The sequence below is a fragment of the Bemisia tabaci genome, chromosome 3 (assembly GCF_918797505.1).
Source record: "Bemisia tabaci chromosome 3, PGI_BMITA_v3".
NCBI lineage: Eukaryota > Metazoa > Arthropoda > Insecta > Hemiptera > Aleyrodidae > Bemisia > Bemisia tabaci.
In genome coordinates this window covers 59,310,525-59,558,528 of record NC_092795.1, presented here as the reverse complement: position 1 = coordinate 59,558,528, position 248,004 = coordinate 59,310,525, and the positions used below count along the sequence as shown (strand labels likewise).

At 38.4% G+C, this 248,004-nt stretch overlaps 3 protein-coding genes across 45 annotated transcripts; 1 reads left to right on the top strand and 2 right to left on the bottom strand.

Moving 5' to 3' along the window:
• Positions 1–1,275: 1,275 nt before the first annotated feature.
• LOC109030775 (uncharacterized) lies at positions 1,276–20,427 on the top strand. Of its 4 annotated transcripts, XM_072298962.1 has the most exons (10): positions 2,271–3,528; positions 3,887–4,030; positions 5,652–5,833; positions 7,036–7,127; positions 7,914–8,115; positions 12,682–12,835; positions 15,770–15,956; positions 17,086–17,360; positions 18,238–18,457; positions 19,637–20,427. In XM_072298962.1, the coding sequence occupies exons 7-8, from the start codon at positions 15,880–15,882 to the stop codon at positions 17,318–17,320; spliced, it is 312 nt and encodes a 103-aa protein (XP_072155063.1). In that variant the 5' UTR covers positions 2,271–3,528; positions 3,887–4,030; positions 5,652–5,833; positions 7,036–7,127; positions 7,914–8,115; positions 12,682–12,835; positions 15,770–15,879; the 3' UTR covers positions 17,321–17,360; positions 18,238–18,457; positions 19,637–20,427. The 4 variants fall into 4 exon arrangements, with proteins under 4 accessions (XP_072155064.1, XP_072155063.1, XP_072155065.1 ...); XM_072298963.1 differs by lacking the exons at positions 2,271–3,528; positions 15,770–15,956; positions 17,086–17,360; positions 18,238–18,457; positions 19,637–20,427 and adding an exon at positions 1,276–1,486; XM_072298964.1 differs by lacking the exons at positions 7,914–8,115; positions 15,770–15,956; positions 17,086–17,360; positions 18,238–18,457; positions 19,637–20,427 and adding an exon at positions 7,524–7,747 and having other exon boundaries at positions 2,273–3,528.
• A 509-nt stretch (positions 20,428–20,936) lies between these two features.
• LOC140224337 (uncharacterized) lies at positions 20,937–25,135 on the bottom strand. The gene is made up of 2 exons (XM_072298960.1): positions 22,247–25,135; positions 20,937–21,869 (listed from the first exon to the last, which is right to left on the bottom strand). The coding sequence occupies exons 1-2, from the start codon at positions 22,985–22,987 to the stop codon at positions 21,741–21,743; spliced, it is 870 nt and encodes a 289-aa protein (XP_072155061.1). The 5' UTR covers positions 22,988–25,135; the 3' UTR covers positions 20,937–21,740.
• An 11,150-nt stretch (positions 25,136–36,285) lies between these two features.
• Positions 36,286–201,561, bottom strand: Dscam1 (Down syndrome cell adhesion molecule 1). 40 transcript variants are annotated; one of them, XM_072298954.1, is made up of 31 exons: positions 201,384–201,561; positions 187,902–188,040; positions 153,808–153,969; positions 126,183–126,332; positions 121,073–121,205; positions 108,576–108,757; positions 107,646–107,903; positions 107,245–107,389; positions 106,163–106,425; positions 104,744–104,905; positions 82,742–83,032; positions 76,757–76,876; positions 76,178–76,348; positions 75,209–75,356; positions 74,385–74,533; positions 73,638–73,937; positions 73,071–73,293; positions 72,161–72,402; positions 71,254–71,409; positions 70,309–70,448; positions 69,149–69,807; positions 68,291–68,467; positions 67,534–67,700; positions 66,011–66,199; positions 65,197–65,352; positions 63,546–63,680; positions 61,383–61,570; positions 59,439–59,622; positions 58,654–58,824; positions 53,516–53,579; positions 36,286–47,776 (listed from the first exon to the last, which is right to left on the bottom strand). In XM_072298954.1, the coding sequence occupies exons 2-31, from the start codon at positions 187,954–187,956 to the stop codon at positions 47,701–47,703; spliced, it is 5,616 nt and encodes a 1,871-aa protein (XP_072155055.1). In that variant the 5' UTR covers positions 187,957–188,040; positions 201,384–201,561; the 3' UTR covers positions 36,286–47,700. The 40 variants fall into 40 exon arrangements, with proteins under 40 accessions (XP_072155055.1, XP_072155058.1, XP_072155025.1 ...); XM_072298957.1 differs by lacking the exon at positions 121,073–121,205 and adding an exon at positions 116,216–116,339; XM_072298924.1 differs by lacking the exons at positions 82,742–83,032; positions 153,808–153,969 and adding exons at positions 100,232–100,516; positions 137,893–138,090.
• Positions 201,562–248,004: the final 46,443 nt, after the last annotated feature.

Below are 248,004 nucleotides of genomic sequence, written 5' to 3'. Positions count from 1 at the left end.
ATTAATTTTAATTTATTGAATCATTAGCCGTTAAAACTGTCATCTTCTCTGCTCATTTAGAAGTATTTCATCAATTCGAGACGAAGCTTTAACCCCAGGGCCAACGAGAATCAAGAAGAAACCACGGGAAGTGCGGAGGAACCGAAATTTAGAGTGGATCTTCACAGGTAGGTACGAGTCGTTTTTCTTGTATGTATTCCTTCCATCGCCTCTCCCATTTTTCCGAAAATTCAGTGTAATGAACCGATAGGAAATTGTACGGCCGTTATTATGAGTCCTATGATGTTTTCCTCTAAGATTGAAAGTTTAAAAGTAAAACTGAGGAGAAAGGTCGCTGATCATAACATTTTTTGCCTGCGCCCTTTTTAAAACCCTTATTTTTGGTCTCGAATATCATTTTTTCGAAAATGTTGTGTAATGCACCGATAGGAAATTTTACGGCCGTTATTTCGGGTCCTATGACATTTTCCTCTAAGATTGAAAGTTTAAAAGTAAAATGAGGAGAAAGGTCGCTGATCATAAGAATTTTTGCCTGCGCCCTTTTTAAAACCCTTATTTTTGGTCACGAAAATTATTTTTTCGAAAATGTTGTGTAAGAACCGATAGGAAATTTTACGGCCGTTATTATGGGTCCTATGACATTTTCCTCTAAGATTGAAAGTTTAAAAGTAAAATGAGGAGAAAGGTCGCTGATCATAAGAATTTTTGCCTGCGCCCTTTTTAAAACCCTTATTTTTGGTCACGAAAATTATTTTTTCGAAAATGTTGTGTAATGAACCGATAGGAAATTTTACGGCCGTTATTTCGGGTCCTATGACATTTTCCTCTAAGATTGAAAGTTTAAAAGTAAAATGAGGAGAAAGGTCGCTGATCATAAGAATTTTTGCCTGCGCCCTTTTTAAAACCCTTATTTTTGGTCACGAAAATTATTTTTTCGAAAATGTTGTGTAATGAACCGATAGGAAATTTTACGGCCGTTATTTCGGGTCCTATGACATTTTCCTCTAAGATTGAAAGTTTTAAAGTAAAATGAGGAGAAAGGTCGCTGATCGTAAGAATTCTAGCCGCGGCCTTTCTCCGTGAGCCGGTGCGAGAAGAACGGAGCTGAGGTGGATTCTTTGCCAAACTTCGTGAACGATCGACTATAGCTGTGTCCCCGTAAGAAGCTATGGTAAAGAATCGATAGTGCGATATTCGAGTAGTCGCATGCGATACGATATTCGATATTTGTTCAGCTGTTAGGATTCAACATGGCGCCAGCCATGCACGTTTTCTTAGCTCTACCACGCCGGTGCCGGTGCCGAATTCTGGATCGCTCAATTAATATTACTTTATTTAATCATTAGCCGTTGAAACTGTCATCTTCTTTGCTCATTTAGAAGTATTTCACCAATTCGAGACGATGATTTAACCCCAGGGTCAACGAAAATCAAGAAGAAGCCATGGGAAGTGTGGAGAAACCGAAGTTCTGAGTGGATCTTCATAGGTATGAGTGAACGAGTCGTTTTTCTGGTATTGCTTTCAATCGCCTCTCTTTCAACTAAATCGAGGAAGCTTACACTACTGACTCCTCTCGTAGTGATGTTCCCATAACTTACGATGTTACAGTAGAATTGTCATCAGACTCCTGTGACGAAAAATGTCTTTTTGTCTGTTGCTGGACTCTTGTCTTGGAGACTCTGCTATGGACCAAGAGCTATTTCTTTATCTCCTCTTATCTTATCTAGTCAATCAATGAATGCAGACCGGTTCTTGAAACTCTGTTGGTATGCCAGGACAAGATAGGAATGTGTGAGCTTTGCGCCTGGAAGACCTTGATCCCCTAGGCCTGGGCATGCTGATAAGAGTTTCAACGATCGATTCCTGTGTGTGAGACTGAAGCTACCTTTAAAGAAGGAACTTCTGAGCACAGTGAAGAGTGTTTTACAGGGTTTTTTTTCCCAATCCCCTGCAAATAGCAAGAACTGTGAATACTGTTGCTACACCTATTGATGGTCCTAGTTCGGACTCCATTGCCAGCAGCCTGATTGTTGAAATTTTTTGTTTGTCGGGACGACAAAGATGACATAGGTTAAAAGGCGGAGCGTGATTGGTCGGCTATGTCTTATCGCTGCTTTGTCGTGTCTATGTCGGGTTGACCTCTCGACAAGCTAACGGCACCTCTTAAGTTTCCGACAGTATATCGATCATTCCACCTGACAAAGGCTTGATAAAGCAGCGATGAGACATAGCCGACCAATCACGCTCCGTCTTTTAACCTATGTCATCTATGTCGATCCGACAAACAAAACATATCAACAATCAGGCTGCAGGTATTTCCCGCCTGAATTTCCTCTTCAAGAATTGTAATTTCCTCATTCCCCGTATGTCCTGTAACTCTTTCCTTCTTTCACTTTCATGTCGTTTAATCTCTAAAGGAAAGAGTTAGTTTGTCTGCATGTAGTCATGCTGTGATAAAGAGGCCAATTTCATCATTTTGAAAGCTCACCTAGACCATCTCTTCCCTGCGAATCGATAGCTTAGCCTTTGTTTCCCATGATCATTTTTCTTCCTTTATTCAATGGGCCAGTTGCGCTGTTAACAGAATCATGTTTTGATGCGTGGTTCTAGTAGATCAGCATTAAGTAAACAGATCCGTCCCAACAGCAACTCTCTAGGTACCTTGATTATTAACCGAGATATTTGGCCTTGACACACTTGACTTATGGCGTCATCCACTGCGGAAGTGCATAACATGATATTTCCTACCATGGTGGATGACTTTATAAGTCGAGTTTTTAAAGGCGAGATACCTCGGTTAATATTCAACATAGAAATTTGCTGTTTGGCCAGATCTTATAATTTTTAGTTGATCTGCAAGAATAAAGTATCGTTACACGATTCTGAGACCAGCAAGACTGCCCCATCCTTCCACTCTTATGTTCTATGTTATATTTCCATTGTTTCAACCCTAAATTTTTCACAATTACCTGTTTACTCTGCTCTCAAGAGGTGTCGTCAGCTAAGTTGGCACTTGTTTACATTCCACTTGCAAGCAATAGATGATATTAGTAGTGAAGTCATCATAGGGATTCTCCATTGTATCGAATTGGATCCATACAATAACATTGGCGTAACCTCTTTCAATGCTACTATAATGCGAATAAATCGATATGTATAACGCTTTTTTGTGACGTGCCACTAATAGCGTCTATTGAGATGCAATTGTCCAACAGCTATAGGGGATTGACGGCAGCCTGATCGTGAGCTTAGTCAATCCTTGATTTCTGTTGGACTACTACATTGTAGTTGCTTGCGAATGCTATGTATTCAAGTGCCAACTTAGCTGACGACACCTCTACCTCAAGTTAGCAGTATTACTTCTGATAGTTTTACACAAGTTTGTCCTTTCTCTTGAAGGCATAAAGTTATTTGACCAATTTTATCTACTCTCCACCGTCAACCTTCTCTGGTATTGACTTGTGCAACACTCAAGAATATTTATTTTCGGTTCACAGTGTACTCTCCGTTTTTAATTGATCAGAATGGGTATGTAGAGACCTTAAATTAATTCAAAAAGAACTAAAGCATTTTGCCATATTCTTTGTATCTTTGTAAACTTTATTTGAGAGGAGTTAAACTCCTGTCTGAGGTAGCAACTTCAGCAGTAATCTTACTGTATCACTCTCCGCACTGTACGACTGGCTAAATGATCTGCTATAGACTGTTTACACAAGTAAAAGTAGTCAGCAAAAAATCGATTAGTCTCTTAGTGAGTGGTATTATTTTCGGAAGGTTGCCTTTGCAACAAATTAAAAACCTGCTCATCATATTGCAGGTACATGAAAAAAAGAAGCCCGAAGAATTTTGTTGCCCTCTTCCTAATGTAGATTTCTCCTTTTTACAGATTTAAAAACATATCAAAATGGCGCCAGAGCCACTGGATATCTTTGAGCATGAGTTGCTCTTCAAAGCAACGGATATCTCTGAGCATGAGTTGCTCTTCAAAGCAACCAATTTTACCAAACTGGCCTCCGTAGATATGTGTCAGGTATGAATTATAAATGTTGTTCATTAAGTAAAATAATTTTGTTAATCAATGAGAACTGGAATAATTTTTAGGACCAATAGCTCATATTTTTTCTGTTCTTTTTTTCTTAAATTTTAGTTCAAAACCTGTCAAAGATCCCTCCTAAAATGTTGCAGGCTCAAGAAATTAATTTCAAATTTAGAATTTTGCTTTTTAAATTAACAAGTTCTTTTGAACAACCACTTACAGCTTAAACACAGCTTACAGGCGGGAATAATGACTAACATTATGCATACTAATGCATCAAATATAATGGAAAGATGTCCCTTAACTTTTTAGTCCATCGTTTTTTCACCAACATTCTGTAATCTACTTAGTACAACTTTGATAGGTATGAGAACATTGTGTTTTTATGGAGGAAAACTTTAGTTTAAAGTGTGAACAAAGTTATGTCGAAGCTGTACACCAAAGTGAGAAATTATGTGTCTCCATCGCAGTGTTTCATAATTTCTGTTCCTATTTATTTTTTTTTTTGTGAAGGGAAGCAAGCCAACTTTATGACTTGAAATTTGTATAGAGTATTCTGCTAATTATAAGAGTGAAGAAAAATTAAGAAAACTTTCCAGAAGTTATGAAGTTTTAGAAGTTATGAAGTTATGAAGTTTCGGAAAAGAACATAAAGTATGTCAGGGAGTCTGCAACGTTCAAACAGAGATACCTGGTTTTGCTCTTAGGTCATCGCCATAGTTCTTAAGCAACAACTCTTCACCACCATATTCCAACATATGAATTACATTTCATCATCAAAAGACATTAAATAGCTTAAACAAAAATATTCACCCTGATTACCAAGATTAATTTTCCATTTGACTGGTACATTTTCCAAAAAAAAAAAAAAAAAAAAATCAAACCTTGTGAATGAATGCTCTTCAAAGGAATATTGGGATTTAATTTATAGTGAAGGAAATAATTTCAAAATAATTTTGCACCAGTGGAAATTATAATCATATCCTGGTCAGTTCAACCATTTTTACTATTCAAATTTAAACCGGAGGTTGATAAGCTCCCAATGATAAGATTTACATTCTTCTAATGCATTGGTGTTAAACTTTCTGCTCATTATCCAAAAGAGGTTGAAAAAAGTTCCCAGCTTTCATTCATGCAGAATTGATGTGCGTCTTGTTTTCCAGATTTTTGCTTTATAATGTTTGTCAAACTGAAGCAGAGAAATTTTACAAGGTATTAAGTTAAAATTCGGTGTCAGATTTCAAGATATAGCCTTCATGATGACTTATTCTTTCTGGCACTCACCATCTCTTGAATTCGCAGCTTGGCTGCACAATTTTACATGTTAATTTTTGAAGACACCTCAGAAGGGTGGTCCAGTGTTCCATTTTCTACTACATGGTTCCATAAGAAAGTGGTGGGTGTGTTGGTGACTGAATATTTAAATTTATTGCAGCACTCCACAATTTGATAAAAAAAAAAGAGCTTTATAGAATAAGGGAAAAGCTTATCAAGGCTCTCATGAGGTGCACCTTAAAAGCCTGCAAGAGAAGCAAAATGCATTTAGGTATGACAAAGCTGAGAAAAAATTATTTATACTTACTTATTTCGCTTACCTGTCAAATACATTTTTCAGTACCTGGAGGCATACATGAGGAATATTAGAAACCTCTACCATAACTCCTCAGCAGTAAAAGAAATTAATTTTGCTGAAGCTGCGATGGTGATTCAGAATTCATCGATTATCTTTGCCAAGAATGTTGACTCAATTTGGGCAAGAGCTATGAACATACGGCTTGCTTTATCTGCTACCATGAAGTAAGTGATCAAAGTATTTTTTCAGGGTCTTTACTCTTTCAATAGGCACTAGATGAAGATTCGCCATGTACATCCCACAAACCAAGTTAGGAAACATATGGCACACATCGCCGATTCGCCAGTACATCCCAAACAAGTTGGCAAACACATGGCAGTCTGAGGCGCTTTAAGGCCCTCTCTCATGCATAGATGCGTCCGTCATCTGTCATGAATTTGATGCAATTGTAGTTCATATTTTCACCAATAGAAAGTATATAATGCCATATATGCATAAACAGTGGATTTCAAGTTTTTAAGCTTCTAAGTTTTAAGGAAATGGCGCTCAAAGTTTTCAAAGCTGTGCATGTTTACGTCTGTACAGCAAAGAGGGTTTGGTTAAGGAAATCATTTTAGATGAACGAGCAAATCTTTTTAGAAAAAATGAGCTCTAGGAACTTAAATTTAAAGCAAATTCAATGGAAGGGCTTGGGAGACAAGGGGGATGAGTGCAACTTTTGAAAATTTTTAGATATAAATGATTTAAACTAAAACTAGTCCTAGAATATATTCTGTGAAACAGCCACCACCAAAATCCAATCTCTAAACATCAAAAACTGAGTTTGAACTCTCTCTCCACCATGAGGCTCCATCCTACTTTGAACTTTTCAAAACCTACTCTTGAAATAGCAAATACTGCTCTTAGCATTCTTGTCATCCAAAGCCCTCAATTGAAACGACGTATGCGAAAACGTCTGTTGTTTTTCGAAAACCTGGAAACTCAGAGAATTTACAGTCGCCCAGAAAAGTCAGGAATTTAGGGAACTTCTGAAAAATATTGGAATACTGCGAATAGCGTACCTGCTTAGCAACTTCAGGTAGTGCCACTGAAGAGAGTGGGAACAATTTCGTAGTGTCCTTTCCTGTCAATTAACTGATCAAATTTTCTATTATTCCATTAGTCAAACTGTCTATTCATTGACCTGTTAGATTAACCAGTCAAATTGTTTGTCGATCAACCAATCAAATTCTCTGTCGATCAATAAGTTGGATCATCTGTTTCATTGACTAGAAGTCTCTCCATTGACTAGGCAAATCCTTTGTCCATGGACCATTCAACTCCTCTTTTGATCAATCAGTTGAATCTTCTTTCTATCGATAAGTCAAGTTTTCTATTAATGGAACTTCCTATCCTAATCAATTTGCGTTTTTTTTTCTATTTTTAGATAAAATATTGATATGAAACTAGACAAGAAAGAGGACAAATTAGCAAAGCAATCAGATAAACTTGTCCTTCCCACCTCCTTGCGAATCAAAAGTAAGTTTTGATCTTGAACTATTGGCTTGAAATAAATTATTTTGTGGTAGATGAGTGATTTCCCTCTCATTTAGTTTTCTCAAGAATTAAACGCGGTGCATTTTACTTTTTTCAAAAACGATTGTATCATAGTTTGGCTGCAACAGAATCTGTCTTTAATAGCACGCTGTCATGTAAAGTTTATTTTTGCAACTGCTGAACTCACAATATTTCTCAAAAAAAAAAAAAAAAAATGTTGTATGATACATTGAACATACGTATAAAGATTGCATTGAGTGCCTCCACAAATAATATTCAGTATTATGCAGTTTCTTTAAAACATTTTTTCCGCATTTTCACTCTGCTATTTATTATGAAGCCTACATTAACAAAACCCTCTAATTTTACTGTGATCAGGGGCCAACAATCTCATGTGGAAAAATGTTCATACCAACCTGATAAACATTCCCGTCTTAATCTAACTATAAGTTACCCTTGATTTTTGAAGAAACATCAGTGGAGGTTGCCAATTCTTTTCTGCTGTGATCGGTAGAAATAATCCAACAAAAATTGATTCACAACTTTTCATCACCTAAGCACAAGATTATTTGGTTATTGGGATATTGAAGAGAAATTAAATGGTATGTTGATCTATTTTTTTCCTGAAAAATCTATGTTGTAATGTAAAGTTCTCCTCTGTAAATTCCCAGCATATTTCCAGATTCGACTCTTTAGGTTGTATCCCTTTTCATGTCCTCACAATATCAATAAAAATAAATTGTGGTAATTTTTGAACGACTTTCTCAGAGGCTGCCGAGCATCCTGTCCATGAGGAAATTTTCAATAATGACATGGATCACTCAATGATGGACGGACACAATCCTCTGTCCCCGCCTCCTCCAACACCACCGCCAACCCCTCCGCCTATGGACCTTCCCATGAACGATTCGCTTGAAAGTTTAAAAGATTCTCAAGATGAAACTGAAAAAGAACGCGAGTGACGGCATAAGTAAGTATAAAACGCTGAATGAACTTTCAGGCGTGGGCAAACTTTCTTGAATAAAACATGAATTTATTGGGAAAGCTGTATTTATTTTTCTTCCAATTTTTCAGACAATGAGCTTGTTCAGCAATTCGTAATTCTTGCATTTTTGGAAACTAGAGAGTGCACAGAGTTCACATGAATTTTCCCCGATTTTTTTGAGCAATATTAACCCACGAAATACGAGTCCAAAAGTCCGTATTTTGTGCTCCCATTTAAACGCGCGCCGCTTGGCCCATCTCAAAATGGCGCCCATTATCTCCGTCCGGCGGTGGCCACACTTTTGACCCGGCGTGCCGGCGAGGTACCTCTGCATGCCTCTGCCGTGTGTGGGTCGTGTAAACAAACGAAGATTGATAACACAAATGATCCAAACAACTCGAAATCTCTTAATTTTAATTAATTTCAATCCATTTTCGACTTCAACCAAGCATTTGGCAATAATATTCATCGTATTTTACAACCAGGAGCCACGGCCTATCGGCTCATTTTAAGGTGCATTCTGAAAATCAGTCTTACAAGTCCAGTGTCCAAATCCAGACTTTCTTCTTTTACTGTTTTTGACCATTCTCTTTTCATTTTCGCCTCAAATCAAGTGTTTTGCAGTTTCTTTGTCTTAAGTATGTGGTCTTGAATTCATTCAAGAGTTAGAAGTTCACCATTTATTTAGTATTATAAGCCTTTTGACCTCTCAAGCTTTACCGATATGATCTCATGTAGTTCAAGGTTTCTTTGGCCCAAACCAAGTGATTACACATCTGATGTGTGTCTTATGGCTCTTCAAATTCGCAGTTTAGAACTAAATCAGAGACTACAGTTACTTAATCCAGTTCTGCTCTCTTGTTCAATGTTTTTCATAAGTGTTTGTTCGTGTCTGTTCTTTATAAGTGACCACTGTAGTGCATATACACAGTTATGCTATCGGTACAGGTATTATTTCTTGTTTTCTTCAGTCAGGACTTTCTCTTAAGCGCAATAATTTACCAAAGAAATTCACCTAGTTGCATAAATAATTTGGTGTATAGATATTCTGATAATGTCTCCTTGCGGTGATGCAAAGTTTCTGAGATCTGTCACAAGTGGATTTTGCATTTAGACGGTCACTCTTGTCTGATAAAATTACTGCTCTAGCAGCTTCAAATTTATACTTTGATCTCTGATTCATCACTAAATGACACTCATGCGGTGTCATTTATCTTTAATCAGTTCAAAGCTATTTCGACAATGAATCATCAAAGGTCCGATCAAAGAAGGAATTTTCTGGTGAGTGCTGCGGCTGAACCGACATCACAACTCTACTATCGAAAGCATCAACTAAGACATGATCATTCGTCTGGAAGTGAAAATATTTGGCAACTAATCAGCAGGCCGATTATTGAAGGATTAGAGCAACCTGACAAGACATCAAATTCGGATATATTGCATGGATATGATAGGGCTATGTCTTTTCATGTCGGGCTGACATAGTTTCAATAATCGGGCAGCTGGTAGTTTAACAGGTAAGATTTGTAAAGTCACTTAGGTATCACAAGTTACATTTGCATCTCTTGTGGAACAGTTTTTGTAAGTATGCTTACCTTTGTGGAGATTAATTGATAACAAAACAAGCATATCAATGTCATAGCCTAACTAGAAAACCACTCACGTAGATTTACAAAGTTTCAGACTTACTGTTTCTCTTCGATTATAAAATCATGCAACGAAATGTTAAAAATGTCATCCCCAGATAACCTTAACCATGTTCCTGACTTATTCTTATGGGAGGATGCAAGTCTATGTTTTTTCAAAATCCTTCCATCCGTCTGTACCTGAGAAATTCAGTAAACCAGCCGACTTTCGGACTTTTAACAAGAATGGTCGGCAACTTTAACATTGAAATGATGCTTAGGTGTTTCTGAACAAAGGGATTTTATTAAAATTTTTGTTGGACAGGTTTGATTCACCCTGAATTCTTAAATAGAGAGAAAAAAAATAATTTCTTCACTCAAGAAAGACATGAAACTGACGAAGCTGTAGGTAAGGAAGTAGTTTTTGATTACTTCATTCCATGAAATATGATAAGCCTTGTTGCTGCAGGAAACACAACATACTAGCAGGAATCCTCAAGTAAATTTTCTGTCTTGTACAATATCTGTTGATACTTAAGTACTTGATGATACCTATGAAGTACAAAATTTCTGAAAAGACCCTGGGAATATCAGCAGAGTCATCTCAAAATTTTCTCTCAGGAACAAAACTAAAAATTGTGGAAGTTTCCTAAGAATGCTCTCAAGGCAAATGTACGTAGTATTCATAGATGAAGTGTAGCCTGCTACATATCATGTCGTATTCCTCTTCAAATATACATGCAGGTGAGTAGATTTTGAAATTTTAGGCGCACAATTTGCTTATGAAAGAAGCGAGCACTAACATGATTTCCACTTACCATTACCACTTCCTGATAAATTTTTATAAGTTGATGCTTTTGAAAGTTGAGTTGTGATGTCCGTTCAGCCACAGCACTCACCAGAAAATTCCTTCTTCGATCGGACCTTTGATGATTTATTGTCGAAATAGCTTTGAACTGATTAAAGATAAATGACACCGCAAGAGTGTCATTTAGTGATGAATCAGAGATCAAAGTATAAATTTGAAGCTGCTAGAGCAGTAATTTTATCAGACAAGAGTGACCGTCTAAATGCAAAATCCACTTGTGACAGATCTCAGAAACTTTGCATCACCGCAAGGAGACATTAACAGAATATCTATACACCAAATTATTTATGCAACTAGGTGAATTTCTTTGGTAAATTATTGCGCTTAAGAGAAAGTCCTGACTGAAGAAAACAAGAAATAATACCTGTACCGATAGCATAACTGTGTATATGCACTACAGTGGTCACTTATAAAGAACAGACACGAACAAACACTTATGAAAAACATTGAACAAGAGAGCAGAACTGGATTAAGTAACTGTAGTCTCTGATTTAGTTCTAAACTGCGAATTTGAAGAGCCATAAGACACACATCAGATGTGTAATCACTTGGTTTGGGCCAAAGAAACCTTGAACTACATGAGATCATATCGGTAAAGCTTGAGAGGTCAAAAGGCTTATAATACTAAATAAATGGTGAACTTCTAACTCTTGAATGAATTCAAGACCACATACTTAAGACAAAGAAACTGCAAAACACTTGATTTGAGGCGAAAATGAAAAGAGAATGGTCAAAAACAGTAAAAGAAGAAAGTCTGGATTTGGACACTGGACTTGTAAGACTGATTTTCAGAATGCACCTTAAAATGAGCCGATAGGCCGTGGCTCCTGGTTGTAAAATACGATGAATATTATTGCCAAATGCTTGGTTGAAGTCGAAAATGGATTGAAATTAATTAAAATTAAGAGATTTCGAGTTGTTTGGATCATTTGTGTTATCAATCTTCGTTTGTTTACACGACCCACACACGGCAGAGGCATGCAGAGGTACCTCGCCGGCACGCCGGGTCAAAAGTGTGGCCACCGCCGGACGGAGATAATGGGCGCCATTTTGAGATGGGCCAAGCGGCGCGCGTTTAAATGGGAGCACAAAATACGGACTTTTGGACTCGTATTTCGTGGGTTAATATTGCTCAAAAAAATCGGGGAAAATTCATGTGAACTCTGTGCACTCTCTAGTTTCCAAAAATGCAAGAATTACGAATTGCTGAACAAGCTATTATGTTGGCAAGTAAATCCAAAATATCTGAAACACCAAGGAAAAATATGCATAGTTTTCTACCTAAATAATGTTTTTATTGGAGGAAATTTACTGTGACGCTTTCAGGAAAGAAAAAAGAGAACTCGAAAGGAAACTACAAGCTATCTTATCGGAAAATATCATCAACATAATGCTGTCCTTCAAAGAAAGCTAGAACTTTGTTCACAAATACATAAAGAAAGTACTGGAATTAAAAGCAATAAAATTAAATATTATAAACGGGACAAAACAAAATGAACAGAGTCCCACAGAACAACCCGGACACAAAGCGTCACAATAGTATGGATGGTTTTCTTTATGAGATCAATCATTTCTTGATAATAATGATCAAAACACCCAGCTGTATCATAAGCGTAAAAATATTATTTTTATCTTACAGTGATGAGTTTGTTTCCAAGGATAATTTCTTTCAAAAAGTCTTTTTCAAAAGGTTAGCAACATTTGTCATGATAAATATTTTTTTCAGTGAAGGATGAATATTTCTTTCGCTGATTTTACTGTTAACTTTTTTCCTTTTGAAAAACTACAGCCATTTCAGGCTTGTACCCATTGTCAGGTTTTTAAACAAAAGATGAAAATAAAAACGTAATCTCGAATTATTTTCATTTTTTGCTTTATAACATGACAATGTGCTCAGGTTCAAAATAGCTGCAGCTATGTTTAAGGAAAAAATTCTTCAGTAAAATCAGAAAGAATTCATCCATTTATAAATCAACAGTGCTGATAAATTTAAACAAAACTTGATTTTTTCCCCCTCAAATCATGATTTAATGATTTCTTCATTTAATCTCTTTTCAGAATACGAAAAAATTCAGAGCGAGAAAACATTGTGTCTCTAGATAAAGTTTTAGCAAAAGCGTGGGAACCCATCCCTTTGGACAAAGGCAATCCGATTCGGCCTTTGGTATAACAAAGAGTATACAAGTTAGATACAAATGATCCGTCTAGTTTGGTTAGTATTGCTTTTCTGAATTTCTTTTCCATTTTCCTCTCTCTGACTTGTTCTGTGTTAATTGTAATATCTATAGGACTGTGATGTACATGACTTGAGTGCCTTTTTTGTAACTTGTAAAGGCCATTTTTAAGGAGCAAAATATAACATAAAAAAATGGGTTTGGTTCATCTGTGGATTGACTGATTTAATTTGGCTCAGGACCACTAATTTTCACGATTGTACATCTGTTTTTCAATACCCTCAAAAACACTTGCAGTATTCGATAGATGAAAAAAATTTCACAAATATTGATGGATCAAATAATCATGAGGTGGCAGGTCTTATGATTTATGAAACTCCACCAAATGAACTAATGCGCAATGGGTCTGTTGCAAGGTGCTGGGATTTACAAATTGATGCCTGATTTCTATGGCAAATTTCATGAAAAGAACGATGGTGCTACTAAATAAACTTGAAATGACCTCTCAAACTCAAAAAAAGCTGTTTTTGGAACCGACCCATTCGAAACGGTCACTTTTACACGGTAACGGATCCGCCATACTTGTGACGTGAAATGGTTCAACAGACCTGGTCTTTTCATCCATAGAGAAAAAAAAGGAGGTGTTCGCATCTTGAGATTTGTTTACCCTGTGACGTAAGTCGGTACAACCTGGCCAGCGAAATCTGGAATTCGAAGTATGAAAAACCGACCATAATATTCCATTTTTTGCTTAAATCAACTGATGAGACAATTTCAAGCACTTTTTATAGAATGACTTTTTTCCATAAATTACACCATTTCCAAGAAAATCAATGATAAAAGTCGCTGTACCGACCTACGTCATTAAAAAAATTCCAAAATGCCCGAAATGCAAACACCTCCTTTTTTTTCTCTATGCTTTTCATCACTTACAATGTATTTTCCCACAAGGAATTGGCAGCCGCTTTTCAAATGCAAATATCGAGTCAATCTATGATTTTTTGAACAAAATGGAATTCAGAAATGGATTCTTCGTACGTTTAAATGGTTAAAAACTTCATTAGATAAATAAGAACCGTTGGGATTAACCCTATTCTAAGGGAAGACTGTAATCAATGGGCGATTGTTTACATCTGCTCAGTGATAACAGACATGAACATTAGCTCAATACTCAGCCATTTTCATGAGTTTTTACTTTTTTGTCACTATTTGAAGGTAAGTTTCTTTTGTAAATCAATTTTTTAGTGCCTCAGGATCATGTTAAAAGCTGTAACAGTACACATTGTTACTTATTAATTCAGAACACACTCCGGCAGTCCAACGCTCAAACCATTGATGTTCTTTCAATGCGTGTAAATCATTCTTAACTCTTCAACAAACATCTCAATATCATTCAGAACGTTCCCACGTTTTATAAACTTATGTTACTTTAAATTCATGTGTGTTATCAATGTAACACTATTGGTACAGGAAAAATTAATCGATAAGTCTGGTAACGGAAGAAGGATTCTACATCTACTTTCCTTGCCTCCATCTAAAACATACCGGTCTCCTCATCTCATCAGTATTGTCAAAGGTAAGTTTTTTTTTTTTATCATCAATGATTGATACTATCATTTTGGTGTCTTCAGTGAAACATTGAAGGGTGAAATATTAAGAAATAACAAGTGACTCGTTACACCCAGGTTTGAGCGTTGGACTGCCGGAGTATGTTCTGAATTAATAAGTAACAATGTGTACCGTTACAGCTTTTAACATGATCCTAAGGCACTAAAAAATTGATTTACAAAAGAAACTTACCTTCAAATAGTGACAAAAAAGTAAAAACTCATGAAAATGGCTAAATATTGAGCTAATGTTCATGTCTGTTTTCACTAAGCAGATGTAAACAATCGCCCATTGACTACAGTCTTCCCTTAAAATAGGGTTTATCCTGTCGGTTCTTATTTATCTAATGAAGGTTTTAACCATTTAAACGTAAGTGGAATCCATTTCTGAATTCCCTTTTGTTCAAAAAATCATAGATTGACTTGATATTTGCATTCGAAAAGCCGCTACCAATTCCTTATGGGAGAATACATTGTAAGTGATGAACAGACCACGTCTGTCGAACCATTTCACGTCACAAGTATGGCGGATCCGTTACCGCATAAAAGTGACCGTTTTGAAAATCCAAATTTTAAGGCGTTTTAAAGTTGATTTTTTGGGGGTTTCCGGTGAAAAAAAAAACTCCGGGAAAATTCCTCTGACATCAGGAGCCTTAGTTCTTTCTATTCAAGCAATACAAAAAAATGGTGCAACAGGCCCATTACTTGAACATTCAAGCAACGAAAAAGGCTGAAATAAGCTTCTAAACAAAATTTGTCAGCGTTTTTATTTAGCATTGGTCACAAAAAATTTCCCATTCTCAAGAAAAACAAGAGTTTACTTGAATCAAATTGAGCTTTGTATACAAGTTTTTGTAGGCTTCTTAACTAAACAGCTTTCCTTCTTCGCCCTGCGTTGTTCAAAGTGTAAACAACATCCAACAGCTAAGCCTAAGCTCCGAGATTGAGGTTCGGTGTTCTTACCTCTGAGACTGTGAGAGTAATGTTAGGTGTGCAATTTATCTCAAATAGATCATGGTTTTCCTATGAGTAGGAAGTTTGAATACGTATATTGAAAAACGTTAATGTCTTGATAAGGAGTTATTTTTAATAATTGTTCTACATAAAATTTTGATGACAGAAAACAAGTGTTATAATGTGCAAATTCGCACTTGGTCTTTTTAGTGGTCTATTAAAAGATTACTCAGTGTATTAGAAATTTCCTCAATGACTTCCAGCATAACAAAAAAGTGATAAGGCAACTTCCATGCAATGATGAACCTGATTTTGATGGTGTATTGTATTGAACATCATCTAAACCAGCGAGAAATTTTCTCATTCATCTTTGTCATTTATCATAAGTTAATTTCATTCTGTGGTCTGCAGAGAAAAAAGAAGAATAGAGGAAAGACAGACACAGAGTCAGAAACGTTCATTGTGTCAGAAATGTTCACAAAGGGTGAATACTATCTTATCAATGGCCACGGGTTTGATCCATGGGTTCTAGCGGAATTCCACGCGGTACAGATGAAAAGACTGAAAGACGCTCCCAACAGGAAGTGAAAAATATTAGGTAAGTGAAACCATCTCTGAAAATAAGAGTTTTAATTATCTGCAGGAAAAGCAAAAGTGACCTTTGTCCACAAGAATTAAAATTGAGGTGCTGTTTACAAAAAGGTTCTTTGGTGCCCAGGACCCCTTATGTGGAAAACAGAGTAACTGATTCTCATAATTGATTGTTACAAATTACAAATCAAAACAGAAAAGAAAACATCATCAGGCCGAAAATCTTAGTTGGATCTCATTTGAATAATGGAATCCAAAACATTCTCCTAAGGTAATTGTACTCAATTTTTACTCATGCTCCGATCCTTATTTGTCAGAAGCTACAGTAGTCTTTCTTTTCTTTCTGATAGATTTAAAAAAATCACATTAATTTGTCTGTCAGGAGTGTCTGCAAGAATTGATCGAATATGATTCGGAAGTTAGGGTAGCGAGTTCGTGAAAAGTCATTGAAAACCTGAAAAAGTCGGGGGATTTTGCTGCGGACTCATGATTTCTTTCTTTTGATCGCAACATTTAATTATTCTCTATCACAACCACAAGCTCCATCGGGGAAATTAGAACTTTGGCCTTTAAGTTCTTGAATTTTGAATTTTTTCAAGTTTCGAAAACTTAGCGAGAGAAACCTTTTGTTGAAAGCATTTTTATAAGAAATTTCAGAAATAAAAACATTAAAAATGCATGAAAAAGTCTGAGAATGTAACATTCATGTAATTGAAGAGCTTGTGCATTTTTATACCTTTTTAAAAATTAATTTAACTATTTTGTCTTTGCATCTGTTTTAGAAATGTTAGATGCTGCTTCAGAGTATGAAGGAGGCGAGTTTTTTCTTATGTTGACCATTTTTCTAAACACAGATCAAGTTTGAAAGATAATTCGTCTTTTCCGGACATAAGAACGTAACTTTATTCCGAGGTGCAAAATTGGCATTGGTTTGCCAAGGCATTGGTTCGTTTCCTTTGAAAGAAAGAAAATAGGGGCAGAGATTTTGAAACATTGCAAACAAGATATGCATTTTTGCAGTTTCACTGTTGATACATACTGAAAATACTGCGGCTAGTAATATGCTAACAACTACTTCTACTTTTTTACTGGACATATTCACAAAGTTTGAAATCTATTTTTTTTTTGTTTTTCAGTGTCATCACAGAAGGCTCACTCAATCACTCAAGTGGAACACAAGCAGTTTTCGGTCAAGGTGCTAATCCCTCTGCATATATTCTACCTGTGTCTGCAGTTGTACCATGCCTAAGTTTTTTCCTATGTCGTCCACTTTCTGCATTTTTACTTTTGATACACAACCAAAACACTGTAGCAAGGAATGTGTTAACAATAACAACCTACTCTGCTGTGATAAGGATAGACGCTGTATGAACTTCACCAAATCTCTTCCAATCAAGAAGTAATTTTTGAGGTAATTATGGAATTTTTTTCCCTCAAAATTTTCTATCCAACTAAAAATTGTATCTAAAATTGCGAATCATCTTCTCTGTAAATTGGAAGGAGTATGTTTGCGACTTTCCCTTAAAATTCTTGCTTTTATCAAGATAGATCAGACAACATATAAATGCTCATAAGGCGTTCCTCTTTACCACAGCAGTAATCTGCTGTATTTATCCAGCTTGAAATTTATATTGTTTTGGTTTTCAGCCGGCATTATTATAGTGGGTTTCCTCTACCACTCAAAGTGGAACACAAGCATTCTTGTTCAAGGTGCTAATTCTTGTACATAAAGCTAAGCATTGGGGGTTATACCATGCCCAACTACCTCACTGTGTTTTTTAGTCTTTGGAGGAGGATCCTGACCTTACTGAACCTGTCGGTAGAGGACTGTGAAAGTACTGGCACTAAACATTTAGTCAGAAAGTGTTGAATAATTGGTCTTGTATATGTACTTTTTAATCTTTAAAGGGTTTCTGATGAGCTGCAAAACCTTCAAAAGTCAAGGAATCAATGCTGGCTTAGAAAAGTCAGGAAACTTGAGGTTCTGAACTCGTGGTCTAGCTAATATTTACAGTTATTTCAACGTCATTTTTTTTAAAACTTCAGTAATCTTCTGCTCTTTTCAAAGAATTTTCTTTGAGAATTTTAGACCACGCTGTTGGTTCAGTATCTTTTTAAAGAAATAAAGTAGGAGCAGAAATTTTTGAAGCACTACAACTGATATACGCTTCATGCAGTTTCACCATCGCTAACTACCTAATACATTGCGGGAAGCAACTTATTAACCATTACTTTTACTCCTGTGCTGTCTTCTTCCAGCTTGAAATTTTCATTGTTTTATTTTTCAGGAGGTTTCATTGGATTTTCTCTACAACGCGAAGTCAAACACAAGTAGTCGTGTTCAAGGTGGTAGTTCGTGTACATAGTGCAGCCTACAAGTGTCGGCGGCTATAGCATCCCCAATTTGCTTACTGTGTTTTCTGTTTTTTGAAGACTGATCTGCCTTCAACTCAGCCAGTCGTCAGAGGACTGTTGAAATACTGACCCAGAACATCCAGTTGAAAAGAGGTGAGTTCTTGGTCTTGTACCTATATTTTATAATCTTTACCAAGTTTCCAGTGGTCTGCAGAACCCAGAAATTGAAGTTAGAGTTTAATTGATGTGCATACAGGTAGAGTCAAAATATGTATTAAAGTGTGAAGTCATTCCTAATAGATGAGATATTTTAAAGGAGAAGAATGATTCTCCTCTCTCATGACAAGCTAAAACCTTAATTTTTTCATCATTTACACTTAGTTTGTACCTGACTAGAGTTTTAAGTATGGCAATCATTATTGAGTCTCAAAAAGCCAAGCCACATTGTGTTTGAGTACATTTGAAACAAACTGACGTTTGTATGAATTGTATTCCTATTTTCGACTTCCACCACCACCCAGTCCATCCAACAAAGAGTCAATGCAAGAACCTGCAATCTGCACTGTCCAAAAAGGATGGATAGAACGCTTCTAATTAAAGCAGTGAGAATGAAAAACTGGGAAAAATTAAAATGTTCAAAAAACTGCACAGTAGGTGGAATGGTCAGTGTTAAAAAGCTGTTTAGTGCCAAAAAAGGTGTACGGAAAGACACTCCAAACACTAAATTGCAATGGATGCACTGGAAATACGCATGGATGCGCTACTGTGCAGTTTAATGAGTCCCCTGAACATTGACATTTTTTCATCCTCACTGATTCAATTACAGCCCTCAAAGCAACCATAGAGACAGAATTTTGAAGTGCACATGTTTACTGAGAAAGAAAATATTGCTGGGTTAAAGGAGAATTTTTCCATTACAATTTTTTTATTTCATCATTAGCCTAGTTTTACGAAATTATAACAGGAAAGTACTCTTTTGATCTAACTATAGGCAGCTCTGCAAGGGCCAGCAAAAAGGAAAGTAATACCAAAAGATTCAAGATGGTGCGGTTATACCGTTGCAGAAATTTGTACCCCACAGAGCTCTCAACGCATCCTATTGATCGAGGCTTGTAGCCATCTACCACGTACTCCCTCTAACTTTATTTTGAATGATTGGCCAGTGCATCTTGTCCCTGTATCAGTACACGCTGGAAAAAATCAATGTAATAGGCCCTAATGATTTGATTGATTCTACAATTAAAGCAGTATATTTCAGAATTCAGCTTTTATTCAGTTTCAATTCAAAAGTTTCTCAGCAATTCTTATTATTTCTATTTCTGCATGTTCCAGATGGGCAAAGAAAATTTGAATTCCCAAATAAATTGGGAAGCATTGTTGGCTAGTCGAGTGCCAATCAGCTTTGACTTCAACGTCATGGATCATGTATCTGATGGTAATTACACCCATGTTCTTGTGGATACCTCGGATTCTTCTTCGCTTCAAAATTTTCCGCAAGATCCACCTTTTGAACTTAACAAAACTAGTTCCTCTGCTCTGCCTATACAAGACTCAATTCTTCAAGATCCAGTTGCTGATCTTATCCAACCTACTTCTTCTAGTCTGACTCTACAAGACTCGATTTTTCAAGACCCTGTTGTTGAGCCTACCAAACCTAGTTCTTCTATTTTACAAACTTCTCCTCTATCGTCTCAAAATTCGGTTCAAATTGACTCTCCTAAATTGAAAAAAAAAAAAAACATATTAATAAAAGACAAATGAAAAAAATGGCCGCAGATGCAGGGTCCAATAAATTAATGAAGCCAAATCCATGCCGTGATAATACTTCCTGTTATAAAAATTGTAAAAGCATTCTTGAAGAAGGTAGGAAAATAATTTTTGTTGAAAACCATGGTCTCAAAGACTATAACTCAAGGAAGAATTGGTTGTTACGTTGTATGAAGCAGGTCCCTGTGAAAAGGCATAGAAAGTAGGGTGGTGAGAAGGGTGTCCCACTTTGAGGGTCACCTCCGAATTTTGATGATGGTATCCTCTGAATCGTTGACCCCACTCATAAAAATAAGATTGCACTAAAGAAAAAAATTCTAAAAAAATTTTTAAGGGTTGCGCAGGGCCAAAAACCACTCCCCCCCCCCCCCAGAATAGGGCAAAATGCAGAATTTTGCCCATTTTGACGATTTTTTTTAACAACATTGTAATTGAGCTAGGGCTCTGAAAATTTCACAGTAAGAGCATATGATAGGGTACTTAGAAGAAAAAATTTTGTTCATGTCATCATACGTTTCCATTTTTTGCTATAAATCCTCAAAATCGGCTAAAAACGCGAAAATTTCAAGTTTATGCACTTTTTTTTTCCTGCCGATTTTTTCAGTTGCAGCAGTGTAATTAAACACGAGACATGTCATTAATTGTGATTTGACATTCACTTTAATCGAAATTCATTCCTTGATTAGCCCCCCCCCCCCCTCTTTTATTTTTTAGGTAACTCCAGCGTTGCCAAACTAGCGACAGGTACATAAGATTTTCTTTTTCTTTCCATTGAGGTTACACATGTTTTTTGAAAATTATGCTTACATATTTAATGTTTCATGGAAGTGGTACTTACTCCTAAAAAATAAGAAAAAGCGTCATGTGGAATTTGTCTAACAAAAATTGTATTCTATCAAAAAAGTTTTTTACAAAAATTGATGGGAATGGACCCTAACGGCAAATTCATTGTTTGTCTCTTTTCAAATATTTGACTACTGACGATTTGGTAATGCTAGGGAGTTCTTTTCTTTGATGTTCTACAACTTGTAATGCAAATTGCAGTTGTTTCTCGTCAGGCGTAATATCACAAAATTTAGCGATCAATGCAACACCTCTCTCCGCATGGTCATTTGTTACTTTCAAATGCTTACAAATTGATAGCCCCTTTTTAAAAGCTTCATTTTGGGACCAAATTCGAGGTGGAACTTTCAAAAAAGAAGTGTCAATACCTAAGCAGGTGAAGAAATTAATTGATTGTTTTGTTATAAAATCAGCCATAGTATAGGATGAAAATTCATTTAATTCTGTGACATTTTACCAACCTATTGAGGTAGTTGTCATTGCCTTCTTTATTTTCTAAGGCTTTCACCATTTTACTTTTTACGCTATAAGGGACTGATTCATCAAAAAAAGACAGAGGTGCCAATTCGTCACTAAGATACCATAAATGTCTCGAAAAAGTGGTCAAAGCTACCTCTGATACCCTCTTATCAATGCCTCTGTGTTCAATCAACTTTTTTATAAAGGACAAATCATTTTGAGGGGCACCTATTTGTATCTGACACGAGTACCATGCAAAAATATACACTTCAACGATGAATGAACAAATTCTTCGCAGGCCTTTTAATTCAGGATCGGTTAACTCGAACTGATGCCGAAACAGCCACAACCTCAGGCAGTAGAGAGCCTACGACATCCACCTTGCATGGGAGTACACCCCCGGTGCTCTAATTGTTATTGATTTTGTGGCACTGGGATCTAGAAGTATTAGGATCAGTTGTAACAGGTCTTTGTAATCCTTCCGTGGTTGAAAATCCTGCACAAAAAGGTTACAATCCTAAGTATGAATTCATGAAATTCAAAGGTAAAATCAAGAAAAAGGTCAAACCCATCCTCACTCTTTGCAATGTTGTGTTTTATGCGTCATAATAGTATGTTCTACTCTTGATCATTATTTAAACTTTCCTACTCTTTGAACTCACTGATAAAAAAATAATGTACTTGCCTCAATGCATAATTGTTTACTGTCAACCAATGAGCTGTCCCTAAAATTCAAATGATATTGAAAATCAAATCAAGTTTCGTTAAGATATAAATTCAAAATTCGTATTATAATCAAAATTAAGTAAATGGAGACCCAACACCTAAAAGAATAGTGGACATTAAATTAGTGCAAATTATGTATACACTCACCTTTAACTGAGTTTTTACAAATTTGAGTATTTTAATTCGGTCCTTTCCGAGTCTTTTCTTCATATCTTGATCTGTTGAATAAATTTTGACATCCGACTTGTTGATTTCTGGCCAATTCTGTTGAAACTTTTTGAAAAGCTCTACTTCAGGACTTGTTGTCTCACCCAGACACTCTTTGTAAGCATCTCCTAAAACCAGTTCCAAAATGTGATGGCGGCAGGCTAGGTACAACACATAATGGTTTAGTTTCTTTTGCAGAACGACCCTGCAACCTTTCACTTTGCCAGTAGTGGATGCTGTTGTGTCAAAATCCCAACATTTTACTTTTTTGACCAAATTCCACTCTTGAAGGATATCATGAACAGCTTCTGCTTGACTGACACCCTTTGAATCCTTTAAGGGAGGAATAGCAAGTAGTTTGTCGACATCTTGACCTGTAACCAATATGGCAAGTCTGTCTTCTTTTTGTTTGCCGGTGAGGCTGGGCAACAATTTACTGTCCCAGTGTACTACCAAAGGAGCAGAGGGTGCAAATTGTTCCTTGATGGACGTCGCAACTTCTTTACGAATCTTTCTTCTTTGACAATTCACAGCAGATTTGCTTATATGAAGTTCCTCCGGGCTTATGCCCAGCATATGAGCAGTTGATGCAATTATTCCAGTGGTTGCCCGTGCACTAACTTTATTTCTATCCAAGAAAGATATCACAGATTTATTCAAAATTTTCCTTCTAAGCTTCATAGGTGGTTGTGATTCAAGAGGAGTAGGTGCTTTTCTTTTCAGCTCACGGTCACTGTTGGAAGAACTTTCGGTATTTTTTTGAGAATCTGACTATGAAGTTGAGGCATTTGATGGCGATTCAACAGTTTGGACAACTTGCTTTTTCGAAAGTGTTTCCTTTTCTGCAAATTTCTGGTACCGAGCTTTGCGTGCTGTTTTCTTACTTTCCTTTTTCTGGAAAATAGCATCTTTGGAAGCGAAACTTCCAGGTCTTCCAGGTTTTCTCTGTTGCAGTAAAAAATTCCGATCCTCTTTAAGTGTTATCATGTTCAATGCATTTTGATGTGCGATGTTGAAAACATTATCGAGGGAATTTTTAAAGTCTGACTCAGCTGTGATTTGCTTTACAGTTCTTCGATGTTTATTTTTCCTTAATGCCGTCCACTTTCCATGAAGTTTCAATATCTTCCGATCACAGTTTATTCGATCTATTATTGGAATATTGGCTTTAGCCCAAAAAATCATGAGTTTCTTAAAAACTTTCTTCGCACTTTCAGAAGCACTTTCATTTTTTCCATGCACGTTATATAAAAGAAACCGCAATACTTGATCGATACTAGGTAGTTTAACGCCCGTAATGTCACGATCATAATTTTTCAACAAGTACAATTTGTGTCTCTTTTGTAATCCCGGCGGCATTCTTAAAAATTCACTAAATCATCACTAACTTTAAGAAAGAAACTTGAACTGTCACAATTCTGGCGTCTTCACCCTTTCAAGATTTTACCGGTACTAACGAGAGATATGGGAATCTTTCCAGCCCCCAGAATCGGCGACGCCAACACAGAGGCGTAGGATGCAGGGGTGCAGTTCCAGGCTTATCAATCAAGTCTGCCAAATTCACAAGAATCCGCGAAGAAAAGCTAATTAAGCCATAATTACGCGGCATCGGTAGCAGAAACGCGGAGATTTTGCAGAGATTTGGCATCAAAGTTCAACCCTGTTTTGACTGCAATATAACTAGACAGAAGAAGCCGAGCCGAGCGGTCGGCCAACGCGCGACGTTGGCTTCGACAGTCAACCCTCCTTTCTCCTCCCCCTCTGCCGCGCCATGCCGAAACTGCTGTACGCTGTTTTAAAGCAGGCAGAGGCTTATGCTTGTAAGTATTCACATTTGCGTTAGCCCATACGACATCAATAAACCTTAAATACCTTGAACAATAACATTAAGATAAAATATAAGAAAATTGCATAATCTTGAAATTTTCGCGTTTTTAGCCGATTTTGAGGATTTGTAGCAAAAAATGGAAACGCATGATGACATGAACAATTTTTTTTCTTTAAAGTACCCTGTCATATGCTCTTACTGTGAAATTTTCAGAGCCCTAGCTCAATTACAATGTTGTTAAAAAAATCGTCAAAATGGGCAAAATTCTGCATTTTGCCCTATTCCGGGGGGTGGTTTTTGGCCCTGCGCAACCCTTAAAAATTTTTTTAGAATTTTTTTCTTTAGTGCAATCTTATTTTCATGAGTGGGGTCAACGATTCAGAGGATACCATCATCAAAATTCGGAGGTGACCCTTAAAGTTGGACACCCTAGTGGTGAGTCAAGCCGCTCCTTTAATACAGAATATAAATTAAACATTAATGGCATTGAACAAATTGTTTGTCCTAAATTTTTATGTGCCCCCTTAGATGTCAGCCTAATGGCTCCGCCACGCTCTGAACACAAGTTCCTTTGGCAATCACGCCAAAACCGATGTCAGAGGTAAACATACACCTCCCAACAAAGCTGAAACTGATTGGATTAGGTATGCCACACAATTCATTGACAGTAATTGAAAAGCCGAGTTTTTGAAGTCATCCACCGCGGTGTTGACACCCTTGGTTTCTTCCACCTTCCTTTCATCAGCCAGTGTGACGCACATTTGCACTCGTTACTTAACATGAAACTCTGATGAAAGCGAGGTGGAAGAAACCAAGGGTGTCACTACCGCGGTGGATGATGTCAAAAATCCGACTTTACAAAGGGCGATATCTTGGTTAATATTAAATGTAGAAAGTTGTGGTTTGGACAGATCTTATTAATTTTAGCTAATCTACAAGAATTGAGTATCAAAACACGATTCTGTGACTAATGCATCTAACCTATTAATATTATATCTCTATAAGATTGCTTCGCACGGTGATAAACCGTCATTAATGAAATTACACCATGTTATAACAATAACTTTTGTATTAATATATTTTACTATACCTATTATGCCCATATTTATATTTTTTAATATAATTATTCAGAAGCTACAAAATATTTTTACATGTGGGGGCTGTTGTTGTACCCATCAGCAAAAACAAAAAACATGTTTGCGAGTATCAATTTTGTAAATATGGTAGTAATTTATAGACCCAGCAGTCTTGAAATTAAAAAATAAATAACTGTTGTAAGAAGATGTATTTATTAATTTCAATAAATAAAAAAGGCAAATTTTGAGATGTTGCTCTACACTAAAAACATTAAATGAAAAATCATACAAAAGAATAAACTTAAAAAATATAAAATCATGAGTGTGACAGACATTTTGAGATCTTGCGCTAGACCTAAAAAAGTAGTCAAGTTATTTATTTTAATTGAATAGCAACTTGAATTGACAATAAATTTTGAAAGAAGATATAACATGCTCTGAAATTTTGGAAATTGGAATTGGAATTTTGAATTTATCATCATTTAATAACAATTTAAATTTATAATCTGGAAAAATTAAATTATTCCGGAAAATAATTTCGGACTTTTAATGTGAAGTACCAGTATTGTGATGCCTTGCATTTCAAAAAAGAGGAGGTGAACGGCCATTTTAACAGATGCTGTCATAATGGTCTTCTCAGACTTGCCGAGCCTGGAATCGAAGACCAACTTCGCGACCTCTTCTCCAAACCTATTTTCATGACCAACATTTTGAGGTACAACAGTTGTATGGCTTTTGCATCTCTGTCTGCTTCCGAAGCTCATATAATTTTGAACCAAATCTTCTGCTATTGAATACGAAAAATCATGGAGAATTTAAGTTTTATGTTGACCAGCTTCTCGAAAGAAAAATAAAATTTCTAAGGAAGTCTGCAACGTCGCAAAAGAAGAAACGTCGTCTCTCATTTTGCCCAAAAATATGTATGTATAAAATTGAAGGCATTATGACTGGCCTCTCTCAACTTATATTCGTATGTAACGATAAACAATGGGACGCGTTTGCTACGGCGCCTTGATACAACTATATAACCTCGACGGATGTCCGTATTGCGTTCAAAAAATTGAAGGCGTTTTGACCCCCTGCTCATACTACCTGTAGTTGATTCGATCGACAAACGCGTTGGTCGGCGGTGACGGGGACTTGATGCATTTTTTTAAACTTGATGGATGTCCGTATCGCACCGACTGTAGTGCGAAACCACGTATCTCCATTGCGGTGTTTCAAAATTTCCCGTTCCTAATTCATCCCTTCCATGAGAAACAATCCAAATTTACGACTATAAATTTTGAACCAAATCTTCTGCAATCGCATACGAAAAATCATGGAGAATTTAAGTTTTATGTTGATCAGCTTCTCGAAAGAAAAATAAAATTTCTAAGGAAGTCTGCAACGTCGCAAAAGAAGAAACGTCGTCTCTCATTTTGCCCAAAAATATGTATGTATAAAATTGAAGGCATTATGACTGGCCTCTCTCAACTTATATTCGTATGTAACGATAAACAATGGGACGCGTTTGCTACGGCGCCTTGATACAACTATACAACCTCGACGGATGTCCGTATTGCGTTCAAAAAATTGAAGGCGTTTAGACCCCCTGCTCATACTACCTGTAGTTGATTCGATCGACAAACGCGTTGGTCGGCGGTGACGGGGACTTGATGCATTTTTTTAAACTTGATGGATGTCCGTATCGCACGACTGAAGTGCGAAACCACGTATCTCCGTTGCGGTGTTTCAAAATTTCCGTTCTTAAATCATCTCTTCCATGAGAAACAATCCAAATTTACGACTTTAAATTTTGAACCAAATTTTCTGCTATCGAATACGAAAAATCATTGAGAATTTAAGTTTTATGATGACCAGCTTCTCGATGGAAAACTAAAATTTCAATAATTTTTCCATCACAATACTGGCACTTCACATTTAAAAGTCCGAAATTATTTTCCGGATAATCATTTTCGATAATATTATCAGTGCTCTGCCGAAATGAATTGAGGTTATTTCCTTGTTCACCCCTACGTCGTACATTATCTATCTCACTGAGATAGCCATCATGCCGCACTTTGCGTCGCGCGGATAAATTGCGAGAAACATTGCCACGCTTCGCCGGACGCCCACGTTTTCGACTCCGATCCATTCTCAATATTAAAACGAATACGCGCACTTTACTAAAAATTCGAGATTCTTCATACACGACAAATATTAACAAAATTCAAAAGACGACGCGCACTGTACGAAAAAATCGGAATTCTTCATAAACGACGAATATCCATGACGACGAACGCCTCGGGCAGCCGAGTCATCAGGTGACCGAGAACGAACAATTTCGTGAAATTACAGATTTCGTGATTTCGGCAACACTGCTCCGGTTCGGAATCTCCAAAATTAGACAGAAAAAACAGCTGATCGAGACGCAATAAAAGAAGGGAAACCACGACGACCAGACGACGACGATCGATCGCGCAACACCGCTCTAACACACGGGTCACCCTATTTTAGCGTGTTTTCAACCCTTAGAATCAAAATTTCGAAAATCGGACGACGAATTGCACCCCTTCAGCACGAACCGCACATGCGTACAAAGTTTCAAGGAAATCCGCCTTCGGGAAGTCGCTGAAACATTGGGTACAAAATTGGGGCCTCTCCTTTATAGTTTTAATTGTACCAACTTTGTTAAGGATGCCTTTTGATCCTCTCTTAACTGTAATGTTTAATATGTACCTGTTAGTATGTAGATCCGATGCTCCTATGAGGAACTGAGGGCTTCTTTGATGGATGCTTCTTGATCCTTTCTTACCTCTGATTTTTTATCAGTACGGTAAACAAACATTAATAATTATTGAAAGAACTATGATCAGTATTATATTTTATAATTCTTATTTGTTGATTACAATTTTGTTGGAATTTTTATTATTTTTCTGAGAGTTTCTATTTTCTTTATCAATCCTTACTCTGTTGGAAACTTCATGGGTAGAATGCTACAAGTCAACTGTGAAAAAAATTTTAAAATGTTCACCTCTCTCTGTTATTTTTATAATTATAACTATGTGTTACCTGTGATCAATTCATTCAAAAAGAGTGTCCTATGAAATTGTTCCTAGCTCTGAAAATCAATGAAAGCACATTTTTGGAAACGCGCAGTCATGTTTGTATGTTGATGCGATGCTCATATGAAGAATTAAGTGCTTTTTGGATGGATGCCTCTTGATCCTTTCTTACCTCTGATTTTTTTACAAGTACAGTGAACAAACGATAATAATCATGAAAATAACTATTAGTTCTATGTCTTTTCATCCATTTTGGTTGATTACAAATGATGCTTTAGTTGGAGTTTTTATTATTTTTCTGAGAATTTTTATCTTCTTATATGGATCACATTTTGCAAATAGGAACTAGCGCAAGTACAGTGTTGTAAAAATGTTGCTTCCTCATATAAATTGAAGCAATCTCCCAGAACAGCAAATTGCCTTGGCTTCTGACGGAAAAATTGTTAATTTTAAGGGAAAATAATTGTGTAAATTTTAATACTGCACTTACATCAAGTATTTTTAAGAGAGAAGGAGAAGTTGCACGGTTTTTAAAACACTGTAACAGCGCTGGTTATTTTTTGCGAAATGTGATCCATACAATAATCCTTTCTGTGTTGTTTTAATAATCATAACTATGTGTTACCTGTGATCAATTCATTCAAAATGGTTGGTTACTTATTTCTCCTTTCTATTGGAAGGTATTATTTGAAGTGACTGCCCGTAGAAAGGCGTATTATAAAACTGTTAGTGCCTTTTTGATGGATACTTATTGATCTTTTCTTACCTGTAATGTTTTATTTTGTCACCTCCTGGTGAAAGTATCACAAGAGCCATCCCATGTTTAAAAATTTCCGCTGCCATTTTATTTTCTTACAGAAAAATTGTTCAACGAAGCTGTCCGAAAATTTTGCTTGGTGCTACCGATTAAATTCAGTAAAATTTTCAAACAGATTCAACCAACAACTTCTCTGTAAAAAAATAAAATGGAGGTAGAAATTTTTAAATGTCGTGTGGCCGGAAGGTGGCAAAAGTACCTGTGATCGATTCATTCAAAATGGTTGATTTTATTTTACTTATTTCACCTTCTTGTCTGAAGGTATTATTTGAAGAGACAGCCTGTGGAAGGGCATATTATAAAATTTTTTTTAAAGTTATTTAATGATAAACGAAAATTTTTTATTCAAACTATAAATCTCTGACTTAATCTACAACTGAAACTCAATTATACAGTAACAGTAACTTTGTATAGTGCATTTTATCTTTAGTTCCTTATTGTGTTCAATCTTTTTTTCTAAATCTGAGAGAAATAATTTTTATTTTTTGATTTTCGTACCTGCATATTTATAATTTTTGCTGCATAAAATGCAATCTGCCGTGTGATACTGTTTCTGGCTGTTAATTAAATCATAAGCTCTTCTTTGTATTCCTAATAATAAATGCATTTTTATACAACTATACTATGTGAAGTTTTTAGTTTTACTGCAAGCCCTCTTTTGCCTTCTGTAAGCTTCTAATTTTCGAAGGTCTTAACTATTTGATTGAAACAAGAAAAGGAGAAGAAAACAAGTTTCAATCTGTTTTCTTTGAAATGTGAGATATTTGGAGAGCTAGGCGCAAGTTCAGATTTTGAAAAAGAAAAAAAAATAAATTAATAGGTAATCCAAAAGAAAAAGAAAGGTTTAAAGATAGTCATATCGGATAATCTAATGAAGCTAGTCGCAGTGTGACAATTTTTACAGTTAAACATCAAAGCATCTTTTTTAAGCTGCATAATTTAAGGTCAAAATGAATGTTGACCATTTGGTGCCATGAAATTTAGAAATTCAGACTCATTTTTCTCAAACGAATAAAAACTGCTTCTTTGTACCCTGACCTCCAAGGATCCTTAAAAAACTTGAGTCCCTTTATTTCAGTGGAAAAACACTTTGAGAATACAAATACGCTAGAAGATGGGTGGAAAATTAGCATTAAGTGCGTTTCTCCATAATATACTGAAAATGTATAAAGATACGTCCCCCCAAATCCCTCAATTTTGAGACATGATCAGCTGGTCTCGAATTTTTTGGCAGCACGTACTAAAGTGCATATCATTTTCTATGCTGCTCTTCTCAATTGATTTTGATTGCCAATAAAAAAGAAAAAAATTTGAGGGGGGTAATTATTTTCTGCAACCATCAGCCTATCCGTCAAATGCAGCTTTTGACCTTTCGATAAAGGTCCGGGAAAAAGGACCAGCATTTCTCGTTTCACATATTTTGAGAGTGTTTAACGCCAATTTCTATGGAGTTTAGTGTTTTGAATTTTTTTTTTATATCGCATTTATAACTCCGGATCTCTTGGCTCATTTAGAGTATTGCCGAGTCGCCCTTTTAATGGTCGGTGGGCCCTTTTTGGAAATAGGTCCGGGAAAAAGGACCATCATTTGGACGGAGTTAAACAGAAAGGAACCAAGCCACATCGGGATCGAACCGAGAAAAAGAGGTTTAAAGTTTGGCTCCTGCATAAGACTCAATGTAAAAGATAAACTTCAAGTTCAATTTCTACAAAATTTGCTCCAACAAAAACTTTGAATTTTTGGTGATAGATAGTAGAGCAGTGGTTGAGTTCAAAACCACTCATAACTCAATTTTTTCCAAAATGTGGCTTGGTTCCTTTCTGCTTAACTCAGTCCATTTCTCGTTATACATATCGACGGTGTAAGTCAGCAATCACATTGGTAACTCATTTGTGGTGTCTGAAAATCTCCACTTCCATGTTATTTTTTTACAGGAGAACAAATTGACACCATTCTTAGAAGTTTTTGCATAATTTTCTTTGCACAAAAAAGAAAAATCATGGCAGTTTTAAATAATTGCCGTTAAGTAGTCTTTTGTTTAAAAAATAAAGTATGACAGGAAGTCTGCGAAGTCGCAAACCGAGTTATGTGATTGCCGACTTACACCGTCGTTTTTCATATTTAGAATTCCGGATTTCGCTGGCCAGCTCGTACCGACCTACGTCACAGGGTAAACAAACCTCAAGATACAAACACCTCCTTTTCTTTCTCTATGAGTTTTTCTCCTGATGTGGGTCAAGTTCGACAGCTAGTTCTACACATTATTCACCCCGCTGGAATCTGAAATGGATTCTGGAAATGTGACCAGAATTGGCCGCGTTCATTGGCTATTGGCTGTTGGCCTTGACAGTTCCTGGCGGGCGTGGATAGGAATAAAAGGAACAGGTCGAACCGGAAACAAAAGTCTAGCCGAAGACCGGATGCGGAAATCAAGTCGGAAACCGGAAACAGGTAAGACAGGCCTACCGCATGGCACGCTGAAAGACCCCCCGAGCGGCAATCGCACAAGTAATTTCACGGAAAGTGATATGGAAATTTCGAAAAGTTTCTGAGATTTCGTGATAAATAGCCTGAATTTTCAATATCAGTAGAAAGGCGGTGTCGATAAGGGACGTTTTTGGACTAAAAAGGTTATATACAAGGGATAGGAAAATTATCGGAAATTTCCGTGAAATATTTTATGAAATTTCAGAAAGTTGTAAAATTATAAAATCACAAAAACACGAAACAACTTTTCTAGGTCTGAGTATGCGACACACACGAAAAAAACACCAAGAAGCAAAAGCCATTTGCATTTCATTAAATTTCTTATTTAATTTCGAAAAATATTTTGCCTTATCTTTCATATTTTTCCGAAAGTTCTTGAGATGTTTCACATTAAATTTCAAGATTTTATTTTTCATGAAAAATTGCAACCCTGTTTTGGGCCCACCCCAGATGAATTTCCTCAACTCTACGACTTTTTGCTCATGAGCGTTCTGCCCATCCAAAAACCAGGGGCTATTCAAAGAGGCTTTGTTGAGGAATTGTTGACTGTATTGCCTTTCAAAGATCTTCGGCCCGAAGATCTTTGGAGGTAACCGATGCGTTTGGGGCATATCAAAGATCAGAATTTTGAAATTTTCAATGAATTTCGCGCAGAAATGGCTGGGAAATTAAAGTATTAGCACCAGTTTGAAGGCCCCAGTTTGTAGGTGGGCTGGACGCTGTTGAGAGCCTTTATTTTGCGGAATATATCATGATTTGGTCATTACCAATCTCTTTTCATGTGTAATACTGACCTAAACATGGGGCTGAAGGCAGATTTTGTCGACGGATGCACATTTTTCAGTGTTTGGCAATTAAACTCGCATTTTTCGCCGATGGGGATCAATGTGGCCTCAACTTAGAGAGCATTTTTATGAGCTTGGGCATTCGTTCCAGAGAAAACCATTGGCATCATCGCGTGTTTCTGGCAAAATTTTGCACTAAGAACAGAACTTCAAATGCTAATCCCTGACGTATGCAAGAGCTTCACCCCAAATGAAATATATTTTAGATCAAGCCAAAATTGAAAAATTTACGCCAAAAAATTTAGGTAAAGCCAATGATCACAATTGAGTTGAGAGCAGACTCATCATAAGACTCCTTGTATCAAACTTAAGTACTACATTTCGATGGTGTAAGTCCGCAACTACATATCCCCGTTTGTGATGTGACTGACTTCCTGTCATACTTCAATTTTTACATGGAAAACTACTGTAATGGAATGAGGCCATATCACCTACGGTTCTAGGGCCGCATTCCATTATGCTCTCTGGCTCATTTGGTCCAAAAGCCATCAGTTTCGCAAGTGCAGGCTTAGGCGAGCATCTTGATGTTTAGAGCATCTATCTTGTAGCGCCGATTATCTCGCAATCACGCCTCCGACGTCATAGCTCGGTCGGACGTTACAAGATATAAACTCTCGATCTCCGCAGCGCGACGTCGTATCTTCGAGGCAGCGATTAGAGGTATCACCTAGCCAGTGTATCTAGTGTGTATCGTTTGTATTTCATCGAGATATAGATCAGTCTCTACCATTTGACTACGTGTGTTGGATCCTTTCATCCCCCCCATTACACTACTCAACGGCAATTCTTAAAAATTGCCGTGATTCTTCTTCTCTGTGCAAGAAAAATTCTACGAAAATTTCAACCAATGATGTTGATTTGTTCTTCTTTAAAAAAATGAAATAGGAGCATTAGGAGGATTTTTAAACACCGCAAACGAGATACGTTGTTGCAGTCTTACACCGTCCATTTGCGTTATACTGTAAGTTGAAAATCCTCTACTCACTGCTAACGAACTTAGCTCTGCAGATATGTCAAGGGATAACCATCTTTCAAATTTGTAATTTAAGCTTTAGTTATTTGTATTATATTCTTCTGGGATGCGCAGAGAAGAAAGGAGACAGGGAGATGCGATAAGACATAATATTTTTACAATATTGGGCAAATATTGTCAGTACTGTCGCAATATTTACACAATACTGACAATATTTTGATAATATTATAATCAAAATTATTTTTTTAGAAAATATTTAAAGAATCATCATTTAGTATTTTTAAAAATAATATGTTTACCCAAAACATCATAAAAATATTTTCAAAATATTTGTATTTCAATACTGTAAAAATTTATATCGTGAGAGTATTTTTAAAATATCAGTACATATAATATTTATATTCAAAATATTTATTATATATTTTAAAAACATTTTAAAAGACAGTAATGCATTGGTAAGTATTTTCAAAATATTTTGAAAATATTTTAAACAATAATACTGCTATTCAAAATATTTTTAAAATATTTTCAATATCCTAATCGGTATAAGTCATCATACTAAATGCCTGCCCATAACGAAAAGTATTAAACATAATAAGGCTTAGATTTAAGACGTAGCTCAAATGTGTTCTTTCTGAACAATTATCCATTATTTTCAACCTTATTATTCATAAAGGTTATTGCAGTTGTTGTCAAATTTAATATAATATAATATAATATATATTTTTTTGCCTCCCAAGAAATTGTTGAATTTCCACCTCCTTGAGGTCATTTTCAATGTATTTGCGCGTGATCTCAGTTTATTTCTTTTTTTGTTTCGTTTGTAGTTCATGTACTGTTGTGAATATTATCATTGAATGAGAATGTTATCATTCATTCACATCTGGTTGTTTATTTTTTATTTTTCAAATTTCAAATGAAACATTTAAATTCAACTGAAGAAGAAATTCTTGATCTCGTGTGCTTATTGGTCTCCTGTAGAACTTGCACTTAGTAGCTGTGCAGCTGTGAGATTATGGCAATCGCACCTGCATAGTCTTTATGAGGAAGACATCAAACTGCAATCAAATGCAAAATGCATCTCAGAATGTCGATGAAAAATTTAAAGAGAAAAAAATAAATAAAATAATAGAATGGTGGAAATAATAGAATAACAGAGACAAAAGAAGAGAAATAAAATGAAGTAAATCAAATTAATGATAAAATGAAGTCAAAGACTAAACTGAAGTAAAACATTAGAGGGAGCAAGGAGATGAAGTAAAAAAACTGAGATGAAGAAAAAAATAAAGTATAAGGGAAAAAACTAAATGAGGTTAAAGAATAGAATGAATTTAAAGAATTAACTGAAGTCAAAAAAATTATGATGAAGTATTAAAATAAATTACAGTAAAACAAAACAAAGTAAAGGAATAAGAAGTAAATAATTAAAGAAAAAAAATGAAGTGCTTGAAAAAAAAAAAAAATAGAGTGAAGAAAAAAATAGAGTCAGCAAGGAAATAAAACAAAGTAAAACGATAAAATAAATTTAAAAAATATAGTAAAGTAAAAAGTAAAATAAATACACGGACAAATCCAGGCAGATGGAAAATATCCTAGTTGCCCGTCCAACTCGACGTTAAATACCGGTTTTAAGTCACTAAAATACATCGTCTAGTGAAGCTCAATCGGTAGGGTCGTCGGTTAGTGTTAGGTAGGTCCCGGGTTCAATCCCCAAGGTGGATGAAAAATTTCTAATCTGCAAAATCGATTCAATAACATCCCAGTGGTTTCATTATTTTTATTTTTCATGGTTTCTAAAATTATTTCCACAATTAACCCTTTTCCACCATCCCCTAGCTGCGAACCCCTAAATTGATTCAATATTGGTGTAGTATTGTCTCAATATTGATATCCAAATACTTTCCCTTTGAAGTACTGGCACAGTATTCTCAGCCAAAGTATTGGCACAGTATTTATGCCAAAAGGAAAGATGGTGTACGATTTTAACATTGGCTCAATATTTAACCAATATTGGCCCAATGTTTGCATAAATACCAAAACAATATTGTTTAAATATTGGCTTTTAAATGGCGAATCTTATTCAGCAAGCTATTAAAAAAATCACGATCTTTGGAACCAAACCTCATGAAGAGGATAATTCATTTTTTTCTGTTTTACTGACTCAGAAAGAATAAAAAGAGGTAAGTAGCTGGGAGGTTCTTTTCTGCTTTTAGAGCAATGTGCTGAAGTTGAGATAGCCTGACACACCCTTAATTTCTTTTTTAGTAGAATCAACCTCCAAACATCCTCAGGAGTTCGCAACCATGAGGAAGGCGAAAGGGCTCTGATAGAAAATTTGCTTGTTCTCTGATTAAAATATCTTCAAAACACTAGTTAGCAATCAACCAAGGAACCTTCAAACCAAAAATTGAAACATAGGATTTTTCCCCTCGCTTAAAGGACATTTTCACTCACAAACTGACAAAATATTTCGAATTAAACCAAAATTATGATTATTTGAACTTTGCAGTTTGAAAAATGCAGTTAAGCGAGGACGCTTTGGAATAGTTTACAGTGCATAGTTAAAGCTTCAAGTTATCAGACTAGGATGCAACTTGTCTCTCTACACTGGTAAAAAAATGACTGTTACTGCTTGAAACTCTTATTCTTTGGGATCTTGAGGCGGGCTTTCCTGTCGGAAATTTATATTCCAATTTATTCGCGTCACTTAATAAAAATCGTCCATCAAAAGTAATTGCGTCAGGGCATCAAAGTCTTTTTCCTGACAGTCAACTTAAATTGTTGAACTTAATTTAGAATTCTTCAATGTGAGTTGATTTAAAAATATCTTTGTATCCTTGCCCTCTCAATTTTCACCAATATGGGTTAGAAATAGGTCAGAGATTACAGAAAAGTTAAAACCAAACTTTGGCCATTATAAATATCTATAATTAAACGCAAATAATCGTAAAAGTTGCAATGACACTTTAAATTAAAATTACAAACATGTCGCAATTATTAACACGCACGTACAATACAAGTAACTTATTGATAGTAATTTTACAATGTACAATCATTATGTGATAAAATGATCAATCCAATCCTAGTATTTATATGACTAAGTATCCTACTTACAGTCTGAGATGATTATAGAGATAGTACTCTTAAACAATGTAAATTAAAAAAAGGGGCAGGAAGTATATCAGCAGAACAACTGTTAAGAGATGTGATATTTAAAAATGAGGATATAACATTGGAAGATACAATAAATGAAGTCTATGATCAATTTTCACTTTTATCGCAAAGAGATTCCTAGGTTAGATAAAATTTACGCAAAAGAGAGAATAGGAGAGTGGAAGAAAGAGAAAACATGAACATGAATAAGAAAAACTAATTGTGGAGACAAATGGTTAGTAAAGATCAAGAGCAGTTGATGGAAAAAAAAAAAAAAAAAAAAAAAAAAAAAAAAAAAAAACTGAGAATGTTTGTAAAATTGGAAATATGAGATTCTTGTGGCTTTCATTGGTGGGCTTCAAATTATAGTCCAGGAGTTAGTGATGAAAATATTTTGATCAGTTTTGGACAAGCTACACATGCATGAGAAATGAGGTAAAATAAAATATGGCTTACAGGTATAAAAGAAAACAATAATTATCAAATCTTTGGTAAAATCAATTCCTTATTATCACCAGGCTCATGATAAAATGAAATTTAAGAGAATAGTAACCAAGCCCTGTTTCAGAATTAAATTGCTTTTAAGCAGTTGAAAAAAGAAAATTGCGATTGTAATACATTTTTAAGGACTAATGCATATCAGAGTGGCATCTTTTCAATATTAATTTCCACATATTGATTTATGCTTGGTTGTAAGTAATTTTAGTAGGTTTTATCACAAGAATGATACCACAGTTTTGGAGAAAGTTAATTGTTTGAATTAAATGTGACCACTGACTGGCCATACAGAGTAGATGTATAGCTCCCAAAAACTAAAATATCAGATAAGGGTACCACTGCTTGGACAGGTGCTGTCGTTTTAATGAGAATGCAACCCAAAATTGACATTTCTATGGCATCTTGAAGTTATAGAACAAAAAAAGGACGATTTAGAACAAATTATGATTTAATTTTTAAAAATCAGCTGCCTGGCACTTCTTACTGAGAGGGCTCCATATGCTATCAATGCGCCTGTAGCAAACTTTAGCTAGAGCCAAAAGAAGAGATGTCTCTTATGGAAAATGGCTTAAAAATCGCAATGAGCATATTGGGAAAGTCTAATATGCACTCTTAACTTTACAATCTGCATGAGAAATTTCCGTTTTTCAAGCTTCCTGCATCAAAAATTAAACTCTTGCACAGGTGAGCATTTTGTGAGAGGAGTCAGTCCATCCAACCCTTGCGCACTAGGATGCTACACAATATCCGACATGGCTGATGCTTCTGCAAGAAAATCGTGAGGAAGCATCATGGCCTTTATCAACGCAAGGAAAATGTAAATATAAAAACGACGCTTGATAAAATACCGTCTCGTTTTGACGGATAAGCATCAGCCATATGGAATATTGCATGGTATCCTGGTGCACAGGGTTTGGATGAACAACTCTGACGAATTGTTTACCGGTGCTATAGTATCGATTTTGGAAAGTTCAAAAAAACACAAATTTCTTACGCAGATTGTGATGTTAAGAGTGCAATTCAGACTTCGCCAATGCGTTCACAGTGATTTTGGAGGCATTTTCCATGAGAAACAACTCTTAGTTTTGCTCTAGCAAAAGTTTGCAACAGGCCTATTGGGCAAATAACGAGCTGCAAATTGTTGAAAATTTCCTGAAGGAGTGCTAGATGTGTTTGTTACATCAGGTGAATGGGTTAAGAAAAAAAAGGGGAAATTGAAAAAAGAGAGGAAAAAAGAAAAAATTACTTCCAAGCAAAATGGCACGATAAGTAAGTTTTACTCTTTTATAGCTGAAAATATGAGTACAGTTACAAAGTTGACAGCACTTCAAAGCTTCAAACAACAGACAGGACATTCCCACTTAATATTTAAGTTTGCTTTTATCTCCCTTGGTTCTAGTGGGTTCAAATTATTTCCAGAACGTTATGAATGGATTTGTATATATTAAGATGACCCTGATTAGGGTCGAAAGGGGGTCGTTTTCTGGAGCGTCGCGACGTCAGCCGACGGGACGTCTCTAAAGAGAGATATCTCGAGCTGACGTCACAGGACTCCAGGGGGGGGGGGGGGCTGTTGTGTCGGACAGTGGTCGCCCGTGGTCTCTCTATAGAGAGAGATCTCGTGCAGACCACGACGCAACACAACAGTGGGGGCTTTTGGGGGGGGGGGGGCAGTCGGTGACCCTCCCAAATATGAAGAAGTCAATGAAGAAGACAAAATCTATCCTTGACGATCTTTTCAAATGTATTCCTTTGTTTGGAGTTGAACAATCCTATTCCGATGGACAAGAGCCCGACAAGACTGAAATGGGACAGCTAAAAGGGAAGAGACTCGGAAAGGAATATCCGGTGCTGAAAAGCGAGCCGGAGTCGTTCGTCTGATTTTTGCGGTTCGTCAATGACGTACGAGCGCAGACCGGAGCCCTGAGCACTTGCACAAGACGACCACGTTGCGAAGACTCGCTTTCCTCGAGCGTCGGAGCAAGTGGCCCAGCTCCCTACGCTCGGGTCGGCCGGCGGCGCGCATGCGCATTTCCCAGCGAACATCAGCATTTTTCCTAAAGTCGGTGCTCCTCCTGACGTTGCCAATTTCCCCCTGAAATGACGAATTGTCTGGGAAAATTGGGCGTCTCCTCACAATATGACAAAGAAGTATCTACTATAAAATGCTGCTAAATTTGATCTATGATTCAATTTTGCAATACTCAGATCAAAAACAAGGATTAAAGTGTTTTTCCTCTTTCTCCACTTTGTTTTTCTTTTCTTTTGTTTTTTTTTCTTACTCACTTTCCTGGGATTAATTTCTAAAGAGAAATATTTTTTGTCCACAGGAAAATATATACTTAACTTCATGATCTTATTTTTGCTACATAGGAGGGGTACTTTTGTTAAATAAAAAATCTTGATCATTAAAGGTGAAAAAGATAAGATTGACACATGCTGGGAAAAAGCTAATGTAAAAGTACCGGGTAAAGTGCTGATGAGAGTTTTGATTTCCTTTTGAACTACCTAAATGCATTTATCCTGTGGTCTAGGCAAATCAAATGCTTGAAAGTAATTGTTTCATTAAATCAATAAAAAAATAGTAGACACGGTGAACAGTCTTCCCTACAACGTAACAGCTTTCGATGCCTCTACATTATTAAAAAGAAACATGCAGGTAACTTTGACATTTCAGTAATTTACACATATTTACAATCTTTAAATTACTCCACTATTCACTCCTACTCATAGTTATCATGGTGTTACAGGAGGGCAGGATAGAGAATTCAAGGGCATTTTTTGTGATTTTAACATTCAAAGTAATGGTAAATTTGATGCAGGGTCACTAAAAATTATCGACAAAGTAAAAAAATTAAAAATAAAACAAGATAAAAAATTCTTGTTGAGCACTAAGATAAGAAAATCTCAAATCTTGTGTTCGATATTTTGATTGACTTTGCTATGGAAGTTTTCTTGAAGAGATAGACTTTATAAAATGGCAGCTAGCTATCCACTAAAATTTTCAGACAAGGGAAGCAAAATCACACTATAGCCTTCAAATTGTCAAGGCTTTCGCAAGCATGGTCCAAAGATCTCTGAGACTGGCGGTACAGGAAGTTGTAGAGGAAGCTGTTATGAAGGACAGGTAAGCACTAAATAAATAAGATTTGCAGAAACGGTGCCAGCTGAAGCTGACATAATGGAGAGGCATAACTCTTGGTTCTTCAGAAGAAAAAAAAAAAAGCAACTAATTTTTGAGCAAATAGACAACTTCAGTCCATAAAAGGAAACACCCTCTGGAAAAATGAGGAGACTAAAAAAAGAGGAACAAGAAAAAGTTTTAAAAGTTGATGATGTTACATTGAAAGAGACCGATTACCATGTAATGAAAGGCTGGATAGAGATTACCTACACAAATGACAATCAGGATCTGTTCCTCCAAAGTTAAAATGATTTTTAGGATAGAAAATCGTTAAAAATCTAATGAACCGAGTACAAGCACAGAGTCCTACACTTGTCTGATAAACACAGCTGTCGAAAGAAGAGTAATTGAATTTAAAATATTTGATACATAAATTGAAAAAACCAGTTTATAGGAGTTTTTTAAATTTGTTAAACCTTTCAGAAATTTAATTGGTTATCAATAAGCAGACAACCCATATCAAAATTTTTCAATTAACTTCCTTCTGCAAGCTTTCTAGTGAGGGACACTCATGAATAGGTTAGAAGTTACTTTACAAGGGGAAAATAATTAAAACATTATTATTTTGCAAACTTTAATTTTTAACTGGACAAAAACTTCCTGAAAGGCCGAACATCCCTGTGAAGATTCACTTCGTTGCTCTAAACAGAAAAAGTATTCCTTCTTATTAGACAATATTTTCGGTTTGTTATGATTTATCAGATTAGATGGTGCTTACTTTTAAGAGCCTTGATCTTGGCTCACTTAACATAAATTTTTCTTGGGAGGGAAAAAAAAAAAAAAAAAAAATTGCAACCTGTGAGTAAACATAGGGCTTTGTTAAGATAACATCATGGTAATTCACTCATTTTAATTAATGTTCCCATTATCACAGAAGAATTGAGAGTTCTTAATTTAACCTGTACATCCAAGACCTTGACATTAATTGAGAGACTTTTCTATTCACAACCTAATTTGAACAAAAAGGAGTTTGACAGTTTCAAACTGGAGGAAAAAAAGAAGAGATAGTTAAAAATAAAGTTTAAAAATCGATACCACTAGAATTAAGTTTCCACTATTTTAGCATCAAAATTAAGAACAGAGAGACTAAACCAGTAAGTGATACAGAAATATTTATGTACTTATACTTCGCATACACTCCATCATTTAAATATTTTAAGTTATTCATTTCCTCCAGCGCTTCATAGAGAGAGAAAGATTAAAGTTCAGCAAATTTTGTTTTTTGGTGAGATGAAATGAAAATATTCCAGCTCAGAACAGGATAGGGGGAGGGGGGATATACAAGATCTAAAAAACAGAAATATCACAATACATAGGTTCAAAAATAGTATTATGCGCATAAGTGCTTTTTCTTCTTCCCTTTTGAAATTCTGATTCACCAACATGAGCTTTGAAGGGTTCTAACATGAATTTTCATGAAAATTCAAGGAGGACTGCACACAGACAGTGGACTAAGATCCAATCCCAAGCTTCTTCAAACTCGGCTCAAAAAGGGTGGCGAACATGTTAATTTTCTTTAAATATGAGAAGCCCAATTCCTACATTACTTTTCCTGTATTTTTTTCTAGAAATTACTTAAATTTAAGTTGAGCTTCACTTACAGGAGACCAAAAAGAGGAAGATAAATTGATTGACTACTATCCATACTTTGCGCTTGAAAAAGGCGGAAAACTAAGGGTCATGACAAAGTTAAATTAGAGTACAATAATTGAAAGTTCCCCATTAAACAATGCAACTATGTAATATTTGCTCATACGAGTATTTTGGGATAAAAACTAACATCGAAACAATTCATGTGTTTTAAAAAAAAATCTAGCCACAGAAACTTACAATAACACAGAGAAGCTTCCATTACAAAGCTAAAATTGATAGAAAATATTAAAATATACATCATCCTTATCACATATTTCTAAGCAAAAAAAACCATTGTTCTTAGAGCCTTACCTCACACTTCGATTCAGTATTTGTTCCATCAAGTTTTAATCAAATTAACAGCTTGCCTCTTATCGTTAGACAGCCAGAAATAATTCTGAAAACTTTGGAGCAGTTTTTTTTGTAATTACTTGATTCTTTCAAAACTAAAACTAGAGAATACGCTTAGAAAATAGATACAAGATCTAGAGGGTCTGAATCTGTTGAGTTTGAACAAAGTTAACTTGGTCCTTAAAAATATCAATAAGAGCTGTACAGAATTTTCTGACAGTTATTGAGAAGATTCGGCAAAAGTTACATGAAAATTTAACATAAGTATTCAAGATAGAAGACGGGCAGCTTGTTTTGACATATTGGTGGACTTAGTTATTTAAGCCTCATTTGAGACCAGTAAATATTTGCTACATCTTTTAGATTTGATAATTCATTGCTAGAGCGAGAAAACACTGACTTCAGACTCTTTTGGCTCATTGACAGGCACGTCGGTGATTGAGCACTGAGCGGTAGTGTGTCCAGCCACCAACAAGCATATCCGTTAGACTAAAAATGTCAGGTGAGGCAATATAAAATTGCATACGAGTGAAATCTATTCGGAACTGGTTTTGACTTCTTTGGTTATTTACCGACTGGCATGGAACTGCGAGAAGGGAAAGAAATATCACAAGTCACAGCATAAAATCTAGCATTACTTATTCTATATTATCTCACAGCATTTTCCCTACACTAAAAGACAAAAGAATTTCTTTCATGGCTGAAACCCATCTCCTTTTGTTCAGTTCGTGAAGAGGTTCCAGTATTCTTGCAGAGAGCTTAGAGCAAAGACAATTATTTTATCTTTTATTTACAGTGAATTCTCTTCATAAGTTCATTCTCTACAGAGGAGTTTTCAACAAAAGTTTTTGTTAAAAAAGAAGAAAAAACTAACTATATTATAAAAAGCTTGATTCGTCTTGTGAATAAGTAGACCAGTATGTCAAAGTCAGGTTTTCATTGTTTTTTCTTAGACGCTCTTGTAAATTTCGATTAAACTTTAAAGTAAAGAGTTATACAGAATATTACGCTTGTTTTCTGTTTTCTTTCCTTTAAGATAAATATTTTTTCTTGGTTCCAAGCAGTATTCTGAAATGCCTCAAAGTACAAACTAAGTTTTTTTGGCAGACAGCTTTTGCTCAATTTCTTTGTACAGTACACGTAGCTTCAAAATATCACAAAATTTTAAAGATTGAAACAAGCTCTCACTGTCTTTTTTCCTTCCCTGATCTAACTTCATGTCAGCTTACTGCATGTAAAATGTGGATACTTGCATGTAGGTATTCAACACATACCGACTGTTAAACACGATAAGCTTTAAAAAGGTTTTCTTGTTTGTGACTTCTGCGAACATTCTCCCAGACACATTGATGATTTACTCTTGAACGAGAGGTAAAAGTCTAAAAGTAAAAGTGTACGAAAACAATTCGATAACTGTTGAGGAACTTCTGGGAAAATTGTGGTAATATTGAGGCAAGGAATTACACAGAAAATGTTTGCTGTTCATCACTCTCCACAAGAATAATTAAAACCTAAAGTCATACACGGAAAAAAATAGGTTGTCTCTAATAGCTAATGCGGTATGGTTGAAGAGTAAATAGCTGTGAGAACCAACAAAAATAGTTGGATTCACCAGCCACGTTGACCGATGTGACCAAACACAAATCCAATGTACCTATACGCCTAAATTAAATCCAACTGTTGCATCTTTAAGTGGTGCAACCAGCAATGTATGTTATCATACCCTCACAGCCAGCACAAATCTTATGGCAGATGTTGCTGTGGCTGCGATGGACGGGTTAACCATCTTGAAAAAGCTGAACTGGCCGTCACAAAGGCGACCCAACCGTTAGGTACAGTCAGCGCGGTGAGAGCTCCCGCCTGACTGAGCTGCGGTCCGGCATTTTTCCTTTGTCACTTAATCAGTTTACGAGCTCATCACGTTGCCGTTCGGAGTCTGTGTGCTTGGTTTTATTTATCTATATTAATCCATGTGAATTTACGCGTAATTTGCACAAATTCGTGTTCAAATCGTTTCTAAAGCTACCGTCTTCTCTTTAAATCTATCTGTTTTAACTTGTTCTCGGATATTCATTTTAGGGGGCTCCTGGCCCCCTATTTTCCATTAAAAGCCCTGAAAAATTGCAGCAATGACCGCTGTCCATTTTGGCAAAACCAAGCGGGCAGCGTAGCCCTCAAAATGGGTCACTTTGACATAAATGCTGGGCGCTGAGGCCCACGGTGGATCGAGTCATAGGGCAGGCCGGACATGGCACATCACGCGACTTGGTTTGCTTATTTACGTAGTGTTTTCGCTCATAAAACAAAGCAGGATACATGATTCTTACGTATTTTTCGTCGCAGATTTCATTTTTGATGACTGTCTTACTGATTATTGGGTTTCGATACGTATTTTGGCACAATTCCAGATAAATAGAGAGATATTGTTAAACAACAGATAATAGTTTAAACTTTCTACACTCATTTTAATCGGAGTTTTAAGTGTTCGAGGGACTTTTCTCTCCGATAAAATGTTTAAATATCGTGTATAAAACGTTTATTACTCATCTATTTTACCCTTTCCCCTCCCCTCCCCCAAAAAATGAATTAAAAGAAATCCGAAAATTTTGAGAGGAAAACAGAGGACCTCCTTTCTCCTTCATTCCTGAAGGGGCACCTCTTCAGCTTTCTTACAAAAGAAAATGATAATGGGGAAAATATGAGAGAAAAATACAAACCAAATACACATCAATCAACACAAATCAAACATTATCCGAGCCTTCCTAATTAAAGACCCCGCGAGTCACTACTGTACACTGCCTTTTTTTTATACTTGGGTATCTAATGGAGCTTCTTCGGCTTCATGATTGCTGCTGAAGCTCAAATTACCTCAATTTCCTCTATTAACTTCTAATTTTCCAAAAAAATTAAACATAAAAAAAAAAAATCCGATGTCAAAAAAATGCGAGTTTTTGGGAAATAGTTAGGAGATAGAAAAGAATTTAGGCCATTTTTGACTTTAGCAGCAGGCAGTAGATGAAAGATGCTCCATTAGACACAAACTTGATATAATTTTCCCGTCTTTCCAGACGCAAAGCAAACAGATTAGTATCATATGCGTCGATTAGGACATTTGAGAGGAAAACCCCCGTTATCTGAAACAACGTGGACATTTTTTTAACCACGCGCGGCATGTTTTCCCATGTATTTTAGTCTCCTGGATTCGAAAATGACCTTGGTTCCTCTTCACCATGCACCAGTTTTGCGGAAAATCACATTTCCCGAAAAGTCCATTTTAAGTGGAAAATCTCAATTTTCCGGAAAAATGGTGGATGTAGGGGAAAAACCAAGGTCATTTCAGGGTGCTCTAAAAATTACGTATGAATCATGTATCATATGCCCAAATTTTCTTTGTTGCAAACCTGTAGAATTCAAATTCTCTTGAGCCACAATTATGCGAATTTCACTTTTCCAGAATCATTTGCGCTTTATTCCCAAAATGGCACTTTGGGGCAGCCAATTTTTCTTGATAATGAATCTTCAGGGAGCAGTTAACACTGCTATACCAAGGATTCCCTGAAATACGCGGAAATAGCTAGTTAAAAGTCTACTTTTATTATTTTTTTTATGGTTTTGAGGGAAGTACTTTTAAGCAGGAATACCGCGCGTAGAAATGACGATATTTTAAAATGTTATCAGTGAAATATATTCTACTTAAAGAGGAGAGTAAGCTTCCATTATCAGAAATTGTCATAAATCTACTGGGAGGAAATGCCAACCGGCAAACGATTTGTCCCGAAAGAGGCAATATTTCTCGAGTGCCGCCTGAGCCACTTTGGGAGGCTGTGTGCGCTAAATTGGGATTGAAAAATTGAAAACCAATACCTGTATCATAAAATATAACTCTTTGGGAAGACATTTACGTCAATGAAATGACTATTTGTGAGAAACGCCCATGTCCGACTTTTTGCAGGGTTCGATCCACCGTGCGGCCGAGCGCTCGGGTTGATCTAACCATCTTTGCAGGGCTGACCCAGCCGCGCGGCATGAAGCCAGCGTCACTACCTGCTGGTTGTCGATCTGCCCAACAAGTTGGTTGGCGCGGTATTCAGCTTTCGAAGATGGTCAAATCGACCATCTTCATGGCTGCACAAGACAACCTTTTTTTTCCGTGTACACATTTTTGTAGGTCAAATTCACATAAAATTCAAGATCAAAACCTATCTAAGTAATAAAAGTTTAAAACTCTAGTTAAAATTAGAGAATCTATGTACAAAAAAATAACTGCTGTGCATTTAGCAATCATACGCTGCCTTGCCATCAAAGAAATAATTTGATTGGAATTTTTTGCAGCGATTGCATTTTTTGAGAAATGTGGCAATAATTACGAGAGTATAACTACAAAAATCTTGTCTTGACAAAATAACACCAATTGGACTGAAAAGCTAGATTGGAATAGAGGCTTACATTTTTAGCAAGAAAAGAAATATTGAGATTCATATATTTACACAAATCTTAAATCAACTAAAAAAAATCATTAGAAATTAAAAGAAATTCGTTAAAGCACCCATTAGAATGACTCTCATCATTCACTGAAACATACGCTTAGACTTATCAAGCGCATCACATCAACACACCAATAAAACGGACAAAACAAGAACTCAGACATGAGGGAAATTATAATTTTGCAATTAAAGAAAATGTAGAGTAATATGTGTAACAGTATCAATAATACGGTTAAACTAGAGTAAAACTTTGATTAAGTTCTGATTTAATGTATCCATAAAGATATATTAGAAAACTAAAGCTTTTCCCTTGAAAAATAAAATGAATTACTGATTTTTAAAAATCAGTGAAATATAGTAATGACGATAATAACATCAAGGAACTAACAGCAGATTAAAATCTTAGAGATAGTAGATTTGAAAAACGATTGTTTGAGTCTGAATAGAGAGTAATTGCTTTTGAGAACATTAACTACAGGAAATCCACTGAAAAGAGTCTTTTCCAAACCTGGAACAGATTTTTATAGAAAATGTGCGTTCAGCTTCCTATAATCGGTCTACAATACCCAGTTCAGCTATTTTAAAAAAGTTAGTCCTCATTTAAAAAGAATTCAATATGAATCAAAGCATTTTCCAACATTTCCAGGATAAAAAATTTGAATCTGACTCAAAAAATGTCAGCACATTGCTGAAACACTACCTACACTATGCATATATACAAACGGATACTTATTTTACTGACGTAGATTTAACGCAAACATAGCTGCAGTATGAGTATACTGCTGAGGATAACTTGACTTATAAAACAATTATTACTAGATGCTTGGGACTGAAACCGGGCACAAAATAACAGACGCGTCAGAAAGCACAAGCGTAGAATTACAAGATATTTACACTAAGGAAACGAGACAAACCAGTCTTGACCATGATTTTCCTCGCCTTGTGATTCAATCAGATCACAGTCATTGATTTAATCCGTCTTAGAAAAGATTAGTTCCGCTTCGCTGGATGACTAGAGGTTACACTGCCACAGTATCATAGGTTGTGCTGAGTCCTCCGTTTTGTTGGAGGTATTGTTGGTGGTTTCCTTCGTTTCTGAAAAACATTAAAAACTCAGCTGGGTAAATAAAATAATGAGAGAGATAAGAAATAGACCAAAATGAATATAGATGAGGTTTTTAGCTCACAACATTCGAGGTTTGTTCTTCATGACATCTCCCTGTTCTGTTCTCCCCAAGTCTAGTACAATTTGTCGCTGCCAATTCCCTGTCAGATATTTCATCGCAAATAGCTCTTTGTGTGAACAACTCACCGCCAGAATATTCATCACCATTGGAGAGTTGAAGGTGGTTAAAAAGAGGTTCTCTATCAATAGTCAGTCTATACCTTAGTAAAACCTGAAGCTCACTTGAACAAGAGGAATCATTTGTCATTATCCTCTTTTGTCTTGCGTGCTTTGATTTTGCTGCACTGTGCCGAGTCTGTTTACCTGGTAATCAGTCTCGGTCTCGCAATAATAGCGTAGCAACGGCTCGTTTTTATTTTTAATTTATTTTCCGGTTGAAAATGAAATTTTAACTATTTTGAAACGTTTCCGGGTTTTGTTTATCCTTTGTTCTTTTTTTGCAACCTTTTCCCCAAATTAAGTTGTTCTTTTATTATTATCTTTGTTCCAACCGCTGTAAAATTTTCTTGAAAGATCTTATTTTTAACGGGTGACCTGCCGGGTCTGGAAAACTTCCTTTGAGACTTCTGTATTTATGGAATGAGTAGGTAAAGATCCCCTTGACTGCGAGATCTTTTAGTTGTTCAATGACTTCCATATTCTAGCCTTTGGTAGCTTGAGGAACATTAGTGTGGTTTGCAAATAACTACGATTCTCCTCTGTAAGAGCACTGGTGGGACACTAACACATCTTAACATCTTTCTGCCATATCTCCTACACATCTGGAACAATGTTGATTTGGTCACTTAATTCATCACTGTCAACATATTTTTTCCTTTCTCAATTTGTATACATTCCCAAGTAGCAGTGATCGCGATAAATAGCGATTTTATTGGTTGGTTATCGCGATTATATTGGTGGCAATATATCAAGATATTATCGTATTAAAAATTGCGGAATATGGCGATAAAATCGCTACAAATCGAAATTTTTGGTTTGGTGAAATTGAGATTAATTTTCTTCCATAAAATCGAGATTAAATCGCCATTTATCGCGATTGTTATTTCAAAAAATTTTCGCGATAAATTGTCGATAATTGTCGAATAAAAGCGCGATTTTATCGCGATAAGATCGAGGATAATTGGTCAGATGTTGATGATCCCGGCAATTTGATCGCCTATAAAATCGCAGTATACAGGGTGTTTCAGACCACCCGTACCAGGCCTTTTTCTCGGTTGGTATGGGTCGCACGAAGTCGGAGACCGCGGGGTTGAATAGGGAATTGACCCCAAGGAATCCGAATTTCGTGGTCCCGAAACCCCCCCACCCTCCCTTGGGGGGTAAAGGGGGGGTCACGATGCTAAAAGTCACGGTTCCCGACAGAATTGCGGATCGATCGCATCAGAATTGAAAAACACGGAAAATTTCACGTGGAATTGACCCCTAAAAATCCAAAATCGGACCATCCAAGGCCCAAAAATGACCCCCTAAAGAGGGGGACAGTACCCCCTCCATAATTCCTCTTTGGTCTCAAAATTGACGTAGATTCTCCAGGAAAAGACCGTTTCCCAGGTAATCGACCTCGAGAAATCCAAATTTCATGGTCCCGAAGCTCCTCTAGCTCCCCTTGGGGGGTAAACGGGGGGGCCCAATTTTAAAAATCGGGGCTCCTCTCCGAATCGCAAATTGATTGCATCCAAATTGAGGAGCAGAACACATTTACATCTTAAGTGACTCCTAAGAGTTCTAATAGACCCCCTGAACGGCAGAAAGTAACTCCCTGAGGAGGGGGGCTTCGCCCCCGCCAAAAATTTCTCAAGATTCCTCTTTGGTCGCAAAATTGACGTCAATTCTCCAGAAAAAGACGGTTTCCCATGTAATCGACCCCGAGGACTCTAAATTTCATGTTCCCTGAGCTCCTCGGGGTCGATTACATGGGAAACCGTCTTTTTCTGGAGAATTGACGTCAATTTTGCGACCAAAGAGGAATCTTGAGAAATTTTTGGCGGGGGCGAAGCCCCCTTCCTCAGGGAGTTACTTTCTGCCGTTCAGGGGGTCTATTAGAACTCTTAGGAGTCACTTAAGATGTAAATGTGTTCTGCTCCTCAATTTGGATGCAATCAATTTGCGATTCGGAGAGGAGCCCCGATTTTTAAAATTGGGCCCCCCCGTTTACCCCCCAAGGGGAGCTAGAGGAGCTTCGGGACCATGAAATTTGGATTTCTCGAGGTCGATTACCTGGGAAACGGTCTTTTTCTGGAGAATCTACGTCAATTTTGAGACCAAAGAGGAATTATGGAGGGGGTACTGTCCCCCTCTTTAGGGGGTCATTTTTGGGCCTTGGATGGTCCGATTTTGGATTTTTAGGGGTCAATTCCACGTGAAATTTTCCGTGCTTTTCAATTCTGATGCGATCGATCCGCAATTCTGTCGGGAACCGTGACTTTTAGCATCGTGACCCCCCCTTTACCCCCCAAGGGGGGTGGGGGGGTTTCGGGACCACGAAATTCGGATTCCTTGGGGTCAATTCCCTATTCAACCCCGCGGTCTCCGACTTCGTGCGACCTATACCAACCGAGAAAAAGGCCTGGTACGGGTGGTCTGAAACACCCTGTATAGCGATTTTTCGGTGGAGAAATGCTACTTGGGTTTAGTTTCTGGTTAATCTATTTGATCAGAAATAGACATCGATGCACTGATACAAAATTTCAAACCCTTTACACAAGCGATGAACATTTCGGAAGGGAATTGGTGTACAGGAAATAGGGTAAGCAATGACTAGTCCAAAGATTAATTGTACAAAGAGAGAGCCGTCTACGATGAATTTTACAACAAAGAATTGGCCGTGCTGAATTGTTTGGACTTTCCCCAGGGAAATTTGACTCTAAAAAAGTGACGGCAACAATTTATAACCTTCAGCTTGACTAAATTAAATACTGCATGCTCCGAGGAGTTCAAATATAGGACGAGCAATGGCATTTTGATACAGAGGTTTTCATTGCAATTGATAATTAGACAGGGTTGACATTCAAATGCACCAATAGGAGATTCCTCATCAAAATTTTACATGAAGAACACAGCGGACACCTTAAATCATTTTGAAATTGGACATCAAATTAAGAAATCTGAATTTCTGTGTTCAACTTTTCAAAATTCACACCTGTCAGATAACCATTGACCACCTGAATAAAAAGTAAGCTTAAATAATTGCAGTCTGCTCTCCGAGGATTGTATAAAAGTGCTGAACTGCTCTTGACTAGTTTACGGGTGCCATTTCTCAAAGTTACGAGAGAAGTTGTGTTAATCAGGCTCTTATTAATCGAAATTCTGGAAACTAGGTGGATGTGGAAACAAGTAAGGTCATATTTGGACCTACTGCTAAAAATTCTGATGCAAAAATCTAACAAGTTCTTAGTGTTTTTTCCGGTGCAGACCTGTGTTATCTATAACAACTTCAAGTCTTGCCTCTGCAACCAAGAAGATTAGATTCTCAAACATTTTATACGTGGGGTATCTCGAAATTAAGGTCTCCATAGATTTATCAAGTAAATAAAAGCATATAATTTAAAAAAGTATTACATGGTAGGAAATCTAATATCCTATGCTATGTTTCTATGTAATCACCATTTTGATCTATGCACTTTTGGAGTTGTGGCAGCAGTGTTCCTAGCCGCTGCCACCTGGCGGAAGAATCGCGCCACCTTTTTTTCACGTCGTTATCGTCGTCCAAATGTTGTCCACTCGAGTGTTACTTCAATGCTGCAAATAAGTGGCAGTTAGCTGGGGGCTAGATCTGGGCTATCGAGGAGATGATCCAGGATACTCCATTTTCCAAGGAATTCGCTGGAAGACTGCACTCGTCGCTGCTCCTGACCCTTCATCAGCATTCATGGAACCCACCGAGTGCATACTTTGTGGTAATGAAGTTTGTCCATCAAAATTCGATGAATAGTGGCTGGAAAAACTTCAAGAACCAAAAAAAGCAAGCTTCTATAATCACCCTTCCATCTTTAAGCATTGCTGCTTCAATCTTCGCAGTTGTCTCATCAGAAGTCAACGGCCGGCCGCATCTTTCTTTGTCGTGATTGTTGGTGCAATCTGCTGCAAATTTTGGACACTGTTTGCGCACGTTTTTAAGTCTATAACCTCGTTTCCGTAAACCTCCACTAACTGATGATGAGTATCAATGGAGTTTACAACCTTTGCATTCAAAAACTGTATCACTCTACGCTGACGACGCGAAAAGAGAGGTGGTGCGATTCCTCCGCAAGGTGGTGGTTCGCACTACGACGAGGGCTAGGAAAACTGCTGCCATTACTCCAGAAGAGCATGGATTGAAATGGTGATTTTGTAGAAAAATAGCTTAGGATATTAGCTTTTGAACTATGTGATACTTTTTTAAATTATATGCTTTTACCTACTTGAAAAATTAATGGAGACATTACTTTTGAGGTACCCCTCGTACAAGAAAAGTTTCATTGACTAGTAGGTAGCAGTGCATGATTAAGGCAACAGGATCCATCTACATAAGATATTTGAGAATAGCACATAAGTGCACATCAGTTTTCTATGCAGATCAAGTCTCTTTAAAATTGCTTCTGTAGATTGAAACCCATTCACTCAATAATGTCCGATCAGCCCATGAAAGTGAATAGTGCAGTGTTGAAACTGAGATAAATTTCTACTCTACAAGTAAGAAAACCAGACAGACAATGACTTACGGTTTCCTGAGATATGCACAAAACACAAATCACAACGATTACAGACATTACAAGACAGAACCATTTTTACTCCTTATCTAAATGACTTTTGAAACCATTCCTACTTATAAATTAAAATTCATGCAGTTGCATTAAATTGATACAACGGTCAGAAATCCAAACCCTGCGAGCTTATTTTCCTTTTTTTGAGAGGGGAGAGGACCTCTATTCATAAAAAGTCTCAAAATAGGTAGTATAGGTACATTTTTAAAAAAAAAAATTTCATGCATTTACTAAAGTGCTGAAACTAATCAAATGAGGTTATCTTGAAATTTAAGCTCTGCAAAAGGACTTGAGTTTCTGATTGATAAAAATATCACTTTGCTGACAGAAAGGTGAAATTAAAATTAAAATTCACCCATGTCCTGAATTTAAAAAAGGTAGTAAAAATACATGGGTAACTTTAATCTCTTCGTCTTGACTCTTGAGAGACACTTCATCTCTACAGAATTAATGGAAGCCTTTTTATAGCACTTGACAATGATTCAAACACATTATAAGTCCGCACATAAATAGGGGAAAAAGAGAAGTCACCGAAATTCCCAAAAGCTTAGGAAAAAATAAGAAAAACATAGTCCTATACTAAAGCGCATGATTTAGAGAGAATGTGAAGGCAAACAGTAGACTTCACAAAACTTTTCGTTGGAAAAAGAACCACTTTCAAAACTAGTTAATCCCTTGTGCTTGGAACAAAGAGAAAATTGTGAATCAGAGACATGTGAGATCGCCAACCAATTCTTTTGAGCAAATTCTTTAGACTTCTTAATGGAACTCTCTACAAGCTGCATCTTTCTTTTGTCAACTCCATTTTTCAAACGATAAACAAGGGTTTTTATCCTATGTTTTAGTTTTGTTTTGTAGTTCTTTGATAGCTGGAAAAAATAGCAAAAGCCAAGAGAAAATACTGACCTCTCAATCAGTTTTCGCATCTCCTCGGTGGTCATGCCATCCTTGGAGTTTCCTCTCATACCCACTGTAAGATATAAATTAGTTTGAAAGTTAAAAAGATGATTCTATAGGTCCAAAACGCAGTAAATATTAACGAATAAATAAAGAATATAGATTTAACAGAAAAAGCTGGGAGAAAGCATACCTAGAACTTTAAAAACTGCTCTGAAAGAAAAACAAATAAGTGAAATAGTAATAACAGAAATCATTATTTAAACCACTGTAAGGAGGAGATGATTTCAAGCATTAGATATTACTCTTATTAACGCAGTAGCACCCCAAAGAAATAGAATTTTGGATTATTTTCAGGATCGATTGTTAAAGGGAACTGAGAGGCTGAGATAAAAGGGATATGGAAGTTTTTTAAATACATGTTTTTCAGTATCTCTCCTCTTTTCGTATTTTTCTTTGATTGTCCAAGCAAAGCAAAAATAAAAACCAAACAATAAAATTTATTTTAAACTCCTATTTATTCTTTATTAATATTCTTTCGTAAAAAGGTACTTTAGCAGACAGCAACTTTGAACATTTCTAAATCTCTCTGAAACTCAATGACTGGGTGAAGGAATGATAAGAAGAAAATATAAACAAAATATGACGACAAAAAAAAATAAATAAATAAATAAGTAAAAAAAAAAATAAAAAATCATTTAGAGGGAAAGAACAAATTAAACATGACTAAACACTTGTAGAAACACACATTAAATTTCCAAAGAGAGGAAGAGAGAGAGTGAGAGGGAGAAAGAAAGAGAGAGAGGGAAGCTCTCAGAATCACAGTCCACAAGCAAGATTATTGTATGGAACTTGAAGAGAAACAGGCTGGACTTAAAACGGCAAAGAGTCAGCATTTAAATACTTCAGTTTATTTATAGAGTTGTTGATATTTTAATCATTTTGATAAGATTCTGCAATATAAAATTGGAAGACTACAAAAACAAACACACTCTCACACACTAACACAGGAAATTAAGAGAAACAGTCGGATAATGCAGAGACAAATTTGTGATTTCCTTCTTCCTCTCTTTTCTATCGTTTGAAAGACTTGGGTTAGATTGAAATACACCTTATTCTTCAGCACAAGAATTAGCTTACTTTGCATAAAGCAGTCATTTCATTGCGAAGGATTATTTTCATTTAGTAAAGGCTGCCAGATTGGAAGCTTGAAATATCAGGCCACTCTTAGGCTTTACTTCAAATAAATCAGTGAGTCTATATTCCGATGAAAAGAGGTTCAAAACATTCTTCTATTTTTGTAACTGAAATATCTTTCACTGTTCACTATTGAGAAGTATTTAATAAAAATGTTAATAAATAAATACATTTTTGGTGACAGAAATAATAAATTTTAAAGAAAACAAGGCAATAGGCAAAATCTCGATCCAGGATCAGAGATATGGCAGCTGTGGTTTCTTTAAATTTAGCTTCCTCTTTAGTTGAGAAAAGATTTTTGATGCCATTCTCCGGGCTCTTTTGTTTCTTAATCATTAAGTTTGTGACTAACTTAAATACTATCTACAGTCAAAAACCAATACCAAAAATCTGATGAGAAACCAAAATAACACACAAAGTCAAGTTATCTATCTAAATCAAGAATGATTACAGGAGGTCTCATGTTGAAAGAGGGCAGTCGTTTGTTTTCTGTTTGCACACATGACTATCCATCACTCCTCCTCATACAAAAACAAATCACCCAAAATTATGCATGATATATTTCAATGATCACTATTTCTCAGTCTTTTTACCAAGAATCAACGAGTCAAATGCTCCCATGCAGATAAGAAAACGGACAAGCCGGTCCAAAACCAAACAACTGCCATCTTACCTGATAACACCTCTGCATCTAACTTACATAATTTCAGACAACTCACAACAGGATGCTTAAAGAATAGAGTTGGGCCGGGTATCCGGCGATTATCCGGATTGCCGGATTATCCGGCCGGATACCGGATATCCGGCTCCGGCCGGATACGATTTTCGCGAGTATCCGGATCCGGCCGGATAATCGCGCTATCCGGTTTTTGGACCCGCCGAATAGTGCTTTTTTGGCCCTGAAAATTTCGATAAATTTTTGGTGATATTCTTTCTTTTTTCTTCCCTATCAATACAATTTTCTGTATTTTTTCCTGAAACTTTTGACTTTTTTTCAGTCATGGTAATTGTTCGACCTTTACTACCGGAATAACGCACATGTTCTGCTAATTGACGCGATCGCAACGTAAATTCCTTTAGTCCGCGACCCGCGTGTTTCACTATGGAACGCCGTTAGTGTCAAAACCCTTTTCTTGCGCGCGCGGAATTTTTTCTGGCGCGCGGAAAGAAAAAACCCGTTTTCGATGAAAATCTCTGAATTTCCGGATTCCGCGCCGGTTTTCGATATATTTGCGCCGTTTGTGTCAAAACTATTTTTGTCGGCGCGCCGCTTCAAATCTGTTCCGCGCGCGGAATTTTCGATGTATCGATTCCTGCTCGCAGTTTGTGTCAAAACTATTTTTTTCGGCGCGACGCTCCAAATCTGTTCCGCGCGCAGAATTTTCGATATATCGATTCCTGCTCGCCGATCGTGTCAAAACTGTTTTTTCCGGCGCTGCACCAGAAAATAATTCCGCGCGCCACATTTTCGATATATCGATTTTTCTGCGCGCGGAGAATACAGGGTGATCCAAAAGTCCCTTCCACCCCCTCTAACTTTTTACCTAATTGAGGTAAAGATTTGAAACTTGGGGGATATTCCTAGGTCAAGGGGAGCTACTTTTTGGCCCCCCTAAAATTTTCAGGGGGCCCCCCTTAGTGGGGCAACGGCCCCCAACTTTTAATTTTCAAATGAGAAGACCCCCTTTGTGATAGCTCGTTTGAAAGAACATAAGAAAAGAAAACTTTTCACGCAAACCCGAAGTCAATATCTCAAACCGTTTCAAAATGGCGGCCGGTTAAAGTTCAAAATGGCCGAAAATTCACATCGGTTATTTGTCGATGGATTTGCGCGAAAATCGGTATGTAAGGGTATTTTGACACGAGAAAAACGAATTGGATGTTAGATTTTCAAAAAAACCAAAATTTCCAAAATGGCCGCTGTTTAAAGTTTAAAATGGCCGAAAATTGTCACCTCGGTTTTTCCTGATGGATTTGCCTAAAACTTGGAATTTGAGAGTATTTTGGCATAAGATAAACAAATTTGAACTTAGATTTCTAAAAAAATCAATTTTTGGTCATTTTGAACTTTAACCGGCGGCCATTTTGGAAATTTTGGTTTTTTTTTTTTTAAATCTAACGTCAAATTCGTTTTTCTCGTGTCAAAATACCCATTCATACCGATTTTCGCGCAAATCCATCGACAAATAACCGATGTTAATTTTCGGCCATTTTGAACTTTAACCGGCCGCCATTTTGAAACGGTTTGAGATATTGACTTCGGGTTTGCGCGAAAAGTTTTCTTTTTTTATGTTCTTTCAAACGAGCTATCACAAAGGGGGTCTTCCCATTGGAAAATTAAAAGTTGGGGGCCCCCCTGAAAATTTTAGGGGGGCCAAAAAGTAGCTCCCCTTGACCTAGGAATATCCCCCAAGTTTCAAATCTTTACCTCAATTAGGTAAAAAGTTAGAGGGGGTGGAAGGGACTTTTGGATCATCCTGTATTCTCCGCGCGCAGAAAAATCGATATATCGAAAAAGTGGCGCGCGGAATTATTTTCTGGTGCAGCGCCGGAAAAAACAGTTTTGACACGATCGGCGAGCAGGAATCGATATATCGAAAATTCTGCGCGCGGAACAGATTTGGAGCGCCGCGCCGGAAAAAAATAGTTTTGACACAAACGGCGAGCAGGAATCGATATATCGAAAATTCCGCGCGCGGAACAGATTTGAAGCGGCGCGCCGACAAAAATAGTTTTGACACAAACGGCGCAAATATATCGAAAACCGGCGCGGAATCCGGAAATTCAGAGATTTTCATCGAAAACGGGTTTTTTCTTTCCGCGCGCCGAAAAAAAATTCCGTGCGCGCAAGAAAAGGGTTTTGACACTAACGGCGTTCCATAGTTTCACTTTCATAGATGCAGGTGGAAATTCAAGGCCCGAATTTTGTTAGCTACGACCGATCGTGAGTCGAGTAAACTTAACCTCAAAAATCGCGACATTTTTCTAGCGAAAAAGCACTATCCGGATCCGGTACTATCCGGATCCGGCCGGATACTTTTTTGAATTATCCGGTATCCGGATCCGGCCGGATACAAAAAACCGATATCCGGATCCGGTTCCGGTGACGCGAAAATTCCATTTCGGCCCAACTCTATTAAAGAATATATTCACAAAAGAGCCAACTTGAACTCAGCGTGATAATAACATAGAATATGCTACTCAAGAATTTAACATGGGCAAAGTTAATCTCAGCAAAAAAATAATTTAATGAAAAATTAATTGGAACAAGATTCTAATATAGAATTTAAAGAGAGTGGGCTATGTGAGTGATGCAAACACGATAAGTGCACAATGTTTTAATTGATTGACACTTAGCATTTCCAAGCACTTTTTGTTTGAATGATGTTGAATGCACTGGAGTATTTTCAGAATTTGTTTAACTTATCATTCAATTTGTTTATTTATTTATTTTGTGTATTTTCTGAGGACAAACTCATTCTTTCCTCCAAATTATGTCCTGTCAAGTAATAAGCTTTAACTTTCCAAAGTCAAATAATTAGGCATAAAACACATTAAATACTAAAAAAAAGGGTTATCTATTGCCGTAAAATTCATGTTAGCTCTAGGAGTGTCAAGATTCTTCTTTCAGACCTTTCGAAACGTCCACAAAATGAGATGGAAACCATCAAAGCTCAAGACCATGATGTGAAGAGAAGCTTCCATTAAGAAAGACATTTTTGGCAATGAAAAATTTTAAGCCAGACTCTGATAATAATTCTAGGTTTTGAGGTCATTGAACTCAGCAAAAACCGTTGAGGTAGAACTACTTTCATTTTGCTTAATTTGTACATATTTCAAAAGGTCCAAAAGTAAAAAAAAAACTAACTGCACTTAATTCAATAAGAACTATTCTGCATGCAAGAAAACACAAGAGAACAAAAATCACCGAAATCAACATATGTACTTACCACCATAACTACGGTTGACTAATTGATCATGATCACACTCTGCTTCAGAGATTTCATTACTTAGTTTAGAATCATTACCACTATTGTTGCTTGAGTCGTGATTCCTAGGGGGAGGGGGAGGTGGCGGAGGCTCAGGGCTCCCGGATGACTGAGGTAGGTTACGGAGAGATCCTGTGTAAAACGATGGGAGAAATTTAAAAAAATTGCTTTTACATTTTTACAAACAATATAATTTTCACCCTACTTAAATGGTCTCTGAGTCTTATGCATTCTTTCCTTTTAAGGTCAAAACAGGCTTGCGATTTACATTTTCTGGGTGTCAACTCTTTCATTTTGAATTTTTCTTTTCTTTTCCTGATATTTTAAACAAAATTTTCTGATTTTTGTGCGAATAAATTAACACTGGTTTGATTTTACAAACTAACATATTTAAAGAAAAATACTTATTAAAAAATGCTTGAAGCACTCAGACCACTTTTTCTGATATATTCCGCTTTGTCTGTTTTAAATTTGCCATAGACATCCTAATTAACCATTTTCTATTTGAAGGTTTCCATGAATGAAGAATACGGATGACATTTTTGTGATTTAAAAAACACAGAGTTCTAGGTTGAAAAATTCCATGTTTTCACACTGTTCATCAATACTTCAAATTGATATTGCACAGCTGGAAATTGAGTTTTAGAGGTCAAGTTTCTTGAATCAACGAAAGCACAAGACTGAAAAATAATTTTAGAGAAAGTTAAGTTTGAAGTATAGAATAGATAAAAGAATGAATCACTTACCGACACTTCTCCTTCCTACGGAATTTCTACTGCCATAATGATCATATGGTGCGCCATATGGACCATACTGACTGCCATATGGATCTTCATCACCACAATTGGCAGGATCATCATATTCTGGCGAAAATGGTGTGTTGTTTGGCCCAGTGCTGACTCTGGAGTACCGGCCATTTCCTGCTCGTGGCTGTGGAAATATGCAATCATAAGCAAAGTTGATGAATAGAAAGTGTAATTGGCACCACTACAAGTTTTGCGCCAAGAAACTGCATTAAGGACAGCTTGTCACTTTCCGGACAAAATAAATCAAAAGAACTATTCGTAATTCGGTACCCAGTTGTCAAACTTCTCAAACTCATCAAAATTTTAAAGAAGAACTAATGTACGAAATTATTTGGAAATTTTACGTAATAGTTCTTTTATCGTCAAGATTAATCTCTGAAATTTTCATGAAAGTATGGGCAGAAGTTTTAGACAAAAAAATTGAGACAATTCTGAGATGTTAAGCAACATAGCATCTGAGGGTATATGGCACTCTTTATACTTCGGCTAGAGGGTGAGAAGCTATAGTAAAGGCAAAAAAAAAAAAAAAAAAAAATAGGCAGATATGCAGTAAATACGTAAGTCAAATTCGATCTGGTAAATAATCAGATGAAAAAATTTGAGTGAATGTCCAGATGAAGATGAGAGATCTCATCACACTGAACCATCAAACTGAATAAAAGAACGAACAAAATATGAAGTGGCGGAATTGCTTAATGGGCCTTTTGCAAACTCTTACTAGAGCAAAAATAAGAGTTGTTCTTTGTGGATAATGTCTCAAAAATCACGATGAGCGCATCAACAAACTCTGAAATGCACTCCTAACTTCACTATCTGCGTGAGAAATTTGCGTCTTTGTAAGCTTCCCACTTCAAAAAAGATACTACAGCACAGATGACCATTTCGTTAGAGGAGTCGTTCCATTTAACCCCCCTCAACATGGCTGATGCTTCCACGCGCAAGTTGAGGAGAGCACGAGGTCAATCAAGGTGGATATCTATCAACCCTAGGAAAATGTGAATGTAAACAAGTCGATTGTTATCAGGTGTTTAGAATCATCGTCCCGTCACATGTGTTTCGGCGGATTGGCGTTCGCTATGTTGAATGTTGCGTAGTATCCTTGTGAGCAGGACTTAGTGGAATGACTCCTCTAACGAAATGCTCGTCTGTGCCGTGGTATCATTTGTGAGGCGGAAAGCTCGAAAAAAAGCAAATTTCTTGTGTAAATTATGAAGTAAGGAGTGCAATTCAGACTTTGCCGATGCGCTCATTGTGATTTTTGAGACATTTTCTATGAGTAACAACACTTATTTATGCTCTAGCAAAAGTTAGCAACAGGCCCATTATTTGCTCAGCAAATTTTTTTTTTCTAAATGTATATATACAGTAAGACCTCGAATTATCGGATCGCAATTTAACGGATTCTGTGATTTAATGGATTCGGCCTCCGGTCCCGTGAAATTCGATAAATCGAGGTCTTACTGTAAACACACATCCTCTGTATTGCTTGAAATGATTTTGAAGATATCACTTAATAAATTTAGCTTTGTATCGTTTTCAAAATTTTTACAGAATAATAGTAAATCAAACTGAAAAAATTCCATACCTGCAACTCGATAGCTCAAGAACAATACCGCCTATCTGCAAACTGACAATTTTGCAGGATTAAGAAAATACTTTCGGATTTTTGCAATTTTGAGGTTACATGTGCAATTTTTTTGCATTTTATAGCGTTCCCATGTGGAATTGGGAAAAAGTAAAAACATCAGCTTGCGAATGCATCAAAACTACTAACTCATTTTCGCCAAAATTATCGATTAGACGGTATCATTCCTTAGCCCTCAAATTGCAAGTAATTTGTGAGGAATAAATTATTTTGAGGACAAAATTAAAAATACATCATACCATTGACTGGGAGCCCGAGCGCTGGTGAATATGACCATTTGAAGCAGGCGAGTGATTCAGTGTACCACTATGGCCATTTTGATGAGGGAACGTCTGGAACTGGACATTATTGGCTTTGGAGGGATCCATCTCTTCTCGGAAACCAAGCAAATGGAATGTTGCATACGGGCATATTTCATCATCCACACCTCCGGAAAACAAAATAAAGAATTAAGAAGATGCGCAAAAACAACACAAAAATAAATCATATCCGAATACTTTAAATGGTTACGATTTTTACTTTTACATGGAACTAGTTGCTCACGGTTGTTGCCAACATACGTTTTGTGCACAGGACTGTTGTTTTTTTCTTGATATTTCTTCATGAAAAGAGAAGATGGCAAAAAACTCACTAAAAAGCACCCGTAAGGAATATTAAGTCACAAACACAAATTTTTGGGTTTGCTAGACCCTCCTCCTGCAAAAAAAAAATAAAATTGAAGGACTGTCTGAAATTATTACATAAGATAACAGACAAGGCTCATACTTTTTCACTTGGTAAACCCCAATTTTTGCCATGTAATGACTCTGCCTTTAGTGAATTTTACATCACCAGAGGGATTTAAGCTGAATCACTTTTCTTTGACTCCTCTTTGTGGGAGAGATTGTATATACCCTAGTATGACTTGAGTGAAAACCAGTGGCGAAGCGTGAATGATCGATTATCGATATTTCCCCATTTGAAGCTATGGTAAAGAATCCATTCTTAAGGTGTTCGTTGCGAACACCCTCTTTATCGATCCTTTTCCATAGGTTTGAATAGCAGATCAATCGATACATTGCAAAACATGCTACACCACTGGTGAAAACCACTCAATGAGTAACTCCATCCCAAGCTAATTTAATTTTACATGAACTGTAGCATCTGCGGAGCTAAAAATGAAACAAGTTACAGGTTTTAATTTGTTTGGAAAAAAATAGTTTTAAGAACACAACACAGTGTAACAAACAGATGGACAAACATTCAAAATAAAAACAAGCTATCCAATCCATTTTTACATGTATGTGACTGAAAGAAATGGTTTCTTAGTTCTTTTCTCATCAAATATATTTTAAGGTGCCACTGAAATTCGAAGTTTTTGACACTTCCGTCAAGATTGTTTCTACTGATAATTTTCTTAATAAAATCATATTTTACTAGTGAGTACATGCATTATTTTTTACTTCACTTGAACCACTGTCATTTAATTAAACTTGGACAAATTCAGCAGTTTCACAAAGGTAATTCTAAAAAATAAGAAAGCGACGGGGGACAACTATGTTTCATGCATCAAACTGAGTGATCACTGTTGAGAAATCTAGAGAATTCACAGAGAGAGGGAGAGAGAGAGAGAGAAAGAAAAAAAACTGGACAAGAACTAAAGAAATCTGGAGTTAACGGTAAAAAAAATTCATGCAGTGTTCACAAAGGAACGAAAAGAATCGATACTTTTAAAAAATAAAATGTGACTTTATCTTCTTGTTTTTGACTACTTAAAGAAAAATATCAAAATTTAAGATGAAAATAAAAAATACTTTAAGTGTTATCCAAGACATAACTCCAAATTTTTCCTTGTATGACTGCATTTACCTAAAAGATCCTATTAAATTTTTTAAGTAATTTGTAACAAGTGAAAATCTTGCTGAATGACATGCACACAGGGGACCATTCAGTCCACGACTTCTAACTGGATTACTTGTGGAATATTTATAATGAAAATTGAAAAACAGAGCATACGTCTTTAAGATTGCAAGATTTTCTTAAAATTGCTTGGGGAAAGAAATATAAAGATAATTTTTTGCAAATCTGTTTCAAAATATAAAATTGAGGGGAGAAAATGAGAAAAATGAAGTAGAAGTAGAGCATTCCGTTTTGATAAGTTGAGACTTCAATCCCCAAAAAATTGACTTGATCTGCTGTAACTTCATGCAGTTGATAGATTTACGCTCTCTTTGTTTTATTATCAATGGTGGAAAATTATTATCGACTGGTAAAAATTGATTAACACTGGATTTATAAGTCAAAACAACATCACTCCAAACGCTCAAAAAATCAAGACGACAATAAAAAAACCTTAGATTAAACACGTTTTCTGCTCTTTCAATGATAATTAGAGTTAATTTCAGACTTGAAGCTCCAATTACCTCCATGTGAATGATACATAGTCTCATCAGAGCCCACGCAAGGCGGTAACCTACCCCTACCTGGGGGCAGTTCTTCATACATGTGCCTTCCTCGAGGGTTCCATGTTGCATGTCCGCGGCAAGAATTTGGATAACCTATGACATATGATTCGTTGGAGCAAACTCACCAAAATTTTTTCCATTTAGTCGCTCATTTCAATTTTATTCCAAGTCGCAAGATTTCACTTCTTCTATTAAAGGTTTTAGCGGTGTTTCAAATGATGAGAAGAGCACATTTAAGAGGAAGCAAGGCATGGACGAGCAAAAAATAAGAGGGCTCTTGTTCATCTTGGTGAGAGTTAAATCATATTAAAAAGATCAAGTACTCTACAGATGAGGCGGAAAAACTTGAAATAAAGTAAAATGAGCAAATAAAAAGAGAACAACTTAAAAGAAAATTATGGTTGATGATTAAATAATAAAGACCAACTAGAGATATTTGATTGTTGGATACATGTTTAAATTATGAAAGAGGAGATGAGAGCATGCTTCATGTAGACTGACTTCTTTCAAATATTCATTTGGTAGCTGTTGAAGAGGGATGTAAATCAATTCATTTATTTATTTATTTATTTATTCATAAAATAAGTGGGAAAAATATGATACATGAAATTCCGAAACAAACTAGAAAGCATGGTAACTAATGTGCTTCAGAAAATATCATGCATCAGCTAACGTTCACAAGAATAGTAATTTAAATAATACTACAAATATGCTGCGAGAGCAGTTAAGAAAAGTAACAGACAAAAGTCAGAGGAACTTGAAAACTAGATTTAAAAATTACGCTGCAAGAAGTGTGCAGCCAATAGCTCTTTCATAAGAGCAAAATGTGTAGCGATAAATTGATCATCTACTGATTGACTAAAATTACAGCACACTGGTTGATGATTTGCTAAGACCACAATTTAACTTCATCAAATTGAAACTTCGTCTTTTATTACTAATGAGGAGGTGCACTGCGTTTTCTATAAATTCCAAAATGTATTAACATTTTTTACTTCCATAAATAAAGCTTCCTCCAGACATGAGATGACTTTACAAAGGTGATGAATCTCTGAAGGAAAATGACACTGCTTCACTTTCAAAGCTTTGGAAGAAGCCCAAAGTTTTCCTTCTAGCTTCTGACACAAAATTCTACCTGACATAATAAGATGCTTGAACTCTGATAGGGTATTAGCTTATTTTTTAATTATTAAATTTCACAAATTTGTTGGTTAATGATTAACCGTTAGTTCTTGCTCAAGGGCCATAGTTTTAGAAATAAACAATTTTCATTTTCTCTGACATTTTCCTGGATACTTACTTACAGACCTTCAAATTTTGAGCACTCACCGTTCAAACCATTTTTTTTAAATTTTTGGGTATGGCAGCATTTATTGTTAATTCCCATAAATCTCAAAAAAAGAGGAAGATACTGTGTTGCTCAAAATTTCAAGTTTCCTCGAGTGCTCTATATTAAGTGCTGCGTGGTACGCATACCAAAATTGAAGGGGTAAGAGGATGTGTTGAACTGAACTGCTCAAGCTGGAAACAACACTCAAGCAAGCAACAAAGACAGGGTCCAACACTGAAACGTTTAAAAGGAATAGATTGGTCTTACTTATGGTCGCACCTCTTTTGATTCGGTCACATGTATTGTAGTTGGAACCTGGGACTGGTGGGAGTTTACGGTTCGGGGGAGCAATGTAGCCAAGTTCATCTCGTAAGTCTGGTCTTCGCTTGTCCATTGTGTTACCGCCAACCATCGATTGGTTGTAAACAATATCATCTGAAAATAAAAAGTTGAACACATGAGAGAAAGTACATCTAATAATAAAAAAATGCTTGACTTTCATTGCACTCCTTTAAACGATTCTTGTTTTTAAGTATAAGTCATTCAATTATTGTAAATAAAAGAGTGCTCGTGTTACATCACAAAGCGAGAATATTTCAACAAGATTTTGGGATCATCCAAGTGAAATTTTTATGAGAAAACTTGCGCTGTAGGGCTTAATTTTTTACCCTGTATGGTGGTTCATTGACAGGAAAAAATCTGTTCTATAAAATTTTCTCACAGTTAAAGATTCATCACAAGAGAACTTTCTTTGACCAAAGGCATCATGGAGCCTGAGGTTTTAGAATTTTCACCTTGCAATAATGCAGGTTTAAATGAGGTGTCTCAAACGCTGGAAATATAATTGAGATTAATAATTGATGCTCTGAATAGTTTAAAAACTCATAACTGCAACATCAACACTTCGAAAACCTTCGCAAAACCCACATCTCCTAAATACATGATTCCATCATCTCTGATCAAGTGCCACTCATTTGACAAATGGCACAGCCAAAATTTACTTGACTCTTCTTTAAAAAAGTCGGTCAATATAGAGGAAAGGCTAGTTAAAAGGATTTAGAGGTGGATAGAAAATGAAAATTTCAAAAGCCACCTCGTAGTCTAGTCGATTCTGGACCACGGTGTCGGTGCATGATACCATAACAAATGACGATCATGCCAACGAGCAAGACGAGAAGTGAGACAGCGGCTGATATGAAGATATTGAAATCCATCCACGGTGGAATCCACGGCAGGTACTCATGGATCGCAATTGGATCAAGTTGGATTGGTGCAATAGTACCTACAAACAAAACGTTGAATTACTTGACTCTTCTTACCTTTGTTATTCATGCGCTTGTCGCGGAAGAAACATAAAACAAAAACGGCTACAATGACGACTAGAATTGAGCACGCGACAGGAACAATTAAATAAGCATTTGCCAGGAGGAGGCGGATTGTGGCTTCGCTTGAGCCTCCGAAATCAGGTAGCTCCCTGGCCGGGGCTATTGTTCCTGAAATCAACCCGTATTCACCAATTTCAGTTCAAGATTTTAGCAAATTTAAAGCCATTTAATTTAGAGCTTATTAAATTCAATTCTATTTCATTGGCTGCATACATAACTGGACAGCCATACATGTCTGACTTTTTCCAGGTCAAACATTAAATGCCAATTGTGCTTTCAAAAGAAAAATAAAATTGTAATAACTTTCATTTTCAAAATTTTCTTTTGATAATGGCCAAAGTCTCAAGGTTCTACTTAAACATGGGTAGTTTTTTTCCAAACCTATTCCCCTTCTATAGGATTTAAAAGTAATTTTATTCAAACACAGAAAATGATGGCAAGATCATTTTGTATGTGTACCACTTATGAGCATGATGGAATGAATTACTAAAAAAAAAATATAAATCAATCAACGGAGGAAAATCAAGATTTTATGTTCAAATAAGCATACTGTTTTCTAAAAAGTTTAAAGTGACGTCCGATATTCTACTCTTTCACTTTCAGTGATTGAAGATTGTCTCATTTATGTTAAGAAATAGTATGCCTTTTTGTTTTTATATATTTGATATTATTTCTGCAGAGATTGATCAAAATTAATTAATTAAACAATAAAAAAAATGGACAATCATCTTGCTGTAGGAAAATATACTTCCTTAATTTCAATCTGTGAAAAAAACGACTTTCATGGAGGGAAATACTCCGACAGATAGTAAGAGGAGGTGAAACTTGTCAAAGACAACGCTGATCAAGAAGGAATGTATTTCAATTCTGAGGGAATTTTTGCTCCTCTTCACAAATTAAAAGTGTGATTGAGGCGCACTGTTGTAGCCATGGCGTAACTCAACGAGGCAGAAAATAATGTTTAACACAATTTACTTTCATTTGAATTTTAGATTGCCAACCAAATAAAACAGATTATCTTGAAATGTAATGTGTCAGGGAGCATCTTCTGACATGAAAGAGAATAGAATTAACTCAGTGGAAAAAATTCTGATATTGATTTATTTTACTTCTGGAGCAATTTTTTGTTGCTTCTCTTGAAAGTTGCCCATTTTTTTAGAATTATAATTATCTTAGGAACTACTAGAAAAAATGTTTCAATTTAAAAGGAAGAAAATTAATCTTGTAATACCTCCGGTGGCCGTTAGAGTTGCAAAATCATACTCAGCGACAGCAAAACCTGCATTATTGTGGGCCGTAACACGTAAAACATACCACGTTGCAGGGTCTAGATCTAGTACTACAAAGTTCCCACCAGGTTTCACATTATTTGAGATTTGAATCCATTCAGTGAGTGTCCTGAAAAACCACATATAGTTAGTGTTTTTATGAAAACTAGTTTCTTTAACTCAATTTTAAAAAATGCTTCTTTCAGAAACTTTTAAAAAATCGAGCTCTTACGCATCATTGCTTTGTACTTTTTAAATTAGAATGTAATGAAAAGATTTGAAAATTCTAAAATTCCACATTTTAAAGTAGAAAAACTGTTCATGTGTTCATTGGCATGCGTTCGAATGAAATTATGCTTCCCTAGCTATTAAGAGTAATTCGCAAGCAAGGCAACCGATTTCAAGAACATCAAATCTAGCATGTGCCATTTTGTCTTTCAATTTCCATGTGAAAAGTTTTAAATATGATCAGTAGTAAAGTGGTCTACCAAAGGCTTTCTAGAGAAGACGAAAACACTTGTTTTTTGTTCCTTTACACCAGCTTAAGTAAGGTGAGATTCTGCAATGATGTTAATCATGATAGAATTCCAACTTCTGAGATTTTTGAAATATACTACATAATCACGAACAGCAGCAAAATTTACACTTGGAAAAAATTCAATTTAAAACGAATTTGAAGGAAAGCGAAAAAGAACGATGCTTGAAAGGGCTCACACTCACTTTTTCTTGTGTTCGACTACGAAATAGAGCATTGGACAGCCACCATCAGACCAAGCACTTAAGTGGAGGGTTATGCTGTTTGTTGAAATTTCTATGAACCTACTAGCATCTGGTATGACTGGCTTCGAACCCTTGGTTCTTGTGTTTAAAACATCAGATTCATCACCAGTGCCAATTCTGAAACCAAAACAGGAGGTATAATTTTAAGGGTAAGATCTGGTATTGATTGGACAACTGTAGACATTCACACACTATTTTGCGCAAAATAAGATGAAAATACAGGAAGAGAAGTTAGAATTATCAAAGTTTCTTATCCTGGAATTTTATTGCACTACACTTTGAAATATAAATAATACATATAGGATACTTAGTATGTGTATACTTCTAGTAAAACTGTGTTATACTGAAGAAAATCTAAATTTCAGTGATTGAGCAGAATTTATACACCAGGTGTAGGCAGGAATGGCAAAAATAATTGAGTTTATTGGTTACATATTATTCTGGACAAATCAATCTTCCATAAATATGATTAATGAAGGAGAGAAGATTTCAAAACAAGCATTACAATTGATCATAAAATATGAAATTAAAATTTTTGGAAATGCTTGTGACAATTATACGATCAAATTATTTTTTTTATCTTTCTACTTCTTTTACCATGATGAAAAAAGCATAAAACGCATCAACTCAGCGATGAAAATTCATTTAAAAAAACAAATAAAACAATATCTGAACAGATTTCTTTTTTGACAATTCATTATTCACCGATAACTTATTTCCGCGTAACTTGAGCCAATGAAAAAATTTTGAAAGTATGAAAGACGTTCACATCAAAAAGGTTCGCTGAAAAATACTGACCCATTATACGCAGTTACAGAAATCTGGTATCTAGACCCACACCAAAGGTTTTCGATGGTATACTTTTGGGCAGAAGCTGGAACCTGAATGGACTCCCACTCTCCAAATTCAGCCTTGTAGCGAACAGTATAGCCATGAATCGGTTCTGTGTCACCTTGGTGCGGTTGAAGCTTCATCGTTATAGAATTGGTGGTCGACGAGGTCAAAGTGACAATTGGCTTGTGCGGAGGAGCAAGGATCATGAGCTGATGAGTGACTGAATCCTGGCCGTAGTTATTTTCTACAGAGCAAGAGTACTCTCCAGCATCCGTCCGTGTTACTGATTTGATAAGCAGGGATCCTTCCGGTAACTGGCGCATTCTTTCATTCGATTCGAAGTCAACACCTTTTACTTTCCAAGCAATTTCCGGAGCTGGGTTGCCAACGGTCAAACAAGGTAATTTCACGTCTTCCCTATACGTGGCAGTGAAAACATCATCGAATGAGGCAATTTTGGCAGGGACTCGGTTACTCGGTGAAAGGACGACAGTAGTTGAAGGTTGGCCTTCTCCAATATTGGTTGAGGCAGTGACCCAAAATTCGTAGCGCTCACTTTGTTTCAATCCAGATGCTTCGTAACTCATTTGGAATGGCGGAACTTTTTGACTGCTTGGCTCCTCCTTTGCACCAAAAAACATCCAGTATTAATATTTAAAGTAAGATAAGAAAATAGTAGAAGAAAAAAGATGATAACAAAAACTTAAGAAAGTGCGAAAACCAATCATATCACGCCTTGTATCATAAAGGAGAGTATCAGAATAACTTTGAAATTATACAGCTGGATTTTCTGCACATTTTGATCACTAACCTAGCATTTCCTGACAGCACAAAAAAAATCACCAGACCTTGATTTTATTTATAATCACAGTATATTAACTTTATTACCTACGTGTCTGTGGCAGGTGTGATACACAAATGCTCAAATAGAAAATTTGCACTTGAACAGGGGTATAGGGATAGATACTTGAAAGTAGCAAAATACGGTATGGTTTTGTTTGATTTAAGGTCCTTTCTTTCCTTCTTTTTTTTTCTCTTCTTATGAGAACCTTTCTAAAATCATTTGTTATTTCAGCTATTTTGAGATATTATTTTAAATATCAAAGGATATTAAAGTAACTTACCTTGTTTTCTTCACTATCCACTCTTACATACACAGTGTACTGAGTAATTATCCCATTGGGTTGGATTGGTGGCTTCCAGCTGATTAAAATAGATTCCTCCGACATAACAAGTGCTTTCACAGCTATTGGCGGCTCAGGGACTGGAAATATTCCAAGAATGTCACATTAGATTTGAAATAGGAGTTAGTTGTGTACGTATTTGGTAATTCCGTATGAGCTATGATGATCCATTCCTTCAACTAATGATCAACGACTACCTAGCAAACACTGCCACTTACAAATGAAGTGATACAAGAGTGCATTAGCCCTCCGTAACCTGCGACCTGAAGAATTATGCCAAGATCATATTTTTGCTGCTGGTATCAACCATTTTGATTTTTTTCCAAAAAAAATTGTCTTCAAGCTGTACTGTTCAAACTGTGTTTGAAAGGATTGATGGAAAAAAATTAACTTCAGTTAACTCCATTCCAGAAATGACGCCAATGATGCTATGGGTCAAAAAATGGCTAGAATCTAAGTTTTTTGCAAAAAAAAAAAAAAAAAAAAAAAAAAAAAAAAAAAAAGCGTGAGAGTAAATCTTCTGGGATTTTGTAGAATAATTCTTCACTCATTTATTCGATGAATTAATTGCGAGAAATAAATCACTTGTCACCACATGGAACAAGCAAAATACTGGGGTCTTTGAATACCTTACGTGAGTGATGGAGCGTTAAAATCTATGTTTTGAAGATCTAAAATAAGACACACTAAATATTCAACATTATAGGTAAAATTTTTTTGGTAGTCAAGACAGAACAATACTGTATGATGGAGGAGAAAAGTAAGCAAGTCACTTCATTTTAATGTGAATGAGCATAAACAGCAGATAGTGATCTACTAATTTGGCAAGTAGTGCTCTGATTGAAGAGTAACCACATTTTTCCAAATAAAATCATCCTCTCTTACCATCCTGTTCAGTTTGACAATGGATTGGACTGCTTTTGACTCCGTCTCCTCCAACAGTGTAAGCTAAGATTTGCATTGTGTAATTTGTGAATTTCTTCAGACCATGCAGGATAGTTTCGCTGGCAGACGTAATTTTTGTATCTTTCGTAGACTCATCTAAAAAATAACAAAAAAACAAGTTAAAAATTTGAGAGAAAAAAAATGAAAATTTCACTTTAAATAAAAACTGTATCTAAACAAATATTTCCCTACTTAGGCACCTAAATTGTGATTAACGTTCTTTAGGCTACTAGTTCAGTAAAATAGTAAGCTCAAATGTAATTTTTTGTTGAATGTTATTTTTTTGGTTTCAATTAATTAACTATCAAAAGGTTAATGCATGTGATTTTAAGGCAAATGATTATAAGGTAAGGATTTGTGGCATAAAATTCTGCTCAGTTGAATAGACCAGCGAGAGTCAACTGATTTAACCAAGGCAAGTTAAGCATTTGGGATAACGTAGAAAGGGTGAATCTCATACTGCAGAGATAAATTGGTCTATTTTCATAAAAAAGCTTACAATACTTTATATTCTCTTTTTGACAAAAGAATGTCTAATCTTCCACAGAATCATACAACTTTAGCAGAGATATTTATATATTTGATGACAGGACAGAAAATTTTAAGGCGAAAATTCTGGATCAACTTAAAATTTACGGTAAATTTAAGGAGGATAATAAAAATACCTTTGGGTGAAGTTGAAATGATGGACCAGACAAACCATGAAAAAATCGTGTGGGAGAAAGTGCGTAAGAGGTTTTATTAGATAGTAGAAAACCATAACATTCAAATGAAATACGGAATTCGAATAATACTGAGAGCTAATATCATTGTTGAGTAGGAGATGTAAAACTTTGAATGAACTTACTATACCAACTGTCGCTGGGGCCGTAGACTATTTTGTAACCTTTGATGACACCGTTAGCTGTTTCCAGAGGGGGCGATACCCATGAAACTCGGATGGTCTGTGATGTAAGCGTCGTGCAAGTTAGATCTTGAGGAGGCTGCTCTGGGGTGCCCTCAGCCGTGTACTGTTTCACTTCTTCGGACATTGGGCCGGCTCCAAGCTTGTTGAAAGCTTGAACTACTACAGAGTATTGTGTGTAGGTTCTAGAAATAATGTTAGGAGGGAATTAGAGACTGGAAAATTCTGGCAATGTTTTGTATAGTTTGTTCTTTGTTTATCGGCGGTGTTCCCTCTCTTTTTTTCTTTATTTTTGGAAATGAAGCTATGGCGATTTTCATTGCAACTTCCAGAGTGTATCTGATGAGGTTCAAACTAAAATTAAAAAATTCAACTGAACTTTTCAAAGTAAGCATTCTAGTGTCTAAAAATATTACAATCAATACATTCATATAAAGTTGAATTTTTTTTTTAATGCGATGGGAGTGTTAGTTTCAATTTTGGCAGAAAAGTTGGCGGTTGGATATACCTGTAGTTTATAACCTTGTAAAAAAACAATCTTTCGAATGAATATTTTGAAAGAGGAACTTGTTTTATTCAAGTTAAAAGAGTTAGTTTATCGGTTTAATTTTAACTACGAATTGTTCAACTCTAGTGTGGTTGCTAAAATAAATTCATTCTTTCTTCCTTAGTATTTCAAGAAATTGTAAAAGTTGTGAAAAACATGTGCTGGAACTAATTCAAATTCACTGTTGTGAACAAGGAACTCAATTCCTTTCTCTACTAGACAAAAAGATCTCGCTTAACTATCTGTTAATACTTTTTAATTAAGTTTTTGATGAATTTTCCGTTAGAAATAAATAGAACATCTTACTTCAGATTGACAATCTGTAGGTGATGCTCCTTCCCTTCCTCCTTACGGAACTCAACTGTTTCAAAAATGTACGGTTTATCAGCTGTTTGAGTTAGTTTGTAGCCAACGTAATATCCTTGAATATCACCATTCCAATGTTCTCGCTCGGGTGGTTTCCACATAACCTTCAGAGTGTACTGGTCGACAGCATCAACTTTGACGCCAGTCGGTGGACCACTTGGTGCTGAAAAGTAAAAATTATAAAATGTACTGACAAGAGCCAAAAGCACAAGGATATCTATAGAGGACTGTTTTACAGTTTGCGATAATGGTAAGAAATTTTCACATATTAGAATGAGTGCAAAGGAGAAAATTGTTGAAATATTAAGTCTTTTTTCATACTTTTTAAATACTTTGACGAACCAAAGTGCAGCATCAGTTACAGCTTTGCAGAAATATTACAAATATTTGTTAACTGGACTAATTATTTTGATCTCACGAGAATAAAGATTCTTTAGATGGTTTCTAAAAATGTTAAATTTGTGTCAAGAGCCCAATTTTTAAAGTAGATTATGGAGGATTTGATACCTTCTTCTGCTGTGATGATCGTAACAGTATCTGATGGTTCTGAGGACCCAATTTCATTTTCTGCAACAATTCTGAAGTGGTAAGTTGTAGCTGGACGTAAAGTAAAGACTCCTGCAACCGTTTGTTCACCAGGCACGAGAACATGATCAATGTCTGTTTCCCAAGATCCTTTGGATATTTTGTATTCAATTACGTATCGTTTGATAGGTGAGTTGCCATCATAAGGAGCGGACCAGGCCAGCTGGACACTACGGCCTGACTTGTCTAGAACTTTTAAGCCATATGGTACTTCTGGTACCTCTGCAAAATTACAAAAAAAAAAATTTAGATAGTTTCTTTATTTGAGGAGAAAAATGCCTCAAAACTCCCTTTGGAAATAATTATTCTAAGTTTTTAAGTCCTTGTCAAATACTTCCGCAGTTTAGGGTCCAATTATTTAAACCTCCTTTTGTTTGTTGATTAGTTTGGTTATTTTGGCTCATTAATTGTGAAAGGACTCATGTTCGGATAAGAAGAGGCAACAAAAGAATACAATTAAAAATAAAATTTTAAGCCTTGTTCCCTTTCTTCTTTTTTGATAACTCAAAATTAATGAATTCAAATCCAGGCAATGCTTGAAAACCTATAGAGCATACATTAATTTATCAAACACATTTACCAACCAACTGTACATGTACAACTGAAAAACTTGCGGCCTACAAAAATATAAAATTAGAGATAATCATTATGGCGCAAAAAATTAATTACCTTGGATGATCATATTAATGCTTGTATCATCACTTCCAAAGGCGTTGGTTGCTACGCAAGTGAAAAGCGCCGAGTCTCCTCTTTCAGTAGCTTTAATACTTAAGTCTGATAAAACGCCATTGGGTAAGATCTCTTCATGGATAGTATACCTGAAACAAGAGAAAAGTGGTAAAAAATGATATGATGTTATGTGCTGGTAAGGAAAACCAATGTAAAATTTTACGCAGGGCTTTTTGTTTTAAACGTTTGTGAGCATAAAATTAAAAAAGGGGAACCATAACTTAACTGCTTAAAGCAAACTTCATAGAGCCACTCAATTGTAAGCCGGTTTTAAGAGGAGAAAAACTGTTTATCAACTCTTTTAACTACTTTCAGTACTTTCTCTCTGTAACAAGAACTCAAGGGACCGGCTGATTTCGTTGATACAGAGAGATTCTTGTTATTACAATAATCGATATTTAATTTAGGAAATTCGAGGGACCGACTGATTTCCTCGTTACAGAGAGAAAGTACTGTATCAGTAACATTCTGTGGAGCCCCCTCTCCTCTTCCTGCTTTTTTACTTTCTCTCGAAGCTAGAGAACCATCACCCCATCCAAAACATAGCTAACAGACAGCAACATTCCCAGATGATATGACAGCATTCTATAAAAAAATGTTTACATTTGAGCGATGCAATCTGACTGAATACATTAGTTACATTTATTTATTTATTACTATGCATGCTGTCATGTAGAATCTGTGATGCCAAAATAAGTTAATATGCAAGATGGCATGAGATTTTTTCAAAGATGTAATATTTTCAGAGAGTGCAAATGTATTACCTGTTATCGCTTTTTGGGTCCAGGCGCTTGTTGTGCATGTTCCACAGAATACCAATTGGTTTTTCACCTTTCGCCTCGCACTGAAGAACGGCTGGTTCCCCACGTCTCGAAGTTTGATTCTTGAGTTTAAATTCAAACTGGGGAGGAGCTAGAAAATTACAAATAATAATGCGAGTGAGTCAAAGATTCTAGTTCTTGAATCTTATGGTATCCAAAAAAAAAGTTAATCAGATTTACTTTCTAAGTCAAAAATGTATAAAAGTAAAGCTTAATTTGATGGTAACTTAATTTTTTAATGGTCCAGCATTTACTCTCTTCCCTCTGCGCCGTGAAACTAGGCTGTGGTTTCTCTTCCTCAGCCTAGTTTTACGGATTCGTATAATGTAGAGAGACGGTAGTATGAAAAGTGCTACTTTTGTCTCATATCGATTTTCCGCCTTTAAGATTTTACAATTTATTTTTTTGCACTTATTATAAAAGTTGAGCGTTTGAACCGCCCAATTATTGAGTCAAATTCGATAAACATGAAAAATCAGAGTGACTTAATAAGTAACAGCTTCATTCAAATACATCAATACTTGGACAAATCGTTGTTTGTAGGAGAGCAAAATCGTAGTTGGTAGGAAACTATCATATCGTGAAGGCTTCTCATCATGTGAATTAATTTTTGCATGAAAATAACCATCAACCTTCTTAATAAGTAACATTTGTTAATTTAATTCCTGTTAATCATTATACGATCCTTGTTATAATTTTAGATAACTCATTGTTGTTCTTTTACTGTAAAATGATAAAAATTCATGATGGGTACTTCACCTTTGCTTCAAAGGGATTTTAGTGCAAATCGAAACAATAAAAAATTAATCTTAAAAAATACGGCTAAAACCCTTCTTTACAGATTTTCCATACATATTTTTAAAAAATATAAATTTGAGTGTCATCTTCAAGATTGATTTTGGACAGACATACCTTGAACGCTGATCATGATAACAGCCGAGAGTCCTGAGCCTATGCCATTGACTGCTTCGCAAAGATAATATCCTTCATTATTCTTTTGAATGTTGCTTATTGATAGAGTTCCATCCTCAACTTTAACATTGGATGTTGGTTTTAAATCCTTGTAGTCTCCAGGGGATTTACCTGTTAAAGCAATAACATTAAATTTACACTTTTTCGTAGAAGATCCACAAACCCCACACTGCTGAAATCACTGAGCTGTAGACTCCAAAGAGCTCTAGTTACGTATATTAACATTACCAACTAAGAATCTCTCTTACAAATCAAAAAGGGACTAGATGGAAGAATTGTATCCCTTCCATGGCAAAAGATTTTAAAATTTGACATTTTACACACATGTAAGAGAGTTTGAGTGGCTTTTAGGATTAGTTCAACGTGTATTTGATAGGAGGATATTGTGTGCTTAGAAGTAGGGGGGGAGGTTGAGGGGGTCTGGTAGAGAGATGTATTTTATGTTTTTTGCAACATAAACTCGCCGATCTATTGAGGAATATGTATGAACTCATAGCAGATAAGAATAAAAAACCTTACCTGTAGCCTTCTTCCAAGCAACCTGTGGCCGTGGGAATCCGTCAGCTTTGCATTCAACCTTAGCGTCACTGCCTTGGGCAAATGCTTTGTCAGAGGGTTCAACAATCCACCTTGGCGGAACTGTGTTAAAAAAACAAATAATTCAACGTTAGAGCTCTAAGAAAAAAACCTGACATAAGAACAGTTAATAATAATGCTGTTTTTTTTTTGTTTTGTAACTTTTTTTAAGACAAAAATATTTTAAGGTAAATTTTACAACGACAAAACTATTGTCATTAGACTCATGAGCATATTTCTGGTGTTTTATCAAAGAGTCGCACAGCTTTTAATTCTAAAAGGTTACTCTATTTTTCGTCATAATAGTGATGTTACAGAAATTACTTTTAAGGTAGTGTTAGTTTTCTTGAAAAGAAAAATTACTTAGATTCTTGCAACTATTTTAATTTCATTAATCAAGTATCGTTAAATCGTTTTTCTTCACAAAAATATATAATTATGTGCTTTCAAGGCAAAATTTAAAATATGAGATTTTTATTCTTTCTCAAAATGGTTAAAAATACATAACAGGGTTTGATTGCCTAAACACAACTTCTCTCCAGATATCAGAAAGCGGGTTTGAATAGCGGTTAGAGATTAAAGATTAAAATCTGATGAAAAAGCAAGACTGAGAATGTTCTCAACTAGCTATGTAAGACACATTTATAAGGATGGGTATTTTTAAAAGATTATAAAAAACAGTTAGATATTGATATAATATGAATGCCTTCACAATTTTAAACTCTGTGGTTGGACAATAGAATTGTCACACATTTGTATCCTTACATCTTAATTTGGTAATTACACATGTAGTTTCAACTCTCACACTCTCAACTAAAATGATAGTTTCAAAAGAAAAAGGGTTTTTTCAGCTCTTTCTTCTTTTTTCTTCACAAGTCAAAAAAGAGAGTGAAAATCCAATCATCTCTCAGGCGTCTTAAGGAAAAATGCATATGTACTTGATTATGAAGCTTCAAAAATATCCAAAGAAATCAACTCCTTGATTGAAATTCAGACTTAGTTTAACTGAGAGTAGTTGTGTAGAGGCTTTAAAATACTCCTCAACAGGCAAGTCAGTTAATGCAAGCAAAAAAAAGTTCTGCTAAAGAACCTTAAACAAACTATGTATGCATGACGATAAATCCCAAAAATTGAGAAATGGTGGCAAGAATGATCTTGAAATTTTAATTTCTCAGAAAAGCGTAACATGATTTAAAGCTGGAAATGAGCAGATACTGACGAGCTTGCTGAGGAAATTACATACTTCAAAAAAAGGGGAAAAAGGAAAGAGAGAAATTTCATGAATAATCCTTCAGAAAAAAGTAGATGATATATATTTTTGAGAAAGAGGGGATGCGCAGGATTAGAATTGTTTTAAACTGCTCATTAAAATTGGTCGGAGTATTGAATCCCTCAATCGAAAAGAGAAAAAATTAGGATTGAAATATTACAAAATTTTCGAGGTGAAAGGATTATTTTATATTTTCATTGTCAATTGAAGGAGAAACTTCACGTACCCACTTGATGACAAGAATGGAAAATTCTCTCTTCCTTATTAGGTTTTTTCCCATTTTTTATACATACATATGTACATAAAAAGAAAAGCAAAAAAAAAGGAAGCACATGCAGTAAAGAGAATTGGCATGTTTTGGTTCTGATAAAACTGAAATTTATTGACTACAAAAGCAGACCAGTGAGGCAAAACAAATGATACTTTATAAAAAAAAAATGTTAAAAAAGGAATCATGCTCCCAAATATTGCAATACAACAGGAAGCATAGAACACTAGCTTACACATGCATAACCTAAATTTTCCGATGAATAATCAAAAAAATTGAATTAATTTTAATAAAAAGAAAAAAAATGCAGGCACGTTAGAAGAGTGATGAAAAGTAGAAGAACATCATATAGGTAACATGCTGGGAAAAAGGTAGGGCATTTTTTAAAGAGAAAATCGAAAATGATTTAAATTACTATACACACTTTAGAGCTTCAGGTGGACAATGTGTATCAATGACTGAGGTCGGAAAATCGGTATCTTGTATGAGAACATTGCAAATCCCTGTTTATGTTTCATGTTTTCCGAAAAAAAAATAACCAAAAATAGTCCTTAAAATATTATGTGATTTATCCTCAGGCATTCAAAAATATACCCAGATAATACCAATGAGATATTTTGAATATTCCTCCTTTCAAACAATAAAACATGATAGGAGATTTTTAAACCTTGCCACAGAGATACGCATTTTATGACGTTAGCCCTCAATTTTCATACTTGATAAAAGGCAGAGATTTACTTACATGAAAGAAAATAAAAAGGTATCTACAAAGTTGAAAAGTGGGTATTTCTTCTTTTACCCTAAAATTTTAGAATTATTATTAAAAACTTTAAAATCATGATTCCTAATTTTTGAAATGCAGAGAGGGAATCAAAATAATCAGAAATATAAAAGATTACATTCTATGACCTTACAAAAATGAAGACAAATTCACTGAGTCGAGAAACTGAAAAATAAGAAATAAAAAATGAAACAAAGAAAAACATGGACAAGATTAAAAACACCTAAAAATACCAAACTAAAGTAAGAAAACGATAAATAAATGCAAATGCCACAAGAGTCAAAGAAGAGAGCTAAAAATAAAAATGAAAATTTACATGCAAAGGTAGTGACAGAAACAAAATGGGGAGAAGAGGAGACAAAAAGGAAGAAGCCTTAAACCAATAAAAGGAAAAGGCACAACTAAAGATAAAAAAAAAATAAAACAAAAGAAAACATAGATGGGAAATCTTGGACATGGAGGAGAGGATACAGAGTTCCTGAAACCTACACAAAATAACCTCAAATACAATTATGCAACGATGGTTAAGAACTAGAGAATAGTGGCTGAAGTTAGACAACAAATTGATGTAACAAGTTTGCCCGCGTCCAATAGACGGATAAAAATCGAAGAAAATAGAACTACAAAGTTAACAAGAGCAATTGGAGTCAACCATCAGAGAATTATGCCATTTACCAACAACTCTTCAAACCATTCACAACCAATGGTTGTGATTTGGTAGAAGTAGAACCACATACTCAAAAAGAGTTCATGAGAAGAAGCCAACAAACTTTATTAAGACAAAAATAAAACTTCCTGACCTCTTTTGCACACATGAAATGTTTGCAACCCAACGATGAATCCATATTACGCAGAGGAAATTATGGTTTTGGGGGGAAAAAACACCAGTCTTAAAGCAATGATTAATTATTTCACCTTGTAATATGAAACGAATCAGAGAATTTAGAATACCACTAGTCCTTAGTCCGAAGTATATGATGAAGGTCTCAATATTTAGGAAGTAAACATGGGTAATGTACATTTACTTCTGAAAATTGTTCCTGGAAAATAGCAGGCTCCTACCTCTACAAAAATTAAATTTACTTCTTGATAATGGCATCCTCTCGTAAAATTACTCAAATTTACCCATGACCATGATGATTTTACTTCTTGTGCTATGTGTAAATTTTCAATGGAGCTTCCAATAATATGGATTTACAAGACGGAAAATTGTGAAAAAAGGAAAGGGGACGAAAAGCACTATAGAAAGTCGTTCAGTCACCTACTTCAGATTCAGAGTGCATTTTGTCTTAAAACTTGGCTAATTACTTAAGAGATTTTCCACAAATTTTACGATTTGAGCTGTTCTAATCTACGAGATGCACCTTTGTGTAACAATCGTAAATACCTATTTTTTTATATTTTCTTTTCAGGAACATACAACTTTAAAATTTCTTTTCGGGAAACCAAGTACATCTACCTAACATACCATGCTTTTCAGCGTAATATTTTTTTCAATTGAACTTTTAACGAAAATGGGTATCTTACTCCCTATAGTTAGAAAACGAAGCAATAAAATAATATCTGAATTCAGGTAAAAAGTCAGATGTGCTTAAAATAGCATAATATTATACATTCAGTACGGAGAAGACTTGAATCATTAAAGATTGCTGCAAGACTGCTACATTTGAGCTATCATTCAACAAGGATGTCACAACCATTGGAAAATTCTTTGCACTGCCTTATTGCAATGTAAATGTGTTTTAGGAATAGAGTGTAGATTATTGTTTAAAAAAAAATTATTCAGATCTTTGAGAGTTTAAAATAATATGCATCTTCTTTAGAAATAGAGCATCCAAAGAGGCACAAGCTGCAATAATTTGTAATTACATGGTAAAATTATTGCTAATGTATTGGAGTGTTGTGTATGATATCTGTTCACTGATTTTGCACATCAAATTGCCTACATATCTCACATACGAGCTCATTTCTTATTGACTGTATTTCTTGACCAAATGAGAAAAATATTGAAAGTTCATGGTAAAAAAAACTGATATTGTACTTAATTACATTGCAAAATTAGTTCAATTTTTTGCTGTACTGTGCTAATCGGGATGTAATCAAAATAGAACACATACTTAACAAAAAATTCATTGCGAAAAGAAAGAAAATCTTGGGTATTTAGTGTGGAATTTCAAATAATGGCTAAATACTCAGGACAGTGAAAATATGACAGTAAGTCATTTGACAAGGAAGAAAGGCGTGGAAAAAAACTATTCATTACTTCAGCGCCTCAACTGAAGTGAAAAAATGAAAGAAGGGAAGAAAAGCATATAAAGGAAAACCTACAGCGCGAATGCGTCCATCTGCGAGAAATTGGCAAGAAATATCATCTTTTATTACACTTCAAGATTTTCTCAAACTGAGACAGACTGAATATATTTAGTAAAAATTATGATACATAGGCATTTTAAAACCAAATAATTTCTCATTGATTTTATCTACTCAAAATAAAATATGAGTCAAAGGCATTTGACCAGTACGAATTTGTTTTCTTTCATAAACGCTCAAAGTGATAAAAAGACACCAAATCTTGACACCCTTGTTCAAAATTATGATTTTAGCCTTCCTTCAAACATAAAATAGACATTGCAGGGGGAACCGGGATTTATAGGTATGTTTTAGGAATCGACAGAGTAATGACTTCTCTTGGCATAAGAGAGGCTGCCGAGATCTCACTACTTACTCGCCACTACTTGTCATACTAAACAGAGTGCCAAGACCAACTGTAGAGATTCTCATGCTACTAAAAGATTTGATGAGTAAGTACCCTTGACTTTCAGAACGGAGGAATGTGACATGCTTCCAGCATCATTCGAGGCGATGCAAGTGTAGTTTCCAGAATCGTCCAGAGACAAATTTGAGAGTGACAGAATCACAGTAGCATCATCAAGGGCAACAGTTTTTCTATTACTTCCATCATTTTTTAAGATTTCTCCATCCTTGAGCCACCTGATACTCATTGGAAAGTCGCCTGACTTTACCATACACATAACTCGAGTTGAAGCTTTGCCGTTGATGCCATTTTCATCAAAACTGAATGGCTGGATCACTGGCATCTCTGAGAGAGAAAAATTTCCTTTCAATTCGAGAGTTTAACAAAAAGGAGAACAGTGACTTGCATAGAAAATGCAAAAAACGAAAAAAATGATGATAACACAGAGTCACCAGGAATAATTAGTTCCTTTCCTTGCAATAAGAGTTCCTTCAGAAATTTTCTAGAGAATAACGCACTTTTCAGTTCACGGCTGTAGGATGGAAAACATTATTTCGAGCAGTCTAATTTTCTTCAAATTTTAAGCCTTTCTACACATTGATAAAAGATGAGTACAAAAATTCTTGAAAAGGGGAAAGACGAGTAGGTAGTTATGGAGGAAAAATTGCGCGGTGAAAGTTTTAAGTTTGAAAATTTTGCTCCAAAAAAAAAAAAAAAAAAATGAGCTATCGAGATGGGATAGAAAGAGAGACTGAAAGAACGCAAGCAGAAAGATACTTGACAAATGCACCTAGAAAGCTTTAATACTGCACTGGCTAACACACAACTGTCAAAAAGTTGACTGAATTCAGTACCCTTCACTTTTAAAACAGATGAGTGGGAGATACTGCCTGCCAGGTTGGTTACAGTGCAAGAATAGTTTCCAGAATCCTCGAGAGAGAGTTGGGATAGTGAAAGTAAAACTGTCTGCTCATCTAGATGCTGAACTTTATGGTGAGATCTTTCCATGTTCAAACTCTGGCCATCTTTCAACCACTGAATTTGAATTGGTGAGTCGCCTGATATGACAGTGCACAGGATTTTTAACGAACCTCCTCCGTTGACACCATTGGGATTGAACGCAAATGCTTCAATCTGGGGCATGACTGTACGAAAGCAGGAGGAAAAATCAAATGGAATTGTGACAAGAATATTCATGAAGTTTTTGACAAAAATTGATGAGTCATTAAAAAACTGCGCATCAGCTATACATAGAGAAACTAACAATCAAAACCAAAGCATTAGATTTAGCCACCCTCTGCAGGGTAGATGCCTTTCAAATTAGTACCCTAATTGCAGGAGAATATACGGGGAATTCGAGGAATGAGTGAATAAAAAATAATAGATAATAACAATGCATATTCATTTCAGACAAAAATACTGGAAATAGGAGGGTATGCAAGAAAAGACCGCCTTGATGTAATGTACAATTTCTGCATCCAGAAACATTATTTACACAAGAGTCACTGACAAGTAATGAGTCAGCAAACTGAAGGCAAAATAAGAATGCACTATTTGTCTCTGATGAAGTGCACCTTCAGCGAAACATGCAAAATAAACACCATAATTAGGTAGTCAAGGTTTCGACCATCTGTCAAGCGAGTCATGAACGTGACAAGTTCTTTACCGTGAACATTCAAATCTGCAGTGAAGTTAACTGATCCGGCTGGATTTTTCGCTACACATGTAAAATTCCCTCTGTGTTCATAACCAGCAGTTTCAATCAATAACATACTTGCTTTCCGACCAACTTTTGTTATTGAAATTCCTAACTGTGGCATCGTTTCTTTCCCTTCGAAACTCCAAGAAATGTCCAAAGGCAAGTCACCTTCAGACACTAAACACGTTACTTGTGCAGCCTGACCCGCAAAGATTGGAGACTCAAATGAAAACGGCATGATTCGGGGCATCACTGAAATGCAGAGAGAGTTTATCTATTCAGCTCTGTGTTTTGTGGTGAACAGCTTGAATGAAACTGAAAGAAGAGGATTTTGAAAGGAAAAGAGAAAGAAAAGGAGAGAGAACGAAGTAATTGAAAAGAAGTGGCAAGAATAGAGAGCACAAGAAAAAAGGAAAGAAAACTCTGATGCAAAATGAGCCATTAAATAAACAAGAATGAGAAGAGAGTTGAGGAGCCAGAAGAGAGAGAGAGATGAAGAAAATAGGGATGGAATAGATGGTTGACATTACAGATTGATAAGACAGAAATCAATACCATTCTTGGTATTGGACGAGGAAATGCTTGACTGCAAATCAAAATTTTAAAAACCAGATTACTCAAAAAAGCTAGTATGAAAATTGGATTGTTCCTAAGAAACAAATTGGGTGTTTTCTTTGCTGTGATGATGGAAGTGAACATGCGTATGGCATTCTACACTCTCCCAATATTTTGCCACTGACTGATTAATGGATACAACTTTGACTAGAAGGCATTACCCTAGAAAATCACACGCTAATTTTAGGTGAAGGAACTACATTTACCATTTTAATTAATTGACCTTCCAATAGAAAGACAAAATATTTTGAGCTAGGCTGGTTTTCAAAATCAAAATATCAGTTGGAAAATTAGTCAATTAAACATGGATGTCACAAAGCAAAATGGTACGTTCTTCTCCAATTTAGGACCAAAAAATGTTGAGTCATCTAAAAAGCTTGCAAAAAAACCTTGACGAACTTCAAGTTTCTTTTACAATAGAAATCATAGATTACAAAGGCAAAATCAAGCATCTTTATAAACTAGACATTCCATACTTAAAGTACTTTTTTCCATCCGATGTATTGATTTAATGCAGTTAAGCATTAAAAATCCTCTTTTCAAAAGAAAGTAAAAGAGCAAATTTTCCTACTCTGAGGATAAAAAAGTTCGATCTCATCAGGTTGACTCATGCTCTGGAAAGGGGAATAAATGCAAAATATGCATGTGTGTTTGTGTATTTTACCGTGTACGTTTAGGGCTGCCGTATAGTTAGCTGTTGCGGCAGCATTTTTAACCGTGCATGTGTAATTTCCTTGATGATATGAATCTGCAGATTCGATAAGTAACGAGCTTCCTTTGCGGCCCAAGTTTTGCGTTGAGATGCCCAGATGAGCAAAATTATCAGCACCTTGAAAGCTCCATGAAATATCTAAGGGTAAATCTCCGTCACTGACCAAACATGTAATTTGTGCTGTTTGACCGGCAAACATGGGTGATTCGAAACTGAATGGAAGAATTCGTGGAGCAACTGACCATAAAACCAAAAAGAGCAAGACACCTTTAGAAACAATAAACCTAATACCGATGGTGCAATGTGCAAACAATGATTTGATTACAGCCTAGCCGTGTTGAATAGTAAGATATTGGATAGATTAGCTGGGAATGATTAGGGATGGTACGTAAGAATACGTTTTCGATCGATACATTTCTTTTAAAATTCTACTGGACCAGAGTTGATTATTTATTTATTTATTTTTTCTTGGAATCTAATGAATTCATTTAGACTCCTTTTGAAAAGGAGACTCATTGAGTGAACTTGACCCGGTAGCATTGATGTTCAATTGAAAGACGTTTAGATGCTACATTTATTTGAATAATTTGCCTCTAAAAAGTTTCAGATCGATGGAACAAAATTTCTACAAATGACTGGAGTCACTTAAAGAAAATTTGCACTCTTGCAACTTGAAGTATGTTGTGGTTTTTCATACTGGAATGCGTCAAAAACTGTTGGCCATATGAGCACTTGATTCTATTCTTAAGAGAAACTAGTTTTGACAGCCCTGATAAGGAAATAAAGCTGATGAAATATTACTTTTTTCATCATAGAAGCAGGTGTAAAAAAAAGTGAGGGACGAAAATTGAAAAAACTACGACATGAAATAAGCTAAAATTAAGAATCGAAAAAATTCTAACAACTTAGAACCGTCATGCTAGGGCTTGGAGATTTCCACCGGTAAATTACCATGAACGTTTAAACTGGTTGAATAATTTGTCAACCCTGCATCATTTCTGGCAATACATGTATAGTTTCCACGGTGATGGGCGTTGACTGATTCTATAAAAAGGGTGGAGCCTTTTCGGCCAACTTTTTGAGTAGTTATTCCCGCAAGACTTGAGATCACCTCGGACCCATCAAAACTCCAGGAAATGTCCACGGGCAAGTCTCCTTGTGATATCAGGCAAGTAACCTGAGTGCTTTCTCCGGCGAATATGGGCAGTTGGAAATGAAAAGGAATGATGCGCGGAACAACTGAAATTTTTAGATGAGGTGAATAGAGACAACTTGTCGACAACAATATTAAGCCATATTTGTACACGAGTAGTGAAAAAATCCTTTCGAGAAGAATTTAGAAAAGACTGAATGTAGACGCCTAAGCAAGTTTCATACCATTTGAAAAACCTAATCAATGAATACCAAAGTATCTAAACAAAGAAAAGGAGATGACACAGATTTGAGCTACTATTTTCATGATGAAGAAATATTACTGATTCTTCAAGAAGACAGTTAGTTGATAGTCCCTGATGTACAGAGAGGCCGGACAGTTCTCCTCAAGCTACAACATTAAGATATAGTATATTTGAGCTCTTTTTGGTCAAGGAAATGAATAATAAATGAATTACAGAGAGTGAATGAAAGAGAGAATAGGTGAAAAAGTGCGGATGAGGATATTTGAGAGTCAAAGGCTTAAAAAAATCCTACAAGCACAACTCCATCCCAATATTTTTGGCAGGCAAGTAGCTGGGAACTTTCACCAAACAAATCCGTACCATCAACATTCAGCTGAGCAGTGAAGCTGGCTTTTCCAGCAGCGTTCGTTGCCAAACAGGTGTAGTTGCCGACTAACTCATGAGTAACAGGTTCAAGAGTCAGTACGCTCACGCGCTTGCTGATCTTCGAAACTGTTACCTGCTCTGAGGACTTGATTGGAATATCATTGTACAGCCACATGATGGTCAATGGCAAGTCACCTTCTGATAATGTACACTGAAGCGTGGCCGATTGGCCTGCGTCAATCGAGCCTTCTCCGAAAGAAAAGGGCACCATCTTCGGAGAAACTAAAATTTACAATTTTTCGATTAATGGATAGCAGAGTTTAAGATCACACGTTAAAATTAGGGATTCAATTTAACGAAACATTTCTTACAGCGCAAATCTAAATTGACAACCTTTCGTTTTTTTGTGCGGCAAATTTTTGATCAGGTGTAAAATTTTAACATTTATTTGCACTGTTCCACCTTTACCTCAAACAAACTCAAGATTTTGACAACTGTCATATGAATGTTCCGTCCTTGGCTACAGATATTTAAGCACTATTAATTGGTTCATTGCTGACTTGATCTTAAGTTCTTATCTATTTTAGACTAACTTAGTTACTTTCAGAACACATTAAGTTCCGAGAGGAAATAAGAGACTTAAGCAATATTTCAGTGCACAGTTTTAACTCGAGGAGAAAAACTGACCCTTTTTGTGATTCCTTTGGATAACATGATGCTGACACATTCAATGAGACATTCAATGCTCACTAACCGAAAGCATGAAGGTTGCAGAGCGACTGGAGAAGACAAGGCTTGGGTGAAATGCAGTTATACAATTGGTCAACTTTGTCAGGCATCCTCTTTATCACACCTATGTGTATTGGAATTGAAAACAGGCTAAAGGCAACTCTTGAGTTACCAATAACTTGTTCATTTCACCCTACACAGGCACGATAAACAGGAAAAATGACAAATAGACCTATAACATGACCCCAATCTACCCTAATTTTGTCTTGTCACATCGACTAACACAATATTTCAACAATCGGCCCGCAGAAAAGGAAAAGTTTTCTGTTTGGAGAATTTGAAAATTTTTCATTCAATGATGATGACAGAGTCATCAAATTTTGCAAGTACAGTTTTCAGAGTATAAAAAAAAAACTAAGCAGGAATGCCAACAATGAGCACAGCACTGATATAATTTAAAGTAGATTCATGTTACCCCACGTCAGGTAACATTGAGGACCAAAATAAAGCGAAGACAAAATCCTAGACCTGAGAGAAACAAGAACCTCAGCAACTACCTGATGCGCAGAGGAGTTTTTGTGGCACAGAAAAGTCAACCAGTAACTATAGAAGACACTTCGAAGAAGAAATGAATCCTGAGGAAACTTTTATGAATGGTTGACAATTGGTAGCTTCAAATATTGGTGAAGGAAAAAAAGAGCTTTTAAGAAACAAGGAGGGGAGAGGAGTGCAGTTCTCAATGTAGATATATAGATTCTTTAAAAGTGTAGCAAAAGTTGTGAGAAGAAACAAAAATAGGAACTATAAAATTGCAGGTAACTTAAACATTTTTAAGAAAATAGTGTGACATGTATGACCGTCTACAGAAATGAGGACTTCAATATCCGCAAAGGCAAAATTACAGGTAGAACCATTATCATTGATTTGAAATAATTGTTGAAAAATAAGATTTTGATGCTTCGATGAAAAACTCTTTCTAGTCTCCTGGTGAGTAAATTTTCAAGCGGTTTAATTCATTTTTTTGCTAACAGTTGGGCTTTTGTGTTCTGAACTTAGAAGATTAGAATTTTAAATAGCTTCTACTCAAAACTAGACTTTTGAATTGCAAATTTCATGTCTTTAGTTTGCTTTGACAAAACATTTTGGGCATTGCTTATCCTGAAATGTTCTTAGAACACTCTTCACTGCTATGATATCAATATCTCAATTTCAAATTTTTGTGGACAAAATTCCTTTTTTCCATGAACAATCACATGTCAAAATGAGTAAGACTCGAGACCCGAAACGATAAATCAAAATCAAAACAAAAATCAAGAAAAGACGGTGTCTAGCAACAACAAAAAGAAATGAGTTTCAAGTTCTGATAATTCTAAAATAAAAAGTACAGAAAATGGATTATAACCATTGACGAATAGAGCAGATGTGTATGATGAATTTCCCGCATTATTGATGCTGAAGCAAGTATAATTGCCAACATGACGTGCGCCAACTGATTCAATGGCTAAAACGCTGATCCGCTTGTTCATAGTAGAGGTTACAATATCACTCAGGGGAGGGATTGGCTCATTGTTGAACAACCATGTGATGTTTACCGGTAGATCTCCAGATATGACAGAACATTGGACTGAGACGGACTGACCAGCTTCATATGACTCATCACCAAATGTGAATGGACTCAATTTTGGTGGTACTTGAGGCAAAAAGAGGCAATCAATCAGAATATTGAATGATCATTACTTTATCAACAGAAAGGGTGAAGCACTTTAACTGGTATCTTCCAGTATGACAACCTTGAGCCTCTCATACAATTTACAGCCGGCAAAAAAAAAAAAATACCAACAGAATTATTTAACAGTCTTTGATGAAAAAGGTTTCAAATTCATTTCATCAGAGAAAACTGAATGGCTGCCGTGTGAGGGATGGAAAAAAATTCCACAAAATTGGACCAAACGAAAGAGGATTTTCAATTGCCCAGAAGTTCAAAATGATACCCTCTGCAACGTTCAAAAAATCGATCCAAGTTACAGAAATCAATCAAATCTGATTGATCCTCGAAAGGAAAGAGTAATGCTTCCTTTCAAAAGCATAACAATGACTTTAGGATAAGATTCAAGATCCTACAATTTGCATCTATGCAACCGAGTGAACCAAACAACTTTCCACACCGAATCCGAAAAAATAAAATCATATCAGAGCTTGATTCCCTTTCATTCAATCTTGCTGCGATGGTCCAAATAATTTTTAACCTTTTGATTTTTTTTTGTGTACACATACTGTCTAAGATTTAGAGGAGTTGAGAGGAACTAAAATGAAATTTGATGGAGACAAATTTAAAGTATTGACAAAAAAAGAACCGCACAGTTCAAATTATATCATGCGTTTTCCCAAAAGGGTGGTGGTATGGGGCAAACACACTCTTAATCAGAATAATTATTAATTTTGTATTAATTTGAACCATTTATTAGTAGAGGAGAGGTGTATGAGGCGTTGCCAGCATCATTGACTCCCACACAAGTGTAATAGCCTGCATGATGTGCAGCGACGGACTCTATAGCAAGGAGACTGATGCGACGATTAATTGTTGAGGCAGAAACATCCTGCGAGTACGGAAGCGGGTGGCCGTTAAACAGCCACGAGATATTAATCGGAAGATCTCCGGCAAAAACAGAGCACTGGATGGACACAGACTGCCCTGCTTCGTATGATTCCTCGCCAAACGTGAATGGACTAATCCTTGGAGGAACTTCATAAAAAAATCAGTTATAATTAACTCGAGTATAACAAGATGATGGACTTTTGGAATAAATTTCAAAATGTATAGAATTTTGAGAGAAAAATTTCTTTATCTCCTGAAATTGTCCATGGATACTTGCACATCAACACTTCGGCTAAAACAAATGGGCTGTTTGCACGAAAGTCATTGGCACATAAAATAAAGTTTTAAATAAAAAAATAAATACAGAGAATTTGACATAAAGTCATGGACTGCAGTGTTTCTTCTTTATTATAATCGTAAAAACTCATCCGCAAGAAATTTTTCCTTCAAAGAGTTACGCTGTTCAGAGCAACACTTGTTAGAACCAATCAAGGAGGCAACTGCGAATACGTTTTAGTTCTGATTGAACCCATCATCAATGCGGCGCAGCTTCTAGACTTTCTGCTCCCCAGCTCAGAAATGTCATCGAAACAAAACCGAGATTTGGGCAAGCACCCGTGGCAGTAAGCGAACTTACCGCCACTAAGCGAACACTTAACAAAATAGCGCCTAGGACAGTATGATTAAGTTGGTGATGAACAAGATTAACAGTAAAATCACCTGATTTCCTTTGAATGATAAATTGTAACAGAGAAAAGAGTTTAGTCTGGCCTTGACCATTTAACTGTTAAAATTATGGCCGATTACCACTTTATTGAAATTGATTTCATGTCATCGTTTCTTCCATTCATATGCAAGAGTAAATTTTCTAAAACGCAGAACTTCGACAAAAGTGGAGAGACTTGAGAGCCTATTGAGCAAAACAGAAACTTTTCAGTTTGACCACGACCAAGTCATCCAACATCGATTGTAACCATTGAGAAATGTAAGTATTTGGATTAAATTAATAATTATTTGCGTCATTGATTTCTCAATCACCTTCAATTTGACAGGAAGTGCACGACAGCTGAGGTTTAACCTGCTTTTTTTCACCTGACTTCAATAGGAATAATGGGATGAATATGAAAGGAAACTTACAGAAATATTGATACAAGGAGGGGAAAATAATGCTCCACAGCTTACACTCAAATTCTCTGATGAAGACTACATTCATGAGATGGGTTGAAAACAAAAAAAAATGACAAAAAAAAGAGAAAATTAGGTAGACTAAGAAGACATGCGCAAACATATGGACTTCAGAGGAAATGATCGAACCATTGACAAACAATGCCGAAGTGTGAGATGCATTTCCAGCATCATTCTTCCCGACGCAAGTATAGTTCCCGACATGATGAGCTGCCACTGATTCAATAGCTAGGAGACTCACACGGCGGTTCATGGTGGATGTAGTGACATCCAAAGAGTAAGGAATAGGTAGATCGTTAAATAACCATGTTATGTTCATGGGAAAATCTCCTGCCATGATTGAACATTGCACAGATACTGACTGTCCAGCTTCCAGAGATTCTTCGCCAAACGAGAAAGGACTGATTTTTGGAAGCACTTCAAAACAGATCAGTTTGCTGGATTAGTGCGACTTAAGACAGACTTTAGACATACACATTTAGTTCAACCTTTCATATTCCAGAGATAGATTTAAGATATTCTGACCTGCTCTACCAATAAAATATTTCAGTAAAATTGAAGATAATATTATGCAACCATCAACCTGGAAAATGACAAAGATTGATACTAATCTGATGGAAAATTCTACCTAAATGACACCTCTTTCATTTTCCTAGACCATAAACTGCAACATCCCAACACTTCAATCCGTTATAACACCAAAAAATAATGTTGCAGCAGATTAGACAAGGGTAAGGGAGGGTAACAATTACCAATTCTGTTGCAAACGAAAAACTCGGACTAAAGTTTTGCCTTTTAAAAATAATTATAACATATTAACTTATGGCGAACTATGATAAAAGAATTTAGGACTTATAAATCCTATACTACTAGTTAATTTGATGTTTCTATTAATTAAGAAAAAAATAATAAATAAATAAAACAACAAAGGGGTACAAAGTGACACTATTTTGTGAGTCTTTCACACACAATAATAAGATTTTCTCAAAGCTAGGATTTTTTCTTAAAACTTCAAATTTTGATGAGATATACACTGGATTCTATCTAGAAAGTTTGAGCAAAAAGAAAGTTTCAATCGTGCTTGTGAATCAGTGCTCTTTTTGAGACATATCAACAGATAATTGAAAAGAAAGATGACAGCAAAAAAACATCCCAACTAGATTTTAACTATTTAAGAGTACAAAGCGACAAAAAATTAGGAAGAGCCTTAGGGAAAAAACCATCTCATGCTATAGTTGCTGGGGGCGCACCATTGACGAGCAATTGAGCAGTATGTGTCATGTTTCCTGCCTTATTGATGCCCATGCAAGTGTAGTTTCCCACATGGAACCCTTTCAGTGACTCAATTTCAAGGAAACTTGACCGATGGCTAACAGATGAAGTTGTAATGTCACTTAGAAGGGAAATAGGTTGTCCGTTAAACCACCAGGAAATATTTATTGGAAGATCACCGGAGGAAACTGAGCACTGCGTTGATACTGACTCACCAGCTTCATGAGGCGCATCACCAAATGAGAAAGGGGCAATTTTTGGTGGAACTTTGAAAAGTGAAAAAAAATTATTTATTTGAGGCAAAATATATCATGATACAATACTTATAAATTAAATTAACATCTTACTAACAAGTGAAAATTAATTTCGCCTGATAGGATAGTAGACGATCATTAAGACATCACTCATCAGTGACATAAGCTCAAACGATACCTTGTAAAAAGCAATGGTTATGACTCGAATGAAGACCAGGGTCAAAACTTTACAGAGGAGGACCGTTCAAAATTTTATTTGAAGCCATTTTAAATGGTGTTATTAAAGTTGAGGTCTAGAAGTGACTGCTAATCGGTTTCTTCGAAAAAAGTGTCTTGAAATCAAAACATCATTTTCAAAGTATGGACGTTAAAGTATTCGTTTTTCCCGATCTTTCATACACTACTCCTTCTGTTTGTGGAATAATTTATGAGACTCATTAGCCTCTAGGGACTCAGTATTACACTGTAAAAATTAGTTGCTGTAGAGAATATTCCACGCTAATTTCCACGCTATGTTCAGAGATTTTCATTCAAAAACCTCGAGAGGAAAATGTTCCAACAACACCTATCATCTATCAAAATTCTTTTAAAACTGGAAACGAATCATCCAGACCAATTGAGCTCCTTCTCTTTCAAGGAAGTAATGGTCAAAGACAACTTTCGTTGAGTGAAATAAAATTACTGGCAACACCAGTTACCTACACAGGGCCTTCAAAAATTTGAAAAATAGGAAATATAGATGAGGAAGGTAAAATAATGGTCAAGGAGAAAAAAAATTAAAAAAAAAAAATAATAATGATAATAATAATAAAAAAAAAAAATAATCGTATAAGAAATCATGAGACAGTACCTATACTACGGTTGACAAAGTAAGAAGGGAGTCAATAGAGAAAAAGGAATAAGAGAGAAACTATTGAACAGCATTCCTTGAGTTAAGGGATTTTAGGATTCACACCATTGACTAGTAACTGCGCAGTATGAGTAACATTGCCAACTTGATTCATTCCTAGGCATGTGTAGTTGCCAACGTGAAATGCCTTAATAGACTCAATTTCGAGAACGCTTATACGACGGTTAACAACAGATGTTGATATCTCATTGACGAGAGAGATAGGCTGACCATTGAACCACCAAGAAATGTTAATTGGTAGATCCCCTGAGACAGCACACTGCGTAGACACTGATTCTCCAGCTTCATGAGGACCATCTCCGAAGGAAAAGGGAGCAATTTTTGGCAGAACTTAAAAAAAATAAATTCACTTTACTTAAGATTTCATGACTTTTCATCTGAGGAATTCAACCGTAATTAAAATTATTTCTCAGAGTGTGTCTTCTTACTTAACATATTAAAAAGTTCTAATTACCATAATACATTTTACACAAAAAAGGGGAGACAGTAGCTCCAAAGAATCTGGAGACTCTGGAAATTGAAGGAAAATTCAGAAAACTTAAGCCTTCGTAGGGTACTTATGAAAGCATAGACAATACATTTGAGGTCATTCTTTAACCGTTGGCTAATTTGAGAGCCTTTGCTCGAATTGAAAATCTCATATCATGGTTGAAGTAAAAATCATGAGTGGTGATAGCCACCCCTGGCCCTCATCTACCTACTACCAATGAAGAATGCCATCTCACGAGAGCTGAACTGATGTCCTAATAACATAGCGAACTTAGCGATGAACATAGCAACGAATATTTGGGGAAAAGAAACCATCTTGTTCCAGTCTGACAGTGTCAAGTTTAACACAAATACAATATAAAAACCCATAGGAATTATTGCTTTCCAGATATTGAGGACACATTCTGGGAAGGCAGGATATCAAATGGAGATGGACAGAAAAAAAATAAAATAAAATGAGTTTTCGATAAAAAGCATTACAGACAAAAAGGAGCACAACAACTGAGCAATTCGAATACCACCAGTGACAAAATCATGTTTTTGAAAACTGATGCAAACCATTGACTAGAAGTTCGGCTGTGTGAGACATATTTCCTGCATCATTTTTCCCAACACAGGTGTAGTTCCCAACATGAAATGCTTTGATGGATTCAATTTCAAGCACGCTCAAACGTTTGCTGACAACTGATACGGAAATATCACTCAGGAGAGAGACTGGCAGGCCATTGAACCACCAAGTAATGTTAATCGGTAAGTCCCCAGAGGTCGCAGAGCAGTGTAGCGATACAGATTCACCCGCCTCAAGAGGATTGTCAGGGAGTGAAAAAGGTGCAATCTTTGGTGGGACTAAAAGAGAAAAAATTTTCTTCAAAAGTAACTAAATTTAAATGAAAATTCGAGGCCACTTCCAAGATAATTGAAAGAAATTAAATTGATAGGGCCAAAATCGGAATGTAAAAATAGTTTCCTAACTGTAATTGAGAGGACAGAGCAAACATTGGGGTGTTGAAGGAAAAGGAAGGAAAAATAACTGCTTGGTTTCCAAAACTAGCAACAGGAATATAAGTATCGGAAAAATGAATGAGGTTTCTGAGCTCCTATTCAAAAATATAAATAAATTCTGAAGAATGTATGCTGATTCCAAAGTTTTTTGAACACAAGAATCATCTTACAGTGGGCCGAGCTGTCCTTACAAAACTGAAAACTCTGATCCTTCAAAAGGAAAGATGAAAGAAAAAGAAATTAAAGTGATTGTAATTAAGTAAAAATAAGGAAAGGCAGACCATATGGATCGCTGAGAGATCAACAATAGTGAGGCATGCTTCCATCAAAGTCTGTAATTATTGATTCGAACCATTTACTAATACTTCAGCAGTATGAGACATATTTCCTGCATCATTCTTTGCAATGCAAGTGTAGTTTCCAACATGAAATGCTTTCACAGATTCAATTTCCAGAACACTCAACCGCTTGCTGACAGTTGAAACGGAGATGTCGCTTAAAAGGGAGATCGGCAGATTATTGAACCACCAAGTGATATTAATCGGGTAATCACCGTAGGTGACAGAGCATTGAAGAGAGATTGATGCACCTGCTTCCAATGGTCCCTCTCCCAGTGAGAAGGGTGCAATTTTTGGGGGAACTTGAAAAGCAATAAACAAATTTAAGTAAAAACAGATGCTGATGAAAATACATGTTTGTTTTTTTGGTTTTTCTTTGGTCAATTGATGATAATTTTACAGTTTCTGCATAAATTAAAAATCAGTCGCGTAGAAATAGCCAATTGAAACTTCATACCTCACACTTGCTCCAAAACAGGAGTCAGCAGTGAGATAAATATATTTTGAGAAAAATAATTAAGACTTAATGCTTGACATATCCTCCAAGAATTTTTAGGTCCTAGTGGGAAAAGATAACTCAATGAAGGAGAAAAAGAAGAAAATAAAAATAAAAAATAAGAAAAAATTATACTAGAGTGAATTTTTAAATTATTTCCATGAGGTATTTTCTTGGAGAGGGTGATTTCTGAGGGGCAATTTCGAACTGGCATTACACTTGCTTACATACGTCTACAAGCTGTCTGATGAAGTTTCATTTTTCAAATTTGACAGATTAATATGTCTTATACAATTGGTGCAAGTTAATTTGATTTTGTTTTTAGAACAAAACCAGATTGTGAATTTGTGTCCTCTGAGTTTCTCAGCAAAGTGTTTGCTGTTTGAAATTGACTGAAAGGTTCTGCAAAAGTGGTTTTATTCAGAGATTCTCCTCTTTATAAAATTAAGGCACTTGCGAAATGTATCAGTACACATTGGGAGGAAGTTAATGTGTAAATTCATGATTTCTTCTTTTGATATAGGTACAATAGGTCGTAAATCAGAGAAATTAATCATTTTTGCGTAACTACCGTTTGACTACTTTCACTCACCAAAATTTCTCTGGAAATAAAGTTTTTTTTAAAAATGATAAAATTAAGGATCAAATGTGTCTGGAAGATTGCTGATTTCTTTACAACCTAGGAAATAAAGTTATAAAAGTTTTTTTTTTGTGTAGTTTCCTGATGGTTTCATCCTTCTTCCAATATCGATGTTATAAGAAAAAGAAGGAAACCTTATTAAAAAATTCACCCTTGTAAAACTATAATTAAAAATTAAATATAATTAAAAACTATGGAGATTGAAATTTTGAAGGAAAAGTCAAAAGAAGATGAATCAGAACGAAAAGATAACGGTGTTGTCAAATATAGCAAGACAATATCAAGATTGGTCAGGCAATCCACACATCCCAACTTGCAAGAATGATGATCTAACCATCTACAAATAACTGCGAGGAGTATGTTGCATTTCCAGCGCTATTTCTTCCTATACATGTGTAATTTCCGGCATGATCGGCAGCTACAGACTCAATTTGCAGTGTGCTGATCCGTTTGTTACTCTGAGAGCTGGACACTCCCATTGTGGGAGGGATCGGCTCATTGTTGAACAGCCACGAAATGCTAACAGGGAGGTCTCCTGCAGCAACTATGCACTGCACTGAAACTAGCTCCCCAGCTTCATATGCTTCAGTGCCGAACGAAAATGGTGACAATTTTGGCAGGACTTGAAAGAAAAAAGGCGATAAGTCAAAAAAATGTGTCTTTGCTTCTTTATAGCGAAAATATGAACAAGTTTCAAACGTGGACAAGGGAGAACCAGTATAGTGCTAAAAATTCCTGAGTACTCCATTTGTTATGCCTGAGCAAGAGGTCTAACTGTCTATCAGCATTTCTTTACCCCTATCTTACCCTACCCTGCCACCCCCCCCCTCTAACCCCAAACTGTCGCAAAAATTGAAGATCAGAGAGACTTTAAGAATCAGTACAGTTTTGAGATTCAATACAGTTTTTAGAAACTGCAGTTCAGTTTTCAACACCTGACATCTTCACTAGTGCCAATGGCACAATACTTCCAAACAAATAATATTGATTTACACTGATACAGGGACAAGTTTGAAGGTTGAAGAGAGGAAAAGGAACAAGGACATTTACATGGTAGAATCAAATAACATTAACCAAGGTCTTTTGGACTCAGATGAAATCTAGAAACTTTCAACAATTACCTAGAGAACTCCTGTGCAGTGTACACGACAAGACAAGACGTGAATGAACCTGCGTAAAAACTGCAAGAGTCAAGAAGATGAACAATTGAAAGGGAAGAAAGAAACAGAAGAAAATGAGCAAATAATGCTGCGTTTAAAAAAATCAGTGCAGACAAACTAAGGTGAAATAATGCGACCAGCAAATTTGAATCCATGCAACACCCTGATTATTTAATTTCTCTATCTTCTAACCGTCAACAAGCAACTGCGAAGAATATGAAGTGTGTCCAGCATCATTTGCTCCGATACACGTATAATTTCCTGCATGGTGTGCTGCTACAGATTCAATTTCCAATGTGCTAATTCGCTTCCTAGACTGAGAACTAGTTACACCCATTGAAGCTGGAATCGGTTGATTATTGAACAACCACGAAATGATTACCGGAAAGTCACCAGCAGACACTATGCACTGGATGTTGACAAACTGACCAGCTTCATACGCTTCATCTCCAAATGAAAAAGGAGACAGTTTTGGCAGAACTTGAATAAGAAAAGAAAAATTTTAAAAAATGTATTGATACATACTTCAAACTCTGTGAAAAGTTTCTATAAAGTTCTGATGTTGCACACATTTTTTCAATTGACACAAAATTTCTGTTTTTCCTGGGTCTTCCGAAGAAATATCTCTGCTATTTTTTCTTTAAATGATCGTTTAAAATTAACGATAATTGTTACTGAGAATTCCCTGTCTTCAAACCTATAAAATATTTGGAAATAGGATTTTAGCATTGAATATCTGTGAAACCTTGAAACGCCGGACCGTAATCTGAACAATAAATCTGATGAGAAAAAAATATTTGAAAAAAATGGAACCTGCTTGGTAGAAAGAGAAACTATTTCGAGGAATTCTGCCACTAATTATGATTAAGAGAAAACGAGGTAATTATAAACGAGTGCTTGAGCCCTCAACCTTGTTCTGTACAGTGAATTAAAAGTTCCATGAATGGCAATGTTATTTAGACTAAAACTAAACAGACAAATATTCTTAAAATGTTTGATAGTGGTTATTTATTAGTAAGCATCAGATTAGGCAGTTTTGATTACCGTAAAGCAATCGACGAACCAATGAAGGATGAGACATGCTTATGATGGGAGAAACTGACCACAATTGAAGTTACTTGATGAGCTGAATGTCATGAGTCATGACCCAACACCCTAACATGAAGTTAAGTTTGTCACATGGTAAGAGTGCATTTAGATTGCCGTATTGACTGTAAATAGTGATCTAGATTCTCAAACAGAACCTTTGAAATCAAGCTGGATACGTGTGAATATAAGAGATGATTATTCTGACCCTGAGCGATATCAAGAGGGTTTTGAAGGTAAGTCCTTCCGATTGGTTTTGATTCAGTATTCTGCTCAAATCTTTGAAAGCTTGAACTTTCAGGTTTCTCAAGTCAAATTGGCACATTTTCGCACATTTTGACAACGTAAGTTATCTAAATAGTTCCATCAAAAATTAGGATTTGATTTTCACAATTTTGTTTTCATGATGTAATTACTTGACAGCCTGAAAGCTAAGGTCTTTCAATCCAAATTCGGAAATGAATATTCAGACTAAATACAGCCGGGCATACGACAATCTGTTTGAACACTTCGCATGAGATCCTGCACAGCTAAAGTTAAACGTTCCGGTTAGGCTCAGGATATCATCATCCCAAGCAAGACCAATTTCACCACATGAAACACCACAACTGCCTTGCGATTCCCCAGATTCGAGCACGATTTACCATTGACGCGTACAGCGGCAGAGTAATGAACAGCTCCAGCCCGATTGCGGGCAGTACACGTGAAGTTGCCATTATGCTTTGCCAGGGCAGACCCAATTGTCAGGAGGATGGAACTGTCACCTATTTTTGTCGTTGAGATCCCGAGATGTGACGCCAGACTGTCATTGTTGAAAGACCATGTTATTCTAAAGGGTTTATCACCCTTCGAAACGTGGCAGTTGAGTTGCAAACTGTCACCCACATTCAAATCTTCATGGAAAAATGGGACGATGTGAGGGAGTTCTGGGAAAGATCAATCAGAATGATGAGGGAGATTTTGGAGGAAAACTGACTACAAGATTAGTAAGACTTCGCTAAACTGAAACCTCTGATAAGCACAATCACATAATTTTAGAAGGAGATTTTTCTCAAAGTTAAACTTTTACCGATCCGAAATTAATGTTTTCATTATGGTACTTTAAGAAAGTGGTTCTTCTGTGATATTTCATAATACAATAAATCTACAATGCAATAGACAATTTTTGGACTCTTTCAGAGTCCCAAGTTTCTCAATTTAACAGCATTTAATTTAGTTTTTCTTTTGGTTAATGAAGGTGATGTATGTTCTGTTGTTGATAAATTCACTATCCTTCATAAGTTGCATGAATGTGCATACCAGCTCAAAAAATAGTTAGTCCAATCTCAAAGAAAATGCATTCCCCACACAGACTTCATGACGAAAGGTCAACCGCTATGCATAAAGAAAAAGTACTACCATCAACTTGCAACTGAGCGGTGTAGAACTCTTGCCCAGCCTTGTTCTTGGCTACACAAGTGTAATTCCCACTGTGAGATGGCCCGACAACAGGAATGGACAAATAGTTCATTCGGTCGCCAATCATGGCGGAAGTCATGCCGGTGTAAGCTGTGATGGGCTCACCAGAAAAAAGCCATATGATACTCAGAGGCTTATCGCCTTTTGGTACATTACAGGTCACCTGAATTGTGTCACCAGCATTAATTGGTGTCTCAAACTGGAAGGGTGCGATGTGCGGTTTTACTGCGACACAAAGATTAGGTTAATGGGATTTATAAAATAGAAAATAGGAATAATCCTTTAAATAAAGGGACAAGGATAGTATTTAAGGATTTGGATGGCAAAAAAAATAGAGGAAAAACATGGTTTATCCTAAAAAAAAAAAGGCTGAAAATTCAGAAAAATATCAATCCGGGAGAAGAAAGAAACTTTGGTAATATAAAAGAAATAACGAAACATAATACTCTGCAAGACAAATGCCTCAAAAATAGTACAGAACAAAAAAGTACCATTGACATTCAATGAATCGGAAATCTTATGCAACCCAGCGTCATTCTTAGCAACACAAGAGTATTCTCCGATATGATCAGCATTCACTGATGTGATGCTTAAAATCATGCTGCGATCCCCAATCTGAACAACGCTCACGCGATGATGGGGTGCGATTGGCTCATTATTATGAAGCCACTGGAGGGAGATGGGAGCATCGCCCTCAATAACTGCACAAGGCACTGTAAGAAGCTGGCCTTCATTCATTGGTGTATCTCCAAATGTGAAAGGGAGAATTCTAGGCGGAACTGTTCAATTTCGGAAACAGAGAAAGCAAAAACAAAGATTTTAGCAAAGCTTTTTAACGAACAGTGAGAGGAAGAAAGAGTCAAAATATCTTGAATTCTTTCTTTTACGATGCATTTCTTGAATTCGTTTCTTTCTGAGTTTTCAAGCCGATCAAAACAAAACAAAAACTTCTTCCCTTGGTTATGTGACAAGAACTTCAATTGATTTACACTTGCCAACGAATTAGAGAGGAGACAGAAAAATTCAAAACCAGGAACACAACACATACTGGAAATGAGGGACGAGAATCAACTTGAAGATCTCATCATATAGGCAATACTTTCCCTGCATCGAGACATTTCCTAAAGGATGAGCCATTCGAGGCTCCTGTTGAGGAAATTTGTTCAATTCTCAGAAATAATATGAAAAGGAAACATCGGATTTACCAGAATAGGAATAACTTTTATCTTTACGGATGATGGAGCAAAAAAAAAAAGGAGAGTAAAAACAGACAAGAGGGAAGAATTTTTGTGCGATAAAACATGACACAGAGACCAAGGCTAAATTCAGACAGATGTCACTCTTCGTGAAACAAGTGCCACTGGAACTAAAGTTGTAAGTACCATTGATCAACAACTGAGTAGTCAGCTCAGCTTTTCCGGCATGATTTGATGCAATGCATGTGTAATTGCCAACATGCCGCCATGAGAGCTCGGAAATCGACAGGAGTTTCATACGATCGCCAAACTGCTGGACGGATACGCCATTAACTGGATTGTCCATGTCTGGGTACAGCCACTCAATTTTGAGAGGCGAGTCGCCAGTGCTGACACTGCACTGAAGGGTAGCATAACTGCCTGCGCTGAGAGGCAGGTTCCCAAAGGAGAAAGGACTGATAACCGGTAAAGCTGGGCAAGAATGAAGAGAAACAGCGATTTATCGGGAGATTCAAACTAATTGATTTCTAAGACTGTTACAACTCGGAGTGAATTAGGAACTCTCTTCAAAACTACATTTTAGCACATATTGATACAAAGATCTGGTGAAGGAATTTGAATTGATAAATCATAAAATTGAGGATTTTTTTTTTTCCAAATCCAAAATACATGTTTCGAAGTTTTAATGTAGAAGGATAAATTGTAGTGCATTGGGGTTGCTGACTAACATATACAATTTCATCCGATTTATCCTAACTTGCAGGAGCATACATGAACAACTGAGTACCTTGCGAAAATAATAAAATCAAGAAAAGAATGAAATAAAAGAAAACCACAGTAAAAATGCCAGGAGAACAACGAAGCCGATGCGAAAGTTGTTAAACAATTGTCATTAGGTACCACTTATTAGAAGCGGTGTGGTGACCTCAGCTTGTCCAGCGGCATTCTTGGCTCTGCAAGTGTAATTGCCGACATGCCGGTACGATAGTTCAGGAATGGTGAGGATTTTTATTCTGTCTCCGATTTGCTGGACAGTTGTACCGACTACAGGCTCATTCATTCCCGGATACGACCACTCAATATTCAAAGGCAAATCGCCGACACTAACTATACATTGCAGAGTTGCAAAACTACCAGCATTCAGAGTTGTAGTGCCAAAGGAGAAAGGCGTTATCACTGGTAGGACTACGCATGATGAATATATAACAGAATTAATTGTTGTAAAAGAACTTAAGAAACAGAAGAGTCTGGTTCTGACCAGAGAACGCATCCTTCACATTTGAAAATATTGAGGCAAAGATTGAATCCTAAAAATTTCCGGAGGAACTTTGGAAAAGCTTGATTTACAGTTTAATCTGGAGGGGTTCATTTTCCGTTGGAAAGTATGAGATTGAGTATTGAGAAACCGAACTTTGTAGGAACCATTAGATGGTTGCTTCTTGCTAAATAAGCTTACTATTGGAAATAATGACAATTACAGGGAGGATAATCCATTGCAAATTTTTGAGACAGAAAGTAGTTCTCACCTCATGGCAAGTCTGAGATTCACCTGTGGGATACGACATACCCAAAACAAATTTTGAAAAAAAAAAAAAAAAAAAAAAAAAAAAAACACTTCATGACAGCTTTCGCCTTGGAAGGAGACCTAGTGAGGAAATTATTTTTGATTCATGAGAGAGAGATTAATATTTTCTGGAAAAGCTGTATAATTTCAGGATTCCATCTAACCATTTAAAAATAGCCAATGCTTAAAAAAAAAAAAAATTACCCTAGGATTTCAGTTTGATAGGCTGGAAAAGTTGATAAAATTCTGTAGTAAATAAACGACAATGACATCAAACTGAAGTATTACGCCAAGCGACTTTGAAGTCAGCCAATCAAATTTTAATTGTTGACATATTGAATCCTTTAAAATTTGGAAATTTAACTCCAAAACTTGCATTGCATTAAAGCACAATTCTGAAGATAAAATCCTACATCAGGGGCTAGATGGATATAGATTCCAACTAACACTCAGCAATTGCTAAGAACTCCGGGACACCTTTGTCAGGAACCATCAAAACCATCAATTATGTAAATAGATATTATGCTAGTTAAGTACCTAAATAATTTTTTGTAATGGAATTGATTGTTTTGTATTAAGGTGTAGTGCGAAATTATCAAACAAAAATTTTGTAATTAGAGCACAACTGTATCTTAGTACTATGTACTTTGTAGAGATCAAATCATGAGTCAAACTGCTGAAGCGGAGTTGACACCTTGCAAGGATAATCAATCTGTTGGTAAAGACTTACCAGCAGTAGAAAATCATACGTACAAACATCTGTGAACGCTATGAGGCTATAGTTACAAGTATCAATTGCTTCATACAGACACGAAATTCTGAGTTTCAATTTGAAAACAACTTCTTACGATGCTCTGTTTCAGATTTTCTTTGAACATAAATAATGGAATTTCACTTTTTTACGCAGTTGATAACTTTTTATGGTTTGTTTCTGATCGCAAACCATTTTATTTTCAAAAAAGTCATCCAAAACTTGACTTGTACCTGAGCCACTGAAAAAAATTATCATTAGAAAATGACATACTTTGAGTTAATCTTCCTTTAGCGAATTCAAGTATTTGGGTGCCCCTTACCCAGATCAACATTTTTAATTGGAAGTTGAGAAAGCATTTTAAACTGATTTAAATTCAGTTTCATGTGCATACAAATGTCTAGTGAATACCAAAAGAGGTACATCAAAATACTACCCTAGTCTTATTATATTAAGAGGACTAAAATTAACAGAATCAAAATCATTTCGGCCATTTTCTGGGGTCATATATTAGGCCATAATTTGTTCCCTACTTGCAACACATTCACTGCACAGGTACTTTTTTTCATACTGACCTTGTAATTCTTGTTATTCAGATCTGCCACGATAGTATCAATAGAGTCATTAACTTACAGGCCTCAGAATCATGCTTCTCAAAATCACAGGAAGTACCTGTTTGTTACTCCTCCATTTTTTCACTCGAGGATTCAAACAAAATTGGTGTGTCTGCAATTGTTGCCAGCAATTCAAAGTCAATTTGTTAACAGAATGCATACTATCAAGAGGATTTTTTATGGTGTTGATCAGTTTAAACTATAGGGAATTCCATCTCAAAAGTATCACAAGTTCCCAGAAATTTCAATTTTTTATGGGAGATGATTGAGCTAAAGGAAGTAACTCAAAAACCTTTAATACTTCTGAGTCTGGATAAGATAACTTACCCATTACTTGAAGTTCTAAAGTGCCTCTTGCACTATAGCCTTGTGAGTTGCGAGCGACGCAGGTGTATGATGCTTGGTCGGTGGAGCGCTCAACATTTTCAATGATTAATGTACCATTAGGGAAGACTTTTTGTTTTCGATTGATGGGCAGGACACGTCCATCTAGAAGCGGCAGCCACAAGTTATTAAAATATCTTTTAAATCAAGGAGCTTATTATAATAAGTTAATTTTAAAAAAAAGTAACCTTTTAAGTCAAAATGTTGGAAGCTTTGAATTACAATTGAGGATCATGCTTACATTTCAATATAGGTAAATGCATTTCAGATGCCTACATTCTATACTTTCTAAAAATTTTATGAGCCTAGCTTGCGATACTCACAATTCAATTCAGAGGATACGTAAATGATAGGGGCTGACGCCAAAAAGCAGCCTAACGATTCCAACTCATTGCTTGTAACTTAGCAATTCTAACTCAGAGTCGTGATGAGAGCTGAAGATGGAGCAAAGCTCCTAAGCGATTGTCTGCTATTAAAATAAAGTGAGCGAACTGATGAGATTTCAAAAGTCGATGTTTGAGTTTGTCCTTTTCAGTGTCATCTAGTTCAATGGGGAGAATCCTTACTTTTTGAGGATTAGCGGTCAATATACTACCCGTCAGCCAAAGCTGGTCAAAGGATCAAAGTGCAAGAATTGACATATGAATTGACACATGAGTCAGGCCTTGCTATGCACTGGATGGTAATTGAGGACCCCGCCAAACAATAGAAGGCGGTTTGCTCGTGTGCCAATTCATGAGATATAATCTGAGTTTGACCCGCCAATTTGACTGCCAGAGAATATAGTCATGTTATGATTGGTAGAAATTTTCATTGAGTTTTTTATGAAATTTTCTTGACCACTGTTAAACGAACAAATCCTGATTACCAAAATCTAGGTTGATCAACACACGTCATTTTCACCTTCTCAGAGTTGATAGCAGGGTGTCTACTAGAATTTCATTTCATATTTGATTGATATTTTCCTGATATTTTACATGAAATTTCCTAACGTTTTGCAGGGCCAAATTGACACTAGTTTGATTTAATAGACCAACTGTTTTAATCAATTGAATAAAATGTTTCACTTCTGCATGTGCTAATTGCACATAGTTGAAAAATGCTAGACACACTTGGAATTTCCTGATCCATGACCAATTTTCCTGATATTTTCCTGTTTTTCCAGTTTTTACTGATAGTAGACATCCTGGATTAGTGAGAACTAATTTTTTTACTTTTTGTATTAAATACATCTCCATAAATTTTCAGGTGAAGTTAGTCCAAATGAATTTTAAGTATGTCGTCATGGTAAATGCTTTAATCCATCAAAGGTCCTTAGTTCTGCAAACAAATGTCTAATTGTTTGCAGTTAGATATACCCACCTCGTTCCCATACTATTGCTTCGATGGGATATCCAGCCACAGGACAGGTAACTACAAGCGTTTCTCCAGCGACAATTGCTTTCTTTTCCATTGGCCTGATAAATGGCAGCCCGTGGACGTTCAGTCGTCCAGAGTGCTCCGCTGATCCTACTTTGCTTGTTGCAATACAACGATACAAACCACCGTCATTCGTGTGAACAGATGTGATATTTAAATGTGAGACAACGTCACCATTGACTGTTACATACTGACCAACTTGCAGCCTGAAAATATTCATTACACACATTAGACATTCGGAAGCTATAGGCTGGTCAAGGTAAAGGTTTTTCTTTTTCTTTAAGTAAAATGCAAAGGTTGTTGATCACATTACTCAAACTCAATGCCAAGACATTAATTCCCAAGTTCGTTCATCAAAGAACAGAATTAAAACTGTACTAATCTCTTCCAGGATCATATATTGCTTTCACATGGCTCTAATTAATGATAAGATGAGCTGAACAATGTAGCATTAATGCTTATTATATTTTTCACCAGATACCAAAATGATAATAAAAGTCACTGTGAAAAGACTTGTAAAATTCTCCTCATGTAGGAAGTATTTATCAAAATAACCCACAACCACATTATGAATTAACTATCTTTGAAGAGTTTGAAGTTTACAGATTATGTTTGGAACACATAAATCCGACACTATTTTTTTAGATCAAAGATGTTATGCCTTACAAAATGTTCTTTCTAATAGTAAATGTATTGGCTTAGGGACATCCGACAGGAGGATAGAGCGCCCGATGGGCCGCACTTGCACGGGATGTGGAGGGGTCATTTAGTGGGTCCAGAACACGGCGGTGTGCTCCGACCCTACATAACCGGGTTTTTCCATCTCACAGTTCCGGTTAGGGGTCGCTTCAGCTGCTCTTCAACGGCTGATGGCCGCTGCTGTCCCGGTATTCGGTGGGCCCCTTTCATGGGGGCGTTTCGGTGACCCTCATGATGGAGGCACTGTAGCAAATTTTTCTCCTCATAAAAAAAAAAAGTAAATGTATGATTGAATCAAGAGGTAAATCAAGTTGTTAAATCCATACCTGTCTGTGTTAGACAATTTTTTGTTATCCAGTTTCCATGTTATCTCAGGAGTTGGGTTTCCAGTTGCAATACACTTTAAAAATACTGATGGTCCAGGTTGAAGAACTTCTTCAGAGAATGCATGTTTGATAATTGGAGGATCGACTGTGGAATAAGGAGAAAACAATTTGAATATGAATATAAGCTTAAGGAAAACTTTGACAGGCATTATTATTTTGTTGCTTTTTTAAAAAAAAACTGTAAATTTCGAGTCATTAAATTATTATTAAATATTATATTTCTAAAAAAATTTTCTGAAAACTGATAGTATATATTTGCTACTTCTAGAGATAATAAACGTTTTTTGTTGTGCTCAAATTCTTATCTCAATATCAATATCTGTAAAAAAAAAAATACTCACATCGACCACCAAGCTTGATTTCAGCAACAGCCTGTGCGCTTTCCTGTTCATTGCGGACGATGCACTGGTACATGCCTTTGTCTTCTTTTCGGACCGAGTCAATCTTCAAAGTGGGGCCCTCATGTCCCAGAAGTGGTTTTCCATCTTTCATCCAAGAAACTGTTTTTACAGGGTTTCCTTTATAATTACACGTTAAGGATGCTGGCCGTCCGAAGTCTACTGTTTGTATTGTTGGTTCTACTCCGGCAAATAAAGGAGCTGTAAAGAAAAAATAAACGGTTCAGAAAAAAATGTAAATTGATTTTAATTTAAACTTTGATCAAGAGATGAATTCTGATGATTATCAAACTCACTTTTGAACTTCATAGCAAGAAATTTCATCTTACATGTTACTAGAAAGTGAGAAAAATATTGACATCAAATACCTCCGACAGGTCAAGTGACCTCAGGTTAGCGTTTAGAGTTGGATTTAGAATAAGGTTATGTACAAAATTTTAAGAAAAATGTTAAGAGTAGAATATATATCACATTGCCTTCTACCAAGAGCTGGCTGGGACACAAAATAACCGGGAATATTGGCTCACCAATGCTTTGACCAGCTTCTTTTACTGATCTTTTACTTACTTTAAAGGATATGAGCGGGTCCAAAATCACCCTAAATATTGCCCTGCTGACAGGAATTTTTCCTGATGTTCCCACCTACTTGTCTGTTCCTGCAACCTTCCTCATGGACGGCACATAATAGTAATAACAGATAGGCAAGAATAGACGCTACTAATTTTTAATGAAAGTAGAATAAAAGGAGCACAGGAAAGTAAAAATTTAATGTAAAAAGCAAACAATCGACTAGAGTAAACCATGTGAAATATTCAAAACATATAAAAGGTTGTTGCTTAGCACTTAATTTTCTGTTTGGCCATGGATACTCACCTGTTACTGTTAGAACTGTCTCGACACTTTCCCCTCCGACTGAGTTGTTGACAACGCACAGGTACTTGCCAGAGTCCTCTACTTTTGCTTCTCGAATGATCAAAGTCCCACTGACCTGCTTTACTCGATCGTCAAGTGTCACGAGGTGCTTCCGATTGGTCCCATCAACAAATTTATACCACCTGAAAAAGTAATTTTTTCTGTTAGTTTCATCTCTTTTTGACCCCTTTGAACTTGTTGATTTTTGAGTACAATTTTTGAATTTTGAAAAAAATACATTAATCAGAGTCAGTAACACAAGCAGAGCATCTCCTTGCAAAAGTTTTGAGATGATGAAGGATTCAATGTCCAAAATTAGAAAAATTGCACGAAAAGAACAACAAGTTCAAAAGGTTTTTTGCCTTTAGCGTCATGTTTGCCCTAATCTGATGTTATTTTTTTCTTAAACTGATAAACCCTGAGAAAGTTTCTCCATTCAAGCATCTGTATGCATCATTATCTTTAAGCTCCACTATGTGAGTCTTCAGGTTTAATTTTTTATTTTTTTAGTATTTAACTACAAAAGTGTCAATTTTTTTAATTCTTATGATGAAAATGTTGAAATTTCAGAAAGAAAGAGTGCTATGTCTGTAAATACCCCATCCTAAAAATTCAAGGTTTCCAAGTATTTCATTTTTCTGGAAATAGATCCATACACAACGTCTGAGGTACTTAAAACATGTGTTTCAATAATGCTAGATAATCAAATTTCGAGCTAAATACTATTAACATTTACGATTGCAATCATCGTATGTGATGTCAATGACAATGGTCCCGTTGGCAATAAACAAGGATCCCTGCAATTTAGATTTTCCTGAACTCACATGAGAGTAATGATAATTCTCCTTAATCTGTAGATTTACCATTCCATCTCTCGACTGGAAGTGATAGGACTATTCTTTTATCCAGTATCGGCATTAATCTTACCGGAAACTGGGGACTGGAAAACCCTGACTGGTACAAAACAATGAACATCGGAGACCAACTTTAATTGTCTTTTCATGAAGCCGATCATCAGAGAGTTTTGGCGAAACACTGCTCGAGGGTTCTGTAGAATGCACAGATAATGGATATGAATATATCAGTGCGATTGACAAGCGAGCCTTGAATATTGGAATAGTCGACACCTTCATTTCCATGGCTTACCGAAAATTTGGCACAGGAAAGCCTTGACTTGTGCAAAACAATGTAGACCGTACACCAGCTTTGACAGTCTTTTCATGAAGGCGGCCTTCAGAGAGTTTAGGTGGAACACTGCTAGACGGTTCTATTTCACCATGAAATAATTTTGAAGAAAATGATTTAATGTCGAATTAAATACTGGCACGACAAAGTGACCAAAAATCACAGAGTGTGCTTTTAACCGAAGGATATGCCTTTATAAATGACTCTTAGGATCCACTTCAAGCTTAGAGTCAAGCTTACTCACGAAGTTACGAACCTTTTCAAAAATAATCTGGTGAGACTAAATTGACAGAGAGGTCTCATTATTTGTGGATATTACTGCGCTTAACAAAAATATTGCTGAATATCGGTTGAACTGTGGTCAAGAGCACACTCCATGTCTTTCCTGACGAGTAATATCAATCCTTGGAAGGGAAGAACCCTGAATGCTGGAATTTCACCTTACCAAAAAGATGGGAGAGGGAACCCTGTGACTTGACAAAGCAAAAATATCGGCTCCGAGACAGTTGAAAAGACAATTTCGCCACCATCGTACTTTTTGCCCAAGAGTTTTGGGGGAATATTATTTGTTGGCTCTGTAATTAAGTGGGAAACCAGGTTTAAATCAAGTTGAAAGAAAAGAATAACTGTAGATGCCTGATTGTTGAACTTCACAGCGGTAGTAAGTTTCCTTCTAATTTAGACGCGTAATGAAGGAATATAGTTTTAGAGGTTGTAACACAGGACAGTTCTACAGCAAAATTTTGAGGATGAGTGAAAAAAGAAAGAAAAGAGTCAAGGTGCTATTCCTCAAGCAAGAGAGTACTATAATTGAAGACTTAATCTACCAGTGTTGCAAGAGACAGTGTTATTAGCACCTGAGAGAACTTGCAAGTTGCAGCGACACACCGATAAGAAAAGAATGTAATAGCGACTGGGACAGCCTAAAATTAATAATAAAAAAAATGAACCAAAACTTGTGACTATACAAACGACGTTGCCTTAAAATCTCCTTAGTTTTTTTCCTCCCTCTAGAAACTACTAGAACATTTGTGTCAGAGTCCTATTCCCTGTAAGAAGTTATTGAGCATGTGATTTTTATGAATTTTTGAAAGTGGAAAATGAGACAGGACTCTGTCAAAAGAGAGAAACTCGGTCGAATAATTCTTGGAAGGGCCCATGAATGATAGGATTCTACAGCACATCAAGAACAAAAGCTTACCTGAAATTTGCCATAGGAAAAGCCTGTGCTTCACACAATAAGCTGATAAGTTTCCCAGCTGTCCCTTCCAATGAGTCAATTTTGGCAGATTTAGGGAACTTCGGAGGAACTCTACCTACAGGCTCTGATGACGGGACAGTTATAGTTCAAGTCAATTATAAATGAAAAATGTTGTTTCTAAATTTAAAAAGATAGGGTATCCCTTTTTGTGCCTGAATTAATGGCCGCTGACAAAGATAACTCAACCTATACTGTTATAATAGGCGGTTCTACAGAGGTGCCAAGCACCCCAACCAAAAATTGACTACGGGTATTAGAATTGAAAAAAAGCTTTTCGTAAAATGAAAGGGTTGAAAAAAAGGTAGTGCGTAAAAAATGAAACCTCTATGCTCATCATTCAATGGTCATGGGAGTTAGGAGGGATACGCAGAAAAATCTAGTCTACGTCTGGGACCTTAATCCTGCATCCCAAACCTTAACTCCAGCGAATAAAATTGCTCACTTCAAATATAATTAAGCAAGAATCCTTGTCTCTGATAAGTGCATCAGACCTACTTGATTAGTTTCTTACTGAGTTACAGGCTGAGGAGACAAAGTACTAATGCTACTTTAAAACTACTGTCAAGCGATTTTTTGCATCAAAACCGTACCTATTTTTTGTCAGAAAGAAATATTCCTTTAAGATCCTCACACTAGAAGGCTTAAAAAGATTTTGCAACCACCCAAATTCTACACCAGCTGCACTCCTTCCCAGATGCTTACCTAAAATTTGCCAGTGGAAACGACTGCGATTCACATAACAAACTGATTTTACTGCCCATCATTCTTTCGAACGAATCTGATTTGGCCGATTGAGGGAATTTAGGAGCAACTCTACCGATAGGTTCTGATAAGATGAAATTAAAAAGAAGGGTTTACAGTCAAAATGGAAAATTCTGATTAAAAATTATAACTCACTAGATTGAGTAGAAGCCTGAGCGTCATACGGACCAATTACTATAAGAGGTATGCCACAAAACAAAACAAAAATTCTGCAGATTTCTTTTAACTTCTATCAATGATTTTTCGGATACTTGTTTCCCCTTTTGCGAGTCTCTATTCAGTTGTATTAGAACTAGGTTACCTGAAATTAGCTGTAGGAAATGACTGCGCTTCGCACAAAAGGGTGATCTGACTGTTCACCATTCCATCGAATGTCGCAATTTTGGCAGTTTTAGGAAACTTAGGTGGAACTCTACCGACCGGTTCTACCAAATCAAAAAATGTATAAATAAAAAATTTTAAAGATAAGGCGAGGACAACCCTGAACCGACTAATTTTGACCGAAGTTCATTACCTAAGTAGCTCCTTGGTGAATTCAATGAATTGAATTGGGACTTTAGGATGAAGAAAATAATTAGGATTGATTTGATTTCTTAAAAAATGCTGCGTAAAAATTTCATTAAGAAATCAGAGAGAGCAGAGTCTAAGAGAACAGAGATTAATCACGGAGTGGAACTTTTAAGGAGGTATAAAAAGAAAAAATATACAAATGTGAGATTTAAAGCAACCGAGTTTGATAAAAAGAATAGAGGAGCCTAAAGAACAGACCTGAATGAGGGTAAAGGCGATGCTTGCGCTTGACACAGTAAACCAAAACCTTGGCCTTCAGGGCGTGAAAATGAATTTATCTTATCGTCCGTTGCAAAAGTGGGAACTTTGGCACCTACAGGCTCTGGATAAATTCATATTGATTTATTTAAACGATGGTCACGATTTTTATTTAAAAAAAAGTTAATAAAATGATAAGAAGAGAGGGTTCCCCTGAATGCGCAAAACAGGCACGATCCGGAGATGGACGACTGAAGAATAAAACTATCCTCCAAACTTACGAACCAATTTATTACCCTTCTTGAGGTTTTATAAATCACTGATTTCCACATATTATCAGATGGTGAGAGGGAAGTCGCCAGAGGAATTTGAAAAGTGTGTGCTTTACTGAGCTCATAATTTGTCATCACATCTCTTTTCTTATTAAGCACCTAAATCTGAATAATGTGAATTTTAACCCATAAATTGAGATCTCTAAAGTTGTTGCAAGGTTGATATCAAATCGAAGTTCTGATGGTTTGAGCTTGATTTTTGTGATAGGGAAAGTAAACTTCTGATCAATGGAGAGGGGCTAAAAATAGTAAATGTCAAGAAAAAAGTGCAAAAAAAGTTTACATATATTTTGAAGAAGTTGGAGGATCTTAACGATTTTCCAAATTTTTGACACTATTGGAGGAAGACAAAGGATTAGAAAAAATAAAGAAGCTGTTGAGATGAGAAAAGTATATAAACTGCTGTGGTTTTTGATACCAGGTAATTTCGAATTCCTGAAATTCCAAATTCAACCTTTTATCCTCAATTTTCACATTTGTCTCGATTTGAAACCAAGGTTCTAGAAAGAATGAAACAATCATAAAACGAACCTGATTGAGGGAAGCGGAAATGCCTGAGCTAAGCACAATAAACTGTAGCTCTGACCTTCGGCCCGAGACAGAGTCTGAACTCTGGATTCCGTTGGAAAAGCAGGAGCTTTAGCGCCAACAGGCTCTAAAATAGCAATGAGCATGGTTAAATAAATAGAACCAATACAGTTACGCAAGACCAATTGCTAAGCCAAAAAATATCAAATCACCAATTTCAAAATCAAAGAAAAATAAATACTCACACCTCATCAAACAATAAAAGAACTCAGTCCCTTTTTTGGTGAATGAGATGCCTTCTCTCTTCATTGTGTGCAACTATCTACTTGTGTATCAACTATGTGCTTCACTGTAGAAAATATTTCCGCATCATTCACTATTAGTTGACGGCTCATTTCAATTGGCATTTTCAACCTAATCAATGACTTGATTTGGAAAGACGTTACAAACCTGAATGAAGGTAAAGGAATTGCCTGAGCCTGACAGAGTAGTGCAAAGCTTTGACCATTAGCACGAGTAAAAGTATGACTTTTGGAGTCACTTGCGAATGTTGGTGCTTTTGCTCCTACAGGTTCTACATTTAAAAAAGAAAAAATCCAGTCAAAGATATTGAGACTGATTTGCTAGCGTCACCCAAGGAGAGAAACCATTAACTGTAGAGACCTAAATCTAGGGTAAGGTAAACTGACCTGATTGATGGCACAGGGTTCCCTTGAGCTTGACAAAGTAAACTGAAACTTTGACCGCTCTGACGTGAGAAAATAAGGCCTTTAATATCTGTAGCAAAAGTTGGTGCCTTTGCTCCGACAGGTTCTGAGGGTTAAAATCATACGAGTATTGCGATAAAGGTTAAATTGATGGACAGATACGGAATTGCAGTTTTTGCAAATGAGGTGACAAACCTGAATGAGGGTAAAGGATGTGCCTGAGCCTGACAAAGGAGGCTGAAGCTTTGACCGTTTGAGCGTGAAAAAATATGACCTTTGGAGTCCGATGCAAAAGTTGGTGCTTTAGCTCCGACTGGTTCTGAAGAAGGTGTAAATCATTTGGAAAAGATCATTGGAGTGAAGATATACCATAAAAGAAGAAGAAAAAGAAACTCTGAATGATGGAATAATAAGAGGGAAAATTTACACGACTCCCTTTATGGAAAAGGAGGAAATTCAGCTGTTAAAATTTTAGGAGCCTCCTAGTGCAGAGAAATAGCGAGAAAACAAAGAAACAATTCAAAATAGAGATAGCAACTTTCAACAAACCACTCTGGCCGATAGCTCGTGATGAATTAGTATTCAACAAGAACAAAGTAAACGCTTGAACTAAATTTGTGATGCCCAGAAGAAAGATGGGTGACGCTGGGAAAAATGAAACTGTAATTTACAATAAAAAAAAAGGATAGATAGGAGGACAGGATAGGAAGTAACCTCACTGCATAATTATGAATTTTTTTGATGAAATTTGAATTCTTAAGAGCCGCGAGTCCTCAGAAGTTGAAGGTTATTTGCTTCCAACGAATAAAAGGAAAATTAATTCATAATCTCACATTTAAATATGTCTAGGAGCTATGTCGAGAAACCATATATTGAGGAGACATGCCCTCATCATGAATGTTTGGGGGCTAAAAAAAATACCTAAAATTTTTCTTGAACCAATTCGTCATTTAATCCACCTCATGCTAAAATAAAGGAACCTCCCGATTCCAAACTTACAACATCTGCACAACCAGATCTTTAAAAATTATTACCAACCTGATGGAAGGCAAAGGGAAAGCCTGTGCTTGACACAGCAAACTAAAACTTTGGCCGTGAGCTCGTGTGAAGCCTTGATACTTTGCGTCAGTCGCAAAAGTAGGTGCTTTGGCTCCAACAGGTTCTGAGTACCGGGAAAAATAATCTTTTTCACTTAAAATTGTAAGGTTAGCTTTTTTGTCAGCAACTTGAAGATCTGAATGTTGGAACAAAGTTTCAAACAACCTGAAATACCCAGCAGTCTACCTACTGAAATTGAAGAAATGTTGTCTGGTAAAAATTCTTCAGACTAAAGTTCTTCAATACCTCCAAAAAAGAATTTTTGACTTTGTACAACTGTTGAAAGAGACTTCAGAAAGTAATCTTTCAGAACCATTTGATATCATTTTACATCTCTGAATAATTGAGGAAGCATGTAAGTAAACCTAAGAATTTTAAAAGCACTTAAGTGACAATTATTCCACATGTAGAATAATTTACTCAATGCGTTTGCAAAATGCTCCAAAAAATTAAGAGATTTTTCCAAGAAATAATGATCGAGAGCAGATTTGCAGCAGAAAAAAAACAAAAAAATGAAGAGATCTTCACGAATTAACCAGACACTTCCTCCCATCGAAATAGAGGAAAAATAGACTTAGAATGGAACCTCTTAATACTTTTACTTGATTACACTTCAAAGACGACAAACCTTGAAGATGGTAAAGGAAAGGCTTGTGCTTGACACAGTAATCCAAAACTCTGACCAAGAGCTCGAGAAAGGGTTTGACTTTTTAAATCATTCGCAAAAGATGGTGCCTTAGCGCCAACGGGCTCTGTGTAAGAACCAGAACAGATCAATAAAATGCGTCAAACAAAAACAACATACTCAAATCTAAAGTCTGAAATGTTGGGTGGGTTTCAGAGTCAAAATTTCTCAACAGCAAGAAATTAAGGCAAGAACACCTTTTATGCCAAAACAGTGAAACTTAATAAAGGCTCATCTATTTACGGGGAAAGATTCTGAGCCAACAGTGGAGTTACCTAAAAGAAGGAACAGGAAAGGCTTGGGCATGGCAAAGTAGACTGGCACCCTGTCCAACGAGCAAATCAAAGGAAACCAACTTGAGATTTGAGGTGAATTTTGGAGCTCTGGAGCCAACAGGTTCTAAATTCAGAGAACAAAATGAGAATCTTACAGCTGAATTGACCAACTACTACTGACTCGGAGCAAAGAGCTTGCCATTCTGATTGATCATCATCTGAAACCTGAATGTTTAGGTTTGGGTACGACATGATATGTATTTAGATTTCCTTAATGTCATCAGCACGTACAGAAACCTGGTACATTGGATTCTGTAATGAGAGGTTGATTTTCAGTGCTCAAAGACCGAAGCTAATGGAGCTAATTGCTAAATTTTAATAGATATTTAAGAAAAAATGGAAGATTTACCGAAAAGATGGCAGAGGGAATGCTTGGGCTTGACACAATAGGCTAGCACCTTGACCGGCAACCAAGTCAAAGGACACTGATTTCATGTTTATGGTAAATTTCGGCGCTCTAGATCCAACTGGCTCTGGATTTTCCAAAAAAAATTAAGGAAGAGAATGATGATTTTTCTTATGATGGTTCAAGATAGGGCAAACGACCAGTGTAAAACTAAATCACCTGAACTGAGCTTAATGTAAGGCAAAAACATATTCTTTTGAAGAAAAATAGTGCGACTAGCACTCAAAAAGTGCAAAATTTTAAACTTTCAGCCTCTCCGATTTCATTGCATTTGAATGATTTCACATAAAACTCAGGAATAAAATGATACCTTGTTGAAGGGACAGGGAACCCTTGTGCTTCACACAGAAGTCCAAAATCTCGGCCAGATCGTCGTGTGAACCTCAGGGCTTCAGTTTCCACTGAGAGCGCAGGTTTTTTGAAACCAATAGGTTCTGACAGAGGACAGACACTTGTATTAAATCCAAGTTGGTATGGAAATGATAGAGTATCAAATGATGGGAAAAAGACACTTTTATGTGGAGGAATTAGTGCTAAAAAAAAGGTTTGAAGGATAAATCGGAGAAAAATGATAGTAATAACGATGGAGATAATTTGTGTGAGGGTACAGGTGATGAAGGAAGAGGGAATCAATTTCTGTACCTTGTAGATGGAACTGGGGACCCCTGAGCCTCGCAAAGAAGACTGATACTCCGACCAGATTTTTTTGTAAACCTTGAAGCCTCCGATTCAGAGGAGAGGGCTGGTTTCTTGAAACCAATCGGCTCTGACACAGATAATGTAATAGATCATTATCGCTCAGTGGTAATTTTCTTCAGCAAGCCTTCATGATGGGGTAGCGACGATAGCGAGCCAAGACAAGATATGACATACCATTTTACAGACTCAAAAAATTCAGCTGTTAAATCATTTGTTTCTTACGAATATTTCGGACCAAATAAGCTGTTTCAACATTGAAATCTCTTGAAAAATGACCATTTTTCAGAGTTTTCCTACAGAGCTTATGTTGATGAATACCTCATACAACAGGCTTAGACTGTCGAAAGATATATTTGAAAGTCTTATTTGAAGCCAGCTACCTACCAAGAAAATAAAAGTAAAAATTGATACGACCAGAGTAAACAACGAACACAGTGCCTTGAAAAAGTGTAGACTGCAAAAAAAAAAAATCGATGTACCTTGTGGATGGTACAGGAAATCCTTGAGCTTGACAGGGTAATGTCAGAGCAGAGCCCACTTTTTTCTTGGCATGAACACCATCTTCGATTGAAAAAACAGGAGCTTTGGATCCAACAGGTTCTTTATTGAACAAATAATCGTAGCAATGAAGTAAGATAAACTTGAAAATTTGATGGACTGTACCTGACAGAAGGAATGGGGAGCCCTTGTGCCTGACAAGATAGACTCAGACCTGAGCCGGCACTTTTTTTCAATCGAACACCATCAGTCTCAGATGAAAAAGTTGGTGCTTTTAAACCAACAGGTTCTAAAAAAAAGCAATATACTCAAACATCATACTTCTCATAAAGTTGATCTTTGGATAATAATTAGGATGTAACAGTAATTTTTTGTTTTTCCGCGATGTTTTGGCACCAAATACGCATTATACCCAAACTTTATCTGTAGAGGCCTGGGGCGGGGGGGAAGGGCACCTTCAGAGAGAAAATCGAATAGAAATACCATGAAAGAGCAGCATACTTTTTCTGCAAAAACCTTGAATCCACTAGAAACTGACCATTAATGATGAGCGAAAAAAAAAGACTGTAGCGACAAAAATTTGGAAAGGACAGGAGGCTAAAACCGATGGTCTTAACTGAATGTGGAGTCAGAGTGATCAGGAAACTAAAATCTGACAAAAAAATGACAGTAGAGATAATATGGGTCCAAAATGACTACCTGAAGGATGGTAGAGGAAACCCTTGAGCAGGGCACAGTATTTCCAATTCCAATCCGGCTCTTTTCAAGATGCGAATTCCATCAGCTTTGAAGGCAAAATTTGGGGCTCTTGACCCCATAGGTTCTATTCACATAAAAAAATTTCCAGTCCTAAAAATTATACTAAGAGGAGAGCACTGAATGTTGATAGGGATGGAGGGATTAGTGAATGTTTCTGCAAACATACACAGCCACATGGGGTGAGTTGGATCTTCAATATTAGAATTGATTCAATTTTATACGATTCACAATTTACAGCAAGAGAAGCCAATTTGGGTGTACAGATCCCTGACTTTACGTCCTATCCTCAGGTGAAATGAGCCGTATTCATCGTCAGTTCAGTAAAAAGAACTTTCTGCTGATACAACAAAGAAAATGAGGACTACAAGATAATTTCTATAGGACATGAGGCAACATGAAAAAAAGGATTTTTAATTTTAAAAAATGCACCGTTGATATTTGGTCAAGTATTTCTTTACCTAAATGCTGGAGCCGGAAAACCCTGTGCCTCACACAGAAGTCCAAAATTTTTCCCAACTTTTTTGTTAAACCAAACAAGCTTGGCTTCCGAGGAAAAAGATGGAGGTTTTGCACCAACGGGCTCTGGATGAATGATAAACCAACGTAAGATCGAAAATGCAACATTACTACAAGGCAATAAAGAGAATTTTCACCTGAATGATGGAGTAGGAAATCCCTGAGCTTGACAAAGCAGACCGAAACTGTCTCCGCTACTCCTTTCAAACCATGTAAGTTTGACATTCAAGGTCAGCTTTGGACTCTTGAAACCAACGGGCTCTGCAGAGAGTGGTTAAAAATCATGAAAGCCAACATAAAAAGGGCCTGAATATTTGAAGGGTAGCCCTGAACTCCACGAAAGACATGGATACGAGATGCTACTAACGAGTAAATTGATAGTTTTCCGATTTTCTATGTACTTTTCCACCTCTGAGGTGAGTCCAAGTCTCTTCAACTACTAAGAGGCTCTGAGGGTAAATTTTACAATTTTTGGAAACTTACGACTGATGTTTCTTTTACCTGAAAGAGGGTGAGGGAAAAGCTTGAGCTTCACAAAGGAGACCAAAACTCCTACCAGCTCGCTTTCTTATCCACGTTCGTTCCACATCAGACGACAAAGTCGGAGGTTTAGAACCAACAGGCTCTGGACAATCATACATTTACATTAAAAGAAGGTAAATGATTTTCTGAAAATCACCTGAATGAGGGAGAAGGTGAACCCTGAGCTTCACAAAGCAAAGCAAAAGTCTGATTTGCTTTTCGTTTAAATCGAACAGAGTCAAGATCGGATGACAATGCTGGAGGTTTCGATCCAACTGGCTCTAAACAACGACGGATTAACCAAGCATAAACAATTTCCATAAATTATCAACAAACTTAATAGTTGAAAACAAAAACGTTCACCTAAATGATGGTGAGGGTGACCCCTGAGCTTCGCAAAGCAACGCAAAACTTTGGTTGGCCTTCCTCCGAAATCGAATGAGCTCGATATCCATTGATAAAATTGGAGGTTTGGAGCCTACCGGTTCTGGAATTGAATGACCAAAAAATAACATTTAGTCATCCTCATATGAAAATTTTCAATCTGGATTTCTATCAATGAACCTGAACAATGGGATAGTTTCTGGGATTCTGATAACTGTTTTTGAATGGAGAAAGAAAAGGAAGAAAATAGAGCGATCTTAGTCAATGACAGGAAACTAGGCAACGAGATGAATTTGGTAAAAGTCAGGTATCGAATGCGACAAGTTGACACAACCTTTCGAAACTTATTGCCAATAGTAGCACAAATAAAAATCAAAAATTCTCGATATTAACTTCCTGCTTTAAAAGTTGAGGAGAAAATATGAAATCATTTTACCTGAAACTAGGTTCAGGGAAACCTTGTGCAGGACACAACATAGCTGTGCTACCGTGAAGGACTGCAAAAAAGTTTTCATCCATTGTTGGGAACCTTGGTTTGCTTGCTCCAGCTGGCTCTTAATATTGGAGAAAAAGATAATCAGTAACCAGCATGAGATGGTTGGCTTACAACCGAAAAAAATGATACCAAAAAATTACCTAGAAGAGGGGACAGGATACCCCTGGGCAGGACAAAGTATAGCGAGTGATTCATTGGCCTCAACTAGAACCTTGAAATTTTCAACTGTAGATGAGGAGGGCAGCTTGGGAGCTGAACTTCCAACAGGTTCTTCATGGGAAAAAACAAAATGTTCAGATAAACCTGTCAGGTATTCCTTCAGATTGGACACATGCAGATCACAAACAAACTGAAAAAAATCCCTCTTTGATTCTGAAAATAGACTACCCTGATTACCGCCAAGTTGAATCTATCAACGTTGTTCCAACTTAAAAAAGTGGATTGAACAGATGAACCAAAAAACTCTAAAAATATGATCAGAATTTTGGGTTTCATAAGTTTAAAAAATTGTTGTTACCTAGTAGAAGGGACAGGAAATCCTTGCGCTGGACATAAAAATGCGAGCGAATAATTTGATGGAGCTTTGAATCCTTTTAAATTTTCAACCGTTGAGAAAGAGGAAAATTTTGGCGCAGAACTTCCGACAGGCTCTTTAGGAAAATATTGAAAGAAACCGTCAATCCGATAAGATTTTGTTAGAGGATAGAGAAAGGAGAAGATACAATTCAGCGAAATAGTTTTCATCTCGATTCAAATTAACAAACTGTAAATATTCTGAGGGAAGTTTTAGTTAACTCAACTAAGGAAAACCATTCTTTTGTCTTGAAATGTCTTTCATTTCTTTTTTTACCCTTCATATTAATCTTCTCAAAGTAAACACAAGAAAACTGTTCTTTCAGCAGAACGGTAATTTTTAGTACTTAGTAATTATGAGAAAACGATGTCACATTAATCATTTCTGTCAGGATATCTTCAGAAAAAACACGGACGAAAAGGGATAAGAATAAGCCCAAGCTTGGAGCCAAAAGTCATAGTTGTACAGGTTCTTCGAACTGAATTTTTTGTAGTATCAGCTTTGATGATGATGTAATTCTTTTGATGATTTCAAAAAGTTTGAGTTGAAACGAGATGAAACTATTATGCTAGACCTCGCGAAGGAACAAAACAATCTTACCTCTGTGATGGGATGGGATACCCTTGTGCTGGACATAGAAGAACAAAACTCGACAATTCTCGATGTTGGAAACTTTTTCCCCTTTCGATTGAGGGAAACTTAGGAGCAGCACTTCCAACAGGCTCTATATGGAAATAACAACTTTTATTTTTGTTAACTTTTTATAAAGACTGTCTTTTTTTAAATGCTTTTTACCTCTTTTGGATGCATCTGAGTCAATATAAACTATGGATGGTTCAGAAGGTTCAAAATGAAATACAAGTAATGCAGCGAAGATTAAGAATGAAACTAGGGAATGAATAGTTCGCCAACAATCTTGCATTTTGCCCTCACAAATTAACGAATATGATGTGAATAACCAATTCTTTCATTAACAAAGCCAGAGACACATGGAAATAATCGATGATTACGATTCTCAAGTCATACATTCATCCTTCCACCTTAGGAATTTTTTCAAAATCAAGAGCTAACTGAAAGACCTTTTCGTTCCACCTACCTGGAAAGAGTCCTCTGTTTTCCGACAAACTAAGACTTCTCTTAAGGAAGATGTGATCGAGATAAAGAGGGATCAAAAGGTTGAATGAATAATAAATTAAATGAAAAAAATTATGGATAAGGAATGAGAGCAGAACGGAAAAAGTGGAACATTTGATGGGGGCAGGTAACTGAGAGAGAGGTGAGAAAGATTGTCATTTTAAGATCAAGAATTTCATTGAATTATAAGTTAAGAGAAAGAGCATTTTGAAATTAAAATTCCATTTTTTGATTGACATGTCTACAAATGGCAATTCGAGCTGGTATTTGAACGGCTTTCACTTTTTGAAAAAGACTGACATTTTAAATTAATCACACAAAAAGCTGAATAAGCACTCTAATGATTGTACTTAACTTATTCATTAAAAATGATTGAAGTGCCATTATTAAAGTTTAAATTTTATTTCATTAAATGTCAGTTAATGGTCCAAAATTTCAAAAACTTGTCGGCATTCAGGGGTACCCTATCCCAACATTCAGGCTTCTACAGATACACAATAAAATTTGAATTGACCTTGAAGTTAAAAAAAATTCAAAATGGAGCATCCATCAATAGAAAAATATAACAAATTCTCGGGTGATACTTTCTTAGGTTGTGAGGCATTTGGAGTAAATTTCATTGATCTAGATGATAAAAGCAAAAATAATTTAGAGTTGTAAAATGTTGTTCCAGGATTTTTGACAATGTTCCCTCAATAATAGTGACTTGAAGGAGCATGCTGCTTGCTTCAAGCTTTGGTTTTAAAGAAACGTTATTAATAATAACGGATAATATGAGTGGGTGGTCTAAATTATTATTAAACTAGAATTCATAAAAAAAAACTCAATGATATATATTTCGCATCTCAAATTCAACATTATGCTATGGTCATTTACTTGGGCTTTTTTAACTTCGAGGTCAAAAGAAAAAACTTAAAAGATAAATAAAAAAGTTTGATTAAAAAGTCATAGAAAAAAAGTTGTGATATTTAGGGAGCAATATTTGCATCCTCACTCTTCACACTATAGTCCAGGAAGTATGATGAATTGTCATCATATTTGTAATTGAAGCCAGATCGCTGTTTTGTGTGACTTTTTACATTTAAGAAGACGTAAAGATGTGGATGTCTCTTAAGTTGGGCTTGTCTACAGCCCAGTCTTTAAAATAATGGCTTTTCTTATGACTTTTAAATCAAACGAAACAGGTTTTCAATCAAAGTGTATCTTCACAAGATTTCTTGCAGCAGTTAAATTATATGATTTGGTGCCAGAGGAAGTTAATTTTTGTAGATGAATTGATTTTTCTTATAACTGGTAAGTATGGATTCTGAATCATGCTTAATTCCATCTACTACATTACCCTTAGTTGCAGCAAGGATGCAACGACAATTATCATTGAGTAGTCTCACTTTTCTCTGTGCTTCCTCGGGTGTCAATAGAATTTGAAAAAATCAAAATTGTCGGAATGAGGCGACTGAGAACAATTTTCAGCAAATCGAATACAGCAAATGAAAATTATGGCAAGTCTAAATTATTTTATTATTTGCTGATTTGCCACCAGTTTCGGAGCATTTTCGAATTCTTTATCAAACTTCGTGATGGTAATCCTATCACTGTATTAATTTTCTTGTGTATGATATGTAGCTAAGTAAAATACTATAGAAACATGTAGTACTGGAAACTAAAGAGCTTCAATAGAACCAATGTTGTGAAGACACTCTTTGTTGAAACAATTTCATAAAATAACTACCTTCCATCATTTTTCCTTTGCGATGCCAATGTAAGTAAAGGTTCAGTGATTAGTAATTTAATTACTTCTGACCTGAATGACTAATTTGTAAAGTTGACTTAACAGGAACTTTTAATCAAAAAATTAATAATCAATCATAATTGAATAAAATAATCAACCAGGAAGAGCACAAGAGCCTTAGGGTGACAAGGCCTTCCATCATATAACATTTAAAAACTGATAATAGGAGGTAAATCTCATGAAGTATGCATCTAATAATCTTTGAATATCAGTTTCATGTAGACTGAACTAACTTGAGGCACAAAATTTCATTCATGGACTTTTTTTGCAGAAGGCATTATTGAATTAAAATAAGTCAAATTAATGTTACAAGACAACTGTTCAAAATATGCTGAGTGCTTCCTTACATTGGCACACACGAGGAACAACAAACTTGAAAGTTCAGGGTTTCCAAATAGTATAGGTATGCTCACATTTGCTGCTTCCAATTTAAATGAAATGAATTTTAGTGAGTTCCAAATTGTATTGCATGCATTACAACTTTTCCAATGGAAAAAAAGACTAAGCAGCTTTAATAATTTTTTCTCTCTATCTCTCTCCCTCTATTTTTATTTTTAAAAAAATTAAATTAAAATTGAAGTCATGAAATGTTCAAGTGAAAAAGTGAACTGACTTCACACTCTAATTACTAATCATAAATCTAAATGAACACTAACCCATTTGAACAAATTTAGAATTCTAGAAGCAAGAACAAAGCATAACATTCCTAGGTCTACTAATTTCAGTACGAATCATACATTCCAACGATTCCTCAATGTGTATGCTATAGGGAACTTTTTTCTCTTCAAATAATAATAGAAATTCTCGTCTGAACAGCTGATAATACCGCTTTTGCTTTCATCTGCTTCATCAACAAGTTCAGATGGGCTGTGTGTTCCACTTAGAATAATATTAACTGTCAATAATTTGTGAGATTTTATATTAGAAGCTTGAAAACTCAGAGCTATAACTGACTTTAAGCTGGGACAGATTTTTGACAGATTACACGTCTCTCAATAAACTTTTTATTCTGTACAGGAAAGAATTGTTATTTTTATCCTATTTTTGAGTTAACGAGACAAAGGCACGCCAAAAGTCTTAGAAGTTTATAGAATACTTTTTCTTGAAGAGGGCATGAATGTGTCGCAGGTAATGAATTAGCAATCGCCGGCAACTAACGGGCCCCTACTGAATAAATAGAAAATCAGGAAGCTCAGATATTAAGGAACAATACTTATTAATATACTGATAATTTTGCTTCAATAGAAATACACACTTTACTTCCGTGAAAACATTGTGGTAAAAGGCACATTTAGGAGAGCGTGCAGAAAGTTCCTTGAATTTCGGACAGGCAACTAAACTAACTCCATGACAACGCGTACAGTATCACACAATTTTGAAGGCGCTTCAAGCCTGGATCGTATTTTTGTATAGGTTGTTACCCATCCATCTTGAATGATGCCGATGCGTATTATTACGATTTATCGTAACAACCACTAGCGAATTGCCGGCGTATGCTAATTGTTTGCGACATACGCATAATTTGCTCCTTTTTCTTCTCTCTCTCCCTCTGAGCCTCATCCTCATAAATCAGCGACCAAAAATAAAAATCGGGTATCTACTGAAGAGCTCTGAATTTTCAATCCTCAGTCCACAAATATTCGTGAATAAAACTAGACCGTGTCACAGAAAATGTCCAAACTAAAAAGGACTACTTATGGAGAATTTCGCTAATAACTTTTTGAACTGAAGAGGTGCTCACTCTCTATACCATGAAAGAGAAAAATTTGGGGACTTAAAAATCATCCACGTGCGGATGTTTCTGATTAGCTGCCGAGGTGAATAGTAACAGCCTACGCGTAAAAGCCTGTGTAAGAATTTTCATGAATTCACCTGGAGAAAGGCCACTTTTTGACCACGGTTTTCCGATGTGTATTTCCAAGTTTACACGATTCTTCCAGGCACGGAATGGGGTCTCAACGAAAAAAAATTGTGAACATTTGCACTCAAAAAATTGATGGACTTCAGGTCAAGAGAATCAAATTACTTTCCAGATTCAAACTTCTGGATGAAATGCTGTGACACGGCCATAGTCATGGTGTAATTAGAAACACTGAAACAAGACTCCTTGCTCCTTTTCAGTTAACATACCTGTGATAACAAGTCGTCCTTTCGTGGCACTTAATCGTGTTTCGCCGGTCAGTCTGTGTTTCGTTCGACATTGATACGATTTGTAACCGTCCTCAGGGCCGACATCTTTTATATGTAGCTCGCCAGAAGGTAAAACAAGGTATTTTCCATCTAAATTAATAGAAAAAATTGAAATATTACGATTAGAATCACGTGAAAAATTCTGCTTGAGCAAGTTGGATCTCAGTACGATATCATAGGTCAGAAGACTTTGATTGAGGTCTGTCTCAGAACTGAGGAACTGGCCTATGATAGGAAGAAAGATCAAACAAGCACAAACTTAAGTAATACTTAACATTAAATAGCCTAGTACGCAAATTTTGCATCTGAACTTGAGTGTAAGTTAAATCTTTTCAGTACGAATTTCTACTGGAGAACTTAGTTCATTTAGTATTCAAGATACATTTTTGATTGTGTAATTCAGTATCAAACTCTTGGTTGATTTATCTCCACTTACGTTTTTCTTTTGTCAATTAAGTACATTTATTTCGTTAAAACTTTCCTTCACTTACTTCAAAATCTAAAAGTTTATGATGGAGATCATTAAGCTTTTTATTTTACTTTCTTAATACAATTAGTATTGTGTAGTAATCGAACATTTAAGTTAAATTATGCTAAACTGAGATTCACTAGTAGCACTTGATTACCCTGGTAAAAATTGGCTGTAGAATCTGTGTTCCAAAATACCATAGACCCAAAGCCGGCTGTAAGATTTTCAATAGCTTCTATAGCCGGCTGCACAATTTCTTATAGCCTTTTATAGCCGATGGCGATTGAGCAACAGCCAGGCGGTAAAGTGTATGCTAAATTTTACTTATTACGGATGCTAGGACTGTTTTTGGATTACCGCTCTATTTTTGGGCCGTAATATCTTGATTTATTTTGCGCGGAAAGCTCCGTGCTTTTGAAGGATGCCTGCCATTCCTAATATGTTGGAGCGCCTTCAATTTCGTATGATACTGTGCAATACCTCTGGTGTGAAATAGTTGCTTCAGACGCCGTGGCACGCTGTGGCGAGGCGAGGCGGGCAGAGAGCGGGAAACGCGCATTGGCGCCTACAAACCTAACAGGGATACTTCACGCATTGCGCAATGCGTGAAGTATCCCTGTTAGGTTTGTAGGCACCAGTGCGTCGCCGCTCCGCTTTGTGTTAGGCTCTAATATTTAATCTCGCGGAGTCAGCGTTTTTCAACTCATGATTTTGAAATGTTTGCTCACTCTGTATGGACCATCTCATTTTAATTGATGAAAAAAAAAAATATGTATTAAAGGCAAATATAATGTGTGTTTTGTGAATATTATGGTGGTTCCGTATCAAACTTGATGATTTCCAAAGCACACGAATTTCTACACAATTTCTTATAGCCTTTTATAGCCGATGGCGATAAAGTGTAAAGCCCAGCGATAGGAACTATAGCCCGGCTGCATACTTTTTTATCGCTTCGTATAGCTCGGCTATATGATTTGCTTCGCTTTCTACAGCCAGCTATATGATTTTCTATTGCCTTCTTTAGCCGGCTATAAGAATTCCTGTGGTATTTTTAAACGCAGCTCCTATCGCCAATTTTTACCAGGGTATAAAAGGAGGTTTATCATTATGGATAGGTTTCGATCAACGTTTAGATTTCTTCATTCGCTTCAATTTGAAGGAAAATTTAGCTACAGTCTTTAAGACACAGAAATCGGCATGACACATTCGGTTAGTCGCAAAACCTATTACATTCTTGGTTCTATAAAACGATTAATGACTGTTTCGACTGTTGGCAATAAGATAAGCTCAGCATCAGAAAAAATGGAATAGACTTCGTCACTTTCCGAATGTACCGCACTGACTTTTGCGTCTAGAAAGATGTTGCGATGCTACGAGAAACAAAAACTGAGCGTTTTTTTCTATGAATCAGAGAATTATTTAATTTTCTCGTCTCAAAATGATTACTGAACTTTAAAGCGGAAAATTGTGAGATAATTCAGGATTGATGAAATAGTCTTACTAATGGCTTACAAACTAAACTTAAAACTAGAGAGGACCATTCATTCATACTCACACATACAAAAACAAATAGAGGTGAGGAAATTGGAAGAAAGAGTAAGAAATAGGGGAGGAAACGGGAGAGGTAAAGGATTCCCTACGCTGGAGTGTGCCGATATCTTGAAAGTTTTAATAATTTACATGGGAATATTAATCCGAGTACCTTAAAAATTAGATGAAAAGTTAACCTGCAAAGTATCAATTTCGTGCGGATTATTAAGTACATACAGGAATTAACAGTAAAGATTAACGCGTCGAAGAACGTAGTAGATTCGCTTGTGAATACAAATAACGTTGTTATGTTAGTAAATTAGTATCATCTACATCATACCTATTGGGCGAAAAAAGTTTCGTAAAACTGAGGTGATGGTGCTTTTGATGAAGAAGTTGGTGAGGAATTATTTCGGAAGAGGAAATTTCAGAAAACAGAGGCACGACGAATTCTTGATTGATGGGAACTTCAATCTACGATTTTCCTATACGTTTCGTTGAAAAACGTGGCTCATTGTAATAATTGTACACATTCTACTATTTATTTTTTCATGTGAAAATGAAAAAAACTTAACATTTTACGTGCCTTTAAGTTAATTTTTCTGAACATTTTTTTCTCTGTGTCTCCTTAAAAATTCATTTTCCAACTGAGTGTGGTCTCTGAATAATCTTTACTGATGAGACAACTTTCAAAGTAAAACTTTTCACCCCGTACTCAGACTTCGCTTTCAATTTTCGAGCTTAAAAGCTCTAAAAGTTAACGAATTAAGGAGTTAATTTGTGCTGTCTCCCTTTTCTTGAAATGTTATACCACATGCATTTGGTGCATTCATAAAAATAAAGAGGCCGTAAGGACGGAAATTTACCGTAATCCTTGATGACGGGATCATATTTATTGCCATCCGTGTCCTCCCACCCGACTATTTCCAGGTGGTCCGACACAAAAGACGGTAAATTACATTTAAATATGGCCGAGTTTCCTCTTATCACGAAAAGGTCGTACACCTGCGCCTCATAGTACTGGTTCACCACTGAAACACCATTTTTAAAATTCGTTTTACAAAATCTTCAAGCTTCAACTAGTCGGTAGGTATGTCCTACGAATGGCAGGAAACATCATGTGAGTGTAGCAAGGGTCTCCTAGCAAATAAAAGTGTGAGCATTAAATATTTTGGGGGTACCCGAGTGGAAGAAAACGTGATTCGAAAATTCGCAGCGGAAGAGTTGGAGGTGCTCCTATGTCAGCGATGCCTCTATTTTTCCTCCTTGATCCTCATTACCAACACAAAGATCGACTACGCGTGGGGCTGGGGATGTTGTTAACATCCGCGGACATCAAACAGTACGAATTCTGGGGGTCGGGGGGGGGGGGGGAGGGTTGAGGGCACAGAAAGGCACTTCATCGATAGGGTCCGCGGGATCTCCCTGAGAGGATGCTGAACATCGAGACGTCTCAGGAGCAATTTTGACCTATTCAACCGAAAATTTCATCATAATCAAGTTTTAAAATTGATAAAGGTCCCACTCAATTATTACTTAGAATCTGTTCACATTTCCTGAGAAGGGACCACGTAGAATTAGGAGGAGGAGGGAGCCCCCCCCCCCTTTCTCCTCCCGTTGGTTCCGCCCATGATGACCGAGGATAAAAAATCCCGCTTGAAACATTCAGAATGTCTACTAGAATTTCATTTTCACAGATTTTGCCTGATATGCGTGTTCTAAATGAAATTTCTTGATTTTTTGCGCGAAGAATTGACACCCGTTTGATTTAACGAATCAACATATATAATGAATTGAATCGAATTTTTGAAAAACGCTTGAGGCACTAAGAATGTTTTGATCAAGGACCGACTTCCCTGATGATATTGATTTTCCTTATTTTTTTCTGGATTTGGCCAATAATAGACACCAGACACCCTGCATAAAATCCGAACTTAACATAGCCCGAACAATTATAAATTACGGTTACTGTCTATTGCACTGTTTCGGTTCGTAACGCTACTTATGTTTTCCTTGACTGCGCAAAACCGGACAAAGGTCTTGGATCCAAAAAAAAAAATAAAATGAGCCGGAAAACTGTTCGTTCAAGCGTGGGTCCTACAGGGTGAGGACAGGGAGAGGGGTGACGGGGAAAACTCGCAGACAAGCCGGGGACGACGCGAATTTCGGGAGGTTTACCGTAGTTATTGACGTCGTTGGCCATATCGATGGGGAAGGACTGATTCTCGTCGGTGATCCATTCGACGACTTGGACGAAGTCGGCCACGAAGCTCGGGATCATGCATTTGATTATGGCCGTGTTGCCTCGCAGCACGAACTCGTCGATGACCCGAGTTTGGTAGAACTGGTGCACCACTGAGAACAGACCGAAAATTTCCTATAGTACTAGCTAGAAATTATTCCAGGGTGTCTAAAACAATTTTCAAGAATAAAATTCCCTGACTTAAAATTGTACCTACAAGAAATTTGGAAAACGCTAATTTCGCGACTTCCATAATCAGAGAGTGAGATCGCGACGGAAGAAGGCCAAGTTATTTTTTTTTAGAACCGAAAGTCACTTATTGATAGTCGTGGAACGCAATGCTGTCATGACTTTTTATAGGAGCGTCCATTGGAGATCGACGGAAAATATGCAGGCCGCGGGGATTGGGGGAAAGAGGTAGCGGAAGATACAGGAAAGAAAACAATTAAACAAACACGGGGTGATTTTTGAAACTTGGTTAATCGCGCTTGATCGATGAATAGATTTATTACGAACTGAATATTCGGCGTACGAATTGGAATTCCGTTGGATTGGTGAATAGGGCCACAAAAAATAAATAAATAAAATAAAAAAATAAAAATGAACAAACATTCGCGCACTCTCTCAGTAAAAGAGGGGAAGGAGTGCTAAGTTTATACCGTAGTCGTCTTTATTGGGAAAATAGTGGCCACCCTCTGAGTCTAGCCACTCGACCACATGGACGAAATCCGCCACGAAACTTGGAACCTCGCATTTCATGACGACAGAGTTGCCCCTGATGACGTACTCGTTGTCCGCTTCCGCCTCGTACGGCTGCGCGACAACTGAACAGACCAATTGAAGACTAATTATGATACGTTGAAAAATTAGGGTTGTGAAAATTTGACACAAAAAAAAGAAAATGTCTTCCTGTCGGCATTTCAGAGCTCAAGAAATGTCTGGAGTCTGGGGAAAATGTAGACAGAAACCATGCAAAAACTTTCAAGATAGATGAAAGTTGGCCACGGAAAAATAACGAGTAAGAATTTTAAGACCTAAACTGACGATGTTGCGTAGTCAAAATATTTAAAATGAGAGACGTTCGGCACAGTTTTTCAACTCACTGTGCCTCATATCAACGACTAATCCATCACCGGTGTCCGCTATCTTTCTCTTGCGTCGAGAAACTCTGCAGAGGAAGAAAGAACTGGGAGGAGGACAGAGAAGGAAGAAGGAAGTACTCAGCCGGTCGACTGTAAGATTGTCTAATAAGGGCGTGCTAAAGTAAAAACTAAATGTAAGAGTCACCTGCACGACCATTAAGGTCCACGAAATATTCAGCCTTAGAATCCATCAGTGTGTAAGACTGAAGGTTAGTGGAATCGGAGATCTTACAATCGACCTTTAGCTAAAAGCTCAAGATTCAACACCAGAGACAATATATTTTAGACACCCCGTACTAACAATCTAAAGCAATGCGATCGGGCGAGGCAATAGTTAAGGTCGGAAGTCAACGCTATTTTTCGCGTAATGATGATTGATGAGCAACTTGCTGAGCATAAAATGCGTCAGGAGATGACTGAATAGTGTCGACGTGAACATTTTTCAGGATGAATTTTTGCAAAATACTTTGGGTCCCCCACACCAACTACTCAACTCCCCGGTCACCAATCATCATTAGGCAATGCTGAGGGTTAACTTCTGAGAGTAACTTTTACAATATAGGGAGGATACCAACGCGGAGTCTCTAAAATATGGATGGGCCAGTTGTACTGGTCACAGAATCGTGTTTTGATTTATTGATTCTTGCAGATTAGCTAGGAGCTGTTCAATAGTAAGATCTGCCCAAACAGCAACGCTCTGTGTTCAATATTAACCGAGATATCGCGCTTTGAAAAATTCGGTTTGTGACGTCATCCATAGCAGTAGCGACACCCTTGGTTTCTTCCACCTTGCTCTCATTTGAGTTAGGTTCGAGAAACCAGTACAAATGTGTGTATCACCGGTCCATGAATCGAAGCTGGAGGAGATCATGGTATGCATAACCGCGGTGGATGACGTGATAAACCGAATTTTTCAAAACGCGATTTCTCAGTTAATATTGAAAGTGGGAAGTTCCTGTTTGATCGGATCTTACTATTTTAAGCAAGTCTACAAGAATCAAGCATCTCTAAACACGATTCTGTGAGCAGCGCGACTCATTGTCTCTGCTCGACACAATCAGCAAACGCACACACGCAGCCCGAAGAGGGATCTGAAGGGACTTTATTTTGCGAAGGACGGTACCGAAATCGTTGGACGTGGACGAGTAAGTGAGGGTTTGGTCCTCGTCTACGATCCAGGCCTCGACGTAGACGAAATCGACGACGAAACTAGGGATTTTGCACTTCATGACGGCGCTGTTCCCTCGGATCACGTACTCGTTCTCCGCTTCCGTCAAGTAGTTTTGCGAAACCACTGCCAATTCAAAGAGAGTGGTTAGATATTTGTTCCGGAATCGTATACTTTGGCTCAGCAAAGAGAGAACGACGTCCTTGAATTACGTAAGGCTGTCCCAAATTTTGGAGAGTAAAGTCTTACGTTGAATGGTACCATGAAGAACTGCGAGCCGATTGTTGAAATTGGTAGACAAAGTGATAGACAAAGAATACAAAAAGGATGTGGAGGGATCCTATTGGTGGAGGCGGGTGGTTGCAATGGATAAAGAAGGTAGGTAATAGACTAACTAACGGCAGCCCACGAGAGACTCGAAAATTTGTCCCTCATTTCCTCCCTTAGTCTATGAGAATCACCGATTTCAACCAATAAAATCGCTCCATACTCCCTATGTCTTCTTTGTCTATAGCTTCGTCTATCAATTTCAACAATCAGCCCGCAGAACAGAGACATCTCACGACGGAAGGAAGTTCAATTTTGAAAACAGATTGATGGGTGATCCTAAATAGAATATGTGAGTCTGGAGTTCAGTTTGATGCATTGTAGATAGATGCAGAAATTTTGGCGTCGACTTTTCTCTGGTTACAAAGTTTTTTTCCAAGCCACGACTGCTAAGTATTTTCTTTCATTTAATGTCTCATTCTTCAGGACTATACGTGCGCTTGGGGGGATTTGTTCCTCTGTTTTTAAGACAGAGCCATGTCTGAATCTTACTTTACACTAGTCACTTGTTTGTTGAGTCGGGTCCGAAAGATTATATTTCTGCAATTTTCTAAAAGCCTTACGTAATTCTTGGACATTGCTCGGAAAAGTAACAAACACAAAATGAAATGAGAAAAAATAAAATTAACTAAATTTACAAAAATGATTGGTTCGAGGAAATGCGCATATTTATATTTGTTGCGATATAGAATACTCGATGCGTGATATAGGCTGGAAAAAAGGATAGCTTAAATGATTTATAAAATTGAGTTTTGTCGACCTCCGGTAGCTGAGTCGCGACGGCGATGCCACATTGACCAAAACTTTCGCACAACTACTACACTCCGCGCGGCTGTATGGGAGGTGCTAATAGTAATAACACCGTATGCCTGCAAACTTTTGGAGAGAAATATTTTCGAAGGTTTTTGAGAGGGAGTCTCAAAACTTACATAGAACACCGGAGACCCCCCCCCCCCCAAAAAAAAAAAAAAAAAAAAAAAAAAAATCATATAGAAGAATTTAAGAAATCAGAGACGTGGGAAAAGGAAAAATAAATAAACATTGGAACTTGAGATTCTGAATGCAAATCCAATTAGGGAATCCTGAGAATGTTCCATTTATTATTCTGATGACTTCATCGGGATGAGCTAGGATCTAGGTTACCGGGAGGGGAATTAATCGACATAGAAAGGATGAATTTTTAATTGACCCAATTTGTACACGCAAACAGATCTTCCCTACAGACATACATCGACACCGCACACTGTCCTCAACACTGTAGAGACGTTAGGCGATAACGATCGCTTTTAAATGTTTCGCCGATTTCAACCTGACACAGAAAAACTAAAAGCATGCGTTTTCTTCTCTATCTAAATTAATTAAGTTCCTTGTGACTAAAGTACAGGCGATCAATGATTAGCAGAGCATATTACAAAATTTTCAGATTGATGGTTATTTTATCCTATTTTTCCAAAAGTGCTTCATTTACCCTCTTTACTACAAGTGTAAATTAATTATAGATGCATGATCTCTTCGGGCTTTTTGGCACACTCGTATCAGGACCGAAAAAGTGGAAACATTGTTGTGAAAACATTTTGCTCTGAAATTGTGTTTTTTTCGGAGGAGGTCTATCCTGAGCTCCACCTTCTTCGCAGCACTTTTGCGAGTAAATCATTTCATAAAAATATGAGTAGTGCAAATTAACAATGGAGAGATACGTAACATTAAAACATTGATGTTTTTCCGTTTGGTTTGTCATTTGATCGACATCGAAAATGTCAAGCCATTTCTGTGAGGGCGCATTTCCTAGCTTTTCGCATTGTACGTTATACGCTATTTCCACTTAAAATTCTGAACTCGATGCAATGCTGTAGTTAAAATCGGCGTTCCTACCGAGCAGACTAAGGGTAATTTCACGATAACGGGAAGGTAGCCAATTTCATTGTCAAGTAATTTTAAAGCAATTGGACAAATTAATCGATAAAGAATATAATTGCCTTTGGAAATCGTCTTATTTATACAAATGCATAAGATTCGTGCAAAAAAATAAAAGAAATTATCGTAGCTAAGACTTTCAGACCCCTAAAATGGGGCGTAGGTTAAATAACTGACATCGGTCTAAAAGTCTTTGCAACGACAATTCCTTGTATTTTATTGCATGAAGCAATGCAGGGTCACAATTTTAAACGATTTGCAACAACAGATGTATTCTTCTTCAATTAAATTGTTGTAAATCTTTGAAAACGCCAAAAACTAAACCGGCGACTCGACTAATCCCGCTATCGTGAAATCACCCCTAAAAGCCAATCAACCCCTCATTACGGGGCTGCGCAATTGGTGTCGTGTTGAGGCAGTGCGTCGGTGTTCGGACACATTCACTCTTGGGGATGGGGGGCAGACGGAGCGAGGGTGGGGGCTACCGTAGTTGTCCGTGGGGACGTATTCGTCGCCGTCGGTGGAGAGCCAAGCCTCGACTTTAACGAAGTCGACAACGAAGGAGGGGATGTTGCATTTGAGGACGGCCGTGTTCCCTCGGATCACGTACTCCGACACCACTTCTGCCTCGTAGTACTGGTGCACCACTGATCAAACCAAAATTCAAATCATCAGGTACTCGACAAAAACTAAAAAAGGAGGTTTGTAGTACTGGTGCACCACTGATCAAACCAAAATTCAAATCATCAGGTACTCGACAAAAACTAAAAAAGGAGGTTTATAGTACTGGTGCACCACTGATCAAACCAAAATTCAAATCATCAGGTACTCGACCAAAAACTTAAAGTGGGGGTGTATCGATAAAGGCTGTTTTTGGGCCCACCATAGCGGCATTTCCTAAACTTCACGATTTTTCGCTCGATAAAGGTCTATATTTTATGAAAAACATCATGATTTGATCACAATCGGCCTCTTTTCGGGTATGGCATTGGCCTATACATGGGTCTGAAGCCGATTTTGGCAAAATATGTGGATTTTTCAGGTTTGCGGTTCAATTCCGAAAAATCCGAATTTTTCCGCAAAATTGGCCGTCAAACCTCTGTTCAGCCCGGATTTAGACCCGAAAAGAGACCAAAAATGACTATATCATGATGCTTTTTGTGAAATTTAGACCTTCAATGAGGAAAAAATCGTGGAGTTAATGAAATTCAGGTTGGGCCCTGAACGCCCCTTGTCGGTGCTCCTCCTTTACAAAAAACAAACGAAAAATTCTATCTGGTATCATTGAAAAACAAAAATTTCGATACACGTGAAATGAGTGATGAAAAAAGTTAGCGCTAAGCTGATAAGGTATAGAAATAACGAGATAAACGAAGAAAAAAATAGTAGATATTGAATATTTGAACCCCTTAACATTAAAAACTGAGTTCATCAGATTGAAAATACGCTTCCTTGCAAAGGGACGAGTTGACGATCATCTTCTTGGTTCTGATCGTTACAGCGACCTTTCGGATGCATTTTTTTTTCCAAAATCCGAAACCTCCCCCTAATAATTGACTACCATAGTGAACAGAATTTTCCGACTCAAAATCACGATGGAAAAAAGAGGGAAGTTGTGATTTGAAACCTATCTGGTAAAATTACAACTGTAAAAATTAACAATTAATGATCAGATAATACGCTGAAATTTCGAGAATCCAAGCAAACATATTCATAGAGAAAAGTGAGGATCACGCTAAAACGTAAATTATCACGATAAAATAGGGACGAAATTGATTCGATATTCAATACATCTGAAAATTTGAGGTGTCAAGAAGTTAAATTAGTTCAGCGGATAAGGTGGCAATTATACATAAATATTGGGAGGAGCTGGAAAAAAACAAACATATAGGATTTCCCGGAGAGAAAAGTGACAGGAAAATAAACGACCAAGCTCACAGAAACCATCGATGTCGGCTGAAAAATAATATTTAATCGATGCACACAGCCGGAGATCGAGTCCCTGTGAGGTCAAATCGACAACGCCAGCGATAGGAATCCCAAGAGGGCTGTAGACCGAGGGTTGAGGAATAAGAAGGGTGAAATAAATAACTCATTCAATCAGCGGACTTAAACGTAAATCCGGGGACCAGGGGGGAGGGGGGGGGGAGCGGAAGGAAAAGACGAACCAAAAATCCAATCACGGCAGATTACGGCCAGCGTCGGAATCGATCACCGTGACCGCCGCGCTGCGTATGCAACACGCACGACACGTTCGTCGGTCAACAACAGCCACTGACCGATGCTCCAGCTTTGGAGGCGGATTAATTGGACCGCGTTAGGCAGAAAGGGACCAAGCCACATCACCTATTGCCAAATTTACTCGCGCAATTTAATTTTTTACGTGAGAACGGTTGAGCGGATTTTTGTGCAAATTTCGGTGAATTTTCTGCATAGTGCGAAGCAAATTCCTTAAAATTTTCAGAGGAATCCGTACAAACGTTCTCTTATAAAAAATATATGCCCAGTTGAATTTGGCAGTAGCTGATGTGGCTTGGCCCCTTTCTGCTAAACTCGGTTCAATTTGTCTACGTGTTAAGAGTCTATAGTGAATTTATTTTTTCCCGATTTTAGACGTGGAAATGGGTGTTGCTCATTCCCGCGCGGCTATTTTTGGTTCGTCCGATGATGATTTGGACTACACTTGGCGATTAGGAACTACAATTTCTGGTCCATCCGTAGAAACACTCATGTGCATAGGAAAACTGACGGTACATACGTCGTTTCTAAACTGAGTCAGATATTGTAGTTCCAAATTGCAAAATTCAGTCCATTTAGGGATTCGGGGTAGGACCGATGGTGGTGTCTTGAGGTTTTACCGAAGGTCTGCTGGTCTGCTTCTGCGGTGGAAGAGAGGAGGGGGAGAGTGGTCTCGAGTTGGTCGCTGACGAGGAGATGCCAAGACACGACGTGGACGAAGTCGGCGACGAACGAGGGGATGCTGCATTTGAAAACGGCCGCGTTGCCCCGGATTACGTACTCGTTGTTCACCTCGCTGACGTAGTTCTGGTCCACCACTGGCCCCCCAAAAAAGATCGGGAAAATTAGAGATTTTCTAAACATTAATTGGTTCGAAAGAATTTGGTCAGCGTCGAACACGCTTAGTGAAGAAAGGGCCGTAGAGCTCGACGAATATTTCGTCGTTTTTCTCACAAAAGAACGTAACTCCGTTTCCATGCTGCCAAATTTCTCCTCACAAATTGTCTTTTTACCAGGAGAATTTTAAGCTTTTCGAATTGAAAATTTCACCGATTTTTCTTCAGATCTCATGTAAAAATCAAAAAAAAAAATTTGGACAAAGATTGTCACTGGAAAAAAAAGAATCTTAAATTTGCCGCCAAGAAGTATTTCTTCTTAAATCAAGAATTTTGCTGGTTAATATAAGCTACTTTTTTGCTTAACCCAAGCATTATTTTTCTTGAATCAAGAAAAAGTCAGCTTAAAGCAAGATAAAGAAAATTCTTCGCGGCAAATTCAAGAATTATCATGCTTGATCCAAGCTACCTTTTTTTCAGTGTAGATGTTGCATTCTTGTAGAAAATTGAAAAGTTTGAGTCGATGTCGCAACTTCGGAATGGAGTTACGATCCTTTGTGAGGGCAACGACGATTTTTGTGAGTAGATATCGAGGATAATTATATTACCTGTTGTTCATGAGGATAAGACGAATTTCGCTGTTCTACACTGGAAAAAAAAACACATTGGATCTAAAGTCCAGACTCTTGAAAACATTGACAAGAAAAAGGACTCTTGATCGAATCAGATTTAAGCTTAAATCAAAAGGAAATTCGCTCAAATTAAGAGGCTTGGTTCTTGATTTAAGCTAAAATCTGATTGAATCAAGAGTATTTTTTCTTGTCGATGTTTTTAAGAGTCTGGACTCTAGATCCAATGAGTTTTTTTTTCCCAGTGTAGCTATTTCAGTGATTTCATCTAAAAGAGATTAGACGGATTTTGAAGAAACTCGATTTCGAAAATTCGACACTTACTGCTATCTCCGCTACCGCGGCAGTATAATGGAATGTTCCAATCATCGGCAACCGTGAATACGATTGTTCCCGGGTTCGATTTTTGGCGCGAGTCGAGCTCTCGGCTGTACCGGAGCCGGATCGGCCCAACCGGTGGAGCCGTTAGACGTCTTGGTCGCTTCCAAATTTAATTCGTTTGAATTCAGCCTGCATTTATGAGTGTCCCCTTAATTGCAGTCCACTGGCGCTGCTACGTGCGGCAAATACACAAACACCCCTCGCCCCCGCGATAGTCCCGACAGCGTAGCAAGATTGCGAGAAACATTGAGAAATCAGCTGTCAAATGAGCGGTAAATTGGTCTGATTTGGCAATGCGATGCCACCGGTGCGTGCGAGCATGAAAAGTTGTGTCGGAGAAAGGATACAGTGATGGAATAAATATCCCATAACTTAGCTCATTGAATAGATCTGTGTCTCGGGCAAGACATAAGCACGTCTAATTGGCTGAAAAAAACATTTCAGTAGGTGATAGAAGAAAGGCAAATACTCATCATTTAAAGAAATATTTGTTTGCAGTGCGTTATATTATCTGGACGTATTCGGATAAAAAAAAGTACATCTATTGTGACGTGAGCCTTGTCATGTATGTATTCTTACGGATCTCAGGGCTCATATTGGAATGGATGTAGTTCCTATTATTATAAATACGTCCAACTGTACCAAAGTGCTAAGGCAAAACGCCGTATGAGCCTTCAGACGCTGCCAAATCTCCTTAGACAAATTAAGAATTTTCAGGAAAATCCGTACAGGTTTTTCTCGGAGAATTTCGTTCGTAATTCGATTCAAAGCGTCTGAACATTTCAAGGAAACATATTCATGACTCTCCTCAAAATTAAATATTTCCTGAGAGAAAAGGCATCGTTCGAATGTTCATTCGGCATTTTTTATCAGCACGGAAGTATGGAGGCTGTATGTCGACGGATTGAGTGAAAAATAAGGTGACCATAGACAGGGCCGGCTTTATCTACTTGCCACCCCTTTCTCATTCGTTTTGAAACATCAATAAAAACTATCAAGTGAAGTGCCGGAGGGGGAGGGGTGCATAAAACGCGTTTACTCGTGTTGGAAACATTTTTTTGCGAAAGCCCTGTCAACACTACTAGCAAAATTTCACGGAACTTTGCGCGAAAGTTAAGTTCTGTGAACCTATCTCTGTGTGGACAAGGCCTTCCATTTATAAGAAATGAACAAAAAAATTATGAAAGAACAAACATAAATGTGGTTTAATTATTTTAACTTCTGCCACCGCGCCGCGCTGACTGCACTGTGTTTGACGCAATGCGTGAGGTATTCATGCAGTCTTGTAGGCGCTATGCGTTTCACGTCGACCGCTGCTGACCGCGCTGTGTTTGACGCAATGCGTGAAGTATTCATGCAGTTTTGTAGGCGCTGATGTGTGTTAAATGCCGACCGCTGCGCCGAGGGCTTCTCCTTTTCATCTCAAGTCCTCGTCATCATTGCTCTCTGCGCCGCGTCGTTCCAGACTCGACTAATTAAAGGTTCTGTCTCTTGTATCACCGGAAGACGACAAAATTAGAATTTACTATACTCTCTGGAAATGAGAGATTTTGTCGCCTTTTCTTGCTTGTAATTTTTTTTCTGAATCCAATTCTTTTTAATACTTACATTTAAAAAATTGCAAAATTTGCCGCCCCCTAAAATTGCCGCCATGGGCCGCGGCCCATGTGGCCACCCCCTAAATCCGGCCCTGACCATAGATATAATCCTCCATGCAAATTTTGAATGAAATTGAATAAATAGATTTTCAGATTTGGCTGTACACAGAAAAAGGGTACTAACGGACGGAGACACATTTTATCAAGAATGGTTTTTTCGAATTTAGACACCTTAAAACGCCTAGAAATGATGAAATTTCAATTTTATTATTATTTTTTTGGGGGGGGGGGGGAGGGGGCGATGACAATACTTCCTCCACCTGCAAGGGAAGCGAGAGAGTAAAAATTGATTTTGTTAAATATGTTTGGAACACACGAGGATTATCCGTTATTCTATTCAGCATTCTCTACGCATTGATAAGCCTTTCTGCTGTAACTGAGGACTAAAAATCTGAAGGTTCCAAACGGGGATGAAACCCGGGGAATAGGAAGGGAGAAAATTAAAAGTTAATAATACAGTAGATACAAGGCGAGAAATCGCGAGGCACGGCGTTTTTTACGGCCTATCCAGTCGAGAGGGACCAAAGATAAAACGGCAGTGTAAGATTCGTAAAACATCTATCGACGCTACTATTTAATTGACGTATCGTTAAGCGTTGATTGCGCCGGAAACTGATGGTCTAACGGCATGTCTGTGAATTAAAACGCTTGTTTCTAGCCCCTACTCCTGTTAATACAGGATGATCTAAAAGTACCGCGCCGCCTTCATAACCCCTAGGGTGCTTGTTTCTCTTCGGGGTGATCTCCTTAAAATTTGTGTGGGGCCCCAAAACTTGTTTTTTTCAAACCTAAGAGCACTCACAAAAGTTCCAGTCTCTACCTAAATTCGTTCGATGCCTGGTGCTGGTGGTGCGAAACTTTCGGATCACCCTGTATATAGGGGCATTTGATCAATGTAGCCACTGCATCTTTGTTTCGCAGAGCGGGCAATAAATAGGTGTCAATAGTTATGTTGACAATAATTTAATTAGTAGATTGAACCAAAATTCGGCATTTGAGTGAGGAACGTTTTTATTCTAGGACAGGGCAAATTTTGCTGAATTTTAAAATTTCCTGATTTAACAGGATTTTTTCAAACATGAACTCCCCTCATTTTCAAAGGACGTTAGGCACGGTAATTTTTTACTCGATGTCCTTGACAACTGAAATACTATGCAAAATTTTCAAAATTATCGCAGTGGGATGAAAAAATGGTGGGGTTGGACTGCAAAATTACTCGATCTTTTGGATTTAAGTAAAATGTCTTAAAATTTCCTGGTATTCTTTGATTTTATGAGAAACTGTCACCCTTCCAGCAGCACAAAAAAGGACCGTATTAAGTAGAAAGGAAAAAAGTCACATTAACCGATCCCAAATTTCATCGTACATTTCTTTTCTTACGAGAGAAGGGGGATGAAACCTATCTAGAAAATTTCAGGGGAAATCTTTGATGACTTATAGAAAATTTCCTGATATTTTTAAAAAAATCCGTACAACCGTTTTCTTGTAGAAAAATACGTTGTTCGATGAAATTCGGCAATGGCTGATGTGAATCAATTCCTTTCTGCTTCACGCGGTCCAAGTAACATGACTACTCCCGGAATTATGAGTGATTTTTCGCAATCCATCTACCGCGATACCAAGCTCCCTCTAACAGAATTACAAATAATATCACCGGAAAGCCTCAAGGGCAATCTTGGCGGGAAATTTCGAGCGAGCTCATACAGATTTTAAGTGCGAGTAATAAATGGTATTCAGTAGTGAGGCGTGAATGATCGATTATCGATATTTTCTCATTTGAAGCTATGGTAAAGAATCGATTATTAAGGTATTCGTTGCGAACACCCCATTTTCGATCCTTTTCAATAGGTTCAAACGGCAGATCAATCGCTATATCGCAAAACACGCCACGCCACTGATGGAATTAACTATGGAGATCACGTCTACCTACACTTCTCATTGCAGGCGATAGACCTCCCAAAAATTTAGGCTCTATGACGCTCAAGTATGATTGTAAATTTTCCTCTTGCTCTCTCAGTTCAAGGTCTTTATCTTTGGAAAGGTTTCTATGGTCGTTGTTTTCAAAGGATTCCCTCCGTCCTTATTTCTCGGATTCAAAGGAGCCTTTCAGTAACACGTCAGATACTGCGTCGCCATTTTTTGAGCGAAAGGAAGAATGAGCTCTTGTATGAGCCCCTGTTAGTTCAAAAATACATCATTATGACTAGGAGGCAGCAGGACCCTTTGATATTTTACAAAGCTCACGTGCTTCTGACTCTAAAGTCACATATTCTTTTCAAGGGACAGTTCACAAAAACGAGACAGGTACTTTTCATAAGTTTAAACATTTCTAATGTTATCGTCATAGAAACTTTGCAAAAGCTAAAGTGTATATTGAATTGGTTCTTTAAATTCCCCTTCATCGATTGTAGCATAGCCGTAGCGTGATTACCCAGTATTAAACAGCATCTTTATGAGCTCAAGATACAGAATTGCCATTCGCTCAAGGAGAATGAAAGAGGGAAGTAAATGGAAAATCGACTCCTTATCTGGCTCATCACACTGCAAAACTAACAAAAGGAAAAATTCAAACTTGCGTGATTAAACGAAATAATTAGCTGAAACTTTAAAGAAGAGAAATAGAAAGCAGCTAGAGTTATTAAGCCGATAGTATCTTATAAAACACCCAATTTGCACTAATAATGTATTGCTATGAAATTCTTATCCACATTTCACGGGGTGCTTTAACAAGCATAGTAATGCGTCCTATTTTCGGAAGAAAGCTGATTTTCTACACGTCCCTTGCAATATGTCTTAAAAGAACCAGAGGCAGGAGGTAAGTTAATATAATTTTAAATTTTTAGGAGGGCTCAGACTGACTTGTCGCTTGTGTGGCAATACGGGCAAAATTTCAGATCGTGCGCGTTTCATTCCACTAAGTTTGAGGGAAAACACATTTTTCACACGTGTAAAAATAAAATGCAGCAGAAAGTCTAACCAAGCGCAGCAGAAATTCAGAGATAGTTGTAGACGCGAGCCGCAAACCCAAGAACTTTCATCATGCTTGGAACGCATAGAAAGCTCACGCGCCTTCATTCTCATCCATATGCAACACGCACATCCATAGAGCACGAATAGTTGCATCCAGACGTTGCCATCGATTCAACGACTTGCCTTTCGTCCACTCACTCTGTATTTGAATATTTTACACTTGGTGAATCCAAGTATCGTCATGGACCATCGCAACATCCATTTTGAAACAATGGTCAGGGTGTCTGTTAAAACAAGCTGGCTAAAAATCAGTACTTTTACAGTGCTTTTGCAGTACATTCCCAAGAAATTCAGTACCTCCTCCACAGGAAAATTCAGTACTTTTTCAGTACCTACCTCCAATTGACGAAAATCGATAAATTCCAAAAATTTAAATTTCTCGCCCAAGTTGCGACAAAAATGACAATTAATGAAAAAATTCCGGACCTTCTGCGGAATTTCCGCACTTTTCCAGTACTTCCGGACCGCCCTTCAAAATCAGTGCTATTCCGGACTTTCCGGAAATTCCGGACTTGTAGATGTCGCAGGCAATTAGCAATCGCCGGCAAATTGCAATCTATTCGTGTTGAATCAACAAATTAAAAAAATTTAAAGTGAAAAAACGAGATAAGAAGTAGTGATTATTATGCTTTGAATTCAAACGTACGTTATCCCTTCTTCTTGAATGCATGGTACCAGCTAGCACACTCGCGAGTTCGTGAAATGTGATTAATAATCTGCGTTGGGTTTGGTTAGGTTAAGCAACTAAACTAACCCCTAGGCAAAGCGGAGAGTATCGCTGGATTTGAAGGCGTTCCAAGCTGAGGTCGTGCCTTAAATTTCTTCGCTAAAGAAACCTTCGCTATGTCGATGTTATTGTAAATGTTTGAAATTTGACAAGTTGACAAGTACGAAGCTTTCAAATTGTCGGAGATTGCTGACTGCCTGCGACTTAGACACCCTGATGATGATTCTAACTGACCAGTGATGATAACTAGCCAGTGATATGGACTCGTGGACAGTGGCAATTCCAGCAAGTAAGTAACACTGTTACTGCTCCATCTAAAGCCATTGAATATATCGATTCTAGTCAGCCTGTCTCACCTAGAATCGATTGTTTTACTGACGTTCAAATGGGGGAAACTTCCAAGAATCGCCGGTGTTCATGGATGGATGGATCGTATCTAGGTCCATCCGAGGACTCATTCCGGCTTCAGGGTCGGCGAAAAAGAGACTTATGAGGCCATCACCCCATTCGAGGTGGGGGCGGGCACGCATGTGACGATCAGAAAGTGTATCAGCGGCGCATGCGCACGCGGTGTTTGAATTTCTGTCACGTGCATGCGTGATGAGTCGGCTGTCATGTGCGGCCTATCCCGCTCACTCCTCCTTTGATCCTGATCGGGTCACACAAAATCGTCTTGAGTCGCGTCGTCTCCGAGATCCATCGCCGCCGCCCCCGCCGAGCCGCCGACGATGGAGGAATTAGTGCGTCTTGCCTCCTCGTGCCTGGTTGCCAACACGACGACTCGCTTTCAAACTTCTCGTTGCTCGCCATCTTGAATTGGACGTATTTCTGCCAAACGGAACCAAAGACAGGCGGGAAAGAAGGGGTGTGCTCGCTGGTCGAGGGTCGTGAAAATGAATGGGAATTGTAAAGCGCCAGTGACGTCAGCAGCGATGAAGCCGCCGTCGCCGCGGCTCCGCGTCGGAGTCATTAACTCATGAGCCCTGCCCACAACGCTTTTGTTACATGCCCATGGCTCATGAGTGCCGTATACAGTTGGCACATAGTTCCGTTGGACATAGTAATCCCGCTTTCCACTCGAAGGATGCCCACACTGGAAAAAAAACCGCTTGGATCTAGAGTCCGGACTCTTGAAAACAATCGACAAGAAAAAATACTCTTGATTCAATCGGATTTCTGCTTAAATCAAGAACCCAGCCTCTTAAATTAGCGGATTTCCTTTTGATTTAAGTAAAAATCTGATTGAATCAAGAGTATTTTTTCTTGTCGATGTTTTCAAGAGTCCGGACTCTAGATCCAAGCTGTTTTTTTTTTTTTCTTTTGTTTGTATTTTTTCTCGTCTTTCCTATTTTCTCAAGGAGTCACGCCCACTTTAAGATCGTTTTTTATGTAGCTTCAACGAGCACACCCTATCTTTCTCACTCGTCTACAGTTCCTTCTGGCAGAAATATACGTCCGTTTATGAAAAGGGTAAAAAATTCGAATCCGAGTGTAATTTCCGCATTATAAAATTTTGTAGAATTCTTTTTTGCGTCGAATTGAGACGGCGAAAGGTCCGAGTTTGGTTGTGCTTTCAGACCGGCGCAGAGGACGTAAATTCGGCAACAGAGTGCGTCTATTAACATTTATAGAGTTGGGAAACACACGTTTGGAGAATGACAATTGTCCCAGGACAAATGTCCAAACGTCTCGGGTCCTGTCTCGACAGGGCAATGGCTCTGATTTCGACTACCGACGAGTGATAATATGTTAAATAGGCCGAGTTTACGGGCATCTGAGGCTTTACGCCCGCACTATGGCTCCCGACTCCCGAACGCTGTTCGTCCCCCGCGGGTGTCCGCCTCCGCTGTCCGCATCGCCTGGAAGAATCCTGAGAAACACTAAGGAAGTCGTCTATTTTAACGCTAGGGAAAAATCGCGCTCTGCCTAGGGACGTGCGCGGAATTGTTTTGAATGGCAGTGCTCATACTTCCAAGAAGACGGAATGTCAAATGCGATATGTGTCCTACATTGTCGTACTTGATAGCAACGCACAATAAATTTCTTCACACTTGAACTCATGAGCGAGAGTGTAATGTTCGCGTTTCGCGCTACGCAGCTCATGTTAAATCCTATCAGTGGCAGCTGAGTGTTCAACTATGCGTCTCTACTCGTTGTCCCGATGAGGGAATGTATCTTATTGTTAGTGGATAATTTGCAGGTGTCTAAAATTTGATGAAAATATGCTATGGTGAAAACAACTGAGCACGAGGATATCCATGATTTAAAAATTTAACAGTGATTGGGTCGCGTTGAGCAGAGAGGAACCAACCATATTAGCTACTGCAAAATTTAATTGGGCAATTTAATTTTTTACTTGAAAACGGTTGTGCGAATTTTCGTGCAAATTTCAGTGAATTTAAGGAGCAAGTTCCTTGCAATTCCTTGAAATTTTCAAAGGAATCCGCACAAACGCTCTCTTGTAAAAGATTAAATTGCCCAGTTAAATTTTCCAATAGCTGATTTGGCTTGGTACCTTTCTGCTAAACGCGGTTCAATTTGAGGAGACATGACTAAATGAACTAATCTGATAAAATACATGTGTTTAAACCGGATATCGACGGTGAAACTACCAAACCACGTATCTCGTTGGCGGTGTTTAAAAATCTACGCTCGCATTTTATTTTTTTGAAGTAGACCGAATCGATATCATTCCTTGAAATTTTCACGGAATTTTCTCCGCACAAAGAGGAAAAATCACAGAAATTTTCAAGACTGGATGTTAAGTAGTTTTCATTTAAAAAATAAAGTATGACAGGAAGTCTGCGACGTCGCAAACCGAGATACGTGGTTTGGTAGTTTCACCGTCGATATGCCAATGTCGACGTCACAAGGTGGCTTCTTCTCACTTTTAAATCTATTGTGTATTTTTTCATATCTGAATTTTTTTTAAAAAAAATCCCGCACTCTTAGGTCACTCATAAGCACTCTCAGGCGAAGCAATCAATTTTTTTTTCATGCAAATTCTGCATTCCGCGGTTGCAACGTCTGCTCCCTAAACCTATCGAATTACAAATAGAGCGTGGCCATAAAATAGCACACATCCTCAAGAAAAGTTCCATGATTATCATGATACAGCAATCTTAAAATTTCGCACGCAAAAGAGCTTCGAGCGAATGTTTCAGGGCTACGCTTCCTTCCTGGTAGCACGACGTCACCGGTGAGACGCCGGGAGGAGATTGATTTTTCCTGAGGCGAAAAGGCGCGAGAATCAGGTTACGGTGAAAACAGAGGAGCGAAAACAAGGAGTCGTAAGAGCAAACCGGGAGGAAGCGAGGCAGGAACAAGCGGGACGCATGAGAACTTGCCTCCAAAATTGAGTTCTTTTCTTCTCACGGGACGCCTCCGCGTAGCGAATTAAAATTTCGCGCGGAGCTCCTGCCAGATAAACGTCGGCGGGATCTCGCGGCAGGAAAGAGCGAATTCCGAGGATGTCACAAAGAACAGGACACTTTCGGCGGAGCTTCCGCCGGGGTATGTTGGGTGGAATCGTGAGAGGGGTGACATCTACCTTTCGTTGATGTTAATCCCCATTTCGATCGTGAAATTGAAAGATAGGATGTTTCAATCGGATAATTACGTCACTTTTAAAGATTTTTGAACGCAGTTATGTGTGCGTTTAGGTGGATTTGAATAAACAGAAAGGACTGAGAGCTAGTTCTTTTTTTGAAGGGGGGAGGGATGAGTTCCAGGGGTCCAAAATTCCGAAAAAGGGCGTTGAGTAATTTAAGGATGGCCCCTTGAACTCGATTTACATTCGAGTTCTAAGATTCACGCGAAGATTTTTGCTTCGAGGATATACTTAATATTATTTTTAATCGATGATGTAAGAACGAACAAATCTCTGCAATGCTCTGTGGTATCCTGTTAAAAGCTTTGATAGTTCAAACTACAAATATTTTCTGTCGAAATTTCGCGTATTGAATCGAACAAATGCTGAAAATGTCATTCGCTTCGTGGTTCCTAAAACAACTTAATTCATGAAGAGAATTTTCCTGTTTGCAAAATGGAAAAGATTCTAAACAGAGGCGGAGAATTCTACGTGGGCCTTTATTTGAATAATGGTGTCAGTTTTTGAAAAGGGTGGATTTAATACGATACTCACTCAACTATATCGTAAAAAAAGAATCGTAAAATTGAACTCACATTTTATTCTTTGCCCACTGAAAAAATTTGCAATTCTGAGTTAAACTAAAGAAATCAACTGAGCCGGATATTGCTATTCTGAAAGCCTCGAAAGGAGGAAGATGTTAATGTAAGTACCTATATTGGACTGGACGCCATGTTTCCATAAAAGTAGTCGGACGACAAAACATGAGGCGATTTTAAAACTAGTGAGGATAAAGCAAGAGAAGAAGGCAAACTAGATTTTCAGCTCTAAAAAAGGTTATTTTCACTCTTCTCCCGCTTTCCTCGCTACTAGCAGGATTCGGCGCGATTTTCAAACAAACAAAGGGGACAGTCACCCCTGCTTGGTACCCACTACTAAACCGTATAATTTAAGAAAACCCTCGTTTTTCAGTGATCTATTATTTGCTTTTATATTCGTTTTAATCCTCAGCAACATCGGTGTTGGGTCATGGATCATAAAATCACGCGAGGAGGGGGGGGGGAGGTGGATGTGCGATTTGTAAACACTTGTCTGTGTCGGAGCGCTACGGGATGGGGGGGGGGGGGGGGCGTAGACCGCGAAAATAAACAACTGCCGGTACTGAAATCTGAATGCTAAGACTGGCTCGTCCCACACAAGGTGTCCACGCCCGACTCATCTCTTCCGACTAATTGCGACTTCGTAAGAGTAAGCTCTTCCCGTGTAAGTTCGACGGAGACAGAGACGGTCTGCTGGCCAGCTCCGCACAGGCGAACTTCAACACCTCGTACAAAGCTGCCGGTTTTGCATGCTTACTGCACTCCAAAGGCAGAAAGAAAGTAATTCGTTGAAAAAAGAATAAGGGAGAAAATAAAGTTCTTTCGAACTTGCTGTGCAGGTATACACGAAAGGTGCAGATCAGGGGTTCATGACTGCTGGAGTCCACGCCAAATAAATTAGACTGCAACAGAAGATCCGCCATCTTCATTCTTGGATTTAATTTCAATGCTAAACTGACGTCGCACGATCTCCTGTAGTCGCAGTCTAAGAATGCTTAACTTAGCGGGGACTCTATGAAAGTAGCATTGCAGAAGGTCATTTTTCTATATAGGTGCAACTATTTCGACAGACGATAGCCACTTTTGTCTAATCGCTCCAATGACCTTGATCGATCACTTGACAAATCGTCGCGGCACGGAGCCATCTGCGCCTTCATTTGACCGTTCAGGCAAAAACAGCTCCTGAGCGTTAAAATAGTTGCATGCAAGAGAATGACCGAGACGTCTTAACGTTTAAGACACTTAGTACTGTTGATACCGTTTTGCTAGCCCGAGAAGCGACAATTTACAGCTTGTAACATGAATGTACATTGCCGACAATGAGTTATGAACATCAGCGCTACTGATTTCATTAGACCTTCCGGTTATAGGATATTTCGTGAACGATATTTTGTCCGCGCACCTGTTTTTTCCAGTAATTTGCGTCCACGCGTTTTTTCGGCACGGGAGTTTTGGTCCACGTGCCAGTTGAGACCCAAAGTTAATTGGCCCACATGTAAATACAAACGACAATTGCTCACGACGTTTTTGGATGACAATACATATATAATGTCTTGGAAGAATGAGGGTTTGCTTGTTTTTTTGTTTTGTCTGTTTGGTCCAACGGAGAATAATATATAGTTGAGAGTTTTGGTAAAAATGGGGGAGCGTCAATTCCATGAGACAAAATTCACTAAAACTCTCTACACCTCTATGGTGCAACAGGACTTAATTATCTTTCCAGAAATTCCCACCTTGTTATACCTGAACCGGATAAACCTCTATATTTGCCTCAGCTAAAGGCTCTTAGATTTTTCCTGTGTACGATAAGTATCTTGATTTATTTTCTGAGGAAAGATCTGTACTTTTAAAGGATGCCTGTCATTCTTAATACGTTCAATTTCGTATAATACTGTGCAACACCTCTGTTGTAAAATAGTTGCTTCAGGCGCCGCCGCACGGCGGGCGGGCGGCCAGCGCGAAACGAGCATTGGCGCCTACAAACCTAAGTGGATACTTCAAGCATTGTGCAATGCGTGACGTATCCACTTAGGTTTGTAGGCGCCAGTGAGCCTCTCGCGCTGGCAGCATAACCCTAAACTTGATTTTAGTGCAATAAAATTCTGCGCATACTTGCGTCCCTGGGGGTTAGGGCACTTTGAATTTCCAAAACCGGCTTTCAAGAAATAAAGAATTGACACACTAAGGAGCTTACTGCAGACCTCAGATCCTTGGGAATATGAATACTGCATTTTTTACAGGTCATGTGGGTTCTCAAGTCTTCATAATCGTTAAGATGATTATTTTTTACTTTGTCTATACCTCTAGAGAAGCCCATAGACTTACCACAGCTCCGGTTTTTTGACTGGAAATTTTACAATTATGACTCAAAATAAAGGCCCTGCGTAGGTTCGCACACGTGCAGACCGACTGTAGTAGTTAGTGCTGACCCTACACTTGATTTCGGAGCAAAAAAATTCTGCGCATACTTGCGTCCCTGGAGGTTAGCGCACTTTGAATTTCCAAAACCGGCCTTCGAGAAATGAAGAAAATTGACACACTGAGGAGCTTACTGCACTACTGCAGACTCCAGATCTTTGAGGACTGCATTTTTTGCACATCACGTGAGTTCTCAAATCCTCACAATCATTGGGATGATTATTTTTCACCTTGTCTATACCTGTAGAGAAGCCCATAGACTAAAGACAGTTCCCGTTTTTTGACTAGAAATTTTACAATTATGGCTCAAAATACAGAACACGTGGGTTCTTAAATCCTCTCAATCGTTTAGATAATTGTTTTTCACATTGTCTGTACCTTTAGAGAGGCCCATAGACATAGCACTGTTCCACAGAAAAGGAGCTTACTGCACTCCTCGCGCATTATTCCGTGATTGTATGAGTAAATGTCCTCTAACTTAACAACGAATGCTTATTTCTTTCTTGGTTCATGATTTCTTCGTGTTTTTATTCTCTCAGGTTTGTAAGGCTCTGAAATCATCGCAAGCTCACAACTTTGTTTAAAAAAGAAAAAAAAGCAAGTGTGACACCTCACTCTTTTTGATGCGCAATAAAATATTATACCGATGAATATTTTCCTGCTCTTACAGACAGTAATCATTTTTCTTTCAAAATACTTTGTTATTAATTTTGGTTTCTGCTTTCCTTCATTGAGTGAATATACTTCTTGTTCAAGTAAAATATTTATGTTACGTATGTTTAAATTGCCGCGTATAATGAATTTAAATGTATTTTTTGAATTATAGACGAAGATCGAATCTTAATTCATAGTTATTCTGATAACATAATAATTCTGATAGCATAATTGTACCATTAAATTACAAAGCTTCAAAATTTCTGTTGGTTTTAAAGCGCGGCGAATCAAGAAATCAGCGAGCATTGAGGTTCAAATAAAGTTCTTCTTACGCTGATTTGTCAACACTGTATGAACAACTCGAATAGTGGGATAAGCAGTTTTCTTTGGTACTGGAATTTATTTTCCTCAGGGAAACCACAACATTTAGGAGGTATATTTTACCAGATAATACCAATTCCTGGTTCACAAAATTATACAACATTGCCCACCCCCCCCCCCCCATAAAAAAATTAGTAACGCCGCTCCGCTCTGTTCGGCTCTAATATTTATACTCGCATAGTCAGCATTTTTTAACTCATGATTTTGAAATGTTAGCACACTCCGCATTGATTACTCTCATTTAAATTGATGGGGAAAAAATATGTATCAATTTATCAAAGGAGAATAATAATATAATGTGTGTTTTTTAAATATTGGTGGCTTCGTGTCAAACTCAATGATTTCCAAAGCACTTTAGTTTGTTCTTTTACATTTTGTGCTTTTATTGTGCTGCAGCGAGGTGTACGCGCAACAAATCGCTCAAAATTTGGCGTATTTGACTCTAAAAGATCGATGTACAAATGGGTTAAAACCAAGGATTGCGTGCTTCTTGGTTTTTTTTTCCTCTTTTATTCATTTTTGCAGTTTCTGCCGGCACAACTGCGGCTCATTGAGATTAATGTCGCTTGGAAAAGGTTTTACAAATATTTGTCACGTTTTAAAAGTATAAAAAAATTTCAAAATGAAGTATTAAATTCGTAAAGAAAAAATAAAAAAAATAAAAAATAGTACCTATACGTATATAAGGTATATTGTACATTCAATATTTTAAGGATAGAAATAAAACCAAATATTCACCAATGACAATTTAAAAAGATGATTCAAAAGGAGAAAGTAATAACATTTCATTTAGAAAATGAGCAACCATAACAACATCTCCTTCTCTCTCAATTTCTCATTTCCATATTGTCAATATAATTTTACAAACTGACTAAAATATAACGCTTGGACCAAGTCACTGTTGCTTATTTTACGTGTGGGCGTAAACTACTGGACAAAAAAGGTGCGCGGATAAAAAATCGTTGACAAAATGTCCTGAAACCGACCTTCCGGGATTCGAAGTTTCATTACTATTCAATGTAACTCGCAGAGCTCTACGGTACCTTTCTTCAAAATACGTGACGGGTTTGTGTAAAAATAAAAAAGTAAATGACTTTTACGATGAACACTGGAAAGTTACAACGCTTCTCCCGTTTTCAAAATCCCAACCTAAATATACAAAATGAGAATAAAACAATAAGATGACGAAAGACAAATTGTTAATGCAAAGAGGAAAATAATCAAAACGTGTGCAGAGATAAAACACAGATCTGCTTCAGTTAATTGATATTCATAAACAAATGATCGAATAAACCTTCATAAAAGTAAGCACGATAAAAGAGACAAATAAACAGTGACAGAAGATGATGATGGTGCCACAGTTTTAACTTCACATTTTGCCAGAATTTCTATGAGTATGCGTAACGGCTGTACGTTAATACAGGACGGAAAAATTAACTCGGCGAGTTTGATATTTCAAGGGAGTGAAAATATGGGAAACAAACTTGGGAGAAATATGAATTACACGAGGAAAATTCACTTTCAGGAGACTAGGAAGTTACGGGGTAATGGAAAGGATTGGAGGAAAAATCGAATGTGTGAAAAGAAAGAACGGTCCTCCAAAAGCAAAAAATCGCCCGAAAGAGGGAGGTACCGTAATTATTGGAGGGGTAGAAATCCTCGCCATCGTCGGTGTGCCATGATACTACGGATACGAAATCTACCACGAAAGACGGGACCTGGCATTTCAATATGGCCGCGTTACCCCTGATGACGTACTCCTTGTTGACGTCCGTTTCGTATGACTGCGTTACCACTGGACAAAACAGTAAATGGGTGAAAATTCCGGGAATCGCACACCGAAACGATCGCCTTTTCGGCATCATCGTCAAACGTATTGCGTATCATCGAGCTGAAAGCTGCCAGGCTAAGGAAGAACTCCCTATGAACATTCAAGAGTTGCCAAATTTCCCTTGATAAAACATGTATTTTTGACGACATTCATGCATATTTTCCCTTGAAATTTTCAGATATTTTAGATTAAATTGCGTACGAAATTGCCTGAAAATTTTGGAAAAAAATATTCACGTTTTGCCCTGTAAATTCGGTTTTTATCGAAGGAAACTTGGCAACGCCTGAGGGTTCATACGGCGTTTTCCCTTAGCACGGCAAAAAGGGAGAGGGCATCAAAAGCCACCATACAAGAGCAGAAATGAACCAATCAACACTTGCTTAACAATTGAGTTTAGAGGTAACTTGAAGCTCCACTGGAAGAAACTTAAGAGTAAAAAACTTTAATTGAGGACATAAAGCCTTAACTTTAATTACAGGGCTAAGAAAGATATAAAAATTGATTGGTTCTTTTCTGTCGATTTGGTCCTTCCAACTACCTGAATACACCCCCGAACAGTTATAGCAAGAAATGGTAACATAGTAAATAGAACTTTTAGGATTAAAAATATATTCCGTGAACCAAGCTTTAACATGAAAAAGAACAAGACAACAAAATAAGAAAACTTAGAATTTAGATAGATGACGTAAAAAAAAAAAACAAGTTTAAAAGACAAAATTCAGGGACAGAGAACCTTTAAAATTAGAATAAAGCCTCTCGAGTTTATTGCGTTGAGAAAATGTTATAAGTAAATCAGGGGGGAAAAATATATGAAATCCGCAATAATTTGAAAGCGAGTTCCGAAATATTGCGGAGGAGTACCTAATAGCACACTTACTAAAGCCATGAGCAGAACAAAACACGAACGAAGTTTACCTTCATTTTGCCAAGGATGCAAAATGGGTTCCCCAGTGTCGAAATGGTGGTATTCAAGACACTAGCGCTAAATGCGGCTAACAGTCACTGCACTAGATATTCTTTAAAGCAGACGAATAAAAATATATAATAAAGTAAGAAAGTTTTGGCAACAAAAAAAAAGAGTTTCATTTGCCAACTATTTCTGATCAGTATGAGCTGCCAGAAATACGATTACGATGCAAATAAACGATGTCAAGCACGAGGAAAAATTTAATCCGTTGAAAATTCTTCGAAACGAGCGTTTCAGAGAGTATTGATGCCATTCGAGACTTTGACCTGAAATCTCAGCTGAAATAAGCTTGAGTAAATTGGAAGCTTCCAAAATCTGCAAACCTTCAATAATTTGTTAATCTCGTTAATCGCATTTAGTTAACGTCAATTTTTGATTAGAGGATTTACGTACTGTTACGACACCAAAAAACTGTCCAAATTTTCAAGTTGTGCGGACGCCTTCAGAGAATGAGAGGGATAAAAATTGGAAAATACAAAAGTAGCAACATCGCCTCGTCTTGAAGCTTGGTAAAGCGCGGGAGCGCGATTTCCGTTTCTTGTTAGCGGCAACAAATTATGTGTTGCCATATTTACCGGAAAATGATCGATAAGTCTACAAAATTCAATTAGCTGAATCGTTCTTTGATTATAATCCACACATGACAACGGAGGTCAGAACAACCGACGAAGTTGCTTACACCAGATCGAGCATGGTCCGTGTGACTCTGGGACCGCAGCGGCCGTTACTCGCAAATTACACATTGTCAGACACTTTAAATTGGATTGCTGCTCCAACTCCTTCAATTCCACCAATTTTGCCACCCAATCTCTTCAAATCACCATTATAATCGTCAAATTTACACCACGACTCTTAAAAACCTTGTCATCAGCCAAAAGAGATCTTTAGCTAAGAAACGGAAAAACGTTCCAGTTGAAGATTCTGCGATCTGCCGGCTCCGAAGCTCTCGTTCTTGATGATTTCAATAATAATAATACGATCTCCACTTAAAAAAAACCTTTTTTAGGGTTATGTATAGAAATACCGTCCGTTCCGGGCTCAAAGGTCAAAAGTTCCGGGTGCTGGAGCCGTAGCTTCGATTGCTCCGGGTGCTACTCCCAGAACGCGGACGGTATATGTCTACATAACCCGTAAGTAGGCTTCCACGGACGGAGTTTTTTTTTTCAGGGTACTTTTTCGTAAATATTTCTGAAAATGAGCTTTCAGAGGAGGCTTAACCCGCGAACCAGAGAGATGGGCCTCACGCTTTAGCATTAATTCCCAAGAGTCATTTTAAACGAATTTTTGGTCTTTCCTATCTCTGGACCACCCGATCTTCTACGAATAATTAATGGTTATGCCACTAGCTTAAAAAAATGTCTGTGCCTTGGTTTGCAAACAATACATTTTACCCAGTTTATTTTTTGGAGGATAAATCATGGAATATATTTTGAATTTTCGAATAAACCCTCATCAATGTCCGTAAACATAGTGTGTGATTTTCATTCGCTCACATAGTTGGTGATATTCGTTTAAACTTTGATGAGATTATTGGATTTTTCTGTACCAAAAAAAAAAAGAACTACACTTAAAAGAGGGCTGAATTTTTGAAAGCACCTCAAGCGCTATTCTTAGTTCGAATTTGACGATCAAAATGTGCTGTCAACGCCTGGTAAGTTACGATGACGCGACAGCGCGATCTGATAGCTAATGTGAAAGATAAATCAAACAATTTGTTCTCCAGAGACTCACTTGAAAAGTGGCCCGGTCTACTCACGGCGCAGACTAAACAATCTTGATACTTGGAATAATCAAACGCCAAAACTTAATGGTGAACAGGAGTCATATTGAATGCTGGAGAGGCCCTCTGCGGTATCGACGATCCTTCGAGTGGTTCCTGTAATCCGCTTTTAATAAAGACACTCATCGTCGTTCTTCTAACAAAAGGGCGTATCTCCGTTTCCATATGAGCCCCGAAAAGCATGGAGTTAAACGGAGAACAGGGCTCACGCAAAACTTGAGATACGCCCTTATGTCAGCGGAACGACGTCACGAGCGTCCTGCTCGAGTGTTCGACCGCCTACGCTCGCCATCAGTCACCTAATCAGGCTCGAGTTCAGGTTTTTCAGAGTGGGCGAAGCGGGAGGGGGTGCGGGATGAAACATATTGACGGAATTTAAGCACTGATTTTTGGGGGATGTCAGCTTATCTTTATACGCCGTGTTTTCTTAAGGGCAATATTTTTGTTGATATTCACTGGAAAAAAAAGAATCTTAAATTTGTCGCCAAGAAGTATTTCTTCTTAAATCAAGAATTTTGCTGGTTAATATAAGCTACTTTTTTGCTTAACCCAAGCATTATTTTTCTTGAATCAAGAAAAAGTCAGCTTAAAGCAAGATAAAGAAAATTCTTGGCGGCAAATTCAAGAATTATCATGCTTGATCCAAGCTACTTTTTTTTCAGTGTTGGGCGTGGAAACTTGGTGTTGGGACAAATCTTATTATTTTTGGCTGATCAATAATTTGATATACAATCAAAACATTATTCTATGATTGACACAAAAGACCCATTGAGTTTTTTCATGATTGGATTTTGAGGATTAGCGACAGAGCAATCAGATCCGTTCAACCTCCGAATTTCTACGTCCAATATTGGTGAAGACATTGAAATTACTTTTTACGATGCTCGCCTATAAACTTGAATTCCTCACTTGTGTGTTCATTTTGGAAGATTTCACTACGTTCATTGTCATCGGCGTAGCGTGCTTTGCGATATCTCGATTGATCTGCCATTTAAACCTACGGAAAAGGATCGATGAACAGGATGTTCGCAAAGAACTCCTTAATAATCGATCTCTTACTATAGCTTCAAAGGGGAAAATATCAATACTCGATCATTCTCGCCTCGCCTCAGTTCATCGTGCTCTGCGTGAAATTTTAATGAAGAAACTAGTACTATATCAGAGTTTTAATTCTTGCCCTGCTTTGTAGTCCATTTACCACGGGGTTCTGCGAGGTTTGGCCATCAAAATACGATTCCGTAACACGCGCTAATGCTTCACCGAGGGTTAAAAATAATAAAAGCCAAGAAGCTTCCTCAATATTGGGTGTCCGAATTGTAAGGGTATAAAATCCAACGTGCGTCGAGGCGCTTTCGGCGATCTAATCGAGTCGAGGCGAATAAACTCGATAATTTTATTGCCTCCGAGTGGATCTGGCTTGTTAAACCCGAATCACCGACTCAATTACCGTTAATTACCGTACAAAAGAGATCCACTTAAGAATTAATAAGAGCGAATACTACTATAATGTTAAGAATACATCTTAAGGTCCACTGATGCTTCCGTTTGCTGCGGAGCACACAATTTTTACACACGAATCCCATAACACTGTTGTTTAAGAAGATCTTCTGATTCAGCTGTTGGCATAGGCGCTGTGACGCAACGTCACTTTCCCATTGTATTTCATCGTAATGGACATATATATTTTTATTTAAAGAACATTCCTAGCATTGGAAGACGCGATTGATCATTTCGATTTGATTTTGGAACGATTTGCCACTCTTTGCCTCGTGCAGTTTTGGTTTCAATGCATTTTGTTATTCAAATCGATATGCAGGGTTAATGAAATTTCATCACTTTTCTGGCGAAAAATTAGGAAAGAAAAATACCTTCACTGGAAAAAAAAACACATTGGATCTAGAGTCCAGACTCTTGAAAACATTGACAAGAAAAAGGACTCTTGATTCAATCAGATTTAAGCTTAAATCAAAAGGAAATCCGCTCAAATTAAGAGGCTTGGTTCTTGATTTAAGCTTAAATCAGTTAAATCTGATTGAATCAAGAGTATTTTTTCTTGTCGATGTTTTTAAGAGTCTGGACTCTAGATCCAATGTGTTTTTTTTCCAGTGTTTAATAAAAGGCTTATATAAAAGGGTTTATAAATTTATTCTTTTGGTTTTTCGTTAAAAACTAAACCATTATTTATGTGAAAGTAGTGATTCATGCTCCGTCTTTACGGAACAGAGGCAAATAAAAATCATTAAATTAAATGGGTTTCATTTCTTTTTCGATGCGCGCTCGTAACCGTATCCACTCTCCGACTCATTTGCATGGCTCTTCGGCGACTGACTATATTCTGGTCGGCACTAATTAACACACCGTTTGTCCGCCTTCCCCGCGCATGGCCTAAAGCGTGTCGCATATCGTCGCTCCTCTGACGTAAGGGCGTATCTGGATTTCCACGTGAGCCCTGTTCTCCGTATAGCTCCATGCGTTTCGGGGCTCATGTGAAAATGGAGGTACGCTCTTACGTCAAAGGAGGAAGGATATGAGGGCGCTCAAAAAGAGACTTCACTTTCCGACACATTTTCAGCATCTTCAGCCCAGGAATGGTCCGACGAACAAAGGGGTGGTTTTCTTTCCGGTTCTAAAAGCGTGCTTGCCGTGGGTGGAATCGTGAGAGGAGAAAGCTCCTGCACGAGCTGAAAATCGGATCATCAGGTGTTGGAAACCGTGGAATCCGGATTCCGGAGTGCATTTCACTCCGAAGCCTACTTTGCCACCAAAAACTCGAGTGATATGGATAAGAGGTGAAATGCGCTCCATTCAATTTCACTGCAAAATACTGACTCATGCAGCAGGCCCAGCAGGCTGATCGTTGAAATTGATAGACCAATAAGACAAAGTGAAAAAGGAGTGATTCTACGGTCAAAATGGGTGGATAAAATGGATAAAGGAGGTGAGCAATAGACTAACTAACGGCAACCCACTTATAGTAAGTGCATCATTTCCCCTTATGTCTTTGACAACCACTCCTTTCAACCAATATGATCGCTCCATTTCCCTTCGTCTTCTTTGTCTATCACTTAGTCTATCATAGTCAATAAATCAGCCCACAGTTCAGGTGGAGGGGAGAGGAGGAAAGAGCGATTATGTCCTAGGTAGGATTTCGCGCCATGCGGCTTTCGGAATTCTTGCGATCACAAAAATAGTCGAAAAATATGGACGATTTTAGAGGATGATCCAGTAACGGGAAAAGCTCTCAAGAAGCTTTTGGAACAAGCTCACTTTCATCTTTAAACAATGTGTGCACATCAAAATTCCTACACAAAAACCTACTCCTTTAACCTACAAAACTTTAAACTTAAGAATTTTTGTCTAGGGGTTTCAAGACGTCATATCTTCCTCAATTTTTGAGCTCCTAGGGTCAAAATTGCTTCAAGTCCAGATTTGCTTCCTCTATGCAGTGGCGCCAAAAACTCAATTATGAATTTTTGGAAGATAAAGGTCCCTGTTCACAGATCCTGTCACAAATATTTTTCTCGGTGCAGGGATCGGTCACCGTTTGGCAACGGAGACTTGAGAGGGCGAGAGCTTTCAGCCGGATATGTTGATGCCCACGAGAGGTGGCGGGGGAGGGGGAGGGCAGGGGGTATTGTGTGGCATGCAGCAAGTAATTGTTTTGTTCTTACTTGGGCTGTCGCAGCGATTACCGTGACGGAACATGCGTGGATCATAGGGGCGAAGGAGATGGAGCGGTGTGCCCCGAGCCCCGAAGCATGTGCTGTACCCGGCTCTTTCGGTGACAATGCGTGAGACTCGGGTTATTATCTCTTGATGCGTTCATTTGAGCCAGACTTTCCGAATGACTCTTCCCTGTATGCGTTATTGGGGACCATGAGGCGAGACTCGTTGTCAGTCAGGAGCTTAAAAACTCCGAGTCAACCAGTCAGGGTGTCTACCAGTTATGAGAAACCAAAATCGGGGACTTTCAGGGTAGTTTTTTCGAGGAAACTGGGGACTTTTTCCCCCAAATAGTAAGAGAAAGGGAGCTAGTTAGAGCGTTAAAAGGTGTGTTTTATACGACTAATTTTACAAGTCGTGTTGAACCGATGAAAACATACGGAAAACCAAGCAACACTTCAGTTTTTTATTCCTGGTTTATACCGCGCCGCCGCGGCTGGCGGGAAAATTTGAAAATGCCGGTGTTTAGGACGAGTTTTGACCTGAACAAGAAAATTGAGGACTTTCGAGGATATCGGGGACACCCTTCCAAAATCGAGATAATCGGGGACTTTTGGGGATCGGTAGACACCCTGCCAGTGAGCCAGGATACGAAGACCGCATTAAAACGTCGCAAAGGCACAAACATTGTTCCGTCTCAAAATGTTGCATAAAACGATGATATTTGAATATTTTTTATTTATTTTTTTTTAGAAATTCCCTGACATTTCCCTGACACATTTGAGTGAAATTCCCTGACGCGCACGCTCAACCACCTTTCCAGACGATCTTTCGCTTTGTACCGCGGTTGCATTTTCGGTCACGTTATAAATAGTCCTCGTGGGTTCGAGGCGACATGACGCGTGCAACGTTCAAGCGAGTCTCGTTGTACGTCTACGCGCGAATGAATTATTATGCGTAACGCCGAGGTTCACGGTCCTCGCAGGAAACTTCTCATTCCAAACAGGAAAAAATTCATACAAAGATTGTCGCAATTAACTTGTCTGTAATTCCGCACGGCACTTTCGTTTTCCAACTAATAAGAATGAAAAGCCTTTTCTACTATTTTTAATTATTGCTTGGTGGTTGATTACATCCGATTATCATTCACCTTAGAAGTATAATCCTGGTTTTAGTCCGTCAGAATATTGTGATCATTTCCTCGCTGAAAGATTCCGAAGTCTCGACACAAGCTCACTTTTATCGAATTGATGAATTTTTACTTTTCCAGTTTCTCGATGCGTGCTGCGAATACGAAGAGTCCATGTTGCTTTTAGATGGCGATTTGGTAAGCTGAGTAAAATTTTAGTTGTAACAACGAAAAATTGAATTGGTTTAATTAGTCGCTTCCTTATCGATACGAGGAAATATTAGCACCATGAAAAAGTACCAAAAAAGTGGGTTCCTTCATTCTATGATGAAAGCAAATTTTCCTCAATATGTATAGAAGTCGCTTAATTTTCTACGTAAACGCTCTTCAGCCATCACTGAGTCACTCATTTAACAGTTTGACGATTAGACAAAAAATGAATTTCGGCCACACCAGTCAACAATGGATTCACCCTAGATTCCTGTTTGCGGTTGAACTCTTGAGATGACTTTCGAACACCTAACGTTGAGGAGTGTCGGGATTCTCGAGTGTAGCGTGGTTTCTGTGGTTTATTTACGACCGAGCTAGACTTAATTTAGGCCGGCATCAATTTTCGACGCATCTTAAAACGCATACGAGCAGCTCAACGATGTCACAAGCTATGCAAGCTATTGTGCATCGACAGTGTATAACACATCCAGCTTCTAAGGAAGGACTTAATTTTCACTTGCGAAACATTGATTATTCGAATTAAATTTTTTAAGAGGAGGCATTTTGAACACAAAAATGCATTGACCAACCGAAATGGAAAGAAAATGCTGATTCTCAAATTATTGGTGTATGCATAGCTTTCTGATACCTCGTTTTCTATGGATAAATTTGAAATCAATGAAAGTCCCGATATCCTATGTACATGAAAAGAGTGTGAAGAGTGGTTGGAAAGAAATATTATGAAAAATACGTGTGTAATTGTGTAAACGACACGAGCTCTCACGTGGTGGAATAGTGGTATCGTCGGCTTGCTCGGACCAAACACACAAAAAACTAGCTTTTTACGTAACGCAAAAAGTTGACACTATCACTATATCAGTTCGCCTTCAGTCTGTAGTGTAGGCAATATGGGCTCCCACGTGGTCGAATAGTGGTATCGTCGGCTTGCTCGGACCAAACACACAAAAAACTAGCTTTTTACGTAACGCAAAAAGTTGACACTATCACTATATCAGTTCGCCTTCAGTCTGTAGTGTAGGCAATATGGGCTCCCACGTGGTCGAATAGTGGTATCGTCGGCTTGCTCGGACCAAACACACAAAAAACTAGCTTTTTACGTAACGCAAAAAGTTGACACTATCACTATATCAGTTCGCCTTCAGTCTGTAGTGTAGGCAATATGGGCTCTCACGTGGTCGAATAGTGGTATCGTCGGCTTGCTCGGAACAAACACACAAAAAACTAGCTTTTTGCGTAACGCGAAAAGGTGACACTATCACTATATCAGTTCGCCTTCAGTCTGTAGTGTAGGCAATATGGGCTCCCACGTGGTCGAATAGTGGTATCACCGTAAATGCCGCAACTTTATCCTTTCACCGAATGTAGAGACGGGAGAGGTTACTTTAAGCGCCCTTCCCACAGGCTTACAGACTTACAGGCTCACTACAAGCGTCCTTAGGCTCTCAAACTGGCTGTAATTCTTCAATTTTTCCATTGTTTCGGCACGATGTTCCTTGAAAATCCTAAGATCTGATCTATGATGCGTCCGAAACAAATCACTGACCTTAATCTTAAAAGATCCGTCCGACCGACGATCTTCTAAAGGTATATCAGTCAATAATTCCACCTTAGATCCTCTTTGGAGCCCCTAGTTTGTAAGTCGGACGGACGCTTCTAGCGCATTAGCAGTTCTCCTACAAAAATCGGTGTAGGCAACACAAACTCCCCGGTGGTCGAATAGTTGTATCAGCAAGAGAGGGCACGTTTGCTCGGAACGCACAAAAAACTAGCTTTTTACCTAACGGGAAGAGGTGACTCTATCATCATGTCAGTTCGCCTTCAATTGTAGTGTAGGCAACATTGGCTCCTACGTGGTAGAATAGTTGTATCACCGTAAATGTCTACTTATTCGGAAGTCACACAGACGCGAAGAAGTGACTTTAACGCACAAGTAGCTCACCTGCAATTCCAATTTCATCGATCGCCGCAAGATGGATTGTAAGTTTACGTTTGCGTCGTCTCCATGAAGAGGCGAGGTTAATAAATTACTGACCAATATGATTGGAAAAATGAATATTTGAAGCCCCAATCCAAAGAGTATGTGTATTTTTTGGAAATAATGGTTGGAACGAATCATTATAAAAATTAGAGTGAAAAAATGAATACCGTGGACAATAAATTGTGATGAACGTATGATAATTTTTGAGGGAAGAGAAAAATAAAAAGGCTTAAAAATCTCAAGCCAAGTGCAAATGCAAAGAATACGTAGAAAATAAATGAAAAAAAAAAAAAAGTTCAGATTCACCTATCACCTCTTGCCACGCGCGGTCACCAAATTATGAAGACCCATCCACCCCCTAGAGTGTTACAAAATTTATTGACAAGCCCCCCCCCCCCCCCCCCCAGATTCTAGCACTTCGTGAATGCATAAGTGAGAGCAGATAGAGGAGCCTTAGTCATCAATAATGAATGAAATAGGGAAATACTATACTACTCTTGGAAACGTGATGCAAGTCTGACGTAGACGTTGTGACATCAGAAACCGGTTCATTCAAGGCGAAGGCCGCACATCGGGCTTTCCTCCGATGATTTCCACGAAATTCTTGATGAATCGCTGATTCCATTCAAATGAGGATGGGTGCTAATTTTATAACATTCTTGCCGACTGGTTACATCCGATATATTCGCCATTTCCACTTGTTGCGTATTTTTGAGGCGGCGAGACACTGCACGCGGTGTTTCGGCCCCCCTTCCTCCTGCCCGCCCCCTTCCTTTTGACAGCCACAGCCCCCGGTTGGACACATTCGCGGGATCCCGCGGCTATGAGTCATCCGGGCATTGTTGCCGCTTGGGGCAATATCCTCCAATTTTACCGCGAGGCCTGGGGAGGATAAGTGATATTTCACACGAGAAACGACAACGTTATCCGCTGTGTGAACTCCCCCGTATCGCCGCGCCAGTTCGCGGTTCTACTTTACAGCGCCGCCATGCCTTTCCAGCTATTCCTAATTGTTGATATGGCCGACGAAATTTCAACGGGGAACAGGATTAAATAGGAGTTTTTTTCACAACATTTTTCCCTTCAATTTGTAACAATCATTACGCTCTTTTGAAATTAAAACAAAATAATTGAGTAAATTAAAAATAAAAACTTCCACGACAAGTCAGCATGAATATTCTGAAGTGTCATCAAATAATATTTTTGCCACACAGCATACATATATGAAAAAAATCCTACTTGAATGTTATTTGTGTGGCTTTTACTAAAAAAGAGAGTAATTTATGATTAACCTATTCTGAACCGCAAATCAAAAAACAATAAGAAGAAGAAGGATCCCAATAAATAATCTTCGTTCACCCTTGGAAAAATATACCACTATGACAAAAAAAAAAAAATAAAAAAAAAAAAAAATTATTCTTTTCACCAAGAAAACGTATGGTAACATTAAACAACTTCATAAAAACAATAATTATATCACGACAATTTTTTTTTTTCCAATCATATTTTTTTTCACTGGATGCAATTTATCATACATGCCTCTAAAAAACCAAAATTGGATGTTTCGGAGAAGCAACGCATCAAGACCAAAAAAAAAATCTTTTGGATTAACAGAAACGTTTAATGAGCACTTCTCGAATTGAAACTCTCTTTGGGAAGACTACGGTTCTCATGATCCCAAAGGCATTTCATTCTGGTTATCGTAACAGATATTTTGGTTGTCCTGAGGGGAAGTTGGACGCGTAAAATATCCAAAAGACGTTTCTATCGACCAAATTTGAAATTTTTTCCGAGAAAAAACCCAACACGATGTGTCCCTCATACAGTCCAGACACCGTGAGGGATAGACTAAGGACTAGATTTTTTCAAATTAGACAGAAAACCGATCGATCGGACGAACCGGTGGCAAGGCGTGAATGATCGATCATCGATATTTCCGCATTTGAGGCTATGGTAAAGAATCGATTATGAAGGTGATTCGATGGACGCCATATTTTGTGTCAGAACGGCATGCGATATATCGCATCGATTGGTTCCATTTTTTCAGCTATTCGTCATTTTTCTCCAATTTTGAGATCGCAATTCTGTTGTTAGGAGACTGAAGCACGCACTTACAAATTTTAACAAAGAAATTCAACGTGCTAAAGGCGTGGTTTTTTTTAGAGAGAAAACATCGCATTCGATACTGATATCGAAACTGCACTCGAATGCGATATTTTCTCTCTAAAAAAACCACGCCTTTATTACGTTAAATTTCTTTGTTAAAATTTGTAAGTGCGTGCTTCAGTCTCCTAACAACAGAATTGCGATCTCAAAATTGGAGAAAAATAACGAGTAGCTGAAAAAATGGAACCAATGGATGCGATATATCGCATGCCTTTCTGACACAAAATATGGCGTCCATCGAATCACCTTAAGGTGTTCGTTGCGAACACCCTGTTTAGGGATACTTTTCCATAGGTTTAAATGGCAGATCAATCGATGTATCGCAAAACACGCACGCCACTGGAACGAACTTCACAAGAACTTAAATTTCAAACGGCTTGCATAGGCAAGCCGAAGCCAAAATCTAGAACCCTCTCAATTCTCCTCGTTCCTGTATTCGAAATGTTCCCCTCTTCGCCGCACAGTAACTCCAGTCAATCGGACATGAAATATTTAACTAAGACTGTAAATTTTGACGTTTATTTCCTCACATTTTAAATTTTCAGGGGTACTTAGAGACAAAAATTATACGAGGAAACCAATAAAACCACATTCAGATCCTCAAAGTTTTGTATAAACGGAGTTATAACCTTTTAAAGTTTCCAAATTTTGTCCGACCTCACCTATTGCCTCGATCCACTGTGCGCCATGCGTGGGCTCTGGCAGCGCCAGCCCTCTTCCGGTCTTCCGGTTCTTTTCATGAATTATTTTCATACTTCCCACCCCTCCCCTCCACTCCTAGCCACAATCCACCATAGCCGAACTTTCCTAAAAACAAAAGTTTCATAAATCCCGCGAGCGTTAATGATTTTTGGCAGACGGCATTGGCGGATCCAGCAAATTGGCAACGTTGTTTTTCTCCATTTAAACCTATGGAAATGTATCGATTCTGAGAGGGGCCAAGTGCTCCGACAAGAATCGATTATTTGACATAGGTTTAAATGGAGGAAATCCAGTGTTCCTAAATGGCTGGATCCGCCTCTGACAGACGGTACGCCTTGATCTTCAACTGTTAGTTTCACAACAGCTCCAGATGTTTATCTCTTGAGTACTGAGAGAATGGAATACATATTCAGGTAAGTTTGGGTAATAAAAAGCACGTTAAAATACGTATTGCAAATTTTGTTGGTCGAATGAGGAGTCCTTACGGCAGAGACATCCGGTGAATGCGGTAAAGATTCATTCAAGCTTTATAGTTAATGCCTTATTCTAGCTATAAAATGAGACTTATCAAAGAATACATTAGACACTGAGAATAATAAGGTAGGCTCATTTTTGTAGAGAGAGAGGAGAGTTTGTTTATGGTTAGTCTCGGCGTCACTTAAACGCTTCAAAATTTAGAAAAAAGTAGTTCCCATGATTGTAGCTAGAGAGGTATCCGAGGGGAAAAAGTCGCGATCGTACAAATGGACTGAGTTCATCGGAAAGAAACCGACAAACATTAAGTTGAAACTGAGAAAAAGAGGTTTGAAGTTTCATTCCTGCATAAGGCTCAATGTAGAGAATAAACTTTAACGCCTCTTTTTCATGTGAGTAATTTGTTTTTAGACTTCCAGTTTTTGGCAGAGAAAATATACGGCTATAGTGGAACTCAAAAACATTCTTAACTTAATTTTTTCGAGGATGAGAGTTGGTTCCTTTCTGATAAATTCCGTCCAAATATGTGGCCGCTTGTCTTCTCCGTCACAAAAATGCTCTAGCTGAGCTCATGATGGTTCTTCTCTAATTCTAGAGAACTAGATGATGGTCGACTAAAGTTGAAAGTTTTTGGATTTAAAATTCAGAATGGATGACTCGAGATATAAGTTTCCACTTTTCTCTCACTTGCATAGGGAAAATCTGAGCAGGAATCCTAAAAGCTCTAACGATGAACAAACGGTACGACATTGTGTGCGACACTGTCTCTGAACTGGGAATCTACTCAAAACGGGATAAGAGCGTAGCTCTTCAAGGACAGGTCTGCATGTGTAGGAAGAAAAAAAATAATTCTTTCCTCAATGGGTAAAATATTCTACAGCAAAGTTTATCGCCGAACTGAATGGGGATCTTCACCGTGAAACTAGTGATGCCGCGACGCGTTATTTAATTTTATTTGCCATGGGTACATTACTTGTTTACCGATCACTATTTTTATGCTCCTTACGCCCTCTAAGCTCCGCACTGATAAAGTTGTGAGAAAACACTCTCGGTCTCAAAACCGTGATGCCGCTCGCAGCAAGTATAGATATTTTTGACCCATGACTAAGTACCGCACATTGTGAAGACTCAAAATTGGCTAATTTGAGCGGAAGCATTTTTCACTTCGACTAATTTTTCATTTCGTAAAATTTTTAGGCGCTGAGCAAAATTAAAATTAAATTCATTTTTTAACCAATAATGACTTATGATGAAATTTCGAATTTTTTTTCAGCTTTACGAAAAATAGTACCGGTGGCTATCATAGTAAAATCACCATCTGTATCTGTAAAAACGTTCGAAGCGCGGCTTTCAAGATTCGAAAAACGTGCGACAGAGGTAAGTAGCTGATAGTGACTGTGACTAAACATTTTCACGGATTTGAAAGTTTTTTCAAAAACGAAAACAGACAAGTTGCCGCCAGGAAAATCATAACAAAAACCAGTTGCGCAGTTCAAAACAATAGCAGCACCATCTGATTTCTTACAACTTCAAGGATTTAAAGAAGGATAGGCTGGTTTACGAGAGTCTTGTGGTTTTTATGAGATGACGTTGGATGTTTTTCCATTTAAAAAATAAACGTGTTTTTGCAAGTTTACTGTCGACATCCATTCTGAAAAGTATCGATACCAACACTAAACTTCAGGCTGGCAACAGCGCACCGAAATAAGTTATTGAGCAACGAGGACTGGGTGGACTTATTTGCTCGGCGCTCCATGGGCGGGAATTAAGTTGGTTGTTCTTAAAAAGTGAACCGGTCGGAAACTTTCGGGACAACTCGAGGTGCAGTCTTTCGCTGTGGGATCCTACGCAGTGTTCGCACTTGACTTCCAACTTCGCGGAATTTTCTAGTCGGTTTATGACCCGACTCATTTCTTTATTACTTTTTCAGCGGACGCCGGGGCAACGCTCTGATTACACTTTGACTAGCGGAAAAATTTCGATGATGAGCAGTGTCACCCTACCATAAAGAGAAGGAAAAAACTGAAAAAAAAAAACAGAAATTTTTAGACATGAATTTTAGACTCTCTCCCTCCATAATCCAAAATTTTTCCCGGAAAGGTCGGGCAAGCAAGAATGAAGTTAATTTACCACAAAAAAGATTCAATTATTGGTAACTTTCTTTCCACATTATAATTTTTTTGTTTAAAAAAATGAATCTTTCGCCATTAGACGTTGGGACTGAGGAACGGAGTGGAGAAAAATACATGTATTCCATGATATGACTGAGCAAACACGACTTTCTTCCATGGCGCCAACGAAGTGTGTCGCTCGAACAGGGCAGTGTTTACCAGTGGCGAGGCGTGAATGATCGATTATCGATTTTCCTCCATTCAAAGCTGCCGTAAATAATCGATTATTATGGCGTTCGTTGTGAACACCCTGTTCATCGATCCTTTTCCATAGGTTTAAATTGCAAATCGATCGATATATCGCAAAGCACGCCACGCCACGGTGTTTACCTCTAATCTCGGTGTGTTGGCCTCTTGGCACACACCACGTGGGTGAAACCTTCGCTGACCAGCTACAGCCCAGCGTGGGTACGAGTACGTTACACATTTGGACTATTTCTGCCAAACAGAACTATGTGCACTATGACATGAGCCCTGAGATCCATATGCATATATACAGAACAGGGCTCACGTCATTATTCACATAGCTCCGTTTGACATAAATGCGTCCATTTACATTTTGGGCCGAAAGCAAACAGCGGCGGATTCGGAGCCCCCCGAAAAAAGTTCAAAACTCTTGTTGATTTTAGTTGTTTTTCCACGGTCGCTAATGGCCGAGTCCCACATCCGTCTGTTTCTGAGAATTCGAGCTGGCTTTCGAGACATCCACTACGTGATGGCATCATACTAACGACGGTATGTGCCTCAATCAAACATCGCGAGCAGGAAAAGTATTCACTCCTTCTCTCGGGTGACTTTCCAGAATTTTTTAATTTTCTTGATTTTTAGTGACTTTTTAAGGATATTTGGACGTATTTCTATCAAACAGACCTATGTGGAGGTGAGAAATATGGGGTGTGCTCGTTAGTTCTCTTTGCGTGGCAAGTGAATGAGAATAATAAAGCGCCAGTGACGTCAGCGGCAATGATAGTGCGCACTCGAGCGAGGGGGAGATCGTCGTCGGGGCGCTTTAACTCATGAGCCCTGTCCACAACGCTCTCTTGCCATGCCCGCGGCTCATGAATCCCGCATTCAGTCGACACATAGGTCTCTTTGATAGAATGTAATATCCCGCTTTTCCAACTCTTCAAAAGGAATCACGCCCTCTTTTACATTGTTTCTTATGCAGATTTCTAGAGCACACCCCATATTTCTCACCTGCTCGCAGTTCTGTTTGATAGAAATACGTCCATTTAAAAGGAGAATTCCATTTCTCATATGGCATTTTCCCTTAGCAATGCAAGATGAACAAAATCGTGATGAAGATCCGTAAAATCTCATGCATCTGACGATTCTAATCGGAGGTAAACAACCAAACCAACTTTCAACGAACAAATCATCTCTAAGTCTAGATTTCAGTTGCCGGGACAACCTGACGGAGTTTCTGCTGAAAGACGCGGGCCATCCGAGACCTGCGGCTGCTGCACCCGGGACCCGGGACCCGGCTCGCTGGCGAATGGCTAGCCCGAGTTCTATTTGTGTCGTTGCAGGTTATTAGTTGCTGCCACAGCCACAGCCATCCATGGAGCATCGGAGCCACACGGCCCAAGGAGTAATTGCCGTCGTTTACTGCATAATTACCCCTCTCACGCATCAGACGTTTATGCCTTTTTGCATTGATTTGTCTCCCGCGGTTGCCGAGTTTGGTGAGGCAGCCGTGGACCCATCGGTGGACGGGAGATGACCGAAGACTTTGACAGGTCACGTTGGAATTGTATTATGGTCGTCAGGGTGCGACGAGATTTAGTTGAAATGGTTGGTCAATTGTATCAATCGAGTTGTTCGTCGAGAGTCCAGAATAAGCGTGGCTATAGAAAAATTTTGTGGGAGAGGCTAAGGACCCATTCAAAGTGTCTAGTTTTTTTTAAAATTTTGGAAATCCTAATGAAATCCTGCTTTTTAACCGCTAAATCCTGATTTTAAAATTTTTCCAGATCCTGATCAAATCCTGATTTTTTGCGGAGAAAAATTAACATTTCTGCATTAGCGTATGCGAAAGCATAAAAAAATCCGATTGGACGGCCGACTTTTCTCAAATCCTGATTTTACGACCGATTTTTCCTCAAATCCTGATGAACTGCATGTACCCTGCACAGTAGATTTTTTATATTGAGAAGCTACATACGATCTCATCGTTTTCTCCTCCTCCTCTTCTCCTGCTTCATGGAGGGCTTAGGACCCAAAATAAGGGCAGCCGTCCATCTGACACACAACATTTTATTATCATTTCTCAGATTCTAATTCAAACCCAGATGACCAATAATGTTCATAAACGAGCAGTTTTTCGCAAAAATTATTAAATTTATGCGAAAACGTGCGAATGCGTATCAAATACGTGCTTCACAGACGACGGGTTGTAAAAATTGTAATAATCCATCGTCCTGAATAATTTGAATTCATGATGGCTGTCTCTTAGGGCCCTAACTTTATTCGCGGAGGCATCGATGAAGGCCAGATGGATTTTCGGTGTTTCACAACCGTCTATACTCTCACAGGTACTCTAGTCTTCTCCAAGCGTTGAATAAGAACTTATGCGAAAATTTAAAAATTTTCAATGATGCTCGTAGACGCAATGAGAAAGAACACCTTGATCTACATACTTTTAATTTCGCTATTAATCATTCTCTGATTGGAGGAAAATATTTGACGTGTGCGTGGAAGAATCGACAACGGTGTCTTGGTCACACGCACCGTTCGCACGCAAGTCGGAGCGTTTTCCAATGGACTTTCGGGAATGCGGCTTTTATCGTCACTCATCCAACGTAACTCTATTTCCACATAAAGCCCCGAAAAGCATGGAGTTACATGGAGACCAGGGCTCACTCGCAAATTAAAACACGCCCTTCCGTTAGAGGGGCGACGGTATACAACTCTAACCAGGAGGGCTTCAGAGCTTGAGGATTGCATCGAGATGGATCACGCATAAGATGCATTTAGGATGCATCTCGCTGTGACCAAGATACGGCGCTCGTCGGATGAGAAAATCACGGATGAAGGGTACATCCACCCGTACGAAGAGGACGTTATACTAAAAATGTCAGAAAATTTATCCTCGGGACTGGATTTACTGTTAATTTTAAAATTGTTATTCAAATAGAAATATCCTTCAAAAATAGTCTCCTTCCTCTCTCTTTTAAAAACGAAGAAGATGAAGAGGGGACAATCATGCCAAACTTGGGTCATCAGAATGCTTCCATTTGAAAACGAAATAAAATCTAGCAAGTCAAGATCAATATATTTGAAGTCGGTATGAGTGAACGGGTTGCAGGCAAGAATTTTGGATCAAATTAGGAGATTTAGAGTTATTTGTTGCGTAACGTAAAATACCTAAGAGGGCTCTCTTTTGAATGTTAAAAGACAGAATCGGCACATTAGGGGCGGCAAACTCGCAATTTCTTTAGGATTAGGTAATACTCCCGTTAAACTTTAAATGGTTATCTGATCTATAGGGAATAAAATGTCCAATTTAATTTAGCGTGATCAGCAGTGCCGACGTAACCTCGCTGATTTTTATTCGATTTTTAAGACAAGAAGATTACTTAAAAGGCAATTGACTCGCTGCCTAAGATAGGACATCAGGATGTGAATACTAAAACTCCATTTGAACAGTCGGAATGTTCAGTCCTTCATTACGACCCTACACGAGAACGTAAACAAACCTTCAGTGAATGCAGGTTTTAAAATACTTATGCCTTTTGGGGAAGTATAACATTACTTATAAACTGTGCTTCCGATAAAGAAAACGGCAACAATTTGAAAATATCCTGAAAACAAATGGAAACCGTAAAAGACTTTTTCTCTTCACATACTTGCGCAGTTAAGAAAAAATAGGAATGCAGAGGTATAGATAAATAACGACTGCATTTTCTCCTGACTCATTGAAAAAAATTGACTTGCAATCATTTCCTATGTATTTTACTTTTTTTCTGAAACTTGCAGCGTTATTTCAATTTTGTTCGGTTAATGAAAATATTACTATGATTTCTTAGGAAAAACCAACGACATTTCTTTCATTCATTACACACAAAATAACAACGCGTTGTCTTTGACACTGCTAGTTAATTTTATCCTCTCTCTTTTACGGGCTGTAGATGAAAACATATAACTTTGAGGGACCATTATTTCTTTCTTCGCATGGGACCATTAGGGGGATTTTTTTTACAAGTACGTAAAATCTTCGGCCTCTCAAGTAAATTTTTCGCGCTGTCCAAGTTATAATACTTCAGAAATTTCCATCAAAATTGCTAGTGCACTCAGAAAAGTATTTGACTCTTTTACGTTATTAATTGTTGGAATGGAACAAAGTTTGGCTTGATTTCGGAGCGAGAAACAATATGGATTCACTGCTCTCAGAGAACCCTTAGATTCATCAAGTATTGTGAAATATGCAGGATCATTCTGTGGGAGAATGGATACTTTGAAACAATAGCGTACGGTCACCGCGTTTGACCGAACGCCTTCAATTTTCGCGGGTAGGCAATGTCTTGACCTAGGAGCACGTTGATTTGTATCCATTCCGCCACGCCGTTTCGCCAGTTGCACGGAAGTACATATAAGTGCGTTTTATAATGTTGTCAGTCAAGCTCCATGTGGACGACCTTTGATGACTTGAAAGACAAAGAAAAAAAGTCATCTTCTGAAATTTGCCGCCGCGTTTCCTTTTTTTTTTTGCCGTCCCCAAAAATGTGTCAGCATGTACTGCGTATAGAAAAGTGTTTTCACACAGTAACGAAAAGTTGAAAGTCAAATCAAGTGTTGTGCTTCCCGAGAAAAACTAATGAATATCGTGATTTTGAATTATTCCTCAATTTTGCTTCATCATTTGCTGTGAGTGAAGGAACAACTTGGTGATTTTTTTTTTTTTAAATATGAGATTGAGATACGCGTTATTCTAATTACCATTGCACTGATAAAGAAAGCTGAGCTCTGCGAGTAAAACAGCACCTGTAGAAATTTTGAAACATTGATGTCGAGATACGCGTTTTTCTACTTCCACCATCGATAAGCCGATTAGTTGATAAAGGAAGCTAGAAAATAGCCGAAACGTAAGCTGGAGTGAATCTTGCTACAAATTGGGCTAATAAGGGCCATAAACAAGTCTAACTCAATTGAAACCTTTTTTTGCGGGAGGTGGTTAACGGTTAGCGTGGTGGGCGCAGGGTGAGGTTGACAGTAGCTTGGGCGGGAGCAGCCCCCCCCCCCCCCCCGCGGCCGATGTTATTGACCTATATTTCCTTTGTTATCTCGTTTATTAAGCCGCTATCAACGATCCCGTAACGAGACGGTGACAGGGGAGCGACGACCCAGACCGGCCGGGAAGAGCCACGTTCGTACGCTGCCATGCTAAGGAAAAACGCCGTATGAACCTTCAGGTGTTGCCAAATTTCCTATCATAAAACACGAATTTCCTGGTAAATTTATGAATATTTTCCTCCCAATTTTTCAGATAATTTAGTTCGCAATTTTGCCTAAAGATTCTGAAACTTTAGAGGGAATATATTCACAACTTTCCTTAAAAATGAACATTTTATCGAGGGAAATTTGGCAACTCTCGACTGTTCATACGGCGTTTTTCCTTAGCGCGGCAGCGTACGGTGCAGACCTAATTTATCCCGCATTCCTCCCAATCAACGCGCCGAAATGCAAAATATCCTCGTTTTAGCGCACCGTTTGACAAACGTGGAACAGCGCACCTCATGAAAATTTATTGCCTCGCGGCGATCGCCGACTGCCCGCGACTCGGGTTTCCTCAGTTTTTCTCCAAACCGAGCTCTCCGACTTTTCCAGGTGTGCTTCTGGCCGAAATCGCTCCCACTGGATCAAATCTCGGGGAGCAAACCCGTTTCCTCTTAATCGAACACGTTTCCTGTTTTACTTGGTTATGTATGATGACAAGTCCGAAATTTAAGGACGCGCAGTGGATCGAGTTGATAGGGGAGGTCGGACAAAATTTGAAAATTTTAAACGCTTGTAACTCCGTTTATACAAAACTTGCATGTTCTATGAGTGGTTGCGGTGGTTTCCTCGTAAAATTGTCATCTGGAGGGACCCCTTAAAATTTAAAATTTGACGAAATGAACATCAAAATTTTCAGTTTTGGTCAACAATTTCATGTCTGGCCTCTCTAATTGATTCGATCCACTGTGGGACGTTTCAAAATGTTGACCGCAATTCCCAGCGGAATCGGAAAGACCAAACCTCATTTTAAAACTGAGAAAAAAAAGTCCTTACGTTATGAACTGTTATAGTTTTAGAAAATTTACCTACTTGCGCGTTTAAATGTGCATAAAGGACCGTGTTCTCATTTGAGAACTTTTGACAAGTGGTTTTGGTGCAAATTATGCTATATTTTTATACGACTAAAAACTGTACCTTAGTATAGCCTCAATTTTCATTGGAGAATTCCTTGTCACGAATTGCCATTCTACGCCTTCGAAATTATACTTTGAAAAATCGACTTTCTCAGAATTTCATGAAAATTGACATGCCTGGTGCACGTATATGATCAAGTCAAAATCGAAAATTCTTTCGAGTAAACGATTCTCCAAAACCCGATCAAATGACCCGAATATATCGTGATGACACTAGAAAATTTTGGATAATGTCTAATATTTTACTTTAATTTATTTTTATTTTTTCTTTTCTTTGAAGAACAGGAAAAATTTAATTTCTGCATGTATTTTTATTGCGTATTTTGTGAAGCAAAAAAAAAGAAAAAGAAGAGGAGAAAAAATATACAAAATCATCATTTTAAAAAACGGAAATCAGAATGTTCGCAGAGGTAAGGAGTGTCGGGAAAAGTTTCCCGATTCCACCATCGATATCCGTGAATTGAAATTTCGCGCAGTGGCGTCAAAATTGAAACATCCTGACTGTCATTTTATTTCGATGCTCTTTTCCTCTCCTTTGCCGATCATCAACGCGAAATCGAAGCGCAAAAGTTACCGCGCTTCTTCGATCTTCGCCGGGCGCGCTAATTAATTTCCCATGTTCCGACTTCTCCCGCGCCCGGCGAATTAACTACCAACCCACCGGATCCCGCCTTCCGACCAAAAAAATAAATAAATCCGGTCCCATTTTCCCGCGCGCGAAATTCACCGGGAGTGTCAGTTGCAAATTGGGGCCGTAAATCAATCACCGCTGAGGGGTCAGGTTCTTCGCACACATCCCGCCACGACTGTCGATTGAATCTTCAATTCAACTCGCACTTCCTTGCATGACTATCATTGTCCGGCGAGTATGTTTGATATGTAATAAATGAGTGGAGTCGCTCCGTGGGCGAAGACGCGAAGGTCACGCCGAACTGAGCACTCCCGTAAATGCTACGTATGCTCACCGACAATAGCGCGAGGCCGACAGATCTCACGATAAAGTATGAATAGGCGATGGGTAGAGGAGACATTTTGGCGTAAATTTGGCATCGGATGATAGGGCTAGTGAGCAACGTTGCCAGGGGGAGGATCTATGGTTGAGGTCGTTTCGAGTTGTGCTTCCCACGACCTAACCTCAAAAGTCGCTTAAAATGGAGATTGGGTTGTTGAAATTAAAATTAATCTGTTAGACACCTGTGGTTCGTTCCGCGTTCGGTCATGCTCGACCGACCATTATTTTTGAAAATTATTGCGGTCGAAACCGGCCTCAACTGCAAAGGCTCTAATGCTTTGAAAATGGGATGTAGAGAGAGCTTGGGATGTAGAGAGAGCTTTGGATGGAGAGAGAGCTGAACGAAGCTCTAAAATCGAGAGAAAATGCCCTCACTCACAGGAGCGTACCTCGACTACAGGCTGGAAAATGTCACATGAGGAACTATGGATTAAAAGGTAAAATTTCCTGACAATTACGGATTTTTTTTCTGTAGGACTTTTTTTCGCTCAGAATAAAGGGATGAATCAAGAAGTTACTTAGAGCCGGGCTCCTGCTATTTCAATAACTTTTCCTTTCAACTCATGAACAAAATATTAACCAGAGCTTTTAAAGCTTTTTTTAGCTGTTCTGCCTTTCGGATGAACTTTTTTACACAGTGATATTACTGCACCAGATTATTGAGTTAAGAATCTTTATTATGACGCAAGAGATTAGGCTGGCAGGAACATTCTTTGTAAGATCTGAAAAATTGGAGCCTTCATTTTTTCGAACTGGAGAACTTATACACGATCTTTTTAGAATAAAAATATATCTCAGTACATCACTGGCACTCTCGAACGGAACGTAGAGATTCCTATTCAAGCTATGAATACCGTGAAAGAAGACTCTTCTGCAGTTAAGAATAAAAGGTAGACCATTGAAACATAATATGGAGCCATCTTGCGTTGCGTGTTGCATCAGACTGATGGAAATATTGTCATCTACTAATCTATTTTACGATAGCATAAAAAGCAACTTCAGAGTCCTGCTTGACACACACATCAACATAGGTGAAATATATAGAGGGTCGATGATTCCTCAAAAAATTTAATTCATCCACGGAACCACCTACAGAGCGAAAAGGCAATAAAAATCATTCAGTGAGTTCATCATAGAGATTTCATCGTTTTAAGAAACCCCATCCAACATTTATTTGGCTCATAATTTACACATGATTATACTCTTCTTCCCGAGAACTGAAGTTGGATCGATGAATATGAGGTCCGTTCGGGCAAAACTATGATTATGAGGATGCTTCTTTCGGTGGAAACATTTCTGAGCAGATAATTTAATGGGCGTTTTATGGTTTCATTACGAGTCTCTAATTTTCTTAAACTTTAAAGTTACAGGTTTTAAACAGGATTGGTACCTTGCAGTTATTGAGCCACGGAGTTTTGTCATAAATCTCTTACAGTATGACAGTTTTGTTCACTGTTAACTGCACTACATTTTATGATACCTTTATCTACAAATATTAATACAGATAGCAGACATATGAAACTTGTCAAAATGGGCCTCTAGATAAAGTATTAAAGCACAACACCGCGTGTTTTCTTCAAAATTCCACAAGGAAAACGAATCACACGACGGAAAGTCTGAGGAACTCCTGAACAAGATATGAGCGTTTTCTATTGACATTGGCCGAAAGGCAAAAAGACAAATGACGTAATTTGTATAATCGAACTTCCAGTTGATCTGTGTTTCTAGGACTTGTTAATATCTCGTCCAGGAATTGATTTCAAATCTTTCGTCGAGTGATTTTTTTTTTTTTTAAAGTAAGATTTTGAAGATAAAACATGTGACGTCTTCTTCTGCTTCAAGCCTTGTCTAGTAACCTATTGCATTGGTAAAAAATGTATATCATCAGTCATCGCTGTATGATTGGGTGTCACTGTGAGGGGAAACAAATTCATTGGCAAGTACTGAAATTCGGTTCATAATGAAAACTGAACTTTTTCTATTCAGGTAACCGAAGTTTCTAATCACGGACGTCGAACTGCGGTTCTTGTATCAATGGTCAAAGTGAAAAACCACGCACATCCGTTTTAACATTGCAGACTTCCTGTCATACTTTATTATTTCCATGGCAAACTAGTCAACGCAATTTTTGAAAACGTCTTTGATTTTTCTTCTCTATTAGCAGAATATTCTGCATAAATTTCAAGCTATAAAAAGGGCTGGATTCTCCTCCCAAACAAAAAGAAAAAAAGAAAAAAAGAGCAGAAATTGGGCCGCGTTAAACATAAAGGAACCCAACCACGTCAGCTACTGCCAAATTTATTCGGCAATTTCATTTTTCATATGAAAACGGTTGTGCAGATTTTCGTGCAAATTTCAGTGAATTTTTCCTATAGTACGAAGCTAAGTCCCTAAAATTTTCAAAGGAATCCGCACAAAAGTTCTTTCGTAAAAAATTAAATTGCCCGGTTAAATGTGGCAATAACCGGTGTGGCTTGGTTCCTTTCTGTTAAACGCGCTCCGATGTTGAAACGCCGCAGTGGAGATACGTGGTTTCGCACGTTAGGCTTCAAATCCAAAAGACTAGGTTACTTGAACCAAAAAAAGTTCGGAGTTCAATGTGAGCCGAAGTTCAGTACCAGTGACCAAGTTGTTACTTTCTCGCTCCCCTAGGGTAGAGGAAATATTGTCATCCTTCAAGAAAAAAAAGAAAAAAAGTTGAAATTTTTTCATTTCTAGACGTTTTAAGGTCCCTGGAGTCAAAATAACCATATTTGGAAAAATTTGTGTCCGTCCGTCCAGCGTCCCCCGAATCTGTGTACAGCCATATCTCAGAATCTATTTGTTCAATTTCATTCAAAATTTGCAGAAAAGACCATATCTATGGTCTCCTTGTGCACGTCAAACGATTTTGGGGTACGCTAAAATCTGGGGGACTAGGGGCCAAAACTGATTCTAAGGAAAATCGCACGGAAAGCTCACTTTGACGGACTGTAGGTTTTGAGAAAATGCCTTTAATTCTTTGAAAGTTGGCACAAAAGCACCACCTGGTTCATTAAGTTAAGTTCCTAAAAGATCTCTGTACTACACTGGAACAAAAAACACATTGGATCTAGAGTCCAGACTCTTAAAAACATTGACAAGAAAAAATACTCTTGATTCAATCAGATTTACGCTTAAATCAAAAGGAAATCCGCTCAAATTAAGAGGCTTGGTTCTTGATTTAAGCTAGATCCCGATTGAATCAAGAGTACTTTTTCTTGTCGATGTTTTTAAGAGTCTGGACTCTAGATCCAATGTGTTTTTTTTTCCAGTGTAGACTAAAAATTGAAGGGATAACGGGTCATATGGCGAGGGCACTTTTTTCTCCAGTTTTTAAAGCGACAACATTGGCTCCGAGTGGGTTCGGCTATGCCTCCTGGGGCGCTATGCTTGAGGTGCCACTCATGTGGGCATTAAGCTCTCCCGTTGTCGTTTTTGACCCGAGCAGCGCGAGCGGGCGCTCGCCCGAACTGCGCTTCACGCTTGGGTGCGACGCGACGGACGCGCGACGGCTCGAATAAAAATCGCTCGTTATGACCGCACCGTTGCGGGCTCCGGAGAGCACAGTTATCTCACGAAAACGCGAAACCAAAGGGCGCCACGCAGTGCCGATGACTGATCGCTTTGCGATCCCGTGGAAGAGGCGACATGTAAATGACTCCTTTGATTAATTACGTGCTGCTGGAGCAGTTATTGATTCCCGACGAGAATCGACGTGGGTGACTCCGACGCATTCCATACGACTTAAGGTTAAGGTTTGGCATGGTAATACTCCTGGTGTCACTTTTCGTCAATTTGTTTAGTTTGATATGCTACCGCGCTAAGGAAGAACGCCGTATGGCCATTCGAGAGTCGCCAAATTTTCCTTGATAAATCATGAATTTTTGACGACGTTCATACATATTTTCCCTTGAAATTTTCGGATAATTTAGATTAGATTGCGGGCAAAATTGTCTGAAAATTTTGGAAAATAATATTCGCAATTTTCCCAGTAAATTCGGTATTTATCGGAGGAAACTTGGCAACGTCTGAAGGCTCATACGGCGTTCCTCCTTAGCAAGGCAGCACTGTCCTAGATATGACTCTGGTAAAAACTCGCAGGACTAATTACTTTGACCGTTTTTGAAAATCTGACTGGGTATTGATTAACGATGGGTTCATGTGCAATGTTCATTGAAACACATCAATTTTGGTCCACATGAGAACAATATCACAATGGTAAAGTTTTCGGGAGAGGAAGTTCTTGAAAATCCCGGAAAACTCTGAAAAAGTCGTGAAAAGTGGTTCATTAGACCGCGGTGCGCGTAGGTGAGTCCAGGGTGTCTACCAAAATAGGCGGGTCAAAAATAAGTGCTTTTACAGTACTTTTCCAGCATATTCTCAAGAAATTCAGTACCTCCTCCAACAGAGAAATTCCGCACTTTTTCAGTACTTCCGGACCGCCCTTAAAAATCAGTGCTACTTCCGAACTTTCCGGAAATTCCGGACTTGTAGACAACCTGAGGTGTAAGGAGCGCCGCAACACCTATTTCAACGCCGCATGACCTCATTTCAAGATCCTGATAATACGAGCGTTTCCAAGCCCTCAAATTAGGAGCCTGGAGTTAAGAGGTGACAGGTTTGGCAGCAGGGTGGAAGCATCCATCTTAGCACGGGTGGCGCTGGGCGGCGGGGGTGCGGAGGGGCAGGGCGCGGAACAGGATGACTAACACCGGAGCTGAGTCCAGGTGGATTACAAAAACAGTCACACGTTCCCACAGCCGCAGCTACGCTCACCTCCACCCTCTCCCGAAGGCGCGGGCCAGTGGCGTGGCGTACATAATCGATTATCGATATCTCGCCATTTAAAACTATGGTAAAGAATCGATTACTAAGGTGTTCGCTGCGAACACCCTGATAATCGATCTTTTTTCATAGGTTTAAATGGCATAACAATCGATACATCGCAATTCACGCCACGCCACTGGCGCGGGCACTTCCCTCCCCGCGGGCGACCCGACGCCTTACAGCGCCTCTCCACCACTACCACCACCACTACCGCGGGACGGGACTCAATCCGGGGTCTCCGACAGAGCCTTCAATCTCCTGCCCCGAAAACTGCCGCTCCGATTTCAAAATCTTCTCATCCCGGTTGTGAAATGTCGGGAAGAATCCACGATATAATCGAGGCGTTGTGGTGCGAGAAGGGCTGTGCACACTAGAGTACCTAAACATCGTCATCGGCCAAAGTATCACAAGCGCCATGCGACGTTTCAAAATTTCCTCCGCCATTTCATTTTTTTACAAATAAATTGTTCAACGAAGCTGTCCGAAAATTTCACTGAATTTTCTTTGGCTCGCCGATAATATTCAGTGACATTTTCAAACAGATTCGACCGACAATTTTTCTGTTAAAAAATTAACGAGATAGCGGCGAAAATTTTGAAACATCGCATGACGCTTGTGATACGTGGTCCGGAAGGTGACGATATAGAGAGAGTACGAACATGTCGGTACTTTTGAGGTTAGGTGATGGAGCTCCTCGTGCCCAAAAAGGCAGCCAATCTCTCCATTCAAATCATCCGGAGTCATTTATTATTTCAATCGTTACGATCCGTAATTTTGGTAAAAATGAAATATTTGACTTGGTTTCGGCAAAAATTTACCCATTTCTTGCGGAAGAACGCTCATTTATAAACATTCACCATCTTGGATTGATATTGAAATCTGAAGATCGGCAGTGAAATTTTTCGTTTCAAATGGATGGCTGTTCTTTTGGACCCTGTCCGTACCCTCCCTACATAGGTACTCTAATGGACATCTCTGATTTAAGCTGCGTTTACTCGCTGCCAGTTCTCACAAGAGTCCGAGCCGAGGTTGAATTTATTGCTCGTCAAGTGCAGATGTCCTGCGTCACTGATCAAGGCGATCGATAAATCACACGTAGTCAAATGGTAATCAGTGCAGCGTCGCACAATAGATCGAGTCAATAGGAGAGGTCGGACGAAATTTGGAAACTTTAAACGCGTATAACTTCGTTTTTACAAATTTTAGAGGTTCTAAAAGCGTTTTCATTGGTTTCCTCCTAAAAATTTTCTCTTGAAGGCACCCTTTAAAATTAAAATGTGACGAAATAAACATCAAAATATGCAGTTTTAGTCAAAAATTTTATGTCCGACCTCTCTGATCGACTCGATCCACTGTGCGCCGCCGTGGAAACTCCGTGAATACATTTTGGGCAAAGTCGAGACTCGGATTTCCATTATATTTTGTATGTTTATAGGTAAACTCGTAAAATTTTGGTGGCAACATACATCTGTACGCCACAAAGGACATTCTCGCCAATGATAGATGTATAAACTTAAAAATGCAATACAAATTGACTCCTGCTTTTATATGAAATTTTAAAATTCGATCGAATCACAGTCAAAATCAGTATCTTTCAAAGCTTAGCTTTGCACATAATTATGCTGAAGTGAAACGTTTGGAGATCATTTCAAAAATTTCTGAAAATCGTTGAGTTAGTGTTAGAGTAGGAAGATATTTCAATTTATCGGGTATAATTTGCAGTTAGACATTTTTAAATTTTAAATTTGCATTAATAAAATGAAATGCGATTTTGTTCGTGCCATTATTCGGTGATAATCAATTTTCTTCTTTCGAGAGAACTTAGTCTAAAAATGAAGAAGGCTGCACACACGTTTAACTTCTAAATCCTGGCTCAGCACCCTCAAGGAGGAGGAAGATGCAGAAGATTACATTGTATCATCCCAGCGTCTTCAACGAAGATGAAGTTAACGTGCACGCGGAGGCTCCTCATATTCTTTTGTCCCTGCCCGAAGGCTGACAACACAGGGCGAATGGAATAATTCTCTCCATGCCTCAGTTGACTGAGCCAGGATCAAATATCCTCGGGGCTCAAGTAAGAAAATTGAATTATCGCCGAGCTTGGTCTAGACTGGTTTGCGACACTCCGCACCCATGCGGCGATCCACTCGATAAATTTTGGGCAAGCTCCAGGGCTGATCAAGTTCACGAAAATTCCAGCACGGGAACTGACGAATTATGACGTCCTCATGACGTCCCGCTGCTGCCTTCACCGAGACAACGTGATAAAAAAGCGAATATCGACGGTGAAACTACCAAACCACGTATCTCGTTTGCGGTGTTTAAGAGTCCCCGCTCCCATTTTATTTTTTGAAGGAGAAAATGCCAATATCATTTCTTGAAACTTTCACAGAGTTTTCTTCGCGTAGAGAAGAAAAAACACGGAGATTTTCAAGAATTGACGATGAGTAGTATTCCATTTAAAAAATAAAGTATGACAGGAAGTCTACAACGTCGCAAACCGAGATGCGTGGTCTGGTGGTAGTTTCACCGTCGATATGAGAATGATGGCCTCACCCTCTTACGGATGGGACAATCGTCAGACATTCGGAAAAACGCTTTCAAAGTAGGTAATGGAAACGTTTTTCATGTATTACTCAAGAGAAATTTTTCTTCATTAAAATAAAAATTTGAGGACGTGAAATAAACTCAAAATAGTACCTGACACAGTGGTTCTATACATATATAGAACATAATTATAGCGGTTTTATACATATAAGCTTATAATATAGATTATAGCGGTTCTAAACATATATAGAGGGGGAAAATAATTTGAACCTCATTATGTCTTTCCCCGGACGAAAATTTCCAAAATTTCTCGAATTTTTGCGCAGGATCTGAAGAAAACTGAACAAAATTTTCAGTTCGGAACGCCCAAAATTCCCATGGTAAAAATGCAATTTGCGAGAGGAAATTAAGCATTCCCGGAAAGAGTTACGCTCTTTCGTGGAGGAAACGACGATCGGAGGCTGCAGTGGCGTGGCGTGAATTGCGGTGTATCGATTGTTATGCCATTTAATCCTATGGTAAAGAATCGATTATTAAGGTGTTCGCTGCGAACACCCCGTTTATCGATCCTTTTCCATAGGTTTAAATGGCATAACAATCGATACATCGCAGTTCACACCACGCCACTGTGAGGCTGATGAAGAGGCACCGCGTCAAGAACCTCCGATTAGTAAACTGATCCCGATGCTGAGCGGGTGAGCCCAAGGCTGAAAGCGGCACTTCAGATTGAACAGACGCCCTGCTCGCCGCCTTCAAACGTCTGATTCGGATCACCGCCGGACTCGAAGGGGCGGGCGCGGCGGTATTTGAATGCACATTACTCACTGAACAGAGTCGGGGTATGAGAGAACCCTCGAACGCTCAACATAGAACGAGAAGACGCGACGCGACGCGACGGACGGGCGGACAGATGCTTGAGAAGCTCAATTGTCGAGAGATGGAAAATGCCGCGACACCCGCGTTGTCTTACTTCTTGGCAAATATCGTCGCTCCTCCGACGTACACTGAAAGAATAGTTACGGATGACGTAGACATACGTCCGTTCCGGGCTCGGAGGCCGAAAGTTCCGGGTGCTGGAGCCGGAGCCTTGACTGCTCCGGGTGCTAGGCCCGGAACTTTCGGCCTCTGAGCCCGGAACGCGGACGATATGTCTACATAGCCCGTAAGTACGGCTTCCACGTCCGATGTTTTATTTCAGTGTAAGGGCGTGTCTCCCCATTTCCAAATGAGCCCCGCGAGGCATATAGTAATACGAAGAACAGGGTTCACGTGGAAATTGAGATACTTTCTTATATCCGGCGATACGGAGCGACAATATACCTCATAACTTGCTTTTATTATTTGCATGGAGGCTAGGGTCCCGCAGGGGGCCTTTTCCCGGGCCGGATTTACCAACTTGCCGCCCATGGGCCGCCTGTATTTTGCCGCCTCCTTCTCATTCGTTTTGAAACATCAATAAAAACCATCAAGTGGACGTGCCGGAGGGGAAGGGTGCATAAGACACGTTTACTCGTGTTGGATACATTTTTTGAGAAAGCTCCATCGACACAACTGGCAAAATTTCACGGAACTTAGCGCGAAAGTTAAGTTCCGTTAACCTATCTCTGTGTAGACAAGGCCTTCCATTACAAGAAATGAACGAAAAAATTATGAAAGAACGAACATAAATGCGGTTTAATAATTTCAACTTCCACCGCCGCGCCGCGCTGACCGCATTGTGTTTGGCGCAATGCGTGAAGTATTCCTACAGTCTTGTGGGCGCTATGCATTTCACGCCGACCACTGCTGACCGCACTGTGTTTGATGCAATGCGTGAAGTATTCGTGCAGTCTTGTAGGCGCTATGCGTTTCGCGCTGAACGCACTGTGTTTGACGCAATGCGTGATGTATTCATGCAGTCTTGTAGGCGCTAATATGTGTTACATGCCGACCACCGCGGCCGCGCCGAGGGCTTCTCCTTTACATATCAAGTCCTCATCATCATTCCTCTCTGCGCCTCGCCGCTCCAGGCCAAATTGCGTGTTTCGTTTCTATATTAACTCGGCTAATTAAAGGTGCAGTCTCTTGTATCACCGAAAGACGACAAAATTAGCAATTACTATACTCACAGGAAAAAGAGATTTTGTCGCCTTTTCTCGTTGGTAATTTTTTTTTCTGAATCCGATTTTTTTTATACATACGTTTAAAAAAATTGCAGAATTCGCCGCCCCCTAAATTCGCCGCCATGTGGCCACCCTCTAAATCCGGCGGAAAAGGCCATTTTCTGCAAAATTTGGGAGCCCCGTTTGGCATTTCATAAAGAATCTCGCAGAGCCTCTCGGGCTTCTTTTGAGTCTCTATCAGGAGGGCCCCCGGAAAATTTGATATCAGTCCAACCGTCTTGTGGGCTGACCAGAGGAAAGAGGGCTTAGAGCACGGGCAGAGACGATTCGCATATTCCCTCAAGGTGAATCTCCGCCAGAAAGATATCATGTAAGATATACAACAGAGATACGGTGTTCAGGGATATCTGAACATTCGTATACCGTCTACTAGCTGTCCGAACATGCCATCTCCTGGTGCAGGTGCCTAAGTTCTACGCTAAAACATCTAGATGAAGATTTTGCGAAATTATGAGACTTTTCGAATTTGAAACAAAAGTTTTCAACCTGGTTTAAGGGCACAGATTATAATATGGATAGTAAGTGTGCTATTAGGTCGTTGTATCGTTCATTGGCTTTATGTATACTTCCGTTTAAAAAAAAGAGAGCAAAATTGATTGAGTACGGAAAATAATGCTTGCTATTAGGTTTATTACAAAATAGGCATCAAATTAATTGTAAAAACTGTTCATAATTAAAAAAATATGAAAAAGATGAAAAAATCAAAATTCAATGTCTCCGAGAGAACTCAACGCCCAGCGCTCTTCAGAACAAAAATACAGAAATTCGAAATTTTTGCTTTCATTTTCTGATATTACTTTACAGTACGATAGACTGATTGATCAAACGTTGCCTGATTTCCTCACAAGTTTTATTTCTTCATAACAAAAAACTACACAACATTAAGCCGAGAAATTTTGTGAGAATAATCTTAATACTTAAGTTGAAATTCACCGACATTCTTGAGGCGTAATGTTGCTTCATTTTCTTGCACCGATCAAAAACTATGTAGACATACTGTCAGTTCCGGGCTGAGGGGCCGAAGTTTCGGGTACTGGAGCCGTAGCTTCGACTGCTCCGGGTGCAACACCCGGAACTTTCGACCTTTGAGCCCGGAACGCGGACGGTACGTATATATGTAGCCTGTAACTTTTTTGTCAGAGCAGTAAAATGAAATAAAATTGCGTCATAAGAATGTCAGTGAATTTTAACTTGAGTATTAAGATTATTCTCACAAAATTCCTTGGCTGGGTGTAGACCGTAAGTGCGGCTTTCCCGGCCGCAGTTTTTTATCAGTGCACTAGAAAAAAAAAACACATTGGATCTCGAGTCCAGACTCTTGAAAACATTGACAAGAAAAAACACTCTTGATTCAATCGGATTTTTGCTTGAATCAAAACGAAATCCGCTTAAATTAAGAGGCTTGGTTCTTGATTTAAGATAGATTCTGATTGAATCAAGAGTACTTTTTCTTGTCGATGTTTTTAAGAGTCTGGACTCTAGATCTAATGTGTTTTTTTTTTTTTTTTTTCAGTGTGTCTAAAAGAAATAAAACACGGGAGGAAATAAGGGAAAATGAAATGCAATTCAACTGATTCTAGTTGAATCAGTTAATTTTCCTGGATATGTATTAGGAGTTTAGTGAAAACATGCACTAGGAAAAATGAGTGTTCTCACCTGCTCGGACGTTGACGTCACGGGAATGAATGGTGCCGACGGAGTTGCGAGCCATGCAGACGTAGACCTGGGAGTGGACCTCCTGCCGGTAGTCCTCGGCTCCGAAAGGGGCGAACACGAGGTTCCCGTTCGGCAACACCTGAAAAACCCCGCGTCAATCAATTAGTCAATCAGTAAGGTTCAGTCGTCGCGCGTTCTTCAAGTCGCATTCCGCGTCCAATTCAACGCACTTGCGGATCAACCGGTGAAGCTTTCAGTTTCCGCATCCGTAACAAGCACATAGGCGCATCCAGGTCATTTTTCTGGGGGGAGGGGCTGACCCCCCTATAACCGGGAGGTTTGGGTCTCCCTTAGAAAATTTTTGGAATTTTAATTCAATTTTGACGCATTTTGAGGATTCCATGACAAAGATTGTCCATTAATTTCTGCGGAAAAATTTGGTTTATTTTGTTACTTTCAGCAAAGAATACTTTCGAAATGTTGCATTGAATAGATCCGGAAATTTGTGGAAATTTTAAATATATTTGAACGCATTTAGCACTGGCAAAAAAAACATATTGGATCTAGAGTCCAGACTCTTGAAAACATTGACAAGAAAAAATACTCTTGATTCAACCGGATTTTTCCTTGAATCAAAACGAAATCCGCTTAATTAAGAAAATTTAAATTAAGAGGATTGGTTCTTGCTTTATGCTAGATTCTGATTGAATCAAGAGTAATTTTTCTTGTCGATGTTTTTAAGAGTTTAGACTCTAGATCCAATGTGTTTTTTTTTTTTTCCAGTGAGAGGTCCACTATGAAACCTTTAAAAAATGTTGAGTGAGTGAACACGGTGTTTTCAATTGAGACTCGACATTAAGACAGATAATCATTATAGACGAAGGTCTTGTCCCACCATCCAGAAAATGGGCAGAGGTCAGATGATACTATTTTCAATTCTAAAGGGGGCCAGGCCTTAACTTTGCTAATTTGTAATTATTAAGAATACGTCTAACAGGCGTGTGAACGTATTGACAGCACCAACAATTATTAAAATGAAAAAAAGAAAGGAAGAAGAGGAAAAAGAAGAGGGGTAACTTCATGAGTACAAAATCCAGTTTTCCTTTTCTCCCCTCGCCTCGCCTGGAGGAGAGACAAAGGCGTGTAAAAATGCTCTATTTCGCGGAATTATTTAAACCTCTCCGGTGAAGCACAACGCACGCACCACTTCACTTTTCAAGCAGCGGAGGGGCTGAAAAAAATCAACGCCCTTTGCCCTTGCTCGGTGGCTTTAATGAATTAGAAACTCCACCCGCTCGTTCGACGCAACAGTTTCTTTTTCAGCTCCACGCTTCATAGACGTACTAAAATTTACCAGTAGCGTGGCGTGAATTGCGATGCATCGATTGTTCTGCCATTTAAACCTATGGTAAAGAATCGATTGTTAAGGTGTTCGCTGCGAACACCCTGTTTATCGATCCTTTTCCACAGGTTTAAATGGCATAACAATCGATATATCGCAAAGCACACCACGCCACTGAAATTTACATGTCTCTTGCGTGCTAGCAATACTTTCATTTGTCTGTGCCAAATTAAGCAGAGAGGAAAACATGCATGACGAAACATCAAGCCGCTTTGACTTGGTACTCGATGAAGTAATTTCCAGAGGGTGTTGAATCTACGACGGCTCTGTTTTTTCTTCCAACGCCCTTTGCAGCACGGCAGCACCTCAGCCAGAGGCGAAAAGTTTGTTGTTCGCCTTCAATTGGGAGAATAGGCAAAAATAGATCTTACACGTTAAAATAGTCGCATCCTACGGATTGAAGTAGGTATGTGATGATTGTCACTTGGACCAAGAGTAATTCTAACGTGCCGAGGAGAAACATCGTGTGACCCTTTGGACGTTGCCAAATCTCGTTCGAAAAACAACACATTTTCTGGGCGACTTGTGAATACGCTGTATAAACTTTTTTGGATAATTGTATTCGCGATTTAATCCAAACTACCTGAAAATGTCGAGGAACAATATGTATAACTTTCCAAGAAAATAGATATTTCATCGGGGGAAATTTGGCAACATTCGAAAGTCCAAACGGCGTTTTCCCTCAGCACGGTAGAATTCGCCTCAAGGGATTTTGTGCTTATAGCCTAAGAGCAGAGGCGATAGGACGGAAACCTTGTAACAGAGTTACATTAACAAAATTAAGACACTTCAAGTTTAAAACGAACCCTTTAAACTCAGATTCACCCTTTGTATTCTCAGCTTCAGCACGATCAACTATTTAATGGGACAAGCAGTAGGATAAATGGACCGCTTTGAACAGAAAGGAACCAAGCCACATCAGCTATTGCCAAATTTAACTGGGAAATTCGATTTTTCACGAGAGAACGTTTGTGCGGATTCCTTTGAAATTTTGAAGGAATTTGCTTCGTACTGTGGAGAAAATTAATGAAAATTTGCACGAAAATCCGCACAGCCGTTTTCATGTAAAAAATCAAATCGCCAAACTAAATTTGGCAATAGCTGATGTGACATGGTTCCTTTCTGTTAAACGCGGTCCAAATGGTATCAAACTAAATGAAGGCGCACGACCTCCCCGACTTCACGGAAAGACCGAAGGCGAGACAGAGGGTAAAAGCAGACGCAAGGGTTGATAGGAGGAGAGGGTGTGTTAAATCGAGGGAGATGTGATTAGAAAGTAATGAAAGTGCGGATGGAAATAGGTGCGGGACGGGATGAGCTCATTTTCCGGACGAAAATTATGATTTCTCGCAGACGCAGACAATAAGAGGAAGCGGCCGCGGACAAGGATAGACACTTCCTGCGCGGGGCCGCGCCAAGATCCGTCCGCTCACCGTCCAACGTGATTGGCACAGCTCGCTTCGGGTTGCCAAAACTATCCTTTAAAAAAAATTAGGAAAGAACACAGAGAAGATACAGCGGGAAATCGGAGAACTATTTCTCTCGACTGTCAGCTTTTATCCGAATTATATTCTTCTAAGTTTTTGGATATGTTAAAGCAAAATTATTGATTTTATTAAAATAAATGTCGCAGGCAATTCGCCGTTTCTCTCACAAAAGAACGTACTACATTTCAATGTTGCCAAATTTCCCCTCGAAAATTGCATTATGACTGGAAGAATCCTAGGCTTATCTGACTGAAAATTTTACTGCCGTTTTCTTCTGATCTCATGCTAAAACCGGAAAAACGTTTAACAAAAAAAAGCACAGGTAATTCTTGTAAAAAATTAAAATGTTCGAGTCAATTTTCAACCTTATGGGATGCAGTTACGTTCCTTCGTTCAGGAAACTACGAGTTAGTGCTCGCCGCAAATAGCAATCTTATTTGTGTTGAATAGAAACATGTAAAAATTCAGACGAAAATTTCCCTGACTTTTCCCGATTTTCCGCGGTCGCTAGCCACCCTCCGTAACGCTCTCCTCGACCCTCCCCTCCTCTCTCCGTATAGGAGACATAACGTAATTCAGGGACAGCCCTTAAACAAATTCGACGAGGTACACGATCCCACATTCTCCACGTCGAAACCGTCTCAGAGGCGCGGAAAGCGCTCTTTTATCCCGCGGTTGGAACAAAGCTGGGAGGCCACTAGCATACCTCTGGTCGGTCGCCAAGTATGAATGAAAACAAAGGCGAGCGCGGGGCGACAACGTGGGATCGCCGCACAGTGGATCGAGTCAATTACAGAGGTCGGACATGCAATTTTTCACTAAAACTGCAAATTTTGATGTTTAATTCGTCACATTTTAAATTTTGAAGGGGTGCTTAGAGCAGAAATTTCATCAGGAAACCAATGGAAACACTATTCAGGGTTGCCACAGAATTTAGAAAATGAAATTCCCTGACATTTCCTGGATTTCCCTGACACATTTTGGTGAAATTCCCTGACAATTGAAGATGAGATGGGTGGTTATGAAGAGATAATTCACAATAGTTTTCGGGCAAAGTTTCTTGTTCAAAATCTCAAACCCGTTCTAGAAAGCAAATGAAGGTGATTTAACAAATTTTCACTTACATTTCGTAATTTTCCTGACGTTTCCCGGTTATCCCTGACTTTTTAAAATTCCCTGACATTTCCCGGTTTTCCCTGACTGTGGCAACCCTGACTATTAAACCTAAAAGATTTGTATGAACGGAGTTAAAAGCTTTCAAAGTTTCCACATTTTGTCCGACCTCCCCATCGACTCGATCCATTGTGCGGCGCGGCGTGGCGGTGTCGGCGCGCGCTTGAAAGTTCGACAACCCGCACGGCACGGCGACGCGGCTCCCCTCCGTTTCACCTGCCTCCTCTTGTCGCAAGGCATTCGTTTGTATTTCCTTTTAGACTAATTGTTATCAACAGGTCGTTAATATCAGCCCCCCTCCTCCCCCACACCACGCCCCCCGCGTCTCGAGCCCATGCTCCCGCGCTACACGACACGACTCCCCACGCCACGCCACGTCACGTCGGGCTGTGCGAATCCCGGTGACGTCACGCGGAGCACGACGCGACGCTCAACTCCCTGCACCCCGGTTACTTTGGCCGGAAGTGATGCATACGGGAACGGCACTGGAAAAAAACACATTGGATCTAGAGTCCAGACTCTTGAAAACTTGACAAGAAAAAAGACTCTTGATTCAATCAGATTTAAGCTTAAATCAAAAGGAAATCCGCTCAAATTAAGAGGCTTGGTTCTTGATTTAAGCTAAAATCCGATTGAATCAAGAGTATTTTTTATTGTCGATGTTTTTTAGAGTCCGGACTCTAGATCCAATGTGTTTTTTTTCCCGTGGGAGTAAATCAAAGTTCTGACGCATTTTTCGATGTGTACATACATAATTAGTCGTGATTAGCTCGCTTTGCGAGCTGACACGTCTAGCCGGGGAGTGCCCCTGGACCCCAGTTCTACGCTTCGCGACGAACTTGCGACTCGCTCCGCGAGCCGCCACCGCCCCGCACAGTTTTTAACATTGATGAGGAGACAACATCTATGTCTTAATCTCTTTTTTCACCAAGTTTTACAGAAATTGATGTTCTAAGAGTCCGGACCGCGTTTTCGTGCGGGGCCGCCATCTTGGATTTGGAAATGTTGAAAATCTGACCAAAAATGCGAGTTTTCCGTCGAAATACCCCTCCTAATACCGAATTTCACAAAAATCGATGGATCGGAAGCCGAGATAACAATTTAGACCACGTTCGCCATTTTTGATTTTTAAATTTTGAAAATCGGACCTAAAATTCTAATTTCCCGTCGAAATACACCTCCTAATACCGAATTTCACAAAAATCGATGGATCGGAAGCCAAGATAGCAATATAGACCACGTTCGACATCTTGGATTTTTGAATTTTGAAAATCGGACCTTAAATTCTAATTTCCCGTCGAAATACACCTCCGAATACCGAGTTTCACAAAAATCGATCGATATCAGGAAGCGATGTAGCATTTTAGACCACGATCGCCATTTTTGATAATTGAATTTTGAAAATCGGACCTAAAATTCTAAATTCCCGTCGAAATACACCTCCTAATATAAAGTTTCACAAAAATCGATCGATATCAGGAAGCGATGTAGCATTTTAGACCACGGCCGCCATCTTGAATTTTTGAATTTTGAAAATCTGACCAAACATTCTAGTTTCCCGTCGAAATATACCCCCGGATACCGAATTTCACGAAAATCGATCGAACAGGAGCCGACTTAGCATTTAAGGCCACGGCCGCCATCTTGGATTTTGAGATTTTGAAAATCCGACCAAAAATTCGAGATCCCCGTCGAAAAGTACCCCCGGATACCGAGTTTCACGAAAATCGATCGAACAGGAGCCATAGAGTACATAGAGTCGTAATGTAAGTGGGAGAGCTGGCGCCACTTTTAAGCATTTTCCATGTCCCGAATTCCGAGACTCCTGTGTGACGCCGGGTCACTTTTTCGATACATAATCGATTGTTTGCGATACACGGGTACCCGGCCATCCGATGACAACAACAACAACAACAGAGGAGATAGGAATTACCACATATTCCACACCGCCATTTTGGATCGAAATGTATCGAAAAAGCGACCCGAACTCGGCGCACACCGGGCTCGGAATTCGTCGAGCAGAACATGGCGCCAGCTCTCCGATTTACATTACGACTCTATGTACTCTATGGACAGGAGCCGACTTAGTATTTTAGGCCACGGCCGCCATCTTGGATTTTGAAATTTTGAGAATCTAACCAAAAATTCGAGTTTCCCGTCGAAAAGTACCCCCGGATACCGAGTTTCACGAAAATCGATCGAACAGGAGCCGACTTAGCATTTTAGGCCACGGCCGCCATCTTGGATTTTGAAGTTTTGAAAATCCGACCAAAAATTCGAGTTTCCCGTCGAAAAGTACCCCCGGATACCGAGTTTCACGAAAATCGATCGAACAGGAGCCGACTTAGTATTTAAGGCCACGGCCGCCATCTTGGATTTTGAGATTTTGAAAATCCGACCAAAAATTCGAGATCCCCGTTGAAAAATACCCCCGCTTACCAATTTCCTCAAAAATCCGTTGAAAAATACCGCCTAAAACCTTATATTTCGTCTATAAGGCAGTGACGTCACGCAACAGGATTGAACCTGTTCGGCGCGATGCGCGTAAACAACCGCGTATCTCCAATGTAATACTATATGGAGAAACAACTTTTCGCTCTTGCGGGCGTCCTAAGCAGCGGATTTGAGTGGGAATAATTTTTATCAACTCCTCATTACAATAGCTGAGCGTGTGCCAATTTTAAAGGAAATCGCTTCGGCCAATTTTTATCTAGGGGGGGCAGAGTGAGTGGGAACAGCAGCTTTATATAGAGTAATAATAAAAGATTTGCAGGTCTCTGAAAGATGAATTTCGTGCTTAAGTGGAAACCACTGAGTGAACTGAACACGAGGATACCCTTGGTTCATGAATTGAACAATGATTGGAGGGGGATATGACAAAATGATATAATCTGCTAAAATACGTGCGTTTAAATGGGCAATGCCGCCAGATGACGTCACTAGGCGGTGCATTTTCTCACTTTTAAATCTATTTCTATACTATTTCCCATATCAGAAAAAAAATTATAAAAAAATATTGTGGAATCAGCTCTTTAAGCACTTAATAAGCTCTTTAAGCGATAAAAAATTTGCATACAAATTCTGCATTATGACGTGTGAAATTCTCCAGCTCGCCGTTAGTTGTATGCCACAGGGCACAAACTTACGAATAAAAATAATATAAAGTTTGGGTGAAACTCGATATTTTCACTTTTCACGCTTCCGGGCAGACAATATAGAGAAGACGTCGGAAATGGACGTTCGAAAATGTAGAGATATTTTTTGAAAGTCGTACGATATATCCACACACTTCAAAGCGAAAAAGAGACCGAATTGCTCGGGCTTGAATCGAAAAGGAGAAAAAAATGAAAACTCCGTTTATTCTCAAATCTCTGTTTAATAACTCCTCCACGAAAAGTTGAGTAATTTCCTCGGAACTGTGCACTGCCCTGACTTTGAAATAAATCAAACCTCCCATTTCATTAATCGGGACGAATATTCATTCAGACGGGGTAGAAAGGAAGCTGTGGCTTCAGGGTAAGGTTTGGGATCCAAGGGAGGAACAATAAGGGATGGAGAGAGAGAGAGGGGCAGAGTGGGATATCATTAATCAAGTAGAATCTACCGCCTGTCTTACGTGGGTGCTAAATGATGCAGCTTTGCTATCACGCCTTGTCCCTATAACCGCGGTCTACTAGTTCGTCCATCCCTTTCGCAACTTGGATTCGACAGGGATCGAAGTCCGGCTTCGAATGATGTAAAATTAAACAATAAGCAAACTGTTGGACACCTTCATACCGCCGTTCTTAATTTAAATTCCGAATGTGTAACTCTCGTGTAGGCCTTATCGTGTCTTTGTCTACAGTATGATAAAAGAGGATTTTAAAAATAAAACAAAGAATCCTTGATTAACGAGAAAAAACATATCACATTTCTAGGAACGTTGCGGAAATTACTCACGCTGTCAGCACTGCACATTAAACGTCGTTTCCTGCACGAACGAACTTAACTACATCTCGAATAAGTCACCAAGTTTTCACTCGGAATTGTATTTTTATAAGGCAACTGTGGGGCGTTCGCAACTGAAAACCCGATTTTTTTTTCTGGTTACATACAAAACTCAACAGCATTTTGGAAGAAAATGGTAAAGTCATATTTTTGTAAAAAATGGGATTTTTTTAGAAAATTTTGCAACCTAGGAATGGAGTTAAATTCCTGCTGCGTCTGTAAACCGAGGCATTGATAACAACCCTGCATGTTAGAAGAGAAATATTATCTAAAAAGTGAAGAGTATCTAACTTACAAGATTTGCGAGAAACAAATATGAAAGGTTTTTTTTAAAAAATGCATCCTCGTTGGACCATACCTAGGAAATACTTCGACTCCAACCGCTCTAAAATTCAGCTAATCCAACTAGGAATGAACGAGGAGAAACGTCGTAAATTTAAAAGCGTTTATTGACTATTACGAAAGTTTGAAGCTTCCCATTTGTTCGTGACTCAGACACTCTTCACACTAAAGGCGCAACATCCGAAGGCTTTAAAGCCAGCTGCAGACGCTCGTTCCTTGAAAAGATTTCTTAGGATTTGACGGACGCGGATTGCAAAACCGCAATGAGGCGCTCTCGAGTGGGCGAACTTGACGCGCGGCGTCTGGATAATCTGGGAAGAGACCTTTAATGCATCAAGCTGGAAGTGACGTCATCAAAATGACTTTGTTTGACCATCTTATCAGACTAATCGTTAAATGTCTCCCACAGAGGCTGAGATGTTGTCGTGTTATACAGCTATACAGTGACAACTTAAAATAAGAGACGGTATCTTAACCGCAACATAATTTTTAAACCTCCGCGTTATTAAACTGATTACTATTCACTCAAAGCTCCTCTGAAAGCTGTCGCGCGTTACATTTGGATGGAAAGTTCTTTTTTTACTCTTTTCACGAAGAGATCACAGACATTCTGCCGGCTGTCGACAGCTCTTGATAGACCCGCATGGGCAAAAAGTGCGAGGGCTTTTACTCGACAGCCGTAGCGGAGAGGCGGAGCGAAAAAACTTGATCTTGTCCCACTTCGAGCAAATACAAATCACTTACGATACTGATTGTATCGGCCCGCGAATAATAGCAGCTCGAGATCCGATCGACCGTAAAAGTAGGTTTACGAGGATTGACCAATGTTGCTGGTTTTACGGTTCCCTGCCTTCCCGAATGTCATCTCTCAAGACCCCCAAAAACTAATGAGCCAGGGAAGTTACTTGAATCAAACTTCACTACATTCATAGAGGCATTGCTTGCACACCAATAAAGACAACTGCAGAATTCAACTGAAAAAGCATATTTACACAGGAAAAGAACCCGTCATCGTCGGAGACTTTACTTATATTTTCTTCATGAGAAGAGCTATTTTAATAATAGCAAATAGAATGGTACATAGAATTCTAGTAAAAACAGTACATCTGCTACAAAACAACATCAATCGTTGAAAAGAGGGACAAATTGCTAATAATTGAAGGGTTGAACGCAGAAAGGGCATTCCTTGGTTGCGGTGATTTGAAATGTCTTACCGTTAGTTTACATTTTAGATAGGAAACTATTGCGTGAATTATCTGAAATTTTCAGTTTCAGCATTGTCAAATCATAAAGGAAAATACAGTAAAAGTTTCAATAAATTTTATACATTTGCTTTATAATGGACGAAACGTCAGTGGAGATTATGAGACCCCACAACCAAGAAATACCTCATTACCCCTTCTGCACCCAGCGCTTCAATTAGTTTCAGAGCTAGACAAGCATAATATACAGTTTTATCTTCTCGATCTTCTTGATACTAATATCCTGATTTTTAGCTAATTTCAGCTAACAATAGGGTAAGAAGCTGCCAAGGTTGCTACCGGTAAAAGATTGTTGAGCCCCCGAATACGAGAGTCTCCGCCATTACCAGGGTACCAGCACAGCGGCCCGATTATTGAAACTATGTCAGCCCGACACGACAAGACATAGCCCTATCTTAACCATGCAATATATCGCAATTCGATGTCTTACCGGGCTGGTTTAAATTTCAATAATCGGTCCGCAGGGTCTTGATGTGTCTCCAGAGACACGAGACCCTCCGCTGGAATATCTTGGCAATGGTGGAAGCTTTTACTTTCGGGGCTTCAGCATTCTACTGTTGATTTACCTACATGGTTGAAGTTTAACAACGTGTTGGCAGTTTCGTTTTGCAAACAAGCCGAAAATGGCCCAAGTTTGGGAAACTAGTTTGGCTCATGGTGTCACCGAAGCTCATCGTCCACCATGAAGGTAGGTCAACAGCCGAAAATAGGGTGATGAGCTGATGAGTGTTGCTCCCTTATAATTGTCCATGAGGAAATGTTGAATCCCCAAAAGTAAAAGCTTCCACCTGTCGTCAAGAGGCCAGTGGAGGGTCTCTGGTCTCTGTGTGTCTCTTGTACATCAAGCGCAAACAAAACGGTTTTCCAACTTTGTGCGAGAGCGCGTAAAAACACTCGCAGTGATGTTATCTAATCCGTGCCGTAATCACTTAATTGCACACCCCGAGAGCGTTCTCGTGTGGAAGTCACCTGATCCCGGTAGGGGGGGCTGGGGGGCACGAGGCGAGGCGGGGGACCGGCCGGTGGGGGCCGGGGCTACCCACGGCCCACCGCGCTGCTGGGGCCCTCCTGGATCCTGGAGAAGGTCAAGCGGGCAGAAGCCTGGAAGGAAGGTCAGCCGGCTACACATCTGTCCCGTGTCGGGTGCCGGTACGCCACTCCACGGCCGCCCACGACCCACGCGACAAGACGCACAGTGTCAAAAAGGCGGTTCCTTGGGCTTAAAAAATTGATTGGCGATCAGGATCTTGAAAATTCGAATGGAGTGATTTTCTCTCTTCAAATCTGATTATGGGATCTGGACCGATTTATCGGGATGGTTACATCTTTTCAATGGAAAACTGGACCGCGTTAAGCCGAAAGGAACCAAGCCACATCAGCGATTGCCATATCTGACTGGACAAAATGATGGTTGACATGAAAAAGGTTGTGTGAATTTCAGTGAATTTTCTGTATCGTATAAATCAAATTCCTGAAAATTTAAAAGTAATTGCGCACAACCGCTCTCTTGTAAAAAATTAAATTGTCCAGTTTTTGGCAATAGCTGATACGGCTTGGTTCCTTTCTGCTGAACGCGGTCCAATTGCGTTTATATTTTTCAACAATTTTTTTTTGGAAGGGGGGGGTAGAGGGGTAAAAACCTTCTTTTTTACGTTCAGTATAAAGACATTAGAAACTGCAGATGGATAAAATACTACAACAAAGAGACAGAGATTTAAGTGGAATATTTTCGTTCAAATTCGATCCACTTTCCCGAGAAACTGTGATGGAGGGCGGACACACACACACACTACACACCCTCACACGGTCACAGTAATCGCTCAAACTTTGAAGAGCTACCGAGAGCTTTCCCGGGATTTCTGTATGCCTCTCTCAGGAAACTTATTTGATTCCTGAAAGGAACTACAGTGGAGAAATCTATGGAAATTCTCAATTTTCAATATCCCTTGGGTTTCAGGTCCAAAATCTTTCCCGAGAAAGTTGCTGGTGACTTAAAAGATTCCTAGGCAAAACAAACTCTTTGCTATTTACCAGGAAATTATTGCGGACCACACTACACTGGAAAAAAAGTCGCTTGGATCTAGAGTCCAGACTCTTAAAACCATCTACAAGAAAAATTACTCTTGATTCAATAGGATTTTTGCTTGAATCAAAAGGAAATCCGCTTAAATTAAGGGATTCGGCACTTCAACTCAAGGAAAAATCCGGTTGAATCAAGAGTATTTTTTCTTGTCAATGTTATTAAGAGTCTGGACTCTAGATTCAAGCGACTTTTTTCCAGTATAACCTATTTCTTTCTTATGCATTTCCAGCCTGGAAACACAGTTTTGAGCGAGTTGGGGGCTCAATGAATTTTCTCGTTGGATAATGCCTCTCTTACGGTTACAGCCGATTATTCTCTTATTTTCTCCTTTCTTTTTTAAACTGTGCGGCTTACGAAGTTGACAGAGGTGTGACAGCTATGAGCGGAAGGAAAAGAAGAGGAAAAGTGGATTAATTATGCGCATAAGTAAAATTTCTCCGAATTTTTTGTCGTTCGTGCGGCACGAAAAATGTTGATGAAAGGAGTGGGAGGAATCAAATTTTTGCGACTGACTGGACGATTTCGTTAGCAACGACTCAATTACGTGCGATTCACACGCGCATTTGTCTTAGCATGAGCCCTTGACACTTTAATTACAGTCCGCACCTTGCAGAAATCTACTGAAGGAAGGCTTACCTATGAGATGAGAAAACCATTCTTTAGCATATTTTTAGTAGTGCAGTAGTTGTCTGCTTAATCCACAGTTAAAAAGAACTTTTCATGAGCATCAGTTTTTCGTATTTTTCAATTTTTTTATTTTTTTTTTTGTTGAATTTAATTTAATTGGGCTTACTCTGGGAAAAAACACATTGGATCTTGAGTCCAGACTCTTAAAAACATCGACAAGAAAAAGTACTCTTGATTCAATCAGAATCTAGCTTAAATCAAGAACCAAGCCTCTTAATTTAAGCGGATTTCGTTTTGATTCAAGCAAAAATCCGATTGAATCAAGAGTATTTTTTCTTGTCAATGTTTTCAAGAGTCTGGACTCTAGATCCAATGTGTTTTTTTCCAGTGTAGGTTATGCATTACGAATAAACTATTTATAGGTAACCATATTCATGGAACATCGCTCCTAATTTGTAACTTTTATAGGAAGTATGATTAACATTGGGTAAGATTGCTGAGGTTCTTGGAGTAACAAAATAGACAGATTTTCCTACATAAAATCACGATAGCAAGAGAGGCACGCTCAGGATAGCATGTGATAAAATCCATGACCTCAAATGGGTTCGGATCGGATAGGCAACTAAACTAACTCCATGACAAAGCGTAGAGTATCACACAAAATGAAGGCGCTCTAAGCCGAACCATGTTTTTGAAGGCCATTACGTATCCTATCAAACCTTCATTATTCCAAATCGCACTATTGCAATTTATCGAAAAAATACGTGAACCCTTTACGAATCGCCTGCAACATATACTGCCGTGCTCAGCGAAAAACGCCGTATGAACCTTCAGGCGTTGCCAAATCTCCTTTGATAAAACACGAAGTTTCCTGGTAAACTCAAGAATATTTTCCTTCCAATTTTTCAGGTAATTTTGTTCACTATTTCACCTAAAGTTCCTGAAAATTTCGGAGGAAAACTTTCATAAGTTTCCTCGAAAATACAAAATTTACCGGGAAAATTTGGCAACTTTCGAATGTTCATATACGGCGTTCTGCCTTGGCCCGACAGTATACTCGTCTTAACAAGCTTTCTGTAGAATTAGGGATATGAATAAGTAGAGAAAAGAGAAACTGACCTTTCTCAAGCCGGGACGTCACCAACGGCAGTGCCATCGGATCGGATCCAGATGATTTCGGGGGGCGGGTTACCCCTGGCCTTACACTCGACTTCGGCGCCGGTCGTGTTGGAGAAATCAACCCGATTCGGCGGCTCTGTTATAAACACCGGGCCAATCGTCGTGTCCTCAGCACCCGACACTGCTGCAAACACACCAAAACAAAACATAAAAGTTAGTAAATCTTTGAAAAAATACGTAAAAATTGGCATGCCATCACAAAAACGTTTGGCTACAGAAGAGAGTCACTAAACCATTAAAAAATGGTTCAGTTGCGCTGGTCATAGAATCGGGTTTTGACGCTTGATTCTTGTAGGTTAGTTGAAAATATAAATCCGCCCAAATAGCAACTTTTAAGTTCAATGTTAACGGAGATATCGCCCCTTGAAAAGTCGAGTTTTTGACGTCATCCACAGATATGGATAGATTTTGGCTAAAAAAGTAATCAATAAACCACCACGTAATCTACTCACCTAATACTTTCAGAATATTAAATAAAAAACCGAGATTTAGTGACCCATTAGGAGGAACTGAGAGAAAAATTCACTTTCGATTTTAAAAAGGCCGAAGGACGTTTAGTTATTGACTGCTTCATTAAAAGAACGCTGCTTCGGGTGAGAAACTCGATCGGGGAAATTCACATGACTGGATTAGCATATTTTCATCAATATTCTGGATTTCGCATCATTTACATCCGTTTCAATTAGACGCTCGTGAAATAACGAGCTGAAACACACTATCATTTGCGAATAATGGTCTCGATTACGCTTACGAGTTCGCCTGGTGAAAGAAGGCTTATAAGGTTTCTCACCTTCTATGGGTGGTGGAAGGGCAGTTTAATTCTATACTTTGGAAAGGAAAATGATAGAAGAGGAAGGAAAGCCATGAATTTTGCAATTCAATACAGTTATTGAGCAGAGAACAGAAGTAATTACAAACTGAGACTATGTACTGAGATTTCTCACATTTGGCGACTAAAATGAATTTCTTTTTGCATACACTCATAGAGGAACAGTGTCACAGTTGGTTTAATTATTTTTGTATAGTAATGTACCATGGACAACTGCACTGCCGTGCTAAATAAGAACGCCGTATGAACATTCGAGAGTTGCCAAATTCCTTCGATAAAATAGGTATTTTAAACAACATTCATGCATGTTATTCCTTGAAATTTTCAGATATTTTAGATTAAATTGCGTACAGAATTATCTGAAATTTTTGGAAAATAATATTCACAATTTCCCCAGTAATATCGGTTTTTATCGGAGGAAACTTGGCAACGCTTGAAGGCTCATACGGCGTTCTCCCTTAGCACGACAGTGCAAGTCACGTCTTTGGGAGTGTTTACAAATTACGCAAGTAACGCACTTTTTTCGGCAGTTTTAACCCCCCTTCCCTCCCCTTTGTAAAGCACTTTAAGGCCCGTATTTTTCGAGCAGTATGGAAAAACAAAATATGGCGTATAGCTCTCCTCGAACCCCCGTTTAGAGTATAGGTAGGTAATTTATGAACGGCCACTTAGTACTGTATTTTTTTACACATTAAATTACCTTGATTCTGAATACTTTGAAAAAATTGCAGCAGAAATATCCTAATTTACAGTACATTCTGCAACGGAGAGTCTGTTCCCTAGAGCCTTTATAGTTTTGTTAGTTTTGTATCGTTGCATGAGATGCTATATTAATTAAAAGCTTAATCAATTTTTTAATACATTTTTAAATTGTTTCTCTTTAAATATTTTTCCCATGAAGTTCACCTTACAAGCCCAAATTCAGTCAGTGCAATGCACAGCCAAATTAAAAGGAGCCCATTTCGAAAAATGCATTTCAAGAAAAACGCTTTCAAAGTTTTCATCGGTACTTCCCGGCTACTAACGGTGACTTACATAAGAATTTAGGCCCATTTCTTAGATTAAAGTTTCATTCACCCTAAAATAAATAAAAAAAAAAAACCATTCGTGAAACTTTGAAAGCACTTTTCTCAAAACACGATTTTTGATAAGGGCCCATTTTCTGGAAAGCTCCTTACTTGTAGGCTAATATCTGACAACGGTGAACAGAAGCCTAACCGTAAGAACCGTAGACAGGGCTGGAATTAAACGCCTAGGACTAAAGCAATATCGGACGTTTAGCTTGATTAGGGTTCCTTCCGGACTGGGGCTCGGCGGTGGGAAAAAGTCGTATCCCGGGAAACTCCGGGGGTCGCGGGGATCATTAGACTGATCAGCACCGAAACAGGTAGCTCCGGGCTCCGGGAATCGGGCCCCCTCGCTTCCCCAGGATGAGAGATATCCGATCAACCCTCTTCCCTCTTCCCGAGTCCTACGTAAATCCGTGGATGTTGAAACCGTACATATCCGATATCTGATGAGCCTTGCGTTCCGATAGGGTATCTTTATTCTAGGGGTCACGAGTTGACCGTCATACTCGCTTATAATATGGACTGATTCAGTTGTTGTCGCTTCCAGGATCCGAGCATCCTCGCTACCCTCCTACGCCTACCCCCGCATTTGCCTTCGTTTTCTTCCCTTTTAAGTACACTTCCAAAGCTTCTTTCGACACTCTGCGCAAGGGTTGCCAGTTACTGAGCGGGAAGAAACTGATACATGGACGTTTTCTCGGCGATATTCAATATTGGCAAATTGGGACAATCTATGAACTTCCATGATTTGATGCTGACGAAGCTTTCATCTTGGGGTTGGCATTATTTTCTTTTATGCTTTCCTGACAGATGCTAAAGGTAGACATTAGGATGATGATATCGTATTTTCGTGCAGAACATCACCCGCGCGTTCACATTTATGATTTTAAGTATTTTAGACTACATACTTGTGAAGAAATTATTCTGAATTCAGAGCGCTGTGGTAAAATTCCTACATACATTAAGCCGCTTTCACAGCGCAGCCTCGCGCTCTGCGACGGCCAATCGCCATTGCCCCCTATCCTCCTGAAGATCATCAGGTGAGATTCATCAATAGGTATTAAGTAATTCAGTTTCAAGACGGACACGCTTGAAACCGCGACTAAAGCGTGAGTAGAAAGGAAGATGTGGAGACAAAGGCTCTCACCCTGATTCCGTTTTGGGCCCGGAAATGTTGAGAGGGGTTGGAGAAAGAAATGCATTGATGCATTTATCCCATCGGGCGTTTCCGGAGTGTTCCAGGTTGTCGTTACGATCGACAAGATCCGGATAATTAAGCAAAAAGTTCCCGATATGAAAATTTCGTTCATTACTCTGCATGAATTATGAAAAACATTTAATGTTACTCTGAATCACTTGTCAGATTAATCAACCGAAAGAAATCAAGCATGAGAAGACGATTTTTTTTCTCCTTAACAGGAAAAAATGCCGATATTCACATGGAGCCGCAGTCCACGGCTAGAATGTTGCCATAGCATTGACGGATCCAGCAAATTGGCAACATTGTTTTTCTCCATTTAAACCTGTGGAAATGTATCGATTCTTAGAAGGGCTAGGTGCTCCGACAAGAATCGATTATTTAACGTAGGTTTAAATGGAGGGAATCCGGTGTTGCACATTGCTGGATCTGCCATGGCGTATGTTACAGCCGACGAGAGAGGACTGCTCGTAAGTGGCCGCTGGGCCAGGACCATGAGATGAGCTTTTGATTGAAAGATGCGAGCCTCAAAAAGGAATCGGCCGAGCTGTTCGCGTTCGCCCACTGACCCGGACCCGCGCAAATTCGAAATTCGAGCCGGGGGCCAGTCCTCGTAACATTAAGCAAAGCGTGGGCGCGCTTCACCTGTGCGTCTCAACCGCTGAGACATTCAAGGCAAATTTGCCAGACTTCGCCTTTTATTTCATTCGAGCCTCGAAATGCAATGGAAAAGCGGTGGTCATAGTGGGCTCCCGCTACCGCTGCATCCATGAAGACGGTTTTTGGTTGGTTCCACACGAACTTTAGTGTTAGCGAAAGGGTTTTACCTCTCAAACTTTCGAAATCGAGTTCCCTTTGAAATTCGTCTAATCTTTTTTAGATTAAAGCACTGAAATAGCTAAAACAGCAAAATTCGTCTTGTTTCTGTGAAAACGAGACACGAGAAAGCCGTAAGTGTATAAAAAACGACTTAATTTCAGACAAAACAGCCGTAAAGAGTATATTCTTCCTGCGGAGAGCCAATGAGATCAGTGCTTTCAAGTAAAATGCCGCCCTTTACTGCCAATTTCTAACCTGAAAATGTGTTTGTTGTGTGTCCGAAAAGCAACTACGAAAGCACGCAGGATAACACTTACGGCTGTCTTGCCTAACACTAGCCTGACATAAAAATCAATGATATCCTTCTAATAAAATTGAAATAAAATTGGTAGAGTTTTAATCATCCAAACGAATTCTAAGAGTCTTTCGGATGATTGATGGCAATTTGACAAAGAACGGAGGTTTCTGTCGATAAAATTTTCCGCTGAGACGCTGGTAAGCCCATTTTCTCAAAACTTCATTTTTGCAGACTACGGCTCTCTTCACTATCAGAGAATATAATCAATTGGACGTATTTCTGCCAGACGGAACCTGTTGTTCATACATTCTTATGGGTCTTAGGGCTCATGTCTTAATGCACATAGTTCCGTTTGGCAGAAATACGTCCAATTTATCGGACAACAATAAAAAATACCTATTCATACATGCAACGATTTACGTTTCCATGAATTTCTGCCCAAAAAGAAAGAGAAAAAAACATACAAAAATCAGCCTCATTCATTAGAGTAAAATTGTGTAGTATTTTTCTTGCCATCACAAAACCATTCCCTTACAATGACAAGCAAAACAAGTTAATTTTCTGTTAAAATGAGGCATAAAAGGGATCATAGAACAAGGCCTATCTTTGGTTAACTGGGCAATAATCTTCCGAATTTTGCGCTGTCCGAAAAAGCCGAGAAATTTATTTATCTTATTCTATATACTACAAAAAGCGCAATTTTTTAACCAGCTTGAGCATGAGGTAAAGAACGTTTCGTCGCGAAAATTTGGCGACAGACGCAGCTCGTAAAACGGGGATCCGAATCCAAATGGTGAGGATTGCATTCAACAATAGTTTCGAGTTTTTTTCATGGAAGACGTGGGATTCAGAAGCAGCGATCTGACAATGAGGGGTGACTTTCAGTTATGTTTGCACTTCGAGTGTAATTGCAACATCCTACGGTGACAGATCGTCGTTTCTCTCACGAAAGACCGTAACTACATTTCAATGTTGCCAAGTTTCCCCTCGCAAATTGTGCTTTTACCAGGAGAATCCTTGGCACTTCTAACTAAAAATTTCACCGATTTTTCTTCTGATATCATGCAAAAATCAGACAAAATTTTGGACAAAGATTGCACAGGTACATTCTTGTAAAAAAGTGAATCGTTCAAGTCAATTTTGCAACCCTAGAATGGAATTAGGTTCCTTCGTCCTGGGAGCGACGAGATAACATCTTTGTGCTTGTGACTGCAACTTTCAACTCGGTGAAAAAAATAATGATCGCGTGATTAGGTTTCATGACATTGGTGAAACAATAAAAATCATCATACATTTCAAAGAATTTGTATTGCAATGGCTTCGTTGAAATTCTCCATTCAAAGAAAGAGGGAAACAATTGTGGAGCGCAAATCTATAATATTCAGCGGAAACACGACAAATTTTGAAGGAAACATTTTTTAGAGATTTTTCACTCCGGATGGAGTTCCACACTGGACCATCTCAATCAACGCGACTTGAAATGCTTATTAAGAAAGCAGCTGGATCGGAGGGGAGATATCCGACAAATCGGGATGAAAAATAATGAAAACAATAATTACCTAGGAGCTCTCATCGCGTCATTTGTTTAAATTAGTTGAACCGGGGAGGGATGCCGTGCCCTCAGATTAGCTAATCGTGCCTAAGTCATGGTGTCTGTGTTCATAACTTTCAATACTTTAATTCCCTTCATCACAGGGTAGTAAGGAGGAGGTGGAGGGGTCCTTGAAAAAATGAAGTGGAAAGGGGTTCGACTCGAGGGGAGGGGCAAGTTAGCCAGGCGGGAGTCTATTTTGGAAGTCCTCGATCGTGAACCGTCAGCTGTCACCATGGCTGCCGCCTCCCGTAGAAATTACCCAGATTTAATGAGTGATCATCTATTTTCGAACTTTGAAGCAAGTCATGAAACTCTGATGTACGAAAATAAAAAAATATGATGAGGAAAGCGAATTAGCTTCTTAATCGTACTTAAAATCATTTTATGAAAAAATCCTAAACAATCAGCTGGTGAATCGCGGTTGCTTTTTACAAAAATACACGTAGTTAATTCGCTTTCATGAGAATGTTAAGCTATTGGTTTACGATTTTATGTTTTAAAGTCTGAATTTCTATTTGTATCTCAGTGCAGGGCATTTATTTTGCATTTCACCCGGTGAGATCCCACAGCCCTGATGGAAAAACATCATCTATAAAGGTTTTTCTTTCTTTCTTTTGTCCCTTAGGAACTTTCGGAGATTCTACAAATTAAAAAGAAAGACAGAAGAAATATCGTCTACTACGTTTTTGAGCTCTGTTTCTCTTGCCTCTCATTAACTAAATAAGATTCTACTGAGTAAACACCCAGAAATGGAAAGCAAAAAAAGAGGACGGAACTATTGAAAATAATCTCTCCTCATAGCTTCAGAGAAAATATTTTATTATAAATGAAAAAAATAAGAAGAGACAGAACTTCAGCTTAACTTTTATCAGATACGCATTGTTCTGGACTTAAACACAATCACCAGCTTTTAAAAGACAATCCAACGTTCCGTCTCATGTTTCCACATCTCAGCAAAAATTCAGAATTATTTCTCAATGAACAAAGCACATTAGGCCCAAAAACTTTACTGCACAATCTTCAACAGAGAGTCAACTCGCAGCGCAACAAATACAGGCGTTTTTAAGTGTTTGAGCGGAATATACCAAAGTCGCCAGCCTCATACACGCCCATGATTGCCGGGTGAGAAAACGTTTTTGAAACATTGTCCTTTCCGATCATTGTGAGAAACATTAACTTACAGTAAATTTTGCAACTCAGCGTGCATACTTACCGTCAACTATTTATGGTCTTTGTTTACACACCACGACGAGAGTGAACCCGAAAATCCTCCCGCGACGAAAAAACGAGGTTGTCAGAGATATGCCACTGACAATGGGGATTTTACAAGATGGCAACACTGTTTTTCCTCCGTTTAACTCCGTTAAAAATATCGATTAGGGTGAGGCAAGCTGCCTTACCTTGAGTCGATTATTTTACAAACATTTAAATGGAGAAAAAAACAGTGTTGCCACTTCACAAGAGTCGCTACATGACTCCGAATCTTAACTGATGAGTCGAGCATTTAAGTCCGATGTTCAAACCTAAAGTTAAAGGCATTCTTAGTTTTGACGCAATGCAATCTGGGTACGATCGATCAACTTAAAAGTTTTACCATTTTCGATGATTACTTTAAAAAAAAAAATAGAATAATTGCAGTTTTGCTCGTACCGAAATTCATCTTTCAAAACCTCAAAATTAAGTGAAAGACAATGTTTCCAATTTGCAAACAATTTCCATGTCTCTATATTGCTGGTCATCAAGTTTTGAAACTGGGATACTAAGCTCCCAAATACAGGGCTTTACTGCCAGAATGCAGCAGACTCACACATTTCAAAAGGAGAAAAACTATTAAGGATCGCCGAGGAGGCAAAATGCGGCATACAATAAAAGACGTGGTAAAAGACAGTTGGGTCTAATATTGAAACGCCTTCATTTACCAGAGTAGGCATAACGCGCTCCTACGTGGTGGAATAGTGGTATTCAATATTGGATGGGTTGACTCAGTTGCTAGGTGTCGCTGATTGTTTAACGCGACATTAAAGCAGAAAAGTATCCTCCTTGTCCATTCACCTGAACCCAATTTCGCATCATAAACTGTGATTATAAAAGCAAGATGCGTCGGAACCACAGCTCTTTTTTCCCGCGCGCCAGTGGCGAGGCGTGAATGATCAATTATCGATATTTCCCGATTTAAATCTATGGCAAAAGATCGAGTAATAAGGTGTTCGTTGCGAACATCCTGTGCATCGATCCTTTTCTATAGGTTTAAATGGCAAATTAATCGATGGATCGCAAAGCACGCCACGCCACTGCGGCGTGCGGTTGATCGCATGCGAAACAGTTTTTTCGATGTGGCAACAATCGAAACATAAAGAAGTGCACAGAAATATGAAAGCTCACTCGGGCGCCCGTATAAAATATCGTGTAGGCTAAAAGCGCACGAATACCGATTGATTCATCGATCAATAAATCCGTCTTTTATTCCGCCGCCCAAGTTAGCACCCACTTAAAAATGAGCAACGTAAACATACGGGTATCGGACGGGGCAAACTCAATATTTTTGGAAACGGGGGAGAGCGACAGGATGCACGCTTTTAAACAAACTCACAAACAGAGGATCCTGAGACGGGGCTTCATAAATTCAGGATTTAGAACCATAGAAAAAATTGAAGGCCTGTTTGAGTGCAATGGCTGTGGTGTTTCCATCCGAAACGTCTTGGTTTCAAAAGGATCCACCAAATTTATTATGAAAAAAATGTGTGTTCATCAGCGCCACATTTTAAATATTAGGTTGGATTTTTTTTACTGAAACGCTGTAAAATAAAATAAAGGTGGGATAAAAAAAAAACATTGTAACCTGCAACTCTATCTTGGTAATTTTTTTTTTTCTCTTTTATTTTTCAGGCCTAGAAATACGCTGAAATCGCGGAATAAATCCTTTCCATTGCGTAACAACGGTAAACTTATTTCGATGACTTGAGCAATGCGATGCACTAAAACACTGGAATGCATCTCAGTTGCGTTAATCATCAAGGAGATAACAGGAACAAATATAAAAGAAGGGGCGAATAGGGTTGATGGACGCGCAAGTCGTAAAGAGGATGAATTTGAACACTCCAGCCGGTCGAGATAAAACCGTGTTTACATTCTGATTCATTGATCGACTAAGGATTGAAAGATATCGGGGTAGATATCTAAAAATATAGACACGAAAAGTTACGAAAGATTCAAACCCGAGGGATAATAGTTCACCCCCACAAGCTATATGTATACCTCAAGATACAAGTGTAAAAAAAGACTGGAGAAAGCATAGATGAAATTGAAAATTTATTGGTTTTTGCACTTAGAGAAAGGCTTTACAATACATGTATGTTCTTTCAACGCTAGCCATAAAAACTGAAGGATGACTGCTCCTCCTGGATGGAAATATTAAAAAATTAATAAATAAAAACTTAAATGTATACTTTGGCACATTCAGGCTGAAACGAAATTATATTGCAACGAAAAAGAAAGGGGTCCCACGACTGTAGACAAAACATACTTTCTCCCTCATTCATTTTACAAAATTATCTAATACATCTCGGTGTATTTCCTTCCTAACATTTTTTTAAGTGTCCAAAACATCACTTCTATATTAAAATCATCACACAGGACCAACCAATAAATGGCGCCCGATTTTCATCCACTGATACATGGTTGGTGCATGGTTTTCAGTGTAATTAAATAAAGGAACGTCAGTAAAATTTTTACTTCGGCTTGCTCGAATATAGAATGGCGCTTCTAACTCAAATCGATTGAGAATTTCCTTGGACAGTCTATAACGATACACCGATACCGGGAATTTAAAATTGTCTTCTTCGTGGTAAAACATTAACGGTGGTCTGGGAGACTTATAATTACACGATTGTACCTATTATGTACGTACACCTATGGACTTCGCAAATTTCGATACTGCAAAATAACATAAAATTACGCTTTAAAAAAAAAACAAAAAAAAAACCCCTCACAAAATGAGCGAACGATTTGCAAAAAATGTTGATTTTCACAGCACAAGAGCGCCAAGAACCTACTCTCGCGCTGAAGCGATTACTGCGCCACTTATTGCTACGTCTTCGAAAGGATATATGAATGTATACTTTTATCCGAAAAATTGTATTATATGACAAAAGGTTAATGAGGAAAGATTCAAACAAAGTTCAATTGGCTTCGTGAATCCTTTCTGTCGTTTGGCAAGATACGGCGCACAGTGAATCGAGTCAATAGTAAAGGTCGGATAAACTGTGGAAACTTTAAACGCTTATAACTCCGTTTATACGAAACTTTGATGTTCTAAAAGTGGTTCCATTGGTTTTTCGTGAAATTTTCTTCTAAAAGCACCTCTAAAAATTTAAAATGTGACGAAATAAACATCAAAATTCTCAGTTTTAGTCAAAAATTGCATGTGTGACCTCTCTAATTGACTCGATCTACTGTGCGGCGACGACGGCGCGTAACGCAACTGGCTGAGACCAGTTGTTCCCAGCCGCAGGATAAAAAGTTGGTTTGACTGATCTGCATTCAGGAGCCGGTTACGTATTTTATACACAAAAAATTGGAAAAAAGCGCAGTCGACTCTTTTAAGGCGATTTTACTGGTCGACTAGTCCAGTAATTGGTAAAAAAAGAGGTTTTGCCATAAGAAGCGAATTGCCAAACATGGGAGAGGAGTGTAGAATTCAGAGTTCTGATCAGCCTGAGTAATTGATCAGCCAAAAATCTGATTTCCAGAATACCTGAATAAATCTATTTTCACCTTCCAGAGCAGTACGGTTTTCTGTCATGCTAGAGATTTGCTTGTGACGTCAGAAAAACCTATTGCCCGCATGAGGCGAATAATTTTCTCAAAACATTACCAAGAAGTGATCGAAAATCACGACATCGATACGACATCGGTGCCCGATAGGCGTTAGGGCTTTTCAATCTGTCTAAAGATAGTTTCAGCGAGATACATTAAGAAAATCAAAATCTTTTCTTCTTATTCCTCTTCTATCTTCTCCTTACCTGTTACGTACCCTGGTGAAATATAGCATCATCAATGAACTACATTTCACAATTAGGAACCACAATTTCTAGCCTATCCGTAAAAACACACATGTGTACAGAGAAAAAAATGGTACAAGCGTTCTTTCTAAACAGAAACCAAAATTTTAGCTCATAATTGCAAAATGATCAACCATTGATCTACCATTTAAACCTACGGAAAAGGATCGATGCACAGGGTGTTCGCAACGAACACTTTAATCGATTCTCTACCATAGCTACAAATGGAGAAATATCGATACTCGATCAAGACGCTTCGCCACTAACTTGGTTGCGTAAAGCGCGACAACCCCCACTGCGACTGTACTTAAAAATAGGCCGCGGAGAATCTTGAATCCTGTTACTTAATCCCCGAATATTATTTTTAGGGAGCTGCGAGGGCAGGGATACATAAACGCCATTTCCAAACGATTGGGTAACATGCGCCTGGATTATCGAGTCGTTATCGACGTGTACCTATCTTAGCAATGCTATTTATCGATCAGGGTGTTCGATAACAGTGGCGAGGTGATCGATCATTGATATTTCCCCATTTGAAGCTATAGTAAAGAATCGATTATTAAGATGTTCGTTAGCGAACACCATGTCTATCGATCCTTTTCCATAGGTTTAAATGGCGATCAATCGATATATCGAGGAGGCCTCACGAGTTTACGGATCCCGAAGTCCCTGTCGCGAGTCACTCTCCCCGCGGATTGCGACAGTTCGTCTTCCTCTCAGTTTCAAAAACCATAGCGAAGCGTGAATGATCATTTCGATAGTTCCTACTTGAAGTTGTGGTAAAGAATCGATTATTAAGGTGTTCGTTGCAAGCATCCTGTTTATCGATCCTTTTCCATAGGTTCAAATGGCGATCAATCGATATATCGCAAAGCACGCCACACCACTGCTAAAAACGCAAGAGGAATCCAAGTCGATTTCTCAAAGGAGGAAGCGAAACATTTCAGGATGATGTTGGAACGATGATGATGAAATGGACATGTTTATGCTAGAAGGCAATAGGTGCTACACAGCTCCTTTTAGCATAAATACGTTCAAATAAGGGTCAACGATAAAGACGCTACGAATTTGAAGGACGGGTCAAGCTGAAATGAAAAGGCTGGCGAGAGGATTGTGTGGTACAAAAGGCACGTGTTTTTTTTCTTCTCCTCCTTTTCTTGTGAGGAAACGGAGAGGTTGGTACACGTGAGTGAAAGAAGAGAAGCGGTAATGAATTGTGTGTCTATGAATAAATGGGAGAAAATGAAACAGAAGAGAAAAACATATCCTCCCGATGAAGACATCTAAAAGAGCAAGCTAAGATTGTTCCGGCTGTAATCGGACATCCGTTACAGACGTTTCAGTAGCATCATACTTTATTCTGCGAAGTGATAACTCGCGAATACTGGGTCAGCGCCAATAGAGCGTGGCGTGCTTTGCAATACATCGATCGATTTGTCATTTTAACCTATTGAAACGTATCGATAACAGGGTGTAACCTTAATAATCGATTCTTTACCATAGCTTCAAATGGAAAAATATCGATAATCGATCGTTCACGCCTCGCCGCTGGCCAGCGCCTCCAATGATGAGTATAAACTGATTAATTGACTACGTCATTATAATATTATTTCGAACTAATGGTTCAAAACCTGAGGAAAAAATAAGACCTAATTAACATAATCTCACGTACAAATCCTTCATGAGTTAATCGTGTTAGTTCATTACAATTTAGTCATTGACAGGACATAAATAATTAAGGACCAACACTTGGGCGCATTTTACCACCATGGCGCGAAGAACGGAAATCAAACACAAGCTTATGTGTTAGTTAAGAATTGAACCATGTCGCAGGTACTAATTAGTTCAGACTTTTACTACCTACTGACTTTTACAGACGGAAAATTAGGTCAGAGGTCTGGGACTACAAAACAAGTGCGAAACAAAGTACAAACGGTATTATACAGGGGACTCATTGATTTATTGGATTGGAAGAAATTTTCGCTAATAAGAGCGCATCCGTGCGGAGCACGCGTAAATCGCTGCATATAACTCGAAAAATCAGACATTTTTCCGAGTGAACTGTCGGCTCACACTGAAAAAACCAACGATTAAGTGTAAAAGAGAACGAGTACAAATTGGAATAACGCTCAGATTGAGTCGAAATAAGGAATGTACCAAGGCGAACACAAGCAACTGAAGAAGTTGCTGTGGCCTCTTCCTGCGAGCTCCTGGGAAGTGGCCTTGGTTTGGGTCGAGATGAAGGAACAGAAGGGATAAAGGATTTTTGCGGCAGGGTGATGGTCGGGGTCCCGAATTCGCACCCCCGCCCCCTCCCCCACCACAGAAGCCCACAGCATGCGGCAGGCGTCCCATCTGGATGAAGCAAGCGAGGAGGCTACCCGCTACCGAGAACCTCCGCGCCGCACAGTGGATCGAGTCAGAAGGAGAAGTCGGACAAAATTTGGAAATTTAAAAAGCTTATAACACTCGTTTATACAAAATTTTGAGGCTCTAAAAGTGATTCCATTGTTTCCTCGTGAAATTTTATGCTGGTAGCACGCCTCAAAATTTAAAATGTGACGAAATATTCACCAAAATTTGCCAGTTTTAGTCAAAAATTGTATGTCCGACATCTCTAATTGACTCGATCCACCGTGCGCCGGTATCTGTTCATTCTCGGGTATATCAGATTTCAAAGAGCGATAAAGTGCGGTGTGTAGACGTACGTTTAAGTTTAATTCGAAGATGTACCTCCTAAGATCTAGGGCTGACGATGTAGTGATTTTAACTTACACAGAAATCAAGGATAGAACGATATTATAAAAAAAGTAAATATCTTTTAACTGAAAAAGTTAAGAGAAGTTTTACATTGCTTCGAGGCTGAAATTCAGATTGATTCACTTCCAGTACCTGAGTTACTATTACTTGGAGAAGAGTATCGAGACTATAGGAGCCGTTTTTGAGACCACCCTGACTTTCCTTAACTATATGAATTTTAGCTCATTGAAGGTTAATATTCAACGGAATGCATCATGATTTGATCATATTACTGGCCTAAACATGGATCTCACGGCCGAATTTTGCGAAAAATGCGAGTTCTGTGGGTATACGGTCGAGCAGCAAAAAAATCCGCATTTTGCGGCAAAGCCGAGGTTATAAACCCAGTTTTAAAACCGTTAGGGGACACACAAGTTGAAATTCTTTAAAAAATTATTTAAAAACACAAAGATAAAACACACTCACTTGCGTAAAATTGTATAAAATAATAACCGGGACGCGTTTCGGGAGCTTAGCTCCATCCTCAGCCGCGACTGAAGGTGTTTGTTTACCTCGCAGCTCATTCCGCCAATTTGCCGGTTGTCATGTTTGTCGTCGATAAATTTGAACAACACATTCGTGGCGCCCGACTCGTCAAAATTGAAATTGTTGTTTCCGCTTTTTGTAAATGAAAATATTCTCCCATACATCTAACAGTTTTTGCTCCTTTACTTCCTTGAGGAGCCTGGGTTCAAAATTAATATTGTGTCCTGTGGACCAAAAATGGTGTGGCCACCGCCGAGCGTGTGATTTCTCTGTTTTTCATATTCCTCACATGCTCTTGGCCCCTGATTTTCAATGATCATTTCGTTTGGGCCCACGTAACATTTGTGGCAAGTTGTTACAGTTGATTTCATATATCCCAGGTTTTGCAGAGTCATCTTTTTCTGTTGTTTCTATTTTCTTGCTAAATCTGTTCATTAAAATGTGATTGTTTGTGAAGCTTAGCTCAATGTCCAATTTTTGAAAAACTTTTTTTGAATTTTGGACCCCATTTGGGATGGAAAGTAAATTTTCTATACCTTTTTATCTTTGGTATCTCCTTTCAAAGTCGTCAAGGTTGTTGCATCCCTCACTTTCCTTTTCACCTTGTTTATGACTTGCCTGATTTCCTCCTCCTGGAAATGATTTTTCCTTGGCAATACTGATGATGTTGTTTTCTTCTCTCTTTCTGTTCTCATCACTGAGAGGAATTTTCATCATGCGGTATGCCATGCTCCTAAAACGCTGCTGTTTTATGAACTTTAGGGTTGTGTGCATTACCTTTGATATAATTCCCTGTATCAAGTAGGTTTTCGTGTAAATGTCGAACTCGATCTTATTATTTTGATCTATCCAATAAAAGGTCAAGAAACGGTAATTTTTGGTCTTTTTTCTTCTTCTATTGTGAATTCAATAGATCCTCGAGGTGGTTTAAATACTCTAAAGCCAAGGTTTGCTGCCCTTTCTTTATTTTGGATAGTACATCATCAACGTACCTACGCCATAACAAAAACATATCTGGCCGAAGAACTATCCTCTCGATTTCCAAGTTACTCATAAACAAGTCCGACAAAAATGGTGAGATCGGGTTCCCCATGAATAGGCCACTTACTTGTCTGTACATTTTGTTGTTAAATCTGAACGCTGTTTGACTGGTACAAATTTCTGTCAATCTTAAAAACTCTTTTACTTTTTGCTTCATTAAACCACTATTTTTTAACCACTTGCTCAACAGCTGAAGTGCTTTATCCACTGGCACACTGGGAAATAACGATTTCACGTCAAACGACACCAACACCTCATCATCTTGCACCTCCTCATTCTCCAGGGTTTTCGCTAGCTCAATCGAGTTTTTCACACTCCTTGTTTCATATGCTTCCAATGCCTTAAATCTGTTCAATAACCATTTGGATAATTTATAGAACGGGCAATCCCTGCAATTGATGATGGGCCTAATATCTTTACCCGGTTTGTGAAGTTTTGGTAGACCATACATGTAAGGAAACTGCTTGTTATCACTAGTCAAGTACTTAGCTTCATTCACTGTCATCACTGTAGTACTTTTTAACGCCTCTCGAACTTCCTTTTCGTAAGTCCGTATTGGATCTTTTTTAACTTCTTCAAATAAACTAGTTTTTAGGGCATTTTCACATCTTTCTATATAATCTTCTTTATCTAAAACTACCACATTATTGCCTTTATCCGACTTTGTGACCATAAGATTTTTCCTTTTAATTGATTTTATTGCCCTTTCTATTTTTACATTAGATTTAATAACCTGGGTTTTTTTGGACTCCTGATTTATTTTCTCCATGATCGGCATACAGGCTTTGCGAACTTCGGTTTTTTCCAGTTCAGATTTACCTTTAAGGGCTACTTCTATGTCCACTATAAAATCGATGGGTTCATTTGAATGTCTGAAACAACTCTTTAGACCATTTCCTAGCAATCTTAGCTCACTGGTGCTCAGTTTCTTCCCGGATAAATTAATCACTTCACTGGTGTCTTCCTGTTTTTTAACATGGCACAACTCACTTTCTCCAGAATTTGTAATCTTTCCTGGTAATTTGGCAACACTGCTAGCTTTTATATGTTTATCTTGCAACAGTTTTGCTTTTTTCTCCTCAACCCAAATTCCTTTTTGCTAATTTCATACTTTGTTCTTTCAATGATTAAACGATCAAGATTACACCATAACTCGTAGTCTATGACTTTCATTAGACATAGGTGTCTCTCATAATTGTCTGCTTCCAACTTGGCCCTTACTCCATATTTAACAGAAATTTCCTTTTGCATAATTTTCCTTTCTAAAAACCTCCTGTGTTGTGCCGTTGGTCTGATTATCTTATTTACAAAACGAGGGCATATATTGTGGTGCAAACAACTTTTCAAAAAATAAATGTCAGAGGTAAGTAGTTTGATTTTCAACTTCGTGTTGTAGTAGAGGTATATTAAAGATCTCTGACCTGCGTCTGGAAGAGCTCTGATTAACGTGCTTAACTCTTTGTTGTGGTTACGTGGGGCCTGGGCGCGGTGAATGTATGGCTCGTCCTTATCACTTATCAACGGAATGGAGGCTGCGGCTTCATGAAACATAACCTTCTCTGGACTGGTACCGTCCGTCGTCACATTTGTTGAAACTCCCGAATGCTTTGAGGGCATTGAGGACGACAAACATGACAACCCGGGCAAATTGGCGGAATAGAGCTGCGAGGTAAACAAACACCCTTCAGTCGCGGCTGAGGATGGGAGCTAAGCTCCCGAAACGCGTCCCGGTTATTATTTTATACAATTTTACGCAAGTGAGTGTGTTTTATCTTTGTGTTTTTAAATAATTTTTTATAAACCCAGGTTTGAAGCCAACATTAAACCCATAAAAAGAGACCAGAAATGACCACATCATCATGGATTCTGTAAACTGTAGATCTCCAATGAGCACAAAATCGTAGCGTTGAGGAAATTTGTCTGATACGAGCCCGAAAATGACCCAAATCGATATATTCTTCCTTTGAAATCCACTCCCGAAAAGCGGAGAACGAGGATGAAATCTTAATATTCATTTTCGCTGAAATTTTGCCCGACTTCCAAACAAAGAAGGCTATAATTCTCCCGGACGAAAAGCTAAGTGCTAATTGGACCGCGTTAAACAGAAAGGAACCAAGCCACATCAGCTATGGCCAACAGGGGAATTTGATTTTTTACGAGAGAACGTTTGTGCGGATTCCTTTTAAAATTTGAGGGACTTTGCTTTGTATTATGGAGAAAATTCACAGAAATTTGCACAAAAATCTGCACAACTGTTTTCATGTAAAAAATTAAATTGCCGATTAAATTTGGCAATAGCTGATGTGGCTTGGTTCCTTTCTGTTAAACGCGGTCCAATTTTTTCCTCCGAAAATCGGTGAAGTTAAGAAATTGTTCTTTGCAGGGAAGAAAAATATGGTGGAGAGTCGTCAAAATTGTGATTCGAAGGTAGATCACTTGATCAATACACAGATATTAAATACTGTCCGTCCAATTTTTATCTCAGGTATAGGTCCAAATTGAAGTTGAAGACCAAACAACTTTGAATCTCATTTTTGCAAATTTGTACATTTTGGACAACTCTGAACTCTGCCTTAATTGATCTTTGAATATTTGTTCAATATTCTCATATTGTTCAAGTATTGGTTCTAATTTTTCAAATTCGAGCCTCAGGAAGTCAGGATCAGAGGCGAGTTGTAACCAAATAGTGAGTGTCACCTGTCGCAATTGTTGTCAATTTGCCACAAGCAATGTCTATCACAGTTCTCTCAAGCAAAACACCGAAATAGGTCGTTTCGCTATTATGTACGTGCGAGCGTACGACACATTTTATGATGTAATCCTCGAACAATTCACGGTGCAATAAACGGATGAAACCAAATTTTGGGTAACCTTAACCTTAGAACATTCGCCATGTTTGGGCCAAGACAGACCCTTAGTTTAAGACGGCTGAACCAATCAGAGATGGACCCCTACCCACCCTTACGTCTCCACAATATTCCCATTACGATATAATCTATCATGATGTATATATCAAGAGACCCATTGTATGTGCAGGGGTCTGAGATCAGATACGAGCCGCCTGCTTCCGGGGATCCTACAGCATACGGTAACGAGAGTTGAAATGAAGAAATTAGGCACAAGTCAATATGGGCGATTGATCTTGAACTTGCAACGAGCCAGTAGGAAGACGGGGGCGTACGGACGGAATTAGCCGAAGTATTCGGTGTTTAAAGCGGGGATAATGACTTTTTCTTTCTGAGCATCTCTCAGGACTGGATTATAAATTCGTAGCAAACGCTTCAATTATAATTAATTGATGGCGCTTGGTGGAGCAACACAAGTGGCAGTGGCCCGGGGCCGGGGCCCCCTCGACGCCTGCCCCTCCGTTGCCTAATTGGGCAATTAGTTCATCATTTCGAAGCTAATTTTCTTCATTCAAAAAGCATAAAATTTAGCGATACATGCACTGAAAAAAAAGTTACGGGCTGTACAGACATACTGTCCGTTCCGGGCTCAGAGGCCGAAAGTTCCGGGTGCTGGAGACGTAGTTTGACTGCTCCGGGTGCTACGCCCGGAACCTTTGGCTTCTGGGCCCGGAACGCGGACAGTAGTTCTATATAGGCCGAAATTACGGCTTTTACAGCTGGAGTTTTTTTTTCAGTGTGTTTCTCTACAAACTGGAAAGCGATAAAATACACCTTGATACAGTTAGGAAACAGCCGGCTGTCGTAAAATAGGTTTTAAACATATGTCCCTCGTGAACTAAGGCCACTGAAAAAAAGAATGCTTTCAGAAATTAAAATAATTTCCCACGATGACGGAAGGAGGAGAGGATGTGGCTGCGACACAGAAAATCGTATGCCGAGTTTGCCACTCTGAATGATACTATGTAGAGTACCGATAGCATACTGTGGCATTCAGCGTTTTAGTAGTTAATAACAATGGAAGAATTATTTATTACTCACTTTTCAAGTTCTTCAGGTATCAAAAAGAATTATTTGTAATAGGTAAATTTTCATGACAGAAAACGCTCCTGATATAAGAATCACTTTCCAAAATGACCACGACCTTAACGATTCATTTACGTCAAAATTTACGGGAAAACTGAAACAGGAGCTGCTCCGAATCATGCAATTTTTTTTTTTTTTTTTTTAAATTTTTTTTTTGCTTCCTCTCTTTACCGCCCCGATAACGGAAATTTTATTCGTTCAAATTTGACAGCGGCGCGTTTCAGATGTTTGGGCTGCCCCCGCGTGCCCGGGAGCGTTTATTGTGTTAGTATGTTAAGGCGGTGAGTTTTTTACTGCCTCCGGCGGCCTCTTGCCTCCTGCCGGGTTTTGGCCTCCGGGTTTCAAGGGCCACGTTTCAGCCAAGCTATGGCTCCTCGGTTTCTCGCGCGCAACGCACCGCGAGCTCGTTAGACGCCGCGAAATTCGATCTTCATCATCAGGAGCATGAATTTTCGCACTACGAGAACACCTGCGCACTACGATAAATCCAGATTCTCACAACACTCTAACGTTTTACACTGGCGAGAGAGACACAACGGTATCATCGGAGTGTGTACAGTCAATTTAGTTCTAGCTTGCAGGAATTGGGATTTTTGGCTTAACTCGTTTACTAGACGCAGCCCAAAAATTAGGAGGGAAAGAGTAAAACATAATTTAGTTGGCGTGCTCTGCGATACATAGCTTGATCTGCCATTTAAACCTATTGAAAGGATCGATAAATAGGGTGACAGGGTGTTCCTTAACAATCGATTCTTTACCATAGCTTTAAACGGAGAAATATCGATAATAGATCATTCACGCCCCGCCACTGGTAAAGTTACCTCACAAATACATTTATCGGACTTTACCGTGTTAATAGTTTCGTCATTGCACTAATGAAATCATACACGGGTATTAAGGCTTGTGATGTTACAGACTTTCTGTCGCATTTCATTTTGTCGAGAGACGAATTGCCGTTGTTTTTGCTCCTAATTCCATGCGATTCATCAGGATTTTTCTTTGGCGATTTCGCACTTAACGCAAAAATTAGTTTTTCCATAAGATGAAAAACAAAAGAAATCCGGAAAAAGAACAACTCGTTTAAGCAGAAGAAAGGCATTTTTACGTATCAGGCTCAGATGCCTAATTTTTGAACGATTTTGAGGGCCGGCAACGGTGTAATACACTCAAATAATGCATTTTTCGGAGAGTTGACAATGTCACGATGAAAATCAGTAATGGTTTACTTCATCGGCACAATGGACAACGCTGTAATTAAGGCACGGTGTAAGAAAAAACGATCAAAGCTTCAGTTAGTGTCGCATACGGCGTCTTGATACAACTATTTGAGCTTCACGGATGTCCGTGTTGCATACGCACGGGAGTGAAGGCGTTTTGAAAATTAACCGTCACAGCAGCAGCGCTCAATAATTTACGCGAATCAATGAAAGGAGTCGGACAAAATTCGGAAACTTCGAAAGCTCATATCGTTGTTAATACAGAACGAGGTTATAGAAGTGATTTGATTGATTTTCTCGTAAAAGTTCCTATAAGAAGCACCCCGAACGATTCATAATGTAAGGAAAGTAACAACTGAATTTGCAGTTATGGTTGAAAATTTCAGGTCCAACTCCCTGAAAGACTCAGTAATGTCAGTGATTTGAAACAGGCAAAAAGCTAAGATTTGTCTTCATTCTCACGTGATATCGCATGACTACTCCGGTGTTCGAATATTTGCGCGTTTGGTGTCAGCTTTAACCAGTTATGATTCGTGAAGAATTTTTATGCAAATTTCCGTGAACATTAGAAAAATTCGAGATTTTTCAAAAGGGTATGTTAAAACATAAGACACGTAATAACACGATAAAATTCGCTATTCATCTTAGTATCGCGGGAAATATGCGATTTTTCTGGCAATTTCGTGATAAAAATGAGAAATTACGCGATTTTCATTTCAATATCGCAGGAAATTTGCAATTTCTCCGGCGGTTTTGTGAAAGATTGACAAATCACGTTATTTTTACCTCAACATCGCGGCATATACGCGATTTTCTAGCAGTCTTGTAAAAACATGGGTAGTTACACATTTTTCTATGAAAATCACGGCAATCATGAACGTCAGTAAGAGCCCGGTGAAAAGTTAAGATTCTCCTTCATTTTCGCATGATACCACATACCTACTCCGGAGTTCGTATAGCTGCGCACTTGATTCTCACGTTTAACAATGCGAGCATAATACCTACATTTGTAGACGTCCGTAATTTGGGACGGGCAAAAATCTAAGATTTTCCTTCATTTTTGCGAGATACCACATCTCTTCTCCAGAGTTCGAATAGTTGCGCGCTTGATGTCCGCTTTGACCAGTGTTCATTCATAAAACATTTTTATGCAAATTTCCAGGCGCAATGTTTCTGTAAAAACATACAGTATTACGCGTTTTTCACCTCATTATAGCGGCAAACACACTATTTTTCAATCGGTTTTGTAAAATCATAAAAAATTATAATACGCACACTTAAATGATAAATGCGTTTTTCATTCGTGTTCCCCGGCAAAATCGATACTTATTGTGACTCTTCATTTCTCTCTCTCTTTGATTCTCGTTATGTTTGTTCCTCCTCTCCTTCGTAAGCCCGGAAATTCATCCCGGGTTGAATTCGTGATTGTGAGATCATTTGTGTGTATCGATCGATTATTATTTTCCTCTAATACTTAGGATGGGAGCCCCCGCAACGTCAATGCCGCCTACACCAGCCCGCGGACGCAACGCGAGTCAAATCCTGCCGAGTTTACAACGGCGTGAGGGCTAAACAATACAAATGGAAATCGAAAGGTGGCCCGAACTTTTCTAGCCGCGACAAAAACCGACGACAAAAGCATTGTTCATTGAGGATGCTGCCTCAGTGGCGTGGCGCGAATGATCGACTATCGATATTTCCCCATTTGAAGCACTGGTAAGGAATAGATTATTAAGGTATACCCTGTTTATCGATCCTTTACCATAGATTCAAATGGCAGATCGATCGATATATCGCAAAGCAGGCCATGCCACTGGCTGCAGCGGTGATTAGAGGAGAAATCGGAGGCCCACCACTCGTTACATACTAATGAACCCGCGACGCCAACGCACCCTCGTGTCCCCAACGAGAACCGCTGTCCACTGACGTCACGTGACGTGAGCGGATCCTCGCGACGAAAAAACGACTGTGGTCGAAAATATTCCACACCCACGCGGAAACCGGCTGTAAGTATTATCCTGCCCTTAAAATAACCGAACAATAAACTTCGGGATTTAGAATGGGGCGAGTCTCGGGATAGAATTGTGTTGGAGATTAGAGGGATGAAACGCTGCGACTGAAGGGTAATTCGATAAAATGATAAACCATCTATAGCCGGGCTGACGAAGAACGTTGCACGAGCTTTTAAATGTTGCCAAGTTTCCTCAAATAAAATACAAATTTTCGGGAAAAAACTTGTACCTAAATAGTTTTCCTTTGATTCCTCGGAGAATTTTGTTTGTAATTTGATCAACGGTGTCAGAAAATTTCAGGGAAAAATATTTAAAACTTGCTTCAAAAATAGACAATTTTTGATAGAAAACTTGGCAACATTTGAATGTTCATACGATGCTCTTTCTTCGATGCTATACTTGTGATCAACGTCATCAACCAGTGTCTAATGAAGAAAAAGAGGGCTCTTGCAAGTTGGCAACGCCGAGTTCCCTCCATTCAAATCCATTATGAATATCGATTCATGGCGAGGCCTGGAATCGATTGTTTTACACACATTTTAAGGGAGGAAAACCAGTGGTGCCAAATTTTGAGTTATATGGTCTGGGAATGGAGCAAATAGGTATTAGTGTAAGGCTCCATGTGAAAAACCAACTTACATTCAACTTTTTGCACTCTGAATACTTTTTGAGGGCGTGAGATTTATGTCCAGTTCGAACGACTCATTCCTGAACGCACGACCTACGATCACTTCACGGTTCGGTTAAAGTTGGCAGCCTGCCGTGCTACTGTAAACCGCTTTGTTCTCCAGGTGCCAAAGCTCAAACATGCAGGTATGATTTGCACGCCTTAGTGATGACCGCAATTTTGTCACATACGGGGAGCTGAATTCTGTAACGTTCGTCGCAGTAACGTGGCGTGCTGTGCGCTTTATTGATTGATCTGCCATTTAAACCTACAGGAAGGGATCGATAAATAGGGTGTTCGCAACGAACACCTTAATAATCGATTCTTTTACCATAGCTTCAAATAAAGAAATATCGATAAATCGATCTATCACGCCTCGCCAGTGGTTCGTTACTAAGGAAGAAAACAGTACAAGGAAAGTGGCGGTATTTGCGAAAGATGTTGATTATTAATTATTACTCGAATGTCTCCATGTTTTATAGGGTAGGTACAAAGTAATGCAGTAAAAAGTGTTGCGTCAGCATCGAGTGCTTTTTGCGCAACTCAGCCAAGTCGTTTATACAAAACTACGGTGCTAAGGAAGAAACGGCGTATGGGCCTTAAGGAGTTGTCAAATTTCCATTGTTAAAATATGAATGTTTAGGGAAAGCACGTGAGTACTTTTCTTCCAATTTTCCAGAGGATTCGTAATTTAATCTAAAGTTTCGGAAAACTTCGGGGAAAAATACTCATCAAATCACCTGAAAAACAATATTTAATCACGAAAATGTGGCAAGCTTCGAATGTTCATACGGCGTTTTTCCTGAGCACGGCAGAAAATATCCTTTTGCTACGTCAACCTCAGGGAAAAAATCTGACACGAAACGGCGACACCGAATAACCATCCCACAATGATTGTTTTCCCTTCCGCCTCCCATCAGCATTCCCGGTGGTGCCAGGTGGCCGGGCCCATTGTCTTGAACTTGAGCCGAATTCCTGGACCCCGCCCCCTTCCCTCCGCCTATCTGAGACACACGTGCAGCGTGCAATTACATCGGAACGAAAGCTGTGCTTTCAGAGCGCCACGCACACTTGGTATCGCATCGAATTTGCCTGTAATAAGTAGTGCAACTCGCATTACGCACGGTTGTCAGGCTGCAACCGCACGCAGGAGGGACAAAAACACCATCACCTTTATCGTCACAAAACGGCTTTGGGTAAAAAGGGATTCATCAGCACTCAGGGTTCGATGGACTGGAAAAAAATTCCGACCGTGGAAGCCACACTTACGGGACATATAGACATATACCGTATACAGGGTGTTCGAAAAGTCCCCTCCCCCCCCTCTAACTTTTGACCTAATTGAGGTAGAGATTTGAAACTTGGAGGGTGTTCCTAGATCAAAGGGAGCTACTTTTTGACCCCCCCAAAATTTTGGGGGGGCCCCATTTTGGGGGGGTTACGGACCCTAACTTTTAATTTTCAAATGGGAAGACCCCCTTTGTGATACCTCGTTCGAAAGAGCATAAAAAAAGAAAATTTTTCGCGCAAACCGGAAGTCATTATCTCAAACCGTTTCAAAATGGCGGCCGGTCAAAGTTCCAAATGGCCGAAAATTGGCACCTCTGCTATTTGCACATGGATTTGCTTGAAACTCGGTATCTGGGGGTATTTTGGCACGAGAAAAACGAATTTAACGTTAGATTTTCAAAAAAACCCTAATTTTTCAAAATGGCGACCGGTTTAGGCTCAAAAAGGCCGAAAATTTGACAAACTCGATTTTTTTGCCAATGGATTCACCTGAAATTCGGTATCTGGGGGTATTTTGACCCGAGAATAACGAATTCAACGTTAGATTTTTAAACAAACCCTAATTTTTCAAAATGGCCGCCGATTAAAGTTCAAAATGGTCAACAATTGGCAACCTCGACTTTTTGCCGATAGATTCGCCTCAAACTCGGTGTTTGAGGGTATCTGGGTGGGAGACAAACGAATTCGACGTTATTTCACCGAGTTTCAGGCGAATCTATCGGCAAAAAGTCGAGGTTGCCAATTGTTGACCATTTTGAACTTTAATCGGCGGCCATTTTGAAAAATTAGGGTTTGTTTAAAAATCTAACGTTGAATTCGTTATTCTCGGGTCAAAATACCCCCAGATACCGAATTTCAGGTGAATCCATTGGCAAAAAAATCGAGTTTGTCAAATTTTCGGCCTTTTTGAGCCTAAACCGGTCGCCATTTTGAAAAATTAGGGTTTTTTTGAAAATCTAACGTTAAATTCGTTTTTCTCGTGCCAAAATACCCCCAGATACCGAGTTTCAAGCAAATCCATGTGCAAATAGCAGAGGTGCCAATTTTCGGCCATTTGGAACTTTGACCGGCCGCCATTTTGAAACGGTTTGAGATAATGAGTATACCGTCCGGCGTCCGCGTTCCGGGCTCAGGGGCCGAAAGTTCAGCACCCGGAGCAGTTGAAGCCACGGCTTCAGTACCCGGAACTCTGGGCCTCCGAGCCCGGAACGGACGGTATGTCTGTACAGCCCGTAACTTTTTTTTCCAGTGCGGTGCACGAGATGGCTTGTTTAAGGCTGCCCTGGTAAAAATTGGCTAAAGGAGCCGCGTTCGAAAATACCGTAGGAATTCTTATAGCTGGCGATAGAAGGCGATAGGAAGCTATAGAAAACGCACAGGAAAATATCATCAAGTAACAGAGCTTCCGCAAGGACAAAACGCGCTCTTTCATGCGAAGGAAACCCGAAACAGTGTTATGATCATGAAACAGTGGCGCAAGTCTAATGCGGCCCAGGGCCTGATTTTCCTACTTGCCGCCTATGGGCCGCTAGTATTTTGCCCCCCCCCCCCCCTTCTCATTCGTTTTGAAATATCAATAAAAACCATCAAATGAACGTGCCAGCGGGGGAGGGGTGCATAAGACGCGGTTACTGGTGTTGAACACATTTTTTGGAAAAGCCCTGTCAACACTACTAGCAAAAGTTCACGGAACTTTGCGCGAAAGTTAAGTCTCGTAAACCTATCTCTGTGTGGAAAAGGCCTTCCACTCATAAGAAATGAACGAAAAAATTATGAAAGAACAAACATAAATGTGGATTAATGATTTTAACTTCCGCCGCCGCGCCTCGCAGACCGCACTGCGTTTGACGCAATGCGTGAAGTATTCACACAGTCTTGTAGGCGCTATGCGTCTCACGCTGATTGCACTGTGTTTGCCGCAATGCGTGAAGTATTCATGCATTCTTGTAGGCGCTATCCGTTTCACGCTGTCCGCAATGACCGCACTGTGTTTGATGCAATGCATGAAGTATTCGTGCAGTCTTGTAGGCGCTAATATGTGTTACATGCCGATCGCCGTGCCGAGGGCTTCTCCTTTTCATCTCAAGTCCCTGTCATCATTTCTCTCTAGGTAAGTCGCGCCGTTCCAGGCCAAATTGCGTGTTTGGTTTCTCTCTTAACTCGACTAATTAAAGGTGCTGCTTCTTATATCACTGAAAGACGACAAAAGTAGAAATTACTATACTCTCAGAAAATAAGGGATTTTGTCGCCTTTTCTCGTTTATAATTTTTTTTCTAAATCCGAATTTTTTTTATACCTGCATTTATAAAAATTGCAAAATTTGCCGCCCCCTATAGATTTGCCGCCATGGGCCGCGGCCCATGTGGCCACCTCCTTAATCCGGCCCTGATGTGGCCAGCACTAAGAAGGCTGAAGGCAACCTCAAAAAAAGGGAAGGCTGCCTGCAAAAATGCGAAGGCGAAGAACTTTCTGCACCCCTGATTCGCGTCACGATCAAGTCTCAAGGATTTGCTCAAGTGTTAACAAGCAAACAGAGGCAAAACCATCAATATTTACTGATTTTTGAGCGCTGAATTTTAATACTATGGGCTGAACGGAATGTGCGAGACTCAAACTGGGCGCGTGAATACATTCCTTGCCAGGACCATTTTTCGCAAACTCACGATGTTACAGAAACAGACACATTGCGTAACAGTAATTTCAATTTTGCACTATCACGATGAGTGTGACTCCTTGCGATTCCTGCTCATCGTCCTACACAGAAAATAGAGTCGTCACATTTGGACCGCGTTTCGCAGAAACGAACCAAGCCACATCAGCTATTGCCAAACTTGAACCGAGCAATGGGCCTGTTGCATGCAAGAGATACAGCCGCGCAAATAGACTTTTTAGAGGTTAAATGACACGAAAATTACGATGGTCACATTAAAAAAGTCTGAAATACATTCCTTACTGCGCAATTTGCGTTGTTAGGAACGCGCTTTTTCAAATTTCCCGCGTCTGGGGGCAGTTTTCTAATCACCGGAAACGAGCAAACTGGCGGGCTCGGTGATTTCCGGAAGATGCCGAGTCGTTGTTGTTGTTGTTATTTTTTCCTTCAGTTTGTTTACAAACCCAACGTGATCTCTTATAGTGGTCCATATACGCTTTATGCGGTAACCAAATCGATCAACTTTTAAATATCCAACGCAATCCTTCTACATTTCATTTCACGATATCACGAGCTCCGATTTTTAGGTTACTATGTTGTCAGTTTTAGTTGACCGGAAATAGCCGCGAATTGCCGTTAATTGTTTCCGTTAGAAAACTGCCCCCAGACGCGGGAAATTTGAAAAAGCGCGTTCCTAAGAACGCAAATTGCGCAGTAAGGAGTGTATTTCAGACTTTTTTAATGTGACCATCGTAATTTTCGTGTCATTTAACCTCTAAAAAGTCTATTCGCACGGCTGTATCTCTTGCATGCAACAGGCCATTGAATTTTTTACGAGAGAACATCCAAGCAGATGCCTTTGAAAATTTTAAGGAATTTGCTTCGTACTGTGCAGAAAATTCATTGCAATTGGCACAAAAATCCGCGCAACCGTTTTCATGTTAAAAATTAAATTGCCCGACTAAATTTGGGAATAGCTGATGTGGGATGGTTCCTTCCTGCTTAACGCGGTCCATTTCTACTATTCTTTATACTGGTTCTGGCTCGATTAAAATCAATCCCAATTGGACGAAGTTAAGCAGAAAGGAACCAACCCACATTTTGGAAAAAATTGAGTTATGAGTGGTTTTGAACTCAACCACTGCTCTTCTATCTATCGCCAAAAATTCTAAGTTTCTGTTGGAGCAAATTTTGCAGAAATTGAACTTGAAGTTCATCTTTTACATTGAGTCTTATGCAAGTGCTAAACTTTAAACCTCTTTTTCTCGGTTCGATCCGATGTGGCTTGGTTCCTTTCTGTTTAACTCTGTCCAATTCTAGTTTCTACTTCAGTTCTAGAAATTTGAGCTAACAGGGTGCTGCGATGACGCGATATCATTTCCACGCTTTTTCGGACTTCGGCACCGATCGCCGAAGACATCGACGAGACTCGATTCATTCTCCGGGCACCTTTGAGTCATTCGAAACCGCACACGATTGCCGATTGCGGGGAGCCGCCAAGTATTTTTCAACGCGCGACTGATAAGCTTCCGAGCTACGGAAAAAATGCCTTTGCCAGAGATAAGACCAACGGCGCTTTCTGATCGTGTGCTGCTATTATTTCCTAACACGCCTGGCATTCAAATTAGAAAGTTATTTTCATTCACTTGCTCCGACGAAACTGCTGGAATTGTACTTCAGCACAAGCTCGAATGATCAAAAGCGGCGACGAAGTGACGCCTTAGGTATCATAACAATTCGCTGAGGTAATACCAATCTTTCACACGGCCCGCACTGCTTCCGCCAAAATTGCTTAACAAATTCGCAAAAATGAATTCTAGAACAGTGGGGACACAGTCGTTAAAGGTTTACCTCATGCAAAATTTGAAGTATTTATTAGAGCTGCAAGATCAATTGGATTGCATTTCACGAAAAGAAACCAGCGGAATTACAGTGTTGTAAAGATGATGCATCTTCAAAATTATCTAAAAAATCTTCCAGAATAGCAAAATTTTTCGCTTCCCTCCAAAAAATTGTTAATTCTTAAGGAAAATAATTGCATAAACTTTAATACTGGATTAATATTAAGTATTAATAGAAGAAAAGAAGAAGTTACGCGATTTTGAAAAACGCTGTAATCGCGCTGGTTCCTTTTTGCTAAATGCGATCCAATTAAGCTTCATCAGCTTCGATCAAGAGCTTCAAACAAACCCAACTGAGGTGTCTTACTCTGCGTAGGTGTGACAATTCAGAGAAAAATAAATTTTAACTGACTGGACCACGTTAAACAGAAAGGAACTAAGCCACATCAGCTATTGCCAAATTTAATGGGGCAACTTAATTTTTTACACGAAAACGGTTTTGCGGATTTCTTTGCGAATTTCAGTGAATTTTCTGCATAGTAAAAAGCAAATTTCTTAATATTTTCAAAAGAATCCGCACGAACGCTCTCTTGTAAAAAATTAAATACCCTGTTTTTGGCAATAGCTGATCAGGGTGTCTACTAAAACAGGCTGGTCAAAAATAAGTACCTACTTTTACAGTACGTTTTTAGTATATTCTCAAGAAATTCAGCACCTCCTCCAACAGAAAAATTCCGTACTTTTTCAGTGCCTCCATTTGACGAAATTAGAAAAATTCCAAAAATTTGAAATCGCGACAAAAAATTAAAAAAATCCGCACTTTTCAGTATTTCCGGACCGCCCTTAAAATCAGTACTATTTCCGGAAATTCCGGACTTATGGACAGCCTGCTGACGTGGCTTGGTTCCTTTCTGCTAAACGCGCAGTCCAACTATAGGTAGATGAAATTGGTGTTTAAATATGAAAAATTGTTGCGAATTTTGAATTCGGGTGAAAAGTGCAACTGGAGAGCGCCGGGCACAGACAAAGGACCGGAGTCTGAAAAGGGAAGGTGGGCAGCGAAACGACGGACAGGCCCGCGATGGGCTTCGGTGATAACAAAAAGCCGGGGGCCCGCGGCCGTAATTGAGGAGTGTATCGCCCTCACCCATCTTGTCACTCGGCGAATATCCGATGATGAATTGACCGACCTGATCCTGCCATGCCGTCGTGTGGTCGCGGGTGGCTGAGTCATAAAAACAGAGCTTAGCCCTCTCCAGGGCCCGGCCAGAGAGAAAACTTGCGACATGCGATTACATAGTTTGTAGCGGGTCTAGCCAGGATCCATAGTGTATGCCAACACCTATATATACTACCGTGCTAAGGAAAAACGCCGTATGGACAATCGAGAGTTGCCGAATTTCCTTCGATAAAATGTCGGCATGAAGTGCATAGCGCCTACAAGACTGCATGAATACTTCACGCATTGCGTCAAACACACTGCGGTCGGCAGCAGTCGGCTTGAAACGCATAGCGCCTACAAGACTGCATGAATACTTCACGCATTGCGCTAAACAGTGTGGTCGGCAGCAGTCGCAGTCGGCGTGAAACGCATAGCGCCTACAAGACTGCATGGATACTTCACGCATTGCGTCAAACACACTGCGGTCGGCAGCAGTCGGCTTGAAACGCATAGCGCCTACAAGACTGCATGAATACTTCACGCATTGCGCTAAACAGTGTGGTCGGCAGCAGTCGCAGTCGGCGTGAAACGCATAGCGCCTACAAGACTGCATGGATACTTCACGCATTGCGCCAACACAGTGCGGTCGGCGCAGCGGCGGAAGTTAAAATTATTAATCACACTTATGTTGTTGGTTCTTTCATAATTTTTTCGTTCGTTTTTTATATAAATGGAAGGCCTTATCCAAACAGGGATGGGTTTACGGAACTGAACTTTTGTCAGTGTAGACAGGACTTTCACAAAAAATGTGCAAAAAAATAGGTAAATTCGGCCCTGCTTATTAAAGTACCTAGAGAAAACCTGGGAACAGCTGTAGCTTAACCGCGTTGGGACTAAAAGAACCCCCGGATATATAAAGAGATGCGTCCTCGCAAAAAATATTTTGCTTACAATAATTAGTTACTGATGCAGTGATGCATTAGTTACTACTACGTGCATGAATAGAAAGCAGGATCACAAGGCACGCTGCTACAACTATTTTAGCTCATCCGTAGCTCAAATTGCATACTCACAGAAATGAAGGAATTATTCCATTCCACTCTCTAATTCCATCCATCGCTATTGTTTTCGTTTATGTTTTTTTTTTTTTTTTCGTAAAAATTCTCGCACCTGCTCTAAAATATTTCCTTCCTTTGATTGCAATACGGCTTTCAATAAAATGTACTTTAGAATAACTTAAAATGTCTCCTAAAATATTCGCAACTTTAGTTCATTTTTCCTGGAACTCTGGGTTTACGAACTGAGGCTCTAAGACTCCTTTTCGCCACTGTTTGAAATGCAAAATTTCAATAAAGTATATTGATTTTTTCTCCTTTAAAAAAAAAAAAAAATGAAACGGGGGCGGAGATTCTTAAACACTGCACACAAGATACGTGCTTTGGTAGTTTCACCGTCGCAATGTATTCACGTATCTACTAGTATATCTACTAGTAGTTCTACAGCATTTAAAAAGGGCTGGTTTTCATGCGCGCAATGTTATCACATTTTGATGAGTTCTTCATTGCATTTTTTCACGAAAAAAAAAAACAAACAAACAAACAAACAAACAAAAACAAATAGCGATGGATGGAACTCAAGAGTGGAATAAAATAATTCCTCCATTTCTGAGAGTATGCAATTTGAGCTACGGATGAGCTAAAATAGTTGTAGCATCGCGCCTTGAGATCCTGATTTCTATCATGAATCCTCATTGGACGTAGAAGTGCTAAATTAAAAGAACTTATTGCCCTTTCGGTAGAAGCTGCACTGATAAAAATATTTGTGTTCTTGTGTTACTTTTGGTTAATATAGGAAGTAAAACACAAACCAACCTATATATTGTGTTGATTTTGGTACAATTTGCGGAGAATTCAGCGCAAAAATCAATGGAGAGATTGGGAAACCCTAAGTAAGTCAACCGAAAGCTAGGGTTATTTTGTCAGGGTGTCTACCAGTTATTAAAAACAAAAATTGGGGACTTTCGGGGACTTTTAGGGGTGTTTTTTCAAGAAAATCGGGGACTTTTTCCCCCGAAATAGTAAGAGAAAGGGAGCTAGTTAGAGCGTTAAAAGGCGTATTTTACACGACTAATTTTTTATGTCATGTTGAACTGATGAAAACATACGAAAAACCAAGCAACACTTCAGTTTTTTTATTCCTGGTTATACCGCGCCGCCGAAAATGCCGTGTCTGGGACGTTTTTTGTCAGTTTTTGGGGACCTGAACAAGAAAACTGGGAACTTTCGGGGATATCGGGGACACTCTTCCAAAATCGGGGACATTGGGGACTTTTGGGGACCAGTAGACACACTGAGTTGTCTCTCTGTGTGTCACGATGTGGCAAAAATAAGGACAATTTCGTAGCTACCGTCTCGTCGTGAAGACACCATTCACCGTTCAAATAGAGACGAGACACTTGGAAGGGGTCAGGGGACGTGGAGGATTGGCGGGGGGGGGGGGGGGTGTTGGAAATAAATGAGCATGGACGAGAGAGAGAAGTGAAGGAGAGCAGACGAATACGATGGCTTCAAAACCGTGCAAAAACTCCCAATGCATCTACCCACGGGTCGGAGTCTTATTTTCGGCAACTCGGCAGCGGCGGGCGTAACTCTTTAATTCGATGCACATGCAAATTGATAGGAAGACCGCTGCGCAAGGCAGACACATGGGCGCGAGCTCGCCAACTCCAAGTTCGCCAACGGTTGAATGGCACTCCGAACTTTTTCTTTGCGGTCTTTTGGGGGCGGGGCGGGGGGTGGCGGCCGGGAGGGGGATGAACATAAGGCTGCCAACTTTTAACGGTTTTTCTCACGAGATCTCAAGACGCATCCCAAGACACGCAGCCGGCGGCCATGTTTACGTCAGACTCAAACAAGATTACGACAGCATGCGCGAATTCGAAACATTTCAATCGTTTCCAGTTGCCCCCCTCCTTTTCCTCCTCCCCCCGCCAAATGAGAGAGATACATATAAATTTTGGTTGGGAATCGAGTTCACTACCTCTGTGCATGTGCCATCATCTAGGCTAAGAGGGATCTCTAGAAATTTTCGTTGTAAAATTCACGCAAATATCACCCTAAAAAATCTCATAAAAGAGGGAGGCACGCGATTTAGAGTGGTGTGGGGACTTCACCCCTAAAGTTAGTACTACCCTCGCCCTCTCCAGAAATTTTCAAGAGCAAGGAATTTTTCCAAACTTCTCCTTCTCTGAGGGGATCTCAGTGGCCTTTTCTGCCTAAAAATCAGTCTGCAGAATTCACACGATGGGAATACGAGGGTTGCGCACGTTTCCATTCCGCCTTCAATTCCCGGGGTAGGCCAAATTACATCACCCGAGCAGCAATAATTGTCTCAGGCCCCTGTCTTGAGTTTTGACGTTTAATATTTGCCTCTTGGTGCGTTGCGTACCCCGCATGACAATACTTAGATGCCAGCTGTGTTTTCCTCCTCAAGGTTTGGTATTCGATAGTGTATAGGTGCCTCGGTCCTGCAAAATATTATTGAAAATTCACTCTCAATTTCTCTGCGGGGAAAAAGTGCTTCCCTTGAGTATTTCTCTGAACGAAAAGTATTTGATTATTCTGGAGCCCCTAAGTTTTATAAGATCTCATAGATGTCATCAATTGAAAAACCGGTACTTAAGCAGTACATCTCTCCTGCGCGAAAAAACTCTTGACTAGGTTCAGGTCTCTGGTCTGACATCATTAATCGCCTGGTTATAACTCAATTACCGGGGTGAAAATATTCTCATGGCACAACACAACACACACCGTGCCGAAGATCAAGGATAGTTGCATGCCAAGAAACTGTTTGATGAGCATAAACACTCACGGATATAAAGCAGGCTAATACAAACAAATCAAGCTTCGTAATCAATGGGCCGATTGAAAACACGAAATGAGAGTGGGAGCGAAGAGCAGACTTCCCACCGTGAATTTTACTCTGAATTTCAACGAGATGTAAATATTTCGAAGCAGGGATGAAATATTTTAGAGCCATTTCTTGGTGAATCACCGAAATACTCGGAGAAAAAGGTGAGCCAGAGAGCAGCGATGCAGAGCTCGCATGCACGAGCAAAAATTTTACTCCTTTTAAAAATGCTTCATAAACTTGAATTAATGGTACCTGAATAAAACCATTTTCTTTTGGCGTGGAAAATTGATCTGAAATTGACAAGAGCTGGTGCATCTTGACGTCATTCTGCCATATTTTTTTCCATTTCAACATGTGTCATTTAACAGAGTAGGCCAGTCTGTTATAAATATGTATTTGGACTGCTTTTAACAGAAAGGAACCAAGCCACGTCAATTATTGCCAAAAACTGGGCAATTAATTTTTTACGAGAGATGGTTTGTGCAGATTCCTTTGAAAATTTTAAGGAATATGCTCCGTACTACGGAGGAAATTCACTGAAATTTACACATAAATCCGCAAAACCGTTTTCATTTATAGTAAATTAAATTCCTTGATTAAATTTGGCAGTAGCAGATGTGGCTTGGTTCCTTTCTGTTCAACGCGGTCCATTTACTCGTGATCTGATATTTGGACGTCATTCCGGGCGGATTTTTTGAAGGTTTTATTGGAGTGCGATTGATTTAAAGCGCCCGGTTGGGGGAAATTTGAGGGATATACACTAAAGCTGCTAGGACTCAAAAGTACCAAGAAATTTGTTCAAAATTTAGGGTCTCTCTCATGGCATTTTAAGTAGGGATTTTCAGTACTTTCCGCCTCTTTGGTTATTACTAAATATAAAATAGAAAAGGGAAGAAAAGAATCCACAAGTTCTCTCGTTTCCTTCGGTCAGCGCAGTGCCATGTAAATTACCGCATTTAACTTATTCTAAAATAATCATTACTTATATTTTTCGAAAATACTATTCCTTATGCCAACTTGCTGCCAACGATGGTAGCAACTAATTCGTTAGAATAAAGCTTTCCTTCAACTAATAAAAATAAAATGGGAATTACCGATTCAAGTTTGAAAATTCGTAATTCACGCGAGAGGATACTTTTCAGATTGCGATTTTGCTGGTGTATGTGATCAAATATTGCCTATTGATTTCGAATGAAACCTAAAAAAAGCCACATGATGCCAGAGAAAAAGTGGATACGGCACGAGATCAAGGAAGACATCTACCAATAGGTTCACACAGTCGTTTATTGGTCCGTCCTAGGCTCATGACGCGATATAAATGTGTGTTCATCGAATAGGTAACTATTCGCACTCCCCGGTACGTTTATTGCCTATGCGCCAAAATTGAAGGCGAACCTCCAGGCTACATACTCTATCGGTAAGTTGACGCAGTGACGCACGGTATACTGGTAAGTAACTTTATGGATCGAAATTAATATATGCGTTCTTCGAATAGATCCGAGCATGGGTAGATCCCTTCTAGGTACTGTAAGAAAAATTGGGTTACATCGCGCTTAATTCTTTTGGCCGAGGTAGCCTATATGAAAAATTATTGTTTTTAAATAGAGTATAGAGTACTCAATCTACCAAGGCCCAGGTTTTGAGTATTCAACGCTTAGTCCTTTATTTGAGGAAATACGATTGAGGAATTGTTTGAGTTAAAATACAATGCACCTTCAAGTCATTACTTAGGTATCATGAGAACCAATTTTGAAAAAGTTCCTCAATTTTCTTCTCGTTTGTACCAAACAAAATTGTTGGAGAACACATTTTTCCAAACAAATGCAATGATTTTACTCTGGCTCCCTCACCTCTGCCTCACTGAAGGTATCCGAAGCAGGGAAAAATCACAATACTGCTGTAATTCTTCTAAAACTATGAGTGAATTCTGCATTTTCCAAACCGTTGAAATATTCAGGTTCATCTTGACATCTAGGTGGATATGAACAGATACTTTGATGAAAAGTTTCTTGACATGCATTCAGACACCTTGTACTGTCATAATATGAAGGAATTGACAATGATCCAAAAAAATTCTTTTTTCATGTAAAAACATTAGATACACGAAAAAAGTTATGTTTACACAAAGGAGAAATTAGGAAATACCTATTGAAACTTAATCCAAGATTTTGCAAGAGGTGAATTAAATGAACTTCATTGCATTACATCATGCACTACTGAAAAATAACTAAACCTTTTTTGTTAATAATTTCAAAAGTATTTAACCCAAATGAACTTTATTGTGTTCAACTTGCCAAAAAAAGAATCTTATCTTCGAGAAGATTCGCCAATCTTTCTCCTGGAAACTATGAGTAAAAAGAAAAAAGAAACTTGCCTAAAGGTTTTAAATATTTCCTTCTTAAAATGAGATAAAAACTGGTTGGGTTTTTTATCTCATCTTTTTTCTCCAGGCAGTATATAGATAAGTAGAAGATACTGAGTTCCAACAAAATCTTAATCATAAGAGAGTTTAATTTGTGTAGCATACCTGAGGCGAGGAAAATAAAGCAGCCAAGCTGCTTCAATAAGTTAGCAGTGCTCATTGTAGATGAATCCAAAGAGGTAATCCAAAGAGGTAAAATTCACAAAACACACATATTCAGCCTCGCACAAAAACAGACGAACGAACAGCAGCAATAATTTAATTCAATCCGCAAAGGAAAATTTTAACACCAAATTGCACAGAAGCACTTGATGAAAAAGAACCACTTCACTACACTCCGGCACAATCACACGCACAGTAGCACTAAAACCTGCAACAAAGAGAAAAGAGAATTAAAACACTATATATCTAACAAATGTTTAGACAAAAGAACTGAGCAAACAAACATCAATTCATGTGAGTAACCAGCTTCATCAGCAAATATGTAATCGGAGAAAAACTTTTTATGTTATTAGTAATAGTTTCGATAATTACAGTATAGTTTAGCTGTATTTAAAAAACTTAACAAGGTCCTCATGAAAAAAAGGATACTAGGAGTAGCTGGACATACCTCTAGCCTTGCCTGATTCAGTTTTTCCCTCTTAAATTTTGAAGATTAATTTGGATGCTGTGATATTAAATTGCTTCTGAGAGTTATTGGGGAATGTGAGCTGACGGATTCCGATGAAAGACGAACTATAAACAAAGTTAATCTCCTCAAAACTGCGAACGGCTAATTTCCACTCATGATTTTTAACATCATGTGTGTTGGCTAAGCAAATCTTTTAGACCTGACAATTATCTTAAGTTTAAGGACCCAAAATATTTCTTATCACTTGGTTTTACAGTGATATAAGTCACGACACTTCCGCTTGATAGATGATCACATTGAGCGTACAGAGAGGGATGAAAATTTTCTAAAAGAATATGAGTGAATTTTCAAATGAATGTAAATTCCAATTTTTATTGCCGATATAGGAAGTTGAGCCGATCAATATCATTCATAGCTACCATTACATTGGGTTACATACCTAACAGAAATGTCTCGATGGAAGTTATAAACATACTATCATTAGGGGTGAAATATTCCAAAAATCCTATGAAAGAAGCATGTTACTTAAATCAACCCCACAACGGAGAGATAATTAAGAGATATAATCCGTACCATGACATCAGGAAGGCATAATAACTTAAACTAGAACATTGAGAGTGAGAGTGAAACTTAAGGGTTGCAACCCAGACATTAACCCCTGCAGCTTGTTGATAAGCATCATGAGCACCCTGATAACACCTTTACAATTAACAAAATAGACGAAACTTAACAGAAATCCAACATAAATGCTTCACTTGAATCCCAAATTGGTGATGATTGATAGGGAGTGCTGATTAGAGGATGCTGCAGCAACCTTAACCCTCCCAAACAACACCCTATTGTAACCAAATTCATCTCCCACATGATAGGATTTGAATCATAAACGAACGTTGAAACAGGACAATTTGATGCCTTCGATTAGAAAATCGAGATGGAAAATCGTTCGGTAAAAATGTAATTGCTGTGAAAGGCATAAAACATTGATAAGCGAAGTTTCAAAATCAAAAATGTCGTAAGGGTTGATCTCAAGATGCTCGACCCCTAGCAGAGGGGTGTGAGAGATTCATCAACCCCGAAGCTTCACGGCTGCATTTCAGGCCAAGGAACTTACCACGGGGAGTTATCCAATTGGATGGCGAGCATCACAAATCCCAAAGTGAGAGAAACACCGGATTAAAATAAGAATTATTAATAATCCACACAGCACCGTAAACAAAACATCACACGCGCGGAGCTCGGGCCCGAACTGCTTTCCGCTTCTCGGTCTCGCATCACTATCGACTGTGGGGGACTAGTCCGACTGGCGGAGCCGCGTGCGTGTGTGTACGGGGCGGTGCGTGTGTGTGAGTACTTTGTTGACAACCCGAACGGGGGTGAACTCCGCGCTGCCAACCTTCGCGCGTTGTTACTGCTCGGTTGCTGCTCGGTTTCCCGTCGCACACTTGCGTTCAATCCGCTGACCTTTCGCACTCGCGCTTTTTTTTTCACTCGCATATTTTCCGATTAGCGATTTTCTCGAATAAATTAGTGACGACTCCTTGCTATTCTTATCGTTACTTCTATAAATTCTTAACCGGGCGTCTGGTGAATTACGCGCTTACGAAAGTGCATTTCCGTCTCGTGGTACGGCTACTTCCGCTCATCTCACGGATGTTTCCTGTGCGCCTTTACGGCTGGATATTTAATTTGGTGCATGAGTCAGCGCGTAAGGGGGCGGGGAGCTTATTAGCCTGTTAAAATGGGGATAAACCGAGAAAGTGAATGCCATCGCACCCTTCAAATTTAAGGTAGCGCTTGCTCGATTGGAAAATTTGGGGCCTCTTTTAATTTTATCTGGCAAGTAACTGCATGCGTCTACTTCATTCATTTTCCGCTTTTTTAATCAGTTTTCAGGCCCCTGGATGCAAATCGAATGCAGAAAGTTTTAGGAATACTCCTACGTGGGTACTAATTTTCAGTATTATTTTATGTACCATGAGCTAGGTACTAAAATTTGACTATGTTGTTGCATATTGCACATTTTTTTAAAATGTTATCGGCACTACACAAACTATTTGATTAACTTAAAATTTTTTGCTATATAATCGGTTTTCAAAAAAAGTTTTAAGTTAATCAAATAACTAAAATTTGAATGTTTAAAATTCATTTCTAGAGTAGGTAGGTATGCTCTGAAGTGTCAACACGCGGACCTCATTATTTCATCGGATAAAATGTTTTCATTAAAACAATTGGCGCTTTTATTTTAAGTTTCATTTTGTACAAATTACTGTCCTAATTTTCATAAATTGTGTGTTTCACAATTTTCATTTCTTTTCATAAAGCTAGATCTCAAAGGTACCTAATTGGACTTGTAATGATGTCAAAAATCTCTACTCCACCTTTTTGTATTTTTGCTACACTATCTTCAATGCTCCCAATGCTCCTCTTCTGATGATTTTGACACGCTGCGACGTTGCCATTTTTCTGAGCAGAATCGTGAATTTCGACTTATTTCAATATCATCTTTCTAGACCTAAAAAAAAAACTCAGGAGCCATCGAAAAAGTGCGCTAAAACACGGTGATTATACCATGAGTATCTTCTTTGAAAATTTGGACCCTGTAAAATGTTTTACTCGGCGTGAAGTTACCACTTGGCAAACAGTGGTTGATGGTAACAGTGAAGTTTCATACGTTAATGCGCCTTCAATTACATTGGATACTGTGCAATACTTTCGTGGTGGAATAGTTGCATTGGCGCCTACAAACCTAACAGGGATACTTCACTCATTGCGCAATGCATGCAGTATCCCTGTTAGGTTTGTAGGCGCCAATGCAACTATTCCACCACGAAAGTATTGCACGGTATCAAATGTAATTGAAGGCGCATTAATGTATGAAACTCGACTGTTACCGTCATGGTGTCAGGGGGTATTTTGTAACGAGGAACTTGAATCTCAACTCAAATTTTTAAAATTCAAAAATCCAAAATGGCAGAAATTGCCAAAAATGTTATCTTAAGACTTTCGAAATCTAAGACGGTTGACTGCCTGACCGGTCAGGCAGTATGGTAACTTCACGCCGAGTAAAACATTTTACAGGGTCCAAATTTTCAAAGAAGATACTCATGGTATAATCACCGTGTTTTAGCGCACTTTTTCGATGGCTCCTGAGTTTTTTTTATTTTAGGTCTAGAGAGATGATATTGAAATAAGTCGAAATTCACGATTTTGCTCAGAAAAATGGCAACGTCGCAGCGTGTCAAAATTATCAGAAGGGGAGCATTGGGAGCATCGTGGCTACTAATTCCACACTCCGATTACAATTCAGGCATCTGTAACGTTAATTTATCGACAGGGAAAAATCATCAAAAACAGTCAAAAATTCGCTATTTTCATGCGTGAAAATGGCAACCGCGCGTCGGGTCAAAAGCATGGAAGGGGGGTCCAAAACTTCACTAGGGTGTAGTTTATGAACTAATTTTGCCATCTGTTTAATTTGCAGACCCCTCCGACTTTATTTTTAGGGAGCGAAAAATTACTGAAAAACAGTAAAAATTCGCTATTTTTGCGGGGATAAATGGCAACTGCGTGTCGGGTTAATTTTGTCCGATTGACCCCAAATTTCATTTTCCGTGTTTTTGAACATGCTGTAACCGATTTAGGGGGTTACGGCTATAAATTTCCGAAATTCATTTTTTGTGGGCCACCCTAATTATTATCAGTTCATATTTTTGCTGCTTAAGGCTCATTAAAATGTGCTTATTATTGTTAAGTTTCACTGATAGTTAAGATTTTGATTGAAATCAGAAATTGTAGTTTCATGTCATCGACCTCGCGTTCTCGACTGAGCAACCACAATTGAAAATAGTGCACAATGTCAACAAAATATGGAGAATTTATCTTCTTTTAATACCTACTCTCATGCTGATCCATAAAAACCAACGAAGTGAGCGTAAACATCCCTGAACAGAAGAAAACAATCCACCGCTGCCAAGTATTTTTCCTTTCCACACCACGTGTAAGCTAAGCACTTGAAATTCTTCTGATACATGATACCTATTTATCGATGGCCAAAGTGTGAAACCACGTTTCTCCGTCTGCAACATTGCATAGGTACTTCCTATTATATTACTTTATGTATATATTATTCTACCTCTCCTTCTCTATTGCTAATGATTAATATATATATTATTCTATCTCTCCTTCTCTATTGCTAATGATTGATATGTATCTTTATTTTATTTATAAATTTTTATAAATTTTTTATTTTTATTTTATTTATCTAATTTTTATTTATTTATTTTTTTTATCTTTATTTTATTTTCATGCTTCTTTGGAAAAGTAGTTAACACATTTTCTTGATCTCTCTACTGTTAGCAGAATATTTGGTAAAAATTTCATGGTATGAAGATGGCTTGTTTCTCCTCAAAAAAAAATAAAATAAATAAATTAGGAGCGGACATTTAGAAACACCGCAATAGAGATACATGGTTTGCACTTTGGCCATTGACATTGTTGAGATCGACTCCGATTATGTACCGGTAACATCGATAGTTATCAATGTTAGAAGCTTTCAAAGTAACAGCGAGTTCACTAACAGTGGATTTTGTTGCCAAGGATGGCAACATGGACCGGAGATGGATGTGGATCAGGTAAGCAATGGGCGCTACGGTGATGCGGCCGCGGCCGGTGCAAAGGAAGAAAGAAGGTGCTTGAGATGGGCCGCCGCACAGTGGATCGAGTTAATGGCGGAGGTCGGACAAAATGTGGACACTTTAAACGCATATTACTCCGTTTATACGAAACGTTGAGGTTTTAAAAGTAGTTTTATTGGTTTCCTCGTCAAATTTTCCTCAAGTATCACCCCTCAAAGTTGAAAATGTGACAAAATAAACATAAAAATTTGCAGTTTAGTCGAAATTTCATGTCCGACCTCTCGTATTGACTCGAACCAATGTGCGCCGGTGGTGGGCAGGGGGTTTGGGGGCGACGGCGCTTGGAGCAGGTGATGCTGGGCCCAGGAGGCAGGTGTGGACCAGGGCCCAAATCTTCAGGATCCTGCGCTGCCATTTAACCAGATATCCAGATTTACAGTGACCTTGATCTTAGGGTTGGAGAATCTCTTTATATACTACTGTAGTCTTCGTTGCAAATTGAATTGAGGAGCTTTCTGGGGAAGGGGCCCATGGCAAAAATCGCGTTTTGAGAAAAATTTATTTGAAACTTTCATTATTATTTTCTGGCTGCTGACGGTGATTTACATCGGAAGTTGGATGCTTACATCAAAGCTCATACTCCCTGGAATGAAAAACGACTCATAAAACTTCAGAAACATTTGTATCAAAACGCGATTTTCAGTATGGGCCCTTTTTCCGGAAAGCTCCTCCATTGTGATAGTTTCCGATGAGAACGACCCAGTTGGAAGAATATGCATTGATTTCTAGTAGATATTGATTTTTGTGGTTGATGTTAATGGTGGGTCTGGTCGTCATTCTGTGCCTGCCTGTTTGTTTCTTTTTCTTTTTTTTGCGAGAAAAATGGAAACATTGCAAACGAGTCATGCGGTTTTGTAATTAAGTCATTGATTTTTTTTATAATTAGCTTTTTTCACCGTAGTAAGATAGGAATTAATACGAAAAGAAGTGTACCTTAGGTTTTAAGCGATTCAACCAACGAATCGTAAATGACACTCATATTTTTTACCTCCAGTCTTTTCTTGGAATAATAATTTAGTGGAAGTTTTACTCAACATAGAAAGTGTCTCAGCCTTCCCAATCCTGAAGGATTCAGCTTCCACACTTTATTTAGATGGTTTCTTCTAAATTATTTTAAAATAAATGATCAGCTTGACAACAATGCATTTCGACCCGTGTCCCTATGTCTCCTGTAGCAAACAGCTGGTAGGGGCAAATCAGAGTGCATCAAAAACAGCTTTGGCATATGCTCAGATCTTTTTTTCTTCCTTTATATTTTTTATTTCAGTCTTTTTCTGCGTGCAATGCGTGTAACTGTATACCATCGCTTCCTAGTATACTTCCTTGCTATGTAAAAGGGCCGTAAAAGCATTCGAGTGCTGCCAAATTCCTTCTTTAAAAGTATACTTATTTTCGAAGAAAGATTTGAAAATTTTTCAGTGAAATTTTTAGACTTAACAGATCAAATTACGAACGTAATCCTCTGAAAAGTAGGAGGGGAAATATTCACAAATTTTCCTGAAAATTCGTGACATGTCGAGGGAAATTTTGCAAAACCTGATGGCTCATTCGGTGTTCTTATTTCATGGTCACCCACAAAGAGCGAGATAATAGCAAAACGAAAATCGCGAAATGACAATGCTGGATCTGGATGGGCACAATTTGCTACCTCCAACGTTCCAACATTTTACCTGCAGCTGAGTAAAGCGGCATTCAACATCTGTCACCGTTGAGAGATTGGAATTTACCTGACGCAAATGAATTTGCATGCATGGTAAAAATAATTATATCGTTCCTTATTATTATTACATGTCTTCAAATAATAACCACGTTGTTCTCTGCTCAATAGATCCTGCAAGTATTTATTTAACTGTGAGCTTGTATAGCGATAATAAATAGAAACAATCGACAATCTAGATAGGATTTTTAAATGAGCCTCGATTTTTGGAAAATTTTCAGAATTTTACTCATAAATAGTTTAAAAATACCATTTTTTTTCAATTTATTCATATTTTGAAACAGAATCGACCGGAGAGACTTTCACTAAGGCAGAAAAAAACTCTATCTGGATAATGCATTTCGTCCTGCAGAGGTCACCTCGGAGGATGAAAAACTCTTAAATTATTATGAAATAAGCTAAAAACACTTTAACCGAGTACCTAAATAGAAATTTTTCTAATAAAAGAGCTTGAAGAAGAATATGATGGGACGCGATGGAATCAGGATCACTCAGGATCGATCACAACTCTTTGGATCGCCTTCAAATCAGAGGGTATACTATTTTATCAGCTCTTGCGTCGACTGAATTGCTGCTGGATAATTGAAGGATTTTGACCGAGCATCACACTCTCAAGACGGTTTTTTCTCAGCTCTTTTTAACCTTAGACATTTTGCCCTTTTTCTGCTTGCGTAACGCCAATTGAAAACTTGATCAGGAGCAGAGTGAATCGTTTTATTGAAGCTTGGAATTTTGAGATTTTTGAACTACGATATTTTGAAACCCATTGGAAATTGTTGAAATTTCGATCCAAGAAAAATAAAAACGTGCTTTAAATAATGGAGCCGATGCGACTGGTCGAAACAGGACCGTTTATTCAAGCACGGTTGCCAACTTTCCCGGATGACCGTCTGGAGCACGAAATTTTGAGTTTTTTGAACCACGCTATTTTGACACATATAGAAATTTTTGAAATTTCCATCCGAGAAAGCTAAGAACGGGCTATAAATGATGGAGCCGATGCAACCGGTCGAGCAGGACCGTATACCCATGCCCGGTAGCCATTTTATTCGGATGAGAATCTGAATCAAGTGATTACTTGGAGAAATGGCACATCGGCAAGTATAAAATACGACATAAATACGTTACAAAGAAATAACAGCACGGCTGAAGACAAATAATTTATTCTCTAAATTAGCAAGAACCATGAGACTCCAGGAAACACTGCGGAAAGAGGGCGTTCATTTTTAGGGCACAGGGAAGAAAGCACGTAGGGAATGTGAGACTATTCGGAAAGCACAAAATGTTCCGAGGGGTCCTTACATACCGAGCTTGGGGTCGAAGGGATCCAGAGCATTGACGTGCGCCCTGCATCGCTTCTTTCGCCACTCAGTGGGGTAAAATCCCTACAGTCTCGGATACGATCGACAGTTTATTGTATTACGAATTCCCGTTCAGAGCGAACACATCTGCGAGGAAACGCTAAAAATTAAATACGCGTGTAATGACGGCAAGATATTTTTCCTAAAAAAGCAATTCCTATACAATAAGTTTTCCTAATGCTTCTTTTCTACTCTTTATTAATTCCATTACACTTCGTCTTACGAGTATAATGTCCTCGTGGTTTATTTCATATGGACGTTTTTCCTAGTTTCAATTAAAATATAGGTACATATTGAAAAACAGTTTAAAATATTAGGGATTTTTCCTAGGAATTAATATAAGTAAGTTGCAAGGTTAGGTCGAGAATATTTTTCCCTTGCTCTACCCATGTTGAAGTGTCAATTTCAATTAGGACAAATACCCAGGGGAAAAAAGCCAGTAGGACGTCCCGCGACATCGCACTCGTAGGACTCACTATAATGCGACAAAAAACGAGAAGGAAAAAAGTATCAAGAAAACTGACTTTATCGTCCAATCTAATGACATACTGTACGATAGAAAAATTTAGGACAATTGAAACCGTTCTTAGGAAATAAATGAATTTTCAAGTGAGACTATTTAACATAGCAATTCAATTGAGACCAAATGGTCATCATTTCGGTTCCAAATTTCGTTCGATTTATCAGAATTGTGCTTCGAAAATTACGCACTTAAACTTCAAAATTAGTATTCTTTAAGGATAAAATAAAAACGAACTAAAACACATCTATTTTTTTCTACACATCAAGCTCCGATACTTACTTAACTTTTTTGCGATATCGGGGGCCGGTAACGTTGTAATACATTTGAATAATGCATTGCTCGGAAAATTGACAATGTCGCGATAAAATACAGTAGTCGTTTACGTTATCGGCACAATACGCAACACTGGAGTTCAGTTAAGGTGTGAGAGAAACAGTCAAAGCTTCAGGGAGTATCGCATGCGACGGATACTGAACGAATTTTCGCATAAAGCCTTGATGCGACTATTCGAGCACCATGGATGTCCGTGTTGCATACGCACGGGTGTGAAGGCGTTTTGCAAGCACAAACCGTCTCACCAGCGGCGTTTATTGGAGCGAGCTAATGAGAGGAGTCGGAAAAATGTAGAAACACTGACAGCTCATATCGAAGTTAAAACGGAACTTAAAGGTTTTAGAGGTGGTTTCATTGATTTCCTCGCAAAAGTTCCCGCAAGAACCACCCCAAACAAATTATAATATTTACGTGAAGAAAGTATCATCTAAGTTTGCATTTTTAGTCGAACATTTCACGTTTCATTGTACGGCAGGCTTGACTGCGCGGACAGAGACGATTGAGTGTCCTAAATTCTTCGTTTTTACTTAGAAGACATCGCCAGGAGTGCAGAAAATTCTTCGTCTTTACATTTTTGGAGGCAGCGCTCTCATTTTTTGAGGCTGACTCCGCATTGTTATTTACATCAGACTTAAAGAGGTTCACTGTTCCTTCCGAATAAAAGTGCGCGTTTAATTATTTTCTTCGCATGAAAAAGCGCGTCTACCTATTATCTTCGCATGAGAGAGCGTTACACAGTTTCCTGTGCAAAAAGCTGTGCGCTTGTCGTATTTTTATTTTTTACTTTTTATCCCCAGAAGAATTAGAAAAAGGTCTGATCAAGAAAGTAAATCAACCCACGGTTAATTCAGGGTCCGGTGAGGCAGGACCAATCAACAGGCAAATCCTAAAATGCTGTGTTCAACGGGCAAAAAGCATGTTCTCTGTGGTATGTCCACAAAT

Bases quoted from the DNA above. Each gene is read 5' to 3' on its own strand.
- LOC109030775 (XM_072298962.1), top strand. From the start codon at position 15,880: ATGGGTTCTAGCGGAATTCCACGCGGTACAGATGAAAAGACTGAAAGA. The intron at 15,957-17,085 runs GTAAGTGAAACC...TTTGTTTTTCAG, and splicing joins CAGGAAGTGAAAAATATTAG to TGTCATCACAGAAGGCTCAC.
- LOC140224337 (XM_072298960.1), bottom strand. From the start codon at position 22,987: ATGAAGCTTAGAAGGAAAATTTTGAATAAATCTGTGATATCTTTCTTG. The intron at 21,870-22,246 runs GTGAGTGTATAC...CTTTTTGTGCAG, and splicing joins TTGTAAAAACTCAGTTAAAG to GATTTTCAACCACGGAAGGA.
- Dscam1 (XM_072298919.1), bottom strand. From the start codon at position 187,956: ATGGCTCGCAACTCCGTCGGCACCATTCATTCCCGTGACGTCAACGTC. The intron at 121,206-126,182 runs GTATGTTAACTG...ATTTTCCTAAAG, and splicing joins AGGACGACTTGTTATCACAG to AGCCTGTCGGAAGTTCTGCG. The intron at 61,571-63,545 runs GTAATTGGAGCT...TGTTTTCCGGAG, and splicing joins TATGTATCATTCACATGGAG to GTGTGGATGATGAAATATGC.